We start from the raw sequence: 288358 nt of genomic DNA, 5'->3' as shown, positions 1-288358 counted from the left end.
GAGACACTGAAATCAGAAAGTCCTACCATACAATAACAACTCCTAGGATGAATTCATAGGATTGCATCAGGTTAATTCATGCTGTAATGTCTTTCCAATATATTGGCACCCTCTTATATGAGACCTATTTCAGGCTTTGGGAAGCACTTATGTATGATTCTTTAAGGAATCTTACCTGGTTTTGTTGATTTCTTTACTGTAGAACCCAATTTAATTTGAAAAACGAACATTGCAAAATTCAGAGAAAATTAATCTAATAGATTGAGTGACTGTCAATTTTACAATTACCAGGAACACTATAGTCTTCAACTCAACTTGTATGCTGAACTTTTCATGTAAAGAACTTTTTTTTTTTTTAAAGTCATACTTCTGTCTCTGTTATACAAGTGGTAATGCCTAGGTAAGGGAAACTGAGCAATTTTTTTCAAGATCACATAGCAAGCTCATAGAAAGTTTGGGACTAGATTCTGCATTTGGCTGAAACATAAACCTCTGAAAAATATAATCAGCATATGTTTCATGTAACATATTGGAAGTTTACCACTCATTCAGTCCCAAAGCCAAACTCTAGTTGTGCAGTGCTCTCTACTTGTTGTCTCCACTGAGAATAGCTCAGGCTTCTTAACTAAAGTCCTTCCTTGTGCCAGAGAAATAAATACTATGCTGTGTACCTTTAAGAAAGTTGTGTACTGTAAAGAAACCACAAATTCCCATTACAGCTCTTCTGCTAACATCCATTGTTAACTTTATCTCCATAAGTAGGCAATGCAAGGTCTCTTGTGCGCCTAGCGTAGGACATACATTCCATTCCCAGTACCTCACGGAAAAGTGTAACACCTAGAAGTTTCTATCCCTTAAATGGCACTGTTGCAGCAGAGGTCTGCTTTGCTTAATAATTTGAGTTCCAGCTGCTTTGAGCTGTGTACCACAAACCTCTGCAGGACAAAGCAACCCATTCTGACAGGTGTTCATGAGGTCCGTTCAAAGGCAGAGCTTCCCATGAGAGCTCTTCCTATGACACTTGACTGCCCTGCCTTCATCGCTGTCCTCTCCTCAAACATCTTCTGTTTAGGAGTTGGTAACAGGTTTTAGTAATCCAGAAAGCAAGTCTGTGAAGTCCTGGCAAAAAGAGGTTCCTCCCAATGGCTGGCCCACGCGATGAATTAAGCACTACCAATTATTCCTTTTACACAGGTGATGAAGCTGGGGGCTGAAGCTTTAAATGTTCATACTGAGTTCAGACTCTGATGAGTGCCTGTGCAGAGAATGATGCTCAGAAGAGTGGAAGAAGTGAATGGTCAGTCTGTCTTTTTAGACATACAGCAAGTCAGTATATCTTTAAACAGTTTATCTTTATGCATTTATTTCATTACAAAAGAAGCCAAGCAGTCATTTAAGACATGACTTTAAATCATGAAAACAATAGGAAGACTGTAGCAAGTACTCCTTCAGTTAATGCTGAAATGGTGGGATCTTTCCAGCATGTTACTAGTCTTCTAAAATGTATTGTATCTTTTGCATTACCTAAAGTTTCTACTTTTACTAGACCAAGAAGTCTTGAAGTTCGCATTATGACTACTGGTGAAATTTGTGAAATGCTAAAATTTTAAAAGAATTTAACTAAAGCTTAGCTGACTCGATGATCTTAGGGGTCTTTTCCAACTTAAATGATTCTATGATTCTTACAGTATAAGATCATAATCTACTTCTCTTCTTTCCAAAACAAGACAGAAATCATAAATGTACTGCAAATATATTGTCTTACAATTATGCACTGTTAGTTAATTTCATTTTTCTTGTTCAAGAAAATGTATTTAAATCATCAGCAATAACTTTGATGAAGCAGTCTATAAAACAAAAGATTTTCCATCTGGCCTATCATTTACATTAATCTTTCCCTTGCTAAACTGTAGCGTAACCAGCTACATAGGCTGTTTCTTGTTTCTATAATATTTACAAAAATACAGGCCTGTTTTACCAAAACCAGTATACAAAGAATGTACTCTGAGTTACTCTTTATTTTGGGAGCTAATCTTAGAAATGAATAGTGATAATAAGAGAAACAGTAAAATTTACTTTAGAAAAAAATCCTGCAGACTTCTCAGGAAAACTGTACCAAATATTTAAGTATCCCATAAACCTTTTAAAAGCAGAACAGAGAACTTACAAAACTGGACCTGAAAAAGGAAAAGTTTATCTAATAATAGAAATAGTTTACCCAACATGTTCATAACTGTATGCACTCATCCTTCTAGGGAGCTGTTACCTTGAATCTTTCACTCCATGGTCCTTTTGCTGAGGTCATCTATGTTATCAAATTTCATATCAAATTTGCTGGTATAAGCTGGTGTAAGGACTCCCAGCTGCTAGGCACCACACAAATGTTATTAACTTCCTTCACATGGACCTTTGAACTGATGCCTGGGGTAGTGACCTAGGAATCAGAGAGAAGTTAGCATTGTACTTGAATAAGTAATACAGAATAATTTACACAAATCGTCATTTGAGTATTTAAATGAATTTGCTCTTTTGTTTCCTCTTTTCCATTTGTTCCCAGCAAATTAATGCTTTTAGCCACAGAGATTGACATGTCAAGGAAGTCAATGAAAGGACTACAACTACCATCTAAGACCAGTTTCCAGTCCAGTATAAGCACCACCATGCCATCTTCACTTTATTCAGCCTCCAAACAGCTGAACTTAAACATCTCTATGTTAGTTAGCCTCTGTACAGGTACATCATGCTTTAAAATTTTTTATCCTTCCCCTCCCAGTCTTGGAATTTTGCTCTCCTGAAGTTTTATTACTTTAAGACAGCATGTAAAGATTGTGACAGTATATTTTCTTCATCTGTCATTTCCTTTTCCTTTCTCCACTTATCCTCTGTATATGTTGATTTTATGACTCAGTCGGAATTTAACTGTTTACCTATTTTCCATCTGCTCAGTCAGAGAGAAGCTGGTGAGCCTGGATTCAGGTGCTTTGGGTTTGCAGGCTTTCTAATTCCATGCATGGCACCAAACTACTGGCTGATACTGGTGCAGGTAATGAAAATGGCTGTCTGAGTCCATGGAGAATCTAAACTTGATGGGCAGTGAAGCTCTTGAAATATAAAGGCATATTCAAATGAAATCATATTGTGGCCACTTTTCACAGGTGTTGTTTGTATATTATTGTATATAACTCTACTGTGGGAGGTGATGTGGGTCTGAGAACATCCATATCACAGGAGTGTGAGAACAATGCATGATATATCCCAAGTGCTACTATGGGTAGGAAAAACAACAGATTATCTAGCGTTTGCTATTTTTTTCCCACAGAATATAATGGACTCCTATTCTTGTAAGTGGAAGTTTTGCGTACGTTCACTAACAAAGATAGAAAAAACTCAATATAAGAAATCGGGCCAAATTCTAGTTCTCCTCCTAAGCCTAAGTAAACAGATTCGTTAAAGGGGGACACACCTCATTAGTGCTGCACAAGTACCACAGAACTGCTCTGTATTTAGCACAGAAGCATAAGATTCTTGCCGTCTCGTTCACGCGAGACATTCTGAACGGCAGAACTGTATGGGTTTGGTTACTTCTTCTCTGTCCCAAAAGCCTTGTCTGAGGACAACAGAAGCAGAGCATAACTTTCAGGGTCCAGACATTCTGAGATGGCTCCCTAGGAGCTTACCCCACTTAGTAAAACTGATCTGGTAGATTGGTTTTGCCCTCACTTGGACAGAATGGAAGTCCTCAAAGGAAGGGACTGAGAGCCTTGGGCTCAGGGTAAGGATGACAGAGCGTAAGCAAGTTTGATAGGAGTCATCTCTGTACATGCAAGAGGGGAAACTACTTACATTGCCAGGTACAAAATTTATTTGAGTTACTGGCTACGGCTCAGTCTGTTCAATTTCTCTGTCTTATGCCCTGCTGGTCAGAAAATCAGTCCACTAATTGAAAAGAAAGAACTTGGCTAAAGAACATGGGGATGCAACTGTATGATAAAATACCCAAACGACAAAATAATATCACAGCAGAGCTAAGAAGCTAGCACTACCACATCTCCTAATGAAGTGTCTGATAATTAACACGGCTGAAACCAATTGTTATTAACAAAAACCATAGAGATTTATAAGCGTTATAATTCTTATAATTATAGATCTCTCTTCCATAGAGAATTTTGATAGTGTATATCTGTGTTACGGAAATCTATAGTTCTGCTTAAAAAAAAACATAGCAAAGGTATTCTCCATTAAATTTCCTGCACTTTCACAGGGGATTTGTTCTAAGTTTACTATCTTTTCCAAGTTCCAGAAATAAAAATAAGTAAATCTTAATGTTCTTGAACTGCATCTGTTTGAATTCTTAGTGACATTTTTTTGCCTCATCCTCAGCTGGAATAAACCGATGTGACACTGGAGTCTCCTCAATTTATACCACTGAAGGCCTGGCCTTCTAGCACATTTAAACATAAGGTTCTATTTAAAATTTAAAAACTTGATGAGACTATGGTCAGGCTAGAGCTGAGGTTGAAGTGAACCTTAGGCAGTGTCTAAATTTGTGACAGCAACACTACCTAAAAATACAAAAACCTTGCTGGAAACAGATCCCAGAAAAAGCACTCCCTTATTAATAGAGATCAGATCATAGAAAATTCTTGCAGAGGAAACCATGAAACTCAGATGCCAATCTAATCTAACCAATGGTTTGAAAGTCTGTTAAGAAAAGCAGTTTACAGAGAAGTGGTTTCCATGAGGAGCTGCTCAGTGTACTGTGGCAGGGAGTCTGTGTGTAGCTGTTTTCCCCAATTATGATGGCCAAAGCAGCAATAATAGCACTGATGTCAGCAAACAAAAAAAAAGGATGTGAAAAATACAAGAGTAGACATTTTTTTTTTCCCCAGATGTTTGACTGACAAGTCATCGGGTACTGACCAAAGGGAATACCTTCTTCTTCACAAAGAATCAGGCGTTATATGACCAAGACATGTTTTCTTCTTTTTGAACTTCAAGTCCATGAGCAACTCTATAAAAAAGTAGAGAAAGCCAAGAATAAAAAGGAAATCCATTAAGAAGCAAAACAATAAAGTGGATGGATTTCAATGTTGCCCATTAGGAAGTTCCTTCAAGTAAAAAAAAAAAAAGCCAAACACAAAACCAAACATCACACTCTGTAGTCAACATAGTGGAGAATGGTCAAGTGTAATTTGCTTAGGGAGTCTTAAGTTAGCTATACCTTTAGCTGCATGCCCCAGAGTGTTCCTCTTGACTTATTCTTTGGAACTGGATGGCAAAGAAGTTATGTCCCACTTCCAGGGTTGCCCTAGCCCCTAGGATACTCAGTGAGTAAACATACAAAGATCAAGACTGGGAGGGGCTGGCATGACTTCTACACACTGGCTACTGATGAGGACTCATGTTTTTGCCTTGAAAATGCAATTTGCCTTCTCCTGAACGGGGAAAGAGTTGTAAAGTATCAAACATTCACCTTCCCTCCTCTTTTAGCTTAGTACTTCTCTGCAATAAAAGGGTGTGACATACCAAAGCTAAGTCTCGCATCAGCCACATAGACATTTTTAAGTCTTTTGTCCACAATCCCATCAAGTCACGAGCACTCACTAGTAAGATGTTTGTAGCTAGAACATTTCAAGAGACCAAAAGGTACAAAAAATTGCACTTAACATGTGATGGACTTGGAAAAGGCTCTAACGTAGTTTGTTACTAGTTGTGCAGTCTGCCAAAAGTGTGCATTCAGGCATCATGCATTAGAGCAGCGCAGCAGTACTGCGAGGCGGTTCAGTGAGCAAGTCCCCTCTTACATCAAGGACCACAGCTTAGCCTATCTGTATTCAAAACTGTAAGGACTGACCTGATGGAGAGGGTTAAGGAAAAGTCTTTCTTTAACTTTTCCTATTACGTTATGCAGCAAAGACAAGATGAAATACCTAGAACAATCAAGAGCTACTTTAGAAGATGGTGGTTTGAGTCAGCCAAAATAGATGAGATGCTTCACTGAGAAAGACAATAAGAAACAGCCAAATTACATGGTACTATTTTGTCTATACAAGAGTGTAATGGTTCAGGGTTGAGCTACGATGAGAATGTGACTGCATATGTTGCAATTTACCTTGAGAGCCCTTGAAAAGTGAGAGAATTCACAGTGGTTTTCTATTATAAGAATATGTCAAGTAAATTTAGGAAGCAGAGCGTGCCGGAAAATCTTAGTACATGAGATTGCTGGCTGGCAGAAGAAAAGACAGACCTGATGTTAGGCTGCAGAGGGATGCTAAGTAAAATAGTAGCTATTAAACTACTATGCAACAAGCACAGTTGCATGGTACTGCAACAACATGCAGACAACCAGTCATGAAAAAGCTGAAGGAGCATCAAGTGAGATACCTGAATCATGTGAGGTGATAGGACAGAGAACAAGAGAGGCTCCAATTGGATGGATAATAAGATCTAGCAGGCACAATACAAGGACATTCAGAAAAAGATGGTCTATGAAGAAGGATGGCATCATCCTAGTGTGTATGTGCAGAAAGAAACAAGAAAAAAGAAATCAAACAAAAGGACAAGACAAAAGTGCAGTTCTGAATAACTGAATTCTGGATTACACTAAGCACTGTAGGCATCTAAACTGTTTCTGCTGACAGAACTGCATTTTAGACCTTGGTCCTAGCTTCTGTGTGCCTCAGTATTCCAGTAATAAAGGGATAATTTCTCTTTTTCAAAGTGATATGGTAGGGTCCTCAAATACTGTGGTATAAGAAATTTCTGCAAGATGAAAAAGATATTTTAATCAGAAAAGCAGAGACCAAAATGACCTTAACAGAATGCATCTTTCCTGATGAAATTCAGTGGAAACATAGGACTTGCCAGCACATAAATGTACACTGCACCATTTTGCTGTTAAACCAGAGCGTGTGCGAGTAAACTTATTTTAGCCTAGGTGTACTGCAAAAATCTCTTAGTAAACTAATGAAAGTTTACTTATAGATACAAACTGAATAATAATCATGCATCAGCATTTATGACAGGAGGTGGTAAATGTCTTATATCCTTGATAAAAGTAGGGAGCCTAATCTGAACTTGAAATGTTCTGGTTGGGTATTTACACTCTAGGCTACAGATGTGCCTAACCGATTATAATTTTGAAAGAGTGAAGAGAGCTCCAGTACTTGGCAGGAAGACTCTTCCACAGACTAAATCTTTAGGACTGGCTTCAACGTAAATGCCAGATATGAAACTTTTATGGGGGGACAAGATGCACAATTTAATTTTTAATGATCACTTAGTAGAGACTCTGATCTATCTCATCTGAGAGACTTTCTAGCTACCTGCTAGCATATTGGATCATTATTATCTCAAAGAAAGAGTGAATTCCCACATCACCTGGTGTGGCAATGTAGGACAGTGAATGTGGTGCCTGCACAGGAATTGTAGGTTTTGTTCCTCCCTTTTCCACTGACCTGCTGTGCAGCTCACGTAGCACAGTTCACAAGTCCTCATCTGTGCCAGTTTTGCTGTCTCTTAAGTTCTGGGGTACTTGGTGCCACCTTCCCTTTCCTTTGATAAATTCTATTAAGTAGGAGCTAAATATTACCACAGGCATTACTCACTGAGGCTATTTTTTGACGATCTCATTTTCACTGCAGGTTTCTGGTTGGTGAGCTGAATATGCCAAGTCCTAAATATGTGATGAAATGGCAGTATGAGATGAGATGTGCTATACTGCACATATCAGTAAGAGAATGAAACAGAGAAATTGTATCAGCAAGGCTATTCTGGAGCAAACATTCCTGACTTGAAATTTTAAATCCATTCTTAAATGAACATCTTTTAAAATAGAAAGCACGAACACGAAGAATGATCTATAATCATAGTAGTGTAATGTACATAATCTGTTTGTAATGTACTGTCCTACTAACGTAAAGTAATCTGTTTATGTTAAAATAATACAGATCCAGAAACACTTTCAATTGCCTACATTTATAATGGATTTCCCTTAAAGTACCCAAACGTTTCTTTTCTACCAGGAACATGCTCTGCTCAGGTTTTATTCAGCTTGATTTAATCCCTCTAACAATGAAGAGGGCAAGGATGCTCAGCAAGTTAAATGGATGGCAGGCCTTTGTAACAGCTTGCTTGCTCTGGACTTAAAGACCGCTTATATCAGATGATACTTTCAGATGTCCATTTGTAAAAACTGATATACTCCAGGGTATACTTAGGATTTAACAGGTTTTCAAGAAATAGGTTGAAAAGACCAGTGGATATCCTATCTGATAGCACGGCATCTTGTTTAATGGAACATTTTAAGATAGTGTTGCTTGTTTGTATTCAAACCTCTCATAGTTTTTATGAAGAACAAACTATTGTAGGAAGTGACATGATGGATATGTGCAGTAAGATAATTGTCTTTCCACGATGTCACAGTTGGAAAAGGAGAATATTTTTAAGCTGCTCTAGAAATTGAAAGCATTTATGGATAGAATAGCCAAATCTGATATATTTAAATTGGCAGCATGCTACATTTATGAAAGCCAACTTTTCTATGGAGGACACAAAAATTGTCTCCTACAGATATGTCTCTATGGTGTGCTAAAGTCATAGTTGCACAAAACCAAGGGTGGTGATATTTTCTTGCAGACAAAATCAATAGCTTGCGGCTGGTGCTTCCTGAAACAGTATACCAGGGATCTTCCTTGCTAGTGCTGTGCAAAGCCCTCATAAAGCTACGAAATACTTTGCTGCTTACATGAATCACTATTGAAATATTAGAGGTATGTGTATCTAACCGTATCTTTGTGCCTGAATCCAGCAAATTTTATTAAGAGAACTGAGCACTGGACGTGCAAGTGCATGTGGGGCTGGAAATGCGAATGGCTGTGAAACTTAGGATAGCGATGTCATCAAGCAGTGCAACTCGTGCTGCAGATGACATAGGTCTTAGGCCTCCTTCTCCATCCCCAACCTCCCCCCCAGCTTCTGTGTTATCCAAAGCCTGTGCCAAGTACCTTCAAAAAGACAGGAGGTTCATTGTCTGCCCTGGACGAGCAGGAACACCCGTTTCACAAGGAGCGGGGAGCGCTGGCTGTGCATGGCAGCGGGGTGGCCTGGGCCGCACGGTTTCCAGCAGCCTCAGAGCACCGAAAATGGCAAGAGGAGCTGCGATTCCCGCCGCAGGGCTGCGCAGGGTGTCTTCCCAAGGACCCGCCGGTAGAAGCAGGGCACACCTGGTGCGGAGGTAGCCCTGCGCGAGGAGAAAGCTGGGAAACCTTAATTTTACAGCCCGTATGTGACATGACAGGTCACGGCTTTACGACGCTCCGAGATTTCTTCACGGTCTGTTAAAAATATTAACCCGCACACTGCTGAGGGTGGAGGATCAGAAAGCTCCGGCTGAGCCGTGGGGTGGCGGAGCCGGGGGCACCACCTCTCAGCACGCCCGCCGAGCCGGGCGTCACGGCACGCACCTGGGGCAGCCCCACCGGCCCGGAGACCCTTCCCTTCGGAGACCCTTCCCTTCCGAGACCCTTCTTCCCTTCCCCGTCCCGTCCCGTCCCGTCCCGCCCCGCCCCGCACACCCTGGGGGACGCGGCCCGCTCCGCACCGGGGCTGCGTCCCGCCTCGCCTCGCCCCGCCCCGGCCCGCCCCAGGCCGCGCACCGCGGGCCGGGAGAGCGCGGGCAGCCCCCTGCCTCCTCCTCCCGCCGCCCGGCCCGGCCCGGCCCGCCCGCCCACCGCAGCTATAGGGCCGCCCTGGGGGCGGCGAGGGCAGAGCCCGGCGCAGGATGGCCGCGGCGCCGGGCTCCCCGCTCCTCTGGGCGCTCCTCACCCTCTGCTCCGCGCAGCCGGACTCCCCCGGCTCCCGCGGGATGGGGCTCAGCCTCCACCCGCCGTACTTCAACCTGGCCGCGGCAGCCAGCATCTGGGCGACGGCCACCTGCGGGGAGGCAGCGGCGGGCGGCGGCGGCGGGCGGCCGGAGCTGTACTGCAAGCTGGTGGGGGGGCCGGCTGCCGCCCCCCTGGGCCGCGCCATCCAGGTAACCGGGCGGGGCCCCCCTCCCCTCGCACTGTGTGTGTGTGTGTGTGTGTCCTGTTTGGGCGTGTGTCCCCCCATCCCGGCGGTGCTGGCGTTACCCTGGGGTGCGTGGTCTCGGTTTCTCGAGCGTTTTCTCCTGGGTGGGTGAGTGCCACGGGCAGGGCAGGGGAGCGTGGACCAGCGGGACCCCACGCAGGGAAGCGCTGGGCGGGGTGGAGGCGGGCAGCGGCGCTTCTGCCCTCGCCCCTGCCCGCCCCCCGGTGTCCCGGCACCCTCCGGAGACCCCCCGCCGCCGCGGGGAGCGGCTGCCGCCCCCCGGCCCCGCAGCCCCAGCCGCTGCCGGTGCCCACGGTGCCGCGGCTGCTCCCGGGGATGCGTGAGCCGCTCCTCCCGCCGGGCGGCTGGAGGTGGCTTAGGGAGCACCCACGCGGTGTTTTGTGGTCCGCGGAGAGCAGCGGGATGCTTCTGGGAGTAAGGCAGCGAGCCTGGCGTGGAGGGGGAATGGATGGGGGACGTACTGCACTGGTAACCTCTCGCTGGAGAGCGGGCATCTTCCCGGGCAGGCGGTGGGAAAAGAAGTCCGGTTTTAGTCGGGTGGCTTTGTGGTATTTTACAAGCACTAAATGTGAGGCTTCTCGTCTATGCCTTGAATTGCTTGTGGGAGGAAGCCAGAGATTCCTTGGGACACTGACAGGCAGGATAAGCATGCAGCACAGTGAGGAGGATGATGTTCACTCCTAGCATAGCATAAGATTGTTACACACATTTTCTGCCAGTCACGAGAAAGACAACAATAAGTGGCAAAACTCCTGGCAAAGGGTTAATGGAAATATATTCTTCCTTTGTTAGAAACTTGTATGAACACGTCTGTTAAGGAAGGAGTAACAAATGCACCAAACTCTGTGATGTACTGCGATGGATGTTCAGTATCAGTTTGATCAGAACTTTGTTAAAGGGGGGACTTTCCTAAATCCTCAGACCTTCCAAAGTTATTTTGTTTGTGTTTTCTCTTGGTGGGAGGAGAAGAGAGCCAGAATGAAATGGCAATTTGAAAGGGATTTTGAAAGCTTTAAGGTCCACTTTCTGACTCCAGGCAATACAGAAAGAATGCAAGTAAATTTTTAGCATCTTGGGAGAAGGGTTAGGATTTCAAAGTCGTATGAGGTGTTTGTATGTTTTCATAGTGAAATAACCCTTCGTATCTGGTTTCAGAAGAGGTTGCAATGGATAAGAGTGTTTTTCTCCTCGTTTTTTAATGGGACAGATGCTCAAGAGAGGCAGAGAGGGCTAAGATGGTGCAGCGTATGTACTCCTTGTCATGTGCGGGAAGGGAGCATACACCATCACACAGCCTGCCCTCACAGTTTATTAAGCAGCCGCATCCAGCAGCATGCTTTGCCCTGAACTTCCCTCTGCCATGCCTCCCTGCCTCACCATGAAATCTCAGTTTACCTTACATCTGTGTAGTGCCCTCCATCACAAAAAGCTTAAAGTGCTTTGGAGATGCTTACAGGCTGAGTAATACACAGTTTTACTAATAGGAAAACTGGGCCACAGGTATTACATGCTTAAACTAAGATTACAAAAAAAGGTTGTGATGATCAGGATACTGCTTGGTCCTCTGTTTCTAACACACCTCTGAAGCTTAGGCATCCATCCCTCCACACTGAACACAACACCCATATTTAAAATTGCCTGAAACCACCAGGTGAATAGCAAGCCCAATCATCTCTGCCACATTCTCAGCAACATGCTATAGCCCACTGCCACAGTGAAATCTCACACTAACGTGCCTTGGAATATCAGAAATCACAGTATAACAAAAATCAGCAAAGCAGACACCAGAATAAACATGTCAAGCAAGTGGACCAAAGCCTGTTGTGTGATGCATTGCCATTGATGTCTTCTGGAATTGTTCCCTTTATATGCTAACACCCAACTGGAAATGAGGATTTCCTCTATATAGGAAGAGGCTAGGAAGTGTGTGGGGGACTTCCTCTTGTTAAAATATTTGCTTTACAGGTCCTAGGTTAGAGGGCCGTTATTGTTCATACCTGATTCAAGTTCCCAGAAGGACTACTGATAGCTCAGCCCTGGCACACGGAAGCATGTTGTGCCTCCTCCAGTGTTTGGGCAAGCATGGATACAGCAGCATTTCTCTCTGTTTTTAACAAAGCCCCATTGAGATACATAACATGAATACTTCTGCGGTTTACCAGTAGTTGTGGTTCAAGAAAGGTTGAAAAGCCTTTCAAAAGGCCAGGGAAATCCAGCCATGGAAAATGCAATAACAGTACAATGTACATATGATCGAGGCACTCCACCTCACAAGTTCAAAGACACTGTAGATAAGAGAATCTCTTCTTTTGTGGAAAGTTGGAGAGAAGTGCATTAAACTCTTACAGAGGCTGAGCTTACATAGAAGGATTTAAAATCAGCATAAGTATTCACGTGTTGCTTCTTAAGAATCTGAGGGAAGGTCATGCAGCTTTTACATAAAGTGATAGGTGTAATAGCCACTGTGTCAGGCCAGTTCAAGTTAAAGCAATGCCGTACGCTTGAGTCGCTCACCTTTGGGGTCTCTACAAGGGTGGATTGCAGCTGTTGCTCTGTGAATAAGGAAATTGGAAAGAAGGTGCAGAGGGTGACCCTCATTCTGATCAAGGGAGTAGACAGCTCTGTTGTCTGTGCTTTCCCAAGCACTGAAAATAAGGCAAAGAGAGAAAGAGCAGTCCCAGCTTCATTTCTACTGCTCTGCCATTGGCCTCTCTCGTTCAGCTTGTCATTTGGTGATGTGTCTTTTAATGTAGTACCCAGCAAATCCAGAAAGAGCATTCAGAGGTCATTTAAAGCTCTTCTGTGAGGTGATCGGTGGGGTGGACAGTCCCTTCACGGGCAGCTCAACCGAGGCTCTTAAGGCAGTGCTGGACATATGCTGTGGAAAGCAGTACGTTTCCCTTATTTAGCACGTTGGCAAGTGGGACAATGACTTAATAAGAAGACTGTTGAGTGAAGAGATGCACTGCAGTGTAAAATATTTCAGCAACTGGTAGATAAATGGCATGCCTGGTTTTGTCTGCCAATCTGTTCGCAGTGGTGTGTGGGTGTGAATTAAACCACATACCTGTCCTGCCCTGCCAGTGGGCGCAGAACTGCTAGGTATTAAATATAGTGAACAAATCCTTCATTGTTGCCACTTTCTATAACTTACAGGGGAGACATTTTCATCCCTGGGTGTCTCTGGTCCACACCGGCATATTTCAGCGAACTCCTTCATGCAGTTCCAGTTTTCTCCTTCCCTCAGGAGAACCAGGGGAAAGGAGGGTGACAAGGTCACCAGCAAATGCACACCTGCCTGCCTGATGAACTGCAGCCAAAATCAAAGTCTCGAGCCCCAGTCTCCTGGATTGGAGACGTGTCCTGTAGCAGACAGGCTGAGCGTGGCGTGCCTGAGATACTGCCAGTGGGAAGCAGGGAAGGCTGCTCTGGCCAATAATTTATTTTCTTTCATTTTTTGTTTTGCTGCCTTGTTGGCAGCGTTGCTGGAATGTACTTTAAATAACTGAAACTCCATCTGTTGCAATAAAATTCTTTGAATTATGTGCCCAAAAAGAAAAAGATGGTATCTTGAGTTCAGATCAAGTGCTCTGGTATACTGAAATCACATAGGCGCGTGTAAATGTAACGCTTGCATTTAATACTGCCCATTGTTTTCTGCTCATTCAGCCTTTCTTTGAGTCTGTTACCAGATCAGAGCTGAAACTGCTGTAGCAGCAACGGTTGCCTGTGTGTTTCCAGCCTGATCATTGTGAATGTGAATTTGGATCTAGAGACCATGTTTCGTGCACATTATGAAACTATTTAGGGAAGCTTGTACTGTTGAGCACATATATGTCAGAACTCCAAGTATGCATTTGTCAGGAAAGATGCTCTGATGTGGTGGTAACGGCAGTTGTTGGTGCATAAATTGATTTCTCAGTGTATTGATTTTGCAGATAGTGACAGGATCTTCTCTGTTGTCACTGCAGACACTGGCAATGTTGCCTGTAGCTAGCATGGGCTGATGTCGTGTCTACTGCAGCAAACTGTATCTGAATCCAGCAGTGCGCTGGCATATTGTAGCTAGTATGAAAATCAGCCAAGTCATCTTCTCTAACAGAGCTGGAGGAGAATCGTGTTATAACATGACCCCCAGACATAGTTAACCAGCCTATGTATGTGAGGATTTAGTAAGTCTCTAAGCAACTCTTTGAATTCTCAAGAGTTAACCCTCAGCCAGGTTGACACCTGCAGTGCTGAATTAGAACAGCTAACGGTAGCCATGTCTTCTGGAAGCAACATCATAATCTGTGCTTTCGGAAGAGCAGGATGAGGACGGAACCATTGCTAGATGCGGATCCTGAAATTATTAGTACTGATGCAGAAATATGCAGTGAACATCTATGTTTTGTATTTGAAAGACACAAGATGGTGTATTTGTATCACATGTGAATGATGAAGTAGTTTCCAGTCCATTAGTAACTATGGCAGATGTTAAACAAATTCTGCTAGTGGTAAACATCTTAAATTCACCAAGCTTGCAAGACTATACCCAGCATGTGAGAGCCTTAATGTTATTCCTCTATTAAAAGTGGACAAGTATGATTGCTCTGGTTACTTTACACCGGTTACTCCAACAGCAGCGACAAACAAAATAAAGGCCATTATATGGGATACTGTTAATACTTAAAAGGTAGGAATATACTTTGTGCCAGGCAACATGGGTTTGGAAACAACAAAAGATTTGTCACATCTTTTTGGTGAAAATATGCTTAGCTAAATAAAAAGAATGGTGTAAATACTATGTTATTTAAAACATGGGTCCAACACAGTGTCAGGAACTCACAGGCTGAATGGATTAAGCAACTGTCAGACTGAAGTAACCACTAAGAGGGTACTGCCATTTAATGAAAATATAATTTTTCTATTGGGGTTGTACAAAGATCTGTGCCTGGCACAGTGTAGCATTTTCACTGATTATCTCCACCCAGTGACAGGAGTAAGAAGTGAATGGGACGCTGAAAATATCCCTTAATAACTAGTTACAACACTTCAGCACTAATCTTAGTAGACTGTAAAATGCAGTTTCTTGAAGATAAAAATATAACTTTTGGGGCAAGCCAAGATGCCAGATTAAAAGACAGTTAAGTTTCCTGAAGTTTATTCATCATTATTGTACAGAGAGTACAGAGAGTTTTGGAAACTATCAAAGAGAGATTATCAGGGCATCTCTGGAGTGTGGCTTTAGTTGTGGACTGGAAATTGGGCAGTAACTTCTGCAAATGAAGATACAAGGGGATTCTTTAAAGGGAAACTTAAAGAGAATACTCTAAAGGATCCATTGCATTTTTCATGAGTACGTATTGTTCAGAAGTCTCTGATTCAGAATGTATTATAATGGCATGAAAAAATGAAAGCAGTTATTATAAAATTGTAACACCAAACTTATAGGCAAGTAACAGACAGATTATTTTTAATGTTTTTTTTAATACCAGGCTATGTACGTATGTGGATATTTCACAGTCTTTTAGGATAATTGAGGACAATTTATGTGTTGGTCTTAATCCAGTTTTAAGAATCTTTGCTTCATTAATTTCCTGCAGACGCCCCTGCAGATGTAATATAGGTAATTTCACCAAAGTATCAATAAATTTGTTAATAAAGAAAGACTTATTGTAGTTTCCTTTAAAGAGTTTTCTGAAATTTTAGTTTGTAACATAAAATTTAGTGTGTTTCAGGGTATAAATGTGTAATTTAATCGCCAGAGGAATAGTTTATACATTAAAAATTATACTCTATAAACAGAGAAACAAAACTTAACCCCATTTTTAGTCAGCACTCTAGTTCAGAATCTCAGTTAACAACAGCATGCTTCTGCAGTGCATAAGATTTCAGCTGAGACCATCCTTTTAATTTATTGTGTTTCAGGGACAGTTTTGTGATTATTGCAATGCTGCTGATCCCAGTAAAGCTCACCCGGTAACCAATGCAATTGACGGCACAGAGCGCTGGTGGCAAAGTCCTCCTCTTTCTATGGGCTTGAAGTACAACGAAGTCAATGTCACTTTAGATCTGGGACAGGTAAGTGCATGAGCTATTGGATGAGGTTTGGTCATTTCTTGCATATATATACAAGCTTTGCAATTGGGAGAGATCTTTGAACTGATGATTTTAACTTCCAACACCACAGCTTTTTTGTCTGGTTTATGTTCTGTATTTTTTTACCAAGTTAACTTTATTAAAGTGATTATTTTCCTTCAGGAATTTTGATGATATGGGTTCTTGCCACTGGCATCACACAGATTTAATGACTCTGTACTTTCTTGCACAGAGACTGTAACTTGTTAACCTGAGGTTATGGGGGGGACTGCTCAGTTGAAACTGGGGCTCTACCTTCCGTTTCATATTCTACTTTTCCTTTCATATTCTACTTTTCCATGGGCACAGAGAGAGGGAGAGATTTCATGATCTCTTACCATGCACACATTTTGAGAATAATGTTTGGAGTCTATTTTAGCCTCAGGGGTCCTTCTGGTTCCTCTATCATCCCAGCAAGATCTTCAGGATAGAAAAGTACTGATGACATGGTCTAAAAAGGAAGGGACAGCAAAACCAGTGTAATGTGAATTAGTAATGTGACAGTAACATGAAAACCCGTCTTTCCTCTGCAGGTGATAGGCAAGTAGCTAACAGTAAAGCCTCTGTATCTGTCTGTATTTTAAATCATAGGGATGTATTCTCAGCTGCTATAATTGGGCGCTGATCCAGTGAAATGAGTTATGCTCTGCAAGTTCACACCAGCTGAAAATACATGACCATAAATATATGTTGGGGGGTGCAAAATATATGTGTACATATGCATATATATTTTGGACAGTAGTAACTGTTTATTGACTGATTATATAGGACAGGATTTTTTGAATAGGTATTCAATGTAGTTGACAGCAAGGGGAGGAGGAATAACTAAGGAAAAATGTTTCTCTGTGAGACTTAGCTGCCATTTTGTCAGGGATTTGGGTGCAAATTATTTTACATCTTCTGTTACATAGGGTTTTAATGTTCCTGTCCCTCACATGACTGGAATGGTTCTCTTTTTGAGGATATCTTCATTCAGTGTTTTTGGATCTGGTATAGCAGTAGTGCAGAAAGGCCAGACAACTTAAGATAGAGAATGTCAGTAGTTAAACTAAACTGCTGTGATTTTTGAATTTGCATTTCTGTTAATTAAATTAATAACACACCTGTTTTATTGATTGCTTTTTTCCACCGCACCACAAAAAAAGGGAGAGCTATGTAGGAGCTGATGAATTTTTAGGCCACAGCATCCACATTAGCCTAGCACACAGCGGTTGTGTTGCTCTTTCGGTTAGACTGTACAGTTGAGGAGTGTTGCATCCCCTGATGCTTTGTGCTCCTCTGAAGTGAGTTGCTCAGTCATTCTTTCCCAGCAAACTGTAGGGAAGTGTGTCTTTCAGGCTGGCCATACTGTGTAGGGACACTAAATGCAGAGCAGGGTGCTGTGAATAGGCATGGGAAGGCAGTTAGCTCCCAGTAAAGCAGACCTTACCTTCTGAGCTGCTTGCATGCATCGTGGTCTCTGCAAGATGCAGGATTAGGTTGCAGGCTGTAATTTGTCTTGCGGTGTAGTCCAGCATATTTGTGACCAACATTTGTGCATCATCATCCACTTGTGTAGCACATTGCTCCATCCAAAACTTCTGTTCCTCCTGTGTACTTGTTAGCTTCTTTGGCGGACCTACTGACAGACACTTTATCTTTTATGTGTTGAATAAATTCTGAGAAACCTCCTTCCTTCAGAGGAAGGATATGAACTCGGTGCCCTCTTCTCATGGGACTCCTTGGAGACCAACTGCTATGTGCTAAAATTCCTGTAGTTATTAAAGGATTTCTCAGCGGGAGGCTGTGTGTTTCTCTTGACTCTGGAAAAGTCACCTGGAAAAGTGACTCTGAACTCCCTTACTTGGAAACGAGGGAAATCCAAGACAAAGGTCAAAATGACTTCAGGTCTTGTGATCAGGAAGGGATCATTTTAGTTGGTGGATGGATGAGGGTTAAGTAGGATTCATGTGAATTTCCCCCCCTCCACTTCACGGACATTCTCTCATATCTGCGTTCGGTCAGTTAAACCTTAATCTCAGCATTTGTTTGAACTTGAGATTCACTTTTGACATTTTGCCTAGTATTCTCACACCCCAATTCATACAGTAGTGCACAATACTAATAATGAGGAAGAAAATTAAATACTGTGACAAAGTCTACTCAAGTGATGAACAGTCAAGTGAACAGGTAAACACTGAGACCCCAGTTCACCTTACTTTGTTTCAGGGTCCAAAAAATTAAGAGCTTAATGTGTGTTAGTCATGCACACTTTCTCAGTAGTTGACAGAGCCAGAAATTTTCAGAGTGCAATTTCCCCTCAAGTGAGCTGAAATGAAGGGTTTGTTTTTTAAGGAAAAATAGATATTCTTAAAGTTAGATGTGTGCCTAAATATCTTGCAGAACCACAGGCTGTAATACTGAAAAGATAGCAGGGATATAGTTTTCCTCACTGAATAGTTGTCCTGTTCATTATTTTGACACAAGGCACCTTTTTCTGCAAACAAAATATGGAAATGTTTCTGCATGTGCAAAACATCACAGAGAGTAAGGTATATATGTGTGCAGGGAAGCAATGACTGAGTTGTAAGTTCGTCACCAAATATTCACAATTAGAGGAAGCAGAACTTAGTGCAGTGTCAAAAGCTTTTAATTTACTGCGTTCCTGCCATTATATCTTTAAGACTGAGAGCGGAGTCCCAGTGGAGCCTTTTGCCATGGTCTGATGACAGTATTTAATTGCATAGTTGCACCATGATGGAAGTTTGAGCACTCAGTACCATGGAGTTGGAACAGAACACCCACCTGCTGCTGCTTCTGTTCCACAAGGGCTATGGGTGATTTTGAAAGTCAAAATTCCTTCAGGATGTTAAATCTTTCTGCTAGAAAAATGCTCATTTTGCTGTACTCTGTAATATGAGAAAAAGCAAAAACCTTAAAGCAAAAGCCCTGCTTTACTTCCTGTTCTGACTTTTTCTACTATAGTTACATTTCTAATCAATCACAGTCCTTCTGAATAATAATTATAATGTTGATCCCTGAGGCAGTTTCTCCATCCTGTTAACATACCTGCTTATACTGTGGCTATTCCTGACTTGTTTAAAATACTTGGATCAAATGAAGTCTCATTTATTCCTTTAATTGGTCCTGATATTCCCAATGTAGTTTTCAACATATTTTAAACTTCTGAATCCAGAATATCTGACTGAAGTTCATTGCCCTTCCCCTGACTCTTTGGATTGCCTAATTTTAGCAGGTGTGCCCTCATCTTTGGCTTGCTTAATGCTCTGCAGATATTACAGCAATACTCCCCCAGGTATTTTTCTAAACTCTGTCTTCAGAAGATGAAGGTTCAGGATAGCATGATAGTGTATGATGAAAAAGAAATGTCTAACTGTTACACTTCAAAAAGTGTAGTCCACAAATTTTATTGTTGCTTTTAGTTATGTGTCATTTTTGTACTGTGCTTTTGTGGCAATAATATAGCACTGAAAGACTCGGGCTTGGTGAAGTCTTGTGTACTGATATGTTGAATAGTTTTTATGTAGCGATATTATTAGTTACTGTTGTAAATTAAAGGCACACAGTGGAATGTAATGTCCAAATTAGTACTTTTTATTAGGGAGGGAGGGAAACTCAACCATAAATGTAAGATCGGTGGTATGGCCTGTGGAGGACTTTATGCTTTAACGTTATCTGCCAATTAAAGCATATCAACTTTTTGTAATAATCCTCGCAGTTTGGCAAATATTCTGAGTTGCTTTTATATAGTAGGTATTTCTTATGGGTTTAATTCTTATATTTGATAGCAATCCTTTATGTCCATAGTTTTACAAACAATATTTGTTGTTGGGAATATTAATCAGCTTTGGCTAACTGTTGTTATTAAAAACAGTTGTTCTAAACTTACGAAAGATTGACGTAATTTCTTAAAATATGTCTGAAATTACAGCTAATTTAACTGTCATTCTCTAAAATATAAAGTGTCCTGTAGGCCCTTCTCCTGTAGGGAGAAACTGTCAAGGTGGTGGGAGACTCATCTGCATTGAACTGGACTTCCAAAAATAGTCATTGCAGTCATTGTGCTTGACTATTGATGACTTTATATTACTGCTGACCCTGAAATTAGACCCAGCTCTGCTGTGGAATTTTGTAACCTTTATAATAACACCAAGAAGTTCTACAAATTAGGGCACAAGAACCACTGCGTAAAGCTTCTGCAGGCCTACAGAACTGCCCCAGCAGTGAGACAAAGCCTTTCCTCTGGGACCCCTGCACAGCTCTGCCTCTGCAGCAGCACTGACCCCTGCTCTGCAGTTTTGGTTCACACTGGGGAGAAAAGGGGCTTTTAAGTCTGGGGAAGGTACAGTATTTTCCCTGCAGTACCCAAAAACAGGGATGCTAACAGCACAGAGAATCTTTAGTTACTTTGTATTAGAGAACTCTGGTTCTGAGTATTTCAGTTTGTGCAGGAAGCCGATTGGGGATCATGCCACAAAACACTATGCTTTGAAGGTAGCTGATTTTGGCTTATACCACAGTAAGGTGAATCTACTTGTGAACTCTAGATTAACACAACTTCAGCTGATCAAGTAGCAGCTGTCTGATAGAAGTTTCTAAAAGTTGTATCAGGTAATGCATGCTCCATTTTTTCCTCAGTCACACCGCAAGCAGCTCATTCTGAGCTGAGCTGCCAGCCTTAATTGGGAAAATACCATAAATACATCCTTTCTTGCTCATATGTTGTCCTTTAAGATGTAGTCAATGTGTTGTGTTTTCTTAAAGCTTTAATTAAAGACCTTTTGAATGGCTCAGCATTTTTTTTCTTACGTTTGCGTTAATGATCTGTGTTGTTGGCTTTAAAACATGTTTTGGTATTAATTTGGTATTATTCTTAAAATATACAGAAAAAGTCTTGCAAGTCTTGCTCTCCTTTGCTTTCCTGACACTGTCTTCCTCTGGTTCTTCTTCAGCATTGCTTTAGGAAGGTCTTTGTTCCAGTCATTGATCTCCCTTCCCTCCATGTCTGTAGTTCTGCTTCTCCTACCTCCCTTCCCATGTTCATTCCTACATGTTGCTTTCATTTTATGATACGTTGTCCTAAATACTCACTTTGAACTCAATATAGTAAAAGCAGAACTACTGCTGATAGCCTCCAACCCTCCACACTTCCCTTCCAGTGCTGACAGTACTACTGTGTTCTTTTTACTTTGGGCTGCAGCCTTCATGAGGGGATGTTTATCTCCTGGACAACTGAGGGCTGAATTGTACAAATGCTTTCCCATATGAATAGCTTCAGTGTTCTGTGAAGAAATAGTCCATATGTAAGAAATAATTATGAGCATTGAGTTGGTCTTTGTCCAAATCCCAATGGAAAGTGGCTGCATAAGAAATTTCAGGGTAGTAACTGACAATCATTAATGTATTTGCCTGCAGCCTTGGCAAGAAGACCAAGAACCGATTGAACCTGGACAATGGACTACCCTTTCATTTCTGGAAGTGTTGCTTCTTTCCAGAATACTGCCTGTGTGAAGTGTGGAGAGCTTCTCCCTTCTGGTCCTGGCCATCGACTGTGATTGATTGAGAAAAGACTTAACATCTCCAGACATGTCAATGAGGCATATTTGCAGGCACTGACTTACATAACTAAATAAAATTGTAGCTTTTTAGTGTCAGTGGCTAGTTAAATGAAAAAGTGATACGAATACAACATGTACAGTGCTAACTGAACAACACTGGAAGTCCTGCATTTATTCTTGGCTTCTGCACCCCAGCCTGGCATGCGAAGCTGGCATGCAAGGAATGACTTTGGCATGCTGTGTAGAGGGAGCCTCTCCAGTCACTGTCACTGTTTATGCACCATTAGCATTGCTCTATATACGTGTATGTGGTTAAACTGTATGGAACACATTCAGTGGATCTAAAGCCCACACGGGCTTTTCTCTACACCTCTGCCATAGCTGCTTTTCCACATAGCCAGAAAAGTAGCTGGCAACTGCCGAAAAAGCTGGTTCAGCTCTGTCTAGTTGGTGTTTTTTTATATTATAATTTCATCTGCAAAATACATTGTTGGGGATTACCAGCTACTGACTGTCAGGAGTGTTTTATTAAGCCTCTGGATCTGCAAGGGTGCCTCAAGTCCTACTGAGAGGTTACTAAAGAAAAGGGGGAGTGCTGAACTTTTTGCAACCACAAGAAATCAAAGCCTTTCATTATAACCAGCGTACATGGGATTTTTATTTCATTTAAATAGCGTGTTATTTTTATGTCTTGGTCCTTAAGAAAAATCAATGCTCAAGACCTTAAGGCTTCCTTACATTAAGAAACTAATGGACTAACCCTGTGAAATCAGTGGCACTAAGGTGTGTTCTGGAGCAGGTGCTAAGCACACTTCACACTTCCTTGAATCCCACTCCTTCACTGGTCCATGTCTGAGAAGTTCAGTTTAGGTACTGAATGATCATCAGATTTCTGCCTCTTTCTCACCTTCTTTACTAAGATATCCAGCAAGTAGAGAAAGGTTGCATGTCTGCTAATGCAGGGCATCTTTTGCAGAGGTCCTTCAGTGCAGGGACCTCAGTATCTTCTGCGTAATGTGCAATGCCAACCTCAGTGACATTATTCAAGATAATGTCAGAAGCCTAGCAGAACAGTCATATAAGTTGAGGGAAGTTTTGGTGGTGTAGATATATCTGCTAATACAGTCTGAGGAAATACTATAATGCTGGAAACAGCTGTTCTCTGTACTTCTACAATTCAGGTTACATGAAGAGAGATTGTTGTTGATGTCTCTTTGAACACATCTTGAGATATATAGAATGCCTCAGACAGATGATCTACCTGGCTCTAGTTGTGTTCTTGTTATTAGAACACTCCAGGAATTTCTGTTGTTCATGAGCCAAAAAGGGAGAACAATCCTTTGCTACATTTGCAGCACACAGCATAATGATTGTTCAGAACGTATTGTGTTTTTCTTTTGTACTAGTTTATGTCCAGCATTTAACTAACAAGTCATTCCAGTATTTTAGTATTCTGTATTGAGTCTATGGTGGTAGGAATGGAGGACATATACTATGCTTTTGTACATCTTTCTTCCATTTGCATATGTATTTCAGGATTCGAACAAATCTTGGAAATTCCTCTATTTAAAGAGTTGTTTAAACTTCCAGGGAGAAGACAGAGAAAAGATTGTTAATTACTGTTATTGTAATTTTTTAGAATTCTAATGAGAATACAATGGGTCATAGGAAGTTTTCTTCCTGTTGCGTTAAAATAAGTAGTATGCATGCTGTTAGAGATCATGAATATTGTATCATCAACAATAACGGTACAGTGTGATTCTCATTCAGTTTAAATGAGCCCTTTTAAGACAGTCTTAAATTTACCTGTAAGGGCTTCTATAGAAATGCTTCTGTTTTTGTAATGTAACATTGGCAATTCCTAATGCTGAATTATAATTTCCATTCTCAGGTGAGGAAGACATTTTTCTCATTCTACTGGATGATTTTTAAAAATTTTATCTGGGTTTTTATAAATCTTCAAGGCTACTGCCTGCAAGAACATTTCAAATCTGAACAAACGTGAGTGAACAGGAAAAGGTCACATCAATATGGAACTGGTTAAATTCCAGCTGTTGACAATCCATCAGGTTTGACCCATGCTGCTAGATTACAGCAGGCTATGGTGTTGGGACATTTACAGGAATACATCCTCTTTCAAGCATGCATTTCCAGAGTGGATTGTTTCCATTACTGGAAACAAAATACTGGTTCTACTTTTAAACCTAATTCTTTATTCATATAAGAAGACTGTCAGAATTTTGATTAAGCCATATTTCAGATTTTTTGGTGATTTTTTTTAAACTATTATATAATTGCACCAAAAAAGCAGTTATTTTTAACGTTTACTTAAATTTTTAACACTCCTTTTGAAAAATGGTTGTTTTTTAATGAAAGAAATTTGACTTAGAAGCAACCAAATAAACATTTTTTTAAGAATGAAGAAATTTACTTCCTTTTTTCCGAAAACTGAATGACTGAAGAAAAACATTGCTTTGAGTTTGTTATGCCTTTTTTTCAGGGTAGGTCTTATTTCTATCAATACAATGGGTTCAAGATTTAAATTAGTGAAATGCCAGCATAGAATATGTGCTTAAAATTGGTTTTAATGGCTGCTTTTCTAGGTCTTACGTCAGCAAGGTTACTCTTCTATCTTTAGTTAGGATTTATTTGCTAAGCCAAGGATTATTTCTCTTCCATTGTTGCCTCATCAGATCTGAAGAGAGACCATTCATCAACTTGGTCAGTATTCAATCATAGTGGAAATTTGGATTTTCAGGTGCTATTCTGCATCCTTGATCCAGGTCAGAACCAAATCATTGGCAGGACAGATGATAGTGTTGGTGACTAAGTTTTGGTGATATATTGTCATTAACTAACACTAATTTAATTTTTATCAAGATCTATCCCTTTCCCTTTCTGAATGTGACTGTACAAACCCGAGCAGTATTTCAGACTATGAGATGTAAGGAGAGATGCATGTAAATTGAAGGTTTTCATATGTAACAGTAGTTTGAAGTTGCCATACATTTTTTCTTCCATTTTGTGATTTGCATGGAAGTATGCAAAGTGTGGTGCTGGGAGACAGTTCTTCAAGCACTGGCAGACTTGCAGAGTTCCTGACAAAAAACACATATTGGAGTGTACTTCAGCTTCACATACATTGAGTAGTCATAGGCTTAAGCAAATTCCACAGCTGCATAGTAGATGTGGCATACAGGTGTTTGACGGGTGCTGCGTGCTGATTCAGCTGTGTTAGTCTTGTGTGCCTTCATTTTGGCCGCTTTTTTCTTTAGATGCTTATGAAAGGTTGTAGCCCAGTGTGACACTGATGTATAAGTGAGCTTGTCTCATGTTTCTTCAGCAGTGTGGAAGCACTGTGGAAATGGAATTCACTGCTACTATTTTGCTTACGCTTATGAGAAGGTATCACCTGTTACAAGAGACAAGATGAGACTGGCTGTGTCAGCACTTTGAGTAGCATCTGAGTGAAAGAATGTAATAACTATGACAAGCTGAAGCAGATGTCGTCTGCTTTTTTGGAGAGTAGGTAGAAGGTCATTGTTGTAATGATTCCACAATGTGACTACAAGCAATGGGGCCCTGGAGAAGGCAGGACCTTTTCTATATGCTTCCTTTGTTTTCTCTTGAGCTTTCTAAACCATTTGTCTTGATTAAGTCTGTGTCAATCAACACACAGAGTGCTATCCACACTTGTTAACATGCATATAAGGGTGGGACTCCCAAAGACCATAAAACATAGGGGAAGCAATGCCCCTTGAGAGATTCAGCTGGCCAAAAGCAAGAACATGAAGCACTTTTTTTAAAAAAATTTCAGAACTATCATGCTTTCCTGGGAGGATACCAGTCTTTGCATTGAATGGCTGTACTGGATGACATATAATGTCTGTATGGCCAATATCCCTACTCTGAAACTTGCCAGTCAAGTAGCAGAAGTTACTTAGGTAAAGCTTATCAGAAACTCAGTAAGAGCAAATCTTGCCACAGTCCCCAAAGTATTCACCTATTTCTGACAATCAGCGTAGAGACTTTTTGTTGGTAATTTAAGGGCATTAGTCCACCTGTGCAGTCATTGCACATAGTTCTAGGTTCTGTCAACAGAATGGCTGCCACTTACTTTGCTTGACACTGTTGTCTAGTAAGTAATTTTCCATATGTAGATACTGTCGGGCTACTTAGGTACCTAATTTAGTATCACAGGAGGTGAAGCTGGTGCTTGTCAAGCTGTGTTAAGTAGGCAGGGTAAATTCCAACACTAACATGAAATGGTTTTTTTCCCCAGTTCTCTCTCCACTGACCTAGGTAAGCAACATTCAGCAAATCAACAGTTTCTGAAATAGGTTTGAAGGTACGACACCTGCTGCAGTGATGCCTTGTTGTGTATAGAACAGGCAGTTGCCCTGGATAGTTGTTGTACCTGCTGAATTAAGTGAATGCACAACGAAAAATCTTCATTTTTTTTCTTCTGGGATGTGAGGTTATTATCATGAGAGCATGCTCCATGAAGTCCCTGAATTCCTCCCATTTCTCAGTGAGAAGGTTTTACTTTCTTCTATGAATACTTTTGGTATTCAGAAGCTGATGTCTGAACTAGATGTGTGAAGATTGAGGCTACATGTAGCCGTATGACTGCAATGTGCATGTGGCCATGGGATTGGCATGTGCAGTACTGGTTAGGGACAAGTATTTCCAGGTATCTGCTCCACTGCGTTGTTCACTGTTTGCATCTGGCTCTTGGTGGCCCCAGCTGGTATGACAGCTATTGAATTGGTCTTAGCTGAATGGGCCAGGCATGGCAACAGGTGCTGTTCCCAGTTGGTGGTTGGGAGCTTGTACATACTTGTGGTTTGGAGCCTAATAACCTTTGCAAAGTATTAGCTTCAGGGTTATGACATGTGTGATGTTTGAGCAAAGATAAACTGCACAGGTGTATTTGATGTGAGGGCTGTGGCAGCAGTTACTTGACAGACCGTTGACTTAACTCCCTGCCTCCCCCACCAAAGAAAGAATCTCTTGCAAGCAGATGATTCTGAGTTGAGGTTGTTGAGTGGGAAATTCCGGTGCAGCTTCACTTGAATATTGACTGTACCTCCATATTGCATCACTTTTATTGACAGGTCATATTCATGTTGTGGTTGTTTAAACTCTAAATGACCCTTAGAATCAATCTGTGTTCATCCTTCAGTGTAGAGGTAATTTTACTGATGTTCTGATTTTTATGACTGTGGACTATCCCAAGAGGCTTACAGTAAGATTTCCTTTCTTGTCAAATCCATTTTTGCTCTAGTGTTTGGGAGCTTTCTGTCTCTGTGGTCTATTGCTGTGATACACAATGAGCACCTAAAGAAGCCAGATGGGACTCTTGGCCTTGGGAACCCTGAGCTGATGAAGCTCTTTGAGCTGTTTCAGACAATGAATGAGCTACCAGTCATAAGAATCTCTCCCATGTTATTTGATACCCACAAAACTCTGGGGTGGCTTACTTCTGTTACTTGGAAAGTCTGTCCAGTGGCAAAATTATCTAGAAATATTCTTAAAGTGAGAGAACAAGTGGCTTAGATTACTATCAAAGGCAACCAAAGGAGTCCCAGTGTAAAGAGTGTGCATTTTCTCTTACGTCATTGTGATTTTCCTTGACTACAAGCACAATTACATGATTGGAATGCAACACAGATGTACCAGGATGCTGCAAAGGTATCTTAGTTCAATGATGTGTTGAGATGCTGACTTTTCAAGATTAAGTACTATACCCTTAACACACCAAAGCAATCAGTTATGTGCAAAACAGAGCTGTTCCGAAAGATGATGGCATTTAACACAGTCCTATTGCAGTTTTCTTAATGTATTGGAGCATGTTGCCAGGTGAGGTAGCCAGCTGAGAATCTGACGTATTATTTTAATGGGAATGAAACTGCAGGGGATAACCTTCTCACTGCACACTAAAGAAAAGGTGCTTATTGGCATTAGTTTTAGTATTGTGGTACTTTTTATAGAGTTCAAAAAGCTCCTGATAAGATCTATATATATTCTGTTACCAGCTCTTCCATGTTGCCTATATCCTTATCAAGTTTGCAAATTCTCCTCGTCCAGATCTCTGGATCTTAGAAAGATCAGTGGACTTTGGAAGAACTTACACTCCCTGGCAATTTTTTGCTCGTGAGTATCAATCCTTTCATCGCTGCTCTTTTGTGGACAGGTTTCTTCAATCATTTGCCCAGTAGCAGGAAGATCAGATGATAGGGCTCGCTAAAGATTTCAACTACAGTGAAGACAGTGAACATCAAATACATTTCTCTTGTCTTAGTTATCCACATTAAATTAGTGACAAGAGTGTAACTAAAAATGACTATGATATTTTGAAAGTGTAACTCAGCACATGAATATTTTTCAGTCTAGGAATTTTTGTTTTGTTTTGTTTGTCTTGGTTTTGGGGTATGTCAGAACTACAGTGTCCTTCATCCCATGGGACCCTGGAGTAACTTGCAAAAATCAAAGTGAATTACAAATGCAAAATCTTGGAGTACATATATAGCTTTTTTTTATGGTGATATGAGAAATATTGTGCCATGTCTTGTCAGGCACCACTGAACTGCTTAGGATGAGAAATTATTTGTTTTTAGGAATTTCCATTTTTTTGTGCTCACACAATCACTGTTATTATTCAGTTACAGGGGAGAATTTACTTGAAAGCAAAGGGGATACTTCTTCGTTAATTTAAATTAGAATGATAGTGTTTATTTTCACATATAAAAATAATTTTGTTCTTACTTGACTAGACTCCAAAGCAGATTGCTTGGAACACTTTGGAAAGGAAGCTAATCTTCCAGTGAGGAGGGACAGCGATGTCCTTTGCACCACAGAGTACTCTCGCATCCTGCCTCTTGAAAATGGAGAGGTAAGTGCTTTTAGGAAAGTAACATGTAATGCTGGAAGCAAACAGCATTGATTTTAGAAATTTACTGTTTCAATAAAAACCTAGAACTGGAAGTAATTTTTTAGCTATGACTGCTTGAATCTACATTAATAAGTCTGTAACCGAGCACTTAAGTAGCTGTTGACATTTTTGGAGGTGAGCTGGCTCCTCCTAACTTTCACATTCCCTGTGGGGGTAGGGGCTGCTCAGAGCCACCTGTGTTGATTTTTGTCATGATTTAGGTACCTCACTTTAGCCATATGCATTTGAAGGTGTTGACCGCATTTTCTGAACGCTTCCAATGTACATAGCAGAACTTACTGCATCAGAATTGCTCGTGGGAGTAAAGGCTGTAGAAACAGATATTTACCATTCAATAATAAGTAGCTGTTTAAGAAAAGAATATATAAAATGCTACACATTTATAATATAATACATGTGTTTGGAGAACGTTGCTCTGATTTTAGCCGTTGTTCCTTGCTAGGCAGAACTGTGGCTTGTGTTATTTGAATGAATGTTAAACTCCAGGCTGTGCTGATGGCTCCTGCTGACATTATCCTGTTAGGCCTGATGTGGTTAGAATCCAGATCTGAAGTCCTCAAGAGTTATCCAGAGTTTTGAGCATATGGACCTGGGGTTGTAGTTTCATATTATAGAATTTGTTTATTAACATATATGTAAAATTTTCCTAATAAAATATTGTAAAGAATAATTTCCATAGAAGAACACTGCTGGTGACAGCCCCTATTACCTGCTGTGTGACTTTTCCTAAAGGAATGCTGCTGCAGTCAGAACCGTCACCATTCCCTTGTTATGTGTTTCAGAGTATAGGAGCCGACTGAAAATAGAAATCTGGTCAGTTATAAATAAATGAAAGTCTCTAGTCCTGTACATGCACACTGGATTGTTAATTTAATAGAGATTCATGATTGCTGGGCTGCTGGCATCTGTTTCTTTAAAAAATAGAAAAATACCAGAGCCCTTGTTTTGAAACTCAGATAAACCTGCTTTAATGTGAGGGGATTTTCTAAAGCAACACTGTGTACTTTCTTCCAAAAGACCATTAATACGCTCCCAGGCACTGGACCTGGTAACAATAATATTTTCCAGGAATGTTTGTGCCTTAACCCAAAAATAAATGTGCTTTGGGAAAGAGCCAAAACCTGATGTTTTTACTCAGGCAGAACTCCCATTGACACTATCAACTGTTAATATAACTATTTGCAACTATTCTTATTGTTTTTCCTACTAAAACATGTACTTTTTGTGTGTTATAGAGGCACTTTTTTTGGGGATGTGCCATATGGGTAATGAGAATTCAGGAGGGTCCAAGACTAACAACACTATTTTTCCCAGTGTCCTGGCTTCAGTATGAAATATGTAGTTGTTACTGCAAATATGCTCAGAAACGATAGTAAGTTTTTGGATTCTTTTATTAATGTTGCTCTGTGCCACTACTGACATTTGCAGCTGATATATTTTAACAAAAAATGTGCTTACTTCTTTGTTAGATTGTAGTATCTTTGGTAAATGGCCGCCCAGGAGCAAAAAACTTCACTTATTCGTCTAGTCTTCGAGAGTTCACAAAAGCAACAAACATCCGCCTTCATTTTCTCAGAACTAATACGCTTCTTGGACACTTGATATCAAAAGCTCAACGAGACCCCACTGTAACCCGTAGAGTAAGTACTGTTTTCACCGAGATAGACTCAACAATCCTATTCAGCATGTTAAGAGACCAAACATGATATGAATGTTTTAAGTTTGCAACATCCTAACAATCAAAATTTACAGTGACCCACCTTTAAATCCCCATATTTTCTCTAGGTTTGCTTGAGACAAGAAGGTAACTGGGTTAGCACAGATTTATGGAGGGGAAGTAATGATTAATGATTTTGTAACAGACCGTCTTCTTTCCCTGTTTTCAAATATGGAAGGAAGTTGGGTGCATCACGGGAGCTATAATGAGCCAAAGCGGAAATCTTCTAAACTATCTTATGCAGAACTGAGGAACTAAATCTTTTCAGCTTTATTTGACACTACTTTCCTTATTTATTCAAAGAAAGATTTTCAGGAAACAGTACCTAAGTTTCTGAAGGAGCAGGAATCAAAGGGTGTACTCAAAATTACTATCTTTCCACAAATAGTTTGAGATGTCTAGGTATTTTCAGTGGATTTTGGGCTCTCCAAGAGCTTGAAAGCCAAAGTCCCACTCCCATTCAGTGGGGAAATTTAAGGAAATTCAGTTCCCTCAAGGGAACATGGCATAGAAATTCATATACTTAGAAAGATTGCAGACTTCATATTGTATTGTTATTTTTAACCTTTTCATTTAAAATGAAGATTCGGTAACAATTGGAGGAAACCTTGGGGTGAGGCACTGCACAAATGTGTGTGAGGGTTTCTGCATCAAAAAACATAAAACTATTCCAGTTACTTGATAGCACTCCCAGTAAGTACTGTTATTGTCTTAAGTGAATTTTAAGATGTTGCTCACAGGCAGATGTAAAGGCAGCATCTAGTTTGCTTGGCAAGCAGCACAGCTTTATTGTAAGGAACTTCTGATATTATCATAGCCATGGGATGTAGGATAGATGAATAAAATGTCAAGTGCTTTATTAAATTGTTTAAAAGAGAGCACAAGTTTTTATTGTAGAGACCTTCCAAGTCTAGGAAATAGTTAATATTCTTAAGGAGAATCTTTGTGTTAAACTTATTATAGAAACAGATGAAAACCAGACCAGTTCTGTTCTCCTATCCAAGTAACTGCCTGGCTTCCCCTCTTAATGGTTTGAGTTCATGACACACTGAATTATATAGAGTATGTTTTATGTCTACACTGTGACAGTTTGGCCTATTAATTGTTTTGGCCGATAGCTAATTTGACTTATTACTGACCAGTGACAGTACAGTTACTGTTAGTAGTAAAGGGTAGCCCTGCAAAGCTGTATAAAACTATAGACTGGGTTGTGAAGACTCTTCTATCAAAACCCACTGTCAAATATGTTGGTGAGAGTCACAGTGATCCTTTCTAGCTGTGCTGAAAGATTTTCCTTGAAAGTTTTTACTTGGAAGTTTTACTTAAAGTGTGAAAATCATATGCACAGTTAGAAATGAATGTGTATATTTGAGTAGAGATAGTTCAGAAGGCAAAAAATATTTCCTAGTCTGTATATCCCACCTACTGTTCTCCACCTGCAGTAGAGCAGAGAGCTACTTGGAAAAGCTCTCTGCCTTGGGGAAGAATCTCATCTGTGCCAGCCAACTCCACCTACATAAAAGTAGAGAGTGTATATGCAACTGAAGTGAATCACAGAATGGTTGAGGTTGGAAGGAACCTCTGGTGGTCCTTAGATCCAACCCTCGCTGCTCAAGCAGGGCTGCCTAGAGCCAGTTGACCAATACCATGTCCAGATGGCTTTTGAGTATCTTCAAGGAGGAAGACTTCACAACCTCTCTGGGCAACCTGTGTCAGTGCTCAGTCACCCTCACAGTTAAAAAGTGTTTCCTGATGTTCAGAGGGAACCTCCTGTGTTTCAGTGGGTGCCCATTGCCTCTGGTCCTGTCACTGAGTACCAGCGAGAAGAGCCTGGCTCTGTCCTCCTTGCGCCCTCCCTTTGGGTATTTATACGCATTGATAAGTTCCCCCCTGAGCCCTCTCCAGGCTGAACAGTCCCAGCTCTCTTGACCTTTCCTCATAGGAGATATGCTCCAGTCCCTTCATTATATTTGTGGCCCTTTGCTGGACTCTCTCCAGTATGTTAATATCTCCCTTGTACTGGGGAGCCCAGAACTGGAACCAGTACTCCAGGTGTGGCCTCACCAGTGCTGAGTAGAGGGGAAGGATCATCACTGAGAGAGTCTGTGTATACCACTTAGAGGGGATGTAATGTGGATAGAGTGAGCACAAGAGATGTACCTGCATAACGTTCTGACCCTTTTTCTCTTCATCCTCCAGTGACATTAAATCTGCCTCTTTAGTTTTTCTGGGGGTTCGCAGAGATAAAGATTTACAACCATCTCTCCGTTCTGCCTGGTGCTCTAAGGAGAAAGGAAACAACTTCTGAGCTACAAAAATGTATGCAGAAGTTACTATTTATATGTATACAGTAATGATATTTTCACTGAGTTGAGCCAATTACATTTTTATCTTCTGTTGTCTGGAAGCCTGCAAGGCGTGAGGATGAGACACGTTCAACTTCAGGTCACAATTTCAAATCCAGCTTGAGTCAGGAATGATTTTGACCAAGCTGGTGATTTCGGTCACTTTCTAGTGTTTAGTGGCAATGTCTGACTGAATGGGGAAACTGCACTGCCCATACCAGCATGTCCTGTTTGTTGACCAGACCACAGTCTCACAAATCGATGGTTTGACAGTAGTTTACATCTCCATCCTCAAGCTGGCTTTGAGCAAGCTTTGGGCTGTGTAGCTACTGGGGAATGGAGAGCTACAGCAATATGCATTTGGTGTGAGCTGCACAAGCCTGTTGCTGTCAGGCACGCCATGGGTATTGACTTTGATTTGCTGGTACTCATACTGAGACATAGACATCAACAGAGGTTTGACCATTGGTTGCCTGACTTTGGCCTTTTGTAAAGTCATGCCTTTAAAATCCTTATACACAAGATTTAACAATCTGATGTTGATATTTCTGACATAGTACAAGTAAGGAAAGACTATATGTACTTCTTGTGCTTGTTCCATAGTATTACTACAGTATAAAGGACATCAGTATTGGTGGTCGATGTGTTTGCCATGGCCATGCTGAAGTATGTAATGCAAAGAGTGCTGACAACCAATACCAGTAAGTAAACTGAGCATAAAATTAATTTAATATGAGAAAAACGATACATGAATGTTTTCAAATGACCTTTTTTTATTATAAAATGGTATAGTCTTACAGGGATTTTTCATTATATTTAAAAAACTAGAATCTGCTAATGAATGACAAGAAAACATGTCAAGAGCTATTGTATGTGAAATATAATAATAAAAAGTCTTTACTTAGATTTTTCTTTTTAACTGAAACAAGAGTTTGGCAGATTGAATAATTTCTTAGAAACCCTTAGTTCTTTTTGGAAAACATGGGCTGGTATCACCTTCCAACAGCAGGAATTAGAAGCCCAACTCAAGAACAGCTAGTGAACTTCCTGGAGATACTGAGCATTATAACTGAGCTCTGCCAAGATCCAATGGCTTTCAATCATTACTAGAAAAAATAAAAACAAACCGAATGAACTATTCCTTTTCCCTGTGAAGTTTATGATCTCCATATTGATTTCACACGGAGTTAGGTCAGGCTCCTTGCCTCATCTGCTATAGGGAAGTGTGTGTGAATATCAGGCTGTCTAAAACATATTTTAAAAGCCTGGTTTAAGCCAGCTGTTGCTCTTATGCACGAAGGCATTGAAAAAAACTTTTATCAGGACAATACAATATTTTCAGTTGTGTTTTAATGAAGAGTAAGTGGGCAGATGGGTACCTTCTTTCCAGATGTCTATGCTAGAGAAACATTAAGTACAGAAGGTGTGAAATCTATGGGAATAGGATGGTTATACTTGAAAATTTTATTGCCCCTTGGTTATTAGACTGCACAGGTAAGAGAGGAACATTGGAAAAGGCCTCTCCAGTCTCAAGGTCTTTGTTGCTCCTGGATTCAGTTACTATGCATGATAGTAAGACCTAGCACATAATGAGACCCTGCCCCTCTAAGTAGGCTATTCAGCTAAATCAAAATAAATATGGACTACATTTTCTTGATGAATAGTGTGCACTATTTTAAAAATAACAAGATGAAGTTATGATCTTGGTTTATTAAAAACACTAATAAAATTATTGTAAACAAAGCATAATGAAAAAACAATGAAGGCATGCATATAAAGGTGACATTTTGGTTTATTGTAGGTCAGCAAGCTTGAGCCTTGGATTGAAGCTAAAATAGGATACAACTTAAACTGTTATATATCATCTTGATTTAATATTGTAGAATAAAGTTTCATAATCCAGTCTATTGAATCCAATTATAAATGTTCTCTATAAGTAATCTGTGCTAATAAGCTCATAATCACATGATTAATCAGTCATGAAGAGTTTTAGGAAAGTTCCAAAATGTTCTAGTATTACTGTTTGACCTCTTTACATGTGAGCTTATGTCCTGTCCTTTTCACACTATGCGTAAGTCTTGAACTGCAATAAAATTAAGAAAAAAACTTTAAATTCAGCTTCAGCAGAATAAGAGGCTTTCATTTCTGTAGGTTTCAGTGTGAATGTCAGCATAACACTTGTGGGGAAACCTGTGATCACTGCTGCCCTGGATATAATCAGAAACAGTGGCAACCTGCAACAGCTGGGAGCACAAACACATGCGAACGTGAGTAGCCTAAAAGATGCTAGGTTAAAAGGGACATTGACAAGAGGGTGGGAATTAGCTGTAGAATACGTGTTCATGGAACATAACTAGCACACTGCATGTTTTAACACCTTTTTTCTTTACTGAGAAAATTCTTTCCATGCAGCAATAAGGAACAGATGATCCGGTGAATATTATTTATGTTCTCTCATTAAACAATGAAAACAGTCATTCGTGTGAGAATATTACATGAGAAAAGTGGAAGCCTTCTTGTAGTACATTGGGTCAACGTCTCTCCCCAGTCATAGCTGTCTGCTGACAGATTGTGGATCCCCCCCCCCCAGCAGAGCAGAGACTACAAGCATCTTGTACAACTTCAAAATTTGCCTCCCTATCACCCAGCCTCCTGGTGTTCAGATTGCAGAGAGATTTTTCTCAAGGCTGCCACTGCTTATGGGTGCTTGAGCTGCCCTCCGCTCTCCTGCTGATGGTTGCCCCTCGCTGACCGTACATAAGCGGGCACAAAGGCGTTCCTGGTGGGGAATCCTGGCAATTCCACACTTGCACGCCTTCCCATGCTCATAGTTGGGAGTTTGGAGTGCTTTAGTCCCACAGACTGAGTAGTCAAGCTGGAGAAGCCCATTGACCTTTGTCCCACCTACCTTGTGTTTCATTCTTTTGTTAAAGAAAATGACCACATGGACCCCCTTTTGGTGGAGGGGTATGTACTGTCACACATGGGTGTTTTCCATCCTTCTGGCCAGAAACCATTGAGTGTGGTACAGACAGTGTTCCCATCTCTGTACACATCCTATTCTGGACAAATGTGTTGGCAGCCTGCAGTTTCCTTTGTGTCTGGCCTAATTTATTTTCCTTGTCTGCCATTCCTGAGAGTAGCATAGCCAGTGGGTACAAACCGTTAACAGGGGAACCTTATTTGAAAGCCAAAGAGGTGTACCTATATAATTAGTTTCAGGAATAAAGAGATGGCTTGTTTAATCAAAACTGCAGTACTAAGACTGAGTGTTGGGGTGTGGGGGGGAAGATGATTAAAATGTTTGATAGGAGATAGGCATGTTGGGACATTGTTTTCGACAATATTTGAAACCTCATTGAAATTCCTCTCTTTGAAAGGAAAACATTTTCTGCCAAGAAAGAGATTGACAAAGAGCATAAATAACATCATGTTTTTTAAAGAATGCATTTATAAAAGATCATCTACAAGATTCTGAGCCAAAACAACTTTGCTTCTAACTACTTCTGAAAAAATACCCTTTTTAGTATGGATTGCTCCTAGCCGTTTGAGGTCATTTGTTGAGAATGTTTGCCAGGTGCAGACCTCTTTTCCTGGCAGCCAGTAGTGAAGGAATTAAAGCAACCTCCTTAAGCTTCCCAGAAGCCTGAGGTCCTTTGAGAGAAACTGATTGAAAGAGGTTGGTGGGAACTTGTAGGGGTAAGCCCAACCTTTTGCTATGAGTTTCCCAGTACTGTATGGGTCAGCAAATGGCTCAAAGTGGTAAGAAGATGCTTGGTGAGGTTGAAGGGTTTCTATTCCTCTGTGAGAGAAAATGCTATTACTATAATCAGAGCAAATAATTTCCTGTTGCTGTTAGAAGACATACTTGTGAGATGCTCACAGATGGTTTGGCCCTAGAGGCAGGGACTTTTTATTTAGGGTATAAATTTTTTTTTGTGGGGGTGATGTTCTCTTCTTTTGTTTTCTGACTTGGTATCTTGAACCAGCATCTCATTTGTGCAATGTTTTATTTTCTTGAAGAATTATATGAATAAAAAACCCCCAAAATCTTCACAGGCTATCACAACCCGGCCAGGGAACCCAGTCTTGACTTGTCTGGTTCCTGTCAGCAGACCAGAAGGGAACCTGATGGGAGGAGGGCACAACCTATCATGGGCAAGGCCTTGGCTGTGTTGTTGGCACTTTATAGAAAAAGGCTTCCTTGTCCAAAGCTGTTCAGAAACAAAGACATAGAGGAGATACAGAGAATGATCCAGTTTGCCCTCTCTTATCTGTATGATAGCATAGCAAGGCACAGAGAATCAATTGTCCCAGAGTTGTGCTCCCAGTTGTGCCAGGTACTTGGAATAGAGTTTGGAAGGATTACTTCCCATATGCTTCCCACATCATGAAGAAAGTAGGGCCAAGGCCCTTAGCTTCTGTTCTAAGGTGCTTTCAGGAACCCATTGCCTTCCAGAGTATCTTATCCCCTGGTCCAGATGAAGGGAGGATAGAATCATAGAATCATTTAGGTTGGAAAAGACCGTTAAGATCATCAAGTCCAACCATTAACCTAACACTGCCAAGTCCATCACTAAACCATGTCCCTAAGCACCACATCTGCATATCTTTTAAATACCTCCAAGGATGGTGACTCAACCACTTCCCTGGGCAGCCTGTTCCTGTGCTTGGCAACCTTCTGGTGAAGAAATTTTTCCTAATATCCAATCTAAACGTTCCCTGGCGCAACTTGAGGCCATTTCCTCTAGTCCTTAGGGATTTCCCTAAACATGAAACCATAGCTTTATAAAGTCAAAACTTCAGGAATTTCCTGGGAAGGTTTCCATGGAGTGCTGGAACATCTGTAATTAAAAGCTCACCTAGCACCCATATGCTTGGGGAAGCCTTTTTTGCTTCCTGCATTCTTTCAAAAAATTCCCGTTGTTCCTCTCCAGTGAGGAAAGAAGTTCAGATCAGAAAAAAAAGGACATAGAATGAGTTTATGGCAAAACCATGGCCCTGCCCTTTGATTTATTCTGTTTGCTTGCTATTATGGTTGGTTCCTACTCAGAATTATATTATTGTTCTAGAAGATTTCAGTGAAGACAGGCAGAGCTTTACGTGTCCGATGGGAAGAGATTAGTTTTAACTAAGATGAGATACACGTAACTGATCTATAGGAAATTAGATAAATTATTTTCTGGGTAAATCCATCACCCTTTACTCAAACTGTATTTGCAGGAACTATTCAAAGTGCGGAGCTATTTTTCAGGTTAATTCTCTTCTGCAAGCAAGGCACAAATGTTGGGCTGGCTCTGGGATTTATATTGCGAGGCCTTTTTGCCACAGGTAAAACAGCAAAGGCTTTTCAGGATTTAGGTCTCACACCTTGATGTAAGGATATTGGTGAAGCCAGCTGATGCGTGTACAAGGCCACGGGTGGATATATCAGTGGATGTATCTCAGATGTTTTCAATAGGTGAACTTCCTAGGCTGAGGCATCTGAGAGGCTGATGTGCCTGCAGGCAAAGCCTCACAGGTATCTCTCAATCTCTTCTGAGCACTGCAATATTAACATCTGTCAGAAGGAGCTAAAAGTGTAGCAGAACATGTATGTAGAGAGATGGATTCAGAGCCACTGTGCATTCAGCTGTTACCTTTGTTTGGCTTAACAGAAGGGAAAAGGAAAGGAGCTAACCACAAACCACCTAAAGTAAAATTTACCACAGCTGAGACTATAAACAACCGTACGCTGGGGAATGAGTTATCTCAGTCACCTAATTCTATCTTTTTCTAGATAATAATAATAATATTATATATATTATTATTATTATTATTATTGGTCATGGTATTATTGTTCTTAATACCATACTTCTTTTTGAATCCACAATTCTCAGGAAATAGAATGAACTTGTACTTAAAACTTCTCCATTCAGAAGACAGCAGTTGGCTAAATGTATAGCCAAGTTTGCTGGTATATCTGTATCTACAGCTGAGTATGAGAGTTCTTTGGTGTAGGTCTTTTTATTCAAATGTGTATATCTTATATATAATTGTTTATTTTAAATAAAGATTTAGTGCATACAGCTTCAGCCCAGGTATATTTTTTAGACGTGGAAAAATAGAGTAAGCATTTGAACATGTTTTTGATAATTTTTAAAAACTGCTGAGACTATTCTTCTGGAGCTTCCTAGTTCTGCATTTATGCATAAATATATAGTTTTGAGATGGTACAACTGTTGCCTCCACTGATAAACCTAGCAGCATGTTTTCTTCATGTCTACATGATCTTACCATGTTTCTAGTATGAAAATCCAGTTGTTGATAGGTAAATATGTGCATTTGAGCATACTCAAACATACCTGAGTGTATGTATACATAAAAAAATCTCAGCTTCTTTTTCACCTCTGCTACATTGCTGAATTCCAGCATTATAAAGAAAGCTGACTTGCAATATTACTTTTTTAGCCTGCAATTGCCATGGACATGCCACTGATTGCTACTATGATGCTGATGTTGATCACCGTCGAGAAAGCTTAAACATCCATGGGCATTATGAAGGTGGAGGAGTCTGCATTAATTGCCAGGTAAAAAGGTCATTTTGGTCAGTTTAAATAAGTGATATTTGAAGAAGGGCTGCTGAAATGGGACTGTGTCCACACTAATAGTTTGGAGGCTGATCAGTCTAGATAGCTCCATTTCTCTGGTGGTGTTACTTGTACTCAAAGCAGGAAAAAAGGTGTCTGAAAATAATTTACATTGTACAACATTGCTTGTTAACGTATAAAAGATACATATAAATTGTATTTACGCTCGGTCCTGTGTGATTCAAATAAAGCCACACAATGCAACAATTAAATCAACTACAGAAATTCCCCTTCCTGTTATTACAAACTCTGCCGGTACCCTGCCTAACAGAAGGAAGTAAAAGTAACCAAATTAAATTCCAGCTCAGGCCAGCTGGTTCCTTACTGCAGCAAAACACAGAGGGTTCTCCCTCATCGGCAGAAGGAGGGCATAGGCTATACCAAGAAGGAAGCTTATAGGTATTGAAAAAGCACAGAATCATAGAAGGGACTTTTGGAAGTCAGCTAGACTGGTGCTCCTCTCAGACCAAGGCTAGATGCAAAGCTATGTCAGGTTGCACTGAGAAATGTCCAGCTGAGTTTTGAAAACTTCCGAGGATGCAGATTACACAGACTCTGGGTAATCTTTTACAGCACTTAATTGCTCTCATGGTAAAGAGATTTTTGTTACTGTTCAGTAGGAATTTCCCCAATTGCAACTCGTGACAGTTGGCATTTGTCCTTTTGCTGTGCATGTCTGAGAAGAGTTGGCTCTGTCTTCTGTGTGACCCACTCTTAGGTAGAGGAAAACTACCACTAGACACCTCTACCCTCCTTGAACATCTCCTCTCCAAGCCAGCCAAAGCCATTCCCTCAGTTTCTCCTTACATGTCACATGCTCCAGCCCCATAACTGTCTTACAGGCTCGGTGGGATTGAATCAACAAATGTATGTTTGGAATCAGAGACTTTACACTGTATCTGTCATAAATGGATAACGTGTTCTTGGAAAGAGAAAGAATGTCTCTCATCCTGAGTAACTTTTGTTCTACTCTGGCTAATTACTATCAGGAAAGATCACACAAGGCTCTGATCAACTTGATCTAATCTTGGACTTATCTCTGCTTTGAGTGGGAGTGAACCACCCGACCTCCTGACGTCCCTTACAACCTGAATTATTCATTGGTTCAGTGATCTCAGGGTTCAATACAGCCAGACTTATTTGGAAGTCTGTCTTCCTTTTGTTGTCAAGTCATCTGAAGTATGATGACAAGCAGCTGACCAGAATGTAATTCAGAGGGAAAGTTATCATCAAGCTTATGTTCCTATGAAACCTATGCATCATGATTTATATAGTACCATGCTGTACATTTAAAAATATAGCTGTATTTAAGGAACAAAAAAAAGAAAGGAAATATCCAGTAACATTTATAGGGTATGTTTTCCATCTTATTGCCACAATATAATCAGATAGTGTCCAAAAGGCAGTCAGAAGAGAGTAGAGTTATTTTTACTAGCATGAGTAGAAGAAATGTTCTTTGTCTTCGAATTTACATTTTTGTGCAGAACTTTGTTCATGAAGTCTGGTAAGATTTATCATGTTGGTCCTTCCTGTCAGCTCTTTGTTCATGAAAGAACATTTCTCTTGTATTGCTTCCAGGATAGAAAAGAGCAAAATTAATCTAAATCTATGAGTCCTGGTTATATGACTGATATTAATTGTTTGTAACCTAATTTTGTGGAAGTTATGCTGGATTAAATGAGTTTACCGTAAATCTAGTCATAGCATTTTTTTAATGGATAAAGCATATGGATTTTAATTTACTTTTTCTGTTTGTGTCAGGGAAAAAAGTGTTAGGAATGGATGCCTGAACGAAGAAGTGATAGAATTGAAATGTTGCATACAAAGATAGATTCAGTTTCTTTAGAGTCTGATAATAAGGGAGCTCTGGAAATCACATAGTCCAACCCCCTACTCAGAGCAGGTCTAATTAGATCACGCTGCTCAGGGACTTGTCCAGTCAAGTCTTGAACACCTCCAAGGGCGGAGATTCCACAACCACTCATGGCAACCTGTTTCAGTGTTTGACCACCTTCATGATAAATTTTTTTCCCTAATACCTAATTGGAATTTTCCATGTTCCAATCTGTGCCTGTTTCCTCTCATCCAATTGCTGTGCACCTCTGAGAAGAGTCCGGCTCCATCCCTTCTGTATCCTCTGATCAGGCAGTTGTACATGGCAGTAAGTTCTCCCTTTTCTTCTTAATGCTGAAGAGACACAGCTGTCTCACCCTCTTCTTGGATGTCATGTGCTTCAGTCCCTCACCATCTTGGTGGCTCTGCCTGCCCCTTGTCCACAGCACCAGTCATCTTACCACAGAGATCAATGAGGTTGATTTGGCATACTTTGCCCTAGGTAAATTTACGTTGAATACGTCCAATTACCTTCCTGTCCTTCGTGTGTTCTAAGATGATTTGCTCACTGGATCTCCTTCCCCACTGAGCAATGGGCCCCTACTCCCATTAGCTTTTCTTTTGCTGCTGAGGTACTCCTAGAAACCTGTCTTCTTGCACTTCACTTCCCTTGCTAGTTTTAACTCTAGCTAAGCTTTGGCTTTCCTAACTCCACTCCTACATGTGCGGGCAATGTCTTTGTATTGCCACCAAGTAGCCTGTCCCTGCTTCCACCTTCCATGTACATTCTTTTTGAGTTTGAGATGAATCGGGAGCTCTGTATTTATCTGTGCTGGCCTTCTGCCATACTTGCTTGACTTTCGGCACATTGGAAAGAACTGTTCTTGTTCTAAGGAGGCTGCCCGTGAGAATCAAATAGGTCTCCTGGTCCACTTTCCCCTCCAGGGCAGTTTCACACAGGATCTTGCCAAGCAGATACCTGAACAAGCCAAAATACGCTTTTCGGAAGCCCAGGACTCTAATTCTGCTATTTGTCTCGCTTACTTGTCTCAGCAGCTTAAAATCCACAGTCTTGGGGTCACTGCAGCCAAGGCTGCCCTCAACCTCCACATGTTCTTCCTTGTTAGAGGGTGTCAGTTTGAACGGAGCATCTCCCCTAACTGGTTCATGAACCTCTACATCCAGAAATTGTCTTTGATACATTCGAAATAACTTCTGGATTGCTTGCACCCAGCTGCATTGCCCTTCTCAGGTGGTTAAAGTCATCCATGAGTACCAAAGCTTTGTCTGGTTCCCTAATGAAGGCTTCATTTGCCTTCTTGCTCAGGTAACAGACACCTACTGCAATATCAGCTGTGCTGGTCTGTCCTCTGACCCTTACCCTCAAGCTCCGCACAGGTTCATCCCCTGCCCCAAGCCCCAGGGAGAGGCCCAGGCACTCTCTATAGCCCCAGACCTGGACAGTGGCATCCACCTCCTGGAGCTGTCTGGGGTGGAGACTCGAATGTGCCACAGGAGTTAGCACCAGTAGTCTCTGAAGAATATGCCCTGCAATGTGTTGAGACCATCGCTGCGCAATGTCCAAGTAGCCCTACACAGCCTTGAGCAGAGATGCTGGGCCCCTCTGTTCTCCTGCCATGCTAAGTGCTGCAAAAAACGCTGTGTCTCCGTCCGCTGTGCGATGTGAGCATCACCCTCCCTGATCTAGCATCAGCCTTTCCCAGCAGTAGCTCAGATCTGAAGATGCTAAGGAGGCTCCTGGCAGAGCTGGAAGCAGAACCCAAAACTGCTGCGCAAACTGAGAGCGCCAACCACAAGCAGCAGCCCCAGCAGCGTCCTGGGTGCCCTGCTCATGAACTGCCCCACCAGTCCTTCCGTTAAATGCTGGGTCCCTGCTCAGCCCTGAATTGCAACACTCCCTAAGGAGGAACTAAACAGTGAGTGGGAGCTGGGGGAAGCTGCTTTGGTTGCTCCAGGACAAAGGTTCCCTCTCCAGTTCCCTGCTCAAGAGACTGCAAGCTCGCCAGGATGCATCGTGACTGTGATTTACTCAACTGGTACATGCCACCGCTGCTGCATGCTCCTGCTGCACCGCTGCAGGGCAGAGCTTTGCTGCACGAGTTGAAATACACTCAGGACTGTGTTCACAGGGGAGTTATATATTTTTGCTGTAGTTCAAGTTACTTATGATATTTTTAATAAGTGCCTAAAACACACGTCTACAGAGACATGTAGTTTTCTAATGGAAGGTCTGCTTTGTGCTGACCTGACTGATCAGGTTTTAGTTTATTTTGATGTTGCTGATCTTAGACATAGGGTATTCAGAAAAGCAATATATAGTATGAGGAGAAATGAATGATGCAGTTGCTTGAACAGTGTATACGTTATGATAAGAAAATAGTATAGAAAGAGATAAATATCATGTGATAGTGAAAACAATTTTTTTCCTAGATTTAATATTTTTTTTGTTAAAACAGCTCTTTTTTATCATGCTTTAAAGATAAAATTCATCTGTTTTATGTGAGAATATAATGATAAAGAAATCTGTACAGAACAGGTGGTTAAAGAACAGCAAATGATGAATGCTGTCTTTATTGCAGTCATATTCTAATTTTTTCCTGTGCTGATCCTATAGAAACAGTGTAAAGGATGTTATTGTATGTTAATTCTTCCAAGTTCCCCTTTTTATCTCATATTCTCCTTTTGTTTTATTTTGCACAGCATAACACAGCTGGTATTAACTGTGAGAAGTGTGCAGGAGGTTACTATCGTCCTTATGGTGTTCCAGCGAGAGCTCCTGATGGCTGTATACGTGAGTCCTTCTCCATTAAGCATCTTCTCATGGTAGTGGCTTGGGGTTTTTTTTTGCTATAATCAGGGCATGGGATGCCTCTTTTGGGGAGGAAAAATGAAAGAGTGGCCAAAAGATGTTGGAGAGCAACTGCAAGTGACTTTCTGTGTTGCTGTAGAACCTTTTACACCCTTCTTAACTTATGTGTCATATGAGCCTAAAGCTTCAGACCAGCAGCAGGACAATAGGAGGAAGTAAGGCAGAAAAGGCTGCTGAGGAGATAGGGTCACGTAAGCCTGGGGTGCTGCTACACACCCCACAGTGAGCTGGCATGAGTTCTAGGAAGCCACTCTCATCTCCTACCCCCATGACCTTGCTTCTCTTAGCTCTCTGATGTACATGTGAGATATCCTTTGGCTCTTGGTCACGTAAAAATTTTATTCTATAGCTCAAAAGGTCACGAGGTTCACTACTCCTACTTTATGCAATGCTGAACCTAACATCTAATAAATAATGCAATAGGATAATTACTAATACAACATTTAAAAAGGAAGACCTAAGTATAGGCAAGAGATAAGAGTTGGATTACACACAGGCTGAAGGAGCCTTCTGACAGGTAGGAGGAAACTATGGTTTGCTGTATTTGAGTATTGAAATGAATAGAAAGTCAACAGAGCTGTGGCGTGCTGCCCTAATGTTGCACGTGGCGTGTAAGGGAAGGTGGATGGAGCGTGGTATTTAGCCTAGACCTCGGAGAGAGATGAGCAGAAGCCACAGAAAAGATAGTTACTGCAGTGCTGTGGAGTAATAACATGCAGCTTTCTGAATTTAAAAAAATTAAAGACTCTAAGAAAATAATATAGGTCTTACTTCTAAGGGATATCACAAATATTAATTGGTGATATAGAGTACTTGGAAAATATGAGACAGTATGCAAATGTTAATTCTTTAAATAATGAGACATACACAACTGCGAATGTGATGCTATTATAATGCCATTGTACACTGCTGTAAAAGGCAAATTAACTATTTTCCAAAAAGCGCCTAATTGCTGATACTTACTTAGCCTGCAGCTGTAACTCGGGGCGTGCAGAGGGCTGTGAGGAAGGGTCTGGCCGCTGTTTCTGTAAGCAGAATTTCCAGGGAGAAAACTGTGAACGCTGTGCTGATGGATTCTATGATTATCCATTTTGTGTCCGTAAGTATGCAAATAAAAATGACTCTCTTCCTTTATTTTAAATACTCATTAAAGAATTAGCTGTTTTCATGACACTTGGTTAAAACATCTGGCATTTCAGCTTCACATGTTTACATGTTCTCATAAATCAATTGTCATAATACTGAAGAGAGTCTTGTTTACTTTACAAAACAATGTTTCCTTGAAAATCAAATAGATTGTGCTGCATTCTCACAATTCTGAGTTAATTTAAGACATCTTCAGAGAGGCTACCGCCTATCTCTCCGTAAGTCATGAATTTCAGTTCTAAAGCCCTGGACAAATTGTTTAAACATATCTCAGGGTCTTTAGGCATAAAGACCACTTGGACTGGGAAATGGAACATGACTGTAGTGAGAGAGAGGGGAGAAAATGGTTATGTGTTCTCCTTGACACCTCCTAGGATTTGGAACTTGCATCCCTGATAAACAAAGCTTGTGGGCTTGCAGAGGATTCTACAATAAATAAAAATTATTCTAAAATAAATAAAAGTAATTCTAAAATAGTGCCTGCGTAATGTTGGAAAGGTCCTCCTGGCAGAGCTTAAGGCTCTCAGCTACGCTCTCTTCTTTTTGCTGGACTGTGGGTAGGTGCAGATATGTGGTTGAAGGAAGGGTTCCAGTTTTTTTCAGATTTTTGAAGAAGTGGTTGAAGGAAAGCTGTTTGTAAATCCAAAGAAAATAAACACATTAGAAAAAAAGATGTGACACAGAACTGCTGAGTGCTTCCATTTATCTAATGCAATTGATTAATTGAAAATTAGATTTTTACTTTAAAATAAGGAGATTAAAATTAAGTGCTGGGAATTCAGAAAATTAAATGCTTTCCCCATAAACAAATTATATATAAAATACCTGGGCAGAAAATGCAACATCAGGATTGTGTTTGCTGCATAAAAGCTCCATGATCGGATTCTAAAAATGCATCGGTGGGATGATTTGTACCCTCAGGAGAAGTGTGTTTCTGACAGTTGATAAAACAGGTGTTGTTCTGGGGCAAGATTTGAGGTCTGACTAAAAGAGAAGTACCATGATAAAAATGGAAGAAGGAAATAATACAAAACAAAGGAAAAAAACTGTAAACAATTGAATGTTGTTTGAATTCAGTGGCTGTGTTAGAATAAATCCTCTCTGTACAGTACATTCTAGATTATGACACCTCATGTGTCCTCTTGTTTGTAATCCAACATTTTTAAGTAAGTTCAGTTCAGGTGGACCTTGTTCTACGTCCCACTGATGTTTGTAGCTCATCAACTTTGGAAAGCTTCTCAGATAAAAAGCTCCTAAGATGTACCATACACGTCATGAATTCTGGCAGTTCAGGCAGCGAGTGATAATGCTAAATAGCAGGAGATGGAGCTTCAGCTGGAAGCGGAAAATGTGAAATAAATACAGAGCTCCCTAGATAGCTCTCATAACACCATCTAGCATGAGAAAGCTTTCTGTACAGAAGGGTAGGGAGCAGGGAAGCAACCTGGTAGCATTTCCAAATGGTGTCTGGCCTTTCATACTGTTCTTTTGAGAAGGGATGTCTGTACCTGTATTGGAGATCAAAAGTAAAATGTTTCTTATCCTGTTCCTAACTGAAAGAAAACTAAGCCAAAGTTGGTTACTAGAGTCATGTGAATATCATGCTCTCTGTATTGACAGGAGATGACTTCATCGTTTGTCATAATGAAATAAATGTGTCTGTTTCAAATACACTTCGCTGTTTCTTTTGTTTTAAAGGTATTCCTGTATATCCTTTTACTTCTCCCAATCCAAGAGATGCTATGGCTGGTGACATAATCGGCAAGTTCTTGGTGGTTTCCTCCCCCCCCCCCCCCCCCCCATTTCACTGTTTTTCCCCATGTTGCTATTGTTTGCTGTTTTGGTGGTGCCTGCTCTTTCATGGAGATTCATCTAGTAATTTTGCCACTGTTGGTATTTGTCTTTCAGAGAGCTTTTGTTCTTGCCAGAAGTTCATTTTACTGTCATGTTCGTATTAAACAGTTTAGTAGGCTAGTTTCAGGAAGAGTTATGGATCAAAATAAATTTGACCAGCCTCCGGCAAACATCTGCAGAAGAGGCTGACCATCTTGTTTGGTGCTCTTATGAACATATCCATCAAGACTTTCTGACATGTACAACTTGTCAGCTGCATTGCGGTGTAAATCTCTTCCTTAAGGCTAACTGGCCTCTGCTTCTGGACTGTCCTCTTGCACCTGGCAAATTGTACATTGCCCTTGGCAGTGAAGGACTTTGATTTCTGAGCGAGCTACATATTTCTTATTTAGCCCACTGCAAAGCTGCCTGAAATCCATACAATTATTCCCTCAGTGGGCTTACATTTTTTAGTATATATTATTATACTGCAGAATGGAGACATCATCACAGCTAGTGCATAACCACATACATACTTCAGGATTAATAACTTAAAAAAAAACTCGAAACCTTTTTCATATCCTAAAATCAACATTCTTCCCCTTTATTTCTAATAGCTTTAATAGAACTGGAGTTTATGAAAATGAAAAAGTGTTTTCGTCTGTGAATGTAGCAGACACTTAGATATAAGCAGACAGTACAAATCCACGTATGCATTTACAAGTCCCAATTGTTTTCTTGAAAGTGTCTGCAGTTGCCGTTACAGCCCACAAAGCCTCAGTCTCCTGTACCACTTATCTCCTTCGTCCAGCATCCAAAATAATTGCCCTGGCAGACCTCTGGGTGTGCTCTGTCGTATATCCCCTTCTATCATATATTTTTAAAAAGAAGAAAAAAGAAAACTCCAAAGTAAAATGAATAAAAATGAACAGGAGAAAACAGATCTTGAGCTATTTATGTTTTCAATGAGTAGCATCTGAGTCTGAAGGCATAAGAAAGGCAGCTGCCTCTAAGTGGAAGCTTCTATGTCTGTAGAAGTTGTAAATTTGCGCTGGCAGACTAAGCTCTATTACAGATTATTATTTTTTTAAATGAGTTTTGCGTGTAAGGGTCATACAAATAATTTCGTCGGTTCAAGAGTAATAATTACTAACCACTGATCTGTTTTTCTCTGCAAAAATACGAGGAGTTGCATGATTTTATGCACTAACTTTGTTCCTTTCTTTATTTTCCTTTCCTTTTGTAACTAGAAGATGGCTGCAAACCAGGGTATTTTGGCCCCCAGTGTCTGTGTAAGTGCTGTAGTTTCTTTGATGCTTGGAGCCTGCGCTCTGGCGTAAATGCCAGCCTTCAGCTTCCAAGTGAAACAGGAACTTTAAGATTGTAATGCCACAAATGTTTTCTTTACAAATGTGCTCTTCAGCATGCCAGTGCCACGGTGCAGGAGTGCTGGGCGGTGACTGCGATGTAAATACTGGACAGTGCAGATGCCGAACTGGATTTCAGGGGTTTTCCTGTGATACCTGTGCACCTGGGTATTTTCATTACCCCTTCTGCCAGGGTAAGCCAAACATTCCGTTTCAGCAAGTGTATCCAAAATACAGACCCAAGTTTTGTACTGAGGGATGAAATTCTTTTGCCACGGAGATGTGTTCATAAGGGTGTCTCCCAAAACTCACAGAAATCAAAGAAGAAGAAAAATGTGATGAGGGGAGATTTCTATTTAAAAATGCCCCTGTTTTCTTGATTGCCATCTGCTGTGTGATGTAGCTGTCAGACTCCAGTTTGGAGTTGGATTTAGTAACAATGATGAAATTTAGAATACCTTTGGGAACATTTCTATTACTTATCCTTGTTTTTAAAGAAAAATATTTGTGTTTGAATTTGCAACCTCACTTTGATGCGCCAAGCTGCCCTTTCTAATCAATACTAGAAAACTGACTGGTTTTAAACTTCATTAACCATCTCTGCACTGTCTTTTTAGGCATTTTATTAAAGCCTCCCACCTGAGATTGTAATTCAAAACCATAAATTGTTTCATTTTAGTCTTAAAAAAGGATGGAACTACTTTCAATAGCTGGCATACCACTTGGCATCGATAAATCAGACTCTGAGTGGGGACAGGCTAAGTGTAGCGCTGCAACACTGACCGGACCCAGTAGCCAGACTCTTTTGCTCTTCCATTAATGTCTCTCTCAATACTGAATTATTACTGATGTGGGCAATCAATAAAAGCTGTTATGAGTCAAATCTGATGGGAGGATTTGGGTCCCGTTAAGCATCAGGGAGTTGCTTTTTCTCTTCTTTTTTTTTTTAAAATTTATTTTTTATTTGAAGAAAGATAAAAGAAGATAGCCTGTGCAGAGGCTGCCTCTGAAATGTCTTTTCTCATTTGCAGTGTGCGAATGTAATGTGGCGGGTACCCAGCCTGAAGTCTGCGATTTTCTCGGGATGTGTCTTTGTCGCTCCGGGGTGGCTGGACTTCAGTGTGACAGCTGTCAGCCTGGCCACCACTCTTTCCCTGCCTGTCCAGGTAAGGCTGCCGATCGCATGTACAGCGTCAAAGAGGACCCTGAACAGGCAGACTGGAGTGCTTTTCAGATACCCTTTTTGCAGTGGCTGAAGCAATGTTCACAGCAATAAATGAGCAAGGGACTCTTGTTCTCAACAGTGAAATCCTCATACGTTCTCATTCTCCAAGCACTAACTCCAGGCGTGTTTCCATAGTAGGGAAGAGTTATATAGTCTTTTTCTGACAGGCTTTTTTTTGCATGGTCAGATGGTTTGATATAGCCTCAGTCAGCACAGCTGTCTTACTAATAACCAAAGGATCTGAAAGCTGTTGTCACATGGAGACTACAGCAACAGAGCATGCTTGACTGCTAAGGAACTGGCATAGTGGAGCTGCGAAGCACTAATTTACTTTAGCAGAGGGTCTTTTTCTGGTACCTTGTAAAAGGTGTGTCCTGTAAATCTGAAAATGAGAAGCTCCTATTTTGCCCTTCACAGTCATTTCTCACTCACTTTAAGATCGTACAACAGGCGCAGAGCCAACCTCTGTTCATGTAATCATGAAACATAAATGATCTCCACAGGGCTTCACCAGTGTACCTGCCATCAAGGACTAGCCTGCCTTTTACAAGAGAGGAAAATTGATCAGCACTGATGAAGTATAACCTTGAATATCATAATGGTTTTGGGTGTGTATGAGGAATCCATCAAGTCCGATCTGGCTCCTAGGTTTCGTCTGCCTTTGCAGTGAGTGAGAGAGAGGCCCTTAATCCTTAGTGACTTTTACAGTGAGAAAGAATATAGGGTATTGCTGAGTTCTAGTATATACTTTCCTGTACAGCTTAGCAAGATTCATATAGAACGTTATGATTTACTTTCTTCTCTCTCATTATTTTTGGTTGTTGGCTATAGCAGTCCTTTTCCTTTTGGGCTTATGTACTTGTTTACATCCTAGGAATAGACAGCAGACTCCTTTATGCCCTTGCAAAGATATATTATGTTGTGTTACCAAACACAATGGGTGGAATAAAGAAATACCACGTGACTGTGTTTTATGGTCTGGAGTAGATGAACACTTTTTAATGAGAAACATAAAATCAGGATTCTGTGTTGGTACATGCTGTTCAGTGGTTTTAAAATACTCTAACCATATTTTTTTTTTCTTAGAACTTGATCAGGTAGCAATATTAAAGCAAATCGAACCCATATTGAATACGTTTGAACTTTCAACACCAAAAGCTGAAAAGAGACATAAGAGCTTAAAAGACCATGCAAAAAGAAATTGTAAAAGACAGATAAAAAGAATTGAAAACACAGTCAGTGGGATTACTCAAAACTGCTGCAGTTCACAACTTGTTCTGTTAAAATAAGCTGCCACAGGTTTAAACTTAAACTAATGTATCATGCTGCAAACTGTGGTGGAAAGTGAGCAGCCCAGCCTGCAACTCCTGTTGGGAGTTGTCATCTTCAGAAGGAAGGTAGATCTATAACTTTTTGGCTGCTGCAGCTAGAAATGAGTCTTGCTTTATTGAACTCAATAGAAGCTTTATTCAATAGGAGTGATATCAAAATAAAGCTTTTAAACAAATCAGTATTATTAAAATGAGGAGAGAATGCAATATAATGCTCAGCTGGGGGTGGACTCTAATGTAGGTGATGTTTTTGGAAGCTTCAGTATTTGTATTTCTCTTATACTAACTTCCTAGCAAGCCCTGCATCTTTCCAGGCATCTTTGAAGTAAACACAGCAAAGTCAGATGTCCTTGGCTGCAGCAGAAAGAGGAACCGAAAGGGGTAACCGGGAACATGAACATGGAACGGAAAGACAGTGTTTGTTTTATATTTCTGTCGGTCAGCCATTTCTGTCAGTCATAAAATCCAAGTGATTAACTGCAACACTTTGGCTTGTACCTTGGGCAGCTGGGATTCCCAGATGGGCTCCCATTCATGTACCTATAAAGTGTAACCCTGTGTAACATCCAGCATTGTTTCAATAAAATAGCACGTCTTATCTGTGATAGAGCTGTTAGCATAAAATAGTGATAACTCCAAGAGAATTTTGTTGTTATAGTCTGACAATAGCTTTTGTTATAGTCTCACAACGTGCCTTATGTATTACATGCAGATTCCTGCAATTCACTGCTTGCCAGCTTGTGAAATTAAGATGTCAGCAGTTTTTACCTTGTGCATCATTTATTTGTGCACCATGAACTTGTGCTTGTGCATCGTTACTAATAAGCGTGTTGTTAGCCATTAGACCTAGCCTAGCTTTGTAGATGCTGTTTCTCAGAGGTTGTTTTTTAAAGATGTTAAGTACTTCTCTCATGTGACGTTCTTTCCATCGTAAGATGGATTTCTGTCCCTTACACATGTGTTTTCCGAGGCATCAAACTAAATCTCTAAACTGTACGTTATAGAATTGCAGTAAGAACCTGATTATCAATGGTTGAGGATGCAATTACAGTATAAGCGTCTATTTCAGGATAATTATTTTTGGTGGTAAAATTATGGTTCATCTGGTTTCCTCATGATTGCTTTACATTCAAAGGTAACTTTTTTGGCAAATTCTGTTTTAAATAACTGCTGGTTGAGACATGTATCTGTCAGGATAATTATTATTTATTTTTCTCTATGCAGAATGTAACTGTGATGCTGTTGGCTCAGTGGAGAATACATGTGGTCCTAGAGGTCAGTGTCTGTGCCGTAGCAACTATGCTGGACTTAGATGTGACCAGTGCGCTCCAGGTTATTACAGCTATCCCAGCTGCTTGCGTGAGTAAATGCCTTTGCTCCTTTTACTGGGGTTCACTTCTTATTTCTGCAATACAGAAGAAAATAAACTTTCTCAACTATATTTCCATGTAAAACTATCTATGTAACCATGATAGTTCTGTTCCATCCAAAGCTGGCGACAGTGACACTGAAGATCCAGGCAGTGGCCAGGCTTCCTGGCAGGCACACACTCTGGTAGTCCTCCCTGGCTCATCACCGCTGTTCCTGTGCTAGTTGGATTAATGTGAGCATGGCAATGTTTGGCCTTGGTGCACTTGTATCTCTCTTTTAAAATATGGAATCTAAAGCTTAGGCTGTGCAATGGGAATTTACCTTTATGTGTTCTGGCTCACTCAACTTACAGAACATAAGCTATGTTTCAACTGGTTTGGGCTTCTAATATTTGGTACACTGTCCTGTAAACTTTTAAGTACATTAGTGTGTGCTCTTGACATGTGCCAACGTTACAGCATCAATCCTAGTCTACAAGGGCTTGACTCTGCAAATCTTCCATCATATCAACAATTTTTCCTGCCCATGTGGATCAGTTGATTAGGCTCAGAATGCGTGTAGGTTTTTCACATGAAGCAGAGGGAAACCTGCTCTCTATCACTAAAATCAGCAAGCTACTTGATCATCATAAACAGGACTGCTCTTTCCTAGAAATCAAAAGATTATTAGTGCTAAAGAAGGAATGTATCCTCAGAATTCTGCCATTACTAATCACCACAACCACAGCAAAAAATAATCTGACAGGTTTGTTCTCTCTCTTTAGGAAACTGGCTACTACTTTACTAAAATAATTGTCATTAACCATTTCACCCTTAGACTCTATCAGAGCAAAGATTAGTCCCCTGGGCTGCAGCAGCATTGGTTTTTTTGTGGCATTATTCTTATTTACCCTGTGTACGTAAATCATTGCACAACTGAGACCTTACGCAGGAATCTGAAGCAGTAAGACTGTTGCATGGTGTATTTCAAAGCTTGCTTCTGGCTTCCTTTGCCCTTACATCTAAAGGTGTGATGGGCATACAATTTTATATTCTGTATTTTGCCATCATATTTTTAAGTGCGGGTCTAATTACAGAATTTGCCCTGTGCTTTCTGTAACCATAAGAAGATCAAGAAATCAGAAAGCCAAAACCAAGCCTGCTCTTAGGATGGGACAAAGAAGTTGAGGAAGAGAGATTTATTACGGTTCCAGATAATCCTACCTGTTTCTGTCAAGAACAAAGAAAACAATGTCAAGATGGTACAGGTCACCTGAAACTCATAGGTTCCAAGCAGGGGTGAGGACCCTGCGAGTTATAGGAGGACCTTGTGAGCTATTTATTGGAAAGAAAAGTGAAGGACACTCTAGACAAATAGTATTCAAAACCTCTACAGTACTAAAGTTTTGGAAGGTTGTTGCTTGGTACCTACAGGGTGAACCCTCCCACCGCTGTCTATGTTTGTTGTTACGTAGCTTGCCGCTGCTCTCCCGACGGTTCCCAGCACGGCACGTGTGATCCCACGTCGGGGCAGTGCGAGTGTCAAACGGGCGTCACGGGGCAACAGTGCGACAGATGCCTTTCTGCAGCTGACAGTTTCCCCTACTGCAAAGGTAACGTTTCTGAGGGAAAAATCCTCCATTCTGATTTGGATCACCCCCGTTTCTATTGCAGGGTTCTCCAGGGCACTCTGCTGTGTGCAAACTTCTATAGAAACGCCCTGAAGCATGGGGAGGGAGGGACACACCAGGAGCACATATTAGATGAGCTTATTTGTCATTCTGTATGTTATTTCATGAAGTGAACTATAAGATTAAAACCTTTTTTAGATGATGGCACAGGAACTTTAAGAAAACATCTCTCAGTTCTGTAGGTTAGTGCTATAGTTTTCCAAGTGACTACTTTGTGTACCAAACCTTCGCATAGTCTAAACTGGGCTAAACACACATTTGAAAAATCACTATTAAAGGCTTCTGCTGGTCTTGAAGTTTAAAGTGTTTGACTTCCTCCAAGGTAACTGTATTAAATAGCCCTTTCGTACTCATACCTGCTGCATTGTACTTCTGTACTACTACATTCCGCAGCTCTGTTTTCAAAAGATCTTTCAATGTGTTTATTTTTTAATTTCATAAAGGTGTCAACAGTGAATGTGACCCTTCAGGTAGCGTTGGTTCTCATTCCGTAAGTATTCTACTGCTGCAGCTAATGGTACGTGTTAATAATTCATGTGCCTTTGCTGAACACATTCACTTCATTGCTCAAGTCCTGAAGCCTGCTCTTAGACTGTGAAAGAATTGCACAAGCGTATTTGCAGAGTAAGAGTGGAAACAAACTTTGTGTTTTGTTCTTTGATCATACCAGTGCAATTAGCTGTTGAAGGTGGGGGTTTTTTATCTTTTATATATAGACTATGCATACTGTTTATGTCGTCTTGGTGTGCTGGAGCACTAATATATACATGCAGATATGCATATAAGCCTATGCAAGTCTCAAAGACTTTCTGGTTCTGGGTTGCAACAGGCCATTTCAGCATCAAAGTATTCTTGAAAAAATTATTATCTCTTTGTAACTGTTGCTATTCCACTATTATTGTTATTAATACAGTGATGGTTATTAGTAGTAGCATATTATCAGAAATCACAGTCATTGCTAAATGTGTAGCAAAGACCTAGAGGGTAAGTCTGACAGATGGAAGAGGTATCTATTTAGGCTCATGTATACAGCTATGTGTGTCTTCCACCAGTAAAGGAAAGAGTAAGTATGAAAATTAATTATTATTTTAAAGGAAATTTGTTTTTTAAACTTTTTGCAAAACAGTTAATACTTTAGAGCAGTTCTAATAAGGCTATAAAAGAATTGGAAAGTACATCCATTGGGACATTTAGAATAAACTAGGTATGGAAAAAATACGCAGGGTGGAAAAATCCTGTGCTGATAGTGTGAGACAGAACAATCTAAGAAGTCTGAATCAGCCTCAGTTTCTATGCATCTGTAAAAGTCAGTAACCTGCCTGAGCTGTTAATAGTATTAGTTTTTTCTTAGTACTAAAGAGCAGTGTTTTTTATGAAACAGATGAACCCATATTAACTCTTTTCTGTCATTAGGGCTATTGTCAATGTCTTCAGCACGTTGAAGGTCCTACCTGCAGTAAATGCAAACCATTGTACTGGAAGCTGGCCAAAGAAAACCCTGAGGGATGTACAGGTACGGCTTCATGACATATTTCTTTGGCTTACAGAATGTGTTAAATTCTCTTGAAAGTCATCTTTGTTCGCTGTCGCCATCTTCAGTGCTCAGTGACTTTCACAACTCTTGTTAACAGCATGTTTTTAATGCTACTTAATTGTAACACCAAATTACCCATGATACCAGCAGTTACTTTTAGAAATTAGACCATGATCTCATGAGTGTTTGCTAGTGCTGGACCAAGGTGTGCTCTGAATTACAATGGTGTGTACTTCATATGGCCCTATGGCAATTTTACTGGAGTGGGACCGGTTTTCTGCCCTTAACACTGAAACCAGAATTTGGCTCATTGTTTTGAGAAAAAGGTGCTTTTTCATTTATTATCATCTCCTATCTTGCAGAGGAGTGAAAAGCCTTCTTGGGGCCTCAGGGTGTGACAAATCTGTTACAGTTTATGTCTATATAATACCAATCTGTTTGCAATTTTCAATGTTTGCTAACAGCGAGTGTGTGTTTTTCAGACAGATAATATCCTTTTTAATAAAGGATAAAGATAAAAAAACTTTTAAGGTATTTTTCTCCCCAGCTATGTCCTTTCCAACAGGTTCCACCACAGCAGCCACCTAGAAAGGATGAGTAGCCTTAGAGCTGATACCTACATCATTACATCTTTGACTCTAAATCTCTAAATACTATACAGTCTAAACATCTCCTCAAAGATTAATTACTGCACCTTTCATGTAATTCATCTTCTCTGCCTTCAGTCACAGAGTCAATACTGGGTTTCACCAAACCTCTAGGTCAGCATAGCTCCTTCCTGCATATTTGCTTCATTTATATTTCATATGGAGAGTTGAACTGGTCCCAAAGTAGCACTGCAGAATAGAAGGTGCCAGTCAGGCTGCGAGACACAGTTTTGAATCAATTGTCTGAATGTTTCTAAGAAAGAAAACAATTGTAAATCGAAACTCAAGACTGTTTGTGTTAAACACAAGTTAGAACACTTCAAAACACACCAGTAAATCACACATACACAGAAGTCCTTACTCTTTCTCCTTTACTTTTCCTTCTCAACTTGTGCTAGTATCCGTCTGCTATTCTTGAACCTTGCAGAGTAAAATCCACCTTGTGGCACTATGATTCAAAATTGCAGATTCAGGGTGGTGGGTTTTTTTTCCTGTAAAGTATCTTGAAAAGACGAAATGCAGACTGTCTTTTTTTCATCTGTGCAGCATGCCAGTGTGATGTGAGTGGAACTCTAAGTGGGGTCGGAGAATGTCAGCAGGTAAAGTGAAATTAAAAGAAATACATTAATGAAACTGATTTTTGTAAAGATGAATTGTTGTAACATTTGGTAAGGTAGAAATCTTAGAACTGATTATTGCTTTTGCACATAAAGTGGCTGGTTTTATACAGCAAAGAAGCAATTTTATACAGAAGTTTTATACACCCTAGGGATGTATAAAAGTTCTGAGAATTTTTCATCATCTTGAGTTTATGTATTTTCTAGTCTGTTCATTGAAGACAATAAATGACAGAAGTTATGTCCTGATCATATTTTTTGTTGAGATTAGAATGTTTTTCCTCTTTAGAATTAGAGGGAATTCTAAGTATTGAAAGATTAAAGTTCTGGAAAAGGTGGTGAAACATTTTTGATGAAATTGTTTTCTTCACAGGAAAACGGGCATTGTTACTGCAAATCTAATGTTTGTGGAGATTCCTGTGACACTTGTGAAGCTGGTTATTATGCTCTTGAAAACAAGAATTATTTTGGCTGCCAAGGTAAAATGAATAAAGGACATCTCTAGTAGCACATTTGCACTTAGCACAAAAGTCTTTAGAATTCCCTAGGTTGGACTTTTAAAATGTAGATGTATTTGTTGAATAACTCACGTGCACAGAGTTTTGCACTACTGCTTGTAATCGCTCGTAACCCGTGTAATTCCTCCTTTGCCTTCCAAAGGGAGAAAGGAACAAGGCAGATGTTACCACTGTGGTTCCCAGCCATTTTGTGGCTTGCTGACGTGAGGAAAGGTGTTACTCTTTGAGTTCATTGTCCTTCACCTCGCCTTCCCCACTTGCCTGAGGCTTCTCTGTCAAATCCCTGCAGTGAGGTCCCATGAGGCGCTGCTGAAGCTGTTATCAAATAAGATAACTGAGAGTCATTCCTCCTCTCACTCCTCCTCCCCAGTTCTGGGGCCAGGGATGGTTGACGTTCCTGCAAACGTTACCTGTAGGAGTGGTAGCTGTCTGTTCTGTGTAGCAGTTTTCTAAGGTCTGCTGCTGCAATAAAAACTTAAAAAGTTACAAAAAATACTAGCTTGATTTTTTTTTTTTTTTGCAGGTATATTCATGTATTGCTTTAGCCCAGGGTTCAATGTGTTTTGAAGAGAGTCAGATGTAGCTGTGATATGGAGAAAGTGGTCCTTCTTCTGAAGGATACTTGCTCTGCCATGTGTTTTGAGTGATGTAGGGCTACTTCAACAGTTCCCTCCCCTCTTTGTCCCCACACTGTAGCTTTAGGTTTGTTAAAATTATTGAAAGCACTTTCGCTGACTTCAGTGTGCCTTACACCTGTCCAGGGTTGATGCAAGAGATTTATTTTTAAAGCACTGAAGTACTTCTATCATTTAATGTGTGCAAAGTTAAAAGTGATGGCTACTGTATCAAAGCAAGCTTTCATGCCTAATGTGCAAACCAAGGAGCTAGTGAAAAGGATCTGGTTTCACAAAAGTGTCAAATACTTTAATTAGCCTTGATTTCAGTGAGATTACAGGTGCTTAACATGTCTGAGAAAACAGGATGCTTTTACACTACGATGTAAATACATGTTTAGGAACTTTCAACCTTTTAATTCAGCTTGAAATTTTTAGCCTAGACATACTTGTTCCATAGTACAATATATTATACCTCGTTACTAGAGGTGTCCTTTAGCTTGTGCCACAAGTCCTGTCTCCTGTAGAAAGTCATTCAATATTGTTGTCCAGTATTGGTTAAAAATACGCATATGCTGTTATATGAACACATATGTTCTTGTTGTGTGCAATTTTTGTTAGATAAATTAAATATTGGGATACCAGACTCTGAAAAATTAACATCTGACAATTTTTGTAAGTTAGTTGGGGTTTTTGGGGGGGGGTGGTTGGGGCGGTGGGTTTAATAATTATTCATTGTGATATTGCTGTAGAAATTCTGACTTATTAGCAAAACATTTGAATGGCTGTTCTGCAAAACTGTAGTCCTGCATTTAGTAATGTGGCATGGCTTATTACTTGTGATTTTTTTAAAAAAGTGGCTTTTGTCACATTCCAAGGAGAAATAAAGAAAACAACTACAAACAGGGGAAGCCAGAAATAATTGCAGCTTATGCATGTGTGTTAGCATGTGTTTGAAAGAGTCTGAGGGGAGGGGAGTCTGAAGGGCTCCGGAAGGAGGAAACCAGTCATTAACAGTGTTTAATTAGCGGAAGCGCGGTGTGTTTGCCGATAACTTTTATCACTTTTTTTTCTGATGAGATATTTGACTTCTGCTCTTTGCGTGACAGGCTGCCGGTGTGATGTTGGAGGATCCCTCAGCCCGCTGTGTGCCGAGCCTTCGGGTGGCTGCCAGTGCAGGGCGCACGTCGTGGGGACAGACTGTCGGGAGTGAGTCTGGCTGTAGCTCCTGATAGCTCGTGCTTCAGCACAGTTCTTTTGAAACTGCCCACAAGTCCCTTGCTATCCTTTCACGTGAGGTTCTGGATTTGTTGATAAATAAGCTGATAAATTGTATTAGTTATTGATATTAATTTTGCTGGGCAGTTTTCTTCTGTTATTTTAATAAGATCTTTTAACTTGTTTCCTTAAATAACCGATACCTGTTTTGCAATACTATTGCATATGTATCTATATATCTATCAACAGTTATATAAGAAAATGTATGTAAGCTGTAAAAGCTTCTGGAAAGAGAATTCTCATTACATCCATCTTATCAGCTGTCTTGAATTTATTAGCTACTGTCAGGATTCCTCAGTCACCAGAAAGTCACCTCCCTCCCACTGCTTTATGCTCTTAGATGGAGACCATACAGCGACTGGTAATGCTTTGTTGTTTTTTTCCCTCCTTGAAAGGCCTGAAAAAAACTATTTTTTCCCTGATCTGCACCACATGAAGTTTGAGATTGAAGATGGTACTACTGTCAAGGGAAGGGAAATTCGGTTTGGCTATGATCCTCAGGAATTTCCTAGCTTCAGTTGGAGAGGATATGCCCAGATGTCCTCTATACAAGTAAGCTAGTATTTCACTCAAGGCTTTGGGGTGAAAATATAGGTGTATGGTATGTATGTCTCTATAGTACTGCTATTTGGGTGCAAGGTCATGGAGAAACCAGGAAAAAGGACAGGATCTCACTAATCCGAACCCTTTGGCACTGTATCGCGGTTTGGATTAGTGAGTGTTGGTATTCTTATAAGTTAGTCATTGCTTGTGCAAATATGTGTTCTTCAGAAATGTTCTTTGAGGTTTTTTTTGTGAGACATACACATTTTGCGATACGTGTAAAGAAAAGAACTAATAGCTTCAAAGTCTATAATACTAAGTGCAGAAATTCTTGTCATGCTAAGGACAGCAGAAACAGCAGAAGACTGATGCTTGGCTAAATAATTTGAATTACACAATTCCGTGGCAGTCTGTGTCCATAAGATTTTCATGTACCGTCACAGTGCTGTCACTGACCTCTGCTTACACCTGCAGCTTACATTGGGCAAAGAAGAGAAAGGCACCAACTTTTATTAGGAATGATACCTTCACATTACAGCAAACAGGAAAATGTGTGATTCAGTAAAAGAAGCTGTTAGCAGGAGCATATTGGCAACATATATTTTAGTCTCATGACAATCTACAAATAAACTAAACAACAGCAGAGGGAATAAGTAAATCACAGGAAGAAAGTCACCATAATGTAACTGTGTGAGAAGGGACCTGTCTGACTTTGGACTGAACTGCTAGCAAGTGAACCAGGATTTTAAAACAGTAGATTTGAGCAATAAATGGGATTTTCTCACTCTTCTTAAAAGTAGTACTCTAGTATAGTTGTGTCCAGCCTCTGTAATTTGTCCAAGGACTAATGGATCTCTATAGTCTGAGACATAAGCACATAACCATTGCACAAGCGTAGTGATTTCCTTTCTGTTCTTCATTTTTCACTCTTTCCTCTTTGTTCTTTTGGGGTTTTTTCATCCCAGAGCTCATATTTGTTGGATCTTCAGAACGATTCCACATTCACAAATGAAGGCAACTCTCCAGTAGCTGTGATTTCTTAACTTCTGCTTTCTAATTCAGCTGCTTTTTGCATTTCATATCCAGTAGCATTTTGTAAAGAGGTAGTGAAAGGGCTTAGTCTCTAATCTTGCTAAAAGCGTGCATTATTTTGCTTACCTGGATAAAGCTTTTCACTCATGTAGGTAATTGCCAGCTCCAGGCCCTCCTTAGTTAGATCCTTGCGTAACTGAGATGATAGTCTCACGTTCTTCATTTCAAGGAACTTTCCTGATTTTGACATAGCGTTTCTGTGTCTTGCAGGACCCTGAAATAATCCTCCTGACATTTATTTTGTAGAAAACAAATAGTGTTACCATATCTACCACACAAAAGGCTAATGTAACAACTTTTTGTGAACAGAAACTATTTCAAAACAATTAAAAATTTTTGATGCAAAATAAATAAACTGTGTGTGACCTCAGTGGAGGTCACTGGTGCCCTGTCATGCTGCCGACATGGGTGTGTCATTATTGGCTGAGAAGCTGACAGTCGGGCTCAGATTTTAAAGCACTGGCCAGAGTTGCCTAAGTTTGTGACAGAGCTCAAAGAATAATTTCTCCCCACTCCCTGCCTTTGCTTAAAGCCAGGGACCGACATCTCTTCCTTCCTCATTCCTCACATATCTCTTCTTTCTCTCCCTTCACTGTGTCTTCTAGATTTTCCATAAAAGCTTAGAAACTATTTTGATAAATCTCCTGAAGCATGTTTCTTTATTTCTTTTGCCTTCTCTTTTTTGTTTGTATCTATTTTTCAACTGTTCCCTCAATGCCTGTCTTATCCATGTAGTATCCTTCAGAAGCTGTCCTTCTCCATTTAAAACAACACTTGTAAAGCCTTCCCCTACTTGTCTGTATTTTCCATTCCGGTCCACTGCCCTTCTGCAATCACCTAGATCTTAGCTATCTAGTCTCTGTAGATCTCTCAGCCCTGCCATCTGTCATATGTCTGTCTTTGCTTTCTGCTTTGCATTTCTATTAAGAAGGTGGAGGTCTCTGGGTTGATGATGACAGAATTGAGGAATATACATTCAGAGCAGCATATGGGAGCTGGCAGTCTTGCATTTATTGTAGCTTTTAGGAGTAAGAGAAAATGAGGCTTTGTGGTCCATTCTCAAATGTATGGAACAGAGAAAAAACCTGTGTGCATTTGGGGAAGCAGAATGGACCACAGTGGTGGGGAGGTCACCGTACCGCAAGCATCTTGGAAAGGGACAGTGAGTGGATTGTGATGGGTGAACTGGTGGGAGCTGGATTATGAGGGGAGCTTTAGGATTTTGGATGGGAAGAAGGAATCCAAACCCTTGAGGTTGCACCAGTCCTATTTTTTCCTAATCCACCACCAACCTTTGAACGTGTCTCTGCCGATCCTGTTGCTCTGCAGACTAAATAATGGGGGTTGTATGAATGCAGCCTCCTGCGGGCTCGAGAACTGCATGGCTCCAGAGGTGTCCGTTCAGGCCCAGGGCAAAGAGAGTTATGCATGGTGTTGCATTTTAAGAAACCGAGGGATCTGGTGGAGGAGTAGAAGTTGTTGCAGCGATGGTCTGAGACGTCTGCATGCTGTGGAGTGTTGCGTGTGATCTCAGACTAGGATCAGTGACTCTGGCCTGTTCCTTGGGAAGCCAGGAATACAGACAGCCCTCGATACCGTACGCCTCCCTTATGGCATGGGAGGGGAGAATAACAGTAAAATACTGTCCATATGTCAAGGTGCAATATCAACACACATGTTAATTCAGCCATTCTGTGTCTTTCTGGGTAAGCTGTTATTCAACAAGAGTTTTATTTCACAGGAGGTTTTGTTCTATATGCTTTTGTAAGCTGCCTGAGCCTTTCTTTTCTGTTATGGAGTTTGTCTTTGCCAAATGGTTTTTCTTTCTCTGGGTGCTAGTAACAAATAATATACTTTCCTTTCCTCCTTTTTCCCTTTCTTTTTATTTTTCCCAGCCAGAGGTGGTTGTGCCTATCACTGTGGCTTCCCCTAAGCTCTTCCACCTAGTCCTCCGCTATGTCAGCCTGGGCTCAAAAAGCTCTAAAGGGAAGATCTCAGTTGCTGAGGGAAAACATTTTGGCACTAATTATACTTGTAAGTGAATTAATTTTCTCACTAGGCTTGCCTGTCTTCCTCTGTCATACACCAGCGTTGCCGATCCAGTATATACTTGTCTGCATGTGCGTTTTTCTTGTAGGACTTTAGTATGGTGCTTGCATGGCTTCTAACTCTTCCTCTGTTCAGCACTTTATGGCTGTTTTTGTTTATTAACTTCCATTTTTCAGAATGAAGTGAGGATAACTTTGAATGTGGAAAAATCAAACCTCTACTTATTTCGCATTATCCTGAGGTATATTAACCCTGGAGGTGAAACATTATCTGGTCGCATATCTGCTTGTCAGTCTCGGCCTGAAACAGGTAGGTACAACTCAACAGCACAACAGATCAGGTGAATGTTAGATCAGAGGAGCCTTTTCAAGGTGCACCTAAGTCAAATTTGTAATGTCGCTTAAAATGCATCACTTCTAACAGTGTCAGTTCTTTTGTGCTTTTCCTAATATATTTTGCTGTGTAATTGATGTGGCTGGTTTTGCATGAAAACCCTGCTTACAGTAGTAATCAACATTTGTTTTTCCAAATGTTTGCCAAACAGTACTTTCAGTTCTGTACTTGCCAGCTCTGAACTGTGTGTTTTATGAAGCTTTTAAAGAAGGGATAACAGCACTTATGTTGGTTTAGTTGCCTTTGATATTTCAGTTTAAAGGTGGCTTCTGCCTTCATTCCATGAATAATATTCATTTAATGATAAATCCAATCTACCCAGTTAGCCCTCATTACAGACCTCAACAGCATGTGATGCCTTTTGGGCCCTGATAAAAGATAAGTACTCCATATCCTTTGAATGGTAGAGGCATACCAATCCTATATGCAGAATTATCTCTTATTATGCCTAACCTCAGCATACCGATGGGAGCTAATGGAGTTTAGTCATAAATGCTTTTAGTAATTCAGAGGAGACAAAACTGAAAACTTCACAGATACCACTCAGCAGAGTGGCAGCAGTTCATGGTCACGTCTGGCTGATATTGCCTGGGACGCAGGGAACCAGCTTTTGTCTGTGTCCAGGGGCTTCAAAGAGGAAACCTTTAATATTCATAACAATTGATCCTCACGACTTCTCTTTGATAAAACATACTGCAGCTACATTTCTGTTGTACATCATCTCTGCCCAGAAGTTACCTTCAGTTACTATTTGTAACTAAACATTTTAGATGCTACTAAAAACCTCCAGTGTCTGAAATATTTGGCTGGAAGTTGCATGAGAACAGGCCTTGTGTCAGCTGAACATACTGTGAGTCGGTGCAGAGACAGGTTGTACGGAAAATAATGGAAGGGGAAAGAGGAGAAGTGAGCATTTCAGAATATTGCAAAACTGGCCATTACAGGGGCAGAGCTCTGCTTTTCTGAACCAATTTGCTCAAGACTAATAAGAATGAAGACAACAACCACTGCATAGCTCTGTAGCTTACTGTGTGTGTTTGAATGCACTGTTAATACATATTGACAGAAAATCATTGATCAGCTCCTGTTAGACCAAGTTTAATGGATGAAATCATCAGTCCAGCACACTAAGCGAGTAGAGACATCTTACAGAGTCCCTTATTTTTCACTTGTTTTGGTTTTTTTTTTTTCTTTTTTTTTTTGCTGGCAGGGGCTGCTCAGAGCAAAGAGTTTGTCTTCCCACCCAGCAAGGAGCCAGCTTTTGTCACAATCCCAGGAAAAAGCTCCACAGAGCCTTTCTCACTGGTTCCAGGCACATGGACTGTCAGTATAATGGCAGAGGAAGTCCTCTTGGTAAGAAAACAATTGAGGAAAACAAGTGCTTGAGGGCTGTCATGATAGCATTGCTCTGGAGTTATTTGCCAGGAAGAACCCTGCAAGCAATTGAAATTCAGCACTAGTGAAAAGAGTACAGCAGCAGAATATCATTATGAAAATTTACAGTTCTGCAGTAATCTACAGTATCTTATTTCTTTTTTTTTTCTTCTCTGACTTTCACCTGCTCTAATTTTCCTTGTGCTTACAGACTTTAAGTCTATCCGGAATCTGTAATTTCAAAGGATAAAGTAATAATAACATACAGCACAATTGGTTGAGCATAAATGCCCGCAGAAATTCATCATTCTTACGTATCAGATGTCATATCTAAAGTTTGGTTCTGCCACAGATGATCAAGGCCTTTTTGACAAAGATTCTTCAGAAAAGTATTATAAGATGGGCTACATGATTAGCAGGTCATTTTCTAAATGTTTTTATCCTCCCATCATTACTGTTCTTTCACTCACTGAAAAACTGAAAAATTTTCTGACAGCAGTTCTGAGAAATTGCTATAAAAAGAAAAATTGTTTGAGGTGATCATTTATGAAAAACCTTAAACATGTATGATCACAAAGACAGCATACTGAAATTCACGTGTATATTGTATAGGGTTAATAAGTAGCCAGTGTCTTTAGTCGTTAAGCCTGGGGCTCTGTTAAATTTATGGAATACCACTTAAAATGTTATTAAAGAGATTGCGAACATATTTCTTGCTGAAAGTGACAGTACTTATTGTGCCTGGTTTTTTTACTAATACCTTTGAAAAGGAATTTATTAATGACCTTAGCCCAGCAAGTAAGTAAGGCAGAGAAAAAATATACCAGCTTTTGAAGCACAGTTTAAGAGATTACATGGAATATTTTTATAAAGTCATCTGGGATACATGAATCTCCCTTGTGGAGTCACGCACAGTTGAGTTGTGTGCATGTGGATTGCGCTTCTGGGTGAAAACTGCACCCAGCTGGCTCTCTGTTACCAAGCTGGGGGGGGCTCCTTTATGAGCCCTGTCTTGTACAACACATGATGGGAGAGTGGCTTCAGAGCTTCCCTGCTTGCAGGGCAGCTGCCTTGATCCCGTCTCTAGGAAGGTGTAAGTAGAGTTAGGGAGACATATTCTGATGTTATTGGCCCATGTAACAACAACAAAGTCCACATCTTGCAGATATCCTCTGTAAAAATTATTTATGTGATTGGTTTTGTTCTTTGCTACATTGTGAAAGTCTAGAGATGTTTCTTTTGTAATTTTCTGCATGGTCTTGCATTTGTTGTATTCTTTGTTCTTAGGATTATATGGTGCTGTTACCTAGTGATTACTACGAAGCATCCATCTTGCAGATACAAGTTACAGAGCCTTGCACCTATTCAGGACGTGCTTCAACAGAGCAGTCAGTATATATGCTACAGAACAAACCAGTGCCTTGGATTATTTTATTATTATCCTGCTGCATGTGAAACCAATAATAATCCTGTGTTTTGTTTGGGGTTTTTTTTGTGTAAGCTGCTTGCTCTATCAGCATTTGCCATTGGGCAGATTTTCCTGTGTCCTTGGTTCAGAGGCAGCGTACTTCAGACATGGGGGAGAATACAGAAGACTATCTGTGCGACAGCCAACTCCCGATCAACCAGTGATGACCCATATCAGTGGAAGAGAGGTCAGATTCCTGCCTGCTAATTGCAGTCCCATCTGCACTGTTGACTATAAACCTACTGGACTAAAATGCTTGCAGATTTACAGCTCAGGATTTGCAGATCTGTAATGCATCCCTAAAACAGACTCTGCACCAAGCTCTGCATTCTGTACAGAACTGTGTAAACAGATCAGTGTAGGCAGATTTATAGCTGTGACTAGAGTGGATATTTCACTCTGATTGAAGTGTTTTATTAAATAAAAATCCCTTTGCTTTAGGCATACTGGCTTGTTCAGCATGCTGTTTAATTGCAGCAGAAATGGCATAATGGTTTGTCAGCAGAAATGGTGTACATGCATCACTCTAATCTTTTTTCTTAAATAGCTAAACTTAGGTAAAATATTTGCTTTACTAAAAACAAGCGGAAGCAATTATACCACTGCTGTAGGTGCATTGAAAGAGAAACATATATTTTATGAAAAGCTATACTAGAAGTGTTTGGTAAAAATAAGGTATTTTATCAAGTACATGATAATTACATGAAAAATGATTATGCCATCTGTTACTGTGCTTGGATATTGCTTTTAAAAATGCCAAGTGCAACAAGAATACTTACATGCCACAGGCCCTGGTGCTTCATCACTGATGCATGTGCAAAACTTTACTGGTATGAATAATTGCAGTGAAGTCAAGAGGGCTGTTGACACAATTATATACAGGTTTAAGTGTTCACAGCCTAAGGAAATATTGAGAAAAAAACAGTTTAAATTTGAAAATAATTATATAGCCAACTGTAGCAAAAACCTCTGTAACCACAGCACTTTCCATACAACTACTTTGAAGTATTTTGCATCAAATATTGTGTTAACCAATTTGTGCAGATAAACTAAAAGAAAAACTTGATGCTTCAAGGAAGCGGCATTGGCTGTTTGCTGGAGAAGATGCTTTCACTCTTTGTAGGGAATCAATATACAGCACTGCTGTAGTAGGAATTGTGGTCCTGGAAATATTTTTTTCAGTGGAAAAGTAGACTCCATTTGTATATGTTATTAAAGACAGCTTAGAAATGACAGTGACAATTTTTTAGTATTATTAAAATTTCCTCACTGGTATGTTCTACCAGGAAGAAGAGAGTAAATAATATACTCATTTCTAGGCTTATTTTACAGCCTGCTTAGAACTGTTATAATGGCAGCTGTTTCTTGAACCTGGTTGACTCTTATTAGGGGACAAAGTGATATTTACAGGCATTGCTTCCATTCTGCTGGATGTCTTTTGCTGAGACATTACAGGATTGGCCCTGGACTAATGCTGACTGGTTGGCTTAAAGGGCAGGAAAAGGGAGCTTCCTGCAAGAAAGGGAGTGAAAAATCTAATGGCTTTTTTCTTTTTTCAATGTTCTTGACCTAGGTCAATTTACAGATGACCATAAATGTTCCTCAAGTTGGTCGCTATGTTCTGGTTTTTGAATATGCCAATGAAGAGGATCGGTTACACACTGCCGAGGTAATAATACATAGCCCTGGACCTGTCACTGAAGGCAGAGTGAGAATATATAGTTGTAAATACAGGTAAGAATTTCTGAAGTAATCACTACATGATTAAATCAGCATTTGGGATATAATTATACTTTTTATATATTAGAATCCATTTTGCTATGTAGATTGTTTGAATTTCAGCATGATTTAAAAGCAAGTACATGATTCTGTGGGTATTGTACAGATTTTTAATTCTCTCTGTGCAATCAGCTCATTAAATACTGCTACTGCTTCAGTGAACTGTTTTCCTATACAAAGTGTTACTTTTTTTATATACATTCAAAAATCCTTATAAACTATTAATCTCCAAGTCCGGTGGAAGAACATCACTGTTGGCTGTAGATGCCTGCACTATTTTTATTTAGTTAAAAGCATGTCCAAGGGCTTTGACTGTAAAAAATGTAGCAGCCAGTTTTACAGAGCATTCCCACTGTTTCCAATAAGATCTGCTGAAGCAGAAGCATAAAGGTCTCTGAAATTCTGAGTGTAGCCATCCTCTGGCTGTTAGGCTGTAGGCAACGTCTTCAGCCGAGTGCTTCTTTATCCTTCTTGACTACTGAGGTAACTGCAGATGTTTCTGCACAAGAGATTTTGTCTGTCTTGAGTGAGATTGTCTTTAACACTTGAGCATTTCAGCTTATGACTCAAATAAGGGTTGTGATCCTGCAGATGTTTGTGCCCCTGGCAGAGCCTATCCAGTGCCAGGGGACTACAGACATGCATCCCTTTTTCCTGTGAGCCAAGAGTTTGGCAGATTGGAGGCTTAGCAATATGCAGGATGAAATTGCCCAGTAAGAAAAATCATTTTCATCAGCATGTTTCTGATACAGAGCAGAGCTGTGTGGAGCAGTGACCTTGTCAGGTTATTGCTGGGGAAAGCTCTTATTTTAGCCTGTTATGTAACACTTTGAGCCCCAAACTACTTGCTATAAATCTTCCATTTTATTGCTTTTTTTTTCCCAAACACATTTTATGGGCTAATTTTGAACATACTTGTTTGTTCATATGATAGATTAAGAACTTGCTAATGAAAATACAAAGAAAGTCCTTGCTACTTCAATGTAGCAATGCAGTAAATCCCTTCTGCCGCCATTCTGCATGAAGCTAATGGTCAAATTGCAAGTAAGTTGCTGTGTCATCTTTCCTAAGCAGGAAGCTAAAAGTCTCTTCTCTTAAAAAATAAATCAAGAAATTACATAGTGAGGTACATGCAGATAAGAATAACTTGTAGAATCAGGAAGACATTGTGCCAGGCATTCTTACAGCTCTATGAGCTTGATTATTCCCAATAAAAGATTGTAAGAGAATAAAACATTGCAAGCTTCCAGCGAATCACCAATAAGGGACCTATATTTCTCTGGTCTTAAAAGTCCTTAGCCCTGAGCTGACCTTATTTGTGAGCTGTACTCTAAACAAGAGTGAAACTTCCACATTCTCCAATTCATAGAGGAGAAATAGAGAAGCAATTGTACGGTGATTACAGCTTCTTACCCACAGCATGCTGGCTGGCCTAGCTGAGCAGGAAGTGCAGAGAAAGAAAAGAAATTAGAGCCTTATATGACTTCTCTTTAGCAAAAGGAAACTTTTGTTACTTTGGCAAGTTGCAGGGGTCATGCTCCCTGAACAAGGCAGAGTTCAAAGGCTTTAGCAAGACTCTTCTTAGTATGTGTTTGTCTTTACCAAAGATGCGCAGCCAATCGACGGTAGTCAGTAAGCAGCAAACCTACATTTTTTCACTTGTATTGAGGAGTATCTCAGTGTACAGAATAGCTTCCTAAAATCAAGATCTGCCCAGCTGCCATTGTGTGGGTGAGAGCTGCTGATCCACACCATCAACGGCGCGTGGCAGTAGTGGAAAGCAGCAGCTGGTGCGTGCTGGCCCCTCAAGGACTACGGCCCAGGCACAGAATATTAGTTACACACCATGTTACACAGCTTGGAAACCTCTGCAGATGGCACGTATGTGTATCTGTCTGTTCACATCCTGCTTAAAGCAGTAGCTCAAATGGAGATCTGAGCTGAGGTCTGGAGGTTTGGGCTCCAGGTAGGTCAGCCCACAAAGGACAAGCGGTGTTTTGTACGTGGTGGGTACATCCTTTGTCTCACTTGTGAGGATACTGCACCTTCACCAGTGGCCAAAGGCAGTTGTTACAATCCAGCAGGATGGCTAGGCACCAGTGGTGAGGCAAGCCAAAAGCTAGGCAGCTGAGCTAGGCAGTAGCCTAAACAACCCAGCAGTGCCAGCAGGCTCATTTTTCATCCTGCTTTCTGTCTCAGTTTCCTTTGTCGCAGCGTTGTAGTTGACGATAGGAATCGCATTGCTGTCTATGACCTTCTAGCAGATACAAAGATAGATCTTAAGGCATCATCAAGTAATTTTCTTCTGGTAAGTTTTTGTTTTCTTTTCCCTTTTTTAATACTTGTTCCCTGAGTGGGTAAAGAGAGATACTTTTCTCCCTATGTTCACATGCTGTATGGTAATGTATGAAATTATGTATATTAGATGGTTGAAGATGTTTTTTTATATATACTCAGAGAATACTGAGGCAAACTTGATCAGTTTCAAAGATAAACAGAAATTCGCCTTTCTTTGCGAGGGTTTTTCCAACTCTCTTGTGCTTTATTTCAGTTCTCATTTCTCTTCTACGTGTAAACTTTAAATGAAAAATCTTCTGGTAGCTTTTTTACTTCATCATTATTTTTTTTCCTTATCTTTCACTTTTTTAAAATCCTCAAAACCCATGTGGGAGTTTCCTGGGTATTTTACAAATTTCAGCTAATAAATGTGTTCATTTCAGGTAATAAATGCATTCATTAGTCATATAACTTTTAAATACTTTGACTAAAAAGCATTTACTGCCCTCTTTTGGCCACACCAGGAATACATTTTTCTGGACACCGAATTTTCTTCTATGCTGTTTCTGTTTTCCGTTTTAGAAACATAAGATGAGTTACATGGTTGGTTAAAATCTAGAGTTGAAAGCCAGCTATAAACATAGAGTAGTTTCGGGGAATTAACAACTGATACATGCTTTCTTCATTTCATGAGGCAGTGTTCAGTGTGAACAAATACCATTTAAATTGTCTGTTAGCTCCCTGCAGCAATTGCTGTGCTAACAAGATCCATATCCAAAAGACATTGATATTATTAATCTGTATCTCCACATGCAGAAGTCTCTTGTGCTAAGAATCTCTGTATTTTTATTTCTGAATTCTAGTTTTCATTCTCTGAATAACTTACTGCAAGATAAATTTCAATATTCTCCTGAGATACAGGAAATATATCCCCAAGTTAAATGTAAAAACTGCACTTAGCAAAAGATTGCAAGAAGGGCGAAAAGAAGAGCTTCTGGTATATGGACACTAATCATGGAGTCAATGGCAGCAGCTTTGGAGTTAAAGACAGACCGTTGTGTGACCCCCTGTCATGTAGACCAGAGAGGCAAAGGGGAACCATCCCCAAAGCTGGAGTTCAGAAATCTGGTCTAAATAAAGGGGAAATGGGGTTCTTGAGGTCAGCTTTCAAGAGAGGCTCTTACAACCTGATAGTCTTTATCTCACACTGATGCATACAAGCTGTCTAAACCCAGACCGTGTTTCACACTAACTTTTTAGCCGCTCACAAAGTGCAGTTCAAAGCTTCAGAGTCTACCCTTGTTCTGCTGCAATGGACTGGAGCCCTGTGGGTCATTACATGCAGGGCAGGCACAATGTTTGCTGCCCAGGAAGAGGGACTTCTCTAGCACTCTGCCTTCTAGCTTATAAAGGGTTTCTAGTCCCTACGCGCTACTGCTAAAACACAAGCTGAGCTCCCTTAGGACCTGCTTCTAAACTGAATCACTTTGCACATTAATGAATTCTCCCTATGCAGTTTTTATTCATATTGATACATGATGCTAGTTATCTTACTGCTTATCAGGCATTTTTATCTCCTTTTCAAGGAGTTCATGCACAAGTTTTTTAAACTGCACTTAGGTATTTTGTAAGTGCAGGTAATATTTTTTTATTAGTGCAAACTGTTGTATCTACCCATAAGCTTTCCCTTGTGTTCCTACCACCACGGCTATAGCAGGACTACCACAGCTTCATTTGCTTGTGTCTAGTTTTAGTTAAAAAAAAAAAAATCATATGCAGTCTCGTTGGCTTTTAAAATGAGTTCTGAATCTATTGCAAATAATCCTGGTGTCACTGAAACTCACTCCTACAGACTTTGTGCGAGAAAGTGTTCGTGCTTGCATTTCAGAAGGTCTAGGAATTCCCCCAGGGTCCAAAAGTCTCTAACACCACAGGTGAGGGCTTTTCCCTCCCACTTCTGCACGCTCCTTGCCTAGCTTCTGACCCCACGAGCTGGTCTTCTGTCATTCCCATTGCCATACATACACTTACGTTCTAATTTATTTAACATCTGAACAGCCAACATTCCCCTAAGAAGGACAGAAAAATGCTATTCAACACTGAGGCATTCAGTTGCAGGCAGGTAAGGAGATCCAAAATCTTGTGGGAAGTCCATGACAGAACATGGCTTTGGGCTTAGGTCTCCCCATGCTAAAATTAGGCTTCATCCTTCCTGTTCTGGCCTGGCCCTGTTATTTACAATATTAATTGTTAATTGTGCCTTGTGCTTCTTTTTCAGCACAAGGTTTGTATTATATCAGCTGAAGAATTTTCTCCCGAATATGTGGATCCTAAAGTACAGTGCATAGCTGCTTACAGGAGTACCCGTGATGGAAGGTAACTTGCTTGGTTTTATCCTTCGTATTTTCTGAAGAAGACCTTGAAAGGCAGACTAAATGGGATTTTAATTCTTTTGAATGAACCTTTGCTTAGTGACTCACAGGTGGTTTGTAGGCCATTTTTGCAAACTAGTATTTGTAAAAAAGCTAGTGTTAATCTAGGCAGTCTTTGTGCAGGATTTTCTTAATACTAGCCTCTTCCTGGCCCATCTGAGCTACTGAGTGCTGATGCATTAGAAAACATGCATCTTTGACATGTCATCCGGTATGATAGGTGTCCAAGCTGGAGAAACATTGCTGCTTCAGTGGCTTGAAATGCTTACCGCTCCATCTGGAGTTTCATTCTGAACGTTACTGCGTGAACGGTTCCAAAATGGCTTGAATTTATCATTAGGTAGGGGATGTGACTGCGCTTTCAGGCACAAATCCACCAGCTCAACTTGGCAGCATCAAAATACTCAATGTGTAAACCCCCGCTTCACAAACAAGCCATTCCCTTGTCCATCTTATCATGGGGCTCCTATGGTAGGTGTGCCCTCAGCATTCACCCCGCTCAGCAACGCCAGGTGATCCTTCTCCTCCGTTATACTTGTATAGGACCAGTAATTAGAGCGCTCGCATACAGCTTGGTTGACCCAGGTTGACGGCTCATCCTGCGATCTGAACCTGAACTTTCACTTCCCAAGTGGTCAGGTTTGGGTTCTGCAGAGCATTTGCTCTGTCCTGTTGAAACTCTTCCCCTCTCCATATGTTTTATTCATTGGGCCATAGAGGAACTATCACTGCAGCTTCCAAATTAGGGAGCCCCACATTTCAGTTCCTGTTGCGCTCCCCAGGATGTCCCTCGTGATGCTACTCCTCAGGCTTGCTTCCTACTGATCTGGCAATGGCAAGGGCCTCAAAGTAAAAGTAAATGTCATTTACAAGACTTCAGAGGCAGAAAGAGTTGGTGACTAGTTCTAACAGTTTTCCAGATGGTAGCTTCTAATATAATGGTTGAATTGAAATAGAAAGCAGAAAAATCTGGATAGTAAATTGGATAAAACATGTGACTGTACTTGGCGTCCAAGCATGCATCGCATTGAATCGCAGCTTTAATTCTCCTGCTCGGAGTGTAACAATTGAGAGCAGCTTTCTAAGACTGAAGGTACTTGTCCTTGGACCAAAGGTATTTTGCATTTTGCATTGAAAAATTCCCATTTTCATATTTTGCATTGAAAATTCCCATATTCTGAGTAAAATAGGGGAAAGAGGCTGGGAGAAAATCATGGTTTAAAGTAAAGCTAATGTAGGAAATTTGTACCATTTACTTTGGGTTTGTGTTGGTTGTTTTTTTAATCTCTTGTTACGTTTGCATAGTTTACTGTATGTTTATGTTCTGTTATTAAGACCATTATCTGGTAGCATTCTTGCTTTCCTGAAAGTGTTTAGTGTTCACCAAGTTGAAAGATGCAGAGTCTTGGCTCAGTTTAACAGTATTATAAACGGATGCTGCATGTGATTTCCCACACAGGCCTGGCAAACACATCTCAATCCTTGCCCTGAAACATACTTGCCATTTCAGTTCTGGGCCTGTCTTGAGCAAAGATTAATCATTGTCTGTTGAGTACTTACAAGAAGTGAACAAAGACTAGCAGGAAACCCCCCAAAACATTTTCTCCTGCAGTCTTGGAAAATACTTCTCTCAATCAAGTTTTTCAGAATTAAATATACCAAGGAAGAAATAGTTGAACACAGCAGTGCCTGAATAAGGATGCTTTCAAGGAGCACTGTTATTTATTTTGGCTCAAATTCTACAAATATTTGAGTGTATACTTAACTTTCTAAGTACTTAAGTACTCCCATTGACTTCAGTGGGAAAACTTGCATGTTTAAAGGATACACCCCTGTAAATATTTGTAGAACTGAGAATTCAATATTAGTACAGATTCTGGTGAATGTAACTAACTGGATTAACTAAAATTTATTTAAAATTTTAACACTCTTGATTCCCTTAGGTTTCATCTTCCTTAGCAAACTCTTTCCATTGAAACTGTTCAGGTTATGGAAATTTTGAGTGAGTAAAATCAGTTGATGCACATTTTCCCCTTTGTGAGTTAAAACCATACCTCTTGTTTTCATTTACTTTCTGATCATTTACATAGAATCCAAAGAGTAACAGGGGTTACTATTGCATTATTAATTGTAATACAGTGTAATATATTGAGTTCTGTGAGTCAACTGCTTTTTCTTTTATGATGCTTAAGAAATTCTCATGGCCCCAAGAGTAATTACTATAATTCTGTCTTTAGTGCAACATGCATTCCCTCAGTGTACGAAACTCCACCAGCAGCTTTGGTATTGGATGCATTCAAGGATGGGAAAATTTCCGAAGTACGGAGAAATATACTCAGTGATCCACTGAGTGCCCCTTTACCTTCTGACTCAGTTAACAGAGTCACCTTGACACCATTACAGGTATCTCATATTTTGAAAACTTTGTTAGATGTGCTTGGCATGCAAACAGATAGGAGCATTGCAGTTATAATGCCATATTCTTTGAAGACAGTTAACTTGCTGAGAGATGCTAAGCCCCCTCTTTTTCATTGCAGGTAGGTGGCACAGAGCACAGCTCATAAACGCAAGAATATTTCATGAAACAAATACACTATCAGAGCTGTTCTTGTTTCTGCAGAACAAGATTACCTTGAGTAGCAGAGTGCCCCGCTTGGGCAGATACGTATTTGTGGTACATTTTTATCAGCCCACACACCCGGTGTTCCCTGTGCAAGTGCGTGTGGATGCAGGACATGTGTGGTCAGGTAAGCATCTGAATTTGATCTAATTTCCTTTCTCAGCATGTTGGCACATGGAGCATTTTTTGGAATTATGTTTTTTCTTCTAGGTTCCTTCAATGCTTCATTCTGCCCTCATACCTCTGGCTGTCGGGATCAGGTGATTGCAGAAAACAGAATTGAGCTTGACATTTCTGAACCCGAGGTCTCTGTTACAGTGATGATACCTGATGGAAGAATGCTAGTTCTGGTATGTTTATTACATGAATGTACTTGGAAATGTTACCCTCAGCTTCACCATTCATTTAGAGATAGATGCAAAGATGAAAGCCAAAAAAAAAGAATTTATCCTTTAATGTTGTGTTTCACATTTTTAGGATCTTGTGCACTGCTTCTGTTTTATTTTAAATTTTTAAGATATTATACACTGCTTATAGCATCAAAACTCTGGGGGGAAGATAAGTATATTTTCCTATTTTCTTTCAGTTAAAATGTTGCAGATTTTGAGAAAATCCAGAATGCATAATGAAGCAACATTTAAATATATAAATGCCTTGGCTTGTGTCTTTTGCTTTTCTCTGAAATGTACAATTTAGCTTTCTTGTTGTTTCAAGGAAAATGTCTTAGTTGTTCCAGCAGACACCTACAGTTACAAAATTCTTGACAAAAAGACAGTGGACAAGTCATTTGATTTTATCAGCCAATGTGGACGAAACAGTTTTTATATTGAGTAAGCATCACTTTCTAAAAAACTGAATGTCGACAAGAAGCTGGGAATTAATATTACTTTTACTCTGTATTAAAGACATATGTATAAAGTCCCCATCGTTATGCTACATTACAATGCTTTTAATGGCTTATGCTGGCCCATTAAATTTCTGTGAGTCATTTTTCCATGACTTTCTATTGTAAATGAATTGTAAAGGTAGAGCTTTATTGCTCACAATACAAAAGAGGAAAATCTGTGTCATCTTTCTGTCTTTGGTATTTCCATCTTTGGTATTTGGTATTTTGCTTGGCATGTCTGAACTGATATGACTAATATACGCACTTTCTTTGAAAAAAATCTCTTACCTGCCTGTTCAATGCCATTCACCACTAATTTAATTAAAGTATATCCTTGCATGTGTACTGATGCCATCCTTATGTCAAAGAACTGTTTGAAAGACAGGACCCTAATTTACTGAACCGCTGCAAAGCACGCTAATAACAATTCCCAAGTGCCAGTACTTACATGATTTATATTTCAATTTAAATAGCCCGGAAGGATCATCAGCCTTCTGTAAGGACTCTGTAAGGTCACTAGTGGCTTTCTACAACAACGGAGCCCTGCCATGTAATTGCCATAGCGCAGGTGCCACAAGCCCTACTTGCAGCCCCCTGGGAGGACAGTGTATTTGCAGACCTAATGTCATCGGTCGTCAGTGCAGCCGATGCCGAAGTGGCTACTATGGATTCCCATTCTGCAAGTGTAAGTACGTGCTCAGACTTGTTCAGCACCTGGCCTGACCTTTTATTTAATTCTCTGATTTTACTGCATAGGTACCGCAGCCTCACTTTTCTTTATAGGGCATGATCCTATGAGAGGCTAGTTGAGCCACCTCAGATTTAGCATAGCATAACTTTCAGTTTAAGGCAGAAGTAACCCCATTCCTTTAAAGCACACGTAGTTCACGATGAAGTGTGCCTTTGCATGTGTTGTCTGATCAGGCATATTAGGCTTACAGTTAAACTGGTTAAAATTCATATTGCCACTCTTTCAGTCAAATGGATTTTTCTGTGCTGACTGCTAAATCATTTCCAAGTTATTACTGTTGTATCCCAGTTTACACCTTCAAGATTTTCCATAGATAATCAGAGACATAGCATTCTTAATTCCTCATATTCTGATGTTCTTCTTAATTACATCAACAGATTTATAGATTATACCAACAGTCCTCAGCTGCCTTCCCAGGTATTATGTTCGATGTTTATAAATGTTGCTTCATATAAGTGGTGCCCTTAACACCAAAACTATTTGTCGCTTAATCCGTGGCAGTTTGGGGAAGTGATTAATAATGCCTGTGGTGGAGTTAAGCAACCAATTTGTGGAAAAGAGCCAGGCACTAAAGCTATGCTTTGAAACTACTGTTACAGTCACATAGTTGGTTTCCATGACCCTGAGCTTAAAATTAGTGAAAGAGAGAAAAGAATCATGTCCTTTATACATAAAGGTTGTGCATGTTTGTTTTGTATGCAAGCTCGATAGGAGTTGATCATTGTAAGTTGAGATGTGATTGATTTGTGGAACATTTTCTTCGACCTAGTATGCAACTGTGGGCAGCGTCTTTGTGATGACATGACTGGTAAATGCATTTGCCCTCCACGAACTGTGAAACCAAAATGTGAAGTGTGCCAGAAGCATTACTTCAGCTATCACCCTCTTGCTGGCTGTGAGAGCTGCAACTGTTCAGAAAGAGGAGTCGTTAATGTGGCAAGCCCAGAATGTGAAAAAACCAACGGGCAATGCAAGTAAGTTTGGGTTAGGTGCGTTATAAACAATGCACAAGTGGTTTGCTTCACCATTCTTTTCAGGTGTTTGGAGGAGATGTGGGAAACTGATGATGGTGAATAAGGGTTTAAACAGTGCTTGGCGATAGTGGTGACTCAGCTGTTTCAGGGACACCTGCAGTGTGGAAACTTGGTTTTTGTGCAGGTAGCTAATGGTGGGATTTGAGATTCCTGGACTTGCATTCTGTTTGCCAGTGACATGCCATGTCACTCATGGTAAGTCACCAAATCTCTATCCAGCTCATATGACTTATCCAATGTCAGTTAGTAGCAGACTGCAGGTCAGAGCTCCTGACTTCTGGGCACGTACATCATTTGTAATGGTGTACATTATTTCCCAAATTCTTAAAACTTTGCAGTTGACCTTCCACAGGCTGATGTCTGGATTTAAGTCTAATGATGTTTTTAAGTACTGTAAAGCTTGAATGTTTGCAATGAATTTTGAGAAACTGTGATGATAGGTGTTGTGTGTATGGAAAATATGGTTCAGTTGGAGCCCTAGGTGATAATTGCCCTTAAAATTATGCCTTCTGTATGACATATGCTTATTTTTCTGTAAGTCAGCATGCTGAGACGAGAATAAATTCTTAAGTTTTCTCTTACTTACATCCTCTAAAATAGGTATAGCGTACAGCCACAACCATAGGGAATGATCTTAAATTCAGATGCTGTCATATCAGTCTAGTTGAACATTTCTATTATATCCTTGGGGAGATCGAGTCCTTAAATAGCAAGTACAAATACTTGATAGCCAGTAGGTTGTGTAAGGCCAGGATTAATTCAGTTTGATTGGCTTGGCTACTTTAGGGTCCTAACAAAGAGAAATTTGTCCTTCCTGCTCTGCCATTAAGCCTGTAAATATGATAGAGAGCACTAATTTTCAGAGAATGCTCATATTATTTCCTGAATTTAAATTCTTTTCCTAAGTCTTTCCTTTCCATATGAAGTGAATAATTGTCTTATCCCAAGAGCAAAACAGGAGTCTGTTTTCATATTTAGAAGCTGATGTTCAGGGTTAAAGTGTAGCATATTCTGTATCTCCTGATGCACTCTCAATCTGATTAGTCTCTGCTTTCATTTTCCCCATACAATACAAAATAAAATCAAAATAAATACTATGCAAAAATAAAAAGGGCTTAGCACGTTTCTACTTGACTAAAATTGACGATAATTTTTGCAGAAATAGTCACATTTTTCCATTTCAGTGAAAAGCTGTATTGCCTGATCATAATGGTGATATTTTTCATGTGCAGCCTAATTGGAAATATCAACAAAATGACAGAAAAATTTGACATTTAGCAAATACTTTTGGAGTGATTGCTCAAGTATATAGCTCACTACTACATTCTAATTAATACTTTACTTTCTGTGGATTACATGAGGTTCAAAGTCTCCATCCAGCTCCAGTTATCTGTGCATGGGGTTAATGCATTCAGAGAGACTCTGAGAACTTTGCCCATTGTTTGGTGAATTGAGTAATTGCTTTCATATATTACATGAAGTGCAGTCTACCTTGTCCACTTACTGTAACTGTTTATTTCCACTAAATTCATAGTGTTAATGCACATATGAATTCGGTGCTGAGAGCCAAAGGAGACTCCACCAACTTGCTGAGACTTTTAAAAATTATCCTATTACAACTAAAATGTAGAGATGTGGATGGTGGTGGTGGCAGACATTCTTCATCAATGGATCCTTACTCTCTTGAAACCTGCTTTGGGCAGGTACAGACATTTTATCAGCACAGACAGGAGGAAGAGGGATCATCAGACCTACATTTTCACTAGTTTTATCGGACTGTGCAAGTTTGTTGTAAAGGTAGGATGAAGTAGGTGCTGCCCTGGAAAGATGTTCTCTTATCTCAAGCCTTGTTCATAGCCTGGTGCTAGTTTTTGCATCTGCTGTACTTCACCTAAACAAATTCAAGGCATTCAGCCTTCACTATGCACAAAGTGGATTTTATCCTTTGTGAACGTTGTAAACTAACCCAAGCCTTGTGGCAGATTAAAATCTTCGTAATTATTCATATGCCTGGGATTGTCCACCTTTTTGTTAGCAGGTGAGTGCCTTGAGTAATGCCCAGACACATCCTCCAGCTATAGATCTTCTTCCAGCTCTGCTTGCCTGTGTGCAACATCCATGTTTCGCACCTTGGTGTACAGAGAGTAGTTCTGCACTGCAAGCACTGAATAGCTGCAGAACTCTAATTCTGTTGTGAGCATTTATCTCCTTCAAAATCAAATCCATTCCTGATCAGTTTCATGACCATTTAGAACGTCTCACTATTCAAATCTGAGAACAATACTAACCTGCTGCTGTTTCTTGGTGGAAATCATAAAGTTGTGTCATAGCCATGCAATCACTTCAAAGATCTACCTGCTTTTTGTTTTAATTTTCCCTTCCTCGCTGCATTCCTGCCTCCCCTGTTGACTCCCTCCTCTGTGTTTGTTTGCTGATAAAGATGCAAACCAGGAATAAAAGGACGGCGGTGTGATCAGTGTGCTCCTGGTACTTACGGTTTCCCAAACTGCATGCCGTGTAACTGTAGCAGAGATGGAACAGAACCAGATGTTTGCGATCCCCAGACAGGAATTTGTCTCTGCAAGGTCAGATAAATCAAATTACTTCTGCATTCACAAGCATCATTTGCACATCAGTGACTATTTTGTATTTAACGGGGTGAATGAAGTGAGTTTATCATTAAGTTTTCAGTAAAAATTAAATGCAGCTGTACAAAACCATCACACCTTGCAGTATGTGCACAGATTATCATGGTAGCAGTTAAATGCCGTTTTTTAATGAGTTCAATGTTTGTCAGTTGTTCAGGTGCTCTTAGGCTTTGAAGGATGTTACAGAGCTTCAGAATAGATGTCCGTGGATTCACTGAAGCAGTCTGTACCCTGCACAGATCTACTTTATGCATCTGCATCTTGGCTTTTGGATGTTAACCAGGTCCCATGCTTTTTTTAGCCATATTATGTCAGTTGACATTTCACCACATCATTATATCCAGGAAATCTTCTTTTGTTCTGACCTGCATAATTAAATGTGATAAATGTGAACTTTCACAAGTGACCTTTTATATTGTAGGTTTGGAAAAGCCAGCAGGAGGGTTTTGGCAAGGAAGTTACCAGCTGTCTCTGACTAATATTTATTACTCAGTGGTTCACTTTATAAACTAGAAAGACAGCTTGTAACTAAGATAGTCTCCAAGAAGTCACTTTTATTTGCATTTGGAATATGTGTATCCAGATAATCACACATTTTCATTCATGTTTCCATACATTTAAGTAAATATTCTTTCAGAAGATTTGTTTTATGTGCAGGAGGTTTTGGGGGCCTCACCGAAACCAAAAGGAAGGCGCTGAGATTTCTTTCAACTATGCCTTAACAGGAGAATGTTGAAGGTGCAGAATGTGATACTTGCCGACCAGGATCCTTTTATCTGGACCCTTCTAATCCCAGGGGATGCACCTCTTGCTTTTGTTTTGGGGCAACCAGCAACTGTCGCAGCACAACTCGTCGCAGAACCAAGGTGTATCCAATAGTTTTTTTCTTTGGTATCATGAACTTACATTTATTCCATTAAGGAAATGCCAGATTTCTTCCAAAATCGAAAATACACTTTATTAGTTTCTAAAAATGAGAAGTATTCTGCAAGCAATAGTGCAGATTTAGTGCAGCCTTATTAAGACTTAAGTGTAGTCTGAAAGTGCCTTTCAGCAGAAATGGCCCTTTCCACCTGTTTGTTTACAAATCACTAGTTGGACTGAAGTTGAGCTGGCCTTCTATTGCTTTATATTCAGACACTAGTTCATCATTAAAGTCAATGGTCTCCTTCAAGATGCTTTGATAAGCAGATGTATCATTTTACATGTTTATATCATAGATGGATTTTGAGACCTAAGAAGTGTGTGACAGATTCTACAGAGATTGTAAAAATTGTCTTTTTTCCCTCCCTGTAAAAAAGACAGGACATCAAGTGTGAGAAAAGGAGAAGATAGATTTTTAGTAGCATAAATGAATGGTAAGATGGCTGAAGATTGAAAAAAAAGCAACTGCCTGAAACAACGCAAGAGAAAAAAAAGAGAGAAGCAGAGTCCTAGAATGACGGATGAGGAGTTTAGTTTAGTCTTAGACATAGACTAGATGCAATCTGGATTGTGGCACTTCACTGTTTACAAGCAAAGGGTGAAAATCTGGCCTCATTGAAGTCAGTAGCAAGCTTCCACTTGCTTTAGGAAAATTTCCTCTGGTGATTACTTGTCCTCACCAAAGACTGTTTTTGAAAACATGTCTATCTTTTTGTTTTATTGCTCTGCCCAGCCAAGGGCAACCCACCACAGAACTGTTCTGGTACATATGCATTATGCTTTCTTTCCCCCAGCGTAATGATAAATAACAGGATGTATGGTCTTTCATGAAACAACAGCCATGAACATAAAATGTGCATTAAAGAGCCAGAATATTAGGCTACATTGCCTGCCTCTCCAAAATATCCTGCCATGCCCCCTCCCTCCCAGTTAACCTATCACAACAGGTCCGCACTCTTTATTTTACATTAGTGTCCTTGGTTTGGTTTTGGAACAGACTTTAAAAAGCACCTCCAAACTATATCCTTGGATTTGTGTAGACAATTCCTAGTCAACTCCAGAAAAGTTACGTCTTCATGTGATTGAAGATAGAATTCAGTTTGCAGGTGACAAACCAAATGCCCACATCCCAAGTAGCTTTGGCACATCTGTCCCACTTATGCTCTCTTTTGAGGTCCTTGCAACATCCATTGCGCAAAGACTTTAGGGTGGCTCTGAAGGGGTTGAATTTCATGCTAAGGGAATTATAGAGGGTAAACAATTTCTCCTCATTACTTAGTGCTGGTAAAGTTTAATAAAGGATGAGACAAGCTTTTGTTTCCTTTATGTATTTTCATTAGTTTGTGGACATGAGGAACTGGCGCTTGGAGGCAGTGGATGAATATATTGACATTCCAGTCACTTTCAATCCAGTCAGTAATAGTGTAGTGGCTGATGTTCAAGAATTGCCTGCTTCAGTGCACAGTCTGTACTGGAAAGCACCACCATCTTACCTGGGAGAGAAGGTAAATGACACCTAACAACTCATCTGTTTTAATAACATATTCATTTTTTTGCCAGCATTGTTGATAAAGAGTCTCACTGTTTTTCTTAGATATGTTTCTCTTTCTTTCCTCACGAGATTCTTATCTCTCTTACCTGTCATGCCAGGAATCACAACATTTTACTTCTGAGTATGGTGTTAAAATTATAACCAATAACACAGAATTAGTTATCTTGGTGCCAGGGAGGTCTTTATGTGAACAGCATGGTCAGGAGCTATGGTTCAGGGAGCTTTTCTGAAAAGCTGCTTTTCTGAAACCCAGAACATGTAGAGCTTGCCAATGTGCCCAAGTATCCTTTAGACGCCCTAGAGTATCTCCTGGGCAGATTTCCAAAAGAATAAAAGGTGATTACGTGCTCAGTGGCACGCAAAAACCCCAACCTTTTGCTTTCGATACATTGCTTGGGAAGAGCAACGCCTGGTTTTCTAACCTTTGTGTTCTTTGAACTGTTTGCTGCTCTTTCTGCTCATGCATGGGAGTAGTCTTTTGCTGACGGTTAATACCTATCAGCATTTCAGCCTGGGGATCACACTGACAAGGGGGACTTTGCTAGCGGTGACTTGCAGGCCCAGAGCCCCAGGTTCTCCTTGTTTGGAACTCTGACAGTGTCGATAGTTGCTAGCCACCTGTAGGACATACAGGCTTTTCAGATGCAACCCTACTGTCACACAAGTGAAAACAAGTGGGATAGACACCACAGCATTAAAGATGGTACAATTTTTTAAGTTCCTCTTATTCCTCATTTTAAAGATTAGAGCAGTGTTTTTCAACATGCTCTCCTATGCTCAGAGGTACATATCTTTCAGTTGACCAACACGTTTAGTTAGGGTGTTTTTTCTTGATGTTATAGAGGTTCTTGTTTCAATGTCTACAAATTGTTTTTCAAAGAAACTTCACGTTAAAGCATACATTATCTAGTACAGTGTTAAACCAAGAGGACTTTTGTTGTTCCCATAACAAAATATAAAGCAGGCAATAACCCTTTTTAAACACAGGTATTAAGAACAGTGCTATGAGTTTTATGTTGCATGTCACAGTATCTAAGTAGGCATGCCATGACTTGCTTTTATTTACATGGACAACACTGTAAATAAAATAGTTCTATTTTTGGACCTGCTTTTACTGTACACTGTGTATATTTTAGCACAGGCAATACTGCAATAGTGACCCCCCCCCCCCAATACTATCTTGCTGCTAGTTTTACAAGCTCATAAATTTACCAGTTATTCATGTAACTGTATTTTGAAAATATCAGGTTTTGATCTACTTCCAGTGATACCACCTCTTTTGGAAAATGTGGACAAGATCACTCCAGGCATTTTTCAGTATGATGAGGGTATAAATACTGTTTTCCATTATCTTAAACTTTTTAACTAGTTCCACTGAAACATTAATATTTAGTGGAGTATATTTTCGTTCCTCTCTCTATCTTTTGTTTACAAAGTTAAAAGGGAATCAAATGTAAAATCTATAGCAGCGCAGAAGCTAACATTGAGAAATTCAGATCACATTGTCCCCATTTTCTGCTCTTTTGTATTTTAACATTCTATTTAATAGACCACCCTTAATGTTAGAAAATAAATACTGTACATATAGAATACAGAGGGTAGTTTATAACACCAAAATTTTCCCACATATTTGAAAAAAAATTATTTACACAGGGCTGTTTTGATTGTGTTGGCAAAATATAGCCAATGTTCCACATGATGCTTTTGAAAATGCAGTTGGCTAAAGATAACAGCATTAATTACGGCCCTGTGATCAAAGTAACAAATTTAGTACTGAGATGTCTGCTTTTTGTTTGTAATTCATCAAGGTGTATGGAAAGGGGTAGATGAAGGCTGGTGCTTACCTGCAGAACACCAAAACCTGACAAAGCAGTTCTTCTTCCCATGTCAAAACCAAGCATAAGCTATAAAGGCAAACAGCAAGGGGTGCAAAACAAAATAGTATATCTGTGGCAAAACACCTGATTTCCCCTAGTACCCACAAAACTTCCTTCTAGGCTCTTCTTTGAACAAAAACTGTCTAGGCTGCACCTGGAGCTTCCTTTGCTCTCAATTTGTTTTGAACTGAGTCACTCGTACACAACTCAGGGAAGCTGTTTGTCAGATGATTCAAACATACTGGCCTAAGTCTTTGTTCTGGACAGCAGCGTGTGTGATTTGTTGGGTCTGAGGCTGCCTGTGGTCACCTGTAGTTAAGCCAAGTGTGGTTGCAGCTCAACCTACAGCAATGGTCTGTTTCCAACAGTGCTGATATCAGCTGATATCAGTAGAAGTCCTGTCCTCCCGAAGGTGGGGCAAAGATTTCCTGATGAGATTTGTGTTTGTAGTAAGTTTAGAAAATGCTGGCCTATGAAAGCCACCTTTAAACATGCTTAGTCTGACTTTTCCTTTTTGTCCATGGCTGTTCATGGGGTTCATTACCAGTGTCATTGTCAGTCTGACGCCTGCTCTTGATGAGCCAAATCTGTTCTGTAGAGTCTGGGGAAGAACAAAGTTTATGTGAATATGTAATTTTTCCATGACACAGATGCTGTGATCCCAGGTATGAAAAAAAAAACCCAAACCCGATGCAGGTACACAGAGAACAGTAACGGGTACTGCTCAAAAAGTGATGTCAGATACACAAAATAAACAAAATAAAAAGTAATTTCATCCATGCAACACGTATTTTCATATTTGGTCTAATGAACAAAGAGTAAATATACTATTTACAGTGCTGGAAGACAGGGTAAACTTGAATACAAAGTTATATTAATATCAAGCAATGGTGCAGTAAAGTATCTCTGGTCTTGTGCATTTTATTATAGCTTTCTTCATATGGTGGCTTCCTTAGTTACCAAGTGAAATCTTTTGGCTTACCTAGTGAGGGCATGGTTCTTCTGGATAAGAGACCTGATATACAACTAACAGTAAGTTTTGAAATATCATTTTTTTTCTTTCAAGCAACAACAAAACCATGATTTTTTTCTGTTACCTGACAACAATGGCAAATTTTGTTCCTATAGTGTGCTTAACTTTTACAGCAACTTGCTGCATTTCTGTGAAAGTGATTTTACTGCATTTTGCTCAAAGCCATCAACACAGCTATCTCTGTTGCCAAAGTAACATATTATTAAGCATAACTGACTTGAGAGCAAATAAAAAGATAAAACAGAATTTTCTCTGTAAAATACAGCTGTGGAAAAAAAATTAATTAGTGCCTTGTACACTTGTCAACAAGTATGGCCTTGACTCTGCAAAATATGTCCTGTATTCATTGTGTAATTTATCTCATTTTCTGTGAGAATTTTCTTCAGCATACAATTAAGCATAATTATAAGGCTTCAAGGGACTGGAGTAAAAATTCATTTTAGGTTAACAGTTTTTTAATTTAATCACTTTTGGGCCAAAATTTGAATCTTTTACAGTTTGTTGAAACTCCCAAGAGGGTGGTCTTGTTTCTTCAGACCATCAGAAATATTAATTCAGTATTATAGGATTCTCATTGGGAAATATGCCTCAGGAAGTGCTACAGTAGTATCCAAAGTTGTTTGTGCACCAGGATGTCAGGTCAAAGAGTCTTCCTCAGTTCAGTATTAGTCTTATTCCCCTTCTCATGCCAGCCACAAATTTCCAAGGCAAGCTCTAATGATGATATCGGGAGACAGCGCCTTTTCTAACATGAAGGTGGGGCAGCAAAGAAGAGTGTTTGAAAATGCAAAAACGTTTTTACTCAAAAGTAATAACTAGTTCCTGTGAAAACTGGTCAGCATTAATTTAATTCTCTTGGTGGTTTATTTGAAAGCAAGGTTGTTAATAGGCAAAAGCAATGAAAACCCTGCTGACACTAGAGCACAGTGCTTGCTATACCACTTTGCTGACAAAACGACATACGGTTCTCCTAGTATTACTTAGTTTTTATCCCCCAAAGAACAGAATTAATGTGCTTCAAATTTTATTGCATCTGAACGCTTTACCATAAAAAGTAGTGAAATGGCAATGTTATATCCTCATTCTCACATAGGGCCAGCAAATGAAAGTTGTTTATATGGATCCCAACAACCCACTGCCAGACCGTCAATATTATGGCCGTGTACAGCTAGTTGAGGTAAGAAATGAAAATGGAGTGGCCTTCCCTTTTCTTCCCAGTGGTACATAAAAATATGCAGGAAGTATGTGCAGAAATGCCAAATACCTGATAATGTTAATAAATATAAACTTAAATACTGTAGACCTTTACATATAAACATTTTTTTCTCTCTTTACCGCCACACTGAACCTAGGTTCAGGTTCATGGCACCTAATTTTAGCACCCTTAAGTTAGGCATCTTGTCCAATCTAGCCCTTAGCACTCCCTCTGGGGCCAGTGGAGTAATACTGAACCAGTCATCAATGGAAGATGATTCATCACAGCCCCAGACTGTACTTAATAGGGATGGAATGAACTGTTATCTGTTTTCCTTGGTGTCTAGGTACCTAGTTTAGAACGGGTGTCCAACATTTAGGCAGGTGAAGTTAGCAGGTATTATTCCTACCTTAAATCTGTGCTCAGAAGGTCAAACTGGGTTATCTGCGTCTCGTGTATAGGCAACAAAGATAATGTTTCTTCATGCCAGATTCCATTTTCAGTAATGCTGTGTCTATTAGTAGCAAGAAAGCATGTGAAGGCAGCCCTCAAAGATTAGATTTGTAGGACTTTGCTTACTCTTAAAAATAAAAGCATTTTCCCCCACCCTTTTATGGTTCGGTGGGTGATCCCTCAAAGAAATTTGGATGAGTGAAGAAGAACCTGTATGCTTCTTCACTTTTTGATACCTCAAAGCCATATGTACCTTGCAAAGTACAGGGTACATCCCTTTTTGTGCTCATTATTCCTTTTCCCACCTATCCTCTGTCTACATTCATTATATTTATTTTCCAGACCTCTATTTCACCCCACACCAGTTGGCACTATAGAGGTCTGTTCCATGGGGTTTTTCTCCCTTATTCTGTCATCCCGTCTTCTTTGCGGATACTCTTTTTAAGAAGCCGCTGGGCTGTGCTCATTTTGTACCCTTAATGTGCAGGGAAACTTCAGGCATGCCAGCAGTAATAACCTTGTATCCAGAGAAGAACTGATGATAATCCTGTCTAGACTAGATGGTTTATACATCAGAGGCCTTTACTTCACGGAGACTCAGCGATTAACCCTTGGTGAGGTTGGGCTGGAAGAAGCCACCAGCGCAGGAAGCGGCAGCATTGCATACAGTGTAGAGACATGCTCCTGCCCTCCGGAGTATGCTGGTGACTCATGTCAGGTAAGAAGTGTTTGCCTCCATGCTGTACCATTATGTTCTGTCTTGCCTACAGCTATACATACTGGTTTAGTTAGAGGAACAGGCTAGTTATTAAAGTAATTAAACGTGCTTCTTGTAAGCGTGTGCACTTTCAATGGCTCAAATACTTTCACTGTCTAAGAAGCACTGTAGGGTTATTCAACTTGTGATTGCTTTTGTGGAGCTGTGAACATCATTTTATGTGTGTAAGGCACTATAATGAGGGATTCTTCTGTGATGCCCTATGAGAGGCTGAATTATCTTGGTCGACACTTACTTTAATGGAGGGAAGGTCAGAATTGACTTGATCAAAGTCTGTGAGACCCTACACAATGGAGAAGATTCCTGGTGTTCCTTATTTTAGCAGGATCCAAGGGAATTAACCTGAACCTAGATAATTCTGGATACTTTCCTGGTTTTATAGGAAAATGTTTGAAAGCTGAAATTAACATATTTGCAAAAATATTTGGAGGTATTTTTATGAAAGATAATGTAAACATTGCAAAGTAATAATGTTACCTGAAGAATGGTGAAATCCTAGCCGCAGTTGTATATCCTGTCTCTGATGCTGTTCCTGTAGCTGCAGTTCTTTTGGTTGTCACTTTGCTCAGCTTAGAGCTTGACTGTTGCCATGTGTAATCACCCAAGGCAGTAGAATGAAGTACTGGAGAGATAAGCGGTGTACAGAGTGCACAAAATATGAGGAATTTTCTCTCAGAAAATAATTGAGGGTTACCATAAAGCAGCAATTGCTGTACTAACCTTGCAAATGTTTCTGAAATGAGAATGTAAGAATAATATCTAGACTGGAGCAGCTGCAGAGAGACTGAACAAAACATTTATGGCTGGCTTATGTCTCGTGTGCATCCACTGCTCAGGGCAGCTGTTCATCATCTGTTGAATACCATTTTGGAAATATTTCTAGAAACTTATTTTTCCACACATTTGATGTTGTGGGCCACACACAAATTGATGAGCACTGACTGAAATTCTTACTGCCATCCCATTGCTTACTGCCTTGATAAACTAAGCTGCTGTGGTTTTTTATATAACCTACTGGAAATACATAGCCAGAGGAAGTGATCAAGACACTCACCTGGGTAGTTCGTAAGCCCCGTATGTTTATGCAGCATTACTCAGGCAGTGATTTACTGCTCTAATCACCTAGCTCTGTCTGGCTGCCTTAGTTGGGGAGGAGGTGATGCCTGCCACACCCTGACTTAGGTATATATTGAGCTACAGGAACTGTGGGGTTACTTGTTAACCTCAGGAACGGTAATGTGTGCTGTACAACTTGACTCATGTATAAAGTTTAAAGGTGGGGCCCATCACGGCACAGAGCCTCATTAATCTGAGTCAGAAGCTGGAGAAGAAGGGAGAGTATAAGAGAACGGGTGAGCACCGAAAGGATAGCAGCCTATGTTCGCAGTGGAGCTAAAGTAAAACGATGGCCCAAGCGCAGAGGCCGAGGAATGTAGGATGGCTGGTTGTCACGTTAGTAGCCCTGGGGCATTGTTTAGCACAAGATATGCAACAGAGGCTATCGTATCCTCACCTTCAGGAGGGGAGTCAGCAGCAACAAGTTCAAAGGCATTTTTACCTGAGACAGGTAATTTGTTCATTTTCCCTTCCTCGCTTGCTTCATTCTTTCTCTTTGTTTTCAAATGAACTAATTTGATAACAACTTATACATTACTTAATATATAAGTAATAAGGCTAATCTTCTTATATCTCAAAGTACTTTGCTAACAAAAGCATGTGCGAGAAGTTGCTTTTAAGTTGTAGTTTACTTGAAAACAGTCAGCCTGAACTCCTAAGCACTTGAAAGTGCATAGAGCTTTATCTTCGTCTGGAATCAATTTCTCAGTATCATGAATGCTGCTTCGAAAAAAAAGTGCCCACGTACTCCAAATGTGTTGTTTTAAAGACAGCATAAATAGAAAAACAAAAAGCTGCATAGATTTTTTCCAACTGCTTTTGGATGTTTTTTTGAAATGAGTAATTCATTTTGCTCTCCAAAAAGCGACTTTCAGTAAATAAAATTTATATGCATTAGAGCCTATATTTTACTTAGTCATGCTGTTTAATGTATTTCAGGCCCTGGTTTCTTCAGAAGCTGTGTATATTGGTTCCCTGTTGTTCAGGGAACATACTCACCCTTTTAAAAATGTATCTGAAAAATTTCAAGTGCCTATTCTAAATTCAGTTCTTGCTCACACTGAAGTCAGTATTAAAACCTGTTGATGATATTAGTATTCTGCATATTTTTTTTTAATTTATCCCACATGTAAAGAAGGCAAAGCACTAGCAACTGTTGTTTAAAAAGCAATAACTCAATACTCCTTTTGGGATCTGCTTTGGGAAGGTGAATTTTTTTTTTTTTTTCTGGTAGTTACATGGTTGATAAATTCACTGGTTAATCCTGCCCTGCATAAATACATATACCTCAAACCACTGGAACATGATTTGAGACACCATCCCACAAACCCTTTGCTCTTCAGATTAGTCCCATCAGTCTTGGTGGTGCAATTGCTATGAGAAAAGATTTATGGCTTTCAAGTTCAACTATCACTTGTTTTCTGAATGTTGCTGGGGCAAGCCCCTAACCGTGAGATAGAGGCGAGGTGTAGGTACAGTGCAGAAGTATGTTGCTGGAGGCAGGAACCTGGGAGGTGTTGGCTTTGTGGGGAGCACAGCTTTCTCCCCGCTTCCGTACAGCCTCTGATCTTCCTTGCACCACACCAGCTTAGTTACTAGGGGAAAGGAGCTAGGGAGTAGAAGGGATAGACTTATGTCCAGTCATTTTTGGTGTGGTTGGTGTGCCAGGAAGATGCTGAGCAGTGAAGATGGGCATGAATTTTTGAATTATCTGTATATGGGAAGGCTCCATGCCCAGGAGGAATTCCTTGTACTTTCCCTGCCCTTGTGCTTTCCCTGCCCATGCCAAACAAGAACCTGGTTCTAACTTACTAATTACTACCTTCCTGGTATAGGCTAACTAACTCCATGTCCCTTGCTTCATTCATAATGTTCCTCTGGTTCAGCTCCCTGTTTAAACTCAACTTTGATCTGACAGTCTGTGCTCCTGCTCCCGTGCCCTCAATAGCTGCACATTGTTCTCATGTTTCCCGGGCTTCCGGGACAAGCCTGTACTTAGAAATTTGACCGCTGTGTGTTTTGTTATATCACCTAGCTCTGTCTAAGCATGGCTTTGTATAGCTCTAGATAGACTTATTGTGGAAGTCATGATGAATTAATGTAAAAGATATCTCATTAGAAGTATTTCCAAGGAATACACCATAGTTAAATTAGTATCAAGATTTCATATAACCACTAGCTAATTTTTGAAATTTCTGTATGTTCTTCTATGAGAACACTGTAGTGTGAATCTATATTCAAATCTTTTTCTGTGGTTTAAAAGTCATATTCTACACCTTTGTACATAGCCACGGGAAATGTGTTTTGCTCAGAGGTTAGAGTCAAAATGATGGAATCCCGACTACCACAAAGTGTAGAGCACTTGTTCAGATGAAACTTCTTCAGCTCCATACATTGCTGTTCACTGTGTTAAAATACTTGTAATTTAAACAACAATATGGGCTTAGAAGAGCTTGCAACAAAATGTACACCTCCACTGCTCCTTGGAAATGGCAAACAATTTCAAAATACGCTTCCCATAACCTGTACAACTTTCTTTCTGCCAAAACTCACTATTTTTTTTTTCTCTCTGCTTACTCTCTAGGAGTGTGGCCTTGGATTTTATCGTGAGACTAAAGGATTACTTACGGGACGCTGTGTCCCCTGCAACTGCAATGGAAATTCAAATAGGTGTCAAGATGGTACTGGAAAATGTATTGTAAGTAACTACTAATATTCAAGGAATGAATTGGAAAAAAAGGGGAAAAAACCATTTACCTTACTGCAGTATGGACTATACAGTATTGTTAAATTCCAAGCAACCAAAAATAATCCTTGCATGCCTCATTCTCTATATCTTGTACTGTTAATGAGCGTAAGTTGCATACACTTACATGTATGTTTAACGTAACTGTGGGTAATTAGAATAATTTGTGTCCTTGTTTTTGTTCTCTTCCTTCCCCTATAATTTTTGTTAGCTCATGGTACAAAAAGTCACCAAATGAGTATATATGTAAGTGTTTGCAGTTCTTTGTAATAAATATGGGTCTTATCCTGGCATATGCAGTCCTTAGTTTTATACATATATACTAGGGTTTGCCAATGCTGGCAAATGGCACATTCATGCATAGCATAGCCTTTGCAGAACCTCTTGTTTAATCAGCACTGGTAAATCTTCACTAATCTTAATCTACAGCTAGATGGATTAAAAAATACTGGAATAAATAAGACAAGATAAAGGGGATAAAAGTTAGATTAATTGGAAAATTTCAGCCACTACAGAAGATACAGTGGGGCAGATTTTGCTCCCTGGCACACCGTATTAAACCCAAAGCAGCCTCATGGGAGTGGATCAGCCCTCCTAGCAATGGAAGTGTGACATTTGGCCGACTGTGCTTCTCCAGCTTATATCCATGACGCTTCTTTGAACAGTTTGTTCTGAAAAATTCCCACTTAAAAACTTTTCACTAATTTTTCACTTACTGTGTAAACAAGAACCTTGCCAACGCCTTTCATGGTCTGTCTTCTCAGTTTTTTCTTCCTTGTTCATGCTGCATCCATTCTGCCTGCGGTGCATTCCTGCACGTTATGTCATTCCCCCCGACTTCGTCTCAACCAACCCTCTTGCTTTAATGGAAACTATAAACCAATTCAGCACATTCTGGGGGATGACTTTCAGGCTGCTGCTTTGGAGAGGCAGGGCAGGCCATGACAGGAAAGTGCTGCAGCAGAGCAATAAAGATGAGGAGGTTTTACTTCAGATGAAAATTATAAAGGGAAAAAAATTGCAAATTTCACTTTTACCTCATGAAGTATGTGATTTAGGGTTCTCTTTATCCCCTCCTTCTCACAGCTGGATTAACTTTCAGCTAGATAGAGCTAAATCAACACTTGGCCCTGGGACAAAATTTAGGGCGAGCAAAGTCATCCAGGATAATGCGGTGAAAAATGAAAGCCCGGAGGGCCTGTATTTCCATTAGGAGCCTCCACCTAATAAGGAGCAAGTTTGTTCCTCTGTAGGGGAGCCGTGGGACAAAGAGCTGTAGTGGTGCAGAGAAGACAAGGAGGCTTCCCAGTGCGGAGTTGTCAAGTTTCATATCCAAAGTGCAAAGCTTGCTCCCTTGGCCTCCTCCTTCCTGCTCCTCGCCTGGAGCACTGGACCCCAGTACCTTCGCATGTCTGCGTCTCTCCAGTGACAGCCCCCGGAGGAGGCTCTGTGAGGCGAAGCCCAGGCTGACTCTTCCCTCTGTGGCAGCAGTGCAATCCTCCCCAGCTCAGACAATACCTGTCCCACCACGTGCTGGTGGGAGGAGAGGGGTGCAGTGCTGCACTGCTGAAAGTGGAGGAGAATGGAGTGCAGGAGGAGGTGGAGAAGACAGAAGAACTGGTTCTCATGTGTAGGAAAAAGCCGACCATCTGCCGTACATCAGGCTTTGTGTCCTCGTGGCCCCTGCCTTTGCTCCTGAAAGGCATGTTCCCTCAGCAGCAGCATGGTGCTGAGACTTGCTCATCCCATGACATGTTGTTTCATGTCACGTAACCCCATGTACATAGGTGTTTCTGTTGTGGCCCTGACACACTGTACTCTGGCTTCCTCGAACTACATGGGCGCATATGGAGTCAGCTGAAAGTTTTCCTTTCAGAGTTTGCAATGCATGGCGGTTCGGAGATGCTGTGACTCCAGGGGTGTCTATGGCCCTGCGAAACTTGAAGGAAGACCTGTGAGGGAGTTGCTGCTCTGGCTTCATTCCACCATGCCTTGGGAGCACTGGATTATGTCTCCAGTCCTTCTACGCCATGTAGCTAGAGGAACAGCATGGCACATTCGGAGTGGCTTATATGTGAAATAATCTTAAATTTTCTTCATCAATTATGGAATTGCTTCGGTTTCTATAGACAGAGTGAGGAAAACAAAAGCCAGGAGATAAACTGGGGCGGGGGGGAGGTTGCTCCAAGATGAAACCAACACAAATATTTTTAAATACCTTTCTCTCACTTTTTTTGCAGTTTAATTTACTCTTCAGGATTATCAAAATTTGCAATAATTATTCAGAAACAGTGTGAATTTTCCATGAGCTTTTTGCAGGAATATATGCACCAGCTTTTGTAGTGGCTGCATTTTAAAATGGTTCCTTCTACAAACATAACGCCTTCATATTACTTTAGCTTCCCCTAGTTAAATGGCCCATATATGAACCAGAGCTTTTCCTGTTCTTTCCCAGAATGTTTCAGAAGTGAGCCACAAATTTAGTTCTTAACCAAAATGAAAACAAATTAGGCGTTACTACGTGCGGAGGTCTGAGGGAAGGGGTGTTGATGAGGTTGAGGGAATCTGAGTGTGGAGAAATGTGGAGGAGAATGGAGTGTAAGAGGAGATGGGAGAGACAAAACTGTTTCTCACTTGTAGGGAAAAATGCCCCTCTGCTGCAAAACATGGTAGCAGGGCCTTCAACCATAGCCCTAAGCCATCAAAGTCCATGAAATGGGAGTGCAGTCTGCTCAGTGACTGCTTCCAGCCAACTTCCCACTTTCTTTTTCCATGTTTCACTTTATTAGTGCACCCTCAGTTCTGTGGGACACTGGATCAGTCTGTTGCACGTTGAAGAAAACGGTTTTAGAACTTGGGAGCTTTAACACTTCTTGAGTGTTGGTTGCATGGAATTTTTATGGCTGCTCAAAAATGTATTTGAACAACTTCTAGTTTAAATTATCACTGCTTTAGGTAATGCAAAAGCAACTTGCTCATCCTCTCCTCTTAATTATAAATGTAGAATCATAGAATCATTTATGTTGGAAAAGACCTTTAAGATCATCGAGTCCAACCAAATGTGTGTGACAATTAGCACCAGGAAGAAGAATGTTTCTAAAATAAGATATAATTCCCAACAATTTTATAATGGAAAAAGTGGCTCAGTTGTAGCAGTTTCAATTGTTTTCCCAGCCTTTGCTTTTTATTATTTATTCCTGTTACCTGAGATAAATATAGATTACATATACAGTGGAGAAAGTACATGAGATTCAATTCTGATCTGAATCTACTAAGAGAAATACTTTTTATATTAATTTTGTGGATTTTTTTAAAGAACGTACTTGGGCTAAATTACTTGCATGCTTTTAAATGATATCTGCCTCCTAATTAGTGTTGAAACGCAAAATTTAAACTTCCCTTTAAACATAATCATTTTTAATTGAAATATCAAGACCTAGAAAGTGCATTAATGGAATGTTCCTTAACAAACTATGCATCTGATTGAATTTCTTTTAAAATATGTTTAATGCTGCTTATTTATCTGTTGCTTTTCCACAATAGTGAGCGAATTGTGCTTTCTACAATTAGAGAATGACTGGAATCAATCTATCTTGGTCGTGAAGGCAGTTTGGCAGTAAATGCTTGATTGTGTGGAAGGGAAAGAACATATCCTCTGAGTAGATTGGCTATAATTTTTTTTCAATAATAATAATAATAATAAAGCCATATTGAGTGGTAAAGGACTGTTAATTGTCTTGCTTGTTTCCTTTTTAAGAACTGTCAGTATAATACTGCTGGGGAGAAATGTGAGCGCTGTAAAGATGGTTATTTTGGAGATGCCACTCAAGGTTCCTGTCGGGTGTGTCCTTGCCCTTATACAAACAGGTACAGTAAAAGGTCATGAGTAGTCAAGCAGAGGGGAAAGGGGAGGGGAAAAAGAAAAAAAGAAAAAAATCCAACCCAAAACCCTGCTACCATAGGAGGATAATGATCTTTTTCTGTATTCTCATATCACCCAACATGGTGGGGCATCAGACCCATTTGAAGTATGTTAGACCAGCAGTAACTTGGTGCTCTGTCTCACAGCATTGCCTTTTTTAATAAGCTGAGTATTCCAATTCTTACTGAGTTCCTGAACCACAAAGGCATGCTGCTTATCGCCTGGGAGAGCCCCAGGCAGTTGTAATGGGCTTATGTAGAATACCACCAGTAACTCCTTTGTCGTGAGAAATACAGGATGGAGGTCTTTTCCCTTATTGGGCATATCCAGAATCTTTATTGTTTACTGAAATGCAAGATGTAAGTTATCCTTAGTCTCAACGTTTAACACCATTACTCTGGCTAGGAGATAAGTGACAGCAATGAAACAAGCATTTTATATGAATTCAGAAAATTCAGTAAGATGCAAAAATAATATAAAAATATTAAAGCTCTTAAGCACATATCTAGATTTCTGAAAGAGTATGGTTGCTCTTCAGGTGGAAACTCTGTTTGAAGTACAAACATACTGAACTAGAAAAAATTAAATTTCCTTGGTTCTAATAAGGTTGCCAGGCTTTTAAAATTGGGCAGTAAATTGCATTTGAAATGCATGGTATGTTTAGCCACATTGTTTGTCATCATTGGTCAGTTCTCAAATGTGAAATGTGTTAAATAAAAAAAAAAAAATTAAAAAAAAAACAAGCTATGAATTGCTAAAGGCACCACATAGTATTTGCCAGGTGCAATAGCAAACACCAAGTAGCCTTAAGTAAGAGATTTACACTAGCAGACAACAGACAGGTTTTTCATTTATCAGGGAACTCTTTGATAGATCTGGTTTTGACAGCATTGGCCTCTTCTGCAGGTGCTTGCCTGAGGCTGACTGAACATATTTTTAGTCATCTTTTGCTTTAAGAGGGCTGAAATACCTAGGGAGACCATAAACCTATGCAGTTTCATAGCTGCACATTAGGGTGGTAAATACCATTCCTGACATAGGAAATGCACCCCACCTGGCATTATTGGAGTTGACAACTTTCCACCTAGTCAAATTATATGTAATTCTTAGTACAGACATCTGTCTTTGATACACAGACTTGCTTTATCCAATGGTTCATAGATTAAAAAATGGAAATAGCAAACATGGCCTGTCCCTGCTTCACCTCCTGCCTTCTCCTTCCCAAACATTGGCCAAAAAATGGTTTTCATCCCATAGAAATTTGAATCTAGATGAGTATGCTGGAAAGAGCAGACAAAAATATTCATTGTGTTAACCAGATATACTCTAGGGCTTCCCAAAATGGTGCACAACTCTATTCTGCCTTGGTTAAAAAAAACTCCAAACAATATTAGCAACATAAAAATATCTTCTAATGTTTCCATCCATAAAAAAGAAAAAAAAAAGCTATCCAAACATGAGGAAATATTGTCTAGCACAGGCTATTGATTCTTGCCTAGTAAGATAAAATAGCTACCCAGACTTGTTTTATGTTAGAACATCACTATTAAGGTTTATTTTAGGCATTCCTTTGGGTAATGAATTATTGTACTCAGTCCAGAGGGTCAGGAAATTATTATTTTTTTAGTCTAAGGAAAGAATTTAGAGGAAAAATCTGAAACTTCAAAGAATTAGTCACAGCAATTTATGTAGAGGCAATTAAATTAACTGAGAAGTAATTTGGTGGTATAAAAACTTTTTAATCTGAAAGTCATTTAACCGAGCTTAGCCTCTAGAGTGTAAAACCTATTTGATGATGTGCTCACAATAATATTTTTGCTTCTACTCAAAGATTTGCAACTGGCTGTGTGGCAAATGGTGAAGAAATTCAGTGTCTCTGCAAAGAAGGCTATACCGGAGTTCGCTGTGAACGGTAAGTGACTTGTTTCTCAAGACCGAGGTTTTTGAGAGGCACCATAAAAGGAGATATGTCTGTATTGGGTAATACATGGATGTATGCATATGCATAGTATGCATACGTATGCCTTGCCTTATCCTGCACTCTTTCTGGTAAAAATGACTCCCACTTTTTCCTTTTTCCAGTTGAAAACATTTTTCTATTTCCTCCAGCGTACTTGGTGCTTCAGTGTTCTTTGTTACCCAACAGCAACGATGAGGCATTAAACCCCATACCCTTCATCGCAAATCATTCTGAGGTGCTCCACAGGAGGAGCATACAAACACAATGTTGAAGCCATCTCTTTTGCTGGAAGATTGCAGCAGTTTGGCAAAGCACAAGAACAGTGTGGCAGTTTCAGGCAGGCAGAGGAAGCAATTTCACTGAGTTTCAGATCCAGGAAGAATTTAAGCATAATGGAGTGGTGTTGTCTGGCCAATAAGTCGTGTCTCACCTGAAGACAGTACCACATTGTCTTGTGCTTCAAGACTGTTACCTTTGACATCTAAGCTACAGTTTATAGACAGATTTTCTCTTCCAGATCTAGCTGTACCTCAGCTGCTCATCATGGCCCTTTGATCACACATTACCATTCCTATAGATCTTACAACAGAGTGACTTCTAGGAATATTAGCTAGCCAGTCTGGACGATATATTTTACCTATAAAATATTTAGAGATCATTCACACAGGCTGCTTTGCTGGCAGATGGCAAGAAGAGGTATCACCCAGCAGAAGGGTGATAATGTCATTCAGTGCCACTGCTGTTTGAAATCTCAACATGTGCTTGCAGTATGATCGTCCTTAATATGTGTTTTCTGGTGGGATCACAGATCAGAATGGTGTGGTTTGCTGAGTTAAGCCTTGTCAAATTCTCTATGTATCTATATCTGTGTGCATTGCATTTTTTCAGATTAAGTGAATTATTCCTATACAAGCATTGTGGGAATTCTTGTATTTTTAGAAAAAAATTCTGCAGTACTTGGAAAGATATTTTTAGCATAGTGCAGAGGATACTGTAAACCAAAAATATACCCTTTTTATCTAAGTCAAGACATGAAATCAAAAGTTCTTGAAAGTTTCTTCAGGAGAATAACTGAGTTTTTTTGTCAAGGGAAAGTGTATTTCACAAAAGTAGCTTCAAATATTTAATAAAAATTATTTGTATCTCTCTATCTAGCTGTGCTCCAGGATATTTTGGAAATCCACAGAAATATGGAGGCTACTGTCAGAAATGTAATTGTAATAATAATGGACAGCTGGCTAGCTGTGACCGTCTGACTGGAGGTACGTGAGGGCCTATGAATATGGAAGGGAGCATTGTTCTCTCTGGGAAGCAGAGATGGAAGGTACTTAGATCAGTTGAACTGAAGGAAAGATGTAGACTGATAGGAAATGCAGATCATTTTTAACAACAAGTAAGGTTTCCTAAAACATAACACCATGGTAATACAGGGGCTGTCCTGAGTAATCAAGTTCACCCTTGTAAACCATTTTGTCATGTATTTCCCTTCATAAATACTACCACTTTTATTTTGTTCTTCTGTTTCACGTGTATGTTTTTAAATGCGTTATGGTTCCTCCTCTGACATGGTTAAGTCATATCTTGCCAGCCTGTGTTATGAGCTTATGAAACCAAGCAGTCTCAAGATGCCCTTTTAAAATGTATTTGGGACAGATCAGTGACATCTTCAGAGTCTGCATCAGGCAGTGCCATCTTAGGTATCCAAGGTAACTGTGTTTACAGTGGAAGTTAGGACCTGACGCAGGAGGCTGTTTTATAAATCCTGCTATATACCATTCTGCCATCTAAGACATCCATGATTTTCCCAGTATCAGTCATACATGTACTGCACTACTAGTAAGCTCTTATAAGAATATTGTGCCACTGGCATATAATTGCTTTATCTATTACAATTCTGAAGTAAAGGGCCCAAGCCTCCGTTCCTCCGACTGCCTTTACTTCAATCCTTTGGGATACTCATTTCTATACAGAAACACATAGACTACTGCTCCTGAAAAGGACCTTGATTCTCCCATATTTTCATTCCCCAATAAAATTACACTTTTCTTTCCCTGTAGGCAGCTTTTCCTTCTCAGACATTAGTGAAGTGTCAAACTAATAACTCCTAATATTTCCATGCTCTTCATTTCTCTGCACTGCTCTTCATACTGCATTCAAATGACTGACAAGGATCACCTTATCTTTCTTTGGTCACAGAAATTAGAAAACCAGCAAGTGATGTGAACTGCTGTTGGCAGCTGGTGCAATTTTTCAACAGCTAATTCTCATTTCATATTTCATCATTGAAGTAATACACCTTTATTATATTTATACCTTGTGTGGAACAGATCCAAGCAGTGGATGTTTTGTCATTCCTTTCTTTTTGAAGCAAGAGTTTGCTAGGACAGACTAATCTGTAGGGCAAAATTCAACAAGCCAGTTTGTTTTCAGTTGGTCTCCAACTATATATTCTGATCAGCCATCTCTTTATCCGCATTAGGAATAAAACTCTGTGTGATCATCAGCACAGCATGTTCTAGCAGGTTTCTTGTGCGTGATGTTTGGCACTTGGCCAGACTTTTTCATTTCATCATTTCTTGGCTGATGTTGTTTGTGCACAAGCTGTAATAATAGTTTTGTTTAATTGGTACTTCACAGCGACAGCTGAAATGTGCCTGGTGTTAGCTGAATTACACAACAGCAGAACTGCACGGGTATTTGAAGTTCAGAATAATTTCCTTCATTCTCTTACAAATATATGCTTTGTGACTTGTCTCCTTTTGGCAGCAGCCCTCACTACCGATACCATTTAACTTCCTGATGACTTAATGTGCAAGTGCCAAAGGAAATGTTTGTTCCAGGCTGTTCCGTGCTGCTGTTAAAGTTCAGGTCCAATTTTATCACTGTAACCTCTCACACTTGCAAGCTGTTGTTGACTCTTGACAGCAGCAGTCTATACCCTGAGTGCATCCTTTTCCTTCAGAGTAAAAGACATGCACAGCCCTTTTCATTTTCAAGAGGAGATGAGAGTTTGGCAGTGGGACCAAGCTTGTAAAAGGGACTTGGGCATCAAGATGGGAAGATTCCTGTCCTATATGATGGCATTTTTAGGAGCCAGTTCCTCTCCTGCCTCCTAGAAGTTAGGATCCCAGGATGTTACAATCCCATGTGCACCTGGAGAATGTTAAGCTTCTTATAATGGGGTTTGTAAAACAAACAAACAAAACAAAACAAAACAGCACACTGGACAGGCAGTCACTTGCGCTAGCTTGTTGGAAAGTCTGAGGGCAATGCTTGTTATATATCACCTGTATCTGTGGTCGAAGCTCCATGCCTTGGGTTACATACAGCACCTCCTTCCATGCATACACTGTGGATTTCTCTCAAGCTTGATTAATCCCTTAATCTTGCAAGCTGTGACAGGTATGAAGGAAGGCCATAAACATTTCTCAGTTCCTTGTGGGTAAGACATCCTTTGTGGAATCAGAATCTGTGCTTTGAACGTGGATGCTAAGGTAGATAAAGGGTTTGAACCTATGTCCTGGGTAAAATGCTTTAACAATATAGTCTTGGCTCCAATCCCGGTGGTGTTACTCTAGGCAAATTCTAGCAATACATTCAGCACACTTGATGTGAGAGAGCCCCCTGCTGCTACCCAAGCAGCATATATTGGGGTGGGTTACAGTCAGTTTCCTTTGAGGGATGAAAAAGGTGTTGATCTCAGCAAGGCATAAGTGGGAGCTGAACGTTTTGGCATGCTCAAGCCTTTTGGGCATTTCAGCTTGTATGGATTTATGAAAGGGGCAGCACCATGTTGTAATGGCTGCCAGTCATGAAAAGTGAGGGCAAAAATGCAATAGTAGTGTTTCCATAAGAAACCTTTGGTTACTGATGATGTCTTGTGATTTCAGAATGTTTCAATAACGAACCAAAAGATGTGGATCCCAATGAAGATTGTGACCGTAAGTAACAAATAGAACTGCACTGAGATTGCCTTCTGCTGGCTTTGGATACATACTAATGACTCTTTTAAGGGTGGCAGAGTTTAAAAAGGACTGCAGGTGTCCTGTAATGAATGTTTTAAAAGCAAACATTCAACCAAACACTTGGAAAAATGATAAAAGAGGTGGTCAGCTAGCCAGATGTAAATGGGGCCTCCTCCTTTTTTTTGGCTTTGGTCACTCTCCTTAATGCTGTGGGTTTTGTTGTTGCCTTTGTTCTTCAGGTGGCACCAGGTGACAAGCATCAAAGTGTTTCTATTGCATCTCATTTATTAAAGTACTCAGTGAAATGTTGTCTGCACCAAATATCAATAATATGTATTGTTTTCCTTTGCTCATGCTCCCTCCAGCTTGTGATAGCTGTGTAATTACACTGCTGAAGGATTTGAGCACAATAGGTGACGAGCTTCAGCTGATTAAGTCTCAGCTGCAAAACGTCCATGCGAGTACCCACACACTGGAGCAGATGAGACGTCTGGAAACACGCATCAAGGACTTAAAGGTAGGCACACATAAACAGAAGAGGGGATTGCAGATTAAGCGTGTAAGAGCTGAACCTAGGAACTTATTCCATGTTTTTGTCAGCTTGCAAGGAAACATACATCAACTTTCGATTTCAAATACCAGATGCTGACAGCACTGGGCTTCACTTGTTAGAAGGCAGCTATTGTTTCCATGTCATGCGCTGAAAAAGAGTCAGTATCTCTGCTTTTTCTGAGGCCTGCTCACCTTGAAAGCTGTATCTCTGAGGTTTCCCTATAGCTCTGTCTTTTTCCAGCACTTCATGTCTCTGCCTTACCGAAAAACCCCAACATTCCAGTTGCCAATACCAAAATTTATCCTAAAAAATTTTCTTTGGTTGGACTAGCAGTTGCTATACTCACAGATATAAAAGCCCAGGTTTTGGGCAGCAATTGGTCAGCCTTCTTGTCAGTAATGCTGCTCTTATTTACCTTGGGTAAAGATCTAACCCAGTGAATTTTTGCTTTTTGTCTCCTGTGTATGGGTGATTTATTGGAGTATTTTTTTTCTTTCTTTTCAGGTCTTATTGAACAATTACCGTTCTGTTGTTCGTAATCAGGGTTCAAAGGTAGATGAGTTGGAGACAGAATTCATTAACCTAAATCATGATATAAATGCTCTCCAGGAAAAGGTGAATTACCAAATCAATTTAAAAATACACATCTCTTGACTACATATTAGCATGCTGTATCCAGGTATTTTTAATCTAATCAGTTTTTTCCCTTGCTAGGCTGAAATGAACTACAAAGCAGCTGAGATATTATTTAATAATTTTGGCCAAACTCATCAGAAAGGAAAGGATTTGGTTTCACGAATACAAATAGTTGTCAACAATATACAAGGTAAAATTAGTCTCTAACTCCATAACATGTTCTAGTTTATGGAATCTTTTCAGTTTATTTACAGTATTCTTGATTAAGCATGAGAGGTTTTCTTAGAAGACAACTTAATCAATTAGAACTTAGACATAGCTGTGGAATTCACTCTTCCTGTTAGAAATCTAGTATATTATGTTAGTTTAGGAGCCTACCTTCTCTATGTAGTGAATAGGGACAGAGAAGCTTTACCACAGGGACATTTAGAGCAACAAATTGACTATCCTGACTTAGACTTTAGTCTGGGTTGCTATCCTAGGCTCTTTAAAGTTAGAAGCTTAAAATTATTGCTGTGAACCTGGTCATTTGGGACAAATTTCAAGCCCAATGCCACCTTACTAGCTCTGGTCATGTGACATGGGATACTTTTCAGCTTATACAATTAATGCAGAATGGGTCTGCTTCATTAAAGAATTTGGGAATAGGCATGTCTTTTTCAGAAAAGAGCCTGGCCCTGTCATTTGTGTCTTTTGTATAGGCTTAAGCGCATCCTCTCCTTGACTTTGACAATACTTTATTTCAGTGCTCTTGGAACAAATAGCTGGTACAAATGAAGAAGGTAACAACTTGCCCTTGGGAGATGCTGCCAAAGAACTGGCCGAAGCTCAACGCATGATGACGGAGATGCGAAACCACAACTTTGGCCAGCTTCAAGCAGAGGCGGAGAAGGAGAGAACAGAAGCTCAGCTGTGTAAGGGCTTGTTCTCTCAGCTTCTTACCCTCTAGAAAGATCAATCTTAAATCTGAAGCATTATTGATTGTTTGGGATGGAGTGCAGGGAGAGGCATTTTGCAACGTATCCCTGGGGTCTGTGGCAGTCCTTGGTCAACAGGAAAGTGGTAGTTCTGGAGGGTATTTAAAAGCATTTTTATTTGTTATGGAAGAAAGTGAGTTGAGCTGGGGAAGAAACCCAGTAGATCCTTCTTTCACAACTAGATCAATCTCAGTGAAATAAAGATGTAGCCAATCCTCACATACTTATGCAGCGCTTCTGTGTAATATAATATATAGGCTATGGTACATGCAGCTATTTTAGAGGAATTACAGATGTAATTTAACAACAGATTTTCAGAAGCTGCTAGCGTAGTCCAAGGGCCAGATCATACAAGGATAAGGAAGTTCAGAAGTTCTAGTTGCACTAGTTGTACTTCCTTTTATGTTCTCTGCCTCTGTTTGACTGGGATATTCAGAAACCTGATTCCGGACATCATAGAATCATTTAGGTTGGAAAAGACCTTCAAGATCATCGAGTCCAACCATCATCCATGCCCACTAAACTATGTTCTGGAGTACCTTGTCTACGCGCTTTTTGAATACCTCCAGGGATGGTGACTCAACCACTTCCCTGGGCAGCCTGTTCCAATGTTTGACAACCCTCTCAGTAAAGAAATTTTTCCTAATATCCAACCTAAATCTCCCTTGCCACAACTTGAGGCCATTTCCTCTCGTCCTATCTCCAGCCACCTGACAGAAGAGACCAGCACCCACCTCACTACAACCCCCCTTCAGGTAGTTGTAGAGAGCTATAAGGTCTCCCCTCAGCCTCCTCTTCTCCAGACTAAACTGCCCCAGCTCCCTCAGCAGCTCCTCCTAAGACTTGTGCTCCAGGCCCCTCACCAACTTGGTTGCCCTTCTCTGGACACGCTCCAGCACCTCAATGTCTTTCCTGTAGTGAGGGGCCCAAAACTGAACACAGTACTCGAGGTGTGGCCTCACCAGTGCCGAGTACAGGGGAACAATCACCTCCTTGCTCCTGCTGGCCACACTATTTCTGATGCAGGCCAGGATGCCGTTGGCCTTCTTGGCCACCTGGGCACACTGCTGGCTCATATTCAGCCGGCTGCCAACCAGCACCCCCAGGTCTTTCTCTGCTGGGCAGCTTTCCAGCCACTCTTCCCCAAGCCTGTACCGCTGCATGGGGTTGCTGTGACCGAAGTGCAGGACCCGGCACTTGGCCTTGTTGAACCTCATACGATTGGCCTCAGCCCATCGATCCAGCCTGTCCAGATCCCTCTGTAGAGCCTCCCTACCCTCAAGCAGATCGACCCTGCCTCCCAACTTGGTGTCATCTGCAAACTTGCTGAGGGTGCACTCAATCCCCTTGTCCAGATCATTGATAAAGGTATTAAACAGAACAGGGCCCAACACCGAGCCCTGGGGAGCACCACTTGTGACCCGCCACCAACTGGATTTCACCCCATTCACCACAACCCTCTGGGCTCGTCCATCCAGCCAGTTTTTCACCCAGTGAAGAGTACACTTATCCAAGCCATGAGATGCCAGCTTCTCAAGGAGTATGCCATGAGAGACAGTGTCAAAGGCCTTGCTGAAGTCAAGGAAGATAACATCCACAGCCTTTCTCTCATCCACTAAAAGACAGCAAGAACAGCAAAGTCATAGGCTTATCTCCTAACCCAGGGCATATTTGAGGAATGTGAAAGGCCTTACGAGTGATAGTAATTTCCCCTAACTTTGGACTTTGATACCTACATCTGAGTAACTCTTCTGTGTCCTGTCTTGCAGGCAGTGAAATGGGCGCTCTTAAGGGTGCAATTCATTTGACCTCATTTATAAATGTGCCCCTATCTCTCTATTGATTACAGAGGAAGCTTTGGTGATTAGCACAGATGTAGATGTCTACCTTGTAGATGAAATTGTTGATGAAATTGTGTTAGTTCCATATAAAAAAAGAAAACAATTCAGTATTTGTAGATCATCTTCATCCTTACTTAAATTAGAAATAGCCAAATGAATGTTTTTCTGTGCTCTGTGTCTGCAGCAGCAAACTTGTGAGCAGATTTGATCCAGTGAGATGCTGAATAGCATCTCTGCTATAGTAACACTGAAGTTAGGGCTGCAAAGGATGCTCAGTATTTCATACAACCAAAGCTTTCTAATCCTAAATGTCAAGCCCTTTAGAAGGAAGTTTGTTCTAGTTCCCTTCTTCTCTCAACAAATTTTTTTTTCTGGTCCTGATACTACAGTACTGGCACGTATTAAGAATGAACTACAAAAGTACCACCAAGAAAATCATGGACTTATTAAAATTGTGAGGGACTCATTGAATGAATATGAATCCAAAATCACTGACCTTCGTGAAGCTCTGAATGAAGCAACGGGACAAATCAAGCAGGCTGAAAACTTAAACAGAGATAATGGAGTTCTGTTGGAAGACATTAAGGTAATGTCGGGGTTCAGGAGAAGAAAGTTAAACCTCAGGAGATAAGAAGTGCTTTTAATTGCTGCTTTTGATCTTGCAAAGCCAAGTAGCACTAATTCTTCAGACTTTCTCCAAGGTCTCTTTCCATCTTTTGATATATGTATGGACAGGTATAAACGTAGTCTACTCCCACTTGTGGCCTCTTTATGTGACCAGGACAGTGTGACCAAGACATAGCTCTGATGAGAGTGAGGAAGGAGAGTCTCTGCCTAGCCCTTCTCTTCAGCTGCACTAACCTTTTTGTTTCCTATTCTAGATCAAATTCTTGATGCTGAGGTAATTTTTGTAATAAGTTCCTTATAGTATTTGGCTTTTACAGCCATGAAAGATGGGAGCAATAATGTGTGCAATACTGTTAAATTATTTGGGATTAATATTCTATAGAACTGCTTCTGAGGTCTCCTCAGAAAGGTGACAACAAACAGCTGTTGTTCCTGAGCAGTGCTGGATTTTTAGAGCTAGTGAAATAGTACAAGAATTAAGGGTGTGCTGCAGGACCTATTCTTTTAAACTAATTGTGGTTTTGCTGAAATATATCACTGTTTTAGCATACTCGTGTCTATGCATTTTGCTAACACTGCTTGAACAAAAGAATTTCTACATTCAGCTGTGCCTTTCAATATTTAGTTGTACCTTTATGTGCATGGACTGTATAATATGTGTGCCACGTAAGTATGCACAGTTGTGTTAAAATATGGATGCATCTGTACAAGTTTATGATTTATGAATCGTACACTTCTCTGGTAGAGTGAGATTTGACATGTTACAATGATAGAAACCCAACTGAAGAGAGCTAACTCATCCTTACCTGCAACACCACTTGTCTGGTTGTGTTTGTGGTGTGCCATTACCCTAGAGCTGCACTGTGGATTGTCACAGGGCTGCTGTAGACCAAGAAGCTTCATTCCCCTCAGACCTTTCAAGAGGATAAGGTGGGGAGGTTTCACACCCCCTTTCTGGTAAGATCCCCAGATGAAGGGATAGTGTAATCATTTTATTTCTGCCTTTGAGAGAACAGAAAAGATCAGGGTAGCCACCAGGGAGCTGTTTTTAAAGTTTCCACGTTTGAAATTTCTGGGTTTGAGAGATCAGACACTTAGATGGTCTGCCCTGACAGTTTATCTCAGCTGACCCGTGCTGCTTTTACTTTGAATACTAATAACTGAACTACTGTAGCCTGCTGCCCAGCTGTATGCTATACTACTGCAGACTCCTGAGTTTTCTTGCTCTTCTAATCAGTAGGATAGCATTAGTCCCTAAACAGTATAGGCAGCTGATTAACACAGCAATAGTACCTTTGGTAAATCCTACTGCAAACTAGATTAGGTAGATATAGTTTTCCCTGCCTCTCATTTTTCACCCAATCACGTGTTATTCAACCTTTGATTTTTCCTCAGAAACGGATTGAGGAGACAAATGTACAACAGAAGGGTATCTTGGATATTCTGAGCGCTGCCCGATCTTCCCTGACGCAAGCTAACAGTGTACTTGGATTATTGCAAAAGAGCAAAGAGGTATAGTTAACCTTCTTAAGTTAAGGTTAAAAACCCCAATATCTTCCTGTCACTGTAAGGGGTAGCATAGCTCAGTGGCTAAGACATGAGGCTTATCTGAGCCTCACAAAGAGAGAAGGATCTCACAGCCCATCCTGGGTGCAAGAGGAACCTGCCTACACAGGTTTCTCTAACAGGAGCTTGTTAAGGGTTGTGATGTGTCTGACGAAGACACTAAGCTGTAGATACCTGAATTTGGGAGAATATCTGTAAGAAATTCCATAAGTGATTGTGCTATTTTTGTATTTCTTCCTGAGCAATTGCTTTTAGCCAGCATCAGAGACAGGGTGCTGGGCTAGAAGGGTCTTTGGTCTGACTCAGTTTTTACATAATGGGTCTGGAAGCATAATGTAATGACTACCAGCTGTTTCCAGTAACCTGCAGAGTAAGCTGGAAGGGAATGTTTTTCCCCTTGGTCTCCTCAGGTGCAAGGTATATGTAACACTGAAGGAAACGAGGACAAAATCAAACATGTATGAATACAAATAAAATTTTATTTTTATAAACCTGTAGGAATATGAAAGCCTGGCTGCTCAGCTGGATGGAGCAAGGAAGGATATGAATGAAAAGCTGACAAATCACTCCTTATCAGCAAGCAAAGAACCATTGGTGGTGAGGGCTGAGGAACATGCCAAATCTTTGCAAGACTTGGCAAAACAACTGGAAGAGTATGTTGCCATTCCTGTAAATGAGCAATTTTTGTAGTTAACATCCATGGTTGCAATGCTTTGTCTGTAACTTCATTTGCTTTAATGATGATTTGCAAAGTTAGAAAGAAATTAGTGTCGTGGTTTAACCCCAGCCAGCAACTAAGCACCACGCAGCCGCTCACTCACTCCCCCCCACCCAGTGGGATGGGGGAGAAAATCGGGAAAAAGAAGCAAAACCCACGGGTTGAGATAAGAACAGTTTAATAGAACAGAAAAGAAGAAACGGATAATGATAATGATAACACTAATAAAATGACAACAGCAATAATGAAAGGATTGGAATGTACAAATGATGCGCAGTGCAATTGCTCACCACCCGCCGACCGGCACCCAGCTAGTCCCCGAGCGGCGATTCCCCGCCCCCACTTCCCAGTTCCTATACTAGATGGGACGTCATATGGTATGGAATACCCTGTTGGCCAGTTTGGGTCAGGTGCCCTGGCTGTGTCCTGTGCCAACTTCTTGTGCCCCTCCAGCTTTCTCGCTGGCTGGGCATGAGAAGCTGAAAAATCCTTGACATTAGTCTAAACACTACTAGCAGCAACTGAAAACATCAGTGTTATCAACATTCTTCTCATACTGAACTCAAAACATAGCACCGTACCAGCTACTAGGAAGACAGTTAACTCTATCCCAGCTGAAACTAGGACAATTAGGTTTGTCTTTTTCTGCTTCTTCATGATGTACAAATGTTTTCTTTTCTTTTTTCCCCACAAACCAGCTCTTCCTGTATTTTTCCTGATTTCCCCCCCACACCCCAGAAGTGGGGACTCCCATAATACATTTTTATATTACTGCACTAACACTTCATTAACTTCTTACTAACAAGAGAAAATCCTCATGTACAGCGTGGGAAGACATTTAGAATGTATTTTTTGTAGTGTTATTTCCTGTACTCGTACTCAGGGATACTTTCGTGATGTCAATGAATTGGGGCAAATAATTGGAAGAAATGCCATCTTGGCAGTCTTCAGACACACCTCTTTAGCATTAGTGAGGAAAATACTTCCTATAGTTTTCTCATCCTTCAAGGAATCTTCTAGAAAGGCAAAAATATGGTAAACTTTATATGAAGCAAGTGTTTCTCTCTCCATTACTTGTAATTTACCTTGGAATTATGAGTGAGGTTTTGGAGGCCTTCTATGGTACACCAGAACAAAATGAAAAAAGTGAAATCCTGATTTTTTTTTTTTTTTTCCCTGTGCAAATTGTTTGCATTTTGTCATTATACCAACTCTCAAAAAGTTAAATTCCAAAATACCTAACTCAGCTGGAAAATTCTTGGTTAAAAAATACATTTTCATTAATTTTTTGTTAGTTTTCAGTGTGATTTTTTCAGTTAAGAAGACACTGTTCTCACAAATACAAGGCAGCTAATACTGGGCAGTTGCATACCTCATGGGGAGTGGGTAGAAGAGATTTTGTCTGTTGTTTCTGATTCCAGAGCTGCTGTGCTGGTTCTTGGGGAAAATACAAGAGGTCTTGTTGTTGCTCCATCTTGTGCTCCATCTGCCGCTCCTGTAGGATGCTGGAGCAGCCAGAGATGATCTGGAAGCTACAGTTTTCTGAAATCCTCTGAACTGAAGTGTATTTGGGGGGCTGTGATCGAGGTGGCTTATTGACCTTGTGCCTTGGTGAATTCTCCCTATCTTAATCATTAAAGACTGCTTTGGAGGCCCACAGTTGTGCTTTTCCACACGCCTGAATTTATCCCATCTTCTGAAGAATCTTTTCATATTGGTCTGCCTCCAAGTTTGATATTTTTGCAGAATGAAATTACAGATCTAACTTAAAAACATTTTCCGTATTGGCATTACTTAGAAAATACTGAGTTCAGGTCTGTTCAGAATACTTCTCAAAGTCCACAGTCTTTGCAGAAGGCTGCATTTTTCACCCTGTTTCCCACAGAATAAAGAACAGTGCCAGGAAGGACGAGTTGGTAGGCTGTGCTGTGGAAGCTTCTACTGCCTATGACAATATTATTAATGCTATCAAAGCGGCAGAGGAAGCGGCCAACAAAGCTGGGAATGCAGCTGACTCAGCTTTATCGGTAAGTACCTGTAAGTGGCCAAATGATGGTATACTTGTTACAATTAGATTTTTTTTTTTAACTATCAGAGAGGCACCAAAAAAAGACCCGTGTGTCTTGGAGTTCCATATTTGTCTGTGGGCATTATATGAGCTGCTATTCTGCATGTTCATGAATTACCCTTGGTTCAGCACTAAACAAGCTAGTTACTGCCTTTCTGATGAAGCTGTCCATATGAATGCTAACTGTTCCTTTCAGTGGAAAATAAAGAGATCTGCATAAGGCAAGCTCAGTAATCACTGACGGTGATTTTAGGTATTCTCTTTTACTTTGCACTAGTGATATCCACAAGCTCTTCAGCAGAGGAGTAGTATCTAACAGCTGCGTGCTAGTAATTTCTTCTGAATGCCCCAAAATCTGTCAGAAGTTTGCTAAAGACCAGGGTTGTATTATGCTTAAATTAATCTTGATAATTGTTATTTAAGGTGGTGTTCTTCACATGAAATCTCTGCCCTTGTATAGTTGGTTTTTTAAACTGGATTGGGCTATCTCTTTTATTCTTTAAATTTTAGTATAATTATTAAAGCAGTCTTACAGTACTGTGCTTCTATTACCAGACTGTGAAGAGAGAAGACCTATCAGGAAAAGCTGCAAAGTTAAAAACCGAGAGCAGTACACTTTTGAATCAAGCACAGGAGACTGAAAGGACATTGCAAGGTACTGAGAAAGAAAGTGATAGTAAAAATGTTGGCACAGCATGACAAGCTTTCATTGAACCAAGAATTTTCACAGTTCATCAAAGCTCTGCAGCACATATTTAACCAGAAGAGGCTAGTTCCATTACAGTGGGACATCTTGTGATGGTTATTTCCAATGGCAAAAAGGCGAGAAAGTGGATTTCCTACCTCTGCTATGCTATACACTTTTGTAGTACTCCTGTCCAGCAAATCCTTTGCCTTGTATTTGTTTTGCAGTGCGTTCAATGCTCAGTGGTGACACGAGCTGTGTAGGAGTGCAGGCTGGTGCTGCAACACCACCTGTCCAACAGAGAGGTGGTATTTCTGTTTAAAATTCATACAGGACATTCACTGTTTTGCAGCTATTGGTCCAACCCTTGAAGACATAAAGCAAAGACTCAATGTCGCTGATGGAAAGAAGAATACACTGCAAATTGATCTTGTCACTCTTCAAAATAATCTCAATGGGATAAACAGAGGTCAGTTACTTACTGATCACTTCTGCTTTGCCTCTTTCATTTATTACTATAAGAATCTGCACATGCATTTGTGTATTTTTCAGATGACATCGACAGCATCATCACCAGTGCAAAGAACATGGTAAAAAGTGCCGAGGATGTCACAAATAAGGTATTGGATGAACTGCTCCCAATTCAAGCAGATGTGGAGAAAATGAAGAGCACCTATGGAAGCACACAGAGTGCTGGCTTCAGTAAAGCATTGATGGAGGCAAACAATTCAGGTATTGCAGGTGCTATCTGAGACCTGCCAAGTCACTGTCAGGTGAACATGGTCAGTTTTGCGGCAGAAATTTTAGTCATCCAAAAGCTAGGTACCTAGCCTAAGCTAGTATTCTGAGCTTCCTTTATTGCCAGTGGAAAGGGACAAGTACTGCAGAAGGTGATTCAGGCCATCCTGTGGTATATGTTAAAAGCTGGTACCATGACTGGTCTCTAAAGACTTGGAGGCCAGTGAGTAGCAGGTTACCCCAGGGTTCAGTACTGGGTCCAATCCTGTTTAACATCTTCATTAATGATCTGGATGATGGGGCAGAGTGTACCCTCAGCAAGTTTGCCCATGACACAAAACTGGGAGGAGTGGCTGATACACCTCTGGATGCTGCCATCCAGAGGGACCTCAACAGGCTGCAGAAATGGGCTGACAGGAACCTCATGAAGTTCAACAAGGAGAAGTCCTGCACCAGAGGAAAAACAACCCCATGCACCATTGTATGCTAGGGGGGTGACCAAGCTGAAAAGCAGCTTTGCAGAAAAGGACCTGGGGGTCCTGGTGGGCACCAAGTTGAACATGAGCCAGCAGCGTACCCTTGCAGCAAAGGCTGAAACACAGGAGGTTCCTTCTGAACATCAGGAAACACTTTTTTACTGTGAGGGTGACCGAGCACTGGCACAGGTTTCCCAGAGACATTGTGGAGTCACCATCCTTGGAGATACTCAAAAGCTGTCTAGACACAATTCTAGGCAGCTGGCTTGAGGTGGCTCTGCTTGAGCACTGGATTTGGACAAGATGACCTCCAGAGGTCCCTTCCAACCTCAGACATTCTGTGATTCTGTGATTTTCTACTACACTGACTAAAGAAGCGACCTAGGCAGTTAGCTTAGGCTAGATGTCTGTTAGCTGAAATTAAGTGAAATAGATTGCATAGAGCCTGTGTTGAATACAAAATAAGGGACAATCACAATCCCAAACACATCTTTTTTCATCTTTTCAGCAACTTTGTCTGATAAAGTCAAGTGAGAGAAAACATTTTAAATAAGATAAATACAGGAGCTAGTCCTGCATGTTATTGCAGAGCTGTAAGTCATCCCTGCAGTTACAAGACTGGCTTAGAAGTCATATTTAGAAAAATACTAGGTCTGGATTTCTTTTTATTTGCCTTCTGCATCATAGGGTTGCAGTCTGCTAATACTTTCAGGCTTTTTATTTTTTTCAGTCACAGGAGATGAAAAATTGTTGCCTGTTTTAATGGAAGTTGAAGTTCTTATATCTCCTTTTCTCCTGAAACAACCTGCCCGTATACTGTAAGGCTCACTACTGAATTGTGATGACTAGCAATCCTGACACAAGAATATAAGACATGCCCTACTCGGTCAGGCCAGCAGTCTGCCTACCCCAGTATTTACTCTTCAACAGTGGCAACAGGAGATGCTACTCCAGGAGTGCACATAAGCCTGACCCCTGTCTGCTGTCCATTATCCTCATCCTCCCCTAGCATCTACAGTCACTGGATAATAATGTTAGAGAGCACATCCCTGTCTGTTCTATTTAATATTTCTTTCTGGACCTGAATTTATCTAATATGTTTTTGGAACTGCTGATTCTGTCTGCTTCCGCAAATACCTTTGGCCACAAATTCCAGGAGTACAGTACCCTCTGTATAAACTGCTAGTTTCAGTGAGGGCTTCCTAATATTGTAGGACTAATGAAAACAGTTCTGTCATCACCCTGCTCACTGCTTTTCTGATAATCATGTAGTCATATCATATTTTTGCATCTGTTTTCCTCCTCCTTTCTATCATCAATGATTTTTTTCTTTCATTGCAGTAAAAAAATTGACAAACAAACTTCCAGATCTGTTCAGCAAGATCGAGAGTATCAACCAACAGCTGATGCCAATAAGCAACATCTCTGAGAATGTAAATCGCATAAGAGAGCTGATTCAGCAGGCAAGAGATGCTGCAAATAAGGTCTGTCCTCCTGAACATTGCAATCATGTTTGACCTCGGTGGTTTGGACACAGCAGTACTTTTGTTCCTCTTTCTCTTTCTAAATCATTTTGTTAAAATGTGTGCGAAAGATCAGACATAAATTTAATGCAACAGCACCACCCAGCACTTAAACTAACTGTGATGATGGAAAGCATAATAATTTGTACATAAAAATGAGTGGATGCAGTAGCATCCTGCTGCATCCTCCTCCCGTAAGGTTTTTTCCCAGGTCATCTCTGTAATACTTACTTGTACAATAGCCTCTCGCCTTCCAAGGTACATTGTGTTGGCTTTGGCAGGAGGGGTGGAGTTGGCTCTGCAGCTTAGAGGCAGGGCTCTCCACCCATGCATGGCCAGTGGAACACTGGCACTCCTGTATGAGTTGTGTAGCCCTGTGCTCTCATGTCTCCAGCTGCCCCATGACGTTAGGAGTCAGCTACTAGCATCTTCTTATTAGACTGCCCTTACTCTATTTAAGCAACTGCTGTAGTTGCTCAAGGGATAGCATCGTCTCAGGTCCCAGAGAAGCATAACTGAGGTCATCACAAGTAACCTACAGTTAGAATGAATAAGAGGAATCTGTGACCGTGGTGTAAATAGCTGTAATAGGACGTGTCTTTATTAATATCAGAGGTGCATTATAATTTCCAGCAGACAGTCAAGTCCAGCTAAGCGAAGCACCAGGATATGCATGTAGACATCTAAATAATTCATAGGCTTGCTCTTTAGAGCTGCAGGGCATGTCCTTCCCTGTCTGTTTCGTGAAGGTAACAATTACTTGTCAGAGGTGCAGTAAGGGTTGATTAATTGATGTCTGGAGTAAAAAAGTGCTGTGTTAAGTATTGATAATACAGAATACTGTATTATTCAGTGCGTTTCCTAATTATATTGTTTTGTAGCATCAGAGTCCAAATCTGTAGTAACTGATGGCTGTAACATGACTAGGATATATAATAGGTTACTTTGCAATTAAACACAACAGTCAAATAAGTAGGAATAGTAGCAATACATAATTACAATGTACTGACTTTTGTTTTTTCTTAACAGGTTGCTATTCCTATGAGGTTCAATGGCAGCTCTGGTGTAGAGGTTCGACCTCCGAGCAACCTTGAAGATCTGAAAGGCTATACTTCACTTTCTTTCTTTCTCCAAAGACCTCAGACAAGATTAGACACCTCCCAGAGGGCATCAAATAAGTTTGTACTGTACCTGGGCAATAAAGATGTAGGTATATTTTGAGATTTAATCTGATTTTTAGAACATACAACATGCTTTGAGAAACAAACCGGAAATTATTTATTTTGACTGAAGTTTATAGCTACTGTTGGCCCATTTCTTTATGATTGCCATTATGTGGTGGCAGAAGTGTTTTGTGAAGAATAGTTATTCCTCAACCGGCAAAGTAACTTGTTGGGTGACTGACTGATTTGCCTTTTGATGCTTTGCTGTTTTGCTCCTCTGGAAGTTACTTCTCAGTCATGGATACCATCATACAGTCTTGTCAGAAGTATCAGGTTCTGCAGCAGTCAGCACAAACTCAGCCCTACTACTGTGTCAGAGCTTTGACTCTTTTCACAGTATAAGCCACTGTGAGTTTCCCTGTTGGTTAAGAAAAAAATGGGGGGTTTTAAGGTCTTTTTTTTTAAGTTCTAAAATTCAGTCCCTCAGCTCTTAATTTCTTTCTCTTCTGAATATGCAGAATAGTACGGACCTGCTTGTGCATTCAGGCTTGCTCAAGCACTATCAAATATTTAAAAAATTTGCTGCATGTGGTTCCTAACTATGTATTTTTAAGTCTTGTTATCTGATAGCAGCTGTATCTGTAGTGAGTCTTGTGCATACACAGAAAGCTGTTTAAAGGTAGTTGTTCTACACTGGATTTCACCTTTTTATCCCCTGAATATCTGGCCAGGATATCTGTTGACAGCATTTTAATTGTTACTTGTGAAATATGGTATGTTGGAGAAATAAAATGTGAATTATTTGGCAAAATGACTGCTTCCAGTCACCTCAGTAGGAGCCATTGTCTTTGAGTGTTATCCAAACATCTTTTTTATTTCACAGACGCTGAGTAATTTTTAGTAAAGGTGCCATGTTTTCATGGCTTTAGCTGGGAGATGTTACAGATGTGAAAATTATTTTAGCTACTGTTGTTAGAAAAATAAAAAGCCACATGTGTCTCCAATTAATTTATGACTGTATTCACTGAATCAGTGCAACACATTATTCATTGAATCAGTGCAACATGCAAGATAACAATTTTTTCTTCCCAGAACTGATAAACTTAACAATTCTTATCATTAGGTGGTTGGATTTCTTATGACTCACACACAGTGTGATGATGTCTCTGAGGAAGTGCTGCTGTATTTTGTCTTCATTAACATTAATCATTTATTAGTGATTATTTGCTTTGCTATTCTTAGGCTTCCAAGGACTATATTGGTATGGCTGTGAAGGATGGTCACCTCACTTGTGTCTATAACCTGGGAGATGGTGATGTAGAAATAGATGTGCAGCCGTTTGTGACTCAAAGCGAAACTGAGGAAGCTGTTATGGATCAAGTTAAGTTTGAAAGGTATAAGATCCACAGTGCACAACAGTCTTTTCCAAAACCTGTTAAGAACATCTTTTATTAGTGTGATGTGATATTTTGCCCATCTGTTTTGGTTTTAGGATTTACCAGTATGTAAAGCTGAATTACATCAAAGCAGCAACATCAGCTTCTCCAGAGTATGCAAGCCCTTTGACTGCAAGCAGTGGAGGCAGTGACACTCTCCTAAATCTTGATCCCAGCACTGTTGTCTTTTATGTTGGAGGATACCCACCAGATTTTAGGGTACAAAGAGTTGCTTAGTCTTTAAAAGAGATTTCCGTGTTAATCATTCTGTTGTTCTTACAAGTAAAGATTGGAACTAGCAGTCTTTCAAAGGCTGTGTAAAAGTTTATCCATGTCAGTAGGAATAGACAGGATGCAAGACGCTACTTCCTACAGAAGCTGCCTGGCTTATAGCATGCTAAAACTCAAAGAAGGGAGTGTGATTGTATTTCATCTGCCAAGGACAGCATGAAACCTGTCCAGCCCTGCTAAGTACTATTCCCAATCCATCCATATGACTCTACTTGAAATTGTGCTGCAGTACTCCTGGGGTGGTATCAGATGGTTTGGATATTATATACAAAGATATAATCATTTTATTACATTTAGAATGTCATATTCTGTGCCTTATTAATATTTGCAGTAAGTCTTAGCAGTTACATGTCAAGGTACAATTTTGTCAGCTGATGTTGACGGAATGTTTTTGATGACACTATTTTGCAGCCTCCACATAAGCTAGACTATCCTCATTATGAAGGCTGCATTGAATTAGACAACCTAAACGAGCATATTATCAGCCTTTACAACTTCAAGAGGACGTTTAATCTCAATACCACTGAAGTGCAACCCTGCAGAAGGTATGATATAAACACAGAAGTGTTTCACAGTTCTGCAATTTTTATCATTATGAATTCTTGTCTTTTCACATCCAGAAGAATAACACTGTGGCTAAACTGGTGATTTTTTTCTAACTCTTGGTCATTACTACATTTCTTAGAGAAAATCCTCAGTGTTGGCAGGATTCATATCTATGGCAATCTCAGCCCACTGTCTAACAATTTAGATGTTATAATACCCAGACACAATTCATGGACTAATGTATTCACCTCCTTTATAAAGTAAATAAAGTGCAAAAAAGTCAGTCACTAATGATTTCCTCTGTAAAGACGGTATGAAAATCCAATAGAAGCCAGTGGAAGGTTTTCTCTTGGGTTAGATCAGAATTTGGCCCTATTAGTAACCCTGTACCAAATGCTTTAACTTAAGCTTTTTTAAAATTATGACAGTAAGTCCATGCGGTAATAGTTTTTGCTCTCATATATTCACATCTGTGACACTGAATTATTACAGGTATAAAGAAGAGACTGACCAAAGCTATTTTGAAGGTACTGGTTATGCCAGTGTCACACTGAAAGAACCAAATACCCACAGCCGAGTACGCTACGAGCAGACAATTGAGACTACTGCAGATGAAGGCATTGTGTTTTTTGCAGCAAATGGGGTAATTCGTGGAATGCTTCTGTCTGTTTTGTGGTCCAAGAATATTTTTAAAATCTTCACTTACTTGAGAACATGTTAGATTTAGTAGTAACTGTAAGGAAATTTCTTAAAAGTATTATTTTTGTCCATGGGGCAGATTAGTAGATTCTGCTGTATGTTTAATGTCATATGGTTTAGTTTTAGTTTTAGGTAGTCCCCCACGAGGAGCAGGGAATTGGACTCAATGATCCTTATGGGTCCTTCCAACTTGAGATATTGTATGAATCTATAATGGCTGCTTAATACTCACTTTGTCAAGGCTGAGAAAAAAATCATTCCAAGTAGCTCCTCCATTAGGCCATGCAGAGAATTTGGAACTGAGGGCAGGCAGGGAGGTTGTAATTTGAATCAAACCAACTTTGAAATACTGAAATCCTCCAAAAGTGGAAGGGCACTCTTCCCAAATCTAGATATGGGTGGTAATAGAGTAAGGAAGAATTTAGAAAGTGACGTGGTGACTTATACCTGTAAAAGCTGCTCAAAACAGCAGTGATGCTACTTATCTAATAATACTATAGGCATGTTTGCAATCACTATGACATGTTCTGGATAATTTCTCAATGCTGTAAAAAGTCAGTAGGCATCTTGAAATGACAAAAAGTCCTCTAGAGATTTGGAGAATACATCTGGAGCTGATACCAGACCTGTTTGTAACAGTTTATTACTTCTTGTTGTTATTATTTTAAGTTTTAGTCTGCTTTGTTTTATCTTTTCCCCCAAAAGCTTTACTGAAACAACTAGATAGCTTCATTACAATTATTCACATGTCAGTGAAATATATATGAAATGTTGGCAGTTTAATTGTGGTGGCTTTTTTTTTTTACTGCAGGATCAGTTCATCAGTGTGCTCATTAAAGATGGTCATACAGTTTTTAGATACAAAGTTGGCTCTGAGCCTCCAAAAGAGATAGAAACCAATGCAACTGTAAATGATGGAACATATAAGCAAGTATGTAATTTTAAACAATCAAGTGATCATTATTTGTAAAAATACGCATTAGCTGAAACTAAACAGCTTGTTGTAAGTTTAGTTGTGAAGTTTTCCTTTTGTATTGAGGGGATCAAACTGTTGGGGATTAGTTTGGAGATGTGAAAATCTTTCTACTGTTGTGCCTTCCTGTGAATAAGTTCAGTTTTAACAGAAAAACCACCGAAGAAAAAACCTCTTTGACAGAGCATTGCTTTATTTAGAGCGAGCTGTGTACATTGCAATTATTAACATTATTTTAATACTTAGATTAGTGTTTCACCATCTAAGGGTTTATTTCTTCAGGCCAGGCTGCTCTTTACAGAGCTCACTTTTTTGTAGTCTTTTTGTTGTTGCTTGTCTACTTAGCTTCAGTCTGGCTGTTTTGTAGCACTACTAGAGTGAGATCGTAAAGACATTGTTAAAACCTGTGATTGCCATGTTGATTCATTCTTGCTTTTCCCCTTACTACATCTCCAACTAAACAGTGTAGGTTGCAGGGTCTGCTGGAGGGAGTCTTTATGCCATACTGGGTCAAGTAACTTCCAGCCAGCTGACTGACCTAGTCTTTGTATCAGGCAGCAGCTCCTGAATCTTCAACTGCAAATAGAAGGCAATATCTGAATCTTAGATGAGGTGTATTTTAAGGGCAATCTTCCTGAGGAAAATAAAACTTCACCTTGTATTTGGATAGTAGAGCATTTTCCTTAGGCATTTGCTTTGGCTAAATGCCCAAATTTTGCAAAGTACGTTTGAACTACTGCAGTTATTCTGGATTTAAGGCACTAGTAAGCAAGAGGAGGGAAAAAAAAAACCCCAACACTGTGGCCTGCTCTGTGGAAGTACTTTTAATCTGCTAAGTGATTTTTGTTTCTTCTGAGTGAAGTAATTCTCATTATTCACCTATTTCAGATTCATTTGGTGCTTGCCCGAAGTAGGAATACTGTTCATGTCAGTCCTGATATTAAAGCCAACATAAATGTCTTCGTTTTCACTAAATACTATCTAGGTGGAATTCCACCTTCTCTACGGGAACGGTGAGTAACTATGAAAAGACTGTAATACACAGGCTTTGTATGGAAACTCCATCTAAACTCTTTCCTTAGGCAATTTCTTTCACACTCTGTATTGGGTATCTTATGTGGTATGAAAATAACCAGTGTATAATACATGATCATAATTGTGATTTTTGGCTAATGGTGGTATCTTTGTTGGAGTGTATCCTGAAGACTGGGTTTGATCAGCATGAAGGAAGAAGGATTGCTCTTGTTCTGGTTTTCTATTTTTTATATTGTCAGCATTTACAGGCTACTATACTGGTATGTGCTTTGAAATACCAGGCTACTGAACCTTTTTCCTTCCACTCCCTGAAACCAGCTTTAATATATCCACACCTCCATTCCGGGGCTGCATGAAGAATGTGAAAAACCCTAACACTGCATCTGTTATTTTTGATGAGACTGTTGGTGTCAGCAAGAAATGTTCGGATGACTGGAAGGTAACTAACAAAGTTCCTTAAAAACTTCTGCTGGAGTTCAGAGAGTCTGGTTTGTCTATAAATCCTGGACCAGTATGTTTTAATTAGGTCAAAAAATATATTTGGTTAACATGTGATGGTAATAAAAGAACCTGGGCTTGGTATGAAGATATGGAAGAAAGGAAACTCCACCCCTACTGTGATAGCTTGCTCCAGCACATAGTCTGCCCTCTTAATTAATACTGTGTACAATTAAGAATTCATATTTACCATGTAAGCTTGTTGGCTTCCAGTTGCTGTTATCGATTAGGCCAGAATACTTAGTTACTTAATACTACTCAGGATCTTTCCTCTCGCCAAGGTACTTATGCTTCCTAATTAAATGACCTCTCAACGCTTCTTCTTGAAAGAGCTAAGCAGACTCTACTTCCACTGAAGTCTCTCATTGTAAGGCTATTGCTCCACTCATCTGATTGTTTTATAATTATTTTCTGTGCACCCTTGAGTTTTGCCATGTTGTTTTTAAAATGGGACAATGTGACATTTCAGTGTTGGCTTAACTAATGCTGCATGGAGAGATGAAAACTACCTTTCTGCTTCCACTTACTGCTACTTACATGGTGCATGATCCCATTTGCCCTTCTTACTATGGCATTGCGCTGAAAGTCTGTGCTCATTTGCTTTCCCTTTGTGGCATCTAAACCTTTCACAGAGCAATTTCTTTGCAGACCATTTCCCTATGCAGAGGATCTGAACTTCATTCTCTGTCTATATCTGTATGACTTCTCATGTATTAAAACGTGTTTTGTTCAAAAAGGCCCAGGTATATTCTGTCCTATGACTCACACAGTTTCAGTTATGTAGCTCATCTGCACAGCTCCATACTTATGAACAATTCCTCCAGCTGCTCACTTTTGTGTCCCCAAATGTGAAAACTTTCAAAGCCATCATGTCAATGCAAAGATTAGCTAGAGACAAACAGCTCATACTCAGCAACCCTCATCTCCCTTTAGAATTTCTCAGATCATAGTGCTGGTGAAACCAATGCAGTCGGTCCATTCTGTGCTGAAATAATTGTACTTGCAGTTTGCCTTGTGCTTGGTTTTGATTGGAGTCAGTTGCAATTATGTTGAATAGGGCAGTTGTCCCATGTTGCCATTTCTTCTGATTAAAGGGAAAATCACTGAAAGCATTATTATCTCTCTTTCAGCTCGTCAGATCTGCAGCTTTCTCCAAGAAGGGAACACTGAGCCTGAGTGCAGCGGGTTTCCCTTTTCCCAAGGATTTCCAAGTTGGCTTTGGCTTTCAGACCATGGCATCAGCTGGAACACTCTTGAATTACAATCTATGGGTATGAAACATGTTCAGCTTAGAATATGTGATTGGTTTTATTTCTGGATCAGTCATATCTGGTTTTGACTCTGTCGGTTTGGCATCAGTTTGTGTCATAAGTCTCATGTAGATTCCTGTATTTTAAGGCAAGAAATGGCTATTATAATAATCTTTTGAGCATGGCATCTTGCATGTCATAGGCCAGAGAAACCTCATCCTGGCAATTTCTTCACTCAACCAACAAGTAGTTCAATGAGTAACTAAGCTTTGAACTTGAGGTTTCTGCAGAGTAGCTCATGCACCATAATACCACCAGTAAGATAACTGTTGCCTAATACAGTTGGCTGGAAATTTTCTCAGGAAAAACTGGCATTCTGCTCACGCAGAGATGTTACCATGATATGCAGAGAAAAGGGGTTGATTTTGGCTATGTTCCCTCAGAAAGCAGGGCTGTTCAAGCAGAACTCCATTCTTGCTGGCTGGAGGAGTTAAGAAGTGAGTGCACACCAGGCATTTGAGAACTGAATCCTCTGCTTTTTGTAAAATAATTTAAACAAGTATTTTAAATAACTGTTTGCTCTTCAGAGGTATTTTAAAACAGGAACTATGCTAATCATGCAGAACAGGGTGTAATATCTGGTACTAGATAACTAGAGAAATGCAATTTTAGTGTAAGAAAATTTCTTTCCCACGAGAGACCCCTGAGAACTGTATTAATGGCAATATGAAGAAGAACTAAAGGCACTTGCATTTACCTGATCATTTTGTGGGATTCTTTTACAGCCTAATATTCTTACCATCTTTCTGAGACCTGGCTTTGTAATTGCAAAGTTGGGAGAGAAGGAAATCGAACTGAAAAAGAAATATGAAGATGGGTCAATGCATTATGTGACAGTAATAAAAACAGACAACAGGTGAGTCCAGTTCTTTATCTGATTCTTTTATGTTGTGGTTGGAGAAAAAAGATTAAAATTGTGTGTGACTTGTTCTTTGGGTGCACAGCTAAAAATGGCCACTGCTAGCAAATAATACTGAAATAAGGAAGCAAAAGGACATTTTTAGTCCATGAATGTGCGTGTCAGTACCTGTGATGTTTCAGCTGTACATCACTATGCATGTCTTTTATAGATTGTGCGAGTTTTGACTGCTTGTCAAGCTGGAGCTCTGGAGCTCTTCCCCTTCCCATAGCCTTTATATATGTCACTGTAAGTTATAAATCTGTCTAACATCGGTGGCTAAATGCTCAGGGAAGAAGCTACTATTGTGTCTGTTTTTTCAATAATGATCTGTTACGCAGATATCAGAAGAGACAATGTACTGAAAAGCTCCTAAATAATTCTGATTTCTGTGGAACACATAAAATGACATAAGTGTTAGTTAAAGTGGAAAGTTTTGAATGATTGGCTATAACTTTGGGTAATTATAACTTAATATTATCTGTACTAGCTGTTGCTAACATGTCAAGTGCACCGTTTTGATACAGAAGGGTGAATCCTGTCCCATAGTTGTCAATGAGAGTTTTTTCACGAATTTCAGTTGGACCAAGATTTTACTGTAGGACCGAAGTACTTTCAACTCATGCTCAATATGTACTACTGAAAAGCAGAGCAGTTTCATAGCAGTCAATGAGCACATACTGAAAAAATCCCAGAAGTAAGCTAATGAAGCTCTAGCATGATTACGATGTAAGAAGAAAACACATCTGTCAAATGTTTTTATATATATATATATATATTTCATTTAGGTTCATAACTATTTCTTTAGATTTCATGCTTGTTTTTATTCACTTTGTTTCAGAGTACATCTGCTGGTTGATGATGAATCGGCATTAGCATCAGTTGACTCTCCAAGAGCACGGGCATTAATCGAACCTATAAAATTTGGTGGAGATAATTTTGAAGGTTGCATCTCAAACATCTTTATAAAAAGGTATTTGGCCTAGAAAGATTTTAGTTTCATCTGTTTTGTCCTGTTTTCCTCCTTTAATCATATTAAAATCACTCTTTGCTAAATTGCTTTTCTTCTACATGCATGAAGCCTTCATGAACACATAACTTTGCTGCCCCAAAATATTCTTTTATTCAGGCAGATTATACATGGTATCGAGGTGTAAGTAAATCTGCTGTTCAGATGTAATGGAATTTTAGTCTGAATCATACCTGTTTAGTAGTCTTTTAATCAAAGAATGAACTCAACATAGTGAATTGGAAGTGTATCCAGAAAGGTCTGCTAGATTGTATCATTATAGCTACACAGGGAGCTGCCTAATGAAATTGGCAAAGCTTACTGACAGAACCAAAATGGTTACACAAACAAATGAGAGCATATGTACAGAAATCATGTGCCTGATTTATGTTGTCTCTTTTCACATGTGTTTCTCTGGTCATTAGAGACATCTTACAGCCAAAATTTAGGAGAAAAGTTATGTAAAAAATGTTCTTTAAAGAAAAGCATTTCTTGAATCGCAAGTGATGTCCCAGTGGCTCTTTGTTTTAGCTAAGTTTTGATGAATATTTATACGTGTGTAGAGTTTACAAAAAATAATGTATTTTGATTTGATTATCATAGAATCACAGAATGGTTTGGGTTGGAAGGGACAGTTAAAGATGATCTAGTCCACCCCCCCTGCCATGGGCGGGGACATCTTTCACTAGATCATGTTGCTCAAATTATATCTTCATTTAAAGCACTGCAAGACAATGAAGTAACCTGGATGTTAACCTCCCCATCAGAAAACAAATCTGGAAAATTGCTTTTAGTACAAAAATAGGTGGAGAATTAATATTGTAGCTAGTCTGATCGAGTGAATGTGGAGCTGGACCAGAATTGAAGTTCAGGTTCTGCTCTCAACTCTACCACTCTTCTCATAGAAAACCAGTGGCAGGGAGCTTTGTTGCTCTTTCTAGTTGTAAAGTGTTTTGTAATTTACTGCTCAGAGGTGCTGTGTACAACTTACGAAATTATAGTATTACTTAATGTTACTCTTTATACACACAGGAAATTGGTTTTGACAGTCTTTCTGGTAGTTTGGCTATAATACCAAAGCTCCATATTAAGTTGTGATGGGCTTTCCCCCTTGACAAATCTCATTACAACATCTTATTTAAGGAGTGAATCACTGAGTTAGCAGGACCTGATGTTGCCATTTTTTCTTGATCTGCCACTGGTTATGCATAATCAACCAGCAAAGTTTTGTAGTCCAATCCAGAAATCTTATGCAATCAAGGTTGCTGTCATTTTTTCCCCTTTTTTAATGGCAATATTTGTTTGTTTTTTTAAAATAGATAGCTTTTAGCAAACAATACTTTGTTTAGAAGAGATGAGAACAAAACATCAGAGTTTTTCCATAGCCAAAAAAAAGGGCAGAACCAGGACAAATATGAATACTTTTTACAGCATTGAACGTACATTTTTCATCGAAAAATAAAAATCGGTGTTTTAATACCAGGTCACTGGGAAATCTATTTTGTACAGAACACAGTTTTACAATACAATGTTGATTACGCTAAAGAAAAGGAATGCTGTGTCACAGCACTTACTGCTTTCATCACTCTAGGGCAGGTCAGCTCCCTGAGGTTCAAAATCTCATTAATTATACTGCAAAGACTGGAGTATCCCTCGGAGCTTGCCGCAAATATGAGAACCTTGAACCAATGCTGCTGAAGGAATTTAAAAATCCTCTCAGGTTTAAGATGCTCAAGGTATGCTTGTTTTTACTGTCTTCTTCGCTCCAAGGCTTTGTCTGCACAGTCATGGTTTGTAGAGCTGAGATTCAGATGTTACTAATTTCCTTCCATCTCGTATCTGAAACAAGTTGTTTCTGTGTTGAAGTTCCATCCTAAACCCATACGTGTCCAGAACAACAACAGCTTCTCTGTCATTTAGAGAAGGCTGTTAACTGCCTCAGCTGGGAACTTTTAAATGTGTAGACTGAAATGTTTTTTTTTTCATGTGCATACATAGTAAATGTTTCAATTCTGTCTTACAGGTACAGAATGAAAAATACCTTGATTATTTGAAAGCTGCTAATGTGCAAAACCAGCAAACCCAAACTTTACCAACGGAGTTAAATGTCAGCAGTGAAGCATATCTCCTTGGAAACATCCCCAACAGTTTCATATCCTACATGTTTTCTCCACCGTCATCTACAGACAGGTAATACAAATGTTCTCTGTTCTCCTCCTAATACTTGAATTGTCAAAGCTGCTTGAATCTTTGGGTGCTAAGAGTTAGGATTTTCTTCTTGTTTATGTCTTGGGGCATAACAGAAGAGTGGTTCTAAAGGTTCAGGCATTTTTTTTCTATGCTAACATTTACCCAAACTGAGTAGATTGACTTGGATGTGGTGGACAGTTACAGTGCATATCAATGCCAAGTCCTAAGCCTGAATATGTCAACTTTGATTCACATTCAGAAAAGCAGGCAATATAGAACACCATGATTCCACCCAAAAGCTATTCTGCATTTCACAAATGGAGTTTCACTGGCATTTTTCTGGAGAACAGAAAATACAATAAGTAACAAAATAGACAGGTATTTGAATATGCTTACTTTCCACTACAGGTTACATTTTTCTGTAGATGTACGGACTCGATCATCAAGAGGATTAATAGTTTTCATGGAGGAAAGGTCTGAGGACTCTTATATGGCTCTCCTCGTTTCAAAAGGACATTTTGTCTTTTCACTTGGCTCTGAAGGAAAACGAATCAAAATCAAAACCAGTATTAAATACAATGATGGGCAATGGCACACTGTAAGTAGTATGGCACAGGAACTGTGGTGAAACCACAACTAGCATTCAGCAGGCACAGCCTATTGAATTTTTCAGGTATTAGAAATTTGATTTTGGTCATCTGAAGTTAACTCCTATGCCTGAAAGTTCTTGTGGTTGACAGGTTTCTGTTACAAGAGAGCTTATAGAGACTGATCGTCCCAGCATGTTATTTTCAGTTTAAATATTTCAACAATACAGTGTTTAAGTTAAAGAAAAAAATCTCCAGTGCCTTTCATTGGCCTCAGGGTTTTTCATTCTGTTATGTTTGCAACCCGCAAAGGTGGTCTTCAGCACAGATGGGAAGAATGTCCGCCTTGTTGTTGATGGTCTAAGGGCCCAGCACAGAAGATTAGAAACAAATTCTGCCATCAGCATTAAGCCACCAATCTACGTGGGAGGGCTGCCATCACTGAAAAGACAGGTAAATAATTGACACATCTACCCCCGCACACTCCCCATGCTGCACTAATTACATGTGAAAGTGTTAATATGCAGGACTTCCATGTTGAAAAGGTTTGGGGGGTATTTCTAAGCACTGAGTGAGCACCATCTGTGACTGGTGTTTGCAGTTGTTCATTACAGATCTTTTTCCTCACCTGTTCACGCAGCTCTCAGCTGGACCCATATTTTCAACATGGGTTGCTGAGACACTGATGCCATGTACTGTTTTCATTTCTATTCTTTAAAAAATAGAAAAGACCAAAGTCACATTTGTAATTCCAGGAATACCCTCTTCTTGCAGAATATTTACCTCAGTGGACTAAGCGATAATCTGTAGAGAAGCAGAGGAATCCTTCTCATTAAGGAATTATGAATGTAGAACTGGATTTTAATCTGAAATATGTGTGGTTCCTATTACTTTAAAAATTGGACAATTAATGATGCAGGGCATTTCATAAAATCAGATTTAAATAAACAGCCTCTTAGGAAGGGAAGGGTGTACTTGAGATTTCACAACTCCTGTTGTGTTGTCTTTTTGACACATCATTGGGAAGTATCTATTCAGCAAGCAGGAGTTATGTTAACTCCAAATCAACTGTTACTTTCATGTTTTAATTTTTTAATACCTTTTCACTGCATCAGAGATGGGTTTTAGGTGCCTTTAGTGTCAGTTGGCTTTTTACAGTTCAACAGTACAAAAGAACTAATGGGTCTTCTTACTAAAAAAATTGCCATCATACTTTAGTATTCATGTTTTGAAATATGCTTTCAGAAAATAGCAATGAACAGTTTCAAGGGTTGCCTGAGGAATTTTAAGATGAATGGAAAAGTCATGAATGCACCTCAGCAAAAAAATGGCGTACTTCCATGTCTGGATGTTCCCACGGACACGGGGATATATTTCTTTAATGAAGGAGGATATATCACCATTGGTAAGCTGTGTAGAGATTATGGTATATGGAATTATGTCTTAAGTGTGTATTTGTAAGGATTTTTTAATTTATTTTTATATGGTTTTCCAATTATCTCCTCCTATGATCATTCCTCTACACGCTGTTTTAATTCTCCACAGGTAATTTGCTGGTGGGCTTGGATTTTAGGATTGTATTTACCATTCGACCAAGGAGTTCAACAGGTATACTACTCCATGCTGGAAGCAAGCAAGACAACTACTTGACTGTTTACATGGAAGGAGGAAAGGTAAGTACAGGCTGTGTTTCCAGTTCAGCTGTATTGCCCTCATTCAGCAGGGGGAATTCTGACCTTGAATTCTGGACTTACGTGTTACAACATTTGTCTGTAGGTATAACATTAAACAACATCCTCAGAGTTGTTTAAAACCATCACATGGAAAATTGAGCATTTAACCTGTCTCTGTGCCTATGTTAGCAGCTTCCATTGTGTGCACACTAGTTTGCACAAGCTTTCTTTGCACATGCAGCAGTAGGACACACTCTTAATTTTCTCAGGCTTCTGAGCCTTTGCAAAAACCCACTGGGGTTTTGGCCAGAGGCTACAGAACTCCGTGGCTTATTCCCACTCCTATGTCAGTCATCATGTGGCTGTACTGATGCAGCTCTGTAACCACGTCTGTTATAGAACTTGAGCAGTCTTGCTCTGTGTGAGCATCTTCTCCTCTAGTTGATGGGTGTCTCATGGTGGTGATTGTTATCACTGTTGCTTTTTCATAATGTAACAGCTTCAGAATGTGAGTCTTGGACTACAAAACTATTGTGGTTGCTGCTGGAGAGACGTCAAATAGAAAGATGTCAGTGCTTCACAGAACCTGCTGTCTCATGGGATAGTTTAAACCAGCATGAGTCTACCTAAATTCAGAAAGCTCAGCTTTGCTCTTCTCTTCCCAGACTAGGGAACTTGGTTTTATTATTTCTCTTTTTGTCATGAGTTAGTTTCCCCCAGATCACTGACCTGGTTCAAGACACACCTAGCACATGGAAGCAGGGGCATCAACAGCTGGGGACTCCTTAAGGGCAAGATTGACCACTTTTTTCAGCAGTAATTTACATTAATGCTGGCTGTCAGTGTGGACAGGATGCAACAGGAAGGAATAAAAGGTCAATGGGACACCATCAATCAGCCTGATAGGAAGTGGACTCAGCATATCAGTTACCTGACCATTACCAAGTTTGTTGTAACCATTGCACCAGAAGAGAGTTTGACAGGAAGATGTTGAAAAAAAAAAAAAAATGCACTCACAAGCAATAAGAAGCAAGATGTGGGAAAGCACAAGCAGGTGCTTGTTCAAAATGTCATCATAAATAGTTAGGCTGCAAGCTTCGTGAGTGAATTATGAGTAGTCCAAAATTGTGTGAAAGGCCAGAGAAATGTATTGCAGAGATTCTCTCAGGAGATGCCAAGCCTGTGGATGACTGCTTTGGGAAAGGAAAGGAAGGCCTAGTAGGAAAGACCTTGTCCCATAGAGATTATGTCAAAATAATTAACATAATTTTGTAAGATTGAGAGGGAGAGACAAAGCTATGTATTTATGCTTGTAAAATTTGTCAAATATCTTATCCTGTGATTCTATTAGGGAAATTTGCTTTCCTCTTGGAGAGGGTAATTTCTGAAGTATGTATACAATGACTGTGACTTAAAACTAGGTGAAACCCAGCCATCTGAAGTTCAGTAAATTACTTAAAGTACTGTATTTTTCTCCTGCTCTTTTCTTTGCCACAGTAACTTAAAAGATAACTTTTTTACAGGTCATTGCTGCTGGAAATAGTGGTGCTGGAGAATTCCAGACATCAGTCACACCTAAGCAACCTCTATCTGATGGACAGTGGCATACTATTGCAGGTACATTTTACATACCTGTTCTTCTGAAACTTTGAAAGGGTGGTGGGCACTGAGCATTGCAGCTGCAGATTTTTTTTTTATTGATCATTTCACTTCCGTTTATTCTGAGAATACTCTTTAGAACAATGTAAGTGTCTTGTGTTAATTCAAGGCTTTACATAAAGACGGGGTTTTGGGGCTGTATTTAGCCCCAGTTTACCTAGATATGTCAATCTGAATTTAAAAAAACCCTGTTCTTCCTCTTAGTTAAATTTCAAGACAGATGCTATTTAAAAATAGTGCCATATCTAGTTGATTCTTTAATAGGGTTGAGAAAGGGTACTCATTCACCTGCTTCTTTGCAGTGTCTCAGAAGCAGAACACAGTGGAGCTAGAGGTGGGCACACAGAGTAACTATACCACTGGACTTCCACCCTCTCCTCCCAGACGTGTGCATCAGCCACTCTACTTCGGCAAAATTCCAGGTAATATTATTGCTGCTTATTTTTCATGTATCTACTAGCTTTTTTTCCTTTCCAAAACAAAGGCCCCATTCACGCAAGTAGTCCTATATCATTCCCCCTCTTTTGAAAGCCGTGTAATAATTAATGTTCTTTAAAATCATTCTCATTTTATTAACTTGATCTTTCTACCTTGTTTTTTGTAGCAAATTTGGACACACTGTGGCTTCCGGTAAAAGACCCATTTTTTGGCTGTCTTCGGAATATTAACATTAATGACAAACATGTCTCCACCAGGAGAATTTCAGACGTTCATGGTGTAGTGAGTTTGTATGGGTGCCCAGCGAAGTAACTTTGCTGTTACAGTAGCTGTACACACATCAGGTTGGGTCTGCTGAAGTACTGTGTGAATTCATGCAACATGGGTTCCCCTTTTGCTGATCACCATGTCACTGTCATCACGCTGGTTATTCAGAACAGCTGGTAAGCAAATGCATCTTCCGGATGTGGACTGTGCCAAGTATTTGCTTTGATAAACTCCCTTTTAAGTGTTACTGATTTCCAAGGTAATCCGTTGTGCCTTTTGAAATATATGCAAAAAATATAATTGTGTATGCCCTACTGGGCCAAATTTTGCTCTCACCCACAACAGCATAGACTTGAGTAACTCCAGTGTGTTAATTTTGGAAATTTGCCTTAATGCTGGTCATCTTGAGAGCAAATTTGATCCACTAATATAAAGAATTTTATAAAAATGTAAATCTTTTTGGACTGATGTTTATACAGAAATGTACATTAATGTTAAAAGTAATAATAATAATATAAATGGAGTTTGAAGCACTTTAAGGAGTGAAACTCTGGGAGTTTGTTACAATGCTAGGAATCCTGGGACCAAATAAATGCAGTATGTTCTTAAAACCATCCATTTTCTTGTTTGGTTATTTTAACCTGGTATTTCTTGTATGTGCTTTTTACAGGCTGCTATATCTTGCTTGCTTTATGCAAATATTTCTGTAGCTTTAAGAAGCTGATTTGCCTGAATAAGCAGCAGTCCATCATCTCTGCTTATTAGAATCTGGTTATATAAAAACCTCAGAAAGAGAGTAATTCTTCTTGTAATCTTCAGAGTCAGAAAGTCTCCTCCATACACTTTTTTTTTCTGTTTAAATGAAGATAAGTTATATTAGGAACAGCAGTTGCACCTGCTACAGTTATGTAGCACAAATTGCAGGACTAAATCAGCAAAACTGTTTTCTTTGACATTCAAATCTTTACTTTGTACCTGATCGTGACCCATGGTGGAGGGCGGGAGACCAAGTTTGCCTTATTCTTCTGAATACAGGGCTGGACTGAATAGACTTGACATGGCTGGTTCTTCCACTGTCATTCAGAAGCAGCATTTTGATAGTTACTTTTTTTTTTTCAATTCCCTGATTCCAGCCCTCTTTTGCAAAACTGAAACATTTTCTAAGGCTGGTCCTAGGTGGGAGTAGACAACGATGAAAACAAACCCTCCTTCCCACCTAATGCAATGTTTGCTCCCACCTTCCACTGCCTTCTTGCTCAAGGTGCAGCAGTGTGTCCTCAGTGTGTTTGGTATGAGGTCCTAGCTGGATTAATAGAGGATACCAGACCAATAGCCCTTATGGCTTTGGTCATTAATCCCTTATCAAATTTTTGCAGCTTTGCAGGTCCTTTGCAGCTTTGCAGGGTGGCAAAAGTGTCAGAAAGCTGTTCACACCAAATCCTGTGTTGCTTTTTCTTTTATGGCAATTCTGTTACAGGCAAATCTAGGTCCATGCAGAGGTTTCTCAGCTGTAGAGCTAGTTTTGGAGGAAATGGGATGCAGTGAAAGCGTGCCGGGGTTGAGGCCTCTGAGGGAGCAGAGGATTGGCACGTAATGGCACAACTCTCTCTCTGGAGATGCTCTGCAGAAACAGCTTCTCCTGCATGGCTGCCTGCCATGTGGGACAGAAAAACCCACCGGCCTAGAGGTGGTGGGGTTTGGAAATCATCTTTTCAGATAGCAACAACTGAATCCTTTCTATTTGTAAAGCCCCCTGCCTTTGAAGTAGATTGTCAAATACTCAGGTGACCAAAACTGTAGAAATACTCAATTGATTTACTGGCCTTAGTTCGCACTGAAAATTTCCACAAAGAGTAAGGAAGAACAGTTAAACTTTATCGAGCAATTCTCTAGTAACATTTCATATCTCATGCCCACCAGACTGCTCTCTGAAGCAGATTTTCCCTAATCACAAAAAAAGCCTTTTCCTTCTTCCCTTTCCCCTTCAGAAAAAGCAAACAGCAAAGATTTTTGCATCACAACCTGGAGCCAGTCCTGGATTTCAATTCCCTTCCATCTGATTTTTTTTTATCAGAAGTAGTTTTAATGCTGACAAGAAGAAATGAAAAATGTATAAAGACTTGAGTAAATGTAAGTTATAAGGATTGGTAAGTATTAATTCCAGTACAATCCTAATGCATAACAAAAAAGTAGAAAAGTCTCTCTCTCTGGTTTTAAGGTTCTTGGTCGTTGTTTCCCCCCTCCCTGTTTCTTCAGCTGTATTGCTTCCATAGAGTCACGCTGTCACACATTGTTGGGACAATCAATAAAAGCCAGCTAGAGTTTCAGGTTTTGTACTTTAACATAGATAAATCTATATCAGGCTGATAAACACTTAGTAAAAAGCTTTTTGATCCTGAAGAGCCAGTGGATATTCTTTACAAGAGGAAAGAAGTTGTCCTGTTTAGATTAGTCTGATGAAAAATTCTTATTGAAGAAATCCACATGGACACTGAACTGTATTTCATGCATTGTCTGTTCTGTGCTTAGAATATTCTGAATTTTCTCACATAGGAAACAACTTCTGGAAAACAAGAGCCTGAATTTTCAAGTATTTCAAGTCATGAATGGTAGACATAATTTCAATTTTAAAGATTCCTTCTCTTCAGGTTCACCAGGAAAGATCTTTGTTAAAGTCAAAATAAACAATTCCCCCAATACCTTTTATAGCAGACCAGAAGTGACTAAGTCTTGTAGTAAGATGAAAAGTTATGAGAATAAATAGCAATGTTAGCCTTGAGTAAGCACCATGTCATGGGGTTTTTTTAATGTTAGAAGTAGTAGTTCCAAGGCTTTCATCATCCAAGTGTTGCCATTTGACAATAACTTCCATGGATTATTTACCTCCTTTGGCTATAGCATTTCAGGTGGACCCCTAGATCTATCAATTCCCATGTTAGAATAAAAGTAAGTAACTCCCACAGGAGAGGCTTCTCCCGTCTTTTTTTATCTTCTAGTCATCTTTACTATTTGCTATTCAAGCCTTTAAGTGATACTAATATTTTCAATGGTAAAAAACTCTCAACTCCAGTGATCCTTTCTGAGCCTGCATTATTACTCATTGCTTGTGCAAAGGTATTACAGCTTGCATTTTGCTTCGTTCACCAAAGGAATGCATATATTAATGTCTGCTGGCAAGATTTTGCTATATGGTTTGTACCTCTTGAAATTCAAGCTTCTGAGGCAAGTTTTGAAAAGTTTAATGAAGAAGGATAAAATACAGTGTTCAATACACTGAGAGTGCATGGCTAAAAAACCCATGCTCTTTAACAGTGTGTTTAGATTGCCATAACAGCTCATCTGAATCCCAAATCAATTACATCAGGAGAGTAGAAGATTTCCTCTCTAGACTAAACCACATTGGTGTTGCTGGCGCCAAATCTCTCTCTTGTCCATATAAGTATCAAGGGCAAAGGGTTCTCCTCCGGTTCATTTGGATTAGATTTAATAGGATCATGTTTTCCGAGGTGAATGACACCAAGGTCTCTGAGTTCCCATTTATTATAACTACAAAACACAGCCAGATTAATGGGAGCTGAAAGACAGTTAGGAAGCCTAACACTGAGAACTGCAGGCAAATAAAATGAAATAGATCACAGGGCACTGTAGAAGGAAATATACATTCACTGAAGAAAAAAGCATATATATACAAGGAAAACATTTTTCTTTTTCACTGCTTATAAATGATACTGTAACTTCAGTTTCTAAAAACAAAAGCTTCCAGTTAAAACTTCTTAACAGTCTTCCTGTATCTGAGCTTGAAGGTCTGTGCTTTTGTTACTGTGGAGCTTTCATGTAAAACACAGAGCCATTGACCTTTCATTCTGTCAGCAGCAAAATTAATTGGGTGAGTTAACTTTCTCTGGTTTTGTAACCACTTCTTTGGAGTCACCTGTGAGCCATTTCATTTTAGCTCTCCTTCCTGCTAATAGCTTTGCCTCTTCTGGAGTCCTCTGGGAATTACCTGGGGTTTTTTCTCCCCTCTGCTTCCTTTCCTGCCCCTTATAAAATAGCCTGGAAAATGTGGTCTTACTGAAAATGTTATAAATGCATTATGGCTTTATAATGAACTCTTGCCATGCTTTTTGCCTTTTACCATTCTCTTTGTGGTTTCCTCATTTAAAAAAACTCCTGCATCTGTCTCTAATGATGTAAGGAAATTCAGGGCACAATGGTCCAGTCTTCTGTAAATCTGTCTGTATTTTCTAAAAATACATTAAATGGATGTCCCTGGCAAAGGGAACTAATTTACGTTAAAGGGGATAGTGCCATAATACAATGTTATAGCTTCACTGAAGGCATTAAGACTGCAAGGCATAAGCATAAACCTTTGTGCAGCTGGCCCAGACATCTCAAAACTGCAAGAGGCTGGTCATTGCCAGAGCTGCAATGAAGCATTCTCTGAGTATAAAGAATCTCAAGCAAAATAACCAGTGAGTCTTTATGTTCTGTCAATTTTGGGTATCCTCTGTAGCAATGAAACCACACTATGACCTGTTGTTCATATCATACCCTGTCTCCTGGTTTGCAGCTGATAGCATTCAAAATATGTAAGATTTTTTTTTAACCACACTCCTATCATTACTTTGCACCGCAGCCAATTACTGTGTTTCCTACAGGTTGTTCTGAATCTGAAACATATGTGAAATGTTCCATGAGACGTAGTTTCTTTGTTAAGATGTCACCTGCTCGTTGATAAAGATTAAGCACTGCTGCATTACTACACACAATAAAAAGACAGATAGCTGGCATGATCTTTTGTCTCTGTTCAGTTATATTTAAACTGGGAACAGCAACAGATTTCTCTATTGTGTGGGAACCTATGTCTAAGATTCCTGTCACAGGGGTACTATGCACTGGTAAGAATGAATAATTACATTCCTAGGAATGCCAGTACTTTATAAATTAAAATGGAAGAAGACTGTTAGAATTTAAATCCAGAAAGAACTGTACAGATCTGGTTTTTGAAGCCTGAAGATATAAGAAAATAATTTTAAAGGATACAGAAATAAATGGCTCTGTGTCCAGCTCTTGCAGACACAGTTTTAATTAACAATGTGTTAATAACATAATGAGCTGAAATCTATGAGTATGAGATATCACTTAATAGAGGAGTTATATTGTTAGGTAACAGCACATGCCATAAATCTTAATTCTAGATCCTTCTGATTACTTTCTGATCAGAATTCCTGTCTGGATGCTACAAACCGAAGGAGTCAGTAATGCACACAGATACCAATTCCTCTGGCTAAGGCAAAGGTTTCAACTAATAAAATTTACCTGAGAACAAGGTGTCAAATCAGTAGTAAAGTTCTAACTTTCCCTTTGCTGTACTCACTTAAATCAAAGGTAATGACATACCCCTGAGGACAGTAACTTAAGTAGTAAAGAAGCTAAAGGCACTCTGGGCAATTCTCCAAGAAAACACGTAGGCGTGATCCAAAGTTCAGTGGGTTAGTGGAAAGATCTAACCGCTTCACAGGACTTTGGCTCACACACCTTATTAAAACATGCAGAAAACCTTACATACAGTTTATAAAAAACATATTCAAAGTTATTGCTAAGGTTTATAGAGAACTGTTGTTGCAGATTAAATCTGTTTGTTATGTAATAAAGGGCAGGACACAGTCTCCAGAAAACCTAAGATAACCCTTTTTATGCAAATATACATAAATGAAAACTTTACAGAAAAGCAAAGGGTATTTGCATCAGCAATAGGAGTGGAAGCAAGGAGACCACGCAGATAAACCATTCTGCCTGATGAGTGTCAGTGGTGAAGGCAGTGCTGGGGGGTGGTCCTTCTGGGAATTTCATTATCCCTGCATGCAGAAGAGTAGGACCAATTTTGAACTGGTAAGTTGTATTTAGTCAGATTCTTGTAACTTGATATTGCCATGTTAAAGGAAGGAAATGTTCCCACTGCTGAGCCACTTAAGAGGACATGTGATCACTGAATCTATGTATATTACATTTATCACAAAAGATAAAACGAATCAACATGATGTATATACTCAGAACAAATTTAATTCAAAACAGACACCACAAAACCACTAATGATCATCCTTGTTATTTAATTAAAATGGAATGAATAGGTTAAATCTTCCAAAGAGACACTGAATGCCATCGAACAGATTAAAGGCCAGGTGCATGATCAGTGTAAATCAACATAGCTCTATTGTTCCTGGGTTTGGGCTGATAGGAGAAAAGGATCTAGTTGTGTTTGTGTGGCTTATTGTTTTTAAATGTTGGGAACACAATGTATAGATCTTATGAAAAGGACTTTGTAACAAAGAGGTAAAATAAAGAATGTTTCAATTCACTTTCTTTGAAAAAATACTGTGGTTTTTTATCAGTACAAAAAAAAAAATGCCTAAAAAAATAATGCGAGCCTAGAGGATGGATAGAAAGAAAAAGGCTTTGTAGTTGAAGAAGGAAAGGTACATAAGGAAAAGTAAGCCTTAAGACCGCTCAGAGACAACTTACCTTGCTAAGAGTAATGTCTACAGGAGAGAAGCTAGTTAGAAACTGATGACTGTTAGCTTGACTGGCCGATTTCAGGCTATGTGGTCGTGGCAAGGAGCCTAGCCACTGCTCCCTTCCAACCTGAGGCTCAGAGCTATGCTCCCGGGCAGCTCCTGCAAGCCTGCATGGCATGCCGGGTGCCCCAGCCCCCTCCGCAGCCCAGGCTCTGCCTGCTGCAGGGGTGGGTGCCTGCCTGCACCCCTTCCCCGGTATTGCCCTGGCAGGGGAGCTGGGGGGAACAGCTTTTCTCAGGCTTCACCTCCCCTCTGACCAGATGCTCAGCCTGTGAACTCACAAATCTCTGTCTACGTTGGGGCGTTCAGAAAAATGGTAGGCCGGACCGAGCATATGACAGGAGGGGAAATAGCATGAAGCTGCCGCTCCTGGCCCCTTTTATTTTACTCTCTGACCCTTTTTCTTTTGTTTGTTGTACTTAGTATAATGGAAGGGAACATCTGGACTCTAGTGACAGCAAACCAAATTTGCATGCATATAGCAGATAATTAAGCACGTGTCTATCTGCAGCTGCAAACAGCAATTAGTCATAAGATAGCTTTCCACACCCCTTCCTGCCTATTCTTCTGTTCCCCTCAGAGAGCCCTCTCACCCATGCATCACTGGGAGGCACTGAGCGCTGGCCTCCTTTTTATTTGTGAAGGCAGTTGTACAGCTGAGTTTAAACCCTCCAGTATAACTTTGACTAGGGTGAACTTCCTCTGATACATCAATCAATTCCTGGTAGAAACTGCTTTCTGCATAAGACATGATGCAAGTGACCCAAATCCAAACACCTGTGTCTGCATCCCAGCTTAGCTGGGGCTATAAGCAGGTTTTGTTCCTAGTTCTTCCTCTCAGATCTCAGGAAACTGAGCTCTGGAGAGTTGTTTCTGACTGCTGATATTTTCTAGGGCTGACCCTTGCCTCTCTGCAGTTGCCCAAAGCAAATACTGGCTTCTCTACCTCCTGCAGCTATAAAAAAAGTTTACGTTTGCCCTACAGTTTCCACCCCAGGCCTATTGAGGGCATATTATAAAATCTTATCATGTCAAGTAAATACATATATCCTATGCCTGTCTTTTCAGTTGTAGGGAGTCCCCTGGCAATGAAGCCATAGGTAGCATTTTGTCCCATAGGATAGGTGTCCTCATTTCTCCTGTAGTAGAGTCAAATTTTCTAGAAACAAATTTCTAGTTTGGTGAAAACCAAAGACTGCATTGCATATTCCTAAATTTCAGCTTCTGGCATCGTAATTTTTAATTTATCTGTATGCTAAATTGGAGTGTAGTAAAAGGGCAGGCTTCAGCTAGGGTAGGCACAAGTTGGAGAAGAAAGGGCTAGAGTGTGATCAAAGGGATCACTGTGCCTCGAGGAGGGATTAGATTCAATGGAATGGCTTCACAATCTGGACAACAATGATTATTCCATGCGGCCCTTTGCATTTGCTCATTGTGTAAGTGAGCTGCCTTATCAAGGCTTTTGTTGAGGTAAGAGTCTCATACCTAACATAATGATCTCTGCTGGAGAGTTCCTGCGCATGTTTGATAACGTTCTTGTGTATAACTTGCAATATTTCCATTGCATTTACTTGTTAATAGTGTGTTAATAGTATGTAGGCATTCCCAGCTATAACAAATTCATACAAATGACAGAAAGCATTTGCATCAAGTAGTTGTTTGAAAATATAACTGCAGCTTTCAGAAACTTATGGAAGCCCAAAGACCTGTTTCAAAACAAAAGTTTGTTTTTCATATAGGTAATATGAAGTCTCCTGTATTTCAGCAGGGAATATCAATGTAGGTTTTTTGTGAATGTCCTGTAACTGCAATGCACAAAACAACCCTGGCTGGCACCAACAAGCACTATAACACTGTCACATGCATCTGCATTTCAGGCATAGCTGTGCTTATGGGAGCGCATTCCACCACCAAATCCAGACAAAAATGTTAAGGCTTTTACTGTTAGGGTAGGTGAACTCATTATTTTTCATTTGGGACCCACAGAAAGTTAAAAAGTATGTGGACCTACTTGATTTTAAGCAAATGGAATGGCTAGACAGATTGCATGCCTATGAAATTGGCCAGTAGCACTGGTACTTGCTATGTAACACCTACCTGACTTCAGTAAGACCCATAGCATTTGTGGAGTATATGGTTACTCATCTCACAACTTAAGTTATATTAAAATTGGCTATCTACTCTAGGCTCTCCTTCTATAATCAATGGAGGGGGGTTAGTTATCCCCCCCCCAAAACCACACCCACACACCATCTTAAATGTATGCCATAAGAGGACATGGCAGCAGCCAACACAGCCCTGGGCTCCGAGCAAGAAATCCACTGAAGTAATTGGCTGAAGATAGATGCAGTGCTCGATTACACTTTAGTCCTCAAGAATAATTAGACCACCTTACAACCTAGCTACAGAAATACCATTGTGCAGTGTTGTCAGCAGGCCTCAGTGAAGAAAGGAACAAGCCACAGGGAATTATCTCCTGCTTTCAATTACAGGGAAAATTTGTCATTATAAATGCTTTTGTCACTCACCCTTTTCAGTATTGAGTTACCCAAACATAGTGTGGTTAGCTCCTGGCATCTCCATGTTACGATGCTGTGACTCATCATGATGATAAGACAGTGCCTGGATCTATGACAGTAGATTTGCCAGCATTTCTTCACCTTCTTATTTTTCGCTGTCTTGGTGCTACCACTGGAAGAAATCTCTGTTGAACTCACTGCTTTTGTGATAAGCTGGACTCATTGGTGGGCTCATATATTTCTTCTTAGTCTCTACCTTAGACCAAGGAAACTAAAATATATGAACTATTTTTTCTGTGCTTCGTATGATTTGAAGCTTGAGAACCTAAGAAGAAAATGTAGGCTGAACCCCAAGTGAAAGGCATATAAAATAGAGATGTAAGATAGAATGTGTATTTACATGTACTTGTGTACTTGCAACCCCTCGAAAAATAGGTAAGTATAAGAGCGATTAAAATGAAAGGAATGGAAGGAAAAAGAGAGGAATGCTTGCTGGATGAATTGCAGTAGGAAAAAAGCATTTGAGAAAAATGCTAATGGAATAAAAAAATGGGAAAGTGCACTGAGATAATAAAAGAGTATTTCTCCTTGTGCTATGTCTGGAAGAGGAACTCTGACAAAATGGCCTGCAGTAAAAGCACAGCTTTTCTCACTGTATTATCCTGGTTATTGCTGTGCGTAACTCATAATGACTAAAATTATGCATCTCAATTCAAGATGTTTGCCTGGTATGCAGCTCTCAGCCTCACTAAATGCTGTTGGTAGAACAATAAATAGTGAGTCAGTACAGAATAAGTCACCCAATACATGGTTTTAAAAGGCACCGTGCCGTTTAAGGGCAGGAGTGCTTTCAGAATCCAAACACACTTTAAAAAGAGGAGGGTTACTAAATTTGTTATTTGCTGTTACTTTAATAAAAATCTTGTTGCATGTTAAGATTTGTAAGTCAGTCCTGTGGTTACCATTACATGCACACAGAATCTCGACTTTGCCATCTCGCTTTATCTGCAATGCAGCGTTTCACTTGCAGAGCTGTCACTTCCCATAGTGGGAACTGATTCTGGTAGTCACTGCTTAGAGGAATCTTTAATTCTCAGGAGTGTTTCCCAATTCACATACCTTGATTAACAAGTGCCCAAACAGGTACATTTTATAAACCAATTCAGACAGAGTATATATTCCAAATAAATGGCCTAAGTTTCCAGAAGTGGAAGAATGGGAAAACCTAATGGTAAGCAAAAGGAGAAATAACTTATTTTAGAGGGTAGGAGCCTTGGTCAACTGCATGCTGCTTATTTCATTAAGTACCAGGAGATAACACACACATTCCTGGTTTTGCTTAATTTCATTATGGAACTGTCAACTCAAAATCTAGTTGGTCAAGCAGCAGCTTCCAGTCTCTTAAAATTCTCTTTTAATTAAATGTCAGATACAGCAAATAATCTCACCAAATGACAAATGTCTATTTTTTATGTCTGCTTTATAGTTTTAACACATCAAAATGTGAAGAATCTGCCATTCATATAAACTGACAGTCCATTCACATAAACTAATATTTATGACTATAGAACAACAAATTAAGGCAAAGAAGACTAGAATGAAGATTATTTAAGCACGTGGCTCTATTTAGCTGTTGCTTCTAGATAATGCTGTAACCTGAGTGTATATAAATATACATACTACCTGAATACACCCTTAATAGAAGATGATCCCTTAACTTTAGGTTTATACAGACACGATGACTTTGCCTGCAAATTAAATAGTTCTCTAAAATGGTACAACTAGTTATTTTCTAGAATGAGCAGCAAAAGTGTTCAGACTAAAGCACAAGTTTCACAGATGAAAAGCTAGTATCCAGAAATAAACACTTTGATATCTGGGGTAGCATCTGCCTCTTAACAGGTTTTTTAAGCTTTTTTCTGTCTTATGATATATGCTGCAGATTATACTCCTTTTAAAAGCCAGTTGCCATGTCTATGTGTGCAAGCCTCACAGAAAAGTTTTGTAAAGAACAGAGGACTATGTTCCAGAAGACATGATTAAACTCCCAAAACATAAGGAACTGAAATAATCAAGGACAAAGATATCAATAGCTAAGACAGCATATATGCAAGGGAAGAAGCTCACCATCTTTGTAGGCATAGACACTGCTGACAGTGCTGCTCAAATGAACATACTCTGTGTGGTCTATTCCAGTTACAGAAAGTCAAGATGCTTTAGTTTGAGGCAGTCATAGACTACTGAATGCCTTGATGTAGCATAGCCACCAATGTTAATGCACAAAATTATTGTGCATTACAATCCCATCAATAGATACGAGAACCAATGCATGAACAATTTCAGTGGCTTGCTGAAAGACACAGGTGAGGCAAGGTTTCCTTGACTATCAGGTGGCGATGGTTTCTTAGACCTTGAAGTGGTACTCCCACCTACAGGCCTACAGCAAAAAGAAAATGTGAGAACAGGACAAAAGGGACATCTGCACAAGAATCCACTGTTTGCAGCTTTTACTAATGCCAGGAGGGAGAGATTCACAGCTCTGCCACGGCTGCTTCGGAATCTCCCTCTCCCTCTCAAGCTGAGCTCTCCGCTGCCTTCAGTACCCAACCATCAGCCCACCAGGTCTTTCATTCATGCCTTTCTGTTTACCTCAACTACTGGTCATTGCAGCTGTGATTCTCTTTCAAAGCAAAGAGCATAAAGCTAGGTCACATAGCTTTGCCTAGTCTCTTCTAGATGATTACCAGGACAATCTGTCTACATAAACTTGCGTTTTATGTCACAAAAACCTCTTGTCAATGGGGCCTGCTGACTTTTTTTGTCACTAGAATTTTAAACAAAATATTCCCTGCTCTCAGGCTAGCAAAAAGGAGAGGGGCAAGAAGTGCAGATTTCAAACCTGAAAAATAAACACAATGTCTAACATGGCCAAAATAAAACCTCTGCAGCTCAATAGAGGCCATTCCATTTTTGTAGTGAAGGACTGAGGAATAAGCTAGTGAAAAATGTTAAGGTGCTAAATATAAAACACATATAATGCCAAAAGTCCCAAATGGAAGTAGAAAAGTACAAATGTTGCTGACAAGTAATCTTTAAATAATCTCATTTCAAACCTCATTATGCATCAAGCTGCTTGACACCTGTGAGAAAATATTTACTGCTAAACTAGTAAAAGAAAAACAAGCCTTAGCAAGATATTATGTTTAATACGGTCCAAAAAGTACGTCCTACAAGGATTTTTGATTATTTTAAATTACAAGGACTGGAGGGGAACACTAACACAAAGGGGGTTTATCGAGGCTAATATGTGTGCCACAGATTATCTGTGGCCTTGCTGACTACTCATTTCTCATCATAAGCTTGAAGGTACAAAGGCACATCCTCAGTAACTGGGAAAATGATTTGTTGGTGAATGCTATACATATAGTTAGATACATGTGCATGTATATAGAGGAATATATAGAGAAAAATCCTTCACAAATGCATCTGGTCTGTGAAATAGCTTCATGCACAAATGAAAAATGCAGGAAAACTGAAGGGACCCTCCAAAACAGATCAGCAAAAAGGTTTAAAATTTATGGCCTGCTTGTAAAAGGTCAAAGTGAATGGGTTGTTATTTGTTATAAAAAGTGAAAGGCTAAGGGGGCCCCAATCAAGATCCCATAATGTAGAAACAACAGTATTGTGTGAGACAAATAATGTTTATATTTTCCAGTTTGGGCAAGACAGCCTACCTCACTCTCTATACACAAAACCATTAAGCTCACCTGTTTTAACTTGCTATTACCCCCTGCTTCTATAACAAAGATGCAATCAATTGTTTTCATTGCTCGCTGGAGCAAGCACAACAGGGAAAATTAATCTGCAGACTCTCCATACTGAAAAGATTTTAAGGACATTTAGAGAAAGATTTGTCTTTTACGATCTAGATTAATTTGTTCTGACTCCCCAGAAAGGACTGGGCTAGAACTGGTGGATTTCTGGCAATCACTTTGGACTTTACATTTCATGCTCTCTAGCAATACAGAGCAGGTATTTTTACAACCAAATGCAGATCTGAACTCTGTAGAAAGTCATTCCTCTGAAAGTAAAACATTTTAAATTGGCTCTTAAAAATTCAAGCAGGATGACTATTTTGTGTGGAAGTTTTTCCAATTAATTTTCATAAAATAGACCAGCATGTGGCTGCTGCCTGAACAGAGCAGCTGTTAGTATTTAATACTTGTGTATTGCTTTGTTTTCTCCAGAACTGTGTGCATATGTTTGGCCATTAGTACCTTCTGGGAAAAAAAACCCCAACACTAAAAAGCTCTGTCATTTAGCATCCTTTATATAGCAAAAATTACACACCTTCATATGCTTCAGTAAAAATAACTCTGTGTGACTGCACATGAATTTATCCCATTATATGACTGATCATATATTGGCCCCAGAGCAACAAGTGCGGATAAAAATAAACATTATCATATATAATCAAAATATGAAAAAATATATGAAATTGCTCTTGCTCTGTCTCATCTTTCACTTTCCTTTTTGAATTTCCAAGAGCGTTACCTGCTCTGACCCAGCCATCTCTGTGATTTCTCTGTGCAGAAATGCCACAGCACAGCCCTTGTTACAGACTAGATGAGAGCAGCCACAAAGGAGTGCTCAAGAGGCCAGGATGGAGAAATCAGTCACTTTCCACCTGATAGCTCTCCATACACAGAAGGCTTCCTGCGAAAAATAGGCAGGGAAAACAGAAAGCTTGTGAGAGGAAGGAGTAGTTGATTCTGGAGTAAAGTCCACTGCAACAAATGGCAGTTATCCTTCTAATTGTTGTTACTGTAACGCTCTTTAATCAGAGGAAAGGGTCACAAGACTCAACTTCAGTATCCTTGGAATACTTTGGATGGAGAGGCTCATTGAGCCTGTTTTGTTTTACCAGGATATGTATACGTACTCCTTCTCTATTGACAGAACAGACAAGTCATTTCAATAGTCATTAAATGTGTGTGTCCTTAGGCGGGATTTAGCCCTTAAAATGAGAATGCATATTAATAGGAAAATGTGGAGAGCCAGCTCTGAAGATTAGCTTGGCTTTGTAGTATTGCTTAGTTGCTGTGCTGTATGGAAAATGCATGATGATAACAGATGTAGAGCTCACCACTCATAAATATTTAAGTAACAAGACACAATACGCAGGCACCTTTATTGTTGCAAAAGTCAGAGGTACAGTGTGAGGCACAAAGCCCAAGAATGAGTGGCTTTAGCTACTTTAAAAGTACATTTCCTTAGAAATGTATTTGTGAACACTTCTTTTTTCTTACCAAATACAATATATTGAAAAAGGGAAGACACTCTCATTTATGTATACAATAGCCATTATTGGCCATCACCGATACAGATAAGACCCCTCTGACAGCTGGTGTGGAAAAGATGGCTATACCCTGGATTGTAACACCCCTTCATAACCAACAATAGGACTGTACCTCATACTTAATTAGAATAGCAAATCCTCAAAAGGAATTCAAAATTACAGGAGTGGATTCTGCAGGTTTGTGTCTGAGATTGAAAAAGTGTGGGAGATGTCTTTATGATTTTAACTAGTATTTTCAACACTTTATATACATACACAGTCATGCTTTCTGCAACAGAGGAAAAAAGTTAATTCCATTCTGAAGGATTTTACTTCTTTCTACTTAAACGAGCAGTGATTTTAATTTAATTGCTAATGATCAAATATTCTAAATCCACTGCTGAAATTTCATCTTCATCTTTAAAAGTGTAAATTGTACCAGGCTTATTGAGGTGTTCCAGGACAGAAGTAGAGTTTTGGAACAAGATAGGTAAAAAGAAACCCAGCAAAATCAGATTTAGGGCACTCTGAGACAGAAGCAAGGGGTTAGATTGCCTCATCCAGACAGTGAGGCCCTGGGACAAGTGGGACCTAGTTTACAGAGTATGAAAATTATATTAAAGAAAATATGAATACAGGCCTGTTCTTGTTTTTAACTCTTTTCTCTCTGATGCTTTAGATGAATCAATATGCTTTTCTGTAATAATTTATTCCTTGCTACTTCAACTTCTGTCATTCTCTGTAGCACATGGAGTTTATAGTAGGGCTAAATTCCAATTAGACTTGCAGGGGAAAAACACCAATGAAAAGCAATTTTTGACTCAGGACCAGCATATGAAGATGATGACTTGCAGGACTTCTCCCTGTCAGAAAGACAGGGCAGAATTTTGGAAAGCTTGTCAAAGGGAAGAGCAATTGAGTATTCAAACGTACGGGCTATATTGAACATCAGTGTCCTGCAGAGGGGCTATAAAACCACCACAATTCTGTATCTCTTACAGGATGTGAATATTGTTGCCACTTTGCCTTTTATCTGCCTAACAACTTCTGGGAAACGAGGTAAAGGTCTTGGAAATTTTAGGCCAGTTAATTTATTAGAAGTACAATTCTTGCTCACCATCAGTAACTTTATTGTCCTTGAGTAATTACAAACCAGTTGCTTCAATCTGTTTTCATAAGAGAGAGGTAACATAGGCCACAGTAGCATGGGTTATTCGATACTGCGCTGCAGCAAGCTGTGAGGCAAGGGAAAAGCGGGCCAGCAACTGGCCCCTCCGCTGAAATTGTTGGCTGATGACTGCCTACCGTGCTGATGATAGTACGCTATGAGGAATTAAAAAAAAAACAACAAACCAACAAGGAAGACGTTTAGAGTGTTGGTAGAGTAGGAAGTACATACAAGCTTTGATGAGCAAGTACAAGTCATCCATGTAGCTCTGTTCACTGTGGTTTTTAAGGCCATTTTAAGCAGGCTGAATCAGCAGTACCACATCCTCCGTGTGAATCAAACTAACTGTAACCCATCACAGGACTTCATCTGCCGTTACAGGACAGGCAGGGAGAATTACAGCCCTGCTGATTTCAAATCCAGTTCTGCAGGAAAATGCAGTTCCAGTGCAGTTCACAACAAGGGCACTATAAAACTGCTGCTGCTCAGCTGTTGAAGTCAAACTGCAGATGTCATACTGCTTCATTACTGGTGTTTAAATGCGTTACTTCTCTACTTGAGCAGTCGAAATGCAGTTTTATTCTGCCTTTTTTTTCCGTAGATTTATAGCTGTGTTTCTGGAGAGTTAATTTAGCTATTCACATCTTGAGATTCAAAATTAATAGCTAGCTACCAGATAGCTACAAAAGCATTTGTTACAGAAAACAGATTATCAGTGCCAGCCCTGAACAAGGTCTGGAGCAACTGGGTGCTACAAAGAAGATCACAAAGAATTCTAGCTCCTTGTGCATGGAGCCAAAAAGCTGCAGAGACCACACAGCCCTGCTACACTATTATTCAAACACAGAGGCTAGGAAATAGGAGTCCAACTTTGGAGAAACAGAGTAGGTGTTTCACAAAGGACTTGGCTCTTTGCTGCTCCTCAGAAATGGTACTTGGATATAGGAGTTAGCCTTCTCTATGCCAAGTTCTCAGGGAATCCATAAGAAGATTCATTGCTTCTTGATCAAATCGATTACATATGACTAAGGGAAAGGATGTTATAAACCACTCCACCATGAATCCCTACCCACAGAATCCTGCATGGGAGATAACCTTACAGAAATAATTTTTTTCATCTGGAATGCAGCTTCTTGCACACACCTGGAAGAGAGAATACAGGTGGTGAAACTGCAACCTGCACCTTCCTTTTAGCAAGACTGCTTGAATTTCTGGAGTCCAAATTTCACAAATAACCTGCAAATACATGGGAGAACACATCACTCCCCATTCATGCTGTGCTGACTTCCTACAAGCCCTTGAGGATTTCTAGGCTGCGTAGATCATGCTGGTTTGGAGATGTGCATTGTAACGGAAGGCATGTTCTCTTTAAACAGCCCTCTGAGTATCCAGCTCTGCTCAGTAAGATGGAGTGGCTGGGAATCAGCCAAAGGGCCCAATGCACACCTGACAAATTTCAGAAGCTTCCCAGCATTAGACAATCTTTGCCTTTCAAAAAGTATTGTCTCGAGAGGTTTTTGGTACAGAGTATTTCCCGAGCAGGTGGTAGCAATTCCCACAAGGCATGTACAGAAATATTGCAAAATATTGCTACTTGATTCACAGAAAGACACGTTTTTCTTGACAGGGAAGAGGTGTTGCTACTAAAAGTAGAGTGTGGTCCCATTCTTTTATATGCTAGCAAGGGTGGGGGGAGGGAAGTCTGTTCCTTAAATTTTGCAAGAGCAGCTGTGGCACCGTCCTAAGTGACAGGAAGTTAGACCAGGTTGTAGGCATTGGCCTTTGCAGACTTTGCCTTCACCTAAATTTAAGCGCAGCAAAGAAAGCCTCTTCCTACAAAGGAGGGTGAAAACAACGTGGGCGTATTTTCAGTGTCCAGGTACTTGGCCATTTTGGGTTGGAATGGATACATTTATGCAAGTGTACTTTCTCACCCATCCTGTGTTTGGAAACACCTGCCAGACTAGCCTGTATCTGAGGGAAACTTGCAAAATACTGATTTTTGCTGTCAGCGTCACAGGCAAATTCACATTGCTGCTAATGGAGGTAGGTGTCAACAGTTAGGGAGTAAATTCCTAGAAACTCTACAGTAGTCTCCCAGACTTGCGCTGGGGAGGTCACAAAGTCACCATTGTACAAACGAGGTACTTCAGTCTCTGTGCTAGTGACCTCGGCCACTGACTAAAATCACTTAAAAACAAAAAATCACTTCCCTGGAAAGGGAAAGCTGCATTACCAAAGGAGGACTTCGTTACCTGACATCCAAGGCCCGGCAGCAGCCCCCAGCTCCACATCCCGCCCGTGAGAAACCCCAGGGCTGTGGGGACCCCGCCTGGCGGGAGGGCAGCCCCCCACTCACCCACCCGTGCTGCGCCCACCAGCGCGGCGAGGAAAGGCGTGCGGGCGGAGGGAAGACGCACCGAGGGAAAAAACCTGAAGAGGGACAAACCAAGCAAGCTCCGCACACAAATTCCCTCCAAGCCGGGCATCAGCGCCTGCCTGCCTCCCTCCCTCCCGGGCTCGCCGTGCCTTCCTCGGTGCCAGGGGGCCGGCATCCCCGGGCACAGGACGAACGAGGGCGGCCCAGGGCTCCGCGGCGGAGTGAACCCGCGCCATCGCCCACCCAAGCACCGCCGCCAGAGGAGCCGCCCCGCGGCCGTTACACCCCCCGGCCCCTCGCCCGCTGGCCGCGCCGCCCGCTGCCGCGCATGCGCGGCCCCCTCGGCGCCTGCGCGCTGGGGAGCGAGGCGGGCGCCGCTGCTTTTGGAGGGCTTGCGGGCGCGAGGCGGCTGCCGCGTCGCCGCAGCGCGGGCGGGCGCGGGGGGGAGAGCGGCCCGGCGGCGGGCACCGTGTTCGCGCCTCCGCGGGCACCGGGCGCCCCCGGCTGCTCCCTCCGGGCACGCCGAGGCAGTACCGAGCCCCCCGGGAAGGGGCGGCGGGCGGGTAAGATACATAGATAGATAAATAGGTGGGTAGGTAGGGGAGACCCTGCTGCGTCCTGCTGCCTCCTCATCGTCATGGCTGGCTCGGAGCAGCCGCCGCCGCGGCGGGAGGACGGGGAAGCCCCGCTGCCCATCGAGGACGCGGAGCTGGCGCTGGCCGGCATCAACATGCTGCTGAACAACGGCTTCCGCGAGTCCGACCAGCTCTTCAAGAAATACAGGTAACCCCCGGCGCCCCCTCCGCCGACCGCTCCCGGGGCGCCTTCCGCCCAGCGCGGCCCCGGGCGCCCCCCTCCGCCCGCCGCCGGCGGCGGCGGCCCGGCCTCCGCGCACCTGTCCCCGTCACCCACCTGCGCGGCCGCGCCGGCCCCGCTCTCCCCTCGGGCGGCCGCCCCCGGCGGGCGGTGAGCGGGCGGCGGGGCCGTGAGGCGCGGAGGGCCCCGCGCCCTGGGCAGGGGGGCTTGGCGCCGGCAGCCTGGCCCTGGCCCGGCTCCTCGGAGCGGGGCGGGTTGGCGCCCGCGGTTGCCGCCTCGGTCTGCGCTGTGGCGGGGAGGGGGCACGCGTGCTTCGCCCTCCCGGCGCTGGGGGAGAGGCTGCAGATCCGCTTCGCTCGCGGGGTCGCTGTGGGGCGGCGTGCGGCTGCGGAGGGTGCCTGTCGCCCTGCCGAGGGGATGGGGAAGGGCCGGGCAGGGGTCGGCGGGTCCCTCGGTAACACTGGTTGCCTTTCGCTAACGTGCGTGAGTAAACACACACGTGGGCCTGGAGAGGTTTCCTGGGGGGTTTCGCTCCGATGCTCGTATGTGATCCGATGGTGGTTTCAGCCCACAAAACAGATAGCGACAAAAGGTCCTTGAGCGCTACTGTGATTATCTCCAGGCTGTGAGATTATGTTCATAATCCCCACATACATCATGTCTACTTAACGCACTTGACATGTGCGTTAAAGTAGTCATCCGGTAGGAATGGCATTAACACAACTGTATAAGATAGTCTTAAAGAAAAGATTGCCTATACCTGTCTTTGCTTTTTGTCTGAGGACTAATGCGTTCCACCCAAGCTTGAGCTGCTGTAATTGCGCATACGTTCTAAATAATTAATATGTACTATACTGCTGTTGTCTGTACGATTAAAAAAGACTGTGACTTAAAATAGCATTTCATAGTGATGGTGTACTTATGTACTTAAATCTTATTTACAAAAAGGATGTTTGGAGGTAGAGTGGGGGGAACGAGACAAATTAAGAAAACTCCCCTTAATAATAATGGAATAATAACTTCACTGTGTACCTGCCACAGTCTACTATTAAACATGTCGTTCTGTCTTTAGTATATACTGCTATGTTACATACACAATACTGTTGTGTAGAACTAACTGGAATACTGCAGGTGACAAGTAAGGTCCCCACTGTGCATTCCTGACATGCATAACATGCAGCTCACGTTCATATGAAGTTGCACCCTATGCGTTACTTATTTCTTGAGTTTGTTGGAGTCATCAGTGTTCTAGGTATCTAAGGAACCTGTTGGTTTTGGTTGCCTGTTTTGGTGTTGCATATTTTTTTTTAAGGTGGCAGTTAAGGAACACTTGATGAGGTTTCCTTTCCTCCACTTTTGGTTGTGTTGTGCTGTTGCTTTCTCTCAGTAGTGTGATCTGGAAGTAGTCTCGGAATTCTAATATGTGATGCTTCTTATGTTGTATAGTAGCGCTAGGGACTAAAATTATTGAGATTCCCATTTTCAGAATGCAGTTTAATCGTCTCTTGAAAGAGTGACTAATGATCTCTTTTGCAAATTGTTCTCTTGGGTATCTAGAAGGTTTATTACTGAGGATTTCTTAGATGCAGAAACTTATCTGTTTTTTTCCAGGTGTGGGCTTTTCTTTGTTTTTTATAAAGAAGTGCCTTTAAGTTCAGTGTACTATCTGATCTTGGCCTTTAAATGCTACCTGGAAGGAATAAATAAGAATTCCTTCATTAGATTAAGTGGTTTTATGATTCATGAATTGATAATCTCTGCCTTAGTTTTTAAATGACTGTGAAAATCTCCAGCCCTGTCTACCTCATCCCAAAATTTGTAGCAGGGTTACACTTGCTGTGAACTAATAGACCTTTATTGAATTGCAGATTAGCTGTATGTTGAAACTTCGCATTAGACATAGGAGAGAAGATACAACAAAGTATGCTCAACTTCCTATAAATTTGGATTTTGGTGAGGTTCACTCCCCCCCCCCCCCCCCCCAGAGGTTTTGGGTTCTATACTTGTCCTGGATGCATTCTTCCTACAAGGACTTAAGTAATGCTGTTATGTGTTTCTTTGCATACAGTCTTAAATGAGTAAATTTTTGTTGGTGTATGCTTGAAATTATGAAATAGAACCCATGCTAAATGGGACTGGTAAGCCAAATGAGCAGCTTTTGGGAGCTCTCCATAATTTAATATGGATGTTTGTAATTTGCAGCACTAGAGCTCAAAGATGTCTGGTGTAAATGCAGCTTTTTGAACTTGATGCGATTGTGTGTTGTCTGTATTTCAGGTGACCTTTCTTATAGGAAAGTCTTAATTCTTATCGCCTATGCCGATAGTTTAGCTTTGATTCAGAAGCTTAACAGTTATCCCTGAATCCTAGAAGTGAAGGGAGGAATGGAAATTTTTTTCTTATGGAAACTGTTTAAGAACCTACAAGACTATTTGGAAACTCAATTATTCAGCAAAACTTCAGTTTCATTAGCCACATCATTTAAACCACTTAAAACTGTTTCTTAGAAACTACTGGTTTTGCTTCTGCTTTTTACTACTTTAATTTTTTCTTCATTTGCCACCTGAAGGATCCAGTGAAAAATTTATTCAAATCAATATTGCTATCTTTGTGGGACAGTAGACAGCCTTGATGAGCCTCAGGACAGCTGCCATTCCAAAGCAAGCAGAACAAGCAGAATCTGTTTCTTTCCTTGCTATTCTGCATTTTTGCGTCTTCCAGAAAGCTGGCTGATGAGCCCAAAATCAGTTATATTTGAAAGCTGGTCATAATACAGTCCTTGAGGAAACCACGGTAGAAATGGCAGCTGTGTTTTGCATGTATAACCACACCAGTAAAGCCTTGTCTTTGAAGAGTGGTGGTACTTTGAAGTTATGGGCTATAGAACCATTGTTTCTGGGTTGGGCATGGGAGAATAGTACTTTGTCTTTTGGTGTTTAGAGCTCTTATACATATCTATTTAGAACCTGAAGAAGTCAGATGAACATGTCTGTTGTGTGTCAGATACAACATGTAGTTGGAACTGCATTGACTTACACCTGTAAAGCAGTTAATGATTTGTCAGGTGTAGTTTGTGACTCGTTTTGCTTTAAATTGTGCTTGAGGGAAGATACCAGGGTTTGAAAAATCATCTGCAAGTAGCATCAACATCTGCATATGCTTTTTCATGAGCTTATATTTTTTTAAGAAATCCAGATGCTCCACCTGCTAGTGGTGATGTTTTGAACTTGAATCAAATACCAGTGGATGTAATATTTTCATAAATCTGCAACAGACAGCACCACTGTCTTTAATGCTTTAGCTGTGTCAGGTTCCCACAGTGCTAACTCATTTGAAACTGTCAGGTATCAATCTTCCTATTCAGCTTGGACAATGCTGACACCATCCCAGTTCTCATCGGTTTAAACTTTGAGTACCTATGAAAGCCGCAAGAGGTGCGGAGGCTAACCAAGGACATAGGCATTGGAGATGGAGCCCACAGTCAGCCTGTTGGATGGTATCATTTTGGGGAACCACCCTGACACTAGCAAGAAAGCTGGGATTGGAGTGTTCTTTTTCCCCTTCCAGCTTTGTGGATTACTAAACATTTAAGAAAAGAAGAAACTGTCAAAAGACCTTTTTTTTGCTGATTCTTCACTTCCTAAGAGCATTTGCAATTCAGAAATTATTGTAAAACTTCCTCCAGCTAAGAGGAGAGAAGACAGCATCAAATAAAATCAGGAGCTTTTTAGCTGAATGTTGACTCACAACACAAAGCGTAAGATCAGGGATATTATCTTACAAGAAATCCAACAATCTTCTATCTCCTACCAGGGAAACGTTTGACCCTTTGCATGAATGACTCTTACTTCTGGCAAGGCTTGATAAAGTTTTCAACTTGAATCTGAATGAAAAGAGAAGTGGTGCAAGATGGATAAGTAAAATGTATATAATAAGGTCCTTTCCAAAGAAGAAAATGAAGATGATGTAGGGAAGATGTGTAAAGATTTAAAGAATGGGGCCAGTGTAGGAAGACATGCTGTACAACCTGCTAGAGTAAAGCAGAACATGGAGAAGAATGAAAAGTTGGAGCAAATGGAAAAGTGAGAAAAAAGCTTAGTACGGTTACTTTAAAAACCTGGAATTTTTAAAGTTAAGATGTGTTACAGTATGCGTATTAACAGACATACAAACTTCAGTAATGGACCAGAAATTCCATTGTGGGTAGGTGTTTGAACCTAATATTACCAATTTAAAACGGTGTCTGTGGCTCAGAGTACTTTTGACCCAGATACAAGTTGAGACAAGGTGACATTAAGCCAGCATTGATCAGCAGGTAGATTATGGCCCATGTATGGGCAGTCTAACCGCTGTTGAAATTCTTGTTTATGGAGCTCAGCAAAGGAACCTTAAGAACAAAAATTAAGTGATTTAGTAGATGTTTTGGTAGCTTCTCTAGATAAGGACAGCAGGGTGGGAACTGATGTGAGTGAGTTGGGAGAAGGATGATGGCATCTTGATTGGCAGTGTGGGAGTAAGCCATGAGTGCCCTGGTAGCAACCCTGTGCGCTTTTGTTTATTGCAGTGATAGGCAGAGGAGCAGCTGCTAGATGGATGTATAGAAAGGAGAGTTATGTATGAGGGAAGTGATTTTTAGCAGAAGTATTCTAAACGTGTAATAAATGTGTATCTTAGTGAGGTAGGATTTCATTGCTCAAGGCTAGGCAGAGTACGTTGTAGTAATAGTGATGCACATAAAACCAGCATCAGTTTTCCAGTTACGTGGCTAGATTAGAAAAACTTTGTGTTCTGCAGTTTAAATCTTCAAGACCTGGGTATGTAGAGATGATCACATTGAATGTGATGCTTAGTTTTGTGGCCTTCATGACAGACACAGGTGTTGTTGCCAAAAGAAGTGGTAAAAAAAGGTGGAGGGAGGTTGAGAGATCCATTTGGCATACAGAGCAAAATCTGGTGGCTAGAAGTCCAAGGGAAGATGACAGAAAGCTAAACAAAAATCTGAGTTTATAACTTGGAAGTTAGAAGTCCGATTTGGTGGAGGTGGCAGAAGAAGTGTGATAGTAAGCAGATCTTATTTTAACACTGAAGAAGTTAACTCTGTGAAAGATACAGATATTGTAAAGACTTTTCACTCTTCCTAGTGCACCCATTCTTTGATCTCATATTTCTAGTAAATTATTTCAGGCTATTGTGATGGGATAGATAGGTTTTTGTTTTAATATACTTCAGGAGCTCAGAGATGTTAAGAAGTTATGTGATGTCAGTTAAGCTGCTATAGTTTGTCCTGGAAAGTAATTTTGGTCAGGTTAGTTGAACCTATGGTGGAAAAAGATTTTGCAAAAGTCCATAATTCTTACGGATTAAGAGTGTGCGATTGGACAGTTAGTACAAATCAGCTAATATGTTATAACTAGCTTGTCTTTCAGCTTTGTAACTACTTTTCAAAGTAAAGTTGCAATTTAAAATGCTTCTCAATTCCCGGTGTTTTGATATTCTTGTGCATCTAACCTTAACAGCCTGAAGTTAGAGCAAAACAATCCCCCATTAATTTGTGGAAGGACAGAACAAATCAGGTAAAAACTGGGTGGGACAGGGCCCCAGAATTACTCTTTTTATATTCCTGAATTTCTCTTTTGGTTGTGTATTTCTAGTGCAAATAGAAGTGTATGCTAAGAGCTCATTTAACAATTAAAACAAATTTGGGCTGATTATGAAACATAAACTAAACCTAGATCTGACATTTGCAGTTCTTAATGTGTCTTAATACTGTAATGCTTTTATGACACTTATATTGCCTTAGCTATTTCATATACCAATATTGGATGAGATGTGTACTTGTGTAAAGATCTGTCTTATGTTTGTAGTCTCACAAATAATTTTTGGAATATATTTTAGAATAATCTGTGATGGAATAACGACCAAAGGATTTGTATGTTGTTGCAGTAAATTCCTTACCTTTATATATAGGTTATATGTATTTCTGCTTGTTTTAAAATATTCAGTATCTGCTTCTATATTTATCTGTGAACTTAAATGAATTCTTTATTTTTCATTAGACTTTACTCTCCCACTTTGGAAGAAAATAATTTGCTTTGTTTCAACTTCAGCATCACTATTAGTCTGATGATTCTTAGTGGACCATGGTTAAAGTAGCAGTGCCTAGGAAAGCAGGGAGGAAGTGTTGGTGGGTTAATTACATTACTTAAATTTAAACCTGAGCTAGGCTGTAGTAGCTCTAGAAGCTGATGTATTTGGCAGTGAAATACTATGGTGGAAATGGCTGTAAAAAAAAAAAAAAAAGAAAATGCTGAGAAGTAATTGATTTTTCTTTTGATGTGCTTCAATTTTGATTTATTTTCTTATGGTAAAATTGGGCTGCATTATCTCAGCCTTATTAAACCAAGGCTTAAAACTCCTGAATGTTATCATCATATGTGAAAATGGGGCATGGCAAACACCTTTCTTCTGAAAGTGAATTAACATCTTAAAGGTATGCTATGAAATGAGGTGAATTAGTCAGGGTTTATTGGGAGAAGCAATGTCTTATATAACACCAGTTTATATACCTGGAAGAAAGGTCTACTTCAGTGCTCTTGAGCTTATGACTTAAGTATAGTTATACATACCAACTGTATTGACATCTACAAACTTCTACTACGTATCTTGTAGAAATGGTGTTAATAGCACAGTTTCTTATAATGAAGAGATCTTCCGAGTCCTAGTCCGATAGGTGAGGTGCAAACTATTTTACAAAATATGTCTGGAGACTGAATTTTTCTTCATCTTTGAGCTAATTAAAAGTCTTGAGATTTTTCTTTACTTAATGGAGGTTATTGCTTCAAAGTAGTGAGAAAAACTTGGGTTGTGCAGTGTCCCAGTGTTAATTTGTATTCAGTTCCATAAATCCTGTCAACATCAATATGGCCATTGGTTTGCTGTTAGTATTTTCTCAAGTGCTGCCTCATTTTTCTGTATCTTAACAACTTTTTGGAATTTGTCAAAAGATGTAAAATCATGTCTGATGCTGAAGGTCACGTATAAGTAAGAGTTTGAGCCGAGGGTTATTTTAATGAAATTGTGCTTTGCTCAGAAACTTACTGTCATCATTACTCATGCCTTAGTGTTTATTGGGATAGTACTGTGCCATTGCAAACTTTTTTCCTAGCTCTTGAGGAAAAGATAACCCTAAACTGTTGAAGAATTTATCAATCAACATAATATTTGTAAAAACTGAGCACTAAACATGATTTTTGTTTAAAATGGGTTTTAAATGCTGAAATTACCTTAAAAATGATCTTCCATAAAGCTGTGACTGTAGTCTCTATCCAGTGACTACATAGGAATGTGGTAGAAGCATTCCTTATTTTGTTTAGTGATGACACAAACTCTGTGTGAGGAGCTCCTGCAGTAGAGGTTTCATGTTTTGTTTGCCAAACTCCATGGTCTCAACAGAAGCGTCTCCCAGGCATACTATAATATTATGCATTATGTTTTCTTGCTTCAGGGTCCTTACGTGCTACAGCCTGTATGTGCTGTAATGGCAATGCTTTTTATAGATTGAGTGACTGAAAATTAAAGAGAACTAATCTGCAACATTTTACTTCATGTGTTACAGCTAGTGATAATTTCAGAAGAGTGATGTGGCTCTCAAGTTTTTTGTTGTCTCGTCTTTGATCGTGGGGGATGAATTGTAAACAAAGTGAGCTGTGAGTGTCAGTGCAAGTGGGCAAGCAGTTTTGAAAGATCAGTTGAAAATATAAATATTTGAGGAAAAAACTTCTCAGTTTTACTTGGACAAATATACGTAAAAATACTTGGACAAATTTTCATTGCTTGCAGTAAGTGCTTCAGTGTCTTTAGTAATCTTGGAAGAGCAGTTGGCTCTCAACTGTAACTAGCTGCCTCATTTTTTAACATTGTATTAAAATTTACCAAAAAGAAATATAAAGGCTTTCAAAATGTGTATTTAAACATTGATACACATATATATGTGCACACTTAAGAACAGGCTTTTAAAGTCCTGAAAAGAAAACCAAATTTTTTAAAATGTTTGAATAACATGCCTGAATTAGCATATCTATTGAGCTGCTGAAACAGCATATATATGCTCTTTGATTCTCAACTGTATTCCTGTTTACTCAGTTTTAGTGGTTTCACTCCCAAACATGACCATTATTCAAGTTGCTGTTTGAAAATATTGTTCCCATAGACAGGGAATCAGTTTACCGCTAAAGCTGATGTATTTTATTTTTTTTAAAGCTTCAGTAACTATTTCTACAACAGGATTTTTTATAAATTCATAGAAAATGAAAAGTAGTCTAGAACTTAAAAATGTTTTCATATGCAACACTTTTACCATTTATTCTATAATTCCACAGTATTTGATTTGTATTTCTGTTTTGCTCATAAAACTCACATCTTTCTTGCCAAGTCCTAAGGAATGCCTGGATGCTACTTTCTTCTGAAAGCCAAATGCGTATGTTGCTAGCTTATTTGATTTGCTTATGCATGTTTCAGAGGGGGGGGAACCGCCTCAAAATTTTGGTCCTGTTGTGCAGAGTTTTAATAAGAGTGTAATACTTACCAAATTTACAAGTGCATTTTTTACAGGTGTTCAGATGCTCAAATTTTAGTTACTCCATCAAAATAACTTCTTTGGATCCATGTGTGGTAGTGACATAACATTGTCCATGTGGATGGAAACTTAATATTCAGGAAGTGAGTTCTAAGGATCATCTTGAGAAGTACAGACCTAATTAACTATTACTTGTGTCATGTATTTTTATTTTTCTGGTTATAGTCAAACACTGTTGTGGTTGGCTACTTTTCATTCACTCTGATAAACAATCTTTCTCTGACAGTTTTCTGTTCTGAACAGCCTTCAGTATGAAAGATTGATTATCTAGAGATGCCTACCTGCTTGCCTCCCCAGAACTGCTTTCTCTCTGTGTGTGTAGATCAAAGGTAGTTAGAAAATGAAACATCTGGTTTATTTTTGAGCTTCCTTGAAAGTGTGATGTAAGTACAACTTCGTACATAAGGACATAAGTATAAAAATTTCTTTTGCTGATCTGTTCTGCAGCTTTAGATCCATTGGGTGTTAATAATGCAGTAGGTGTGACCTTGAAATGCATGGTGAAGGTTATGTGCTGTGGAGTATGGTGATAAGGCTGGCTGCTGAATGGGTCCCACATGCCTCAGGAACTGCAAAGTGGATTATGAGGTAGCCATGTGCACTCTGCAGCAAGAGTTCATGCTGAAAGTGCCAGCTGCAGCAAGTATAACTTGTGTAGCTGATTGCTGCTGCTCTGTGTAACACAGCTGTTGGTAGAGAACAGTCCAGGTAGTGAATAGCAGAGGCATTTACTGGCAGCTGTTCTTTGTTGGCCTGCCAACAAAGGGGAAAATACCTAACCTGTTTTTCTTTTGAAAAAATAATGAAAAAATTTGGCAAGTTACGTTGATCTTACATTTATACGTACATCCAGAATTGAGCGATGTATATAAAAAGGGAAAGTTTTTCTAACTTGCTTTGTTTATCTTCCCTGTTTTTCTTTCTTTTTCTTCTTGTTCACATCCTTGCTTTTAGATATTTATGCTAAATCAAAAAGTGAGAAAAGTTGTTGGTGGGGAATAGATGGGTACCTTTTTTTTTATTATTTTAAAATAACAAACCCTTATATTTTAATATGGGTTTATTACTGGAAATTTGTGTTGTAATAAATGATATACTACTTTCTCCATGTTTTTCAAGTGCCTGTCCTATTTTAAAACTCTACTTTAATCTGATGCGTGCAGAGTTAAGCTGGAAACAGCATAAGTACTATACTACAGCAACATATGTACCTGTAGCATAAATGTTACCTCTTCTTAAATCCTGGAAGTCAGTGTTTTTATATAACCTGGCAACCCGCTGATGAACAGTGTGGATCAGTAGTACTGCTGAGATCCTGAAATTTTATTTGTTTTTAAGTGCCTTCTGTGTGACATTACTGGAGCCTCATGGTCTGTGTGACTACGGTAGTCCTGAAGCTTGAAACCTGACCCGTATATTACTAAGATTTTGCTTGCCTGCATTTTTTTTGATCTTGCAGTTAACTTTGCCCTTGGAATACCCCTGCAAACAGAGTGGGTGAAGCATCTTAAAATTATTCCACATGGTATAGTAAGATATGTATCCTGGACTTGAAACAAAGCAGCTATAAAACCATAAGCCTTGTAAGAGCTTTGTATTTCCAACAACTTATGTTATGTGGCATATGCATGTTTTTTTAAAATCCAGGTAGATTAACTTAAATTCATGGGAACAGGGAGAAGTGGGAATCTCTTAATAGAACCAGGTAACATTTGTCTGCTAGGTCAAAATTGTAGTGATGGATCACAAGAGAAGAGTAGAATTAGCAGACTTTTAATTTTCTTCTCCTCTTCTCTTACTTTTTTTTGACCTGCACTGAATGTATTTTGATGGCAGTGGTTTCTCTTAAAAAATATCTACAGCTTAATCCTTGAAAAATTATTTTAAGATATATGTAGCTTAGTAAAACTGATGAAGCTTTTGGCTTTCTGTTTCCCTTGTATCTTGCAGAATGATATGTTTGTAGCTTGATACAAAACCACCATGATTTATTTACAGATGTATAAGTTAAAATCAAGAAATGCAATATTATTTTTTATGATAGGAAATAGGTGCAAAAATAGTAACAACATTTTGTTTTCTTTACAGAAACCATAGTCCATTAATGAGTTTTGGAGCCAGTTTTGTCAGTTTTTTGGTGAGTAGACAAGAGCGGAGACTATACATCTCTTCTCTTGCGGTTAATGTTCGTATGTACATGTATGTGTTCATAAAGTTGGATACTCTAATTTGTTTCTTTTTATGAGACTTAATTTTTTTTCAAAGTTTTAGAGTAAATGTAGCTAGAAAACAAGTCATGTTATATAAAATTGTTTATTCATGTGGTTTAAATAGAAAGTAAAGGTTCGGTGATTCAGCTTCTCAAATGTATGAAATATTTATGTGTTCCATTAAAAAAGCCGTAATAAAACCATCTCTTAAATGAGCAGTAGAGGTATTATTAATATAACACTCATAAATACCATCTTCTTGATAGCTTTTGGTATTGAAAATTTCTCTGTCCACACTGCTGGGGGAAAGTTGTTAATTCAATCCATTCACATTGCTTCCTTTTTGAATATATGAGAACTGAGAATATTGACTGACTAAAGAGTTGTAATGAGCAAGTTAGGTCTGTTAAATGCCTCTTTTTTTTTAATGTATTAAAAGTGAGAATATCTTATATAAAAACTGAGGAGGTGTATTAGAAAATGTTTGGATCTTGTTTTTTAGACTGTCGTTATTCTGACTTTGCTGCTTAATCTTAGATTGCACCAGAAATTATCTATGGTAATACTCTTTTTAAAGACAGAATTTATTACAATATGCCAGAAAAAGATAAGTTGTAAATGAAATTAATTTGAATTATCTCTAGTGTCTGTAGACTATGCAATATGGAAAAATATATTGGATAGGAAATCTCCTGGGGCATATGCTTGCTTTTAAGTCAGTGCAGAGGAGAAAGGAAAGAGGGAGAATCTCTCAGGCTTGCTTATCTGAATTGATGTGCTGAACCAGTGTAACATCACAGTGCAGCATCAGTGGATCTTGAAAATATCTTGCTTAGCTACTGTTCTAAACATAGCAGCAGCACTTTGTGTGCCTGTGTCATTCAGAGCTTTCGTTTAATAAAGCATCAAGAAAAGAAGTTACTTGTCCTGAAATTCTTTCTAAATTGGTTCAGCAGTAGTTGGATGCGTTTTTTTTCTTCCTATATATGTAGGAATTGTGGTTATTTTGAAAAATGCAATAGCTGTTACTTGTTATTGACTTTGGAGGCCTGTTATTTATATGGATGAATTATATAAAAGCAGTATCTGCACAGATGTGAATAATGCCTTACATAACAATAACTGAAAATTAATTTATATGAATTCTTCTTCCCCTTAATGTAATGTGACAGCGCATTCAGTTTGACTGCATATGAAGCTTTAAGACAAGGGTTTAGGACTTAGTATGTTCTGATTTGTCTTGAAATTTCGGTAAAGCACTCTCAAATCTCTAGCTTGGTGTTTCTGTGTAGAAGTATGTGTACTGATGTGTGTGTGTATTAATACTTTTTTTTTTTTAAAAAGTAAATTTTATTGTCAAGTCTTTATGAAAACTTTTGCTATCCCATAGCTTTTGTAGAAGTAAAAATATTTGTCATTTCCATCATTCAAATCTGTTTGTGTTTTGGTAGAATGCCATGATGACATTTGAAGAAGAGAAGATGCAGCTGGCGTGTGATGACTTAAAGGCTACAGAGAAACTTTGTGAAAGTGAAGAAGCTGGAGTTATAGAAACAATCAAGAATAAAATTAAAAAGAATGTAAGAATATTATTTGTAAAATATGGAATTGTATATTTGATATATTTCTGGAAACTTCCTTTCTGTCACCTTTGTGTTTTGAATAGGTGATTTTTCATATGTGAAGAGCAGTTGAGATTAATAATAAGTTTAGAAATTAAGTCAAATGTTCTTGTTGGAATTCCTAATTATAAAATACTCAAGAGTCAGGTAATTCCTCTGCTAAAGCAGCAGGTTGTATTGATGTTGGTAATTATTTTCTTAAGGCCTCAAATTAGTGATCTACTAAAATTATTTCAGGAAGCTTGTAGCCTCTCTAATTCAAGCTAACTTTGAATATTATGAGAGCATGTATGAATTAAAAGTTGTGATGTTGAGGCTGCATAGTGCTGTGTGCCAGGCATTCCTAGGGAATTTTCCTTCCTGTTTTAGGTGTTTCATTCTAAATAATGAAGGAAGAATAAAGCATGCAGATTGAGAACTAGTTAAAGTAGTAGTATAGAAATGTCCAGTGAGTGACATGCCTAGTGTGACATAGCAGATCTACAGCAGAAAAAGAAGCCATTTCTCTTCAATATTTAGTTTACTTGGTGAAAAGAGGCACTGTATTTTCCGTGACGCTTTTCATATACCCCTGCCTGGGCTCTTCCTATCTAACATCTTTTAGTTGTATGTCTGATGTGTTTAGTAGTAATTAAATGAAATTTAAATCTGTTCTGAGTATTTGTAGAATCTTAAGAAAAATAGTTGATAGTGTATGTGTAAGATTTCCCTGTTTATTTAGTAGGATGTTACTTGATGACCTGTCAAAGAAATTTTAGCATAGTTTTGCACTTCAAAATGCTGAGTCAATTTAGTAGCAATACTACCACTTGCAGTTAATTTTGGATTTTTTTAAGTTGTCAGATTTAGACTAGTATTCTGTATTATTTTTGTTAACATTTTTCTGTGTTCTCTGTTTGTATATTCCAAACAGGTTGATGGACGAAAATCCACTCTATCCATGATAGATCGTCTACAAAGACAAATAATTGTAGCAGACTGTCAAGTCTACTTGGCTGTGCTCTCATTTGTAAAACAAGAGTTATCAGGTGTGCTGTGGCTTTAATGTTTAGATATATTTTTTGCACGATATCCTTTTAATAAAGCTTGATCATAAAGTGGCAATGTGACTATCAGTAAAGATGATTGTTTTGTAAGAAAGAGCACAGTTCCATTTGAAACATTCCAAGATTGGTACACTAGCAGAGGTATTGTTCTAACTTTGTGTAGGTAGTAGTATCATAAAATAAGATGAGTTGGATTGCTACAGATTACAGCTTTCTGCTTTTTTCATACCAATAATCATATTCAACTGATTCCTGTAAGATAGGTTGGAATCCTTTGCTTGTTCCCATAGAGGCATTTGAGGAGTTGGTACGAAGATGGGTAGCATCTGCGTGCTTCGTGTGGCCTGCAAGATAAAAGAGGCTGTTAAGTCCAGGCCACCAGGAAAATCCTAATGTCCCATATGCATTATGTTCATCACAACTCAGGGAGGTGACAGACTGCCAGTGAAAGTAATTTTAAATCAAGCGTGTTGAAGATGGAACTGCTGAATCAGTTCTTCTCTGGTCACCAAAGTGCATGGCAGAAAGGTTAATCCTGTCCTGTTGAATACAAACCTCCTCGTCTCAGCTGCAAAGCTATTTCTAATGTTCTCTTGCATTCCTGGATCTCTTGCATAATCTTAAAACATGCCTTCATCCATGAGTTTATAGAAAATATGGTCAAGGTCACATGCAAAGTGAGTGCATTCCCAGGTTCCTACGAAATCAATGAAGACCAAGAGATGGCAGTCAGACTAGATTATCATTGAAAACCCTGCTGATCAGGTGAAAGTAATCAGGGAAATAACATTTGGATTATTTAAAATAACACTTAAGATTTCAGTGAAGGACATAATGCTTTTGTTTCTTCTAAGCCATGGCATCAAGAATGTGTTTGGTTCTAGGTAGCAGAAATTCAGGTGGTATTTCTGTCTGCTGTGTGTGTAGTACTGCAGAAAGGTTTTCTCAGTATTTTTGATGCAGTTCTGGGTTTTTGTGGGGTTCCCCCCCCCCAAGCTTTTATTCTTATTTCAGTATGTATTCTACAGCTGCATAACTGGGTTGGATGCTGTAACTGAGGGTGGTGTCTGTTCCCTTTTTCTGCTGCTCAGAGAAGTAAAGTGGGTAGCAGAGTACTGCAGAAGATGCCGTATATTTGGGTTACTCTACTGAGTAAAAAATTTACTTGCAATCTTTAGTTAAAATTCCAAGCGGTTAAATGCCACCTCAGTGACTGCTAGTTGCTGCTGTTGCTGAACTGTTAGATCCATTATTTCAGTTTTTTGAGTATATTATCTTTCTGATTATGTATAAACATCTTTTGTTTTTATCATGTTTCTGTACAGAAATAGCAGCCAGATTATTGAAATGAGTGTAATTTTGTTTTTATAAAAAGCATTCTTCAGAGGCAGACAATTATTTCTGATTAGTGGGTGGGTGAAAAATTTCTTGTGTTTTTATTCCTGGAACAGTTTGACAAGAAGCATATGATGACATGCAAGCTGCTTTCTCATATGCCTAACACATTTTAGATTTTCTTTTCCACCCTCATGGATGTATTACAAATAGTTTCATCAAAGTTAGTAACACAGCAACTTATATTAGCTTCCTACAGCAATATTGAACTACCTTTTCATGATATTTATCAATGCTGTCATGGTCTGACTACTTTCAGAAGTTCATGCTGGGAAATCAGCTCAGTGATTGGGCTTGATTTAATTTTTATGTTTAAAAAGTCAGAAATTTATTATTTTAGTTAGATTGTTTTATCTTAGTATAGGGTTATGCTGTGTTAGTGAACTGTTAATGACAGCACACTGATGGAAGTAAAGCCTAAAACTATACTTTTTTTCCACATCATATCCTTTCCATTTGATGCATGTATCAGAATACAGCAGTTAGCTATTAGCAGAAACACTATCTGTAGGATAAGTGAAAACCCCACATTTTCTTAATATTTGTCTGCTGCATTGCTATGCATAATTGTATGAGCATTCATCTTGTGGTGAACCACGTAACTTTTAAAATATTCTGTGCAGCCAAAAAGTGACCTAATTGCTTAAAATCGAAGTAACGTTAGTCTTGTAATGCAGCTGAACCATGTCAGGGGTTTACATTTTTTATTATAACACTTTAATATGGAACTCAAGATAGACGATTAATTTTTTTAATACTTTAAGTTCATGTTGACAGAACAGTCTGTCACAACTGTGAATACAAATTTTGCAGTCTTTCTCAGTGCGATTTCTTAAGACTATCAAACTAGCTTCATCCCCTCTTCATACAACAAGAATCCAAAAAGAGGTAGCCTAGTCTGTGATGGTACTTTCTCTAGAAATGTTTTTTGGTGATAGGAGGAATTTTGTCAAAGATGTCAAAGGCTTATAAAGAGTGGTTTGGTATTAATAGCATTTTCCTTTTCTTTGACACACCCCACCTGTTATGATCTAATTCTGGCATCAGTTATAACACTGATCTCTCCAAATTTGGGGATATCTGTTTAGAACACTGCTGCTATAACCATGCTTTTATTTCTCTCATTTTTAGTTAACTCCTTTGTCACTGCAGTTCCTAACTCTCAGGGCTCTATCACAGACAAAATGCTGGTGTCCGCTTTCACAATTAACGTGTACAAGTATATTCTGTGTGTGTTTTCCATTTACCACTTATCATTATCCAGGGATGTGCTATAACCCAAGATGAATGCCATGTAAATAGGTAAATTGGATATCTTCATCTTTTGGTGTCATGCCTTTCTCTGCCTTCCTGTAAAGAGGGTAATTCTTTCATTCTCAACTGAGAATGCTCAAGACCAGATTTTTAGGGCAATTTAGATACCCAGCTTGTATTTGAAATTGAGGAAGTTAAGCAACCAAAAAATGTTTTAAAACCATTAAATTTATGTATTCTTTTATTTTTTTTTCTATGATTTTTTTCTTAATTATAAGGCACTGCATTCATATGAGGGGCAGGGAAATGGTGGTGTTGAAAATCTTATTATCTAACCCAAAGGAAGTGGTTTTCTTAGTATTTTTCCATCAATGGTCTTTTAACATCATTTGAGCTTAAGAGGTGTAATCTCTTCTTTTGAGTTTCGCTTCTCTCTGTTTGCCAGGCAGCCATTTTATCTCCACTCTATAGTGGAGCAGAATCCAGGATTAAGTTCTTTGATTTCTCTATTTCTTTCCAACAGTTTTATTGCTACGTAGCTGAAAGGAAGTCCCTTTGTATTGCGTGCTGTTTTAAAGTCTCTGGTTGAAAAGCACGTAAGTTTGTAATGCCCAGTAAGAAAGACCTCTTTGAGAGGACAGTAGCTATTACAAAATCATTTATACAAGAAGTTAATGCAAATAGAGAGAGCATCCTATGATTTGTGAAATAGCATTTACTACTTACTATGTTCCACTTCTGAAATGTGTCCTTGAAATATTTCTTTTCCTTGATTTTTAGCATACATAAAAGGTGGGTGGATACTCCGAAAAGCCTGGAAAATTTACAATAAGTGCTATACGGACATTAATACACTTCAGGAAATATATCAGAAGAAAACAACTCAGGAATCCTTGACTTCTGATGCTGCAAATGATAATCATATTGCTGCAGAAGGTGTAACGGAGGATTCGCTAAACAGACTGAAAGGTGCTGTTAGCTTTGGATATGGACTTTTTCATCTTTGCATATCCATGGTGCCCCCAAACCTGCTCAAAATCATCAACCTGCTGGGTTTTCCTGGAGACCGCCTACAGGGGCTTTCTTCACTGATGTATGCAAGTGAAAGTAAGGACATGAAGGCCCCTTTAGCTACGTGAGTAGCTATATTGAAATGCTTTGGTAGATAACTTAGTACTAAAAGTAAGTAACTGGAAAAAAGTCAAAACCAAAAAGTCATGTTGCTTTAAAGGAAACAACAGCAGGTAAAATAAACTTGTAGTTTGTTGTTTAACATGCCATGGTTTAGTAAATTCATCACTTGCACTAGTATATGAGATCTCTCTGCTGTTAGTTATTTACATGTATTTGGGGTATGTGTCAGTAATTTGCTGTATTCTTCAGTACCTGCTATTCTAATATCTAGTAGTTTACATGCCAGCAGAGTAAATAAAAGCACCCCCTGAAGGCTGAGTAAATTTACCTGAGTTACATTCTCTGCTATGGAGGGCATACTATTTTGTACAAGTCATTGATCTTACTTAGCTATATATCCTTACTATTAGCCAAAGATCTTTTCCAGTTTACTTTTAATTTTAGCATCTGAGTAAAATGGGATGTTCCCTTATAGTCTTTTTAGAGAAGTATTTTTTGTGTAGTCTTTTTCCCAAGCCTTCATACTGCATTTGGGTCTTTTTATGAGGTGAAGGGTTAGCCACACCTAATTTAAACTGCCCTCATAAATGGGTTTATTATTCCATAATCTCCAAATTAATGCTTTTATTACTGGACCTACTGCAGGTACCACCAGATGTCACTTTTGAAACATTGACAGCAGAGCTAACGTCTCTTCTGCTTGAGGAGAAGAATTGGATTTCTGATTGGTTAAAAAAGCTTAAGATTAAATGTTCCTGTTGATTTGCTCTTTCTCCTTTCTGGGGAAGAAAAATGGTGGGTTTAGGGTGTTTCCTCCTTCAGATGGTCTTGGAAAGCTTTGTGCTCTGCCCTTGTTTCCAGGACCAATGTAGGTCATGTAGACGTCTGCCCTTCCGAACACCGGATGTATTTCTTTTTTGACATTGATTTCAAGTGTGTCTGCTGTGTGTTTAGTTTTGTTGTTGGTTTTGTTTGTTAGTTTTGGTTGTTTCCCTGCCCACCCCACCCACCCCCCTGCCAATGAACAATTTGTTTTCAAGTTTTCCTGTGGGTTTTTCTTTTTTTAAAATCTACAGAGTTCTAAAGGCTCAACTGCTTTGATGCTATGAGCTTGATTGTTAGTTTACCTTTGGGTAATGTGCACTGAATTGTATGTTCAGGTGCAGTTTAGAAGTACATTGATGTATGGCAATAGTATTGTGTTTGTTTTAAAGCCAGGTTGTATAAGAAGAGATTCATATCTTTCTTTGTCTTTCAGAATCATTTAAAAATTTGCCTGTGTAGAATGTTATCCTTAAATTTCTGTTTATGAGCTGTAATCCTTTCTACTCTTATGTTTCTTTTAGATTAGCTCTGTTGTGGTACCACACAGTTGTTCGTCCCTTTTTTGCCCTTGATGGCAGCGATAACAAGGCAGGATTGAAAGAGGCAAAAGAAATTCTTGCAAAAAAAGAATCTGCTTATCCAAATTCTTCTCTGTTCATGTTCTTCAAGGGAAGGATACAGCGATTAGAGGTATTTCATGTTTTCATCCTTTTGACTGATTTTCCTCCCCACCCTTTGTTATATTATGTTTTTCTGATGTGAATGAACTGTGCAAGCTTCAGCAAATTGTGACTAAAGATATAGATACTTGGAAAGATAAGTAAGACGAAAGGATTAACTCCTTCCTGGTTTCAAGTTCACATGCCAAACCTGCTCTTCCACTACTTCTATCTGAATTATTCAAATGACACTTTGAAAATCTTTTTCAGCTACTTCATACATTTGTAGCTCTATGCTAAAAGGAAGTGCTTTTGGTCACTCATGAGTTTCTTGTGGTATAAATAGCTATTTCAGTTTTGCTTGTCAAGCTAAAATCTGAGTATTAGCTGCTGAGTACATAGCATTTATCTTCCCCTTTTCATTTTATGCATAGTTCATATATAGCTAGTTCTCTGCAATAATTTCCCTCAAATAACTGCTTTTGCTTTTAAGAGGTCAAACCAGGATGTTTTCTGTTGCTAAGGGCGAGCTCTGACCCAAGCAGAAATGTATTCACTGAAAATGTGTTTGTGAATGCTGTTGCAGAGTGTTATTCAAACACTGCAGCAACCTTGTGGGTTTTGGCTGAATTATTCTTTAAGAATCTGTGATAATACATGATGGTGGTGAGTACTTTAAACTACTCAACTCCTAGCTGCTGCTTTTATCAGACCAGAATATTTCCAGAGCAATTACAAGAAAACCCAACACAAAGGCACAAACCCAGAATATTCAAACCCTTCATCTCAACATCATAATTACAAGAGCTAATCCAGGTCTTAATATTGGTGGTCATTCTTCGCTAGGGTTTGCAATTAACTCTCTCAAATACAGCTTAATATTTTGAGGGAGGTAGTAACAGAACAGAGGGGCAGGCTTCAGTGGCCTATCAGATTTTGCAGGCATATTCTTGCATGGGATTTGGATGTTGGGTTGTTTTTTTTTGCTGTCTTTCTGAAAGCAACGGTGCTGTTGGGGAATTACACTGTCACAAGCAAGCTGTCAGTCTTTGGGAAGTATTGCTGTTTTCTGAGTGGGAAAGATTTTAATGGTTTTTGCTCAATTATATGTATATTGCATTCTTATGGTAAAAAATCAAATTTGTTGGGAATAGCTATACAATGAATGCAAGTGCAGTTAAAAATGTAAATATGTTGATTGCCGGAGTATGACTTGGTATTTGGAACTCTTCCCTCCACCACCACCCCTCCCCCCCCCGCCACTTTTAGTGTAATAATTAAAATTTAACTTATTCTTCTGACCTTCAGGGCAAGCTAGGGAAAAAGCGTAAACATAAGTTGTCAATAAACTGAGTATATGTTCCTATGTGTAAATACAGAGGATAGGTTTGGGATGAGTGTCAGTTTTGTGTAGTCAGTCCCCTTCTGGAGTACATTTGTGTTTCAAAGGAGAGTTCTTAACATGTTATCTTGTAGTATTTGTGGATTAAATGATGCAGTATATAGATATCGAAGTTTAGATCCAAGTGAAACAGTTTGTGCCAGAGACAGCATGGCCATGTTAACGAAGTTAGTTAGCTTAGGCAGGCAGAATGCTGTGCATTGTGCTATGTAGCCTACCCTTAGTCAGCAGAAAGCTTATTGGTTGCTAACAGGAATTAAAATGTCCCTCTGTTATTCAGGTATTTGTTTGCATGAGAGCTTTTCCATTCAGCAGCCTCCCCCCTCCCCTACTGCTTTGTTCTGTGTGGTACTGTATCACTGAATCTTTGCTGTGTCTAAATGTTTTGGTTAAATGTCTTGGGCTCTTCTGTAGACACTGTTAGGAATTTACAAGCTTAATTTGCTCAAATGTTGTTGACATAATAATGAAGGCAGATATGTGACTGGTGGCAATGGCAAGGGGAGCTGCACTGGATTTCTGCACAATACACTTGTGGTTGCATGTGTGTCAAATCTGGGCATTGGTCTTGGAGCATCCATTCTGAACAGAACTTTCTGAACAACATTCTGAACCAGGAGTGCACATATACTCTTAGATTACAAACTAATACGCCGAGTCATAACTTCCGCCCCATCTCCATCTTCCTGCAAAGCCTGGGAAGTGCTTATATGGCCTTCCGTGAAATTGTTAATACACAGGTAGGTTTAAATTCTTTCCACTAGGCGTGGGAATATTATTTTCAGATGGTTTACTGAAATTGGGAAGTCTGTGCTTTAACCTATATGCACTTCAAAGTATACCCTGAGCTGAAGCTTACACATTTTATAGTCTTTAACATCTATCATCTTTTAACAGTTCTGTGATAAAATTAAATTGTACATAGATGAAAGGCAGCTTAGATGTTGTTATACAGAAGAGTTTATGTGTTCTGGAAGATTAGTAATGGTCATTGTAGGCTTTGTATTAGAGCCTAGCACTCAATCCATTGGATTTTTTTATAGCCTTTGATACTGCATACGTTTTGTATTACTTTCAGCTGATGGTGTATTCGGCTTCCATTAGCAACTCTCCACACACCTATATACCTGTATGTGTGTATTTTTTCTTTGCTATAGAGAAGAGAAACAGTAAGGAGCATAGTTCAGCCATGGACACCTGGAGGCAGAGAAACTGTTCAAAAGGCAGAAGTAGTAATGCAAGACTGGGCAGTGAGACACAAATCTGACAAAGGAGAAAATTGCCAAGGAAGGCAGTGGAGGAGAAAGTAAGATTTCACAGTGACAGTGCTATGAAAGGCAAATGAAGAGCATGTGACTGTATAATGTTTTGTGCGCCAAAAAGGTTGTATGAATATTAGTCAATAAAAGTCTTCACAGACTTTGGTTTTCTAAGAAGTAGCCTTACAAGTACTACAAATGTGGACCAAATTATCTTTCAACTTTTTTCCCAGATTCACATTTTTGAGAAATGAAGTCTGAAAGCGTTTGGAGACCATTAAATGAATGAGTTAAGGGAAAGGAGAGGAGGATGATCTGGGAAGGATGGAATGAAAGTGCACCAGAAAGTTAAAGGTTGCACTGATAGGCTGATCAAAAGTCTCTTTTTTTCCAAAGAGTAGGTTAAGAGACTGCGCATTAAAAGTAGCATTTTTCCTGAGTTTTACATAATTCACTTAGACTGTTTTTATGGACATAACTATTGCTGTGCTTGACTTGTGATTGTATGGTATGTATTCCAGCCTCACAAGTATTTCTTTGTGAATGTCTGACTATTTCTATCTTTTGAAATACTTTCCACTAAAGCCGATAATGATTTTTCATGGAAGCTTAAGCTACTGAAAACAAGTGAGAATAATGTTTTATACTTGTGCCTAAACGCTACTTAAAAATGTAATTAGTATTAATAGCTGCTGAAACTCACTGGTCTGAAACGCAGAGTTCCCGGCTGCACCCTTGGGCCTTTCTTATTACTGTGAAAATATTATTGTGCCATCCATTTGCTAAATGTGTATTGTCTAATATTATAATTATGTTAATAAATACCAATTTACTTTTGAAACTGTGACTTAAACTGTTCAAGTGGTATTGTGGCCAGTAGTAAAAGATGGGCACGGTGGTAGCATGGGAGAGGGCAGAGTAAAAGGTGGCATTCTGAAACTTCCATATTTCTGCTTTTCAACTAGCAATTTTGCTTTCTCTTTCTTTTTTTCTTTTTTCCTAATTGGCAACACTTTAAAAAAATCTCCCATCTGCTTTTTTAAATAGTACAAATCACCCTGCTCAGAAATAGTTAAATAGATTGATAGCTTCATTTGGAGAGCGGTAAGGGTATAAAGCAAAAATAAAGTATTTGACAAAATTACAAACTGGGCAAGAATCCTTCTCTTTGATTGGGAGCAGACACTGGGTGTGTATATATAAACAACAAGAAATCTCTGGGGCTGGGACAAAAAAACTCGGGTTCTGAGACTTGATCTATAGACTTCAGTTGGTATAGGTGTGTGTTAAGAATCTGAAGGAAAAAGTACCAAATACTCCAGCTGGTGGGCAAAACACCATTGAGGTGTGCTACAGTGTGTTTGATGTGCAGGCTGGTGAAAACGTGCAGTGGAGTTGTGGGATTAAATGTAATGCTGACAAGTACTCTTGCTTTTTTAGTTAGGTTTTGGAGGCATCTTTGTATCAGTGGTATCATTTTTATTTAGGGGTGGGAGGGTGTGGCATGGAAAAGTAGACCAAGGGCAATAGTAATAATTCTAGGCTATAAAATACAGAATCCTAGTTTTACTCTATTGATTTTGTGAGATGTCTAGGGAAAAATGGGGGGAGGGTGTTAAAGCCTGTATTTTCTATTCCTTGAAATTTTTGTATAGTGTCCTCCAGTGTAAATTGTCCCCTTTTAGATACTGTTTGCTGGTTTTCCCTTAATTATGAGCATGACTTCTTAAAAGCTTTACAAATTCATAGTGTTGCTAGAGAATAGAGAGGTCCTGGGAGAGGGAAAGTGTCCTGAGATTTCATAACAACTCTGTGGGGAAACGTATGTTGGCTTGGGAAGCTGCCTTGGCTCGGTAAGCTCTGTAGATGCTTAGTTGGTGAGTTGAGGTGGTTTTGGTTTTAATTTGAAGTCCAGAAATGTAAGATCATGGTTCTCATATTAGCTTTGATAATCCTCTTTATAGTTATGTAGTTCTGTATATTACACATTTTATGGATTAATCTTTTTTGTCTTTGTATTATGTCCAAGAGAGGTATGAGTGATGTCTGTTGAAGGAATTACATGTGTGTGTGTGTATGTATATATATTTTTAAATCTCAAGAACACCAATTTCAAGTGTCAGCCATGATGTCATACTTGTAGACTCTTGGGACTTTATAGGGCTTTTTGTTTATTCTCTGAAACAGTAAACGGATAGTAATTAATTTATTTTAAGAATTAACACCAAGAGTAGAAATTCATATTCCATTAGTAAATATGCATATTCTAACAACATGTTGTCACAATCCCTGGAGGTGATGGAAACTTTAATTATTAAGGAATGTCTCTGAAACATACTTACTGAGCTTGATGCTTAAGGAAAACTTAGGCAGATGTCAAAACACTTGAAAGATCTAGACAGAGAAATGGATTATAGAAGATTGAATATTCAACTAACTGCACTTGTACATTACCAGGTGGTCAGTATTTCATATGCTGCCCCAGGCTGGTATATAGCATTTCAGACAGTGATGTGATTGCCATTAGTCATTGTATAGAATAACATGCCCTACAAATAAGTGATTTATATTTTTAAATGTTTAAGTTTTTTATGTTTTTATATGGCAAAGTATCTTCACAGAGGACTAAATATTTAGGTTTGTTTTTTTTTTTTTCCCTCAGAAGCATTCAAAACATAGATTTACTGAACTTCTAAACTTCTTAGCACAAAGATAAAGTTTTAAGCCAACATTACTCTAGGTTTTTTTTTTTCTGCAAGATGGGGCTCCTAACATGACTTCAGGGAAAGTAAGTGTTGGGGTGATGCAGCATCAGTGGAGTAATGTGTAGTGGAGAGAATGTGCTGCTACAAAAGTAAACAATGCGTATGTTGCTCAGGCTCCCTGGTAATTTTGAGGGCAAACATAACTGACCTGTCTTTGTCCTTCTGTGTAGTATATTCTTCTGTCATGCCAACAAGCATCTTAGTCTAATCACCATTTTATTTTCTAAAGTGTACAGTGTTTATATAGGTACGGCTGTGGATCCCTTTGCTGGCTGTTGTGCTGTCTTGATGCAATATGTATGATTTACGGTTAAATTGTTCCTTAGCAACTAAAACAGTTTTCCCTGATGAGACAGAAGAAAATCTAATAAAATCACTTTAGAGCTCTCTCTGTGTGTGTGGTCTTAAGATACAACGCTGCAGATTTTTTGCAGGAATTTTTTAATTCAGTAATGCTTGTGTAGATGACAGGTTTGCTTTTTCAAGTGTTTTTTTCACTTACGTGGTTAGCCAGCAGAGAGTGGTTTAAAGATTCTTCTGCTGTATAAATTATTATAATTGTTTGTGAGAATAAATATAGGAATGCTATTCAAGCAGGTATAGGCCATATTGGGATATATTGTGTGTCTGCGTATAAAACTAATTAAATGTTGATTTGCATCCCCCCCTCTATGATGATTGTTATGGAGAAGTCCCATCCTAGATGGGGAAAACTAGAAATTAAGGTAGTCAAAAGAACTGTCTTTCTAGTTCTTACAAAGCTGTCAGCCTCTTTTTGCTAAGCTGTTGGTAACTAATGATTTTATCAAAATGCTTTTTTTATCTCATGCCTTTTTATCTTCTTACATACCGTATAGCATTTATGAATCCTCTATTAACTGTTGCTTAAAGTTATTACTGAGGGATGTGGAAAAAGGTGAAATAGTTCAAAATAAATGAAATTACACATTAAAGATACCCCTATTTTGCAGAAAGCTAAACTTTATTGGCAGATGCTAAAAATATATGACTTTTAAAGGTGGAATGACTAATAAGAGTAGAAATGAGATTACTCAAAAGCTTACTGCACAAAACGAATTAATTTTGGACTTAATAGTGTACAGAAGGAATACAGCCACTGATTTTTAAGGTTGAGAGATGATCTGAACTGGCTGTACATTACTGGTGATCGTTACTACATTATTAAACTCCTCTACTATCCTCCTCCCCCCTTTTTTAACTCTGTAGTGTTCTATGTTTCTCTTTTTATGTGACTTATGGAGTGCAAGTTCCTTACCATATGTTTTAATTCTTACTGTTGCACATGGTGGAACTGATTGTTAGTACCTTGCAAGCAAATGCTTTGCATTCTTGTTTAAAGTTTCATTTAAATATAAATCTCAGTTGCTTTGTATTAATGATTCTTACTTCCCTTGTCTCTTATCATTTGGCTTTTTTATTATGTTTCATATCATGAATATGAAATAAAAAATCTGTTCACTATGGGACCTCTTTAAGATGCTCATTTATCATTGTAAATAAAGGCTTTGTCACAATTTGCCCATACTTGCATTCAAAAGTGATGAAGTCGGGAGAGCTGGGAGGACGGAAGACAGCCAAAGGAATTGCACTGTGGAGCTGGTATATTGAATTAATATTAGCACTTCTCCTTCAAACTGTTAGCTCTCTGCTGGGTTTTAGGTCACTTAAAATAATCTAGCGTCTGAAATGAATTTTGAGGTTTTCCTCTCAATGGGATGTTGTACCTCTTTCATCTAACCAAACCAGAGGCTGCAATCTGTAAGAGGCTTTTTTTAACCATATAGTTATTTTAAAATACCTATTAACAGAAATCTGAATGTTTTCTTTATTGAAATAAAGTTATCCAACAAATTTCAAATTTTAGACATCGCAATTTTTTTTTTCTTTCACTTTTGTTAGTGTCAAATCAATAGTGCCTTGACCTCATTTCATACTGCTTTGGAACTTGCAACAGACCAAAGGGAGATTCAACATGTCTGCTTATATGAAATAGGTAAGTTGGATATGTTTATACTATAAATAGCTCACTTTTAAGTTTAGACTAGCAACTGCAATAAACAAACTGGATTATTTTTATTAGGATTTTTAAAAAAGGTTTTAGAATACTGGCCTTTGTCTTGGATTATGGTAATAATCCTGTTGTCTTGTTTGGGCGAGTAGAACTCAACAATTTTTCATAATTTTAGTTTTCTGCAAATACAAGGTGATGCAAAATCAGAGAGCAGACTATAGAATCAAGGGCAAACTGTTCACCTACAGAACATTATTTAAAATGAGAAATTAATTAATTGGATTTGTCTGTGGAATCACCATTTCTGTACCAAAAACTAATCGGTCTAGTGAAGCTTCACAGTTTGCAGGACCTATATTTCATGTTAATTTCCTTTTGTCAATAGCAATATAAGCTATATGTTCTTAACTGGCATACAAGTCTTTAGAGGGGAGAAGATATGTTGCTTCAAGCTTTAAATGTGTCTCGTTAAGGGATCTTATCACAGTGGGCAAGAATAAGGGAGCAAGTAGTAGCTTGGTAAGTTTCAGCATCCTACAAAATGTAGTATTTAAATAAAATTAAAAAAGAGAGCTTTTGGTGTCTGTATAGATTTGTTGTTGCCCTGAAGTGGATTCATTGTTTTGCATGGAATCTTACAATTCAACACTTCGCAGTAAATTTAAACCAGGCTTTAAATGTATGTCATTGATTTGTTTTTAACTTTTCCAGTTATTGGTATAATTGTTAAACTAACTCCAGCTGTCATAGCAGACTGTGTGTTTCAGTAATTTTGGCATCAAATTTGAATTACTGTGCTTTCTCTGAAGTTAAATTAGTCTTGGTCTTAGGTTGGTGCAGCATGATAGAGATGAATTTCAAAGATGCGTTTGAATCCTTTGAAAGGCTTAAAAATGAATCCAGGTGGTCCCAGTGCTACTATGCTTATTTAACAGCAGGTGAGTATATTCAATGTGTTGGATAAGTGGTAAATCAGTGATGTAATAAGGTTTTGGCACTGTTTTGGTTTGGGTAACTTACTAGTGCACACACTGCCTGCTGCTTATGCTGCTTTGTGCCAGACTTGACTTACATAACTTTGTTTGTTTATGTAATGTATGCTTGCATGCACACATGCATGTGCCTAAGTAATTCCTCTCTCCTCTCTCCTCTCTCCCCACCTCTCCTTCTAGATTTAGATACAATTATGATTGCCAGTGTGGTGACAGGTCATATAACAGTGTATTGCAAAGATTTAATGAATAAATTTGTAGAGGTTGGGTGGTATTAGTTTCTTCAGTGAGTACGAAAAGAGGTACTGACTTTTTAATGATCACAGAGGGTACCTGGGAGAGTTGGGATTTGCATGTTTGTCAAATCCCCAGTCTAGATCCTTTCTGGAAGTGTGGTTTTTTTCCTGTGACCATATGATACCTAATCTTAATTTTTCCTTTTCCATATCCCAGTAGTGTTAAAACATTTTTGTTTCTGTGTCCTTGCAGTGTGTCAAGGAGCGACTGGTGATGTCAGCGGTGCTCAGAATGTGTTCAAGGAAGTTCAGAAGCTTTTCAAAAGAAAAAACAATCAGATTGAACAATTTTCAGTGAAAAAGGTTTGGCTTAGTATAGGCTGACTTGTTTCAGTACAGTAATTAGACTTGGTAATTTTGTTTGATTCTTTACCAGTAATTATTTTTGAAGGATGTATCTGTTTTCTGCTGTGTTGCTTCTGTAGAATTAGTGGGAAGGATGCAGGTGGAAGAACAAGTGTCATGTATTTTAAGGACCTAGCAAAGGAAATGTGAATTAGCTATTCACTTTACAACTAAAGTAATTATTAAAGATAAAAATACATGATAGCGTAGTTGCTTTGGTAACTTTCCTTCTAGCTTTGCCTTTCTTACTCCTTTTTATCTTGTCTTGTTTGTCAAAGCCTCAGTTCTTTTTGAAAGCTAGGAGTTGTCCAGGATATATCTCCCAAGTGATGATCTTGCAGATGTTATAGTTTCAGCATCCAGTCAGTATATACTTGGGATTGTGAAATACAGTAAAACAAATCAGGCTGCATACAAGGAAGCTTTAATTTTGATCAATATGTAAGCCCTTAAATTAATTGAAAGATTTTGCTTTTTAGTCTTAAAGTCTTTAAAGCTAAGTTATTACCAACTTTATTTTCATAAAATTGTTGAATGCTTTCATGAAACCTTTAGAATTCCTGTTTGTGATGTATTGTTTGTGAATATTATGTTCCCTATAAAAGGGCAGATGACAGATCTCCCTTCCCTCTTTCTCCCCATTTCGCAGGCAGATAGATTTAGAAAACAAATGCCGACCAAAGAGCTCTGTGTCCTGGCATCCATTGAAGTATTGTACTTATGGAAAGCCCTTCCAAACTGTTCCCTTTCGAACTTACAGCATATGAGCCAAGGTATAATATGGTTTCTTGATTTATTTATTTATTTTTAAATGAGGTGTATAGTTTTCTTCTGTGGAGTAGCTGATTGTTGCAGTGTGAAAATTTAAACCTGTGTGTATGTGTCATAGCAAAACAGTTTGAGTAACAAAAGAATAATGACCCATTAAGATTCAGCTTAATGCTTCATTTTTACCATTCTTATAGGTTTTTGGGAGAAGTTTAAAAGCTTGCTGCATATAGTTGTTTTTTAATCAGTTGCATATGCCCGTTGTTTAAAATGAAGCAATAGCATGGTAGTTATTGTTCCAAGTCACCAAGCAAAATTTAACTCATTTAAACCTAGCTACAAAATAAAAAAATAAAACTACCAATTCATTTCTGCATGTCAGTTTTCTTCTAAGAGGAAATATGTAGCTTGTGAGGTCATCTATGACATAAGGGTTCTGTTTATCTTGGCTGCTGGGTCCATCTTAGTGGTGAAAGGAGCATTTCATGGTTGCCTCTAAGTCACCAGATGTCTTTGGATGTCTGTCACATGAAGTTTATGGTAGCAGTGTTTATCGTGAAGTTTTCAGTACTCCTCCCTCCATCCAGCCATCAGTCTTGTTTGCATTCTGCAAATGGTTTCAAGTTATTACCTGCTCATTTAGAAAATAAAACAAAAAATGTCTGCCACTGAGATACTTCCTTTTTTCTAATTGTGAAATTTTGGGGATTGTACATGATTTTTATGTTAACCTAGAAAACTACCAGTCTTGAAGTCAAGAGTCAGGAGAAGTTGTGGGGTTTTGTTCTGTTTTTAATTGAAGACAATTTGTCCATTTAAATTGTGTGATGGCAGTGGGTTACATTCAGATCCCTAGTTTTCTAGTCCCAAAGGTAATGGGGAAGGCTTTAAAATTAGATTTACTTATATCAAAATAAATTTCAGGATTATTTTTCTGCCATTTGCCTTCAGAACAATCAGCTTTAGAGGTTGCAAAGAGTATGTACTTCTCTCCTGCATGCTCAGAAGCAGTGTAGATCTTCCTTGTATAAGCTTCTAGCCAGTGGTTCACATTTTAATGTGAAATAGCAGTATAGATTAAAATTCAGAGATACGCTTCTTGTAAATATGACACTGACAGATGTGTCTGCATCAGCAGCCCCAGTTGAAGATTTTCTGCACAATGAGAGTGTTATCGCTGTGCCTTATGTGTGCATCAAGAATGATTAGATGATAGGGGATTTTTTTTTTTTTTTTTGCCTTCTTCCTCTTCTCTTGAACAATTGGAGTATAATTTGCTGGGGCAAGTTTCCAGGCTTTTCCACAGGGCTAGAAGCTGACTTAAAAGAATTAATTTGTATCCACATGTGTATCTAAGTAAAATGCCAAGTAACTTGAGACTTGGGATACAAGCGAGAGTTGACAGCCTTGTGTATTGTGTAGTGTCCAAATACTTCATGCAGCCAACTCATAGTTATTCGTAGGTGGCTTCTCTGGGTTGTGGCTTAACTCTGTTGTGAATGCAGAGCTAGTTAAGGTCTGGCAGGGTTTATGAGGTGAGGCAGAATGTGAAGTTAAAGGAGCTCTGCTGCTCCAGGCACAGCAGTTTGGCTCCTTTTGAAGGGATTAAAAGCCCTGTGGGCCTCCCTGTATCCTGGACTTTCTGGAGGCGACAGTGCAGACAAGTGCAAATGGCTCCTCGTGGAACTAGCCTTGATTTAACAGAGCTGGCGCTAATAAGCTTGATCAAAATGGAGCCTGATGCATCTAGAGACAGTTACGTGTAGCGTGATTCAATTCTTCCTGGAAACAGGGCACTACTCAGCTGAGGCACAGTCTGTCCCTGGATTGTGGACCAGCTAAGGTCTGGCAAATAAGCATTATCCTCTGATCAGCATTGAGAATTGTGACGCCAAAATACACTAGTCTGGGCTTTTAAGTCCAGTACAGGTTTTTGTGTGTCTGTCACTTGGCTTCAGTTCAGAACAAATTAGCTTTGTCTGAACTGCTTGCCCTGTGCTCCTTGTAACTTGGACTATGTATTTTTCTTTCAATATCTGGGACAAACCAGTTTCCCATAACACCAGGAGGAGATGATTGTTTCTGAACTTTACCTTTTAGTGGATGTTTCAAAGACCAGTAGAGAAAAGGATTCTCCTTCTTATGAGAACAGACTAACTGCGTGTTGTATTTAAAAGAAACCAACTTTGATTTATATTAATGTTACTAGCATCTTCTTTTTCTGGTTAAATTTAATCATCAGACTAAAAGTCAGCATAAACCACAATTCTTGTCTAAGGAAGGATTTGAGTCCATCTTGTTTGTTTACCGGAATCTTTTCATTAAGCTTGTCAGGATGTTGATGATTCATCAGCTGTTGGTTTGAGGAATTTGCTTCTTGGTGCCATACACAAATGCTTAGGAAATTCTGAAGATGCTGTTCAGGTAAGTTGTTAAATGATAATTTACACCATTAATTTTATGAGCTATTCTGTTAAACAGTAAATATTGTTGAGTAAGAGTGTTAAGCAAGCCATTAGTTTTCAGTGCTATTGATCATTCTGTTTTGTGAGTTCCAACAGAGTACGTCAGGTTCTTTTCAAATCTTGTGGTTTAGCATGTCTTCATTACATTCTGTGTTGTAAAAGTAATTGGTTATGTTGAATGAACATGGCAACTACAGTAGCTTGTAGGAGCAAGAGTTAAGGGAAAGCTGGGAAAAAGCACAGGAAAGTTCTTGCTCTGCTGGATTTACTTTGTCCAACAAAGAAAGTTTAACTTTAAAAAACAAAATAACTTGGATATTGACCTTTCTAAAGCATAGGTTTGCTGCTGCTTCTCTAGACCTATTGGACACTGAGAGGTTTGATTATTAGACACTGAGAGCACATACCAAAGAATAATTTTACCACTGCTCCAGGCTTTGATCTGTAGGCACAACTTTTTTTTCCTCCCCAAAATAGAATGCAATTCACAAAAGCAACAAGGGAACTGATGCTGGCTTTAAATCCTTCCCCCCCGCCTTCTCTCAAGCGTATGTTAAATAATCTGAGTACTTAATTTCTGATGTTCAAGTTCCTTGTTAGGTCTAATATTTTTTCAGTATGAAGGTGGGAAACTCTTGAAACAGTCAATATATTACTCTGTAAAAATCCAAACAAATAATTTTGCTTTGATACGGCAGTGTTGGTAAAAATGTCTGGGTCCTTGCTTAAAGAATCTTTACCACTGGAAATTTTTAATGTATTCTCATTTTAGCTTTGGGCTAATTTCTAGTGCTTAAAGTTGAATGGTGCATCTGGATTTTTTTAAGTGTCAGTCAATTTTAATGTATGACTGCAATCTTTTTTTTTTTTTTTCTTTCCTTAATTTTTATAGTTCTTTCAGCGAGCTGCTAAAGATGAACTGTGCCGTCAAAACAACTTATACGTCCAGCCATATGCTTGCTATGAACTTGGCTGTCTTCTTTTAGACAACCCAGAGGTAATAGCATAACCTATTTTTAAACTCTTAAAATTATGATGGGGAGTCAACATACTGCTATACAAACAATGAATCAAAGTTTATAGGTGATAATATATGTAAAGTTTTAAAAATGTGGTTTATACCTACCATAAAGAAACTTACTACTTTGTTTTTTTGCAAACCAAGAAATGCAATGTGTTTTAGGTAACATCTTTGTTTTTCAATATCAAGAGCTATAAGGAGATTCTGAGGAGCTTAGGGTATCTGTCAGTAACACTGCAGTGACTTGTTTTGTTGTTACTGGGTTTTATTTTTACATAAAAACCAGAGCCTGAGACTCCGGGATTCTTCAGGGCAGTTGTTACATTCCTGACCATTAGTGGTATCTTTCATTAGCAGTAAAATGAACATGTCTGCAAACCTACAGCAAGCAGTAAAGCAAGAATTTTGATGAGTGTAGCACCACGTTGTTTTGATTATTATTTAGTACTTTACGGCAAAAAGCCCCCACAAAGAATTTACTTTCCACCTTTCTGATCATGCCATGATGCCCATTTTTTCATACTTACAGTATTTAAATACTGGCATATGCAAATACCTCTGTCATCCCTCAAGACGCAAAGACCTCTCCCCCTTCACTTGCCTTAGTGTTCCTGCTGCTGGTGGCAGCAGAGGCCTGACTAAGAATGCCTTGGGTAGGCAGGGATTTGTTGTCTGCAGGTGGTATTTAGTGTGGTGAACGCCTAGGATCGTTTTCTTACATATTTAATTTCCTGTTGGATGCTGTTCAAGATCAAAGATTACCTGTAGTTATCCTCTCCAAATAGAATTTGATGCCTTTCTAAAATAGTTCCATATTTTCAGGATCAAACCTATATTTGGAACTATATGGTATTTGTCAAAAGTCTTTTTACATTGGGATTATTTATCCCCACTCTTAGGACAGATATCTTCCTAATCTCACACATCGGTGCATCTTGGAAACCTAGCTGGACTGAGGGCACGCATACTATTGTACTATTTCATTGCAGGGAATATATAAGTAAAGTGATTTCAGTCATTTAAATTCCTGTAAAGCTGTATGTGTTGGCATTTTAGCATTCACTCTGATGTGTAGTGAGGCTTTCGTTGTTCAGGATGATGAGGAAAATAATTCACCTGGCTTTCAGACTGTCCAAATGGCTTGGTTGATGATACATTTGATTGTTCAGGTCTTTGCACATACCCTGCCTCCTAGGGAGCCCAGAGTATCTTAAACTAGGGCAACTTCTGCACCACTCCTGGTGCTTTTTCCCTTCTCAGACATGTAACACCACTCACTATTTGGAGTTTGTGCTGCTTTATGTAGTAATTCCTGAATCAGATTGCAAGTTAGGGGGAAGCGGTTACAGGGTAGTGACTTGAACTCCCACATCATTGTACGTAGCGTATAAAGTAGTTGGGCTAATAGTATCTCATATTCTTAAGAATCTGTTTTCAGTTGTTTTTAATCTTGTCAGATTTAGTCATCTGAGCTGAACCTACCCCTTAAAGAGGGAAGGAAAATCTCTCAATAAAAATTATTATCATGACAAAGGACAAGACTAGAGAAAATGCTTTTAAAAATAATAGTTCTATTTTGCAAACCCTGCCGCCCTGTGACTTAGAACTGGGCCTTGAAGCCTGGTAGGGAGGTCTGAGTCCAGTAATGTTCCTGCTGCCCTTTTTTCCATGTTCCTATTTAAATTTGATCGTGTCAGGTGTCTCTTAAAAAAAAGTGTGGTGTGTAGTGAAGTTGTCTCAAGATTTTGAGAATGTGGGAGCACTCCTTCCTTCCTGCTTTATGTGTAGTATGTGCACATAGTAACTGAACATGCTTCATGTGGGGTGTTTGAGGACTGAACAAGCCTCTGCTTGTAGCTGTACTGAGAAGCTATGGTAGCACTTAGTATATGAAGGACATGCAGGAAACTCCCTCTGGTGGCACTCGGACAATTAGGAGGTAAATGATGCTTGACTTGAATAAAATGGGATGGGGTGGGGAAAAGCAAGAGCTAGAATTAGAGGCAAGTGGATGCTGTTTATAGAAAATTCCATTTACTAGGTGAGGTGTTATGCAAGAGCTCTATAATGATTAAGAAAGAGAAGGGAATAGGGTTTTATAAATCACATTTGCCTGAGAGGCTGAGCGTATTAAAGACCTGAGCAACAGATACAGATATGAATATGTGTGTTAGTATAAAAAACATGCTGTTATTAAATTTACTTTACTTTAAAATTACTCATAATTACATATTTGATTTATCACGTCATCTGAATCATCTTTGTTATTGTAAACTTAGTTCTTATCAAGTTCTTTAGGTTTTTAATATGGTTACGTCAAGAAGTTTACAGATTTTTTTGTAGATCTTTTAGACACTGAATGTAATTTAACCAATATAAATACATATGTTCATATTCATATATTTGAATAAGAAAAATTTTTTTTCCATCTACTTATAAGGCAGTTGGTTATTTATTTGTGAGGCTTAAAATAAAAATGTACTGTATAATAAGAAATAAAACATAAGCTTTTCAGTAGTAAATATTAATTTGCAAATACATATATTTTTCCTTAAGAGTTTGAAATTGAGGTTTCTGAAACAAGTTTTAATGCTTAAAATCCTGTAACTTGTTTTGTAAATAATGGCTTAAACTTTGGTTAAGAAACAAAAATTACTCTATTGATCAATTAGTCACTTATCTGTAGCCTCATTTGTTTCCCTGAGCATTGTTGTAGCTCACTATCATCAGTTGCAACTTGCATTTAAAGCTGTAATTTCTCCTTTTCTGTAGAGGACCAGAAATACATAATACTGCATTTCTTGGGTGCCTCATTTGTGTTTCTAGTTTCCTAATCTGAGAGGGTTTTGTCTGCTCAGTATCTTGTTTTCAAGATAGAGATGACCAGGCCATATACTTAAGATATTTTCTGTAACATTTGCAATGCATTTCTAATGCAATGTCTGTCTTTTTGTAGACTGTGCCAAGAGGCAAAACCTTACTTCTCCAAGCCAAGGTAAAAACTAAGACACTTTCAAATTTATCTTTCTGAGATGAGGGCACTTGAGAGGTGGTGTTTTGGGGGGTTTGGGGCCAGGGGGGTGGATGTTAAGTGTCACAGTGTCCCTTACCTGTAATGTATAACTTTTATCATGTAGATAGACATTAATGTATATGATACACGTTCATGTATTTTTACATAGATATGTATTCCTATGTCAGTCGTAGCACAGGACTCACGTTAGTGAGAACCTTGCCAAGTGTTTCAACTAAGATTTGGCTACAGAAAGTTTGAAAATGACAACTCTTCACTCCTTGTCTGTTCCAATTGGTTCCTGCCTTGGGCATGTTGGGATTTTCTAGAGCTTTTGGACTTGCAGAAATTCCTAGGTGCTGTTCGAACTACATGGGATCCAAACAGCATGTTGGAAATGAAAGCTTTCTGCAGTCTTCATGAACATGGATTTTCTGTAATAATTCTGTTACTTTGGGTAATGCGGGGATATTGCAACATGCAATCTCCAGTTCACCTCTTTTCTTCGGTCTGTTTTGTAACATGACTTCTTAAGCATTAGTAGTAAAATTATCTTCATATCATAAAGTGAAGGAGGCTAATAGTTATATGCTTTTTTTTTTTTTTTTCTCCCAGGAGGAATTTAGTGGCTATGACTTTGAGAACAGATTGCACGTCCGCATACACGCAGCCTTAGCCTCTCTAAGGGAGGTAGTTCCACAGTGACAGACAGGAGGTCTTGTTATCCTTTCCCACAGTTTCTGCACTTTAAGATGAAGCAGAAGAGCGAGCTGTTGGGAAGACCAGCTTTTCTTCTGAAAAACCACTTGTGCCAGAGACACTTTCCTAGTATGGTCAGAGTTGGTATGGCTTAGTAAAACATTACAATTGTAACTAAAAGTAAATCAACCAGGAAGAAGGTTAAGTGACCTTGTGTTTTTAACTCTTCAGTTTTTGTTCTGTTTAAACCAAGCTGAACACAATTGCTTGTAACTGTGGATAAGCCTAAATAAGCACACATGATTTACTTCAACAATATTGGCAGGTGTGATTTTTACCTTTTAAAATAGATCTAGATCTAAAATATGACAAGGGGAGCACTTCTGTTTTGATTAGAATAATACAATAAAAGTAATTACTGTAAATGTTGAAGTTGGGAATAGTCAGAACACTTTTTTTTTTCTTCAAGCATTAGCCAATGCATGGGAGGAGAAAAACTGTTGAGCTGCGAAAAGCAGATCTTACTAAATTTCAGTGGCTTATGTCAGTGACTTCATGATGACTAATGTGTGAATTTTAAACCTCACATTCCCTTCCATTCTTCATTCCTTCCTTCCCAACCCAGCTCATACTTGTGCTATAAATTATGTCAATAGTTAGGATCTCTGCTTCTGGTACATTCCAGCCAAATACTTACTTTGTTTGACATGCAATTACAGTGTGGGCAGTTCTTATTTCTGCTCTCAATATTGTGAACATTATGTTAAAATACATATGCCAGATACAGTAATTTTACATATTTTATATTCAAACTGCTGAGTCTTTATAACAGTGACCTTTAAAGGTATTGAAAAACCCAACCAAACAAAACACAAAACCAAAAATCTACTTTGGTAGTTATACCAATAGTACGATATCCTAAGTCTCTATATGGTATTCCAAACCTGTGGTGTTAAGATATTGAAATACCTCGGAGAGCTTAAAACTTTTATTATGACCATAAAATTTTTGATACTTGGCCATCTGTGTGCTCATCTGTAGCTTTTTTTTACTTTTGTCTGTAATATGTAGTATCTCCTTATGTTTTATATTCAGTTAATATCATATTCTAGGAAGGTAAATATTTTTTTAAAGAAGCTTATGAATGGAAATCTGACCAGAAAGATAGTTGATGTTACTTTGCAAAGCTAAGAAAACTGGATATCCTTGGAAATAGTGATCCAAAAGCCTTATCTTTACTTTGGTCAGGTTGCCTTAAACAGTTCCTTAGCTTGCTTTTTTTTTTTTCTTACCTTTTTGTAGAATATGTCACCAAAGTTTTAGACCTTGCCCACACCTAACCTTCATTGATTTGCTTTTGAGGTTGCATCTAAAGCAAGACTGATATGGAGGAGAAAAGTAATAGCCTATTTGGTAGGCCAAATGAAATGGTTGAGACACTTTTATTTCTCTCTAGAAATATACAGTTCCTGCTATGAAAGGCATTCCTAGAGCAGTTAAACACTTCTGTTGCAGTTCCTGAAGGAGAGGAGAGACTCTTAACTCTTAAAAAAGCAGTTTTATTTTTCTATAATCTAGGTGTGTTACAGATAGTACACTGGGTTTTTTATTCAACTTTGACAGTAATACTGAGTCATAAGTGAGTGTTCAACCTTATTTGGTCAATCCAAATAAGTATTGACTAGAAAACAATATATTGTATATATAGTGATTACTTAGAATTCAAATAATGATTTTAAAAATGGGCTTTAATGTACTTGAAATCTTATTTTGTCCTACCTGACTTTTAATGTTTTGCCATCAGAGACACAGTCCCTTCTGGGTAAAGAGCTAGAAACGGTACAGTTACTGACAAAATTCCTTTTAAATACACTGCATAAATATAATGTGAGACTAGGCTGTTCAGGACACAAAGCACCTGCATGCGATTTGTGTTGGGATATCTAGGGTCTACATACTTGGAGGTAGCTAGCAAATTGTAGTAAATTTACTAAAAGGCCTGTTGTTCTCACCAGGCCAGGAACAGTTATGGAAAGACACTATATATTCATATAACAGTTCAGCTCTGTGCAAATTGCAGCTTTTCTGTGGATTTAGCGAATCATCACTGAAATAGAACTATCTGTTTCTGTATTTTTTTTTCCTCACTTCATAGGACAATCTCCTACATTGTAAATGTCAGAATTATTTTTTATGTTAGATTGTGCCTGTGATGAGAAAAATTTCAACGGTATTTTGTGTAAACTGGTAAGTTTTTATACTTTGGAACTCGGAGGCATGGTCTAATAGCAATAATGGAATATGCATCTTGCTAGTTAATATGTTAAGACTATCTTTACTGGGTCAGGTATTTTTGTTGATGTTGATGCAGTTTTTATCTCAATACGACTCATTTCAAATAAATAACTAGCATTTTTAGATGTCACAAGGTGGCATATTTATTGTGATGTACTGTAAATGTTGTTAATTTACAGAACTTGCACTTTTATATTTCTGAGTAAAATTAAAAGAAACGTGGACATGAGTTTTGTTCCCTTGCTCCTCGAATTTGTCTTTTAATTGTTCGCCTCCTGAACAAGATGATATCAAGTATTGGGAAAACTTCTGGGATGTCAAGTGACTCTGTAACAAAGTTTTTCTAGTCAGCAATTACCTCAGTCTTTGTTCTTCCAGTATAATTACAGTCTCTTGGTTTAGAAAGTGAGTTACATGTGTCATGTTGAGATCAACCGTAGAGTGAACAAGGTTTAAGATGCGATTTTAAGACATCAGATTTACTTGTTCTTCATTAAAGAAAAGGAACCACACACAATTGTATTTGTTGTATTCCTACACCTTTGAAAAACGTTTCTAATTTACTCTAAAGCACTTTAATTTCTTCTCTCTCTGACTTTGAATGCTTGTTTCATATTCTAGTTATGCTTTATTCTTAAATAAAATTCCCTAAATGTTGTATTGAACTGCTTTTCAATTTACAACAATCTCATTGTCTTTCCAACAATTGATTGTAGTCGTGTTTAAAACTTGTTCTGTAACTGTTTGAAGAGGAAGTGCGTTATGTTAGTGTAGAGCTCTGTGCGGTGTTGCAAGGGTGCTCATTGAACCCCTCGGGAGTGAAAGCAGGGTAGCCTATAAAGGACACTCAAATTCCCTTTCCAGTCATCATTACAAAATACTAACAGTGCTAGCAATCACTTTCATGAAAAATTATGCAATCCCAAACCAGTGTTACTAAAGCTAAAGTAGTAAATTTATACTTAGCTGTCTTTTAAGGCAATTGGGCAGCCAGGGGCATCTGACTGGTACACCTGTCCTTGGCTCAGCAGGGGTCCTGCAGGCAGGTGAGAACACAAATGTCAGACTCCCCTGAAATTTAGGAGTAAGAAGTACAGGTATATGGACTCTGATCCTTCATCCTGAAGGAACTGTGTGACAAATTATTTTATATAAATTAGGAGTTCAGAAAAAAAGGCAGGACAGGGAATTGTTTCTCTGCTAATTGCAGTTTGAGTAGATGCTTATGCAATATTGTCTTGCATTCTAATGTTTTGAGGTGAGCTAGAAAATACTGCTTCAAAAGCTACTTTTATCTGGAAAAGTTGACTTACAGGAGATGGGAATATACAGGCAAGTTCCAGCTCTGGTTCGTTTTGACCAAAGAACAATTAAAACACGGTATTCTATACAGAGATTCAGAAAGCACAAGAACCTGCTGTTCTACACTGAGTTATTGGTATCTATATACAATAGTCTTAATTTACGCCAAAGCAAATTCTTGTATTTAATTAGCCGGTGTACCAGATGCACTGGAAGAAACATTGGGTTCTTTTACAGAAGGCTTAACTTTGTCACAATGTTGCAAATCTATTTTTCCCTGACCTTCAAAACTTGTACAATTAAACAGTTATAACAGTGTGCTCTTGTTAGTAGATGGCAAAAAGTGATATTCCCACTCCCCACTCCTCCACCCCATCCCTGTTTCTTACCAGACAGTAAGAAATTCAACTTGAGGCAGGCTTTCTAGAGTTAAACACTGAACTATTTCTAATTTTGACCAATTTTTTTAATGTAAATTTGGACCCCAAAACTGGACCCAGCATAGGTTACCAGGGTAGGCACATACTAGAGTTGCGTATTGCCTCCCTGCTTCTGCTCAGAATCTCTTTGCTTAGTTACCCAAGACTTTCACGACCTGCTTAGCCCCTGTGTTTTAAACACCAGTGTGTTTTAGCCACGGGGAGTTCATGTTCAGTTGTCTTACTGTTACCCCTAATTTTTTCACTGCTGCTTTTTCCAAAATGCTGTTTATCTTTTGATGTGACTTCTTCCAAGATGGTGTTCCAGTCAAGTAATCTGTTAAGCTCACCAGGACTGGCTGGTCCTCAGTGTTTCAGTCATTTTTTTGGCAAGCTGTGCTTACCTGTAGGAGATGCCCAGAAGGGCTCCCAGGTGAAGAGGTTAAGGGGGGGGGGAAGCTCATTTGAGTTGGATATTTGAGAGGGGAAGGGAGGGAGAGAGAGATTGTTGGACTTTGCTGACAAAAAAACGTTTATGTAATAAATGCCTCCCAGTCTTTCACTAAAGCAATATATTTACTGTATTGAAAAAGATAATTGTACTGCTGGCACATACGCTTCTCCCCACTTGTAGCAAAGGCCCCGATGAAGGGGAAGACCGAGTCAGAGAGATACGCATAAAGACACCTTAAATAAAAACAGTATTTTGTACCTTTGGTAAGAAAAGCAAGAAGGCTTTCATGGAGACTTTTGTACATGAATGCAACCCCCCACTTAGAATTCTACTGAAGTCTGGCAGGTAGAAACATGAAGATGGTGCTTGCAAAAAATGCAAGTCCTCTTCTCCTGCCTATTTAGCTGAAGCTTTGAAAGATTTTGCAAGTTAAAAAACCAAAACCGAACACCCCCCATGCGCCCCCAAGCAGTGTGACTCATTAACCTGTTGTGAGCTATCTAATGAAGAGTTAATGAATGACCTGATGCTTTTTTTGGCAGAAAAATAAGGCTTATCTGGGACATTGACTTGCTGAACCTCTGTCTAATCTCTATCTTCTAAGACTTTAACATTGTCAGAAGCTGTTACTTATGCAGGTGGGGCGAAGGATGGTGGGACAAGGTAATTACCTTCAGCGGGGCAAACTGCTCTTAGGCTGACAGGCTCTTCGGTTTGGGGCTCAAGGGGCAATATCTTTTAGTAGAGTGGCTGGTACACTTCGTACGATGGATTTACTCTACATGGCTCCCAAAAATGGCATTCAGGTTCTAGCACAGTGAATTAGTTTCCAGACATATTTTTTCCTATAGCTGCTCTTAAGTTTCAGACAGACACACTTTTTTGTTAGGGGCTGAAGACTTTTTAAATATGTAAGGAGGTTTATGCTTCTGTTCTGTTACCTCTGATAATTTTTTCTGTTGTTTGTGACATCTGTACTTAAACATCTTTGAAGCTTTTGCTGTGCAGAGCTTTGCAGACCTAGAATTTTGGAAGTTTTCAAAAGAAGCAAATTTACAGGTTATCTTCTAGTGTGTATTCATTGTGGATGGTTTCAAAGTAACCACATGACTGCCTTTGCACCCAGGTATGTTTAATGCCTTTATCAAGTCCTGTTCTTTCTATATCTTTTCCATACAGAAATCTAGATTTCAGATTACTATCCCAACTCCAGAAATGATACATTTTCTAGTCCTCGTTTATGTTCTTGAAGTATATCTTATTCTTTCTATAGGAAAACTATTCTGCCTAATTTCATAAGTCATAGCATATTCATATTTAACTTTTTTAATACTATGGTCTGTGTTGTCACTCTCCAGGACAGATGAGCTATTGTGAGAAGTTTTCTTAATGAGAAATTACTTTTTAAGGATTCTTTTATGGAAGAAGCATTTTGTGGTGGGTTTACCATTACCTTATTTCCAGTGAACTAACTTGAAAGTGATATAGTATTCTGTTAATTTTAAATGACCTATTATGAATACGTTACTTACTAAAGGAAGCTGTTGTAGATAGTCTAAATGCTTTAGCAGCAATGACACTTGAGCCTTAAATCTTCAGTGCTATTGGAACGCCCCTCGTGTTTTTGTAGAGATGCAGACATCGAGGAATGCAAGAGCAGGTAGGTAGATGATGGTTTTCCAACTTTGATGAACACTGATCTGTAGCATTGTTGGTAGATAAAACTTTTTATCCCACAGCAGACTCCTGATCATGGCTTGCCCCTGTGATTTTCCTGTGTTCGTGATCCTCAGAAACATGGTGCTAACCTTGAAAATACGGCACTATACAGTTACCTTTTTTGTGCTTGTTCTATTGGAACAGAAAATGATCTTGTGCGTATCCACTGAAAATGTGTACAGGAAAGCAAATGCTATGCGTGGGGCTGTTGAGCTTTGTTAGGAGTTTCACCCTTGCAGTCGTAAGGTTCTGCAGTATGAACAGAGCTGCATTAAGGAAAAATCTTGTTTCTCTTTGGGTATAGCTGCTGTGGCTGAAGAGGGTACGGTCCCCAGCCATTTGCTCTGACCTTCTGCCAGAGGTTACCACAGAACATCGCTTCTCAGGTGCTATATTTTGCAGTCTGTTAAGTTGGTTTAAATCCCTTGGGTGTTGTGTGTCACCTATCTTAAAAGGCCAGGCTGCGAACCAGGGGATGGGTCTGTGCACCCACCCCGCTCTACCATGGCTGGTGGAGGGGTGGGAGGGATGTGGAATCGTGTGAAGTCATCACAACCCAAGACCGAGCACAAAGTTACGCTCTTCCTGGGCCGGGAAGAAACGTCTCTGGTTTGGCTGCTTGCTGCTGGTGAGGAGAACTGGTGTTTTTTCAGCAAAGGTGAAATGCTTCCTCAGAGGGGTTCTGCTTGCGCTGTGGGTTCAGCCAGGTACGCGCTTGAAGGCAAGTCAGCGGCAGAAAGCCGGAACGGGTTTCGTGGTAGCGTGGGAAGGGAGAAAAGGCCGCGGCTGGCAGGGCGCAAGGGCTGTGGGCGCAAGCACTTCCCCTGCGCCCTGTGGCAGGCGGCACCCGTGGGTGCTCGGCCTCGCACCGCTTGACCTGAGCGACGGCAGCCGCAACGCTCGCTGCACTTCGGTCTTAAAATGTGTTATTAAAAAGGTTATAAATAGAGTTGCGCGACAACGGGAATCAAAGTGTTTATTGCAGGAGGACAGCCCTCGCTGACGAGCGGCAGCGTCACCAGGCTGTGGAGTGCTCTGGCTGCCCAAGGATAAATTTTAATTGTGTATTTTGCCTCTTGCTCCTTCCTGTAGCCCTGTTTGACCAACAAACAGTAGCACAGGAGTGCAGACGCTGACAGCTGCAAACCTCAGCACTGCTGCCGCACTGCACAGATGATGACGCAAGGGCACTGTGATGTCATGCCCTCCCAGCTGGGTGTGGCGGCCCTGGGCACTGGTGGGAGGCCTGGACGAGGAGGAGAGAGCAAGTACTGGCAGGGATGGAGGAGGAGGGGAGAGGAAGAAGTGTCCTGTAAACTCTTCTTGAACACGAATGGCTTTTGTGGCTCGTGGGATGGTGCTTTTGGTGGGGTTTATCTTTAAAAAAAGGGAATTCCAGGCATGGGTTTGAATTCATATCGTGGTTCCCTAGTCAGCTGGCCGCCGCTGGCCGTGCCTCCTACTGCCTAAAGGTGCAGAGGGGGAGTAAGGGATTTGGTGACTGCAAATGGTAAATGCCCCCTTGAAGTTAAAGGGGTGTTTGGGAAGGGGTGGAGGAGGGTTATTGATGGCATGGCAAGGGATGAACAGCTGCCATCGCGCTGTTGGCGTTAGACACTTTGCGCTGGGGCGGGGTAGACACTCAGCTGAAGGGTTCTGTTTGTACAGATGGGAAACCGTAAGCCAACTTGAGTGGGTGAAGATGCAGTCTTCAAAGATCGGGCTGATTGTTCCACGCGGCCTCAAGACCCTGCTTGAGGGAGTGAGCCGGGCTGTCATAGAAAACAACCCAGATGACATTGCTGAGTTTTTTGCTCTCTATTTCCAAGAGCTTGTCACCTTTCGAAAAGGTTTGTTCCTACCAGTGCTTCCTCTGAAGAGCTGAGCTATTTGAGAGTGCTATCCTACTTCAGCTTAATTTCTGCTTCTGTTTTCAGACCATCCAAATCTGGATCTAACAGAGCTGGTTGAACAGTTTGAGTTCATTAGCGGTAAGATAGTTGCTGTTTGTTCTTTTAAGATATTTTGAGAAAATGTCCAAACCCGAACGGGTGCAAGTAGTTTTTACTTACTATGGGATGCATCCCGTCTGTATCTAGTCATGTGAAAGAGGCACATAGGCTCTGGGCTTTTGAACAGGCAGGCATCTTCAGAAAGCACTTGCTTCTATTTAATGTGGGAAGATCAGTCTCCTGGGATCCTGTCCTTTCTCCTTGAGCATAGAGGAGGGCCTGGATACCTTTGGTCATTTTAATTTTGGGATATTGCAGTGTGATTTATCACTCCCTAAGCAGATAGCAACTTTACACTTATATATTCTTTGCAAATAGATATCATATCTCTTTGTTTATAAAAAGGTGCTTTAGTTCTGCAGGGTGCTGATTCCCTTGGGAAGTGCCAGGAGCTTTCAGCTGCTCCCTGGGTTTGGCTGTGAGGGCTGGAATACATGGTGTCACCTGAAGGTTGTGTGGGAGCATTGATAGCGGTGCATTGTCGAGCCCACAGCCTGTTTGCATCTGCACCACTGGTTTGGGTCTCCATTGTCTGGTTACCATAATATCCCCTTTATTCAAAAAGGCCACCTAAGCTGGGTTCCAAGTAACCCTAGAACTAGCCAGCACTTCAGACAGCCTTGGTCTATAGATTGAGAGCTACACACTAAGGTAATTACAGCAATGAAGAGAAGCCCCAGCTATGAACAGGAAGTGCTGCTATCTTATTCCTAGCTTAGGATCTCCTCTAAAAAAGCCAACTACCACTGATTTCAGCACTTGAAGTAGTTTTCTTCTTGTAAAAATGACTGGTGGATGTTGCAGTGTGACTTAAAATATCACCAAAGGCTGAATTTTGGTGCATTTGCAAATGTTGCATTAATGATCTCACAGCAATTTTTGCATAATCATGGAATCACAGAATGGTTTGGGTTGGAAGGGACCTTTAAAGATCATCTAGTACAACCCCCCTGCCCTGGGCAGGAACATCTTTTACTAGATCAGGTTGCTCAAAGCTGCATCCAATGTGACCTCGAACACTTCCAGGGATGGGGCATCCACTTCTCTGGGCAACCTGCTGGAGGGTATCACCACCCTCATTGTAAAAACACCTCCTGATATCTAATCTAAACCTACCTTCTTTCAGTTTAAAACTGTTGCCCCTTGTCCTGTCAATGCAGGCCTTGGTAAAAAGTCTTTCTCTGTCTTATAAGCCCCCTTTAAGTACTGGAAGGCTGCAGTAAGGTCTCCCCGGAGCCTTCTTTTCTCCGGGCTGAACAACCCCAGCTCTCAGCCTGTCCTCACAGGAGAGGTGTTCCATCCCTCTGATCATTTTTGTGGCCCTCCTCTGGACCCGCTCCAAGAGGCCCATGTCTTCCCTGTGCTGAGGACCCCAGAGCTGGAGGCAGCACTCCAGGTGGGGTCTCACCAGAGCGGAGCAGAGGGGCAGAATCCCCTCCCTCGACCCGCTGGCCACGCTGCTCTGGATGCAGCCCAGGGTACAGCTGGCTTTCTGGGCTGCGAGCGCACGTTGCTGGCTCATGTCCAGCTTTTCATCCACCAGTACCCCCAAGTCCTTCTCTGCAGAGCTGCTCTCAATCCCTTCATCCCCCAGCCTGTATTGATACTGGGGGTTGCCCTGACCCGGGTGCAGGACTTTGCCCTTGGCCTTGCTGAACTTCATGAGGTTCACATGGGCCCACTCCTCAAGCCTGTCCAGGTCCCTCTAGGGCATCAACTGCACCACTCAGCTTGGCGTCACCCGCAAACTTGCTGAGGGTGCACTTGATCCAACTCTCTGCCATTGATGAAGATACTACTTTGCCCGACTGCCATGACTTTTCAAGTATGCTGGAGAGTGGCTGCATAATGCGTAAGTTTTCTGTCTGAATGCCTGTCAGTGGTTTGCTTACATGATTGTGAACTGACCCCTGCATGTTCACCAAGCTCCAATACAGGTCCCTCCTGCACCCTCTCTCCCTGTGTCGCCCATCCCTACCATGTGGTCACATAACCACTTAACCACATGGTTAAGAAAGGGGATGATCAGAGAGGAATTCCTCAGCAAGGTTGAGGAAGGCTTCCTCTGGAGTCTCCCGCCCACACTGCCAGCATGGGTTTTGGGACTGTTTGTGCACCAGTAGGTAGCATCAGTAGGTAGTTAAGCAAGTTTGTGCCCAGTACTGACATTGGATTATAAATGGGTGTGTGTTGGCTTGGGATGGCAGTCAGAATAATATTTTTTTTCAGAGATGATTTAGCTCTGTCATCCTTTGAGCTATGCTTCTCTCATAATTTCTGATCTCATCCAGTCATGACTTCAGGAAACAGCTCAGTGCTGAGCTGTGATGATGTACTGAAGACTCACCTTCTCTTCTGCTACTGTGCTGGTTTTACATATTGGCTAATGCTTGCTAATCACGATAGAAACCAGACCTCTTGGTTTGTTGGTTTTTTCCCAATCCTGAGGGTTTTATTAACCATGTGATGGAACGCTGTTTTGATCCCACGAGTATTCTCTTGTGTTCCTCCCTTGATAACTAATCTAGAAGCCATTTTTCACTCTACCTAAAACCTGTTCATGTCTTTCTTACCCTGTTCTTCACTTTGCTACCTGTCAGTTCAACTAATCAAGACTCCTGAGGAAGCTAAAATGTCACCATCTATGCATCTAAAAAAAACTTGTATGAATCCAGAGTTCTGAGGTATTGCTAAGAGGAGCCATGGTCTTCTAGCTGGCTTATCTGACGTGCTTAATGTAAAAGGGTTAATCTTTTAACCCATAAGTGTAGCAACATTTGTGGGCAGTAGATAAGAATGTAGCCATCACGGCAGGGTCAGGAATACAGTTAAGGCTTCCTAGGTTCCACTGCTCTCTGAATTTTCTTTCCCCTTATTGATAGGCAAGCAGCAAACCCCCTCCTTAAGTTATTCCATCTCCACAACCCAGGAAGCCTCATAAATGTGCTGTAGAGCATCTAATCGAGCTGGTGCTGAAATCACTCTTAATTAAATGGAAACAGTTGCTCATTTATTGCTGTTATGTGCTGTTTACCTTGTAGAAAATGGGAATAAGGGACTGGAAGAGAAGACATCAGAGTACACACATACTTTGTTTTCTGGGGAGCCCAAGCAAAGGGACAAGTGTACTGACACAGAGGAAGACCAGCTCCTTGAAGAACCTGATATTCAATATAGCTCCAAAGTAACTCAACACCCATCAATTGCCAGTTCCATTGCAGAAAGCAAATCCTCCCCTGGATCTGATGGAGCTTCATCCCCTGAGGGACCTGAACTGGTGTACATCCCTGCTAAGCCTGCACAGCTTGCTGCCCATGTGCTAGGTAACACTGATTCTTTTTATTCTGTGAGGGATGTGGCAACCAGCGTGCAGACTCTTCATGAAGACTCTCAGACCTCAGAGAATGAATGTACACCGGTAGAAGGTGCTGCTGAAGATCCTTCTGCTGTCCCAGCAGCTGATGCTTCTGTAGAGGCTGTTACGCCACAACCAGGAGCGTGGAGTCAGTCCTCCATAGCTGGAGAACTAGGGCCCTCAGACAGCCAGGCTGATGTCTCAACAAATGATGTAGATCAAGCTTCCTTGGTCTCTTTGTGGGAAGACCCATCACCATTGCCTCTTTCACTACCACCATCACCTACTCCTAAAGATCCATTGCAGGCTGTGCCTTCCTGCAATGAAGCTGAGGTTACCTCCACCACTGAGGTTGTATCACTGTGTTGGGATGATGAGCTGATTATGGACGCAGGGGTTCTACCTTATGTAGAGCAGTTTCCACAGAAAATAATCATTCCCTTTGTAGACCAAACAGCTTATCTGTTAAAGATTGAGCAGCCTTTAAATGTGGGCCAAGGCTTAAGCGCTACGGCCTCAGGTTCATCTGATGATGATTTAGTGTGCCATCCTGAGAGAACAGAATCTACAGTACAAGTGGAATCAGCTGAACAAGTTTATGTCATGTCAGGTAAGAAAGTTTGGGTCTTTGTGTCATCTTCCTGTTTCAGCTTCCAACTCTACAGCTTCATCAGTGGTCATTAAATGGAAAAGCACCTAGGTCAGTGCAACGCACAGTAGAGATGACTTCTAAGAAACTACTGTACCAACACTGTCTGCTTGGCCCCAGTGCACATGTGTTAGATCTACCTGCCATCTGTTCCAAGGGATGTGGCTAGCTCTGGGCAGGACTCCTGTGGGCAAAAATGCAGGTAAGGGTGATGGGAAGGTGCCAATTGATGCCAAATGGTCTTGCTCAAAACAAGCCGTATTTTCTGAAGTGGGTGTTAGAGACCTAAGATGTAATACATGTGCCCTGTGGCTGAAGAGCCCTATTTTTGATTCTTGGCCCCTGAAAGATCTCCTATTCCAGCACTGACCTAGGAGGTTTTCCATTTAGAAAAAAAATGGTGGTGGTTGCCTGTGCTGTCTTGAGCTTGGTGAGTTTCTGCAGCTAGGCTGAGGGGGCTAAGCACTGGTCATCAGTTCCGCAAACAGCAAGAAAGCTGGTACTCGCCTTTCTTGGTGAGGCCCTCAACAGCTCTCTTCCCTGTGGTGACATGTGCCCAGCTTCTGCCTTGCCCAGCTGGAGAAACCCTCCAGGGTGGAGCTCCCCTGCTCCAAGTCTCCCTGGTACTGCAGAATCTGTCCAAACCCTGTTCCAAGCCCCAGGAGAAGTAGTGCAGCTGTGAGGTCTCAGCAAAGCATTTTGTAGAGGAGAGCTGAGCTTAGGCAGACTTGTAAATTAACATTGTCTCCTTTAAAAAAACCCCAAACATTTAGGGGAGTTTGACAAACTTCAGTTTCAGAAATACCAGACAAATGCTTACCCAGAAGAGCCTCTGCTCTGACCATAAACAGTTTAACTTTTCCTAGGCTGCAGCTGTTTGTCAGCCACATACCAAACAGTGTCTGCTATCCCAGCTCTCTTCTCTAACATGCTTGCTTTTGCCAAGTGTAGGTATGTTTGGTTTAGATGTAAGGATTTACATTATGACTGGAGGTCACTGCTCCTGATACCAGCACTCTTATTTTTATCTTTGTAGCCATGGCATCAAGTGAAGCAGGACAGCCACCACCCCATTCTAATGTGTGGACCCTCTATTGCCTAACTGACTTGAGACAAGGTCAAAAATCACCACCCTCCCTTCCTCCTGCTGGAGCTGGTGTTCCTTATTCCCAGGCAACCCCTAGTCTTTCCAGGGGGAAAGATCAACAATGTGGTCAGCTGTCAAAATTATCTGCCCCAATTTATGTGATGCAAGAAGAAAGCAAGATGGGAAATGCTCCACCTTTCATTTTAGTGGGCTCTAATGTGCAGAACACACAGGACTGGAAACCTATTCCTAGCCATGCTGTCTTTGCACAGCAAGATGCAGGTGCCAAGAGATTCACTACAGTCCCAGTCCCAGTCGCCAGGCCAGCTGATGAGGAAACAGCTTTGGCAAGCCCAAATTCTAATTCTGCAGAGGAAACTGAGGCTAAGCTGCACACACCCAATGTTTTCTTAGTTGCCATCCCTCTGGATGATGTGATGTCTGCAAAGAAAGGCCCACCCGCTGGTGATAAGCTCACAGGTATAAATGCTCTTGCAGAAAGTTAGGGTACTGCAGGATAGATTACCATTACATCATGCCCCATTCCCAGAGCAGGGTTATGAATAAGTGAGCTTGCTTCTTGCATGGGTCTTGCATAGGGACATGCCAGTGTTTGGATTTTACTACTAAAAGCTTAATTTAACCCTTTTCAAAATAAAAAAAAGGTTTAAGACCAGTGGTTAAACTACTCCTCATGCATAACAGACCCAATGCCTTCCTCTGCTTGTTACACTTGCAATGAGTAGTACTAGTCTTGCTCTGGTTTTAGTCTAAAGTAACCAAGTTTCTAATCTCACATTTATACACATCTTTATGCCTGCAGCCTGAACTTTTAGCATTTTTGTAATATTCAGAATGTGGCAAAATACCTCATATTAGAGTGCATTTAGGTAGCAATCAATCAGAGTAGTTCTTGCTGCACGCTTTCAACTGAGTTCATGTTATTTTTTAAACAGGTTGAAAAGAGAGACTGTGTGGAGTTCAGGAAGAGTTCAGGAGGAACAGAGATTACATTGTAATAAATCAAGTAAAACATAATGCAAATGCTCAAAAAAAGCCAGCAATTAGAACTGCATTCCCAAGCATTTTATACTTTCCTAGCACAGCACATCATCCTGAATGTTAACTTTCTGTGAATTCTGACCACAGAGACACATCTGCTGCAGCTGTGAGTGGCCCAGCTTCTTCACTGTGCTGACATGGTGTATGCATAAGCCCCAACGATACTGACAGATTACATACAGAGCCAAAGTTAGTTCAGCGTAACCAGGTATAGTCCATACTGCTGGGGTTACACTCCAGGAAGGAATTGTACACGTGTCAAGAGCAAGAGGACAGTCATACTTTCACCTTGAGGGAGTTATTCTCACACATTGTCAATTCACTCAAACTACAGGTTTATCAAGGAGGACAGCTGAAGTTATGCTTCAAGGAAGGGGTTAAGAAAAAGTACGTCTATTTTGCTTTAGAGGTTTCACAACTACAGCTATGGTCACTTAAATATGCCAGACTCTTGAAGTATATGACTAGGTCTAGAAAAAAAAAACCAACTGTTATGAAACAAGTCACTTAAAACAAAAGTTGATGTGTAGAGGTTTCCCCCTCTTGAACCTGGGTGGGCAGGCAGGAACTAAATGTTTTGTTTTTCCTAGCACTGAGTGTTCAGTGCTGTGTGACCTGCTGAAGCACTGACCCAACAGCTAGACTGTTTCTACAGATCTCAGACTCACACCTGAAGTTGCACAGGAATTAAGACAGACTTCAAGAAATGCTGGCTAGAGTAGAGGCTTGAGTGCAGAGATGAGACTTCCAAGAGACAAGTGCAGATACTGAACTTCTGCACCTACAGCTCACTGTGAGAACTGGGCCCTCACATGAAAGGCTGCCAAAGAAAAGGCTTTCTCTTATCTAGGCAAATATGTCTCAGCGTCACTACCTGGATAATTCTAGTAGTGCATAGAATAAAAATAGAAAGCATCTCATTCCCCTATTAATGGTTTCAGTAGTCCACCCTCAAGGCTAGAGCTGCAGCCTCACTGCACATTCAAGGAGGAAGCTCTCAGGTCCCCAGCCATCCCCACTCTCCCATAAGCAGACTCTTCCTGCTTAGGGGAAAAGAAGTCCCTGAAGCACAGGTTCGCACACTACAACTTAATTGCAGCAGCTTTTGGAGTAGGCTTGCTCAGAAAGGGTCAGCACTGCCAAACACCACTCACTTTAGACTACATGCAAGAAGTTTTGAAGCCTTTATTTAGTAGCAATTAAATTATTCAATTAACACTAACCTCCAGACAGCAGTTAAAATATTGTACAAAGAGCAGCTTGCCCTCTAGAAGCTCTGTACACAGTTCAATATAAACTTACACTTTAAGATTGAATGCACCCCACTGAAAAGGGGTAAAAGCAGCTGTGCACAGGAAGCCTCACTGAGGTGCTGTACTATCTTTGAAATGCACAAGACTTCCTCCTAGGGAGTTTGCACAGTGCAGACACAGGTCCTTTGCCTCCCACCACATTCCACCAGGTCCTGGACTGATTAGGTTCTTGCCTCTTTGCAGTGGCGCTGGGCACCAGAACTTCTAGTGCATGGAACAGATTCTTTTAAAACCTGTTACTAGTGTGCAGTTCAAATCTGTAGATGTTTAAATGGCTCTTAATTCCTTAAACCATAAGGTTGGTAGCAAAACAGGAGAGCAAAATTCAAAACACACTGCACAAAACATTGAATAAATACCTCTGAGTAATGTCACCAGCTTAAACAACTGCATTAATGCTCCAGAGATGGGAACACTTCTGGAATCTCCAACCAGAGCTCAGGAATCAAGGGAGTTACTTTAGTAAAAGAAAAGTCACTTTATGAAAAATTACATCTTTCTTTACAAAAGTGACACACCCTTCTTCATTTAAGAACAGAATATTGCAATTACTGTGTGTGCTTTTAAACATTCCCATGTCACAATAAATAAAACCAGTTTTACTTGGGCCAATGATAGCTATGAAAGAAAGTATTCACAGAACAGCTGAAGGTGTTCTATTCCTCATACACCACAACCTAATATAGGTGTATCCAGCAAACAGGGCAGCTCAAAACCATGGCGACTTACTTTGTCCACACAGGACACACCATCACCCAGAAAAATTACTCCCCTACCTATGGGACTGAAGATCATGTACCACCAGATTTACTGTGGAGATGCTTAATATTCTGTTTGATAACATGTCAGTTTCTTCAGGAGATAAGTAAAATGAGGGAAAACATTAAAACAGATTAAGACTTATTTGTATGAGTCACAGGCTCCTTATTGCATTTTAATAAATATCAGGCAAGTTAAAGTAGTTTCTGTCCCAGTAGTTGCCAGAATAAAGCCAGTCCTGTGTACCAGTATAGGGATTGGGGCCTTGGTGGAACCATCTGCAAGGAAACATATCGCATGTTAGTGAAGCTATTAACATACACTTTTATGGAAGTTCAGAACTGCTTTGCTGCCTCTTCAGCAGTTTACTGTTCAAAGTAATTACTGTGATTGCAGGAGCCCTCTTGGTTTTAAATTCTTAAGTGAATTTCAAGTCATCTTCCATGGCTAGATCTTTCCATTTGCCACACTGCTTAAATGTCTCCTAAGTAAAATGACTGACACCAGTATTTTGTCACTTGAAGAAGTCAAGACTATCACATAAAAAAGGACAGGTACAGTTTTACTTCAAAGCAGTTGTGAACAATCATTTTGGCATGCATAAGCAGTAACAGTTTTTGCAAGACACATAAACACCACAAGCACTGCAGTCCTGAAAACAGAAAAACATTATTTCCCCAGGATCTAGATTTCCCCTTGTTTTTTAAAGCCTTGTTTTGCAATGCACTTAACTCAGAACAAGTGTGGCAGCTACCCTCAGTGTGGATGAAGAATCACCCACGGGCTGCAGAAAAAGTCCTGGCTTATTACAATTTAACTGTGTTACATTACACTGTTAGCACTGGGGGGATAATCTGAATGGCCAGAAAGCTGATTCTGTCTGCATTAAATTACTTGCAAGCTTTTGCTAAGCTGGTTGTTGCTAGGAATGCTGAAGTTTAGCACCTTATTTCTTTCCCTCCCTCTCCCCTCCCTACCTAATCTGGAGGCACTGTGTATACACACGCACAGATTACACATGCATGTGTATATAACCTTTTGGTGGGGGGCTACCTATCTGTAAAGTAAGGTGCACTTACAAGGCCATACTACTGGCAAGTATCCCCCAGTGATGAGCACAACCCTGTCAAACCATCATGGCACAGAAGCTTGTCCTTCTTCCTTCTCTCCCACGCCCGCTTCTGGCAATCCTGCAGCCTGTTGCCGAACACCGCTTTCTGTTTGGGCCCAATTACTCAATCTTATGCCTCAACAGCATGCACTGCACAGTACCAGACCTCTAGCATTTTAACAACTTCTTATATTTTTGCCAAGCCATGTTTATGGCACAAGTCAGCTTGCTAGATGCTGCTTCTGTGGTTAATATCCTCCACAGCTTCCTTTCACCTCCTCACTGGCCACAAAAGCCAGTTTTTCCTTTATATGACTCACTGCAGCAAACACACTCAAGTAAATCATGCCTGTGCAAGGCAGCCCATTTTAACTCAGCTCTTTCCTTCTAGCATACCGTAAGGTTTCAGAACAGAAATTAAAGCACATTCAGACCAAATATGACTTGATCTCTTTAAAAAGCAAAAGCATAAAGGCCACCAGTATTGCAGTGTCATGTTACAAAGCAGGGCAGCTAACAGGCAAGTGTTGCTTGGCTCAAAAGATCTGAGATGTGTATCAGAAGAAATGCCTTGTACCATGTTCACAGTGGTAAACTGAACAGTTGAACACTTCAGTGGTTATCCTGCTGTCCTGGTTAGGTGAACTGAAGTCAACAGAAGATAAAAGTCATTCACCCCTGGTACTGTACATGGTTCAGTACTGCATCACCTCCACACAGGATGAGTCAGCTATTCCGAAGTAACTGGTCTGTGCATTTGCACGTGTGTCTAGTTCTCCTCCTAGTTCACAGGTAATAGCAGCTCATTCCAGAGCCCAAAGCCAAGCATTTGCTGAGAGGCAGGGCTGTAAGCACAGTTACCTTATCTCTCAGATCAAGGAATTCTACCATCCAATACCTCACTAGCATGTCTTCAACACTTGTACAGGTGAGGACAATATGCCCCTCCTCCAGTGACCACCTGCTTCAATAGGAAGGGGAAAGGCAATGGGAAGAACTAAGTTTGAGAGACATAGGAGACCCAAAGCAATCCGATAATCTAGCCAGGTAAGTGACGGGGGAAGGAGGAGACCAATTTTCATCAAAAGCAACAGATCACTGCTGTATTTCAGAACAGAACTAGTCTTTTCCTCAAGGCTTAAGCCAACTGGTCAGTCTCTAAAACATCCAGTGTTCAACATGAATCACTTCTTCAGAAACACCAAGACCCCACTTCTAAAGTGGATTCAAAAATAATTTAAAAAGCATCACTAGGCACTTTGGAGAATTGTCTTATAAGGGAAGAACTCTACTAGACAATGTAAGAAGCCAGCTTTTCTGCGGCAAGGAAACTGCAGTAGTTCACATCAGAGTTTATATTACACTGCAGATTAAGACCTACAGTTGACCTTCTGGGAACAGGGAGGAGAGTTTCCCTTCACAGTATGCATTTTTTTCCCCCCAAAGCACAACTCTTCCTACACACTTTACATTCATCCTTTGGAGGCAGTCACACTTGACATTCCTACTAAAGAGATCAGACACTAGGAATTTTCTACCAAAGCTTTAGAAACATCCTGGAAAACAGAGTTCATAAAGGATATCCCAGTCAAGTGCTGAGCAGATCTACAGTACCTGCACAATAGCAACTGAAGAACCTTCTGAATGGTGTCTGTGCTAATTATACACCCCAAAACCCACTGCTCTGAGTTGCCCTCTGGGAATTCCCCAATTTCCAATACCAACCTCAGGTGCTTTGAGCTATACCTTAAGCTACTTCAGGCACCTGGAAGAACACAATATAACTATCCCTTGCTTTGAAACACTTGGCGAGAGCTAGAACAACTCTGAATTCAGGAAAGGAAGATGGAGGTGCAAGGCTGTCCAGCACTTAACGCATTTACTTGGAAGCATTACAAAGTTGTTATTTTCCACCAGTCTCAGGGCAAACAAACCCAAACACTTCAGGAAAGCAGGCACAGGAAAAAGACAAAGGCAGACATGTCCAAACCTGGGACTCTGGGATGATGGGTGACTTCATTTGAAAAAAAAGAAAAAAGTGATTTATAGTTACAAACAGACATTTTAAAGATATTTAATCCACAGTGTCTGGGTGTATTAACAGCTAGTTAATAGGGAAGAGATGAAGCTTGCTTACTTTTAGAGAGTTTAGTCCTACTATTTTTTTTTCTGTGAAGAGACTGCCAATTTATTACTATACTTTTAAATAGACCTTGTCTGGTCAAACTAGTTTCATTTGGTCATGTTTTCACGGTTTCTGCTTAGCTTGTGTATAAGAGCTCCCAACTGACCCCTCTCATCTTACAGTAAAAAAAAAAACCCACCAAAACAAAACAAAATATCCTGGCAGATCCCTTGTAAGCTAACCTTTCCCTTAGCTCTTCTAACTTTTGTAGTTGTTAACCCTCTCAGAAAGGAAGAAATGACTTGGATATCTAGGTGAAAAAGTAATTTCTCCAACTTTGAGAATAACTATGCAGTGGGAATACAGTATTGCCAGCACACAGAAACTGATCTGAGAAGTCATGGGCAATAAGCTACCAAGTTCACTGGAGGAAGCATTTCCTCCTCTCTTTGGCCAAGCGTGCAAATGTGAGGCAATTACAAATTAATCAGCAACAACAGTCCTTACAAGCAGCTATCAGTGGCAACATCATCTTTGTGTCACAACCAAGAGGTGCTCAGAAAAGACAACACAGTTTGTATTTGAATATGGGTTTGCAAGCAGTGAGAGGGAAGGAACTGAGACCAAGCCTGACACTTGTCTCTGGAAGCACTACAGCCTGCAGGGACGAAGTCTGCAAATACAACAGTGGCATTACCAAACCTGATGATGTCAGCTCTTCATGCTGACACAACACTGCACATTACCAGCGTGGACTGGCAGTTAACCTCAATGTTCAAAACCTTTTATATAACTACACAAACACACACAGAGGCAAGCACACTAACCTCGTCTTCCAGTCTTCCTCTGACTTTGAACGATTTTTGCGGGCGGTCCTTTGTTTTTCTTCTAGCCTCTTCTTTTCTTCACTAGCTAGATCTTGAAGGAATAAAAATACACAAATAAAAATACAGATGATGTTAAAGTGTAATATAAGACAGGGACATTAGTCTAGCTGACCCAGAAAATAAGGGAAGTAGTAAAAGTTGTCCATTTAAAAAGCATTCTACATAACACAGAAGAGCTTCTGGTTTAGTCTAACAGCAAAGCCAGGCCACCTGTGGCGCAAGATCAGCCAATGGAACTCCAGTCTTTAAGACTACTAAATACATGTTTATCCATGGCCTGAGGACCCTGAAAACATGTTTACATGACAGCAAATGTGAGCTAGGGGAGATGGCATACCTCAAATTTATTTCAGTAGGGAAACTGATTAAGATATGCTGGATTTATTTCAGAAGTCTGGCCACCTACTTCTTGTTAAGGTTTGGGCTAAGTTGTTACTAGTGCTTAGTTCCTGATCAATAGGAGATTGGAATATTCATTTCCAAACCACAAAGCATTGTCTCTCTGCAGCATCCCTTCATTTTTTGTTAATGCACTAAGGTAGCACGGGTCATAGTCCTAAACAAGCAGAACAGTTGCTTCTGTTTGGCAGAAAGGATGGTCAGAACATCTGAAGAGTAAGTCAGAGCAAGAAGCAGATTAGGTGAAAGGTGATCTCTTTCATACTTGAATCCTCAAAAACCATTTTACAAACATCTTAGAAGGAAGCAGTTGAGAGAATAGTTTTTGGAAGACTATCAGCCATTCCTAGTTACCCTACCAGCTACTAACACACTGCATATTACCAGTCTATCTGCTAGACAAACTTTATGCTGTTAGTATAGTTAAGGAATGTGGTCTGTTGCCAACACCATAGTTATTTGCACTTCAAGTTTAGACAGACAAATTACTGGGAACACTATGAATCAAGTATGTCTATCCTGATGGCCACAGAAGAATTGTACAGGCAGGAGAGACTAGTTGTGGGAATTCACTGATCTTCTAAAAGCCTCCAAGAAGTGGCATCCGAGAAAAAAAACCAAAACAAAGCAAAACCACACAACTGCACTGCATTATGCCCATGTCACTGTTTTTAATACCTAGATCTCAGACTGTTTATCAGACATAGTCACAGTCATTGCATTGTTACATAGGTGAAGCTGAATCAGTGGTGTCATGATTTACCCCAATCATTTAGCAATCCAGAGAAAGCAAGAGCTCCCATGCTTTTAGTCTACAAACCTGGCCATCTTGCTTTAATACACAAAATTCCAAAGAAAAAGGAGCAAAAGAGGGCCAGGGAAGGCTGTTCTACACCATATTTAAGTATTTAACACCAAGTCACATGTCAGAAGACTAAAAGACACTTTTCACTCTATGGCATCTACAGTAACAATCTCTATGAGGTTTCTAAACAGCACACTATTTCTACTCACCGAAAGTCTCATAATGTATTTCTAGTTCACTATTTTAGGACAACAGAAGTGTTCAATTCCCAGTGAAAAACAATTTTGCATCAAGTATACTTTTTGGCATTGCAGTTTCACTTAAATAGTTTTGACTGCATTTCTCAGAATTGGCACATCAAAATATTCATTTTGCATCTGGCTGATGGAAACAGAAAACTGGAAAGTTCACAAATACTTCCTTGCTAAGAGATTGTCCTCTTAGACAAGTTTCCAATTATAGGGCTTGACTATGGAGCACAGCAGAGGGCCTAAAGCTAAAGAAAAAGCATAGCATAATGAAGTTTAAGATTCTTGCTTATATAGAAGAAGATAAGCAAGTTGGTCATGTGGTGGGTTTCTGGCCAGGAACTAAGCACCCACAAGCCACTTGTTCGCTCCCATCCACCCCAGCGGATTAGGGGAGAGAATCAAAGAGCAAAAGCAAAAAAACCTCATGGGTCGAGGTAAAGACAGTTTAATACATGAAGGGAAAGAAAAAAGGAGGAAAAAGTGATGCAAAGGCAATCACTTACTAGCTTCCACCAGCAGATTTGTATCCAGCCAGTCTCCAAGCAACAGCTACTTTCCCCTGACACACACAATTTATTGCTGAGCATGATGTTATATGGTACGGAATATCTCTTTTGTCAGTTTGGGTCAGCTGTCCTGGCTGTGTCCTCTCCCAGCCTCTTGCCCACCACAAAAACAAAGAAGGCCTTACCACTGTGCAAATGTTGTTCAGCAACAGCTAAAACATTGATGTGTTATCAACACTGCTTTGGGCACCAATCTAAAACACAGCATCATATATGGGCTGCTATGAAGAAAATTAACTCCATCCCAACCAGAACCAGTACAGGTGGGTGACATACCTTTCACTAGAAGCATACCACAACATACAGAAGGCTGCATTAAAGAGTTACTGTCTTGAAGCATGGAGGAATGTATCTTTATGGGTAGCTACTTACTCTAACAGTTCATCTAACAACTTGAATGTGGAATTTCCTTTTTTTTACAGTCCTTCAGTTTTAACAAAAAAATAAAACCCATCTTTGCCAAGAGCTGAAGTTACCTATTTCTCCATTTTCCATGGCTCTGATATCTGGTCGTAGCCGGCAGTCAGTTTTGGGAATTACACTCTCCATTTCTTTGTCCAACTCATTCAAAGCCATAGCAAAGCTAGTAAAATTATACATCTGAAATTCAGAGACAAAGATAAAAAGGTGACTTTATGATGTCTCTAGCTGCTAGTCTTCATACACAAGAAAGCTGCTGTCTAAAAACAAACATCCAAGTGCTTTTTTATTATTTAATCACTCAAGATAGGAATACTCAAGATACCAGCAAAACCGTACTGTCAGGCAGAGTGTAGGTGATCCTTGGTGTTTCTGTTTAAGCAGGCCAGCATCCAATTACTCAGTGCACTACTTCTCTCCTCTTCTCTTTCCAGTCCTATTGATATTTTCCCTATCTCTGTAGAGAGATTTCCCCCTTGATTAACCCACTGAGGGCACCTTTTCTTGGTCCAATTCTTTGTCTTTCCAGTTGCACACATACTCTTGTATTCCACCCACTGGCTCTCCACGTCCACAGTCCTTCACATACCAACACATGCTACACAGGCTTTGCAAGCATCTCCTAGAAGTGTCTGCCCTCTAATAAAGCCCTTCAGAAGAGATTTCTCACAAGGTAGGTGCCTCAGTGGTGGAAGCAGGGTGGAGAGAAGAGGTGGGGAAAGCCCCCATACCGCTAGCTACATGAAGCATCCCATTTTCCACAGAAATTCCACTAACTCTAGAGTCATGCCTGTGGCAGTTATCCCTCCAACCTCACACAGAGTTACAATTGTAGTGGAAAAGTTTGTTGCAATGAACAGGCAAATCTAGACTTGTTAATGAAAAAGACAACAAATGGATTTGCTCTGTGCTGAACATACAGAACAACAGGATAGCACACACTTTCAATAAGCAGAAGCATAGCTGACCTGTGCTGAATTTGGAGGTCTTGGAGTTATCTTCCATAGCAAAATACTTCCAGGAATAACATACACACTCTCAGAATCTGGCAAAGGCATCTCATCTGGTTCCTCAGTATTGCCCATCTAAAGGCAGCATACAAAGCAAAGAGAAGGAGTTCTTTGGAGTCATAAACCATTTACACCCATTCATTCCAACACTGGAACTTACACAAAATTATTTCCCTGACCAAAAGTAAATAATTTCACCAACAAAGAAACTTTTCTAGATGCTTGTCAAGAAAGGTAACAGCATTGACATAGCATACACACTCCCAATTCCCTTCCAATGGAAGACTACTAACCGTTTCTTGCATCAACATCTTCATAGATATAATCTGGATGTTCAAGTGTTAAGAAATGTCAGTATTTCCACCACAGAGATGTCCCGTTTCCTCAAACACAAGCCTGATATTTAACTCCATTACTGCTTCATTAAAGTTGAAGAATAGAAGTCACATTCCTTATCCTTCCACATCAAAGAAATGCCAGCACATAATGCAAATGGCTGTCTTCAGTCTGTGCACAACAGAAAGCCCTTCGCTACTGCTCTTTGCTCAGAGGAACCTTCCTTTCCATTGACCACTACACCACTGAAATGGAAAACTGCAAAAGTTAAATGAATATCCTAGATTAGCCACTTCTTCTGGGAAGGGTATCCCATGAAGGCTGACATATATGGCCTGAGGCAGCTGCAGCCACAGCACTGTGAAATGGTTTTCCCAGAAAGGGAAAAACTCCATCCAGGGTTACCAGGGCAGTAAAGAATAACTGGTGGTCACAGTGTATATGTGACCTGAAATAGTTCTAAACCACCACCCTTTTTATGCATAGCTTTAAAGCAGCTGGGGTCCAACGCTGCTGACATTAATTCCGCCACATAAGCGTATGTTACAATACTGAACTAAAGCCAGCTAGATGATGAATATGGCTCTCCCAAGAAAACTTGGTGTCACTATCACAGCTAAAAACAGCAACACGTTTCAGAGACCACTGGAGCGTAAAGCTGAACTTAAAGGCAACTAATGCTTTAAATACTTTGGCTACATGCCAACAGCTTTAATCCTCCTGCTAATAAGATTTGCTCTCTGATGACTGCGTCAGATAATAGAGACTGGTGTTTCAGTGCAAAAAAATCCAGTACCCAAACTGCACTCATTTGTCCTCTGAGATGATTCATGTGTTATGCCTCCAAGAAAATTAGAAAGAACAGGATTCTGTTTCACTGTGGAGCACTTGGGTACAGTGCTTTTAATAATGAACAGGTTGCAAAGTGACCAGAACAACATGCAGACCAGGTTCAGTCCTTCAGCTATTAGGAAGATAACCAGGGCTTTCAGTTGACTACATCTGAACTGTGCTGGCAACCTGTCATTCTGTCCTTTAAAAGTACACTGATAAATCTTGAGAAATTGGGAATTTGAAGCAGAGCAGATCAGAAAGATATCCTCATATCAAAACAAAGACACTTCAATACCAGACTGTCAAGCTCCAAACCAACTTTTATAGAAAGGCTACAATACACACTGCAATTTGTGCCTTGTTGAATACATTATCTTAAAAATGGTATAAGAATTACAAAGAACTAGATAAAAAGTGGATCTTCATGTGCTCTTGCCACAATGATCCGTATTTTATGCTCAGCGGTACTCAGCCTCTCAGTATATTGCTAGGAGGGTAGTAACAGACTTTGGCAAAGCAACACCTCTGGTGTCTGGAAACGAGGCACATATGAGGGCAGTTGCTGTTGCCTTACATTATGTTCTTCCATGTATTTGCACTGAAAGTTCTGCATGAAATGCTTCACCTTGATTAAAAAAGGCTCTAGTTTATTCAGAGCAGGATCATCCTGGTCTAACCCCAGGACTACTAAAACTCTTCTGATGATGGTAAAATATCACCTTTGCATACATGAAGGCTTGTCTAGCTCCCTGCAAAACTGTTTTTCCTTAAGTTTTATCCCTATAAAAATCAAAGGGATTCGGGTGAAAATCTGGGGCAATCTGCAAAACAATTTGCATCCAAACAGGTCCCCTAAAGGGAAACAGAAGCGATTCTTCATTAGTAGCAACGCAGCATGAACAAATAGCTGGAAAACAACTAAATAAATCTGAAAATTCTAATTAGGAGAAGTTTGAAAGACCATGTACTTTCATGCCTGAATGAATCCTTTACTACCATGAAGGGACAAAACACACCCAGACATTACAGATGAGACTTGGCTCACCTAGATGCTCAAAACCCATAAACAATATCAATTCCTCAAACACAAGGGGGCAGTGGGAACACATACTCAACAAAGACTATCTGATTCATAGTGTGCATTACAAAGCTTTCAGTTTTCTACACAGAAAGAGTTCTGTTAAATGAGTAGAAAAAGCATGCTTTTCCAGAGTCAGAGCAACATTACAGCTTGAGCTTTGTGCAATAGGATCCTTTATTTTGAAAAGAAAAGCAAGGATCCTCTCATCTTAAGCACCGTTGGAAAATGCAAAGTGGTAGCTGAACAAAGACACAGGGTACGTTTTTCTTTGCTCCTTCTCCCTAGAGCTCACAGGGTCAGACTCAAAGAGAAGCAGTAATCCCCAGCACTTTAGCACTCTCCTGATGACAAGCACTGGAACAATCTCAGATACAGCAACAATGTGAACTTGCACAGGAACAACTGCTTTCAGAGTTCTCTCTCTCTTTTTCTTAAGTATAAAAACTACCAACACTCAAACCAACAGAAAATCTGGCTTCAGTCACCAAAGGGGAACAATCCCTGTTTTAAGCTACTATCTGAGTAGTTGTTCTTCATCAAGTTGTACGTTGTGACCATCACCATTCACCTTAAAAAAAAAAAAAAGCATATTGCTGACCAGAAATCTGGAAGAATTAAAAATGAGGGTTTTTTCCAGAACAAAAGTAAAAATGCAGTTGTGGAGATAAAAAGCACAAGCATTTCTATGGTTGTGAAAACGTAATAGAAAGCAGTACAAAAATTCCTTGTAAAAACTGGAAAATATGATCTTCTATCAAGATAAGAAACAGTCTCCCCTGCTTCTAGGAGTCCAAATCTTTCTATTAGAATATAAATGTTATCATATATGATCAGAACCATGGTCCAACTAATGGATATGCTATTTCCTCTGTGACTTGGGAGGAAGAGGCAGTTAATGAACCAGCCAGTATTTAGATCACTCCAAGTTTTGGGAAGTCTGAATGCAAATACTTGAGAGAGAAAGCATTTTATCCCTTAATGCTGGTATTCATCCAATCTGTTTTGTATCCTCCTAGGAAAGGGAGACTAAGTGAAAAGAAATCTTAACACTTTTAAATGCTACTAAAATATTTAGCTGTCTTACCATGCTTTATGAGATACCACCTCTTTACATGATTAATACCTGTTTACTGCTTTTCTTCTCTTCTGCACTTTTCTTGTCATTTTTTTTGTAAGCTTCAAATGTAGCTGGGTCAACACTGTACAAACATTCAGTCCACTTCCCATACAGCGCACAGAGTTTCTTTTTGCTGTCAAAAAAAAAGACTAAGCTTACAAAGGACCTTTAAGAGATTTGTTTCATCATTTCAGACAAAAATATTTGAAAGAAGAACTTTTGAGAGCAACTCTTAAAACTCCGTTATTGGCACTGCACAATTCATAACCTTGCTGTTGCAGGTTCACACTCTTGACAGACTATGTTAAAGGCATTCAGTTCTACAGCTCCCATCAGAAACAGCAGGCAGACATTTGTCTCCTATTAGGAATGAAGCTGTTACCTTTTATCCTGAATGTAGCCTTCAACTTTGTGCAACTCCTTCCCAAAGAGGCCACAGGGCTTGAAGCTCAGTACACATTTTTCACCAGTTCTAAAGGCAGAAAAAGAGGGCACTAATTACTTCCAAATGCTTTTCCTCTTCAAACTTGCATAAAGTGAAAGCACTCGCACTCTTAACTTACTTATGGTTAGTTATTTCCACGTTTCCATACTGCTCAATCCAAAGTTTGCCCACAATAATGTTATGCACACAGCACGTAGGATTTGTCCATGTGTAGGCTTCACTGTGTCTAAGGGAGGGGAATAAAAATTAAAATACTCTATCTTTGTACCAGATGTCACTCCCGCAACAAGCCATCATCTATAAATCACACCAAGTCTTGAAATGGACATGGCAATAAGTCAGGAAACCCAAGAAATTTATTAATCTATTGCTACTGATTTTATCAATTCCTTAAAACAGCAACTTCAGTGCAGTCACTGTTAGCACTGAATGACATGAGGAAAGCCAACAGGACTCAAGTGTGCTAGTCTTAGTAGGACTGATGTCCAGGCATCTGCAGAACATAGAGACACAAGCCCCAACTACTGCTACTATTAGTATGCAGTATATTAGGAGAAATGATGGCAGTTCCTTTCATCTTCTCATCCCTTCCTCCCTGCAAAGCAATCTGCCATCAAACATTAGGATGTGGGTATTAGACATGTCCATTCCTAAGCCATGAGACTCTAATGCACACTAATCATCATGGATGTGGCCACTGTGCCTATGCAATTACTACTTATCAACTTACTCAAGAAGCTCCAAAGTCATTGTGCCTTTTGGTTCTGCTTCCACACTCTTGCCCCAGAATTTGAGTTTAGGATAAATTGATCCATGAAACACAAAATCATTATTTAAACCTTCAGCATAGAAAGCACTGATTGGTGGATGATGGCTAACTTGCTCTGAGAGAAGTCTAAATCCAAGATCATCTCTGCAAAATAAAGATAACCAAAAGCATGTATCTACATATCAAGTGTAGTGAAGTTGCAGTTCTTTTCCCCAGGGTGAAGCAGATGATTGGACCCATGCATAGTTGCTGTACTCAGTGCAAGAGTTAGTTAAAACCCTAGGATAATACAAAAAGACACATCAACTAATCGTAGAACATCCCCATTCTAAATAACTGAGGACATAATGTAAAAAGGTAAAAAAAGGTAACAAGAAGTACCAAATCTGATCATCCAATATATTTACTTTTGGTAGTGACCTCTTTCTTAAACTTTTGCATAAACATAGGCCAAACCTCACCTGAGAGGAAAATTTGCCCTAAGTGCAGCTGCACACTAACAGACTAACATTGCCTATTTGTATTCTGGACACTCATATAATGAATATTACAATTCTAACACCTCCTTTATGTACCATGCATCTTTTTATTCAGAAGGCTTCAGAAAAAAAAAGTCATTTTTGTAAATAAAACTTGCTTTTAAGCCTGGCAAGTTTCATTTGCCTTCTCCGAGTTGAAAAGTTAAGTAGTTTCCCTTCACTGGAAGGGAAACACCAATATGCATTGCAAGCACCTCCAGCAGCTACTAGGAGAATGGGTGGAATCTTACAAGCTGAAGAGCAGTCTGCAAGCCACCTGACAAGTCTAACGAAACATCAGTTACACAGAATACCACTCTCCACTCTTCAGTGCATCTTCTGTTCATTACCTGATCAATTCATATGTCTCTCCAAGCAACGGGTTGAACGGCTTCCCTGTACGTTCCCACTGTGAGGCTACAGCAGACACAGCAAATGCAGCAACACACTATTCAAAAGAGTAAGAGTACACAGTTAATCTCCTGGATTTTAGTCTTTATCAAGTATCAACAGCAGTCATGGTATTACATAATGATTCTTCTGAAAATGCTTAGCAAAGTTCTGTTTGCAAGGCAGGGGAATAAACATTTTTCACCAAAAGGCTAAAAAAGCAAACCTCAGGAAAAGCAAAACATTTTCATAGATAAGCAAAACTGGTTAATGAACAAGAGAATCCGACATGCAGCAAATCACAGCAGTTCCTCCTACAATGAGACTATCTATGAAGAAAAAAATCCCAACACATTCATCAAGAACTAGCACAAATTACCACACCCGAAGTACCTGCATTCGCTCAGTTGTGCTGGAAAGTGAGCTGGCTTTGTGGATGAGGTATGTATGCTCCATGTACTCTGTAAGTCGCTGCAGAAAGCTCAGTGGCTCATTGAATATAACCGGCATTGTGATCTTTGACAACTCCTGATGCACAAATGAAATTTGTGTTAAAAACCAAATGATTAGATAGACTGACCTGCAGTAACCCAAGTGTAATTGGCTTATTACAAAAATAAATGATGCTCTTAGTGCTAATGCAATGTGCTTGACCTGGCTCCACTAATGCTAAAAGGAAAAAAACCCTGTACATCCCTTATGAGCTTGATAAGCCTATCTATGTTGACGTTAAGGCTACTTGTAAAACAAAAAGAAAACCAAACACCAAACAAACAAACTTCCTATCAACAAATGCATTAAGAAGGTGAGATGAAACAATGGAATGAAGTATTAAGGACCCTTTGAAAGACTAAGTTATTTATTACTCTTAAAATAGATATAGGCCATCTAATTACTTAAACATATTATCTTTTTTGGAGGCAGGTGGGCAGGTGGGGGGAGGAGGATGAGAAAGGACAGGGAAACATGGCGGCACAGGAATAAAAACAGGGATTCTGTATTCTGAAGAAAAAAGGAATTTTTGTAACAGGAATAAAAATTTAAAAGAAGTCCTACAGTTTTGATGCTGTTTATTCTCTTTCCCATTTTTAAAAAGCATGCCCTGCCCTCTGAATGCATAACATAGCAATGTTTTAAACTGCCTCCAGTAGCAAATTAAAAGCATATAGTATGACCACTAGCAATGTGCGCAGTAAACAGCACTGTTCTTAACCATAATAGCAGCATCTGGCACTAATAGCTTTGGCAGACACTTCAGTACAATCCACTCCAAGTTCCACCCCTCCCCCAACCGCAACTTTCCTGCAGCAATTTCTACAAAGCAGAATTAAGACGTTTATGGATTTTTTTTTTCCTGTACACACCTTATGCAAGACAGGCTTTCAGTCTGTTCTTTGTATTTTAAGGTTATAACACTTTTCCGCTAAAGCAACTGTGAGAAGCCTCAGGTGCTTCACAGCTACTTGGGAGACTTGGAAGTGCTGATACAGGCATTCCCCGATCTCATTGCTTGATGCTGTTTCTAACTACAGCAAGGGGAGGAGGAGAAAACAACAGCACCTAAACACACACACATTCCTTTCTGTAGGCTACTGTTACAGGCTGACAGAAGTTTATCAGCAGTAAGTACTTTCAGCCTATTGCAGGATCTAACAGAGATAACTCTTCTCAATTCACCCTTAGCTGGAAGCAGATTAGGTGCCACCCAGCTAACCTCTGATATGGTCACGATCTGGCCAGTATCACCATGGGAAAGGGGGAAAGACGGAGATACTAAGGGGAAGGGAGAAGAGCAAAATTAAAAGTAGTTGGTTTTTTGGTTTTGTTTTTTCACGAAGTAAAAAATTTTTGCTACCACAAAGTACTTTAAGGGTTAAAATCAAGAAAAAATGCTTTTACTGAAGGAATATTGCTCTGACCAAGCCCTACCTTCTTGAGTTGTGAAAGCAAATAAAGCTCAAGCAGCAAATTTAAAAAGAAAAAAAAAAAATCCCTCTCCCCAACAAATTTTCATTTGGGCCTTAAATGAAACAATCACTTCACATCTTTTATCATAGCTTTCTGATTACCTACCATTCCAATGCATTTTCTTAAGATACTCCAGATACTGAAGTCATTTCTGGAAAACATCGGAGATGGCAAGCTTGTTCTGTGGAAAGGAACAGGGAAGAAAGCAGAAGTAAGAAAAGTTTTCCATTACTAACCATGACTAAGAATACTAAATACTCTTTTTTGAAAGTAATAGTTTTCCAATTTTTAAATTAAAAACCAAGGGGGAACGACAGTGCTGCTTTGAAGCACTTAAACTGTTTTACCTGCACAGAAACCTGAACTTCTCCAGAACCACAACCATTCCCTTCATTTTGCGTAAGAGCAGTGGAAGAGGATTTCTACGTCAGTTATCAGACCAGTGTTTTCATGGTGGCACCGTTAAGATATTTAGTTGTGTCTTTGTGAGAAAAAGTAAGTTCTTTCCAAGTAGGTACATATGTATGTTCACCATGTCTGAACAGATTTGAGGGTTAGACAGTGGGGGTTTTTTTTGCTAGTCACCTGTATACTGACAATGAAGGGCCATGACATTTATCGCCTATATTAAAATCAGCCCTCAAGAACAACAGAAAAAGCAGCATCATTAAAGAACAGAAAACACAGCAGCATGTTCTACACAGGGCTGACATATGCTGAGGTAAGTCTTAAAACATACTTTCAAGACCAACGCTTAGGCTGTGTAATACAGCCTGTATTTCTCAGCTTCACGAGAAATCAGGCACAGATTTTGTTCAGTTTTGTTACTGCTACTGACCAGCTCAACTATTAATCCTATTTACTTATAGAAAGGCATTAATATAGATCAAAGCCCTTTGTCCACAACAACACTAAAATTCATGTTTGGATCATTAAGCTATTACCAATGAGAAAAATTTTCAATAAAGAATTACCTACAGCTCACTCAAACTACAGGAACTATTTGAGTTTCAAAGTTTAGTTAACTGTCTAAATGATCATGTTGGCCTCCTAACCAAGAAGGTCTTATCTCTCCCTCAAAATAGCTAAAGCAATATCTTTTTTAGAGCGTGTGAACAGGCTGTAGCTGCCTCCTCCACCCCACTTTTTTGATAAACAGAAACATTGCCAAGGGGGGGGGGGGGAGAGAAAAAAAAAAAAGTATTCAGGCTAAGTTGTTAGTTTCAGTAGCCCTACTTGCTGTGTTACCTCCCATACTTACCCTGCTACTGAAACACCTTTACCAGGGCTGATGCTTCGGTTTTCAGAAAGAACAAAACCAAAAAATGCTCCTTAAAATACAAGCCCCACCCAATAAAAAACCTAGTCATATGCCTGAACTCAAGGTACCAAACTACGTTTTGTTAGCAAGTAGCTAATAGCCTAAGACTGACTTGTTTTACTCAGCTCCCATGCAGGGGATGAGTTGGTAGGGAGATTTATTTTAACTGACTAACATGGTATCACTCACTCCCTATTCTGATTTTCCACTGATAAAAAAATATTTAGTGAAACAGATCATCTTGAATAATATTAAGTATAAAATACTTCTGTGCATGCTTTGATACAAATGTCCAGGAGAGGACAGTGTCTACCAAGTATTCAAGTCTCATCTTCATTTGTAGTGCTTACTTATTTTTTCTGTGTATTCTTCAATGAAGGCAGTTAGCAGAGCAGGTGTTTGTATTTAAGTAAGCCCTTCTGCATGTAAAACACACATGCCTCTAGTTTGCTGAAGTATACACAGGGATTGCTTTCCTTACATATTAAAACTTACCTTTTCATTAAAGTTAACCTGTCCCTCCGTTCAATTTGTTTAATTACTTGAAAGTTGGCATTCAGTTTCAGCCATTCGTCCATATTTTTTACCTGTATCAGCCAAACTTGATATGGGAGTCAGTTCTTTTCTCCATGCAACACACATACTGAAGAAACAAAGCAGTTTTAAGCCACCAAGAAAGATCCCAGGGACAAGTAAGGACATGTGGAAAAATGACAGGCAGCCAAGACCTGTGGCCTACTAACCTTGACATACTCCCTGTGATTAAGGGAAAGGTTTGTGAATGCAAAAATTTCCTTCCAGATGTCAATTTTAGAAACAACTCAGGAAGTTAATTTTAGCTTTAAGTGACAAAAACATCTGCTGGAATTTCTGTGCAATAGAACAGATAAGATGTATTTAAGATCATTCACTTAAACAAAAACATTTGTCCAAAGCATTATCTATAGTAGATCAACTACTACAGCAATCTTGTGGGGAAGGAGACATATGATGTGAAAAAAAAGCATGTTCAGCTTGCTCTTCATGTAAACCTGACCAAATAACCTCCTGGCTTCCAAAAAGCTAATCACAAACATGTTTGCATTCTGACTGCATTGCTGACTACAAAAACTCAGCAATAAGAGGGAAACAGCAGCAACAAGTGGATGTTATATGTTGGCAGATATTACAGAACATTTTTGTGCAAGGGTTTCTGGGGGTTTTGTTTGTTTGTTTTGGCTTTTTTTGGTTTGTGTTTTATTGGGGGGGGGGGTGTTGGTTTTTTTGTTGTTGTTTTGTTTTTTTTTTAAAGTTTGGCTCAGGTTAAAAATTTCCCTCTTAAAAAGAAGTGATTTGAATGCTTACAGATTATTTAATGTACTATCTCTCAAATCCTCTCTCAAAAAGTTTTCAAAAATTAAGTCCACTCTCAAAACACTCTATGAACAATCAGTAGGATGAAAACTACATTTTAAAAAAAATCAGAGTAAGACTAAGTGGCACTGGCTTCACCTATCTTTACATGTACATCCCAACAGTTTAATTCCTTGGAACCAACAGATTTATTCCTACATCTCCAAAACCAAAACACACACACACACACACTTACCCATCAAAAACTGACCTCCATCACCCTGTACAAAACCTCACCACTCAAATAAGAGAGGCAGATTAGAGCTCAGGTTTTCTAGATGAAGGTAGGAAATAGTCTTATTTATATTGATTGCTAAACAGTGTTAGGTACTCCCATGTGCAACCCAAATGCAGCTGCAGATCCTCTATTCATCTGAGGAACTACAGGAAGGTATCAAGATTTTAAACAAAAGAAATTAAATCTGGTCTATTCTCTAAGTGACTTGTTTCCACGTGGTTAACACAAGTGGAAGTTAAAAAAGTTATAGCAAACCCAAAGGTGTAAGGATGGAATTAAGTGCTATCAAAACATTCTGATCCCCTCACTGCACACCATCAAGAAATTAAGGTTTCTGCTCTGAAAAGGACACAGGTGGCATCACAGGTGATGTGTATTTAACCACATGCCCTCTAACTAGCCCCAAAACCAAGACAGGCACAAACTGGAGCCAGCAGCTCCAGGTAGGTAACACAGTTCTGAAGTCACATCAAACAGATCCCGTACCAGGCCACACATGGCTGCCACCAAGAGCCTCAGAAACGAGGCTAGAAAACACCACACAACTCCCATCCCCTGAGAAGTTTCTCTTGGAGGTAAAATTTAAATTGGCTGAGCTCTGGGGAGAAACAATTTGCATCAATGTATTTGTGGACAAATCCCAATGTGTCACCAAGGCAACAGGTAAAAAAATCTTGACATTACAGCTCAAGCTAGAATGTGCTCTGTAGCCATTCAGTCACATAAAATATGACCATACTTTCTTATCCATATGCAAAAAGGATGTTTCCACTTTTCTTTAGCAATAAATTATTAGCCAGCCAACTTACGCACTCATTTTAGTCCAACATCCTATGCTCTCTTTATTACTAAAAGACACACAACTCAGAGAAACAACTTACGCAGAGGTACTTGTTTATTACTTTTCATTCCCCTTTATAAAACCAGCAGATCTTAAATGCTCCTCCAGTCACCTGCTCCCTACAGTTTTGACAGCATAGTGCAGTGTTATGGAAACTTCAAGTTATTTCTTCTTTATAGTAAATAGAAGATCAATTACTGTTAAAACTCTTCAAGACAATGCATGTCAACATACATCATCATTTTCGTGTTGAACATGAATTGCCTCCTTTCTCCTCATTGTTTCCAAGGCAATGAATGCAATTTGGATGTCCACCTTCACCTAGTGCTTCCCTCCTACCCCTGAACTTTCTGCTCTAATTAGGAAAGGCACTTAGCCAAGGCCATAAATAACACATTGCTAACAGCACAAGAGTGCAGAGTAACAAGCTTAGTCAGCTGCTTTATGTTACCTTCCCAAACCACGCCGTGACTCCACCCAAGCCCTCATTTGCCTTAGTCTTTACCTAGTATGGGAGGGATATACATGCAGAGGTTAAACCTTAAAACATCAGGTCTCTGACATTACCACATACTTCGACAGTCACTGCAATTTAACTATTTAAGATATCAAGTAATTAAAGCATGTCTTGCTTGCCTCTGGAAAACTAAATATTAATTTCCTGTTTTTACAGAAATCTGGTGTCCCCATCATCATTCCGCACAACCAAAACACTTCCAAAGTAGCCTTTTTGAAACACATTGAAGTCTGGCTTGATCTGTAGCACAAACATTATAATGCCCTTTCACTGAAACTCGAGAATAGTGGTGTCCATTACATCTCATTAACTCCAGACCTATTGTCCTCCTTTATCAGCAAGGAAACAAACAAAAATGGATCATTTGACAACACAAAATAAGCACATAAAACATGGATGAGACTTTTCAAATAAGACTCCCTTTGTTCACACTTGAGTTTCTGATGCCAGTCTAGCAATATTTTTCATTCATTCCCGATACCAACAGAAGGATCAAATGACTGGAAATTAAAGAGGCAATAGGAAGCATACATCATTAAAGATACATGAAGGAACTAAAATCCACGTAGATTTCAGTAAGCTCTATTAAAAAACAAGTGTGTCCATTTTTACATAGTACATTATATTTTATTTTTACTTATTCAGATTCGATCATCAAAAAACAAGATGCAAAGGAGCACAGTAGCCTTGGAAAAATATCATTTATAAAATCATACCACAACCAACTACTTGTCGATCATCCCTAACAAAGTTTTAAAAGTTTTCACAGTCACCTTTTAAGAGATTCCTGTGGTCCTTTACTCACTATTAATGCATATTATAACAACTTAACAATGGGCAACATCCTACCTGTGTTTTTTGATTCCATTAGACAGTGACTCCCCACTGCCACAAACCTTTTCTTCAGACACGCTTGAAGTTATTGTATCTTTTGAATCCATGCTGTCCTCTAATGAGTAGGCTGCTGTTGTTTCAAACCCACTTAATGATTTTTCAGATTCTGAATCTACAAAAAAGCAGATGCATGTTAATGAATCTACCACCTGTGCTAGACTTCAGTCACTAACAGATCTTCCCTCTTTGTACAAAACTGAAACCTAAGTAGGCTACTGTGTCCTGATGACAGCATCCATTTGGTAAGTAACTAGTACTGCCACAGACCACTGCAGGTCTGTATCTAGATATAAAGAGATCACATGATAAGCAGGAACACAGTACATTAAAAATCCTCTATCAAGCAGAGCCCAAATCTGACATTTTTATTAAACTGAAGCTACTATAACTTGCTTAGGACAAGTGCCAGTGTCACAGAGATGCCAGTATCTTACCTAACTAAATAACAGTTACCTTAACATTCAAGTATTGACTCCTCCTTCTATACGAGATTTCAGTTTGGTCTCAATTCTTAGATACTTGGTGCTGTTCAGGAACTTCCACTTCCCAACTTACTGGACAAGTATCAAAGAACAGAAGGAGGTATCATACGCAGTGGATTACATTAGCCACGTAAGTCTCAGCAAATCCTAAGTGATAAGCTCACCAATCAGTAAGATAAACTTTGTACTCTGGAAGGTAGGTTAATAGTACAATCCACATCACATCTAAAACTAAAACCAACATCAACGACACCACCTTATTTCCAACCAGTGTTTTGGTCAGGTAGTGCTTGACCAGCTCTGGAGAAGGGACAGTCTTGCCCCAAATCAGAAAGTAAAAATTTCCTGGCAACAGGCTGTATATTTGTTTCATGTTTTTCTTTCAAACCTGACAAATTGTTGAAGGATTATCCAATTGCAAGTTCCAGGAAGCAAGGAAACAGCTCAAGACAAGTAAAGATGCACCAGTTTCTACCCTGTTTGGGAAATCTTTTAGCAGAAACCAGGTACAACACTGAATGGTAAACAGTTTAATGCAAGCCTCACTGCTTCTGAAAAAAGTGAACCCAAACTGTAGTAGACACCATTCCTGCTATGTACTTCTTTTAGCATATGCTACTGCTCTTGGCTACAAATACCCAGAGAAATAATTGCAAGATTAGTCATTCTCTCACACACTGATTCTAATTCAAAACTAGTAATCAAAACCTGAAGTAGTAGTCCATCCAAAAAGAATATCACAGTCAGAGCTGTCCATTGCCAGGTACTGGCATAGTTTTTTAAGAGAAAACAAGAAAGCAGCTTCTCTAGAACATGTAAGCTATATGTTGCTTTGGTGAAGGGAACAGTGACAAGAGGACTTTCCACTACACCCAGATAACAGAAGGGTCAAGAACAGGACAAAATCCTGATGAATGGATGGGCTGTGCTACAATGTCTCCATCCTCTCTAGAGAGAGTGAGATCTAGAAGCATAAAGGAGATCTTTCCTTTCATTGAAAACATTCATCCCTATCCTTGTCAAGACAGTGCTGAAATTAAGCCAGTTGCTAGGGAATGAAAAGAACTGCCAGCTGGTGCTGAGGGTATGTTAAAAAAGTGGACTGGCACTCCAGAGAATCTTCTCACAAGTTTCCCCAAATTTGTCAGTCTAGTTCTGTGCCAAATTATGATATAATGTATCAAAGCATTAGTTTGGTGGGTACTATATATAACAAGTAGGATAAGAAGAACCATTTTTACTTGTGGACAAGTCTGTTACATAAAATACAGATTTCTCCAGAGATCATAAGCCCAGGTAGTCAGGAAAACACTGTTGTGTATCCAAATATCACAGAGGAACAGACACTCTAACAGCATAACACAATTTGGGCCTCAGCACCGTGACCACATGACAAGCTATAAATCCCTTCAAGGTAAGTATTCCACCTCTCTATTGAAAGAGCTGCTCAACTGTGCCAACGGTTATCACGACAAGAAACGCATGAAGCAAACCCAGTAACGTAAAGCAAAGAATCTGCCTCCTGCAAGGCTCCTTGCTTCTCCCATACCATCTGGGGCTGTCTTGTTTTCAGACGAGTCACAACACACAAATTCCCTCAATTTGAGTTTCTGCAACAGACCTAGGACTCCAGAGGTGGAAAGGGAAGAATAGGAAAGCTTCACCAGAACCGTTGACCACTCTCTGATATGCTTCTCAGTATAACAAGGATTTTAAAATGCTACACCATTAGTTCTCCTAATGCTGGCCTTACAGTGCCAGAGACAATTATGCTGAACTCAGCACCTGCAAACCTCTCCAGACCTCTAGACACTGATGACCCAGCCTTCTTCAGGGCATGTGCCTTACTTAATACAACAAAAGCATGCTATACAATAAAGAACACCATAAGAACGAAACCAGACACTCCTATAAGAAATTGCTCTCTAGAGAAATCTCTCCCATTTTCCTGAGAAGTGGCTCTCAAAGGTCTCAATTTCCAATCCCTAAGCCTCAGCTACCTCCTTTGACCCAACGAGCTTAACAAGCCTTGAGAGTTTGTTTAGGTGTCAGAGTGAACAAGCCTAGTATTGTATTGTGAGCACAGATCAACAGGCAACTCAAACTGAGCTTTTTGCTGTGTACTTGCAGCTAAATCTCTTCTGAATTAGATTTGCATACTCCCCCGTCACTGCAAAAAAAGATTTATATTCACAAGTTGCTACAGAGCAGCTGTCAAACAGATGACTAGGAGAAAATGAGATTTTTCTTCTATTGAACTTAAGGGGGTGTGGGCTGAGGAAGGGGGAGAAGAAATAAGAGTCCCTGTTCGGATGCCAAAATTTTTAAGTGAACTTTAAGACAAGACCAGGCTGACTAGGAAGCACTCCAGCTCATGAAACCTGAAGTGTCAGGGTAACAGTAAAAACACCAGCTACGCTTCAGAAGAGTGGGAGAGCAAGGGGAAACAGCAGAAGCAATGACAGAAACTTAACACAAGGGAAGTTCATCTCCTATTGCAACAACTGCTAAGTCTTCAGTTCCAGACAGAAAAGTTTGGCCAATGTATCTGATTAATAAATACACCTGAGAAAGGCAGTGTTTAACCACTGGCAAGGTTGGGTTTTAATTCTGACCAAGCATTTCCCATCCCTCTCTGATACTTGAATTCATTCTTTTAACTAAATTCAAGGCAAGAAGTCCACAGTCAGCAGTGGTCACACCGAGGTTGTGGAATATTTTTGGTACACATTCAAAAAAAAGCCACTTGACAAACAACCCTAAACATGGAAGGAAAAGGCAGTAAGTTTCTATGCTTTTTTGTACAATTTTTACTTTTAAGTGAGCTGGTACCTGGAGACCTAATTAGGAAGTGAGCAAAAGCAACACAACTAGTCTACTACTACTTGTACCATTCAGGAGCACTATTTATAAACACAGCACCCATTAGTGGCACATAACAGTTGAAGCTGTACTATGACAGGTTAGCTTTAGTATAATCTAAATATTCCTGTAGCTAAGTAACTGCTTTTATAGTAAGATCGCATCTATGTAAAACCATCAATACCCCCCTCAACACACACAAAAGCTGTATTTGCAGAAAAACCCCACCTCTCAGAGAGGGAAATCAGGACAGTTCTAAGCTCTTCCCAAATTGGGTGTGCAATTTGCATATAATCAGGGAATCTTATCCGCAAGGCAAAAATCAAGTACCTTCACCCTTTAATTCTTGACCTGCTTAGCCATTTTTCAGCATTGTGGATGGACTCTGCATTTGTATTCTGTTTTCATATGCTTTCTGAGGTCTGTATACTTAATCAAAGCTAGTAACTTCTCCACTCTCTAGGAGATGCTGTTGGTCTTATTAAATTTAGCTACTTGTTTAGTGCTTCTTCCCTTCCCCAAGCCGCCCCGCCCTCCGTCCCACCCTACTTTAAACATAGAAGAGTTTGACACAGGTTAAGCATTCAACCCTGAAACAGAGAGCTCCAGCACTCCATGGGCTATCGAGTTTAATTACACATTTCCACCACTCCCATGATGAGGGATCAGTGCACTGGGATGCACTGTTAACTGACCTATTGCTATCAGAGTACAGGTTAATAACACTCTTAACTTTGCTGTTCTTAACACTGGATATCATGCTTTGGTAACACAAATAACTCCCATTTCCTGTAGGTTCTTCTCTTCATGTTCAGTGTCTACTCCTCTCCCACTGCAGGATTTAGGAATCAGCGCAATGGTCAGAAAGCATTGATAACAGCATATCACTTAAAAAGGGAGACTTCAGCAAATAAACTACTACTACAGTAAGCAATCTTACCACATTACAAGCATTTTCCTCATCCCGGTTTTGGAAAAGAAAAGAGGATATTTCTGTAATTGTGCCCACAATTTCTACAAACAAAACTACACAACACAGATTTATCAGTGACCAATTTAGTCTATGCCAACATTAGCAGGTATCACAGCTCAGTTGGAGCAGATTTTCAAGCCAAACAGATGGTGCGGAGGACTTGACACTTGAACTAGATAAATTTCTGGTGGTGTTCTCTTCCAGATTAGCTCTACTCTCCTACCACGGACTGAGTGTCCAATAGCAACTGGACTGTATCTTCTGATTCAGCTTCATTCAGGAGTCCGGTTCATGCAATCAGATTGCTCTACAATGTGAATCAGAGCATGGTGAATGGGGACAAGTAGCTGCTGCTGTGAACATATCCCTTCTAATACACTTGTTCAAAAAAACCTCTTTGAAAAGTCTTGCATTGCTCTGAATTGTCACAGCTAGTGATACTTTTGTTGATGGTAAATGAGCAGAAGTCTAATATGCAGACAACATTCTCTTAAAAAACAAAAAAGCAGCAGTGGCTTTTTCTTTCAACCTGTCAAGTCAAAGCCAACGATTCTTCAGCTCAAAGAGCAAGCCTAGTTATGCAATACTCTCACTTCTAAACTCACTCCTACGGTGGAGATTTAAAAATTCAGAGAACCGTAACTAGAAAAAGATGGTATCCTAATAGAAAAAATACTGTCAAGTAGTGGCATTTTTCCACTGACAGACATTATAACTTGTCACATCACCCTGTTAAAATACATTGGTGTTTGCTCAATCTCCTATACAGCATAGTAAGATAATTCATGAATATGTCTATTTATCAAAAAAATCAGTATCATTTAACTTAATTATCAGTCTGGAAATCAGGTTTAGCAAAAGCTTTGAAGATGAAGTCCTAGTAGTTTAGATTTCTGGAGGTATACATTTTTAGTTTCTAACAATTAGGCCTAGCCACTGCTCTCTGTTATGAAAGTATTTATCATCATCTCACCTGTCTTGTTAGCCCAGGGAAGGCAACCTACATTCCCCAACTCTGAGCCAGTGCCATATATCCCCGACTCCTCTGCTCCCACTGTATTCTTGTCATACAGAGACAAGAAGCCTCCTACTTGAGACTCCACAGACGTGGCACAAAAACAAGAGGGTTAGAAAGTATTACCAGGATCCCAGTCATTAGCAAAAAAACCCCACCCCAGACACCCGCAAAAAACTAATTCCTTTTGTGCTTACAGTGAAAGTCATAACATGCATCCAGCAGCCAGGAAAACACGTCACAATTCCCCTTCAGTAGCCCCCTCAAAAATCAGAGTGCCTTTCCCCCAAACACATGCCTTCAGAGACAGAGAGGACCCTAATCACTGCAAAGCACTGAATGTGAACAACCTAGAGAAGAAAATCTAACACAAGTCTGATGAAGTTGACAGTCAAGAAAGTGAGTCTTGATTGCAATTTAAATATGTCAAATAACTTCTCCGAAAGGAGAGAGAATTGACATATATTTTTTTCATATATTGTGATGGGTTGACCCTGGCTGGTTGCCAGGTGCCCACCAAAGCCGTTCTATCACTCCCCCTCCTCAACTGGACAGGGGAGAAAAATATAACAAAGAGCTTGTGGGTCGAGATAAGGACAGGAGAGAGATCACTCACCACTTACCGTCATGGGCAAAACAGACTCAACTTGGGGAAAATTAACTCACTTTATTACAAATCAACCAGAGTAGGGTAATGAGAAATAAAACCAAATCTCAGAACACCTTCCCTCCACCCCTCCCTTCTTCCTGGGCACGACTTCACTCCCGGCTTCTCTACCAACCCCCCCAGCGGCACAGGGGGACGGGGATGGGGTTTACGGTCAGTTCATCACACGTTGTTTTCTGCCGCTTCATCCTCCTCAGGGGGAGGACTCATCACACTCTTCCCTGCTCCAGCGTGGGGTCCCACCCACGGGAGACAGTCCTCCACGAACTTCTCCAATGTGGGCCATTCCCACGGGCTGCAGTTCTTCACAAACTGCTCCAGCATGGGTCCTTTCCACGGTGTGCAGTCCTTCAGGAGCACACTGCTCCAGCGTGCGTCCCCCAAGGGGTCACAAGTCCTGCCAGAAAACCTGCTCCGTGGGCTCCTCTCTCCACAGATCTGCAGGTCCTGCCAGGAGCCTGCTCCAGTGCGGGCTTCCCACAGGGTCACAGCCTCCTTTGGGCACCCACCTGCTCCCGCATGGGGTCCTCCCCGGGCTGCAGGTGGATATCTGCTCCACCGTGGACCTCCATGGGCTGCAGGGGGACAGCCTGCCTCACCATGGTCTTCACCACAGGCTGCAGGGGAATCTCTGCTCCGGCGCCTGGAGCATCTCCTCCCCCTCCTTCTTCACTGACCTTGGTATCCGCAGGGTTGTTTCTCTTACATGTTCTCACTCCTCTCTCTGGCTGCCGAATCTGCCTGTCCCAACTTTTTTTCCTTCTTAAAAATGTTATCACAGAGGCGTTACCACTATCGCTGATTGGCTCGGCCTTGGCCGGCGGCGGGTCTGTCTTAGAGCCGGCTGGTATTGGCTCTCTCTCGAACACAGGGGAAGCTTCCAGCAACTTCTTACAGAAGCCACCCCTGTAACCCTCCCCGCTACCAAAACCTTGCCAACAAAACCAATACATATATATATACACACGTACACAGATATATATGGTCAACAAGTTTCACAGTTATACAAATCCACTCGATGTAATTTGTTTGCAGCTTCAAGTGACAAAAAGGCCATCTCTCCCAACTACAGAGGAGGCTTTGGACACTTTCATTCAAGATGATTTAGAGACTAGGTCAGTTATGAGATGTAGATGTACAGACTAACAGCTCTTTAAAGCTGAGTATTCTCTCATACACACAAAGCAAGTCTTGCTGGAGAGACTACATTCCAGCAGCACCAGATAAACAACTAGTCTCTGCTTTGTTGCGACAAGCAAAAGAGCCTGAGGCCTTTCAGCAGAATTGTTCTTTTGGTTCTGGTTGAAGAACCTGTTTCTAGTGTTCCTCAATCTCTTCTCCTCCTTGAAGGCTTGATAAATTTGTTACTGCGCCAAGCAGCCAAGTCTGCTGTTGATTTGCTGCATTCCTATGCTAGCACTATACTTGATCACAGACTCCACTTTCCCTGTTTTTATTCTCTGCTTAAGTTGTGCACTGCAGAGCACCTATCAAGGAGTCTGGGAACACTGCTTTTCTCATCCGTCAGAAGCATCAGACAGTTCAGCTAACAGAAAAAGTGACCCTATACTACCTCGTGAAGTATGCCATCACAAGCTAATTACCTGCTACAGTTAGACTATGTTCACCCTCAAGCTCTTCCAGATTCTTTGTAGTTGTAGACAGCTGTGCGCTGTCTACATGACCACCCAGTTAGAGCTATTACTGAGCTGCACTATGTACAGCCTCTATATACAAATGCATGTTGTAATCATCTTATGCAGCTCAGAGTTTTCCAAAAATCACTATTTGCATGTTCTGCACATGAAAATATGAAAGATACTAAACTGAAGAGCAGACAGGGAAAGAAAATATATTTCAGAAATGCACAGAGGATTTCAATTCATCCTTTTCTTCCACCTGTGACACTTAAGGTATACAAAAGTGAAATGGAACAAGCCTTTCTTAAGCTCATTATCCCTCAACTAATGATTTTTATGGACTGATCTTAACAACAAAACAAAAGAAAAAACATTACACCACCATGGAGAAAGCAAGTCAGAGGACTACGAGATACAGTTACACCTCCTAAAATAGGAACCTTAAGTTTCGCTATTTAAAAAAAAGGGCGTAGACATGCAAGCAATCAGACCTTTCATGACTGCCCTATGGTTTTCTAACTTTTTGTCATGCTAAGGTGAAACAATACAATTCTGTAGGTGAACTCAGGCAAAATTTTAGAGGCCCGTTCATAAAGCACATGAAGCATTCTCCTAAAATTAGTTCCACATTAGAAAGGCAGAGATTTCACTTAAAGTGAGACTGTTCCCACCCCCACAATGCATTCACCACACATGTGCTGGCTACACACTCACGTTCTGGACATCATTACTTACCTGAAACAGCATCATAGAATTGCTCTTCACTGATGATGCTGAGAGGCGGAGATCCCTTAACCAGTGACTGCTCTAGTTCATGGTGTTCGGTAGCTAGTGTCTCTAATGCTTCTGACAAGATCTTGTTTTTCTCCTGCTCATGCTCCAGTTTCAAATTCCTCACCTATAAGTAGATACATGTATGAATAAAATCTCATCTCTCCGAAGAATGTGTAGCTGGAAGCTATTCAGAAAATAGACTAATAAATAAATAACTGACACACAGCTGGAACTGAAACCACATGAATTAATGAGAATATTACAGTATTTTTGTGATGACAATAAGGTTGTTACTCAGCATTTTCAATAGTTGAGAAATCTGACAAATAAGACCTGACAGTACAAATCACAGTTCCACAAGTGAATTCAAGCCAGATAACTGTACCTTAAAACTGAGTGGAAATATTTACAACTCTACTTGGAAGACCTTAGAGTTAGTGATCGGTTTCTACACACACCAAGCTCCTTCTACTAGTCTGCTCTAATTTGGGCCAAGCAGCATCATCTAAATTGAATTACAGAGCAAATGTGAATGCCAGCTACAAATAACCACAACTGAACTATGAGCTGAAAACATTTAACCCTGAGGATTACGAGAGAAGGTTAAAAAAAGAGATTCCTCTACTAACTGATTTAAAGTCAGTATAAACAGCCCTCCCTCCCCATTCCCGAAACAGTTTACAGACGAGCCAGAAGCTGACAAAAAAAGAAGCCCAGCCATCAGGCAGTGGATGGGTTTTTGTAAGGCCACACATGCAATCAGCTCCAGAGAGGATGATGTTAAACACATCTTGAATCTGGGACTAGTAACGGGACAGCAACACGTCCTTCCTATTTCCTCCTCCTTTTTTTTTTTGCTGGTGCTTTCCATCCCCCTCTTTCTGCCAGAGGAGGGGAGAGGGCTGTAGCTGACAGCTGAGGAAGGGCCTCTTCTCCCAGCCCAGCAAGGCTTCAGTGTGCTACTTCTCCTTCAGTCCCTAAAACCATTGACTTTTATCTTCCTCTCTCCCTTTTTAAAAGCATCACCAACCACTCCCTTGTCCTCTAGTTTACTCTCAAAGGTCACTTTACGACGCTAATTCCCCCTCCACTAAGAACATGCAAGGACATGACAATTAATCTCTTGGAACAGTTACAGGGACAACTTACACACTTCCCTAAGTAACTTACACATATACCAACATTACCTTTTTGAATCTAATTTAAGAACTGTTCGTATGTCCTATCTGGTTACATTGTACATTAAAGCTTTACTTTGGAGGCTTCAGCCCCCTACTTTATAACAACCACTCAAATAGTGGAGATTAAAGAGCTGGGCACAAATGACGGGGTGCAAATTTAGAGGCTAGAAAGAAGATATTAAAGCAGATTTGCCACATCCAGAGAAGAGTTTCTATGCTGGCAGTAACATATCCTCTGGAGAAAGATTTATGGGAGAAATTTTCACCCCCTCAATTGTGCCAAATACTAAATCAGCTGGTTTGGCTGCCAGGCTCTGAGTGTAAAGGGGCAATCCAATTAAATGATAATTAAAAGAGTATAAAATTGGGTTGCTAATTGAAAGCAATAAAACCAGTAAGTCACTTACTGTCTAATAGTTTTACCCTGAACAAAATGAAAAAAGTCTGGACTAGTTACTGTCACTTTCATTTAAAGTTTACTCTGACTGTACCCACAAACCCAATAACTGCACTGTTTCATACAAATCAGATATGCCACTGCAAAAGATCTGTCATTAAGCAGTTTCTGCGGGGGTTACATTTTGCATCCTATCAAACAGTTAAGGAACTGCCCATTTAGAGAAACAGCATCAGTATTCCACTCTCCTGAGAGAGGGAGGGTGGAGGACTGAGAATAAAATGGTACTGTTCATTCTTCTTAAACAGCAAAGTAAAACCAGTTATTAAAATGGTATTTGCAATTTTTTTGCAGTATTGAATTAGATGCCTTTATGCTTTAAGATTTCATTTTGATAAATGATTTGGGTGATTTAAATCTTTACCTAACTTAAGTTTCAATATTTAACAGCGAATTGAAAGAAAATCCAAATATATCTAACAAAACCCAAATGAACCTTTTTTTACATCCTCTAAAAGCACGGTAGTGTGACTAAACAAGCGACAACTGATATAGGCTTAAGACACCACACCTCCCCCCAAAAAGTCTTTTATTAACGCTCCTCTGCCCTATCATAATGTAGAGCTATTCAGAACAGCAGAAGGTGTGCTAGAAATAAACTCCCTTTTTGGAAAATCAATAGCCGACTTCACAGTAAGGTTCACTTTTTTGTGTACTTCCAGGCTTCCTAGCTGCCAAACACTTACTAGTACAGCATTTACACACTACTACTAGGTAACAAAAAAAGTTTTTCAGCTGTTACGTAAGGAGCATGACACTAGCCAGAAGCTAAGGAAAAAAGAAAACATTTAAGTTTGTTGCTTTTAACCTTGGGATGTTCATTAATATCTGAATGAAAATTCAGTACTTGGGAGCTGGAGATGAAAGTCCAATATAAAACTTTTGTCAACAGTACTGAGCTTGTGGGATGGACAGACACATTCAGAGAGCAGAGAGCAGGCTCTACGGACCTCTACAGCCTAGTACTCAGTTAAGGGTAAGAGTTTACACCAGCAGCTCCTTGAAGGTAGTGGTCTGGAGATACTGTCTGTAACTATACTATGTCCTTAAGCACCAAAACAGTCCTACAGTGTCAATGTGAAAACCTCAAAAAAAAAGATGGTTCTACTATCATCCTACCATCATTTGACTGATTTCACCTGTAGAAAAGCAATGCTGGCAGAGATAGAGCTACAACCTCCATGTACTCTACTTAAAAACACAGGTATCACTGGAGAAATAACCTTGTTTGAAATAAGCATACTGCTTATTTTTATTTTTTAAACACAAAGCAGCTTTAAGCAACACCACCATTTTGTCACCTTGTCTTCTATCATTGACAAGAGACACCTCTTAAAACCTTCTGGCTGCAATTTAATTGTAAGGGCAGGATGTTTTGCTGGTGGGTTTTTTTTTCCCAGAACCACGCACTCCATTCTTAACTGCTTAACAAGAAATATGCAGGGAGATTGGCACTATTTTCAAAGCATAAGTTTATTGAACAACATAATTGACCACCTGAGTGATAGGTTTTCCCAAAGCATAAGTAGTAGATTGCTGTTATGCATAATTTTGCCATACTCTAATTTTCATTCACAAGACTTGGCCAATGATTAAGTTCTGAGATGCATTATTCCATCTTCCTGGCTACTCCACCACCATTTTGAGATGACACTTCAGCTTTATACCTTTTCCCAAAGTTTTTATTTCTGCATCCTGTCTTTTTTTCAGTGCTCCAACACAAAATCTTTAGAATCTATGTATAAAGCAGGAAGACAAGCATAAAACGACGATACAACCCAGCAGGCAGCTAAACACCACACAGCTGTTCCCTCACTCCCCCCAGTGGGATGGGGGAGATAATTGGAAAAAAGGTTAAACTTGTGGGTTGAGATAAAGACAGTTTAAGAGGACAGAAAAAGGAAGGGAAAAAATAATAATGATAAAAGAATATACAAAACAACTGATGCACAATACAATTGCTCACCACCCGCTGACCGATGCCCAGCCAGTCCCTGAGCAGTGAGCTGCCACCCCTGGCCAGCTCCCTCCAGTTCTATTGTTCAGCATGACATCATATGGCATGGAATATCCCTTTGGCCAGTTTGGGTCAGCTGTCCTGGCTGTGTCCCCTCCCAGCCTCCTCACTGGCAAGGCAGTATGAGAAGCTGAAAAGTCCTTGACTTAGTGTAAGCACTGCTCAGCAACAACTAAAACATCAGTGTGTTATCAACACTATTCTCATCCTAAATCCAAAGCATGACACTATACCAGCTACTAGGAAGAAAATTATCCCAGCCGAAACCAGGACAATAAGGTAGTAAATATCACACCAAGATAATGAGCATACCCAGGAAAATACCATAAAAGACATTTTACTGACAGTCTGCAAACGACACAGCTTGTGATACAGCCGTGGCTTCTGTACCTTTAGTAGTGGTGCCTGAGCTGAGAAGGAAACAGATGGCAATTCACATTGTACCGGGTTCAGCTCCTCATCCTCCAGCTATGGAATGTCTGTCATCTTTCTGATCCCTGTTGCTGCTCCCTGCAATGCCAGTGCCACCATCAGCGTTGTAAGCTTTCCAGAGCTTCACAGGGACAGCAGCAGAGAGCACTCTAGTGAGCCTGGTATGATGCCAGCTGAGTTCCCAATGTTCAACTGGTCAGGCTTCCTACCCTACCCTTGTCAGGAGCTATTCTGCACGAGAGCAATTAGTTATCAATAAAGTTGGGCTTGGGCTTGCACTGTCAGACAATGACAGTTAAGATCAGTCTTGTTTTCATCTCTAAAGAGAATATTATTATCGTGAAACTTCAGATTTATAATTGCTGATGGAAACTAGCTTTGTCTCACAGAAGCAAACAATAACTCGATCATTAACCGTACAGCTATAGACACAGCTATAACCTGATACACTGACACAGAACCAAGACTTCAGTATATAGGTCAGTGCAACAACTTATTTTTTTAAAAAATACTTCTCCAGCTGAAGAGGTTTGATATCCAAGTTCTGGTAACTGTTTTCACCTCTGGTTTAACTGAACAGGAATCTGCTTCCAACAGCTTCCCATAAATATTTGAGTCCTTTGGGCTGCAAGCACTGAATTGTGAGTTTAAACACTAGAATTGAGTTATTTTAGCAGTCAGACCTTTATTTTATTTTTTTAAAAGGAAAGTAACAAGTTATTTGCAGACAATTCTATTGTCCTTCCATGCTACTATAAATCCTGCTAAGCACAAGAGCATGGTTTGAAAGTTAACTCCTTCACTGTGTATTACCAGCAGAAAGTTGACATGCCTATTCCATAATAAAATAAAAAAAAAGCTTATCTGTGTGTAACAAACACCAGTCCCATCCCTTTCTGTACCGTTAGCTTCCATGAGGTAGGCGGGAGACTAGTAACATGCACAAAGCCACTATTTTGATTTTTTTTTTTCCTTTTCTTTTTTAAAGCCTGAAGTCTCAAACTATATCAGTGCAGCCTGTAACCAAGGCTTCTCTGTCCATCCTGAAGACATCTCAGTACAATACACAAAATACTTGCTTTGTTTGGTGCTGGATGCTTTTATTTTAAATTAATGCCCAACAACAGTGGCACTTTTGTGGGGTAGGAAAGGGTCACACCACTGTATGCCCAGCTAATAAATGATCATCTCAGCAACATGCTATTGCAGCTGCAAGTAAATCCTAAAAACAGCACATAGCAAGCAAGGCATAGAACAAATACAGACACCTCAGTAATATGTAGGGCTGCCTGCCTTTAACATTAGAATAGTAAATTAAAAGACAGCATACCTTAGCTCTAGGTTCTCCTGGACTGAAAGACAGAAAAGACAGACTTTACAACACTGCGGCGTGATTAGTTGAATTTTACTTTCAAAAGCACTCAACTTCAGTGTTAGCAGTAAGAATGCCCAAAATATGTAGACTTTCGAGTTGTGTAGGATGGAAGAACCACCTCTTTCACATAACAACCACCAGGGGATCTGAAGCCAGACAGCCAGAGTGTCAGTACACCACGTACCAATTCTGCTCTGCAGCAAGCTGAGCGCAGGAGAGCAGCTTATGACACTGCCTCACCAATGTCTCCGACTACTCAGAAGTGGGGTTTTGGTTTTCAAAATGAATGGCTTTGTCCAACTGCCACAGAAATTCCATCCTCCCCAAAACGTCACTGCTTATGGGACATTTGCCACGAAGTACAGACGCAAGGTGCAAGTTTTCAGTAGCAAGCTAACACCTGGCTGGAAATTAACATATAACCAAGGAATTAGAAAAACACTGCTATAGTAGAACCGACAGTTTTCTGTAGACATCTCCTGACATTAAGAAATGTAATCCTGCTTTCTGTAATGAAGTAAATGCCAGTTAAACCTGCCATTTGTTTCACACTACACCTATTTATATGAAACTGTTCATTTCCAAGGTCAGCTACTCCAACAGGACATACTATCCTGAAAGACAGAACCTACAAAGCTCAGTGTTGTAACACATTACACTATGGAAAACTACTCACAGGAAGCACTGGGAATCCAAGGGGAGGATTCTTTCCCTTCTTCTGTGATCTTCATACCAAATGAAAACACCTACCAAAAAAACCTGAGGCTAACAGTGCAAATCACAACCGCAATGCAGACAGTTTGGTATGTACACTGTTTGTCTATTCTAACAGACAAGCTCACATAGTTGCAATTTTGCTGTTAGTACAATACAGTCCCTATTGCTAGCGCCTCCTTGCATAAGCCAGTTCTTTGTGATGACCAGTTTAAACTAGCACTGAGTAAATCTGTTCTTCTTTTACATTTAATTTAGAATGAGAACTACAGTTTCGAGAAGCATCAGGTCTGCCTCCATGTCTTGAAGAAAACCTGCCTTTTCATTTCATCATGGAAGAAATGTAAAGACTTTGAATATCTTCCCCAAGGCATATCTGTTTAGAAATGGAACAGTTCTATATATTTCATTAGCCAACTTTGAAGCATGCTACTGCAGCGCTCATTCTACAGGATGTGCTTCTATGAAAAAGTGCTTTTAGATTTTCTGCTACCTAGAGTAGGATTAAGCTGTTGTTCAAGCTGCTACTGAAGTGAAAACTGAAAACAGTTGCTCTCATGTGGAGTTCTCATAGTTTTAACCACATTGGAACTTCAATTCAGAAAGTTTTCCAGAAAAAAAAAATAAAAAAAAAAGGCTTGATTTTTACTTCTACTCATGGGACTTAACTCCCACTCAGCACACATTAGTATATGATATGAATATGTAAAATCCTGCTTTTCTCCTAACCCTCCTCCCCCCCCCAACCTAAAACCAGGAACAGTTTTAGTTTCAGTATGCTTCTTTGCAAGCATGCCTCAGGTATTTGAAGTACTAGATAAAGGAACAAGTGCTTTATGAACACTCCTATGACATATCATAAAACTGCAAGTGTGACAGCTCACATTAAAGCAAAAACAAAGTGTTTCCAAACAGATGCAATCAGTTTCATGAACACATCACTAGATTCCTAAAGCCCTAAAGAATGTAAATATTTTATACGAAAGTTTTGGAGTTCTCATCTGTTTACACACAGGCCACACAGAGTCCTGCTGCCAACTCACCACTCCCCATCATCATCAACCACAAGAAACTTGTGACAAACATCTGCTATCTTAACATATGTTAAGGCCTTGTATCATAACTCTTCATTTGCTGGAGTAAACTAGCTCTTGTAAACATCATAGCTTTGGCTCACCCCAAGGTACAGAGGACTGATCCAAAAAAAGCCATGCTTTACTTCAGCCATAGTTTCTTGCTTAGGTTTTCTCTCTGTGCTATAAGCTTACCATTTACCCAGCTTGAGAGATCTATCAGATCTCTAGTTAAAAATAGAATAGTTGGATAGCATTTGCCAATGACTTAAACTACTGCTACTGCAACTACTGAAATGCAAAACAGGATGTGATCAGTTAATCAAGGAGGTAAGCTGAGCTCACTGATGATAGGTAAAGGGTTACTTACTGTATCACAGACAGCATCAGTCTTCATCTCAGAAGTCCAGCCAGCTGACTCTACTATGGCTACAGCATCAGAGTACCACATCTTATTGAGATCATCAAATTCAAGAGAGGAAAAAAAAACCTCAGAAGGCTAACAACATTTTGCTTACTTTCAGACCCATATACAGGAAACATCACCAATAAAGTTCCTTTTTGTACAAAGGCTGAAAGACCCCTCCCCATGCACACAAACAAACCCCATACATACCAATTCGAAGTCCTGGTAATTTATTCACTTACATCCCAACTCAAAGCCTATCAAAGAAACCAAAGACTTTGTAAATCAAGTCATAAGACTCTGCCTCAATCATTCCCCAGATGAACACAAGGATTCATTGTCAGTGAACTACGAATGTTCACCTCAAAAGTTCAAGAGGAGGAGTTTAGCAGGGCTGATTTGGAAGGGGCTGCATTTCATTCTTCCGAGTACAGAGTTATAATATTTCCCTATATTTGATTTATTAAAATAATAAAGTTCTACTAATGAAGGAAAGCACCAGATATGATCATAAAACTTAAGAGAGTGGAACCACTGCTAGAAGCAAGAGCCAAGCTATCATCCACACAGAAGAAACTCAGACTTCGGCAGGATCATGTCAACAGACAGACATCAAGGCAGTAAGAGAACTGTTATTTAAGAGAAGAGCTGGAGATGCTGAGAGCAGTCAGCACCCTTCTTCCAACATACAAGTCTAGTATAAAAATTCATAATTCAAGACTGCCTGGATTAACAATTTCTGAACTATCCACATGCTAGGGACAAAGACTGTTTGCCTCCCACCTTTCCCTCCTAGAGACACCGACACTTCCTCCTCAACAAGGACCTTGCTGCCTTCCTTCCCCTCGCCCATTTCCACATTTGGAAACTATGTCAAAGTTTGTTTATTTGGAGGCTGATGAAGCACTGCAGTTTTAACCAGTGGAGAATGTCACAGTTCTGAGCCAAGAACCCATCTAGGAGTGCAAGAACAAACTGCAAAGACTTCATTTCTGATTGCAGATTAGAAGGATGGTTTTGTCTTAAAAGCTTGAGTTTAAACTTTTCTATCAGAGAAACTGCTTTCTTCAAAGTGATTCTGCACTTGTCAAGACTTAACAGAGCTTATTCTGGTTTGCTTCTAAAGTGAGACTTAATGGCAATTCCAAGTCTTCCTCTCAAAAGTATTTGTTTTTTACATTTTACTTAGATGACTTAACTGTAAACTGATAAATCACAAGAAGTCTACTTAGGTTTGAGAGCTGCAGAAGTTGCCAGTTTCCAGAGTGCATTCTGTCCCTACTCATGTTCCAGTATTATAATAACAATTAGTCAAATATCAGGAGTTCAAACAAAAAGCCTTCTGATCTTGTCATTTTCTGTTAAGTATTGTTTCTATTCAGAGTAAAGCTGAAATTAAATATGGCTGCTATTCACATTTGCCAATAGCTTATGCCAAAACAAGCTGGGACTGAATGACATCAGCAGTGGTGTACTTGTTTGGGAAGCTCGTTTCAAGTTGCAGAGCTACGAGATTACCAGAAGAAACCACACCCCACAGATATCTTGCTGCCCTACTGAGATTAAGCATCTATTTCCTCAGAGGCATATGCCACAAGTAACCTTACCCAAACTAAGGGTCTCATTCAACCTGATAAATTATGCTGATGTCAACAGGACTAGGACAGTATATTGTTGCCTGTTTTCAGATCTGGTAGGGACTTTTTTTTTTTTTTTTTTCTTTTTGCATCTCTTCCCTTTGAGAGACTCTGGGCATCTTTGAAGTTTGCTAGTCTCACAAACAGAGAGACCAGACTTTAAGATGTAAGGGTTCTTAAGAATGCACACAGGAAACATTTCCTTTTTATTCTTAAAGGACTGTTTTGAAAATAGATCTTAAGGCAGTTTTGATTTAGCTACTTCCCTTAAGTTATTTTTCAGTATACACCACTGATAACTTTGATCAACCCCTCTCTATCCTCTCCCCAGTTGGATCACAGTGAATGCGTGTATTAATGTTTTCTCTCTTGAAGCAACTGTCATGTTTTTGGTATGTTTTTGTTGGCTCTTACTGGCTTACTCGTGCTGCTACACAACTGGACACACTGTTGACTCAGAGTGAAACCAGCATCCTATTAAAAAATTAACACTTCTGAAGCTAGTTGTCTGTTCTACAAGCTCCACATTGGGAATCTCATTAATTATTCATGAAGAGTAACTAACAGGTTCTTTAAAAGGCAATTCCAAACCAAACATGCATTCTGTACAGTTGTTCTGCATTTTTTAAAAAAACTCAGATGTCTTATTTGCTAGTTTTTATTTAATTTTGGATGATAACCAAACTAGTTAAAAATGAAAAAAGCTGAACTCCTACATATGCCAGAAGTCAATGGTGAGTTTTGCAACACAGTGCTGGAGTTCTGGTCTCCAAACAAAATCCACCTTTGAAAGCATTCTCATTTGCTGTAGTCCAGAACAAGCTGTTCTCAACTTCCCAATATTAAAGAATCAGACTTCATAGACAGACACAAATGCAGAAATCCCACTTCTACTGCAGATTTTAGACGGACTTGCAGCATTAAAAAGGTTGTCTCTTCTTAGGGACGATCTTCCTCTGAGGCACTGTTTTGTCCTTACCCCTAAAGCAGGCAACAGCTGAAAAAAGTAGACATCAGCTAGGCCCTGCATAGGCTGATAAGACATTCCCTGAAATTAGAGTCTGTCGTATGTAAGTTTGTCCAGCAGTTAGTGCAGACAGATAACTATGCTTTGGGCTACAGAAATCCAAACTGAAAGTTCACAACCTCAGATCAAACTAGCAAAAAGACATTTGCATATGGAGAATGAAATCCAAAATATTGCCTCCAGTTCTCCAGTTCTTATTTTTGTTATAAATAATTGCTAGAGTGTAAAACCACTACAATTATCCCAAAATATTATACCTACTGATATATTACAAGGAGACACTACAGAACACCACTATTGCCATGCAGAATAGATAATCCAAATATTCTCATTCAGTGGAAAAGATCTTCTTTCCTTATGAATGATCTCAAACACTTTTGCCCTTATCTGGTGGTGGTGGTGGGGTGTTGTTGTTGGGGTGTTTTCTACTTTCTCTGTTGCAAGAATTCAGTGTGTTACTCATTGCTACTCAGGTTCTTCTTGTGCAAAAAGTAACTAAAGATGAATTGAGTAGATAAAACAAGGCTGCTTCTCCCTGAGATACATACTAAATACTATAGCAAACCTATTTACTGATAAATCTTCTATTTATTACTCCCTGATATGCAATCCAGTAGCATCTACAGTTCAGAAGAAGAAGTGGCCCCAGCTTAAACTTTTAGTAAGCTTTTATGAACTTCTTCAGTGAAAAACACTGGCTGCTAGAGTAAAACTAGAAGGTAGATTTGATGAAAGTCTAAGTCTAAGCAACACCAAGAGCTCTCCCCACCCCAAGCTGAAGCAGGATCTGGTAGCCTAGAGTGACACATCGCTTTTTAGATTCAATAAATTGTATGTGGGAGCAAAGACAATAGTAAAAAAGCACTGACCATATGTTATCAGCTGATCTGTGACACATGGTTCCCTGAAACTGTCTAAACTACTGTACTGGACTGCCTCTTAAGTACCGTGTGGATGTCTGAGGACGGTTCAGGCTAGAGAAGAGAAGGCTGAGGGCAGATCTCATCAATCTGTATAAATACCTGAAGGGAGGGTGCAAAGACAACAGAGCCTCAGTGGTGCCCAGTGACAGGACCGGAGGCAATGGGCACAAGCTGAAACACAGGAGATTCCCGCTGAACATCAAGAAACACTTTTTTACTGTGAGGGTGACTGAGCACTGGCACAAGTTGCCCAGAGAGGTTGTAGTCTCCGTGCTTGGAGATACTCAAAAGCTGTCTGGACATAGTCCTGGGCAACCAGCTCTAGGCAGCCCTGCCTGAGCAAGGGGGTTGGACCAGAGGACCTCCAGAGGTCCCTGCCAACCTCAACCATTTCCATTTTGTTATTCTGTGAGCTTAGAGTTTAGCCCTTAGCCCGAAATGTGGCTTCAGAGCTGGAGGAGATACAGGTCAGACAAAACTATATTTCTGCTATCCATAGGCACAGATGCAACTGTCTAAGGTTTCAAGCTGTCTTAAAAGCTCAGTCAGCTCATTTTCACCTCAATTTGATTTGTCTGGCCTTGCAGCAGGGTGTTTCACTGGAACAACAGAAAATCCAATTTGCATGCATAGCACAGAATACTTCCACAAGTAGTAGTGCTGTTGACATTTCCAGAAAGGTATAAACTACTGACATATATGGATTACCACATATCCTAGAGGAGCTATACCATTAGCTTGACAACTTAAGATTATTCCCCACCACAGTGAGAAAATCCCAGTGTGTGACTGCCCCATTAGTTCATGTCTATCAGTTCAAACCCTCCAAGTTCGTGCAGATGCTTTTCTGCTGCAGTACACCAGCACAAGGCCTAGAGGCTGATGCTCTGACCAGTTAAACTGAATGTTTCCAGACAAGGCAAGAGTACTTTTGTTCTCCCTGCTCTTTCTCCCACCATAGCTCTTGACTCAAAAAAAGGGACCTGCGATAGTGACACTATTAAATTTCAAGATTAATAGGAAGCTGCTTTTCTACTCAAGGGTCAAACAACCTACCTGAATGTGCTTATGCTGTGGAAGCAGTGTAACTTTGGCAGCACAAAACTCTCCGAAGCAGATGAAAAAGTTTATAGTCTGCTTCTATGACTAAACTGTTCTACTTCTAAGCTAAGGAGTACCCATACATTATGATGTACACTGCAGACTTCCTTCAAATAGGCATGCTTTAAAGCCATTCTCAAAGACTCCTAGTGTACCTATGGATCCAAGAGTTATTGCGTTGATGTCCAAGTTTTAACATTAATAATGTAGCAGTGACAAGTATAAGAGGAGGGAAAACATTCCTATTCAAAACCACTGACTGAGTCCACATTTACCCTACAAGTGGCTTAACATAAAGCTATGCAAGCAAAGTAAGCACATCACAGGTGTCACTCCCAAATACATTCTACAAAGATGAGATATTCAAATGAGGGCTATGCTTACATCAAAGCTGGACATCCTCTTATACTGGACTCTTCAGGATATTCGCAACAAATGGAAGCACTTCATTCATAAGAGGCCATCTATCTTACCACTCCTTTGCAGCAACATTCAGCTCAGTTCTTCACTATAAATGGAGCATCATTTGCTTTGTGTCTGCTTATCAACTATCCTTAAAGGACAGCATAGGCCTGCATTTCACATTTGTATGTAACACTGAACACATTTATTTTTAGAGTATATTACTGATGCATTTAAAAGGAGGTGATGTTAAGAACAATGCAAGCACTCTGGAGAAAGAGATTACTAGCATTCCTTGATGACCAGGCCTGGCATCTACCTTCAAGGAAAACTATAATACAAGTGATTTATTTTTAGTACATAAACACTTTCTAAACACAGCCCATTTACCAATTCTAGTGATAACCTCAGTGACTCAGCAGTCAGCATTATACTGATGCATTTCTTCACTGGACAGCACAACAAGCAGAAATAACACTTCTGAATATTAATATTAAAACAAAAGAAAACTTTTAAAGTCACTGGCTGTCTGGGAGGGAGAGAGAAGCCATCAAGTACATTCGGTTCACATGATTAAAAATCAGACAAGAGGCCAGATTCCACAATGGCTTACCTCTATTATAAAAATGGTATCAGCTCTGAGGAGTCACTGAATAAAAAAAGTGAAAGGAGCAGTTTTGGTTGGAAAGCCATGATTGTGGTCAGGTGAAGTAAAAAAAAAAAAAAAAAAAAAAAAACACCAACCAAACCAACAAACAAACACAGCCTCCCACGCACACTAGTACTGTCTATATGGGAGATCATCCATTTTATTCTTCACAGCTAAGAGACCCCTACATTTCATGGAACCAGAAGTGACTAAAATACACCAACTAAAAATATAGCAAAGAACAGCAGAAAATTAAGTTTAGACTTAGTCAACCTCCTTTATGCAAGGAAAGGCAACACAATTGCACATGGACAGCCTACTAGGCCATAAGATAAGAGATCTGAAATCACTGATGTTTAAGGAAGCCAAATAAAACATACCAAAATTCACCATATGGTGGGATTTTAAGATGATTTGACAACAGTTAAGTGACACAAAGCCTTAAGTTACTTATGCTACTCAGAGACAATGCCTTTAAAACAACCTCACACAAAACATACGGGTAATAAAAAGTTAAATATCATATCTCCCTCAAAAGCATGTGTTAATATCCAGTACTGGACAGGCTACATGAAATTTGTTTTGCATATGTGTAGAAATATTTTTTTTTAATTATTATTCTAAGAACTAGCTTTTACCAGCTTTACAAAGAAAAAAGGCATTATAAAAAGCCTAAGTTTCAAGAAAGAAAGGTCAAGAAGGAGAATACATCTCCAGAGAATTAGTAAATGTGTATGACTGCTGTTACCCAGTTCAGCATTCTGATGTTTTATGCAGCTGAGAGACAAAACCAGACCACTCAGCCAGACTGCCACTGCAGTCAAGTATCTCACACACTTGCACGCAAAATCCCAGCAAACATGAAGTTAACAAGCATGGTGCTATGCACAGAGGTTCAGCCTTAAATCCTATTTTTTGCTCCTTCATTTTTTTCCTGAAATATTACCAGTCCTTAGCTGACAATACACTGGCTGTCTGGGAGCTAGCAAGTTTTAGAACTCTGCTGTTCACCCTGCTCTTCCAAAACACATCAGATACACATTAAGCCAGAGCACTGAAAACAAGCTGATCAGCTTTACATGCCATTATGAAATCATAATGGCACCAGAAGAATAAAAATAATAACAAAAAAAACCTTCTCACTCCAGTTTGTTTTCCAAGCATGAAGGAGAGGAAAACAAACAATATCCTCATAGCAGTAAGTAGTGACAACAGAGAAAGGAAATTTCCATGTTATGTATTTCTTTTTTGTTCCTCTCTATCAGCTTACACAAAGACAAGAGCACCATTTTTCAAATACGTTCATAGAAAACAGAATTGAAAATTCCTAGTTGAGAAGCTTACTGTATCAAATACTATTCCACTGAACTTGATCGCTGCTTGATCTTTCCCCCCTGCAGCCTCAGCTAAGCCCCTTTTCTCCATGTTTTTGCATTAAAAAATAAAATCCCCAAACAAGTCATAGACATAACCTCAAAAGTAAATCTCAGAGTGGGAGCTGCAGAAGCACAGTGAGGAGTCTCGTTTCAAACTAACATGTATTTACACTGTGTTTCCCCAGAGGCCCATGAATGGATTCCAAGTTACTTTACACAAGGCTGCTCAACAACAACTGCCAAGGAAAAAAAAAAAAAAAAAAAAATCTACAAGCCAAGCTTTGAAAAAGCACTAATCCACTCTGGAAAGTGCAAGAACAGGTTAGCAGTGTGCTTTGAGTTGGGCAATACAGTACGGAGCAGAGAATACCTTCAGACAAGTTGCGTGACCAGCTTTCACATAGGCTTGTAGGGCTACAAGTCAGCAACAGCTTCCCTGTCATCAGAAATTAGTATGTCACTTTGCCAATAGATGATATTCAAACATACCACCAGCTACAAGGAAAAAAGGTTAACTTTTGAAGTGCACACTCTTAAAGAAAAAAAAATATGCTAAAAGTTGGGACCCTGCTGTACTACAAAGACCAGTAGTATTCATGTTTTGCCCTACAGTAACATCCAGGCGTCCTTCTGTCAGCCAGGACTGTCTGCCACCCAGAAGCCTTTCATACACGGCACTCAACCAAGCATCTTATTAACTGCTTCAAAATTTAAGCATTCTGTCAACATACATAATACCCTTTTATGAAAGAAAAGCAGTAATATTTACTTATCTTTTCCCTGAATGGAGTCCCAGTATTTGTTATTTTAACAAGCTTCTGTCCGGGCTGCTGCTTAGCTTCTCTGCCCACTCTGGTGACCTATTCAGTCTTGGCTGCTCTAGGAAAGTCTCTGAAAAAAGTTATGTTCTTTAACTCCCCTATCTCCTAGATACTTCGGACTCGCTAAACCGCTTCCTTCACATAGTACTGATAGCAACGTTCGTCTTCACAGACCTGTGGTTAGCTTCCTATCTGCAAGGCTGCAGTACAGTAGAAGAAATAAAATGCTTCCTGAGGAAGAACACTATGCCATTCGCAAACATTTAACTACCAAGTTCCTCTGATTTGGGTATCTCCTCTTTAGAGCTTTAGCACAGATGGAAGACATATGCGTATACAGCACCGAAAAATTAGTACAGCAAGAACCATCGATGCATCACTAGAACTGCCAATGCTCTAGCAGAAGCGAACCTGCCAAATGACTTTCCTGTTGGCAGCTTTGTTCTCTTGTATGCCGTGCCTATACATCATTCCACAACACATTATACCCCATGCTCTTCTGCATAAGGGAGAAATAGCAGTCTTTACCTGGGCACCTGTTTGAGCATAGAGAACCTTCCAATGAACTTGTTACTTTCAAACAAGATTTAAGGTGCACCAGACATTTCTAATACGTTTCTACTCATTTGGAGGAGAGGGCAAGTAACAGGGTCAAGTCAGTTAGAGACTCATACAGCCAATAAAGGTTTTCTTGATGCAAACACACCTCAAGTCTCTCAACACCAGCCGCCTCTTGCTGTGCCCAGTGCAATTATCAACTGTCTGAAAACTGCTCTCCTCCTTTCCCCAAGTTTACAAGCTGAGTAATGTTTCAGCTGCTTGGAGCATTGCCTACAGGCCTTGACACACTGTGGTCTTGCCTTGATTTCCACTACTTTCAGCAAGAGCCACAGAACAAAACAGACAACAGAATTGCTCTATTGTGTGCCAGTGATGGAAAGGAAGCAAAAAAAAATCAGGGCTGTCACCTGTTTCTAAGCTTAAGGAGAAAAGGGCAGAGAAACACAGGCACTGGTTTCATGACTTGAGGGGGTAAGGACTCTACGGTTCTAGGTCTAGTACAATAGCCAGGCAAGACACGATCCCCTCCCCAGACCTAACTCAGAAATCATGAAATTAACCTCTTTCTTAGCTTCCCTGATTTTATTTGAGTCGCTCACCCCCTCTTTGTCTCTCCCTCCCCCACACCAAGGGCTCCCAAGACCTTATAGAGGTTAGCGTAGCTGACTATATTGCCAGGTGGCAGAAAAGGACTACTGATGGACTCCAGGACTTTTCTAGACAGATTTGCTCAGGTGCCCATAATCAATAGTTCTCCCTTGACTGCAGAGTATCATCACTGCTCCCCTCACCTCCACCCCCATAAGGAAATGGATAATAAGTCTCATACAGGAGTCACCTGGATACGGCTTACAGGCACCTTCTTCATTCACAGTCCAGTAAGGTAGTAGGTCTAAGTGGTAACAGCCATGCTCGTACGTGTCTCCCAGACCACAAACCAGACATGTATTAAAGACAACTATTTGTATCCTGAAGAGCATACATGCATTCATTCACAAGAACACAGACACACATCTAACCCTCAGATATTCAGTTAAGTTTCCAAGAAATATGAAATAAACTAAGGCAGTACGCTGAACTTCCAGAGATTAGTATTTGTTAGCTGCACTGTGTGCACGTTTTCTATTTACAGTGCATCAGTTATACATACAAGAGATAGCATGTTACACCATGGTAAAGATAACTAAATCCACAGACTATGACCCACAGCATTTTGACCTTAAAGTTACTGTAAAAATGACAAGCTTAATTTGTTATGACAAATTCTACCTAGCTGAGTATACAGCTCATTTAAACGAAGAAAGGAAGAAACCTTTTCTGAATCCCTTATCTCATCATCTAAAGTTTTTCACCAGCTTGTAAACAAATTCTTTAAAAAAACCAAACAACAAACCCCAACAACAACCCTCCCCACACCCCCAACTAGAAAGAATGACAGCACCTACAAAGGAAGATGAAAGCCACAAACAGACTACAAATGAAGTTAGCTTACAACTGCTATTTGTTCTAAACTCATGCAATAAAAGCTCTTAGTTTACTATTAAATATAACCTTTGATGGTGAAAGTGAAACTTTGGAGAGTCAAGATACTCATCGGCACACTTTACCTCGCACTAGTTAAGAAATAAGCAAGCTTAAAAAAAAATAAAGTTTATTTATTTAAAGCATAGCTTTCCTATCAGCTTCATACAGCTTCAGTGCATGCAGCTCAAGTACTGGAGATAAATTTTACACTCACCCAGAAAATCTAGCAGAGATAATAGCGTGCAAAGAACCTTAAGTTAAATTTTTCCTACAACTACATAAAAATACCTTAGAATATAAAAATACTAGAATCAAACTGCTTTTAGAATGCAGGTTCTGCTCTCTGCCAAAAATAGTACAAGGGAAGTCCTGCTTTGAAACAATACTTACTAACCTTGTGCCAAAGTCACTGCAGAAAATGTTTCAAGTTGCACCAGCTCCGACACAAACGTCTCAATGAACGCTCGGATTAAAGCAATCAAATTATCTTCGTTTCTCCCTCACGTGTTTTAATTGCTCGGCAAGAAGTATCTGCGCTCATGCCTACCTTCTTCGCTTGACACTGAAGAGCTCATCCCAATGTCAAGAAAGGAAAAAACCCAAAACCAACCCGTCACGCGCACGCTACATACCGCCAAACCGATTTCGGGAAGGGAGCCGCTCCGAGACCTCGCCCCGCGCGGCCGGCGAAGCCGCCCCGGGTTGCAGCAGCGGCAGCAGCAGCACCTGCCGGGCCGGGCCGCGCCGCACAGCGGGCGGCCCCTTCACCTTGCACCACGCCGCGGACGCGGGCGGATGCCCCGGCGCAGCACAGCGCGGCGCAGGGCTGGGCAGGGGAGTGGCGCCCGCCCCGCGCAGCCCGCGCGCTGCTCCGCGCCCCGGCGGCGCGCCCCGCCAGGGCCAGCGAGGTCCCGCCGAGCGCGGGCGGAGGAAACCGACCCGAAACAGCGGGGCGGCCGCCGGCTCCCAGCCCGGCTAAAAATGGCCTAAGACGCCGAGCGCTCCCGCCCCGGCCCCGCCCTCGCCCCGCCGCCGGGGCAGGGGCGCGGGCTCACCGCTCACGGGCGGAGCGGGGCCGCGGCTCCCCACAGGGCGGGCGCGGCGCGGCCCCGCCGCAGCCGCAGGGTACGCGGGTCCCAGAGACCGCCGGGGCCGCCCCGCACGGAGGCCCGCCGCAGTGGGTTATTTTGGAAGCTCCCCCACCCGCCGCTCCCCTCTATGGCGTCACCGCAGCTCCCGCCGTGCGGAGCAATGAGGTCACGCGTTCCCCGGCACGGGCGGCACGGTGCTGCGGAGCTCCCTCCTCCCGGAGCCGGCACCGCAGCGGGCCGCGCCACCCCCCCGGAGCGAGCGGCCATGGCCCCCGCCCGCGGGGCGAGGAACCCGGCCGCTCTCTCCCGCAGCCGCTCGCAACCGCCGCCGCCACCGACAGTGCGCACGCCGAGCCCTGCACGGCGGCACAGGGGCAGACGCCGCGCTTGGGGTGGGGGGGGGGGCGGCCAGCGGACAGATGGAGCGTTTGGATATCACGCTCCTGCACCATTGCTATCGCAAGTGGAAGAGAGTTGAACCTTTGTACCTTTTTTTTTCTTTAGTGCTGTATTAGCAGTTTCATTTGCATATTGCACAATTATGCTACAATTTACACAGCACAGAGGTGGGCAATACTAAACAAAACGTCTTCTTTAAAAGGCAAAGAGTATGTGTTCACTGTAGTTATCCTTACTGAAGTTAGCAGCACTGCCTTCTGGTATGCTGGCAATTTAAGTTAGAGGGGAAAAGAATTCTCCTTAAAGAGGCAAGATAAAAAGGTACGAAGCTCAAGAAAACATTTGTTCTAGCGAGAACCAGATTTCACAGGACATGCACAATATGGCTGAGAGGTAGTGTGAAGCAATTAATTCCTGTCTACGCAGAGGAAGTCCTATCTGGGCATCCCCATAAGACAAGCTGCAGTCAGACAGTCAGTCCAGTTGACAACAAAAGACACCTGGAGACAACAGGACAGGCAGGAAAGCAGCTTTTAAACAAGAGTTGTCAAGTTTACCTTCAGGAAGGATGTTTGGCAGTTTTAGGTTAACAGCAGCCAATTATTGCCAGAGCAGAGCATTCATGGCAGCTGTTCCCAAACATTTACAACACCAAAGCCTTAACTTCATTATTGAGATCATGATCGGAAGAGAAAGAAACACTAGAAAAGATCAGTTTTTAGATTATTTTAGATAAGTGTTTTTATATCAGAGTTTGACACTTTAGAGTTATGCTTTACTGTTCAAGGTACTTGGAAGGAATATTAAGACATTTAATGGGGGTCCCATCAATTGCTAATGCAGAACCTGATATGTTGCTTTTGCAATGCCAACAGAACTACAGTCTAGAAATCAACACTAAATGGTAAAGAACAGGGCCCTGTCACAAAAGACAACAAAACCAAATGCTGTGGGTTTAAGAAGAGTAATGCTCAAGGAACATAACTTTTTGGAAAGGTTCAAGTCTTAGGAATAGATTGCTGCTGTAATTTCCCTTATGAGCTTATGGCATCTTTGAAAGCCTGCATTACATTCTGGAATTGCAGTAGTTTGAAGTCTAAAAATACCAAGACACAAAACTTTCCAGGATCACATCTTCTCCCTGTCATGACCAAGTGATTTCACTAGCTATGGTGGAAATTCAAGTTCACACCTCAGCCTATCCCTCTGTGCCCAAATCTATGTGCTTCCAGATTAAAATAAGGCCTCTATAACACCTACTGAGACTGTCCAAGTTCAAGTAAGGTGAAATTACAATTTCACCATATGTTTTGCCATACTCAACTCTGGAAAGCTATTTTAGACTGGCTTGAAGCAACATGCCAACACAATTAAGGACTACTAACTAACACTATACACCCACTGTTGTAACAAATTTCCCCCCTCATCCACAAATGGAACTGGCAACTTTAATATTAGATTTTCTTAAAGAAAAACCTCAATGTAAAAATGCAATGCTTGTTCCACTCTGCTAGAGCTTGACTCAAGTAAGTGTAGAAGACTTGTGACTGGAGACAAAAAGGCTTGGAAAGGAATGAAAAAAAAAAATCTTAAGCCAAACCTAGACAATGGAGCCAGTGTTTGCAGCTCAATGTTAAATAACTGGAAGACTAACAGCACCAACACAAACCTCATTTTGAAACACAGCTTACCGATGACAAGAGCCTAACTGAGGGATTACTGTTACTGCAATACAGGAAGACAAGTTTATTCCAATGTACTAGGGAGGGGAGAAAAATACCAGATCTCCTACCCCAGGAATTAATGAGTTTAACATACATTCCCAAATTGAAGCATTTGCATTATGTTTTAACACCATGCAAGATACTTGTCACTGGGAAAGCCAGAAGTTCAATAGATAGCATTCGCACACCCACTAAGCACATGGTCTGAAAAACAAATTCAGAAGCAATATTGTTCAACACTTCAGTTAGCCAGTACAAAAAAAAAGATTTCTCAATATTTTAACCTTCAAATCAGCAAAGCAACTGCTTTATTGAATTCAAGTATTCACTTTGAACATTACAAGCAGCAGTTTGTAAACAAAATCTGTGTTTCTTCTGAACACTCAAATATTAAGATATCCTTTCATAGAGGAACTTAGCTATTCTTTCTCTAGAGGCATGAGTTTTCATTAGACATTCAGTGTGCAAAAGGACAGCTTACCAACAATATGAAGTTCTGTGGGTGTGTGTATTTATTTTTGTAGCAGGTAAGCAGGGAACTAGCAAAATATACTAAGCTATTCAGACCCTTTATAGGCCCACGCAGCATAATACATACCCCTTCTTGCTTTGTAAATAGGTTGAGGCAGTCAGCCAGGGCCTCACATGTTTCCTGGGATACTTCAGAGACAACATCAACTTTTTGCAGGAGGGGAGAAGATATTCCTGAAAGCACAAAAGATTAGTAGCATTAGGGGGACATTGTGAAGTACAGGATTCTTTTAATTATATTTTCCTCCAAGTAATGCAGACATATCATTCACATTCTGCAGAACAGCTGGTGCACTGTAAGATCTGTGTGAGGAAAGGGCAAGCAAAAGTAGCACACAGGTAACCTAAGTTCGTTCTTTTGCATCCTTTCCCTAGTACTGGTCTAAGTGGCACATGGGCACATAAATGGATTGAGTTCATCTTTCAGCATGGCTTAGAAAGCAGAGGTAGTATGCTATGGCAGCAAGATACTGGAACAGTGACTAACAACTATCTTCTTTTAACCACCTTCTAGATTTAAAAGCCTGAGTTGCCAGGTGACAATTCAAATATAACGGATACTGCACTGGTTTAATATAAGTTAAAGTGAGAAATGTAGCTTTTTTTGCCTTCTGTTGTGGTATTAGAAGAGAAAAAGCTTACCACAGTGCAGCTGGAGATGTAGGTTTGAAAAATAGATGGGGAGTTACAAGAACACTGATCAATAAAAGGGGAAGGAGATTTATTTTCATGGACTCATCTTCTAGATATGTAGTACAGCTTGCAGAGCAATGCCACATCACATCCTGACTTGTATGACCATTTATAGAAGGGGCTACATGTCTAGAACCAGCAGGAAAACATGATAACCCAATCAGCTGGTAGAAATTACTTAATGTTTGAGTTCATCTTTGAAGTATTGTGATGGGCTGCAATTCCTCAGAAGTCAAGCAAGCCATTCTCTCAGGAAGCATACCTGATGGAATTAAAGTAAGTGTTCATGTAGTGACCGCAGACACCAGGATCAGTTGACACCATTTAGTTACACAGATGCTTCAAGTTGATGTCACACCAATAAAGATTAAGAGGTCCAGCAGTGACAGTTCTTGAATTTATTTTGCAACTTATACTGCTTGTGCAGGACAAGATACAGTACATATCCACACACTAATTGTTGTCTTTGATATCAAAGCTCACTACTGACTGGAATCAGCAATCTCTACTTACAGCAGCTATCAAGAACAGCTAGTGCCTCTAGAAGCAGGGGCAGCACACTGAGTGCAGGAGCAGGAGACATCTTTATACGTAATAAATAACGTGCATAAATCTCAAAGATACCTGGATTTAGAATAGCATGTGGAGACAGTTAGGGAGAGAATTTCAAATATCAGGTCCCAAGACAGCCATTTTTATATTGCTCAAAACCTTTTAGGAGAAGTTCCACGTGGAAGGACTTTTAACTTAGACATTTGCATTCTTCTGGAGCCAGAGGACTCAAATACTTTAAAGATACCACATCAACCCAATGTGAGAACTGGGAGAACTGCAGTGTTTTTCTCTGCCAAGACCTACAGAGGTTACACATGAGCCTGGAAACAGTTCACTGACCCATCAAGTTACAAACATTCATTGGGAGGAAAATAGGAACTTATTACTGCTATTGGCCAAGACTAGCAGTTTCTAGGAAAGAGATAGTATCTGGTTTTGCTTTACTATGGGTTTTGGTTACTCAAGCTGTGTATTAAAAAAAAAAAGTGAGTGTCCTCACTGGTTCTTCAGGTCAACAACACGGGGTCAGAGAAACTGTCCCTTCATATACCAGAGGGAATATGGTCCCTCATATCCCTCTCATACCCTCAATCCACCTCATACTAGTTTTCAAACTGCATTTTGTGAAGAATTTAGTTTTACTGTATTACTAATTACAAAGGCTTCCCAAGAAAACACTCATATGTATTATGAGACCTTACTTTTCTTTGCAAAATAAAAATTCAGTAAAAATTCAGTTAGTGCAAGATAGGTTAACATCATGCAGTAACTTACCCCAGTAGCATATGGAGAAAAAGCTGTATTTTAGACTCCTTTTGGGAAGGCACAGGGATGGAAGATGAAGAACTTTTTTCCTCCCAAAACTGCTATTGTATTACAGACTACAGATTTGTACAGACAAACAACTTGTTCTCTAATTTGAGCTTCATAAATTTTAGTCACAATATGTAACTAGGACTCGGGTTCAAAGCAGCAGCATTTAGATGTTCTGTAAGAAGTCCTTTGTGTGTTTAATACACGAGCAACTTCTGTACATGTTTACAGCACTAAATGAAACAAGTTCTAATCTCTAACAGCTTGATGCCTGTACTATTTTTTGGCAATTATGATACAAAAATCCAGGTACATGTTAATTTAAGAGTTATTATTTAAAATGAAGCCTGAGAAGTTCAAATCTGGCATAAAACTCATGGCAGAAGTCTGTGGAATATATCCCACCACACCATGCCTCTAGTTCCCTATAGAGTTTTGTGATTTCATTTCACATCCTGTTTATCATGCCTCAGCCTTCATTGTGTTTCCACTCACTACAAGACAAGTTTTTTGAGAGGAAAGCTAGAGTAAGATAACTAGCTCTTTGTACCTGTCAGGACACACTTATGCTCTGCAATAAGCTACCAACTACACATTTTTCAAAACCTTGAAAGTGAACCCCTACCTTATTTTCCTACGATACTGCTCAGTAAGCACAATATCTAAAGGCAGTTTCACTACACTTACAGCCACTAATAAAATTTCTTTCAATCAACGTACCTATTAGTTGTTTCTCCAAACCTGAAATCTCATTTCTTAGCAATTACTATAATGTTACTTTATTTAAATTTTTTCCAATGAGGAAAATGGTCCTGTACTTTCAAGCTGCTGAAAATTTCATTTCAGTGAAATGAAAGCACGTGCTGCTTAAAAACAAAAAAATTAGTTGCCTGGTAACAAACTGCATTTTAGAAGAATAAGTTTTACCTTTTGTAGCATCCAAAGATTTAACCATTGCAAGGAAGTCTGAAATCTCTTTACTGAGTCTTTGTTGGCATGCTTGTGCTTTCTGAAAGACAGTAAGTATAGCTAGTTCAGAAGTGCCTTGTTCTACAGAAAGTATATGTTTATTCTCTTAACTATACTGAAATTTTTGAATTTGGAGAGCATTAAACCTTAACCAAGATTCCCAGTGACAGAGACCGATACATTAAAACTGAAAGAAATTACTTGAAGCACCTTCAAAGACACATAAGCAAACAGAAGACTTATGCACATTATATTGCTGACCTGCTTTTGTTTAAATTAGCATAGCAAACCAAGCCCCAAAGCTATAGTATATGTACCGCTTTTGCATTTCCCCCACTTTTTAATAAAAAAGTTTGAAAACCCAGGAAGAGCCGTTGCTTGTCCTTTGACAAACCTAAGGCCAAAATAAGCAAATGCATAGGGTTAACTGATATACAGCAAGTACAGCAACAAGCAGGAACCCACCCCAAGATCATATTCCAAGCCTGCATTTGAACTTGGAGAGCTATCCATTAGATAATACCATCTTCCTCTGTAGGCTGCTGGGAACTGCCAGCACCAGTTACCCCCCCATCTCTGTTCTGCCATTAGCTACTTTGAGTTCTTGTACCAAAAGGTACCAGCCACTTGGAGTTCAGTCACATGAAGATTTTTGCATTGCAGTGTCAACTTTCCCTTAAAGTAAAAAGGTTTTAGAAATATACGTACAGCAAAAAAGCAAGAATCACAGGCTGAAAGCTAGAATTATCAAGGAAGACTCATCTTCACTGCAGGTCTGAACAATCACTGTACAACACATCTAATGTGACCTGAGGTGGTAAAGGATGATTTCTAAGCCATTTCATTGCCTGTGTTATAGAAGAGCTTGCTTAAGGTTAGCTTTGTAATCCTCCAGTCTTGGTGTCAGCAAGTACAGTACACAAGGCTCCCTCTCCTGGCTGAAAGTCTCAAGCAACTTTCTACCTTGCAGTAGTGCTAGTAAAACTGAAAAACACAACGCTGTAGCTATGATAAACACGCCATTTTATGCATGCAGTCCAAACAGGAATACATGACAGTAAGCAGTGCAAATACAAGCAGTATTTATGCATCCACGGGACGAAAGAATCATTACTTTTAGCTGAAGTACACTCAAGTATTTCCACACAAAACAGCACTAATCTGCACCTGCCTAGATGCATGAGCCACATAAGTACTCAGCACATACTTTCAGAGTATCTTGTAGGTCTGTAACAGATACTGTATCACCCTCCTCATCATCACTACTCAACTGCTCCTGTGTGCAGTAATGAGTGCTATATGCAGAGTGGTCTTCTATTGCTTCCAGCCAACTCTGAATGGAAAAAAAACAGACTTAATACACATTTCAGAGGTTATCCCCAGAAAGTAACAGCATACATGCAAAAGAACAAAGTAAAATTTTCTACTGATGTGAATAAGACATTCAATAGTAAAATGAGACACCTCAATAAGCAGAAGATAGATTGTTAAAAATTGTAAGCATTGAAGATAAGATACTCTGTGGTCAGAGTGCCACAGACTTAATTGATTAAATTTTAAGCACAAATGTAAACCCACCCCTCAGTCTATCCAAGGTCACATAAAAAAAGTCACATCAGTTAAGAAAAGACTGTAGGGAATATATTTTGCATCTTTGAGTTTGTGTTCAGACAGCAAGGTTCCCTGTGACAAAGCCTGCCTTCTTATGAATGCAAACTGTGTACAAAACCTCAAGCACTATCATAATTAAGAGGTAGATTCTTTTCCTGTTCATTGAATCACAGAGTGACTGAGGTTGGCAGGGACCTCTGGAGGTCATTTTGTCCAACCTTGCCCTGCTCAAAAGCAGGGCCACCTAGAGCTGGTTGCCCAGGACCACGTCCAGATGGCTTTTGAGTATCTCCAAGGATGGAGACTTCACAACCTCTCTGGGCAACCTGTGCTCAGTCACCCTCACATTTTTTGTTATGTTCAGAGGGAACCTGCTGTGTTTCAGTTTGTGCCCATGCTTCTGGCCCTGTCACCAAGCACCACTGAGAAGAGCCTGGCTCCATCCCTCCTTGCACCCTCCCTTCAAGTATTTTATGTACATTAACAAGATCCCCCCGAGCCTTCTCTTCTCCAGGCTGAGCAGTCTCAGCTCTCTTAGCTTTTCCTAGTATGAGAGATGCTCTGGTCCCTTTAATCATCTTACTGGCTCTTTGCTGAGTTCTCTTCAGTATGTTTGCATCTCTCTTGTAGTGGGGAGCCCAGAACTGGACACAGTACTCCAGATGCCTCTACCCCTACTTAATCTCTCCTTACTACACCTATAGAAGTACAATAGTAACTACACTACAAATAGCCCTAAACAAAAAAAAAGTTATTCTCTTGTTTCAGACCCACATTTTAAGAATATATAACTTATTAGGTCATCTGGGAGAATGGCTAAGACTACAACGTACCATTAAATATTCTTTTGTTCAGGATAATGAACTATGAAATGAAGTGCACCAGAAGGAAGTTGCAATAGAAATTTACCACATGGAGAAGTTAAAGAAAAAGAGGAAGTTAGACTACAGGGCATAATACAGGGACAGAGCTGGAAAACAAGGTGGCACTAATCTTAAATAACAGAAGGACAATCTGTCCATTTTTGCTATTTAGTCTATACAGTCATGCTAAAAGATTCAATATCTACACTTATGTTACCAAGTCCCGATGATTAAGATGCTGAACCCACTACTAATGCATCCATAGCAAGTAGTATGGAAATTATTCATTACAGAAGTTATTACATTTTAAAGCCTTTGATAAAAGAGTCATTATTACCTCTCTCGTTTGAGAGGGAAGGCTATTTGTAGGAATTTTGAAACGATGAACAGTGTCATCAAAACATCTGACAGAAAAGAAGCAGCTGTCTGTAGATTTTACCTAAGCAATGTGGAGAAAACACAAAATTAGTGTAATGAATCAGTAAGAAAAGAAAAAAATTAAGAATAAGCAAGGTAGATAATTACTCAACTCAGAAGTTTGCACCTTAGTTTTGACGCAAAACAACTATAGTTTACAAAAAGCTTGGTCAGAACATTTTTGCAAAGTGTGCTGTCTTGCACTTTACAACATGAATGAGAATATAGAGGTTCTTTATGTCAAAACATTATGTTTGCTTATATTTGTACCACTTGATTCAGACAAAAATCTCAGCAACAGTGCAGGATCACCAATATTAAGGAATTTGTAGATATAGAAAAGGAAGAGTCACTTTTCATATAGTAAGAGTATACATAACTGTAGTTTAACAGAACTTGTGGTGCCATTCTATTGAACTAGGGCAGGTTAGTTATAGAAGAAAAAAGTATTGAAATTATCCTAAATGCATTTTCCTTTAACACTTCATCTTCCTGTGTATTATAAATGACACCTGGCCTGTTTTTCCTCTGTTCACTCCTTCCAAAAGGGATTCCCACAAGCATAATGGAATTTAAGGAAGTTTTCCAAAAAGTCACCTTCAGAATTGATCAGTTCTCCAACTGAGATCAGCTTAAGTTACACAATCAGTCACAAGTAGCCAGTGACAGCTACAGGAGGAACTAGAGCTTTGTATTCTGTATCACATGCTCCAAACATTTGTTTTGCACAACTGAAAAGGCATGCTTTTAGGAAGCCTTATGTTTGTTTAGATCTTCAAGACTTTGCAAAGAAGGGAAGGAGCTTTATGGCCACTTTACATATAAGACTCCTTTGCTTGACAAGAACCATCGTTTCTTGCTAGAACACAAGCTTTTTCCCTTTTTTATAACAAAAGCATGCGTACCAATCTAGCTGAAGTTTTCACTGTCTAGGTATGGAACACCATCACATAAAAAAACAGTACTTAAAGTCACTTCATGTCCTACCGTGCAGACAGCTTGTGTTAGATGCTTGCATCCCTGGCGATGATCATTATTCACTGCATCAGCTCTTTGAAAGAAAAAAAGAGATTTAATAAAGTGAAGATGGGAATTATTTAAATCGCTTTTCAGAAATTTAAACACGGAACTTACTGTCTCCGATACCACGAAAGGACTCCATGTTCTAGAACTATCCAGTAGAGTTTCCAACCAAAAAATCGTGAGCTCTAAAAAAAGAATTAAAAAACCCCACCACAATAAAAAAGACCAGGTAAGGTTAACAGCTGAAGAGTTACTATTCCCAGCAAGTTTGATAGCTGGAAGGCTATTACATAAAACTGGCACTCATTAGGACAACATTTTAGGTTTTACATATCTTGGTGATCACAGCAACCTGAGACTACTTTACAATTATAGTGCTACTCTCTTTTTTGGAAATACCTAATAACGAAAGTTTTGGTGAGCCTGCTATTCAGTAAGAACTGAAATATTAAAATGCTACATTTTTTAATATTACAGGGGTTGTTGATCACCACACAATTCTACTTTATGAAATCAAATGATAAACAAAACACATTAAGATATCCAACTACAACATTTCACCTTTCACAAGCTTTAGTACATAGTTCCAGTTTAAAAACAGTTCCTTGTATTACAATTGTGTGTGAATACATAGGAAAATTTAAACTGAAGAAAACTTCAAAGATTTCATTAAGGAACACAAAAATTAAGCATTCATGTAGAAGATTGAGAAAGCTTTTTTTTTTAACAAGGGAAAAAGATTCACTCGCATATCAGAGCGAAACAAGCTTTGAACAACCATTTGACTGACATCTTCCCTCTAAGTTTTAAAGTTTCCAGAAGGTGGTGAACTTGTGGCAAAATATTAGTCATAGATTATTAAAAGACATCGATTCAGGAAAGAAAAAACAAAACAAAACATTTTGCCCACCACACAGACAAGGAAAGAAACTTTACCACAGTGAAGCTTTGCCACAAAAATTACCAAGAAATGGAGAGATTTTAGGGACTGAGGTTAAGATCAGAGTGCCATGAATCTAGTAACTACTCCACCCAGCCAGCCCACCTATAATTTATCCAATATACTAGATTAAAGCCAAGTCATTTAACAAATGTATTATTGAAAAGTTCCCTCATTCAGCAACTCTCACTTAAGTACAGAAAAGGACAGACTGACATACCTTGAGAACTTAAGGTATTTTAGACAAGGAAATAAGACATACCTTCCATAGGAGACCTTCGTATCGTCTCAGGGGTTTGTTGATAACCTGCATAGAAATTTAAAGCTCATGTAGGAATAGCTTCAACTAGACAGCCTTGGCATTTTAGATGGATAAAAAAGTTCCTACCTTTCCAGTTTTACCTCCCAGTATCAGTTTCATTTCGGCACCTTGGGCTAGATCAAGGGGCGTCTGATCTGTTTAGTAACCAAGACAAGGCGTGAGAATTGATGCAAATAAACCTTGATGTACTGTACTTAAAAATAATCTGGCACTGTGTTTACCCATTAAAGTTTGGTCCCACAAGCATCTATGTTTACTTGGAGTTGTGTAACATAAGCTCCTCAGGGGCAGAACACCAAAAAGGCTCTGAACTTTAGTGCACTGAACTGTCCTTCAGAGTTCTACTAGCCACAGAGAGGCCTTTGCTCTTATTTAAGTTTGGTTTTGGCTCTTCAGCTATATAAAACAGTTCAGAACATTCACAAATATCAACATAGAGACAGTTTTAATCAGATGACAAGTACACAGTTTGCATAACACCTGCATGAAGTTTTCCTGCATTTGCTTTCATTACAAGACTTCTTCGGAAGAGTCACTTTGTCTGGGCCATATCTTCAATCTTATCACTTTTTTTGTTACCTGTGTTCAGTGTTTAGCATCAAGAAAACAAAAGCCAGGCACATTTCATGGTCAAGAGAGACAGCAGGTAAATTTTCTAGAAATGGGTAAGTTTGGAAAATAAAAGCATGCATGATAAATATTTTGCTACAGTTCTTGAATCTCTTGCAATTTAGTCAGTGTTGGGCTTCCTTTATTAGTGATACAAAGCTTGTATAGCACCATAAGATTTTCCCTGAACACTGAGTGGTAAGTAACATAGCTTATAGAATCTGTTAAATTTCTGTCTCCTCTTAAGACTTTATGTACTTTCATTTGGTACTCACCATTTTTGTTTCTTATTTTAGGATCTGCTCCATTTTTTAGAAGTTTCAATGCACAGTGCTTATGGGCACGGTATGCTGCACAATGCAACGGTGTGTTCCCCATCTGATCTGTACAGTTGATATCAGGTGGTTTGGGCTTGTTCAACTGGAAAAAACAATGTTTTGCTTACTTATCAGTTTTCCTCCCTTTCCAGATGCCACGTTCATTCTTTTGAAAGTTAGCTGTTCCTAACTAGGATGCTTCAGTGTAGATCTGGCAACAAAGAGGGCATGTAGCAAGTGTTATGAGAAGGGCAAGGACTACAACAATCAAGCAAGATGTTTAACTACAGTAAGGAACTTCTCAGTTTTTTGCTTGCTATACCCCTTCCACCTCTGCTACACAACATGGAAACGTTTATCCTGCTCAGTTGCACACCGTCAGAGAGAGTTCCCCAGCATTGCAGTTCAGTCATTTATATTACTAGAACAGTCCTGTCTGATTCTACTGTCAAAATCTACTGTTCTCTGTAGAAGACTCCCAAGCACAGTCTGAAAGTTAGCACAGGTCAATGCTAAATCCAGAACAAGTTTGTGTGGCCACCCTGTTTCAGAGAGTAAGAACTTTGTACAGAAAGGTGGCAGGCCTGCCAGTCTCAGTGACAGAGCTATTCTAGGCCATTTAGAACCTCCTAGTATAGGCAGTCTGTTATACTGTTTTGCTGCATTCTGAAGTCTAACTACTGTGGGAACTTAAGATTAGAGCAGCTATGTATGTAACTGAGGAAAAAAACTCCCCTGAGTTTTACTTGGATGAATGGTCATTAAGAATGACACTACTACCCGCCCTAAAATACTATTACACTTCTACTCAAATATGTGGCTATTTGATGTGTACATGAGGGTTGGACTCAATGATCTTTAAAGGTCCCTCCCAACCCAACCCATTCTATGCAACATCAGCCATTATAGTTAAGATTCCAAGCCAAATGGGACTGCCTTAACAGAAAGGCTAAGTTACTGTTAATCAGTCTTAGAACACTAGAGTCACAAGTGCATGACAACGATTTTAGAGAAACTCAGTTTAAGCCTTCTGCATTAGCCTTATGCTATTTTAGAGAAATTACTCCATAACAACAGAAGTCCCATTGCAGCAATTTAAGTTAGCATCAACAGTAACCACCTTAAATCTGCTTCAGAAATAGTCCTATAAAGGACAAACTGCTAACAGCTGTTATTTACAGTTCAACTGAAAAGAGAACACAAGTCAAAAAGACACAGCTTGTGGAAGTATAACCTCATTAATGCTGAGGTCAAATACTTGAGTTCCTGAGGATTCCTAGGTTTTAGCTCTTCCCAACCAGCATCTGCCTTATCTCCGCCTCCTGACATCTTGCCTCCACACCTTTTAAGCCACATGCCTGTCATTTCAGCAGCTTACACCTTGTTACAAGGCAATATTCTGAAGAAAGTTTCGTGCCTCAATTCATTGAGAAAAAGCTCTCCAGTTGTTTCAGTAAATGTACAGTACGTTTTTGAGAACTCTCAGGAAGAACACAGTGGTTTTGCCTCAAGTAGACTAAAAAGCCTGGGTTAAGATTCAGTTACTGAAGGTCTAGCTTTTAGTAGCAAAACACACTGTGATCTAGTGACAATCTTGACAGAAGAGAAGCACAAAAGCCACCACTACCATTTCACTTCAAGAAACTTCAATAAAAGGAGCAGTGAAAGTGCATGCAGGAAAAGAAGAAAAAATGGTCTGAAGTCCGATTAGAAGGTTTAGAGGAACTGCACCATTAAATTATCTCTTCCAGACAATTGTGTTACAATGTGCAGTATAGTCTTTTCTGGTTAAAAAAAAAAAAACCAAAAACAAAACACAAGATAAAGGAGAATTAACAATAAAAGGGTATCTTTCAAGTAAGTGGCACTGTTCCAAAAGCAGGGCAGTAGAGAACAAATTCTGGTGTGTTAGGTCTCGCAATAAAAGTAGATGTAAGCAGCTAAAGTTTCATGAGCGTAATAGTCTGCTGATTAAAAGAGATACAGTAGGAGCAGAAAGGCCTGAAAATCAGTAGGCAAAGTATGAGGAATTCTCAAGATAAAGGGCCATTCAGAAGAGCTACACAAATTCTCCACAGAGGTATTAACCTAAGAGTAGCAAAGTCAAGGAGGTTTACACCATAGAGCTGTAAGTAAAGTTCTTTGGACTTCCTCAAGAGTCAGCAGGAGTTTTAAAATTGTAATTCAATGGTCACAGGTCCAAGTACTCACCAAAGGATTCCAAGAAAAACTTGTTATGACTTGACTTAAAAACTGCCTCAGGGTCAAAAATGTGCTAAGTACTTAAAAAAATTTTACAGGTCAACATATAGCTGTCTTCACATATACAAAGCTCAATGATACTAAATATTTAAAAAATCACTTAGAAATGAAAATGTTTACAGGAAGAGTTACATGCACATGCATAGTTACATGCCACATGAGAAAAAGCACAGTTCTTCAGTGACAGCTTTCTATGAGGAGTCAACTTTTTCTAATTTTTTCCACATCAGTTTAAGGCTTAGTCAGCAGGCATGTAATATCAAATGCAACAAGTGTTACAGATTACCAATTACCAGAATAAAGAACAGATCACTTACATCAGTGTATTAATTGTAATTAATACAATCACGCCAGTGTCTTAAAGCACTATTCTTCCACATCTTAAGTACTGCGTACAGCTCTGGTTCTCTCTCCGTTTCAAAAGAGGATAGTACAAAAGTATAAATATGAATTACAAGGATGACCAAAGATTTGAAAACAGTTTCCATGCAAGGAGTTAGAAAGACAAGGGCTCTTCAGACTAGAAGAGATACATTTAGAGGATGGAAATAACAAATTTTGAATAGGTGTTCACTCTGGCTTCTAGGCAGAAAAGAATGTCAAATTTCTCAACATACAAATCTCATTTGTGTGTTTTCCATTAGAAGTAAGTACAAGGATTCAGACTGCTTTGATGTCTTAAAAGGTATTACTAAAGGTGCTAACTAGGTAGAAAATGTTCCATACTGCATGTCTTACTTCCAAGGAAACTCTTCAGGACTCTCAAAAGCTTGAGTTCAAACATTGAGACCCTGCTTCAAAACCCAGCTGGATATGGTCCTGGGCAACCTGCTCTAATTGATTCTGCTCTGCAAACAGGAGTTGGACTAGTCCACCTCCAGAGGCACCCTCCAGTCTCAATTCTGTGATTTGCTTCTACAATAGCCTTGCTACACCATGGTATTGTTCAGCTTGAATTACTACAAGTGTACATGTGTGCATGTATACAGTTTTCAATTCCTGCTCAGCATGAAATTGTGTTGTGTAGATGACTGTCCATTAAAAGCTACAGAGACTTCAGCTGCAACGGATGCTAATGACAAAAGCTTACTTTCGAGATTTAAAATAGGCCATACTGTAGTGAAAACCTAAGCACCCATGACATTAAGGTATCCACAAAAACATAACAAGCTTACATTAGTAGATCTAGAACCACTACACTGCTATTTACAACTAACTGAAGAGTATTTAGAAACAGGAAAGAAGCTGAAAACCACTGTTTTGCAGCCTCCAACAAGGAGGCTTGAAAACCCTTGAGGGTTCTGCACCTTACCAACATAACATGGTGCACAGCACTAATATTCTGAAGTCACAGCACTTTGAAATGCAAGGCCTAATGTCACATGTTGTTACACTAGCATTATGGTTTGAACCACTTGACACAAAAGTATTACAAGCACTTGAGTTCTTACCAAGGCAGTCAGTTTCCCTGTTTCCCCCTCTCTTGCTGCTCCTAAAAGTTCTTCTTCCAGTTTCCTTTCTTGTGTCCTTTCCACTGCTATTTAAAAAAAACCCCCAAATTTAAGGTCAGTCTCAATAAAGGAGCAAGTATATATAAAGTATATTCAAGAAACTGTATCAAAACAAGCCTAGAGAAACAAGAGTTTCCAGTATTATTTATTTGGGACAGGTATAAATGGAATATTTATTCAGAAAAGTCTGTGTCACGAGCAAAAATATATGAAAAATGTAATATTTGACAAGATGTGTGTGTATACACATGCACATATGTTATTTTTTTAAACACTTACAACCCAACCCCACTCTTTCCCTAGTAAAAGGGAAACAGGGGAACTATGTGACACTGTCATCAGATCTTCCCTGTGATCTTTTCAGTTTCTCTTCTACTCTTCCTATCATTCTACATAAATTTTATTCTTCTCTAGCAATCCAACAAAGGAGCAGCAGAAACAACTATTATCTGTGCACATGCATGTAGAATCAGAAGACAGATCACTTTTCACATAGAGTCTGTGGCACTGGACACAGAGCTTCAACAGTATTTAGGTGTATCACATAATACCAGGAAGCAACACAGTTCTTGAATTCTCCAAAACTATGAGCAGCGAGCCTATGTAAGTATTTGGACACCACCTCCCTCACTTTCAATACCTATGAGGCAATGAAGGAAACAAGGTGAAGGGTTTTTACTTTTTTTTTTTTTCCTCCTTTTTACATAACCTCTAAGACTGCAATAGCAAGTCCTAAACTTGATCCAAAACTGGGTCACCTTTGCAAACTGCCCAGGATTTTGCTCTTTTAAAGATTTTGTTGACACAAAGTCACTTAATGACTTGAGTTTTTCCTCTTCCTGTGAGCTAAGGCTTTGACTGCCATGTACCATTCAAACTGTAGCAAGGATTACCCCAGCAGGACTGAAATAGTTTCTTGAATAATGCTATTGGTATTCATACTTAACTCTCCAAGTCTCTTGCAGACATATTGTGAAAAAAAGAAAACCCAAAACCTGTCAGTATTGCAGACAAGAACCAAAAACTATGACTTTTTTTTCTTTCTAATGACCAAATGTAAAGAGAAAATTCAATTGAGCTTCTGTAACTTGCAGGAGAAAAATCAGCTTTTAGAATGTACAAGTGTTGAAAAAAACCCAAACCACAACAGCCTATGACCTGTTAAAGTTACCTTCCAACATATTCCTTATGTCTTTATCATGAGTAACTTCTTTGGCAGTCTCTCCACTCCCATTAACAATAGAAGTATCAGCATTATGCTGCAAGAGTAACATCACCACCTCCTGGAAAACAATTTGAAAAATACTGCTTATCTATCTCTGTTATGGCAAGGCCACAATCAGGCTTTCCAGCTACTGACATCCTGTAAGATGAGCTGTAGAACAGCTTCTCACCACTGCTGCCTTATGAAAACAGGAAGAGATGTTTTAGAGAGATTGAAGTGGGACTAACTGCAACCTTCTCTCTCATGTCAGTCAGACTGAAGGAACTAACAGGAGATTAGTTCTAGCTGAACAGACCCACTCCTATTTAAAAGCCGGTGTACCTGGTGTGAATGCTGAATTTGACAGATAAAACCAGTACGATTGGCTCTTCTGATAAGAGACTGAGTAGTAACTCCTTTCGAAGGGCAAAGAGGTTATGTATAGAGGTAGTACTAGCTTGAGAATGATGGTGGCATGTGGGGAACAATCAAACTAGTCTCACATTACAGGCCTATAAAAAGCTCTTTCTTTCTAGTTTTCTATGAAGAAAAAGCACTTCCAGACACCAAATGGACCAGTGTGTCCTAATTTATAGTTTTTTCCCCTCCAGAAGCCACTAAGATTAAAACAGTGTGGTTTCTCTCTATGTAAATATGCAGTTAGAAGGAACAATCCCTACTCCTTTTACTGTGTCAAACATACCAGGCACAAACACAAATGAATCTGTTGCACTTTAGTAGTAGAGAGATCTTTACACTGGTTTCCACATGGTAATTAGCATGTGCAGCTAGAGGTAGTGCTATGCTTCAGCATTTTCTCTGACACACAGCAGAAGCAGAACAGAAGCAACATCAGTTACACAACTGATGCACAGCGTTACAGTGGAAGACAACTACTGTTTCTTTCTCTGTCTGCCAGCAAAATCTTCATCAACAAAAAGCTAAAAAAGATATGACAAAGTATACTAAGAAAAAAACATGGATGTCATCTCCCATCTTCAAGAAAAGATATTTGTACCATGTTTTTGTTTGGACAGTTATACCAGCTAGGCAATATGCCTAGTCCTTTTGAATTCACTGTACCAAAACAGATAAGTCATTTTTAGACACTGTAAAAAACATTTTTTAAGTGATCTTATTGCTAGTATTTCCTTAATAATTCTATGATTGAGGCTTCAAAAAAGCCAAAATACTTTACCTTACGTCCTGTGAAAGCTGCACGATGGAGTGGAGTGTCCCCCATGTCATTCAGCACATTCACATCTGCACCAGCCTAAACAGCAAGACCAAAAGACATCTGAATGTCCTTCCAACAAGAACTACACAGCTATTCCCTCTCACTGGGGGGAAGGGGAGGACAGAACACTAATGTAGGCCTCATGGCAAATCGGATCAGAACTGTAATACAGTCATCCTGGAAACAAAGATAACTATGTATGTAAGATTCATAACCAGCACTCTAAACTACTTCAAAGAGGAAAAGCCTCCTGCATTTTTTCCAGGCATATCTCTCACTTTTAACAAGAAGGTATATAGAAAACAAGTTTAACACAGGGGGTTGTTGGTTTGGTTGTTTGCTTTGGGTTTTGTGGGTGTGGGTTTTTTGCAGGGGAGTGTGTGTGTGTGTGGGGGGGGACAGGTGTTGGGAAAAAACAACCACCAAAAAACTTAATGAAAGAACTGCAGTGGTACTGTACAACATGCATACATATATTACTATAGATGTACACACAGCATCAGCCTCCTGGTGCTCCTGATTTAACAAGTGGTGTTCTCCCTAGGCACCTATTGCTGCTCTTCAACTTGAAGTGAAAACTTCCATGTCAGCATTAAGATGGTACCATCTGAAACTTAACCTTCCTTCTCCCTTTTCTTTTCTACAATCTTTGCCTTGAACCTCCCTTCCTCTTGTCACACGCTTTCTCCATCCCATACCTTTTATCTGAAAGGAAGACTGCTTGCCAGTATACACAGGCACTGTTCCAGGAAACCAGGAAATCCTATCCTTCCTTCTTGAAGCATTTCTTCTACACTGCTTTACCTAACCTCTCAAAGGGTCAGAAAGAGGGCAGGACATATTTACCTTTATCACATAGGTTTAGATCACATAATTTAGCCAGGTCACTGCTGCCTGCCTAAAGTTAACTGATGAACCTGACTCTAGATCCAGAGCTGTTTCTGATAATACCTCATTCACTTGCTCTTTGAGCACAAAATCTAGGCACAAGTACACAGACACTCCTATATATGCCTAGCTTTCAGAGGTGTACAGCCTGCTTTACTATTCGACTTACTCTTTAAATAATACCCTTTCAGGAGCCCTATCAGAAAGAAGAAAGCACAGTTACATATACTCATCCAACTCTGGAAGTGTTGATAAATGCATTAAGTGACAAAACTTTACGGTTTGCTTTAAGTAGCCCTTGGATTGAGAACAGCATTATCTACTGAGCACAAGTGTGTAGGCTAGAGAAGAACTTCTCAAAGAAATCTCAATTTTGTTTCCTGCTTTAGAGTCATGATTATGGCTGGTAGCCTTTATTCTGAGTGAAATACAAGTTTAGATTAGCTACCTTTGTATCTGATGCTGTTTAGCATGTTTCTGCCATCTACAGCAAAATCTTTCAAACATGAATAGAGTATAATATAGTTAGCGTTGGTTGAACCTACCCTGAGAGCTGAGGGTAAAAAAAATAAACTCAGTCAGAAACAACTGCAAATGCAGTGCAGATGTGGCTATAAAGATACAAATAGGTCAGCTTTGATTACAGAGGTTCATCATTTCAAAGTTCATCACACAGTTCATTATTTCAAAGATGTTAGAAAGAAATAATGAGACAAGCTACCTTAGTCTGTGCCTGGAAAGAAACACATACAGGTTACGCTGCACAGAATTCTGGACATAATTCTATGCACAACACACAATTAGATAACACAGATTTTTTTCACATTTGAAACACTTTAGCCTTTCCTACAACTCAATAAGTGAAATTGCCTAGATTATATACTTTATGTACTACAGTAAGCTAGACCAGGCCCTTGAAGCATTTGCATTACTAGTATCAGATGCTGGCTTACTATATGCAGATATCCACTAAGCTTGAAAAAGGCTGAAGCTTTCATGAGGGCATATCTATATACTATACGTCTTTAATATTTACATTCAGATGGTTACACAAACACATATACTCCATGAGTTAGTTAAGTACTGACAATTGTAAACACTGTTCAGAGTAATAGCTGTGTACTACTGTACAGTGTTCCAGTGTCACCATTTTGGGTCCTTGTAAACTCGGCTGATCTTAATACTGCAACTATTTCATTCCTTAGTTTTAACAATCGGTTATCTCTATGTTACATGCAGATAAACTGTAGGAGTGGCTCTGCCTCTCTACAAAGCCACCTTTCTTCCATCACAAGAACCCAAATAAATACTAACTGCTTCTAGCATAACAAAGATTTTTCTGCCTTACACACAGAAGCAAGTATAAATATACCTTCAGCAAATCCTCTACCACAACAGCATGTCCAAAGTAGCAAGCAAGGTGAAGAGGTGTCCAACCCATATTAGATTTACTTCTGCCTGAAAGACAAAACAGGTACATCAAGTTTTGGTCACACAATACAAAAAAGATCTTGCCATGTGCTTGGATGTTGGCATGGATAATCATTCTTCACAGTAACAGAGGAGCAAGGAGGCTGGAAGCATCAATACTAACTATTCACGTAATCAGAATTACTAAATCGGGATGCAGCTTGAGAACGTTAGATTCAAATCTACAAAATCTTTCTGAAAGAAGAAAGTCATGTAGTCTGATGGAGAATAAAACTTGTTTTCATTTAATACCTTGTTCTTCAACAGCAGCAAGAAGCTTCAGTTACTTTTACTATGAAAATAGCACATGTAAGTACACATTTCTCTTGTTTATCAAAAAACTGTTTGGTTTACCCGATTTTATTTCCTGCACACAAGTGAGAGGTAGGACAACCCATCAGCCAAACAGAGGATTCAAAACAAAACAGGTGGGATGACCTAACGTTAGGGTTTTTTGTTCTCTTGTGCTTGTACTCATTTTAATAAAGATAGCCTTACTAAGTATCATGATCTGAAATCTCTGTGCACTGTAGAAGTCATGTACCATCTACAGCTCTAAACCTCTGCAGGAATGATAAGCACAGGCAGGAAGCAGGCACAGAAGTCACCATGCAAAGGAAACTACAATTTATGCTTTAAAGAGCATTTAAAGCATGTCCTGGAGGACTGGCTGTATGAATGAAATTCAAGAACCAACCTACAATTACTTCTTTAAAAGCAAGATATTAAAAGCATTAGAGATTACTAAGTTAACAACTCATGTTACTTTCCAATTGTAACACTCAACTGTATTAAGCAAAGCTGGTTTGTGCTTTGTTTTTACTAAACAACAGACCCACAGCATTCAGAGTACCACCTGAAAGCTATAATTTTTTTCATTTGGAAGCAAAATGAAAGTAAGGCATTAGAAAGTGTTTTGAAATTACTGCCACCATTAAGTTTTCCCCTTTCATGCATCCTCAAGCATTGAGGCTTGGAACATGCACAACATAACTTTGCCCTGAGGAGACAAGCCACCAGCACAAGGGAAGAGAGAACTCCTGGTCTTGCAAGTTCATAATTCTTTCTGCTCTCATATTACAAATTAACATTAAAATGTGGTTCACAGCTGACATATTTTCCCATTTCATATAATAGTTTCCAGCTAACATTTCTGCTCTTTATTGGCCATTTCTTTAGTTATTTGATTCTCTTCTCAACTCCTGTTGTTCCAACCCCTGATTTAGTATCTTCCCCTCATACCAGCCTGGCCTACAACAAAGTTCCTGCCCTATGTCACTGATGGGCTAAAGTACCACAGAAGAGAAATACCATGTGAATTACTAACTCTGGGGCTATGTATGCTGGATAACATACTAAACAGACATCATTCATCCCTCAGTCTAGTAGGGAAGAAGGTTTTCAAAGAACACAAAAGAGGTCCGAGTTACACTGAATTCATACAATTAGCCCAAGACAGTCATTAGTTACAGCACTGACAAGACAGTGCTGCTGCCAAGGAAATTGGTCATGAAAAAAGAAAAAAAAAAAAAAAAAAAAAATCGGGAATCTGTCCACATTTGTAGTTCTTACTGAACAAAGTGCCACAGGCTCTTGTTCTGCATCCACTCAATGTTTGCATTTCTGATATTAGCTAACCAGTTACTTATCAAGCTCCTGGGGTGTTTGTTACTTCTCTTCAAGTGACCACAAGTGTTTGTGCTTTTTTTTTTTTAATTATTTTAAACCAGGACAATCATTACACTGGGGAGAATGCAAGGGTAGGAAAGTAGGATAAACACAACAACAAAAAAAATTCCCCTACCCCTCTCAGCCAGTTCTTTGCTTTGATGCCAGTTAACTATAAGTGTCAAGTGTGACCATTTGTTTAGAGAATGGAGACAAACTAGGCAGTCATTTCCTGGTTGTAGTCTGCTAGGCTACTGTGCAGCCATTCAAATGTGTATTTTGCCATAACACACTATTGACCATTGACCTTATTTCACAGTTTTTTTACTCTGCAAAGTCCTGGATATTCTATTTTCTTGTGTTTAAGGAGAATGAGCCAACATAGACAGGTTTAGAAAACATGATCATTTCAGATGAAACCCAGGTTTAGTGCTGTTTTAATGTGGATACCTTCTTTTGAAACCACTGAACTGAGAAAACTGGAAATGGAAGTTCACACCGTTTGGCTAGATTCTCATCAATCAAGTCTTGCTTATCTGCAAGCATTGACTGGCTAGAATCCAGTCACAACAGAGCAAGTACAAGAAGCTTGGATTTATTTCCTCTTCCTTCACTTTGGCTGAAGTCAGGATGTTTGGGATCACTATTGTCAGATGTCACACTTGCAAATCTAGAGCACAGCCTCAGATATAAGCTCACCCTTGGAAAGGCAAGATAGGTTTTACAAGGTGTTGAAGGCAGGCTTTGACACCCAGGCACATTAATGTGTCGGACTTAGTCTCTCAAGGCACAATCTGGGGGAAGTTTACACTACCTCCAGTACAGCCTCCTACCTGCTCCAAAAGTACTTTATTCCAAGCCAAGTGTCATTGCCACATCAGATGCAAGTCCTGAAGGAACTGCTGTAGCATTGAAGACATTCCCCATACCCTGACTTTCTAGGGACATCTGATTATCCAGAAGGTAATGACGGAAGGATAAGAGGCTGTAGGAAAGAGAAGGAAGACTGAGGGTTGCAAAAAGTCAGTTACAGTCTACAGCCTGTATTTTAGTTAATCAGCATGTGGTTATGCAATTACTATCTGGTAGTACTTAACAGATCAGGATTTGCAGCAAGACTTAGTGGTTTTGCTAGCAAGGAGGCACAGTAGCAGGGGTAGTCATGCTGCAAAGGCTGTTCGGCCTGAATTTGTCTTAGACTATTTCCAATGGAGTACCCTACAGGAGCAGAGTGATTGAAACAGTCAGTCTCTGAAGACTGACTGTGGAAGAACAGAGATTTAACTCAAGTTTCACACAACCAGAACAGTTCCCCCAGAGAACACTTCAGTTACACTTCTGTGTCCTCTAACATTTAGAGGAATCAGAACTTAGAAAGCAGAGATTTCACTGTGTATGGATTCCATATTCAGAATTATTTTGTTTAAACTAAACCATCATGAGCATGTTCCCTCTAGCCTCCCAGACCTCCCATTAGCAAGCATGTATTAGCTGGCTGGCCATGTATTGCTAAACTGGAAGAGTAACAGCTAAGAACCATCTTTCCCTTCACTAGCTGAGTCTCTTCTATACTCTAGACTTTCACAATACTAACAATTGACTTTGAGCAGGAATGCTGACCAGACACCACTTTGCTTGATATAATACAGGACTGCAGATTATGCCATTTCATTATGCTTTCTTGACTTCAGATTATGTTTAAGAACGCATCTGAGAAGCTCTGAAACCTCTTCTAACCACAAGAGACTTCAGCAACTTATTTATGGGTACTGTTGCATAAATCTTAAGGTGCTTTTATTCCAGCTGTTTATAGGCACTATACACCGCATCATGAATTTTTGCAAAGGACATACATGGGAGGGTGGAGGACTTCAGCTCTGTCTAGTTCTCCTATAAACTAGCTCTCTGAAGATGAAGTAGCAAGGGTTTCAGTTTTACAACTTGTTTTTCTGAGATGAGCACATTAACTACTGGGAAAACACAGACACAGCTGAGTAGTCAAACAAAGGATGAGTAAACTGGTGATTAAGAATGAGACTTGGGAAAGGGATAGAGCTTGTTCATATAACAGGCTTCTGTGCTCTTTAGAGCAATGTGTTCCCTCTGTCATGGCTGAGAGGAAAACATAGTTGCTCTCTCCTCTCTCCCTTTGCAGTACTATCTTCTCAGTGCTCCTTAACAGTTAAATGCTGAACAAAGAAATACCAGCCTGTGTAGAAAGAGCGGGATACACATCCACCTTTTTGAAGCAACCAGAAACACACTCATGTAAATAAATATAAAGCCACTAAATGAATAAAGAAATAGGGCAGTCTGCAATTGCTAGCAAGCTTGCAAATCCAGCCCCAGTTTGAAGTTTTAGTGCTCAGCAAGCAAGTTGCTTAGCCATAACTATGTTGGCTATGCATGTGCAAAACTTTAATGTTGGCCAAAGACCCAGATCCAGATGACCAGCAGTTTTACTTTCTTTTCCCAAGTAACCTAGTATACTGCTAATGGTAAAAAGCATATATTTGTCCCAACCATTCCTGCAAGTGGCAAGAGCTGTAGCTGCTCCTACTACACAATAATGAAACATGCCCTTCCCTCCCACCCCCCGCCAAAATCATCACACCTAGCAGAGCACACATAAATGACCTAATCTTCTCTGCAGCCCTCATAGAGGCTCTTCACCTCCCTGAACCATTCCCTGTCACCACAGTCAGTTTTGTTTAGTATTATAAAGCTCTAAAGTTGGCATAAGCATGAACACAGGCAAAAAGAGGTACTGATTCTTTGTCTTGTTGACACTTCCAGCTTCTGCAAATTAATCTGAGGTTTTCTGTACATTACAACTATCTGTACTCTGCTTTTATGATCGCTTCCCTATGTAACTATGGCCTTAAGTCACAGGGCAAAAGCAGCTGTTGAAGTGTTTTTTATTACTCTATTGAGCACTCCAAAGAAAGCAAGATTACACTATCAGCAACAGTTTCACTACATGTGGCTTCAACAGTGAGATTACAAACATTTGAGGAAGGCTACTAACCTTTACAGTTGATATCAAATCTTATTTCTCCTTTGTCCATGGTATCCAACAGCTGTTTAACCTCTTCAACATTTCCATTTCTAGCATCATGGAGAAGCTGCTGTTCTGCTTCAGTACTCATCTCTAATAAAGAAATGAAAGAACCGATTTTGCAATCTCTTATGCTGGTATAAATTATGGCTTAGTATTATGTCACTTTTCTCCCTTATTGAATACTAACACTGGTATGAGAAAGATAATTATTTCCTCTGTGGAACACATTTAACATGCACACTGTTTTCAACAGTCCAGCACTCAGTCACGCCACTAAGAGGCATTAAAATTCCTCATACAAAACAGTTAAATAACAAAATACCCATGCTTTCTTGCTTCTCGGTTTTCTAGGTTCTAAGTGTGCCTTAGGAGTACTGTACGCCACAAACGAGGCAAGCTTTCCTACAAGCATAACAAATAAGCATTTACTTTTTCCTCATAAGATTTTCACCTTTACCCCGTAAGGTTTCCAGAGGCAATGAGGGAAAAAAAAAAAATTATGTATGCCTATTAGCCCAAGTATTTCTTCAGAATTAACTGAGACTTATTTTGGCTGCCAACCCTGGGGAACAGAATCCAAGTTCACACTGAGGTCCCAGATACCCATCAGTGACTGGTACTATCAGCTCTTGAACTCTGATACCTGACCCTCCAACCTCAACTTGAAGAGGAGTCAGATACTCAAACAACTTCGTAGATTTGACCTTATCTTTAAGAGACACAATAGTACAATATAAAGAACTGTCATGGTTTAACCCTAGCCAGCAGCTAAGCACCACACAGCCGCTCACTCGCTTCCCCCCCCCCACCCAGCGGGATGGGGCAGAGAATCGGGGGGGGGGGGGGGGGGGAAGTAAAACTCATGGGTTGAGATAAGCACAGTTTAATAGAACAGAAAGGAAGAAAATAATAATGATAATAGTAGCAATAATAAAATGACAACACTAATAAAAGGATGGGAACATACAAAACAAGTGATGCACAATGCAATTGCTCAGCACTCACCAACCAATGCCCAGTTAGCTCCCAAGCAGCGATCCCCCCGCAACCAACTCCCCCCCAGTTTATATACTGGGCATAACATCACATGGTATGGAATACCCCTTTGGCCAGCTTAGATCAGCTGTCCTGGCTGTGTCCCCTCCCAACTTCTTGTGCCCCTCCAACCTTCTTGCTTGCTGGGCATGAGAAGCTGAAAAATCCTTGACTTGGTCTAAACACTACTTAGCAACAACTGAAAACATCAGTGTGTTATCAACATTCTTCTCATACTGAATCCAAAACATAACACTATACCAGCTACTAGAAATAAAATTAACTCTATCCCAGCCACAACCAGGACAAGAAGTTCATGCGCAACTATAAAACATCACTAACCAATTCTCATCTTACCATTGCTCTTGAACTACAAAAAAAAGGGGTATCTACATCTTTCAAAGAAGGGAGAAAACAAAACCTGTTAGCATAGCTATTTTTACAGCTCTCTAGTAGACAGGGAGCCTTAGACCTTTGGGCAAGTGATAATGCTACTCACCAGGTCTCTTGCAGAATGCAGTTATTAAGTTATGTCTTAACCAATCTTTTTCCACACTGACAGCATCACAATCTGAAGTAGTTTTGCCTTTTTTTTTTTAAATGTTATTACAACTAGACCCAGATACAGCACAGCTCAGCACAAGCAAAAAACAATGTTAATGTCCTATTTAAATACACTCCTTTTAAGACGTATCAAGAAGCAATTTTAAAAGCAGCCTCAAAAGACTGTGATGCAATACACAATTTATTGCTGCTAAAAACACTAAAAGAAGAGGTGGTCCAAATTTAGTGTCTCCAGTTTAGCATCTTTACCTGACACACTAGGTTCACCAGATACTGCAGAATCTAGATTTCTAAAGTCAGTTAATGATTGCAAAGAACATTACTGGCCTCACGTAGTTAGCTTTCCTATACCAACAGAGGTTTTGATCAGTCCCACAAGCTGTTCACACTCTCCTGCATTGGACAGGCAGCTTGATTGCACCACACACACTCATAGCTAAATTTGATGCAGGGAGCTCTTCGACTACTGTAAGATAAGAAGCCACTCAGCAAGAAAAGAGACAGTGAGAACACTGGGTAAGCAACAAAAAGCCTGTAACAGTGACAGATCTTGTAATATTCAAGACAGACAGAAGCCTGGAACAGGACAGACTGCCAAAGCACTAACAATACAGAGAAGAGAGTTTTTCCCTACCTTTTGCTCAAACAGCAAAGGGACAGAGGGAATCCGTTTTCAAAGAATCTGACAGATAGACTAAGCAACCCCTTTCTGGCATGTTTCAGAAGAACAGACTGGATCAGTCACCTGCAATCTACCACAGACACAGGATACGAATGCCTTCTCCAGCAGTGGTTAGACAATAGTCTTGTTTGTGCCTGCTTTTCAGTTCTACTAGAAAAAAAACCCAAAACAAAACAGTACGAGTCCTTCTAGCAATCCGTTGAGCCCTGAAGCTACCTTCTCCTTTAAACAGGAGTGTATCCACTTGTCTGAGCCAACACAGCACAGTTTGTTGTTACTGGGGCAGGTATAATTTTCCTCAGTGAATCAGTTCTACCAGTGTCTAGCAAAAGATCAAAATCAAATATGTTAATGTATTATCAGTCTGTAATACTTTATCTGAAGCTGAGTGATAGTGTTTCGGGGGACACAGAATGCAGCACTGAGAATCATACAGACAAAAGCTAAGAGTATAGTTAGAGCTCATTTTGCTGGCCTACCTATCAGGGATAGGGGAAAAAAAAACCAAAGCAAAGCTCATCCTTCGTTTTCACCCCCTCCCACACAATATTTCTTTAGCTATCTCTCAAATGTCTCACCTAAGAGAAACACACTCCTATCATTACCCATATCATTTGTCAACATCCCACATGCACAGCAGGTATGAACAGCAATGCACTTTCAACACATTAAGAACCTGCAGTTTCCATTTGATATTGATGAGAAGGAAGAAAAAAACTGTTTGGGAAGGGAACCAAGAAGCTGATCCAAATGCACAACTGTTGTATGCAGCAAGGCCAGTTAGGTACATGAGCAGAATCTTAAACAGCTTAAGATACATGGAAAGCTGAATCACTGTGTAAAATTACTTGCATGATTTTTCTCCCCCCAAATAGTCGTTAGGTTAAAATCACTGATTTGTTTGTACTCTTACAGCAAATATTAGCAGTAGAGTGACATGCATAGTAACATGGCTAAGAAAGGTATGTCTGCTTCACTGGTTTAGTCCCCAAAGACTGCTGTTTTGGCCAAGCCTCCAATTTCAAATACACTTTGTAAGCTTGAAGCATGCAATGATGCAGAAGAATGACTGTCTGGCTATTAGTCATGGTTAGAAGGATCATTTGCGTGAAAATGTTCCTACAATTGGGGCTGGAAAGTGAATCTGCATGCAGTTACTCATCAGACAAGTGATACAGAACCTAAAGTTTTAACTAACAAGCTAAATGAAGTGCCTAAATGAAGCTGGCAGCAAAGAGGCTCTTAAAAGAACTTGGCACAACCTTGAAAAACTGTTTTAAGCAACAGGATTTGCTCTATAATGGAGCTGAGCAAGCACCAACATAAGTTTGAGTGGCAAGTTTAGAGTATGGAAAGAAATCAACACACAAGCACTCAATACTATGCACTTAAAACTGTACAAAGTACATCTGCACACCCCCTGCAGAGGGAGTTTATTTGACCCACCACCAAGAGAGCTCCAAAATTCCCACACACCGGTTTTGAGGTACCAAGCCAGACCATCAGCACTGAGGGAGAAACTTAATAGTTTAGTTTGGATTTATTAGCCATAAGATACTACTGGCAGGTTAATCTATATGAATTTTGCTGCCTATATGCAAAGCTACTAGCCACTTAAGAGAGCAGACATCTGTTCAGTGGTGTTGCCATCATTACCTTATTCCATTAATTAGCTGATATAGGTTAAACTGCCTTTCACAGCTCATCTTTACACCTTGTGCTGTTGAAAGGCTTGTATGGTAGTCTCTACAGTCACTGGTATACCATGAGAACACCACAAGAACAATATTTAGTGTCTCCTGTACAGATGAGATGTTACTGCAAGGCACTTCCGTTGAACTCATTAGGACTACTGGAGCAGTACTTGAGTGCTAATTGAATCTTATCCTTTAAGACGTTATAAAAAATAGCATTGAGATACTCTGCTTTTATCTTCTTCTGAGACCTATGCCAGAGTGACCTTCTCACACTATTACAGCACCTATCTTCACACAGGGGTTGTTTCCAACAGAGCAGAGCGCCCAGGTTACCGTTCTGCCTGCATGTCTGCTTAAAAGTGTTTTGCAGAATACTTAACCACAAAAGGCCACTTAACTACCAATATACAAACTATCAACTTTACCCAACTGCTAGAAGAGACTATGAGCAAAAAGTTTCTCACAAAGCGGTCTATGAAGACCTAAAGCACCATCCCTGACCACGGTGCAGAACTATTGATAACACCCACTTGCTTTTTGCTTTGATTTCTTCTCACGCTGGGGCCTCCTGCCATGTACACAGCCCAGAAGAGCAACAATACACAATAAGCAGAACGCGGCTGGTTTTCACTCTGCTGCAGCTCAACAAGCAGCAGAAGCAGTACTGGCACTGCCCAGTTTAATGTTAAGGCTCTGAGTCAGCAGCCACTGGTTGCACAGGAAGCTTTCTCTTCATGACAAATAGTAAGGCTGGTAAAAAGCACAGCACTGGCTAGTATTTCAAGATATCTCCCTCTAGCAATGAAAACTAGATTCCTGTAGGAAAGGACGATACTTGCTCAGGAAGACTTTGTCTGTGTCCCAGCATGGACATATTATGATGTGATGCTTGTAAAGGAGGAGGACAAAATGCAGCAAACCACACAAACAGACAGAACCTGTCTAGAAACCCACACAATACACTGTACTGACAGGAGTTGCTCCAAGAAGAAACAGTTGCAGTACTAGAAGCACGAGCGATGTTATCTAAAAGTAGTTATTTTAATCTTCAGTTAAAGGGTTCTAGAAGTTGAACATGCTTCTGCAACACAGTCTCACGGTACTTCATGTGAAGGCATCACCCATCTATAATCAAGTTACTGTCTGCTCAGTAGCAATTAACACAGACGCAATAACACAGTATCTGTTCACTACCATTGCCAAGGCAATAGCTATTTAAACTAATCCTCGTTCTTCGGCACCTCCTGGCTGTTTCCTGCACATAGTTTAGCTTCTACTACATCAAAGACTTCCTTTCAGCCCAAGAGCTCTAAATAAGCTTACCACAGCTAGGGCAAGATCTCACTGGATCAGCAAGCAAGTGCAGTTCCAAGCAGGTAAGAACTTCAGCAGAACCGCTGCGAGTTCTCTATGCGCGTCTGGAATCGAGCAGTTCGTTTCTGTACCAGTAATTACACACTTTTTAAGGCGACAGGCTCATGCGTCACAGCAACGGCACTTCTTGCCTAGGGGAAAGGTGCGCTCACACTCAGGGCGCGGACCACCGCACCCGGAGGCACCGGCCGCCCCCCCGCAGCTCCGCCGCGGCTACGGGGCTGTTGCGGGGAGAGGGAGGAGGAAGGGCCACCCACGCAGCACAGCGGGCGCTCACACCGCTTCCCGAAGGCCAGAGCCCCCCCACCCCGGCTACCAAGGCCGCCTCTGCTTCGGCTCCTCAGCCTTCAGCCGAGCCTTACTTTGGGCCGCCCCCCGCCGCCACGGCGGACGGCTTGCCGGGTCACGCTGTGAGAGGCTCCGCGGGGGGAAGCAGCGACACCCCCACCCCACGCCACCCCCAAACACGCTCCCGGCGGCCGCAGAGGCGAGGCGGCGCCCGAGGCTGCCAGCGAACCGGGGCCCTCCGCGGCGGGCGGGCGGCCCGGCGGGGGCACGTACCCCCTCACGCAGCGCCCGCCCCGCAGGCCTCGCCTCCACGGCCCGGCCCGGCCCGGCCCGCCCCGGCGGCCCAGCCGCGCCCCTCGCAGCCGGCTCTAACTGAACTTGATGCCCCTCCCGCCCCGCGGGCACGGCCGGCTCGGGAGCAGCCCGGGGAGGAGGGACAGCAAGAGGCATAGTAACGGCACCAAGAAAGCAAACGCCGCAGCGGGAGGGCACGTCTGCAGCCGTTCCCCTGTGTCCCGTTCCCCCCCCCCCACGCCCCGCGGAAGAAGATACGCCCGGGGCGGGTAAGCTGAGCTGAGCTGAGCTGACCCGCCGCCAGCCTCGCCTCACCGCTCCGCGCAGCTCCTGCCGCCACCCCCCCCCCCCCCCCGCTGGGTTATACGCACCGGCCCCGCACGTGACCTGCGGCGGCGCCTCAGCAGCGCGGACCGCTCCCCCCCGTGCCGCGCAGGGCGGGCGGCGCGGGCTCCCGGCGGGGCGGGGCAGCGCAGAGCCCCGCCCCGCCAGCGGCCGCCTCGGCCCCCGACCTCCCCCAGAGGGCCGGGTGGGAGTGGGTGGGCGGAGTCGTTCCGCACGCGTGGGGCCGGTCTCGGGAGCCCAGGGCTTGGCGCAGCCGGCTGGGGCCTGCCCGAAGAGCCGGGAGGGATGAGGCAGGGCCCCGCGCCCGCCCGTTTTCTGAGAGAAAGCGGCCCGCACCGGGCGCAGCCGGCGGCGGCCGCCCTTCCTAGGGAGGGACAGTGACGCCCTTGCGGCCGCGGGGGCTGCCCGACAGATAGTGCCCTGTTCGCGCTTGGGTTCGTCTGCCGCCGCAACGCGAGCTGCGGGGCTTTGGCTCCCGTCTGCCCTGAGAGCACCCCAGCCCGCGCCTCTGCTGAGGGGAGCTGCGACGGAGGGGCAGAAGAGGTGGCGGGAGCGCGAAGACGCTGACAGGCCTTCCAGGGGTGCGGAGGGGTTGGACCAAACGGCCTCGAAAGAAGACTGTAAGAGTACAAGAATCACGTATCACCAGAGGGGGGAAAAGGGCGTTCTTGGAAATCGCTTCAGTCTTGTATACAAACGTGGTGCGAGTGAAAGGAAATGGTGAAGGCATGCACTGCTCCTGAGAACGGCGTGGCTGACAGCAACCTAAAAGAGCAAGAGATTGGGTACTGCTGGCGACAAAAAGTAAAACACCCCCTCATTCAAAAAAAGAAACCAAAACAAAACCCCTTAGTCCACCACTCCTATCCCCTCTCTTTGTCCTGCCCGTATTTATTCTCCCCTACACCTTTCACCTGAAGCCAGTAGCTGGCACCTTGTTTTTCTGCCTTTAGCACCTGAGAGGGGTTTTGCATTTCGAAAGCTCCCACAGTGCCTTTGAAATCCTGCAGGAATTTATTAAGGAAGCAGGGAAGCTTTGTGGTGTTGAGGCATGACTGAGTGTGTCATATGCAGAAGGAGCACTGAAAAGGCAGGGCAGGAGCCACAGGTGCCATGAGAAACTATCTGAAAAGATTAGGATGAAACTTCTGTTCTAAAAGTGGGCAAGTTTAAACCTGAGCAATTCTTGTGAAACTCTTGAGACATAAATAACAAGGCATGCTTCATTTTTCTGTATTGTCGATAGCTACATATATTTTTAATGTTTTAAGAATCAAGTTCCAAAAGAAATGGAACAGTTCCAACACCTGCACAGACAACACAAATTTGCTGTGTTTGGACTTCCTCTGCTTTTCATTACTTTAAATTAGTTTATCTTAGTTAAGAGATCTGCTTCCAGGGATGATTCAGCAGCAATACGTATGTGACATCTGGGAGGCTTCAGTGAATGATCACATTGACTTTCTTTCCTTAGGAGCAGGTCTTCAAGTTGCTGTCCTTACTTTCAGAGCACTAGCTGTTTCATGCCCTGCGTTCATATCTTTTCCTATGCTCTTGGCCACTGCTGTCAGTCTGTCTAAGCTTCTTTCCTTTTATTTCTTCCTCTTGCTTCTGGCTTTGAGCCATCCTTCACAATGCCATAACTGCTCCAAGCAACCTCACAATAAAATCAAGCGTCCCTCCCTTTTTCCTATTTTGTATTATATTTTACATACATGAATACTGTATAAAAATATTTAAATGATTTCCTCATATTTATCAGGATTTTTGTAATAAAATGAAAGTATCAGCATCCCCTTACTCTATAACACATTGCAATGCAGCCCAGTGTTTACAGCAGAGAGCTTTACCCTTCAGCCAGTCAGTTATACTGTAGCTCCCTGTTCTGCACCAGGGAGTAGAAGCAATGAATTGAGAGGGATGGTGACAGGTTTAATTCTGAATCTCAGTAAGAAAGGCCTGACAACAAATGGCTTAATAAAACTACTGTTTTTAAAAGACAGAATAGGGAAAAGTAATACAAATAGTAAAACTTATGTCCCTTCAGATGCTGTGAGCCCCATGTTCCTGCAGCATTGGACTGACCCTGGATGGACTTCTCCCACAGCATGCTGCGCAGATCCCATCCGTGGAGGGAAGCTCCTCCTCTGTCACTTGAGCTATTTTAATTTTCTTACAAGAAAACAGCTATTTAAAAGGAATGTGCACATGAGACCTTCTTGCTAGATAAAGGCAAGGCCACACAGGTGGTGTAATCACCTGCACCAAGCCAGAGCTGCCTGCAGGCTCCTCCATGACAAGTTGCTGGTGGAGTTTATCCTGCAGCCAACAGCCTGGTGCACCACAGCACAGGCCTGAAGGCAGCACAGCACTGACCTGGGCCTGCTCTGCTTAACTGTACTCTGGATCACCAACTCCTGGACGTACAGTGGTCTCCTGTTCAGTTATCACTACACTCCCCCTGCTCCCAGCGTCTTCAAGGACCGTCTGTTTTTCACCCATGTTTTGCCCCCTTGCACATCCTGGAGGAATAACCCAGTGCGTTTTGGACTTTGAAGTGTGGAAATGAGAAAAACAGCGTTGCTGATACCAAGGGTTCTTTCTGGTTTGAGCATTTCTTTTATCTTTTTTTTTAATGTCTTTCCTTTTTCAGATAACCTGCTGAAATTAGTAATGCAGAAAGCATGAAACGCTTCCCATGTTAGGGCTGAATGCACTAGCAAACAGCCTTACACAGAACTTACGGAACAGTTTTGTCAGTGATTTTCACAGCACAGTATATTTTACATGTCTCGTATTCTGGGATGGGGCTGATGGGGCAACCTGACTGCAGAATTCAAAGCTGTAAGGCCACAGTGCTTCCTAAGGAGAAACTTATTGAGGGAGGGAGCTTCTGCTGGGCGTAGTGCATAATCAACTAACTCAATTCATTGCTGCAGGCAACCAAACCCTATGACGAGAAGTATTTCAGCTGGAAATTTTGAAACAATACCACTCTTCATTGCCATTACTTGAAAGAAAATAACCACAGTATTGTGGTTGATGTCATCATTAGCAACTATACAAGCCAAGATGTTGATCGTTTCTCATTTTGCAAGGTACCATTTGCAGCTGAGATGAGACAAACAGCACCTCCCTACAGCCCTTTCTGCTTCTGCACAGTTGACCTAGGTTGCTAGTGGTTTATCCAGGGCTGAACTAAGGAAGAACTTTTAGAAAACATTTCAGACTTGGAAAGGGACAAGAATTACTGGGCATTTATATTGCTACCCTGCATGAAACTTCGCAATTTTATTTATGATACAACAACTCTTTATTGCACTGACACTTTGTTTTCTTCCTCTTCAGACTAGGGCATACTGGTGAAATTTGAGATATACAATTTAGCAAGGGAGTGTACACCTGGAAATGACAAAGGGAAGTAATAAATGATACATGACAGGTTGCATGTGTGTTTTCATGCAGTAAAATACTTAATGACTGAGTGTTCGTTAACTGACCAACAGTCATTGGACAAAAACTAAAAATTTTCTCCTTAGTAGCTTGCATGCAGTCCTGGTGCACTTCTTGAGAAAGTTGCTCCTCAACTCTGTCTGGAAAGCAGTGCAGTACGCACAGGCCCTTGTCATATTTCCATACTGATTTTACTTACTACGCTGGCAAAAGACAGGCACAGGAGAATTAACTAATGTGCTGACACTCTCAGATGTCATTCCTGTGGACCTTCTCCCTGGATTACCAAGAGCAACTTCCAGTGAGTGATGAAAGCAAATTTTCATGTTGTTCTGAACTGCCTGCAATAGGAATTTTTACAGAGTCTGTTGCTGATGTTTATTTTGTACTTTGCAGGAAATAACCATGTAATGAGTTTAATTTGTAGATAGTGTGAGATGGATTAACTGCTGAGATTAGGAGTGCTTTTTGCCGCTCCAAGCAGCGCTAAAGCAAGCTCGGGCAACTTCTGGAGGTATTCTCTAGCAGAAAAAAAAAAAGCATATAATAGAGAAGAGTTCATTTTAACATGCCCTTTTTATATGAATGCAGGTATGGCAGGAGAAAACATGAGAATTCACTGATCCTCTTCTGCCAGAAGGCTCCTAAAATCTGCTAGCAGTTATTACTTTGTAGAAAAGCTTTTGGATATCTCTAGCTCTACAGAAGACAACTGTACACTGCTATAGCCAGCACACAACTGGGTTGTGGCTAGAAGAGAAGAAACATTCTTAAGCAATGTGTAAGTAAGTCACCTGTACATATACTTCCCCTTAGACTTACCAGACATGTAGTCTTAGACCAAGATTTAGGCTTGTTTAATGCACTTTTTTCTTGTGGTGGAATCAGTTTGGTTTGGGTTTAGTTCCAAAAGATAAATTAGCTATATGTGGAGAGCTTATAACTACGAATCTTATAGCTAATTTATGTCAGTTTAGAGCACAATCTAGCAAAACACATCACTGTAAAACTGAAATCAGCTGAATTACTTTGTGCTTAAATGTATATATGCTCCTTATTGGATGGCCCAGATTGAGATTTATATTGGATGTAGACTGGAATTGGAACATTAGAGAAAATTTTGTGTTCTGTTAGTAAGTTACTATAGCAAAATGCTGTCATTGAGCTATTATTAAGACAAAGCTACAGTACTGGCAGAGCCTCAGTAGAAGAAAATCCTGCTCAAAAACAGAATACAGAACTGAGGGCATTAACTGGTAATACATGACAGGACATTGTCCTTATTTGTTCTTAATCATCTTCTTTTTTTTATAAAAGAGAAGTTGCAAATACACCATGCTGCTTGACCTGTTGCATGCAAAATCAGGCATGGTTATTGATATTTTACTCGAATGTTTTAGTTCTTTTATATTTCTTAGTTCTGTATTTTTCACTTATTTGTGATTCAATCCTGATTTATCCTTTTATATTTACATACTGCAGCCCCATCAAAGTTAATCGTCAAAAGCCCATCAGCTCTAGTGAAGTTAAGATTTCATGATATATGCTTTACATATGATTCTTAGTCACAAATCAGAATTCTTCACTCATATCAATTGTGGCATTTTATTTCCAATAGCATTTACTTTGTGCTGTCAAACTCCATACTGTCTTCCTAACATCATTCATGTAACATGTTGGGTTATCATGCAAATCTAAAGTTTCTGAGGTTTGGATCATGAAGTTAAAAAAACGACTAGCAAAGGTAAGAGAATTTGCAACAAATAAAGCTCACATAAGCTGAAGTTATATACACAGGGAGAATGAGTGTTTTCACTCATTTTTCACTCAAAAATTTTCTTTTTCTTTATGGTAACATAAAAATGTGGCTATTTACCTCCCCCCTCTGGACAGATTTGGTAGTAGAAGGTAAGCAGTATTTCATTAAAAAGCATTTCTGATTTAAAAAATTTTTTTCCTTTAAAATTGTTGGTAGCTTTTACATGCGTTGCATTCAGATAACATTCTTCTTATTTATACTGTGTAAATATTGCTTCCTTAACTATGTGAATATTATATGTATCTGGTTTAAGCTTTTTGTGCCCTAGATTCTAGTTCCAGAGAGGCATCAGTAATTACCCAGCGTATGACCTTGCCCTGACAAGACAGGACCAAAGGTTGGATTTAGTAACCATTTCAAATATCAAAGTTCACGCACTGCTGTGAAGAGTATCAGTTTGGGAGATGCCTCACCATAAAGAACAGTGAGGTTCAGTTATGTGCTAAAGGAAGACCCCAGGCATATGATCTGAATCTCTCAACCTTCAAAATTAAATCTATGTACTTCACATCTTTTATACATCTGAGAGGGAGAAAAATGTAGTCTCTTCTCTGCAGCAATCTGTAGCATATTAAGGGTGCTTGCCTTTCTCAGACTTCTCTTTAAACTAACGAACTCCTTCTCTCCAGTCTTTTCAGAATTCAGGCTTTCTAGATTTGTGATTGATTTTATTGCTTTAATCCAGACTTTAGGTAGTGTGCATCCTTCTTGAAGTGCAGTCCTAAATTGGACACAGAATCCCAGCTGGGGCTTGTAGCGGTTCTGTACAAAGCAGGATTACCTCACATGTCTTACATTACATGTGTTTGGACATCCCAGCATGATGGTTCTTTAAGCAAAAGCATGGCACTATTGGCAAACGCTTAGCTTGGGATTCACTCTAACTCACAAATCATTTCTGCGGAACTCCTGTATGACCAGTAGTTCTCCATCATGAATATATGCAGTCGATAATACAGTGCTGGGTTTGTCTCTACTCAGTTGCGTCCTGGTTTTTTTTGTTGCTGTTTTTTGTTTTTAGAACGTGTGTCCTGTTTGTCACAATCATTCTAAACTCTAATGCTGTTCTCCAGAGCAGGTGCAGATTCTACCAGCTTTTGAGAAAGGGGAAAACAAAGCTTACCTTGAATTCTTCACAACTATGTCAGTATAAAACCACATTGGAAGAAAACATATGAACTACAAAAAAGGTGACACCCATAGTTTGCAGTCAAGCAAAAAGAGATCTTTACTGATCAGTGCTGTCTCTAAAAGAGATACACAAAACTTGTCAATGTTAAATAAATGAACTGCATTTCTATAACTGTAATGAAAACTGCTGGAACACCTATGATTTTTTTTCAATCCTTTTTTGGAAGAAACTATGTAGTTGTAAGAATGCCAATCACTCATTTTGAGTGACATAAATGCAAGGTAAAAATGACTGCATCTGTAAAATCATCACTGAAATGTAACTGCTTATACACTTTATTTCAAATATACGATATAATGAATAAGGTAAAACCACCACCTGACAGGTGTCATCTTGATTCTGTGGCAATGCATGACAAAAGTAGATTTTGTAACCATTTATTAATGCTACATCTTGACCTAGTTATTTGGGCTACTTGCTGTAGGAATACGTTAAGTTTCTTTTACTTGGGGCAGCAATTAAACCTAACCTGGAAACAAACACATCACTTGAGATCACTCATACCTTCAGAGACACCCAAGAATGGTTCAGGGCAACTGCATGGCACCACACCGGGGACAAAGGCGTAGGAGGAGGAGCTACTCCTACAGTTATTCGGGAGTCAGGCTCGGATGTAGCAATGTTTTGGTGTCTGAAGGTCCGCTTGGGCCATGGGATGGATCGTCCTGCTCTGAGGTACGCTGTTCGCAGGTAAGAAACACGGGCCACAGGAAGGGAAGGTCGCGGGTGCTGAGACGAGCGGGGTAAGCACAGCCAGCCCGGAGAGAACCGGAGGCAAGGGCAAGGCAGGGAGGCCTATGGGAGCGCCTCACGCAGAAGTA

The 288358-nt window shown here is 40.1% G+C and overlaps 4 protein-coding genes and 1 long non-coding RNA gene across 12 annotated transcripts; 3 read left to right on the top strand and 2 right to left on the bottom strand.

Moving 5' to 3' along the window:
* Positions 1-9759: 9759 nt before the first annotated feature.
* On the top strand, positions 9760-131847 carry LAMA3 (laminin subunit alpha 3). Of its 3 annotated transcripts, none has more exons than XM_041123125.1 (78): positions 9760-10033; positions 16000-16152; positions 27806-27923; positions 28544-28662; positions 30192-30362; positions 33388-33485; positions 34936-35051; positions 39235-39353; positions 43968-44058; positions 45104-45235; positions 46981-47043; positions 48369-48407; positions 48539-48676; positions 49514-49648; positions 52263-52397; positions 53863-54000; positions 54522-54568; positions 55492-55591; positions 56806-56858; positions 57250-57355; positions 59118-59217; positions 59682-59838; positions 63147-63279; positions 64574-64716; positions 66025-66125; positions 66239-66392; positions 67779-67939; positions 70184-70292; positions 72540-72637; positions 74931-75096; positions 75314-75440; positions 75524-75663; positions 76028-76143; positions 76673-76884; positions 77720-77924; positions 80425-80569; positions 81358-81498; positions 82897-83061; positions 85916-86017; positions 87112-87195; positions 88154-88384; positions 92145-92258; positions 96064-96173; positions 98060-98140; positions 99344-99450; positions 102079-102129; positions 102519-102670; positions 103211-103321; positions 103421-103532; positions 104089-104256; positions 106550-106746; positions 108183-108299; positions 108852-109006; positions 110957-111098; positions 111695-111794; positions 112177-112293; positions 112377-112556; positions 114380-114522; positions 115591-115767; positions 116967-117118; positions 117217-117379; positions 117863-117996; positions 118490-118640; positions 119508-119627; positions 120558-120682; positions 121023-121143; positions 122333-122473; positions 123238-123368; positions 124252-124383; positions 126011-126155; positions 126443-126609; positions 127018-127207; positions 127509-127649; positions 128442-128601; positions 128742-128869; positions 130393-130486; positions 130831-130950; positions 131133-131847. In XM_041123125.1, the coding sequence occupies exons 1-78, from the start codon at positions 9782-9784 to the stop codon at positions 131276-131278; spliced, it is 10308 nt and encodes a 3435-aa protein (XP_040979059.1). In that variant the 5' UTR covers positions 9760-9781; the 3' UTR covers positions 131279-131847. The 3 variants fall into 3 exon arrangements, 2 of the variants coding, with proteins under 2 accessions (XP_040979059.1, XP_029868172.1); XM_030012312.1 differs by having other exon boundaries at positions 48366-48407; XR_005932228.1 differs by lacking the exons at positions 127018-127207; positions 127509-127649; positions 128442-128601; ... (2 more) ...; positions 130831-130950; positions 131133-131847 and having other exon boundaries at positions 48366-48407; positions 126016-126155; positions 126443-126487.
* Positions 131848-149607: 17760 nt separating this feature from the next.
* Positions 149608-188821, top strand: TTC39C (tetratricopeptide repeat domain 39C). Of its 3 annotated transcripts, none has more exons than XM_030012352.2 (14): positions 149608-149996; positions 160753-160801; positions 162326-162454; positions 163410-163524; positions 166972-167326; positions 168672-168840; positions 176156-176249; positions 177086-177205; positions 177749-177858; positions 178550-178673; positions 180995-181092; positions 182026-182130; positions 185111-185149; positions 185783-188821. In XM_030012352.2, exons 1-14 carry the CDS (start codon positions 149851-149853, stop codon positions 185870-185872), a joined length of 1743 nt encoding a protein of 580 aa, XP_029868212.1. In that variant the 5' UTR covers positions 149608-149850; the 3' UTR covers positions 185873-188821. The 3 variants fall into 3 exon arrangements, with proteins under 3 accessions (XP_029868212.1, XP_029868213.1, XP_040979083.1); XM_030012353.2 differs by having other exon boundaries at positions 149609-149996; positions 177098-177205; XM_041123149.1 differs by lacking the exon at positions 149608-149996 and adding an exon at positions 159191-159372.
* OSBPL1A (oxysterol binding protein like 1A) lies at positions 162325-280350 on the bottom strand. Of its 4 annotated transcripts, XM_041123148.1 has the most exons (30): positions 280096-280341; positions 274762-274884; positions 269968-270053; positions 267669-267743; positions 266438-266549; positions 265207-265292; positions 261452-261596; positions 260634-260701; positions 260508-260552; positions 259417-259490; positions 259270-259333; positions 258203-258304; positions 256599-256724; positions 255350-255431; positions 252429-252535; positions 238560-238640; positions 230902-231064; positions 222483-222639; positions 217430-217505; positions 215750-215884; positions 215317-215414; positions 214410-214592; positions 213798-213905; positions 213617-213706; positions 213241-213367; positions 209825-209941; positions 208913-209036; positions 206356-206446; positions 205394-205417; positions 201392-202570 (listed from the first exon to the last, which is right to left on the bottom strand). In XM_041123148.1, exons 2-30 carry the CDS (start codon positions 274880-274882, stop codon positions 202468-202470), a joined length of 2970 nt encoding a protein of 989 aa, XP_040979082.1. In that variant the 5' UTR covers positions 274883-274884; positions 280096-280341; the 3' UTR covers positions 201392-202467. The 4 variants fall into 4 exon arrangements, with proteins under 4 accessions (XP_029868203.1, XP_040979082.1, XP_029868208.1 ...); XM_030012343.2 differs by lacking the exons at positions 201392-202570; positions 205394-205417; positions 238560-238640 and adding exons at positions 162325-163886; positions 189129-189197 and having other exon boundaries at positions 280096-280350; XM_030012348.2 differs by lacking the exon at positions 238560-238640 and having other exon boundaries at positions 280096-280319.
* On the top strand, positions 191143-200209 carry CABYR (calcium binding tyrosine phosphorylation regulated). Its single transcript, XM_030011149.2, has 6 exons — positions 191143-192762; positions 193724-193905; positions 193993-194046; positions 197109-198032; positions 199108-199638; positions 200115-200209. The coding sequence occupies exons 1-6, from the start codon at positions 192560-192562 to the stop codon at positions 200117-200119; spliced, it is 1899 nt and encodes a 632-aa protein (XP_029867009.2). The 5' UTR covers positions 191143-192559; the 3' UTR covers positions 200120-200209.
* On the bottom strand, positions 218431-222475 carry LOC121233255. Its single transcript, XR_005932236.1, has 2 exons — positions 219389-222475; positions 218431-219288 (listed from the first exon to the last, which is right to left on the bottom strand). It is a non-coding gene; the product is annotated as an uncharacterized LOC121233255 (long non-coding RNA).
* Positions 280351-288358: the final 8008 nt, after the last annotated feature.

The sequence above is a fragment of the Aquila chrysaetos genome, chromosome 4 (assembly GCF_900496995.4).
Source record: "Aquila chrysaetos chrysaetos chromosome 4, bAquChr1.4, whole genome shotgun sequence".
Taxonomy (NCBI): domain Eukaryota; kingdom Metazoa; phylum Chordata; class Aves; order Accipitriformes; family Accipitridae; genus Aquila; species Aquila chrysaetos.
Note: the sequence above shows the minus strand (reverse complement) of the source record. Positions and strands in the feature narration are given on the sequence as shown.

Coding starts and splice junctions, on each gene's coding strand:
- LAMA3 (XM_030012312.1), top strand. CDS start 9,782: ATGGCCGCGGCGCCGGGCTCCCCGCTCCTCTGGGCGCTCCTCACCCTC. Junction 59,839..63,146: donor CCCAGATGTCCTCTATACAA/GTAAGCTAGTAT, acceptor TCCATTTTTCAG/AATGAAGTGAGGATAACTTT. Junction 98,141..99,343: donor ACCGGAGTTCGCTGTGAACG/GTAAGTGACTTG, acceptor CTCTCTATCTAG/CTGTGCTCCAGGATATTTTG.
- TTC39C (XM_030012352.2), top strand. CDS start 149,851: ATGGCTGGCTCGGAGCAGCCGCCGCCGCGGCGGGAGGACGGGGAAGCC. Junction 177,206..177,748: donor CTATGCTTATTTAACAGCAG/GTGAGTATATTC, acceptor GTGTCCTTGCAG/TGTGTCAAGGAGCGACTGGT. Junction 181,093..182,025: donor ATTCTGAAGATGCTGTTCAG/GTAAGTTGTTAA, acceptor TAATTTTTATAG/TTCTTTCAGCGAGCTGCTAA.
- CABYR (XM_030011149.2), top strand. CDS start 192,560: ATGGCTGGTGGAGGGGTGGGAGGGATGTGGAATCGTGTGAAGTCATCA. Junction 192,763..193,723: donor TGCGCTGTGGGTTCAGCCAG/GTACGCGCTTGA, acceptor CTGTTTGTACAG/ATGGGAAACCGTAAGCCAAC. Junction 194,047..197,108: donor ACAGTTTGAGTTCATTAGCG/GTAAGATAGTTG, acceptor TTTACCTTGTAG/AAAATGGGAATAAGGGACTG.
- OSBPL1A (XM_041123148.1), bottom strand. CDS start 274,882: ATGAGTACTGAAGCAGAACAGCAGCTTCTCCATGATGCTAGAAATGGA. Junction 213,368..213,616: donor GGCTACATTCAGGATAAAAG/GTAACAGCTTCA, acceptor TTTTTTTGACAG/CAAAAAGAAACTCTGTGCGC. Junction 209,942..213,240: donor AGAAGAAAAGCAGTAAACAG/GTATTAATCATG, acceptor TGCTGCCTTTAG/ATGGGCAATACTGAGGAACC.